Source organism: Gymnogyps californianus, unplaced genomic scaffold (assembly GCF_018139145.2).
Source record: "Gymnogyps californianus isolate 813 unplaced genomic scaffold, ASM1813914v2 HiC_scaffold_53, whole genome shotgun sequence".
NCBI classification, from domain to species: Eukaryota; Metazoa; Chordata; class Aves; order Accipitriformes; family Cathartidae; genus Gymnogyps; species Gymnogyps californianus.
Genome location: NW_026114433.1, coordinates 89,937 through 378,294, shown reverse-complemented (window position 1 = coordinate 378,294; position 288,358 = coordinate 89,937). Strand labels below are relative to the sequence as shown.

Sequence of the window (288,358 nt, the reverse complement as noted above, 5' to 3'; positions counted from 1 at the left end):
TTTCAAATAAGAATCAAGATATAACTGGCAAATATTCAAATAATGCAGTCTGAATTTCCATAATTTAGCTGGGTTTTTTAAAAGAGAATTTTAAAAGGTTTATGGACTTATGGATATATGAAGAGTATTTTGATTGGGTTTTTTATTACTTCAACTACTTAAGGCTCTGTTTGTGTAAAATGGCTGTAATAAAAAGAATTTACATACACATATATGCTTGTGTGTATATAAATGCATTTGGAATGAAAAAGTTCATAAATCCTTGTCAATCATGCTGATTAAGCCCCATACTCTGACATTGGCAGTGTTGAGATTTTACAGAAAGAGTTAAAATGCTAAATAAAGTTATTCATTCTGGTTTTTCTTTTGGTACCGACTAAAGAATGGATTTAACTAATTCAGAGGAAGTCATTCATACTTAGCTAATTTTCACTTTTTTAAGAAAGCATTTCTGTAGCACATTTTGCAATTTCCAAATGGACGCTTTCATCTTGTAAACGGAAAGATATAGTGTATTTCAGCAATGTTTTATTTTCTAAATATTTACTGACAAGGGCTTGATTCTGCAAGTTCTGGCACACAAGTAACTATCCTTACTTGAATAAACCTCTTAATATCAAAGGGGTTACTCATATGAGTAGTTTCTTGTAAGTGAATTTACTGAATCAGGCTCTAAAATAAAAAAATAATTTCAATATGCATTCTATTTATTATTTCAGTGTATTTTTTCTTTTTTTTTCCTCAAGAGGTTCACTTGTGAACAAATATTTGACATTAATTCTTTTCCAAGAGCAGATATTATTTAGTGTTATCAGGCTACAACAATAAAAAATAACACTATATATATTGATCATGTATAGTTTCTACATTTTTTCCCTTTTTTATTTGAAGTAACAAGATATTCCTCATAAATTCACTATAAGTAAAATATTATTGTTCTTAACATAGGCATGCAATTTATATTATTAAATGAGACTAATATCTTTCAAAAAGACAGTGAATTTGCAAACAGAAGCAAAACAATTCACATCAAGATTATTCTGTCTAGGGTTTGGATTTTTATTTTGTAAGAAGTGTAGTGTTTTTGCAAGACTGCCTCAGTAGTAAAGCAATTTAGAGTGGAGGATATTTTTAGACTACATTCATTTCAGGAGGGGGAGGCCATGCAGTAAGATATACATGTATTTGTAATTCATATTGTTGCTGTGCTTCTATTGTACTCTAAGCTTCCATCATGGCTGAGACATGGGGAGCTGGCATCCAGACAGTGCAGCAGGGCAAAAAGCCCACTCATTGAAAACACAGAAAATGGGGGTTCTCCCTCTCCTCCATTATCCCCACTAATTATTACCATGCTTCTTTATTTTAAAAATAAAGGTAAACTGCTGTAGGCTAGAAAGGTATATCTGGACAGTCTGTTAAAGAATGTTATTAAACCTTTTGGTCCAAAACAGAGATCTTCTCATTCTGGTCTTTCAAGAGTCTCAGTCTACCCATTCAAAAAGATGACAGAAAAATGAACTTGAATGTGCAAGCATTAAACATTTAAATTCTCTACTCCTTGGTCATTATACTGATGGCCATATTTTACCCCCTCCTCCACTATACTTTTGCTGATTTCACTTCATTTGCATGGCCTCATTATGCATATAGCCTTTGTTCTACTGATATAGAATACAGCACAGTGCAAAACAAAATCTATATACAGAGTTATTTTTTTCTCTTTAAAATTGTTCCAGCCATCTGATATTAGGATTTAATTTATGAATATAATTCAACCTTAAATCAAATGTATGTTCTTGCTTATGAAATAATAATGGATTTACAATTATTTAAGAAAATGAAAAGCCAGTGTCTAAACTGCCTCCAAAAATCTTTTGATTTAGTAATACATTGAGGTTTTTTGTTGATATCTGTTTAAGCAAATATAGTAGCCATAGGTAACAGGTAAGAAGTACCATTATATTTATGACGAGTGAGATATCTGCTATATACCTATCTATATGGATCTTGATAAAGTGATATTATAAAATATATTTTTGAATTGCACATATAAGCTTCAATATGGACAGCTAACCTTCAATTTCAAGGGCTTCTGCTTTCCTTGGATCTTAAAACAAAAAGACTGTATCCTATTATTAATTTCAGGTTTTTCTTCTACTACACCAAGTATATTTTGATGTTATGGAAATTTGAGGTTGATTCATCCAGCTTTATAACACTGATTTCAGTGGATCTGCTAACCAGAGGGAATGTTTCAGAATCAGGTCCTTGGTTTCTATTCAAAAGTTGGTGATAGAGGGTTTAATGTAGCGCACTCAAAAGGGAATGGTAAACTCGCACTGACTGCAATGGGAACACAACTGGGTCCATGTTGACAGACGTATAATTTCACACAATAAAAACATTTTCTTTGCTTTCAGCATTTTTAGGATGCAAAAGGAAGAAAGAATTTGCCTGCTTGAGCTTTATCTTTCATGATACTAAGTACCTTCAGTTCTGTGGAATTCCTACATGGGACATTAACCATTTGTTTAATTTCTAACATCCTGTGGAAATATGGAATTAATCAAATACAACATCATTAAACTTCTTTCTAAACAAGAATGATTTTTAGTAGTGCTAAACTGATTGGCCATGATACAATACCACCATTATCACCATCCTCCAAGAAACTAGAAGACAAAAACTTATTTTCTTTCTGAAAGGAGGATATCTCTCAAGCTAATCTTAAAGAATACAATCATGCCCTCATCTCCTTGTTTCAGAGCATCTTCTAGCAAAATTGGTTTACAACTCTGTGCTGGTTTCGGCTGGGATAGAGTTAATTTTCTTCATAGTAGCTGGTATGGGGCTGTGTTTTGGATTTGTGCTGGAAACAGTGTTGATAACACAGGGATGTTTTAGTTACTGCTGAGCAGTGCTTACACAGAGTCAAGGCCTTTTCTGCTCCTCATACCGCCCTGCCAGCGAGTAGGCTGGGGGTGCACAAGAAGCTGGGAGGGGACACAGCCGGGACAGCTGACCCCATCTGACCAAAGGGATATTCCAGACCATATGACATCAGGCTCAGCATATAAAGCTGGGGGAAGAAGAAGGAAGGGGGGACACACGTTTGGAGTGATGGCGTTTGTCTTCCCAAGTAACCATTATGCATGATGGAGCCCTGCTTTCCTGGAGATGGCTGAACACCTGCCTGCCCATGGGAAGTGGTGAATGAATTCCTTATTTTGCTTTGCTTGCGTGCACGGCTTTTGCTTTCCCTATTAAACTGTCTTTATCTCAACCCACGAGTTTTCTCACTTTTACTCTTCCGATTCTCTCCCCCATCCCACTGTGGGGGCAGTGAGTGAGCGGCTGTGTGGGGCTTAGTTGCCGGCTGGGGTTAAACCATGACAAACTCATTGATATGATGTCACATAGATAAAATAGCTCCATAATTTAGAGGAGGAAACATCTGCCTCCTTAAGATTACCTGTAAGAATTTGCCTGCACCTTCCCAGGAGCTGCCACAATCACTTGGTTCAAAGATAGCTATATTCAGTGCATACTTTTAAATAAAATAATGCACTGTGTGGTGCTTTTAATTGCTATGTTATTTTCTCTCTGTTTCAAATATTTCTTGCAGTGATTAATTAGAACATCTTTCATACATGAGATATAACAGTTGTTTTCATTCTCATAACATTTATTTTGCATGGGGCATAGTCCATAAAAACTGGAAGATACAATCTAGGAATATGGATTATTGGACTCTGAGTCTTCAAAACAGCAAGCAAACTACTGAATCTTCAGTGAGCTCTATAAATCTGTACCAATCCCCCATGTGTAGTCTGTCCAGAACTAGAATCTTGTTCTCTGTGGCAAGTTTCATACAGATTATAAATTATATTTAGAAAATTTAGGCCTAAAGGCTTTGTCTTGGCATGCATATTATTATGCTAGTTTTTTAACAGCAATTTTTCTTTGCTGTAAATGTGTGTGATTGACAGAATGGCAATCCACAGAAAACTCCACATTGAACAAGGAGCTGATAGACAGTCCTTCTCCACAGAACATAGTTCCTGTTGGCTACCTCAAATGAGTCCTTACCAAGCACAGGTGGAGGGCTGAGAGGTGACCTTCAAAATTACCTGTTTCACTCTGTGTCTCTTTAGGAAGTCTAGGCATGTTTATCATCCTACCTTAAAATACTTTTTTTTGCACATTACAAAGCTTTAATTTGATGTGCCTAAGAAGTCCATCTAGATCTCACCCTAGAAATTTTTCCTATGTAAGGAAATTAAGATCGAGTTCAAATATTATGGTCAGAATTTGTAAAAGTGTTTTCCATCTGAATAAAGTCAGCAATAGAGCAGAACCCAGTCTAGCGACAGAGCAGAACCTAGCCTACGATACCTACGATAATTTAAATATCATGATACTTTTCCTGTTCAGCTTCATCCAGTCAGGGATTGTAAAGGGTCTGGTTGGGATGGGGTTAACTTTATTCATAGCAGCCCATATGGTGCTGTGCTTTGCATTAGTGGATAAAACAGTGTTGATAACACACCAATGTTTTGGTTATTGCTGAGCAGAGCTTGCACAGCATCAAGGCTTTCTCTCTTTCCCACTCTGCTCTGCCCCCCACCCCCACCCAGTGAGTAGGCTGGAGGTGGGCAAGAAGTTGGGAGGAGACAACACTGAGACAGTTGACCTGAAATGAAATGATATTCCATACCATAGGACATCGTGCTCAGCAATAAAAGCTCAGGAAAAGGAGGAGGAAGGGGAGACGTTCGTGGTTATGGCATTTGTCTTCCTAAGCAACTGCATGCTGAGGCCTTGCTTCCCAGGAAGTGGCTAAACATCTGCCTGCTGATGGGAAGTAGTGAATGAATTCCTCTTTTTGCTTTGCTTGCACACTCTCCCTATTAAATTGTCATTATCTCAATCCACGACTCTTCTTGCCTTCCTTCTATTTTCTCCCTATCTTGTGGGAGAGAGGAGTGAGTGAGCAGCTGTGTGGCTGTTTGGCTGTTGGCTGGGATCAACCCACCATAGTCCTTTTTGGTCCCCAACGTAGGGCTTAAGATAATGAAAGGTTTGAACAGAGGATATTAGACTGCATTTATAGTTGTTCAGTTGTTAATTGGCGGGCTCCTGTGTTGGTCACGGGGCTTGCTTACTGTCGTGGTTTAACCCCAGCCAGCAGCCAAGCACCACACAGCCGCTCCCTCACTCCCCGCCCCTCCCCCGCTCCCAGTGGGATGGGGAGGAGAATTGGGAAAGAAGGTAAAACTCGTGGGTTGAGATAAGAGCAGTTTAATAACTAAAGTAAAATATAATACTAACAATAATAATAATGAAATATAATAATAATAGTAATTAAAAGAAATATAACAAAAAAAAAGAAGAGGGAAAAAAAAAGGAAAAAAAAACCCCAGTGATGCACAATGCAATTGCTCACCACCCGCTGACCGATGCCCGAGCCGCAATCCGCCCCTCCTGGCCAACTCCCCCCAGTTTATATACTGGGCATGAGGTTCCATGGTATGGAATAGCCCTTTGGCTAGTTGGGGTCAGCTGCCCTGGCCATGCTCCCTCCCAGCTTCTTGCACACCTGCTTGCTGGCAGAGCATGGGAAACTGGAAAGTCCTTGGCTGAAGATAAGCGCTACTTAGCAACAACTAAAACATCAGCGTGTTATCAACATCATTCTCACACTAAATCCAAAACCCAGCACTGTACCAGCTACTAAGAAGAAAATTAACTCTATCCCAGCTGAAACCAGGACAATATCCACCCCTTATTCTATACCATTTACGTCATGCCCAGATCCCACACTTTCTGATACATTTCCAATTCATCACCACCACTTTTCCTGTCTTCTAATATATACACACAGATATCATTCCCACAGTCTATGGGCCATCTCTATCCAATGTCTGTTGAGTTCATTCAGTCCATGACTTTGGGCTCCATCTGTCATAACAGTCTGTCTGGGCAGGAGGGATGATGCAAAGTCCGCTCAGTCGGCAGAACAGAATTGGGCTTCGGTGTGGTGTGGCGGGCGGGTGACATTGGGCACAGCAGGAGGATGGTGTGTGGTGTCGGACTGTTGCATGCTGAAGTCAGTCCTGGTTCCATCACTACTGCACTTCACTTGGTTTTATCAAAGTTCATTCTTCATTAATTTAGATGATTCTTACTGTAATACCATTGATATAGCATATAACAACTATAGTAGTGATGACATACAATGGCAGGGTTATATAGCAATTAATATCATACAATTTAATTCACTGGCTTTCACTTAATTCACCTAAAACCAAATCCCCTTGAGGCACACATCGGACTTCCCCATCCTTCCACATCACCCACCAAGTGCACCCAGGTCCTTGAGCAAAAGCAATCCCACGAATGGGTTTGCCTTTGCCTGAGGCAGGAGTGACCCAGACTGTCTTCCCTAGCATATTCTTCATGTGCACTACCGGGACTTTAGCCCCTTCTACAGCACGTAAAAGTTCTGATTGGGCAGGGCCAGCCCGATTGGCAGATCCTCTAGTGTTGACTAACCAGGTGGCCTTTGCTAGATGTGTGTCCCAATGGTTGAAGGTCCCACCACCCATTCCTCTCAATGTAGTCTTTAACAACCCATGGTATCGCTCGATTTTCCCGGAGGCTGGTGCATGGCAGGGGATGTGATACACCCACTCAGTGCCGTGCTCTTTGGCCCAGGTGTCTATGAGATTGTTTCAGAAATGAGTCCCCTTGTCTGACTCAATCCTTTCTGGGGTACCGTGTCGCCATAAGACTTGCTTCTCAAGGCCCAGGATAGTGTTCCGGGCGGTGGCATGGGGCACGGGATATGTTTCCAGCCAGCCGGTGGTTGCTTCCACCATTGTAAGCACATGGCGCTTGCCTTGGCGGGTTTGTGGGAGTGTGATATAGTCAATCTGCCAGGCCTCCCCATATTTCTATTTCAGCCATCGTCCCCCATACCAAAGAGGCTTTAACCGCTTGGCTTGCTTAATTGCAGCGCATGTTTCACATTCATGGCTGACCTGTGCGATAGTGTCCATGGTCAGGTCCACCCCTCGATCACGAGCCCATCTATATGTTGCATCTCTTCCCTGATGGCCTGAGGTGTCGTGGGCCCACCGAGCCATGAATAATTCACCCTTATGTTGCCAATCCAGATCTACCTGAGCCCCTTCAATCCTAGCAGCCTTGTCTACCTGTTCATTGTTTTGATGTTCTTCAGTGGCCCGGCTCTTGGGTACGTGGGCATCTACATGACATACTTCCACAACCAGGTTCTCTAGCCGGGCAGCAATATCTTGCCACAATGGGGCAGCCCAGATGGGTTTACCCCTGCGTTGCCAGTTACTCTGCTTCCATTGCTGCAACCACCCCCACAGAGCATTTGCCACCATCCATGAGTCAGTATAGAGATAAAGTATTGGCCATTTTTCTCGTTCAGCAATGTCTAAAGCCAGCTGGATGGCTTTCACCTCTGCAAACTGACTCGATTCACCTTCTCCTTCTGCAGTTTCTGCAGCTTGTCGTATAGGACTCCATACAGCCGCCTTCCACCTCCGATGCTTTCCCACAATGCGACAGGACCCATCAGTGAACAGGGCATATTGCCTCTCATTTTCTGGCAGTTCATTATACAGTGGGGCCTCTTCAGCACGCGTCACCTCCTCCTCTGGCGATATTCCAACATCTTTGCCTTCTGGCCAGTCCCTGATCACTTCCAGGATTCCTGGGCGACTGGGGTTTCCTATTCGACTTCATTGTGTGATCAGTGCAACCCACTTACTCCATGTAGCATCAGTTGCATGATGTGTAGAAGGGACCTTCCCTTTGAACATCCAGCCCAGCACCGGCAGTCGGGGTGCTAAGAGGAGCTGTGTTTCAGTACCAACCACTTCTGAGGCAGCTCGAACTCCTTCATATGCTGCCAGTATCTCCTTTTCAGTTGGAGTATAGCGGGCCTCGGATCCTCGATATCCCCGACTCCAAAACCCTAGGGGTCGGCCTCGGGTCTCCCCGGGTGCTTTCTGCCAGAGACTCCAGGTAGGGCCATTCTCCCCGGCTGCGGTGTAGAGCACATTTTTAACATCTGGTCCTGCCCGGACTGGCCCAAGGGCTACTGCATGAACTGTCTCCCGTTTAATCTGTTCAAAGGCTTGTTGTTGCTCAGGGCCCCATTTGAAATCATTCTTCTTCCGGGTCACTTGATAGAGAGGGCTTACAATCATACTATAATTTGGAATATGCATTCTCCAAAAACCTACAACCCCTAAGAAAGCTTGCGTTTCCTGTTTACTAGTCGGTGGAGACATAGCTGCTATTTTGTTGATCACATCCATTGGGATGTGGCGACGTCCATCTTGCCATTTCATTCCTAAAAACTGAATCTCCTGTGCGGGTCCCTTCACCTTACTCTGTTTTATGGCAAAACCAGCTTTCAGAAGCATTTGGATTATTTTCTCCCCTTTCTCAAAAACTTCTTCTGCTGTGTTGCCCCATACAATGATGTCATCAATGTACTGCAGGTGTTCTGGAGCTTCACCCTGTTCCAGTGCAGTCTGGATCAGTCCATGGCAAATGGTGGGGCTGTGTTTCCACCCCTGGGGCAGTCGATTCCAGGTGTACTGGACGCCCCTCCAAGCGAAAGCAAACTGTGGCCGGCACTCTGCTGCCAAAGGGATTGAGAAAAATGCATTCGCGATATCACTTGTGGCGTACCACTTGGCTGCCTTTGACTCCAGTTCATATTGAAGTTCTAGCATGTCTGGCACAGCAGCACTCAGCGGTGGCGTGACTTCATTCAGGCCACGATACTCTACTGTTAGTCTCCATTCTCCATTAGACTTTCGCACTGGCCATATGGGGCTGTTAAAGGGTGAGCGAGTCCTGCTGATCACCCCTTGGCTCTCCAGTCGATGAATCAGCATATGGATGGGAATCAGGGAGTCTCGGCTGGTGCGATATTGCCGCCGGTGCACCGCTGTGGTAGCGATTGGCACCCGTTGTTCTTCAACCCTCAGCAACCCCAGAACCGAAGGGTCCTCCAAGAGACCAGGTAAGGTGGACAACTGTTCAATTCCCTCTGTCTCCAAGGCAGCTATGCCAAAGGCCCACCGATACCCCTTTGGGTCCTTGAAATACCCTCTCCGGAGATAATCTATGCCAAGGATGCATGGGGCCTCTGGGCCAGTCACAATGGGGTGTTTCTGCCACTCATTCCCAGTTAGGCTCACTTCAGCCTCCAATACAGTGAGCTGTTGGGATCCCCCTGTCACCCCAGAAATACAGATGGGTTCTGCCCCTTTATAGCTTGATGGCATTAGAGTACACTGTGCACCGGTGTCCACTAGAGCCTTGTACTCCTGTGGGTCTGATGTGCCAGGCCATCGGATCCACACAGTCCAATAAACCCGGTTGTCCCTCTCCTCCGCCTGGCTGGAGGCAGGGCCCCTCTAGTCCTGGTTATAGGATTCTCCACTCACTTTTTGTAAAAATGGAGTAGAATTCCTTCTCATAGGATCAGGAGTAAGATCAGCCCTTCCACTCTGTCTGCCACACCTCTCGCAGTGCTCACTGGAGCCTGAAGCAGCAATTTTCCTGGAAGAGCCCTCATGTGTGATTGTTTTTCCTTGCAATTCATGTACCCGTGCATCTAGGACCGAGGTAGGTTTTCCATCCCACTTCCTCATGTCCTCTCCGTGCTCACGCAGGTAAGACCACAGGATACCCCGTGGTGTGTACCTTCTCTCTCCTCTCTCTTGAGCAGAGGGACGCTCATTCCTAAGAGCTGAGATATTGGTCCGTGCAGGTGGGAGGCAGAACTTATCCTCAAATCACTGGAACTCTTGGGACCATTTCTCGGCTAGCGTGTCTGGCAGTTTCTCCACAGCCGCGACGAGGGAGGAAGTGAGACTTTCTTCGTATTGCCGAAGTCGGCCAGCCAATTCATCCACTGTTGGTCCCTCTTCTTCTTTCCAGTCCATTACTGCAATGCATTCGCAGACGATGATGGTGCGCTCCGTACAAACTTCCGCCACATGGGTTGTGTGCAGTGGACTTCATCTGGATCTGTGGGTAACTGCACATTATCCAGGTCATAATAAACCATCTCCCACATGGCTAGTTCCCTCAGGTACTGGATACCTCTCTCCATGGTGGTCCACTTGCCTGGTTGACATATGACATCTTCCTTGAAGGGATACCTTTCCCTCACGCCTGACAGAAGTCGCCTCCAGAGGCTGAGGGCTTGTGTCTTTTTTCCAATTGCCTTGTCAATGCCCCCTTCCCTACAAAGTGATCCCAGCTGCTTGGCTTCCTTACCCTCTAATTCCAAGCTACTGGCCCCATTGTCCCAGCATCAGAGCAGCCAGGTGATAATGTGCTCACCTGGATGACGACTGAAGTCTTTTCACATACCTCACAGCTCACTTAAGGATAGGGATCGGGTGATTACCTCTGGTTCTGCCTCTTCCTCCTGTTCTTGTGATGACCTTGGTTCAACTTCATCCTTCGCTAAGCGAGCTGGTTTTTTTGAGTATATGTGGTGGGTTGGCCCTGGCTGGCCACCAGGTGCCCACCAAAGCCGCTCTATCACTCCCCTCCTCAGGTGGACAGGGGAGAGAAAATATAACAAAAAGCTCATGGGTCGAGATAAGGACAGGGAGATCACTCACCAATTACCGTCATGGGCAAAACAGACTCGACTTGGGGAAAAATTAGTTTAATTTATTACTAGTCAAATCAGAGTAGGATGATGAGAAATAAAGCCAAATCTTAAAAACACCTTCCCTCCACCCCTCCCTTCTTCCCAGGCTTAACTTTACTCCCGATTTTCTCTACCTCCTCCCCCTCAGTGGTGCAAGGCGATGGGGAATGGGGGTTTGGGTCAGTTCATCACACGTTGTTTCTGCCGCTCCTTCCTCCTCAGGGGGAGGACTCCTCACACTCTTCCCCTGCTCCAACATGGGGTCCCTCCCACGGGGTGCAGTCCTTCAGGTACAGACTGCTCCAGCATGGGTGCCCCGCGGGGTCACAAGTCCTGCCAGCAAACCTGCTCCAGCGTGGGCTCCTCTCTCCATGGGGCCACAGGTCCTGCCAGGAGCATGCTCCAGCGCGGGCTTCCCACGGGGTCCCAGCCTCCTTCTGGGCACATCCCCCTGCTCCGGCGTGGGGTCCTCCATGGGCTGCAGGTGGATATCTGCTCCACCGTGGGCCTCCATGGGCTGCAGGGGGACAACCTGCCTCACCATGGTCTTCACCACGATCTGCAGGGGAATCTCTGCTCCGGCACCTGGACCACCTCCTCCCCCTCCTTCTTCACTGACCTTGGTGTCTGCGGAGTTGTTCCTCTCACATCTTCTCACTCCTCTCTCTCTGGCTGCAACTGCCACTCCCCTGTAACTTCTTTTCCCTTTCTTAAATATGTTATCCCAGAGGCGCTACCACTGTCGCTGATTGGCTCAGCTTTGGCCAGCAGCAGGTCCGTCTTGGAACCCGCTGGCATTAACTTTATCGGCCATAGGGGAAGCTTCTAGCAGCTTCTCACAGAAGCCACCCCTGTAGCCCCCCCCACTACCAAAACCTTGCCACGCAAACCCAATACAGAGTATTTCTTCTTCTGTACAGGGGTAACTGATACCGGCATGGGTTGGTTCTCTGGTTCAGCTGCAGTGCCTGTCACAGGCGTTGGAGTAACCGTAGTGGCTGTCGCCGGGGCTGGAGGGGCTGCAGTGGCTGTCATTTTGTTGTCAGATCCAGAGACCTTCCCTTCCCCTTGAGGGTACTGAATAGTGTTGAACAGGGCTCGGTAGGCATGGGCCAGGCCCCAGCACATTGCAGTGATTTGTGTCTCCCTGGAATTGTCGGGGTGACAGCATACTTTTTCCAAATGTTCTACTAGTTTTTCAGGATTCTGCACTTGTTCAAGGGTGAAGCTCCAAAACACTGGAGTTCCCCACCGTCCTAGGCATTTGCCCATGCTACCCCACACACCCTGCCACTCATAACTCTCCAGCCTTGGGGCAGATCTCTGGGGGATCCTCTTAAATAGTTGTTTAACCCTGGACAAGACCTGAACCACATTCAGGAACAAGCTAGTTCCTAGCAATAGGACCATGTTAGTTTCAACATTCCAAGGATATTCAAAATTTTCAAAATTCTCAAATGCTACTGTAATTAGCCTGGAGGAGGAGGGGAAGGTGAAGGAAGGTGTCTCCCCCATAGATTGGCTCTCCGAGGAGAAAAGGTAAAGGGTGTAATTATTAACAGTTTCCGCTAGATAGCTCCCGAAGTACGGAGATAACGGCAATGCTGAGTGCAAATACCGGATTAGTCCCATGACCCATAATTTTATCGTACCATAAACCAGTGTTACATAGTACAGCAAAGCGAAAACCTTAATCCACCTCACCTTATGGGTGATAAGCAGCAGCACAGGGACTATATACGGCAAGTGAGGTGATACATAACACAACTCTAAGAACGAGCGCCACAACTCTAAGAGCCAATAAACCAACATTGTGACCAGCGACTACTAAACTAATATAATGAATGCTTATAACAAATGCGTTTTAACATGCTCTGGTCAGATCTGTTGTTATCTCAACCCTTTACGCCCCACATTGGGTGCCAAAAGGACTGTCGTGGTTTAACCCCAGCCAGCAACTAAGCACCACACAGCTGCTCCCTCACTCCCCGCCCACCCCCGCTCCCAGTGGGATGGGGAGGAGAATTGGGAAAGAAGGTAGAACTCGTGGGTTGAGATAAGAGCAGTTTAATAACTAAAGTAAAATATAATACTAACAATAATAATAATGAAATATAATAATAATAATAATAGTAATGAAAAGGAATATAACAAAAAAAAGAAGAGGGGAAAAAAAGGAGAAAAATAAAACCCAGTGATGCACAATGCAATTGCTCACCACCATGATCCACCCCTCCTGGCCAACTCCCCCCAGTTTATATACTGGGCATGAGGTTCCATGGTATGGAATAGCCCTTTGGCTAGTTGGGGTCAGCTGCCCTGGCCATGCTCCCTCCCAGCTTCTTGCACACCTGCTTGCTGGCAGAGCATGGGAAACTGGAAAGTCCTTGGCTTAAGATAAGCGCTCCTTAGCAACAACTAAACCATCAGCGTGTTATCAACATCATTCTCACACTAAATCCAAAACCCAGCACTGTACCAGCTACTAAGAAGAAAATTAACTCTATCCCAGCCGAAACCGGGACAGCCTGTCATTGGCTGCCCATAGGTCTTTTCTCTGTAGGGAAAGTCAGAACCTGCCCTGCATACCAGGAATGGGCTATTCTTGGGTGAGGGCACTCTTCACTCCTGTTCAAGATGTTCCACTTTGCTAAGAAATATTCAAGATTCAGTAGACCAGAGAGAAAAAAAAGTTAGAAGGAACATCAGCAGATAAAATACCTATAGGTATTTTAACAAAAAATCTCTATACTAGTGCTATCACACTTCTTCAGAAGATGAACAAATACCACAACAAATGCAGCTACCTTATTGATCCAAGTCAGCCCAGCTGAACTGAGCACAAAATTTGTCCTATCCAAACTATTTTGCAGGGCTAAGGCAAATGATGCTGTTGATCAGCTTGTTGATTCTTATTGTATCCCCAAGAGTTAAGAGTGGACCACATTGGTATTTATATGAAAGTTCATCAAAACTCTCCTGAGGAGCAGTGGTATAGCACTACAAGGTAATTTGCACTCCTATATGTACTCTGTACTTAAATGAAGGTATTCACTACTCTCCAAGAAACTAAATTATTATAGGAGACTTACTTTTACCATGTTCTAGATATGCTTCAGTTTCCATTGTTTTTAGCTTGTACCATAAAAGATCAGTAATTGAGTTATGCATATTTAACAAAAAACTAAGATGAGTAATAGAATCAAAATCAGTCTGAGATCTCATTAATGCTTTCACGGAGTAAGAGTGGTGCTACAATTAAAAGTACTGAAGAGATTAAATATTTTGTTACATTTTAAATTAATACAATATTGTTTAAATGAAGTACTCTCTTCATAAGAGCTTGACAGGGCATTTGCACCTGAAAACAATGTAAGCATTCAATTTACTTCTAGAATTAGAAACCACTAGAAATTAGAGAGGGATGTGCATACATATGTATATAAATATATATATCATTATGTGAGTAATTCCTCTTAAAGAATGAGAATTGTATATGTGTGTTGGGACATATTTTGACTTGGCAACAAGCGTGCAATTGTGACAGCTATTAGAAAATGTGTGCATGTATGCTAAGGAAGCATTTTTCTTTAAGAGATGTTAATTCACCCATATATCACAAATGAGTTCTAGTACATAAGACATTTATCAACTTTATATTAACTTGCATATACATGAGGCTTTGATAGCTAAAAGAAATATCTGATAAAGTTGTACAAAACATCTTTGTTCAAGCTTTTTCTTAAAATGTGTTTGATTTTTGTCATCTCTGTTTTTGGAATCAGGATTTCTTTATTATTAAGAACCTAGATATTCAGCCCCTTGTTTACAGAGCTCCCACTGAAATCAAGGGAAACCTTTGAAGAAAATGGGATTTCTGAACACGAAGGATTTGTGTATTGTTTGTGATGTGTTTTAGGATATTTTAATGTGTTATTTAATAATAATTTGAGCACATTGATAGAGGTTTTCCAAGTTCTGTAAATGGTAGAAAAATGTGAGGGTTATTTCCCCTAAAAAAGGGGAGGGGGGGCACACCCATAATATCATTGAAATCATACTGACTTTGTCTCTCTGAAATTATTAGCAGAAGCAGTATTTCATTTTGCACTACAGACATTTTAACAACCATTCATTATCCTTTACTATTGTCAACACAACCAATTTTTTAATACTCTAAAGGGAGAAACAATTAGTGAAAGTTATTACATGATAATTAATATCTTTCTGAGACCAGACTTAGCCAAAGTGAAGAGGGCATACATAATTTACGTAACTTCAAGGAAGCAGAATGAGACAGATATACTTCAGATCTCAGAGTATATCCTGTTGCTTTTTTGCTACAACCACTTAAAGAAAACATTTCAAAAGAATATTTTAAAGCAATCAAATTAGTTTTCATGCATATTGTTTGCCTTGCTTATGTGTGTAAGTCCCAGTAGGGTTGATTCTGCTCTCATTTTATATTAGGCTTACCCTGATACAAAATGATTGCAACTGAAACCTCTTCTGATGTACACCAGGTTAAGGGAAAGCAGAATCTGAGCATTTTCTCTAACAAGAAACATAGCCCTTGTAGCATCAGACTGTATGATTAACTGTCCACATTCTCATTTAAAATTGTCTGATTTTCCTTTAATGGGATCTCTGGGGGTTGTAAAGGCTTTACAAATTAACTGAAAACAACAATGCTCTTGTATTTGCCATTATGCTGTGTATTCTTAGGTAAATAACTAGTTAGTTAATCTTCACAGTAATTTAAGAAGGTGCTTCATTGTGGCAGAACTCTGGACTATAATTGTTAGTAAAACCTGTCCATCACCTAGAGAAGTTTTTGGTTCTATTTACTAAATATCCCTCAGAAAGGAATTTATGTTTACCATACCTCATGTGATGATGCCCCCGGGTTTACCCATTTTCCTGGGTTTTTTTGGCTTCAGGCATATAGAACTTTTGCCAGGCATGACATTGTCAATGCACAGTCAGTTGGACATACATCACTTTGGACTTCTTGCCTTTCAGCAGTATTACCTTAGATTGGCAGAGGAGACCTCATGCTGGTCTAATTCCAAGAATAATTCCAAACAGACATCTCAGTCATTCTCCTCAAGGTAGATAAGTCACTAGCCATATACTGCTCTGAAACATAGAATTATTAAGTGCATTAAAGATGTTTGTTGTAAAGCATGCTCATTTTTATAGTTTATATATAACTTTAAAGAACAAAATCTTCCCTCTCTCATTCTATGTGCAATACACTAATGCAGATGTGTGCTTATCTACCAAGAGAAAATTAATTGTTCATTTTATAGATAGCAGGACACAAAAATAATTACACATTAATGTTTTAGATATTTTCCTCTTTAACATTCTTGTCATAAAAAATTCATTTATATTAGAGTAAAAGGACAAAGGAAGTAGGAATATCAAGTAGTCTAAGTATATGAACAGCTCTGGAAAACCCCTAGTTTTAACCCTAGTTCTGATAATATCTTGTACTTGACCTCAAGTAAACTCTTTTACTTCTGTGTATATCTCTATTCCTATGAAATGGGAATAAAAAGATAATTTACTCTTTGCCATAGTGACTGATTGAGGTTTATTACCTCAATGTAAGTATACCGGTTTTAAGGCATTATTTAATAGGCATTTTTATTAATGGAGGTTAATGCAAGAAATCTCTTTTAAAAATATATTTTCTGGACACAAAATCAGATTAGAGCTTGAATAAATTGTAAGAGGATTTTGCAGGAGTGAGCAGTATCTGTTTAGCTTAGTTTTTTTGTACAGTGCTTGCTACCATTTTACCAGCTGAAGCCCCAAACTACCTATTACCTAACCTAGGAGACTAGAATAAACTATTTTTTAAATGCATGGATAAAAGAAACCTAAATATTTTGGCTACACTGAAACTGTCCTGTTAACTTGAATCTTGAATTCATATTTGAGCTCTAACTTCCTTGATCATTTACATGGCCCAGGTGATAGTTTGCACCCTGATTCTGGTCTGAAATAATCTTATTGTTCCATCATCAGAGAACTTCATACATAGGATGGTGGCTGACTTGCATTTGAGTTCTGCACTTTCAGGCAGCAAGGACAGAGAAACTTAAGCCACTAGCCTCTCAGAACTCCAGATTCTACTGTTCTGAGTAATTGTATTTAGGCACACAAATATCTAGTTCCAATTTTGCTAGGATAAGCATCCAAAGATTCTCAAAAGGATTGTCTTCCTTTAGCACTAAATCTAAAGTACTAGTAGTCTTGCTGGCAGCCCATGCAGAATTGTGAAAAACGTATGGAGACTTTGGGCCAGGTATGTAGGCACCAAACTTCCAATAGTGTGTCTATCTGTTGTCACCAAAACTCCTTTAAAAATCTGATTGCGTCTATTCCCCATACATGCAGTAGAATCACATCAAAGTCATACATCAAAGCACACCAAATAAATAAAAGAAGAAAGCAGATTACTGAAATACACCTGCAAAATAACTTTGGTGTTTCAATGCAAAATACATATGTATAATGCAAGTCTTTTATATAGGAAGCTATGAAATCTAGTAGCTATACTCTACCCCTAGACTCAAGTTTTGGTTCTCTGTGGACAAGAGGTTTGAAGTAAGATTTTCAATGTAATTTGGCAGAAAAAAAAGGCTGTGTTATCTTTGGCTTCCTACAGAATGTCATCAAATCACAGACTTGAGAAGTACTATATCTTTTCCGTGTGGGATGGAAGATACTAAAACTCTTATCAACTGTGTGTTCTCTTCTGCAAAACTTTAGTAGCAAAATATTGCCAAGTTTCAAATAACATTAAAATAAAGCACTGGATGACAAAAGTTTATAATATACTTAGTAGCTTCTGTAAAAGCATGGATTGTACCAAAGAACCCAGTCTAAAAATTTTTAAATTGTAATCACTAGGCTAGGAAAGGAATTGTTCAGTGATACAAGAATGTACTTATCTATAGTCAAACAGAGCATTCATATTTCATAAATTAAGTAAAGTTGGGCCATGTCAGTGACTGAGATAAGAGATAGGTGATACCAGAAATTGTTTTTACATATCAGTAGCTGGCATGCTTCTGCATAAGTGAGTATAAAATTAAATATTCAAGTGAGCAGTCAGTTGCATTATTTTGCCAAAAATATGCCTTGTCTGAGAAGAAAATCTAGGTCCTATCACTATACTGGTTAAAAAATCCTTGATAATGAACTGCATAAGAGCAAAAAGTCATCTCCCTGTATGAATTAACATAGTACTCTGAGTATTTCCTATTCATCCAGCATTTATGTGAATTATAAGCTTAAAAGTAATACATGTTTTGCGTTCATGTGAATACATTTCAACTCACACAAATTTTTCAGTCACAGAGTTCATTACAAATGTTGACTATGATTTTTGCAATTGTTCACAGCATGCCACAATTGAAAAAACAATCCTTATTCTCATCTGCTTACTAGACTCAAACATCTTTGGGAGAAGAAACGATCAATGTTTAATCAGATAAAGTAAAACAATGGCCCTGTCAGTATTATAGGGACCACTGATAAGAAGTGACAGGTGCCCCACCCTCAGCTTCCAGCAGAAGTCCTGCCCCCTGCAGGCAGCCACATGTTCCATTCTCCCTGGAAGTCACTCCCATCTTCTGTTCACATGCTCTGTTGTGATTGGGTGGCAGGACCAGCTGCCCCTTCCAGTTTACCCAAAAGTACATCAGACCAGGAAGCCCCTTCCCCTACATACATAGGGGACCACCATTTTGTTTCAGCCACCATTTTATGGCAGGGAGCTGCCATTTTGCTAAATGTCATAACCCCCATGTTTTCAAATTGCTCTGTGATTGGCTGACAGCCATTTCTTGACATGGTCATACCCATGTGTTCTCAGGCAGCCCTGTGATTGGCTGGCCGGACCAGCCACCCACTTCCTGTTTACCCCAGAAGGATATCAGAGCAGGAAGCCCCCTCCCTCTAAATACACATGGTCTGCCATGTTGTTTCAGCCACTATTGGCTGGAATTAAGAAGAGAGTTAACTCTATCCCAAATGAAACCAGGACAATCATTTAAAACAGAGGCACAGACTAAATGTTTTTGACAGTAATTTTCTTATTGCTGTTATTTTCATTAAGGGTATTATCAATGATCTCAGCGTAGTCTTATAATAATAGCTTCTTTAGGGCAAAATTATTTCAGAAACAGGCTGTCATTTTTAGTTTCTGAATTTCTTTGATTGTTGGAATCCTATATTTTTATTTTGAAATATATATCTATGTGTTTAAAATCTATTTTTGTTAGTAAAGAGAAATGTGTAATCCCTATGCATATAGTATAACTAAAGGCCAGACACTGAGCCAGAGCAGTTGAAAGAAGGTAAATAGCATATTCTAATACATCTATTCTTGGTCTCCCTCTATCTCTCACCATGTAAGAAGTGATAATGTTTCAGAAGAACATCTTGTGTTCAAGAAAAACTATATAGCAACCTCAAAAGGTCCTCAGTTTATACTGAGGCTAATTTGGTGTTCCTGAAACTATTCTTCCACCTGTCTGATGCTGAGCAAACACTAGTTCTCAACATTCAGATTAAAATGTAATTGATTATTTTGGTTAAGAAAGGAGTAGTGAATGTAGCTAATGTAGAGCTAACAGATTTTTTTTTTTTAATATTAAAGATATTTTACTTCTCTGTCTTGTTTCTACTACTTGACTGGAAAAAAAAAAAAAAGAAAAACCAGATGATCCCATCAAAACATTGGTGGGATATCAGCCAGTTCTAAGGAAGACGTATTTGAAGTTAAACTTTTATAGTGATAGTCCATCCTGACTTCAGATCAGGACTTTGGGACTCAAAAAGGATTTGATTCAGGTAATGATTTTGATTTCTGCTTTGTGCACACTGTATGTAATTGACTGTCTGCTGGGTCAGAGTTCTGAAGAGATCCACAATAGACACTTTTAGAGAGAGACACTTCCTGTGTTGTCATGGAAAATTTCTATTTCTTTATTCCTTCTTTTTATTAGGCTATAATGCAAATAACTTAGATGGAGAAAATGTGTTTACTTCTTAATGAAGGGGAAGCATATAGTAATAAAAATAATGTTTCTTGGGTTTTAAAATGAGCCCAGTATATTCTGAGATGTGACTTTGGAATTTGAGTCTAATTAAGAAAGAGCAAGAAATGACATCCTAAAACTAGAGATGAGTGTCCTATTAGTGTGCATATTTGTGCATAGGCAGACATGATTAATAAAGCTTATGTTTATATATCTTTTCATTGGATCTGAATTTTTAAAGACTCCAGTGAACTGTAACAAAACATTGAGTTAAGAAAAGCATTTTATGACATTGCTACCATTTCAATACATTGTTTTGATAACAAAAGAGTTGAAGGGATTTTAGCCCACCTTTAAAATCTCCATATTCTGTAGTATGCACATGTGGAGGTTATCTTGAGGGTTGTAAATTTGTCTCACCTTTTACTGCTTCTATGATGGTTAAGCATGCATAAAATGCACTGCAATTTTGGTCTTGTGATTCTTGTCACACTTGGAAAAGTCTTTAAATAATAATTCCAACAATATACGGGTTTTCCTATTCACATAAAGAAGGGCATAATTTTCACATATTTATGACAGCCTGTTTATTAAATGTACTAAATCAATTTGGAATTCTTGGCTGGTGTGACAGATAACCATATAACCTTATGGCATGAGCAATCTACACTCAGAGATACGTCACTAATGTAAGAAAAAGGTCATCCTCCAGTATTTGAATAAGAAGAGTAGAAAAGTCAAAAGGTGTGTGGAAGAAAGAGGTATGAGCTTCACTGAGACTCAGTGAGAGAGCAAAATATACAATAAGCTGTGTGAAAATCAGATCAAAAAAAACAACAGTGAAAGATACATGCAAAAGGTTTGCAGGAGTCTTCCAGTGTCTCAGAAAGACTGTATTAAATATTACAGAAAAAACCTACATACACAGCTTACACTGAATTCTACAGGAGAAGGGACTCTATGCTTTTACAGTGCTCTTACAGCTAAAAAGAAAGCTTCATTTTAAATTTCAGGGGAATATTTGATCCATCAAATATTCATATTAATGAAACATACATTGAAAGTAGCCAAAAGAAACTCTGTTTTAATTACATTCAATGAGGCAATTACATTCACATTTTGGTCCCAAAATAATAAAATTATTGATGTCCTATAAAATTCATAAGTCTAAAATATCTTCAATTTTTAGAATTGAAGGACCACATTGGTTTATGTACTTTATATTAATATAATTTCTCTACTGTTTTTTCATACAAAACTTTTACTCATGATCTTAATGAATTTTTAACCATTGCTATCCCATATGCAGTTTCCATTACTTCAGTGAGAATTATTTAGCCAATGGCAAAAAGCATGGGAATTGACCTCCTGGATCAGGTCATCCTGACTCTATTGCTGGCCAGCATTATTTACACCCAAGGAAAATCTGTTTAGCACTAGAACTGATCATCATGAAGTTACTAGTCCAGAAGGAAAGTTTCTTGCTTTTACTTGCTGACTAGTTATATGTACAACATATCACTTTTCATATAACATAACTGTGGCTACTTGAGTTGTCCATTAGCATACCTAATGCTTTGCTGGAGTATTGTCCTGATTATTTCTTACAAAAGTGAGTTTCACATATTAATTATGTAGCTTTTTTATATAGGCATATAAAATGACATGAATGTTGAAATTTGTATCTTTAAAAGAAAAGCTAGGTGCCCAAGCATGTAACCTTTACAAGCATAAATAAATCTTATATGAATACACCCTATAAGCTTTTACTTACACTACTGCAAATCTGAAGTAACTCCTCTGACCTTAATAGACTTAATCAAGATGTACCCCTTGTACAGATGAGAGAAGAATTTGGCCTTTTAACCTCAATGAAACTCCATATGCAAGTAATATATCATGAAAGTCAGGATAGCAGAATCAGGTCCTCCATATAAAACATTATCGCTAGGGAAATGTTTAGACAGTGATTTTCAGAGTAGTCTTTAGATCTGTAATTGGGCTTAGTTAAGTCAGTAGCAGTCTTAATTATTTACTAGTGCTGTCCCTGGACAGAATACTGACTTTAGAGTAACTCTGGAGGTATAGTTCTCAGAATCTGTTTAGTTAAGTAAGTCTCAGTACCCCCAACTTTTGCCCCAACAACATTCTTCTAGTCTTTAAAATACATGCTGGAATACAGAACAAGGTTCTGTGTTTGTTTGTTTGCAATGGTCTGTCTTTGAGGCCTTCCTCAGGTTGAAGAAGAAATAGAAAAATGTTAGTTCATGACCTGAAGAAGTCCCAACAGCCAAAACATCACCTTTAACTCAGTTTCTATTTTTGAGTATCATTTGCTATCAACTCTTCTTTCATTTTACAGCTTTCATACTGCTGCCACACTATCAATACTTCCACTTATCCTATTTTTATGAAGCATCAGATTCTTTCTTTCTGAAGAATCTCACAGTGATCCAGATTGTGCAATTGACTTTTGAGCAGAACCCCCTGTTCAAGTCAGTGGTGAATTCTTGTTAAAAATCAATGGCATAATTTGACCCAAAATGAGTGAATAGGTCTTTGAGAAAAGCAAGAAATGAATGACAGCTTAATGCAAAAATGGATGTTTTGCATGGGCCCCTAAAAGTTGAGCACTAAAGCATATGCATAGTCTTCATTTTTTGACTAAATACTTTCCAGTTACATAGAAAGAGAAAATCAGGTCTTATGTGGATTGAGAAACAAAAAGAAAAAACAAACTAATGTCAATTATCTATTAAGAGATTTTGCCACATTTCATTCCTTAAATGTTTTGCTTAGTACAAAAATATAATTATCAAGATTTTTTTATTTATAAGTATAATTTACATTTTTAATGTTCATAAAACATATTTCTAATTTCAAACAACTCTGCACAACTGACACACTGATAATATCACATTTACTGGCGTTTTTATTTACATTATGTTGCAATATCTTTATATTAACTACCATAAAAATACTGCCTTATTTGAAAGACTGTTTTGATTTTGTTTTAAAATTTATAAATAAGATTGTCACATGTTGCTTTTGGCATATTGCAGTTTCATTTTTTAAGATTACTTTTTAAATTTTAACAACTGCTGGTATTTGTGAAAGTTACAAAACTCACAATAATGTAACAACGAAATTATTAATTTATTTTAGAAGTTATTAGATTCAATCCAACACAAGAACCATCAGAATACCTAAACCAGTGCTTTTAAAAGATGAATTTTGAAATTCAGCTTTGATACAAGGTTGTCCTGGTTTCGGCTAGGACAGAGTTAATTTTCTTCCTAGTAGCTGGTATAGTGCTGTGTTTTGGATTTAGTAGGAAAAGAATGTTGATAACACACTGATGTTTCCAGTTGTTGCTAAGTAGTGTTTATCCTAAGTCAAGGATTTTCCAGCTTCTCCTGCCCAGCCAGCAAGAAGGCTGGAGGGGCACAAGAAGCTGGGAGGGGACACCGCCAGGACAGCTGACCCAAACTGGCCAAAGAGCTATTCCATACCATATGACATCATGCCCAGTATATAAACTGGGGTGTGGAGGGTTGACCCTGGCCAGATGCCAGGTGCCCACCAAAGCCGCTCTATCACTCCCCCTCCTCAACTGGACAGGGGGAGAAAATAAAATGAAAGGCTCGTAAGGTCGAGATAAGGACAGGGAGATCACTCACCAATTACCGTCACGGGCAAAACAGACTCGACTTGGGGAAAAATTAGTTTAATTTATTGCTAGTCAAATTAGAGCAGGATAATGAGAAATAAAACCAAATCTTAAAACACCTTCCCCCCACCCCTCCCTTCTTCCCAGGCCTAACTTTACTCCTGAGTTCTCTACCTCCTCCCCCCCCGAGCGGCGCAGGGGGACGGGGAATGGGGGTTTGGGTCAGTTCATCACACGTTGTTTCTGCCGCTCCTTCCTCCTCAGGGGGAGGACTCCTCACACTCTTTCCCTGCTCCAGCGTGGGGTCCCTTCCACGGGAGACAGTCCTTCACGAACTTCTCCAACGTGAGTCCTTCCCACGGGCTACAGTTCATCACGAACTGCTCCAGCATGGGTCCCATCCACAGGGTGCAGTCCTTCAGGAACAGACTGCTCCAGAGTGGGTCCCCCGCGGGGTCACAAGTCCTGCCAGCCAACCTGCTTCAGCATAGGCTCCTCTCTCCATGGGGCCACGGGTCCGTAGGTTCTGCCAGGAGCCTGCTCCAGCGCGGGCTTCCCACGGGGTCACAGCGTCCTTCAGGCATCCACCTGCTCCGGCGTGGGGTCCTCCACGGGCTGCAGGTGGATATCTGCTCCACCATGGACCTCCATGGGCTGCAGGGGGACAGCCTGCCTCACCATGGTCTTCACCACGGGCTGCAGGGGAATCTCTCTCTCTGCTCCGGCGCCTGGAGCACCTCCTCCCCCTCCTTCTTCACTGACCTTGGTGTCTGCGGAGTTGTTTCTCTCACATCTTCTCACTCCGCTCTCTCTGGCTGCAACTCCCACCCCCTGTAACTTTTTTGCTTTTTCTTAAATATGTTATCACAGAGGCGCTACCACTGTTACTGATTGGCTCGGCCTTGGCAAGCGGCGGGTCCGTCTTGGAACCGCTAGCATTAACTTTATCGGACATAGGGGAAGCTTCTAGCAGTTTCTCACAGAAGCCACCCCTATAGGCCCCCCCCACTACCAAAACCTTGCCACGCAAACCCAATACAGCTTTGATACAAGGTTGTCCTGGTTTCGGCTAGGACAGAGTTAATTTTCTTCCTAGTAGCTGGTATAGTGCTGTGTTTTGGATTTAGTGTGAGAATGATGTTGATAACACACTGATGTTTCCAGTTGTTGCTAAGTAGTGTTTATCCTAAGTCAAGGATTTCTCAGCTTCTCCTGCCCAGCCAGCAAGAAGGCTGGAGGGGCACAAGAAGCTGGGAGGGGACACCATCAGGACAGCTGACCCAAACTGGCCAAAGAGCTATTCCATACCATATGACATCATGCCCAGTATATAAACTGGGGGGAGTTAACTGGGAGGGGGGATCGCGGCTCGGGAACTAACTGGGCATCGGTCAACGAGTGGTGAGCAATTGCATTGTGCACCACTTTGTATAGTTTAATTCTTTTAGTATTGCTATTGTCATATTATTATTATTATCATTATCATTGTTTTTCATTCCTTTCTGTCCTATTAAACTGTCTTTATCTCAACTCACGAGGTTTTTTTTCCTGATTCTCGCCCCCATCCCAGGGGTGGGGGGGCAGTGAGCGAGCGGCTGCGTGGTGCTTAGCTGCCGGCTGGGGTTAAACCACGACAGTCCTTTTTGGCGCCCAATGTGGGGCTCGACGGGTTGAGATAACGACAAATCTGACTGGAATGTGTTAGAACAAATTTGTTATAAACATTCACTATATTAGTCCAATAGTTGCTGGTCACAATGTTGATGTATTCGCTCTCAAAGTTGGTGCGCTTGTTCTTAAAGGTGCGTTATGTGATACCTTACTTGCAGTATATGCTCCCTGCTGTGCTGTTTATCACCCGTGGGAACTGGGCCAGAGTTATCATGGTGTTCTACTTTGTAACACTGGCTTATGATACGATAGCATTGCTGGTTGTGGAATTAATCTGGTATTCGTACTCAGCATTGCCGTCACCTCCGTACTTCGGGAGCCGTCTATCAGAAACTATTAATAATTACACCTTGTACCTTTTCTCATCGGAGAGCCAAGCCACAGGGGAGACACCTTTCTTCACCTTCCCCTTCTCCTCCAGGCAAATTACAGTAGCTCTTGAGAATTTTGAATATCCTTGGGATGTTCAAACCAGCATGTTCCTATTGTTATGTCTCCTGAATGTGTTCCAGGCCTTGTTTAAGGTTAAACAACTGTTTAAGAATACCTTTCGGAAATCTGCCCCGAGGCTTAATAACCATGGGTGGCATGGCATGTGGGAGAAAATGGGCAGCTATCTAGAGAACTTCTCACCTCCAATGGTTTGGAACTTCACTCCTGAACAACTACAGGACCCTGATAAAATGATAGATTATCTGAAAGGAAAATGCTGTGGCGATTCCAAAGAGGCACAACTTACTGTACTGTGCTGGGCCCTGGCCAGTATCTACCAAACACTGCTCAATACTATGCAGCACCCTCAGGGGGAAGGGAGGGAAAACAGACCGACAGATACTGCGGCTACTCCAACCCCTGCAACAGACACAGCAGCTACTGCAACCCTGGCAAGAGGCAAGGCGGCTGCTCCAGCCCCCACAACAGACACAGCAGCTACTGCAACCCTGGCAACAGGCAAGGCGGCTGCTCCAGCCCCCACAACAGACACTGCGGCTACTCTGATCCCTGCGACAGGCGCTGCGGCTACTCCGACCCCTGCGACAGGCACTGCGGCTACTCCGACCCCTGCGACAGGCGCTGTGGCTACTCCGACCCCTGCGACAGGCGCTGCGGCTACTCCAACCCCTGCGACAGGCGCTGCGGCTGAACCAGAGAACCAATCTGTGCCAGTATCAGTCGCCCCTATACAGAAGAAGAAATATACAAAAAAATCAGCTCGTTTAGTGAAGGATGAAGATGAACCAGGGCCATCACGAGAACAGGAGGAAGAGGCAAAACCAGAAGTAATCACCCGATCCCTATCCCTGAGTGAGCTGCGGGATATGCGAAAAGATTTCAGCCGTCATCCAGGTGAGCACATTATCACCTGGCTGCTCCGATGCTGGGACAATGGGGCTAGTAGCCTGGAATTAGAGGGTAAGGAAGCCAAGCAGCTAGGATCACTTGCTAGGGAAGGTGGCATTGATAAGGCGATTGGAAAAGGGACACAAGCCCTCAGCCTCTGGAGGCGACTCCTGTCAAGTGTGAAGGAAAGGTACCCCTTCAAGGAAGATGTTATATGTCAACCAGGCAAGTGGAGTACCATGGAAAGAGGTATTCAGTACCTGAGGGAATTAGCCGTGCTAGAGATGATTTATTATGACCCGGACAGTTTACAATTACCCAAAGATCCAGACAAAGTTCACTGCACACGACCCATGTGGCGGAAGTTTGTAACGGAGCGCACCATCATCGTATGCCAACCCATTGGCAGTACTAACTTGGAAAGACGAAGAGGCACCGACAGTGGATGAAATGGCTCGCCAACTCCGGCAATATGAAGAAAATCTCTCTTCATCCCTACGAGCCTGTGTCTCGGCTGTGGAAAAATTGTCCGAGAAGTCCGAAAAACTGATGGAACTGATCAAAAAGTCCTACTCCCCACCTGTACAGACCAATATCTCAGCTATTAGGAGTGAGCATTCCTCTGATCAAGAGAGAGAATATAGGAGGTATACACCACGGGGTACCCTGTGGTTTTACCTGCGTGACCACGGAGAGGACATGAGGAAGTGGGATAGAAAACCTACCTCGGTCCTAGATGCACGGGTACGTGAATTGAAAGGAAAAACAACCAGAAGAGGGGATTCTTCCAGAAAAGATGCTGCTCCGGTTGCCAGACAAAGTAGAAGGGCTTCTGACCCTCTTGAAGGGACCTCTAAGTCATTTTTACAAGAAGTGAGTAACAAATACTCTGACCAGGATTAGAGGGGCCCTGCCTCCAGCCAGGTGGAGGAAAGGGACAACCGGGTTTATTGGACTGTGTGGATTCGATGGCCTGGCACATCACACCCACAGGAGTACAAGGCTCTAGTGGACACCGGGGCACAGTGTACTCTAATGCCATCAAGTTATGAAGGGGCAGAACCCATCTGTATCTCTGGGGTGACAGGGGGATCTCAACAGCTCACTGTATTGGAGGCTGAAATAAGCCTAACTGGGAATGAGTGGCAGAAACACCCCATTGTGACTGGCCCGGAGGCCCCATGCATCCTTGGCATAGACTATCTCAGGAGAGGGTATTTTAAAGATCCAAAGGGGTATCGGTGGGCTTTTGGTATAGCTGCCTTGGAGACAGAGGGAATTGAACAGTTGTCCACCTTACCTGGTCTCTCTGAGGACCCTTCGGTTGTGGGGTTGCTGAGGGTCGAAGAACAACAGGTGCCGATCGCTACCACAACGGTGCACCGGCGGCAATATCGCACCAACCGAGACTCCCTGATTCCCATCCATACGCTGATTCGTCGACTGGAGAGCCAAGGGGTGATCAGCAGGACTCGCTCACCCTTTAACAGCCCCATATGGCCAGTGCGAAAGTCTAATGGAGAATGGAGACTAACAGTAGACTATCGTGGCCTGAATGAAGTCACGCCACCGCTGAGTGCTGCTGTGCCAGACATGCTAGAACTTCAATATGAACTGGAGTCAAAGGCAGCCAAGTGGTACGCCACAAGTGATATCGCTAATGCATTTTTCTCAATCCCTTTGGCAGCAGAGTGCCGGCCACAGTTTGCTTTCACTTGGAGGGGCGTCCAGTACACCTGGAATCGACTGCCCCAGGGGTGGAAACACAGCCCCACCATTTGCCATGGACTGATCCAAAATGCACTAGAAAAAGGTGGAGCTCCAGAACACCTGCAGTACATTGATGACATCATCGTATGGGGCAACACAGCAGAAGAAGTTTTTGAGAAAGGGGAGAAAATAATCCAAATCCTTCTGAAAGCCGGTTTTGCCATAAAACAGAGTAAGGTGAAGGGACCCGCACAGGAGATTCAGTTTTTAGGAATAAAATGGCAAGACGGACGTCGTCATATCCCAATGGATGTGATCAACAAAATAGCAGCTATGTCCCCACCGACTAGTAAACAGGAAAAACAAGCTTTCTTAGGTGTTGTAGGTTTTTGGAGAATGCACATTCCAAATTAGAGTCTGATTGTAAGCCCTCTCTATCAAGTGACCCGGAAGAAGAACGATTTTAAATGGGGCCCTGAACAACAACAAGCCTTTGAACAGATTAAACAGGAGATAGTTCATGCAGTAGCCCTTGGGCCAGTCCGGGCAGGACCAGATGAGAAAAATGTGCTCTACACCGCAGCCGGGGAGAATGGCCCTACCTGGAGCCTCTGGCAGAAAGCACCTGGGGAGACCCGAGGTCGACCTCTAGGGTTCTGGAGTCGGGGATATCGAGGATCTGAGGCCCGCTATACTCCAACTGAAAAGGAGATATTAGCAGCATATGAAGGAGTTCGAGCTGCCTCAGAAGTGGTTGGTACTGAAACACAGCTCCTCTTAGCACCCCGACTGCCAGTGCTAGGCTGGATGTTCAAAGGGAAGGTCCCTTCTACACATCATGCAACTGATGCTACATGGAGTAAGTGGGTTGCACTGATCACACAACGAAGTCGAATAGGAAACCTTAGTCGCCCAGGAATTCTGGAAGTGATTACAGACTGGCCAGAAGGCAAAGATGTTGGAATATCGCCAGAGGAGGAGGTGACGCGTGCTGAAGAGGCCCCACTGTATAATGAACTGCCAGAAAATGAGAGGCAATATGCCCTGTTCACTGATGGGTCCTGTCGCATTGTGGGAAAGCATCGGAGGTGGAAGGCGGCTGTATGGAGTCCTATACGACAAGCTGCAGAAACTGCAGAAGGAGAAGGTGAATCGAGTCAGTTTGCAGAGGTGAAAGCCATCCAGCTGGCTTTAGACATTGCTGAACGAGAAAAATGGCCAATACTTTATCTCTATACTGACTCATGGATGGTGGCAAATGCTCTGTGGGGGTGGTTGCAGCAATGGAAGCAGAGTAACTGGCAACGCAGAGGTAAACCCATCTGGGCTGCCCCATTGTGGCAAGATATTGCTGCCCGGCTAGAGACCCTGGTTGTGGAAGTACGTCATGTAGATGCCCACGTACCCAAGAGCCGGGCCACTGAAGAACATCAAAACAATCAACAGGTAGACAAGGCTGCTAGGATTGAAGTAGCTCAGGTGGATCTGGATTGGCAACATAAGGGTGAATTATTTTTAGCTCGGTGGGCCCATGACACTTCAGGTCATCAGGGAAGAGATGCAACATATAGATGGGCTCGTGATCGAGGGGTGGATTTGACCATGGACACTATCGCACAGGTCATCCATGAATGTGAAACATGCGCTGCAATTAAGCAAGCCAAGCGGTTAAAGCCTCTTTGGTATGGGGGACGATGGCTGAAATAGAAATATGGGGAGGCCTGGCAGATTGACTACATCACACTCCCACAAACCCGCCAAGGCAAGCGCTATGTGCTTACAATGGTGGAAGCAACCACCGGTTGGCTGGAAACGTATCCCGTGCCCCATGCCACCGCCCGGAACACTATCCTGGGCCTTGAGAAGCAAATCTTATGGCGACATGGTACCCCAGAAAGAATTGAGTCAGACAACGGGACACATTTCAGAAACAATCTCATAGACACCTGGGCCAAAGAGCACGGCACTGAGTGGGTGTATCACATCCCCTGCCATGCACCAGCCTCCGGGAAAATCGAGCGATACAATGGATTGTTAAAGACTACATTGAGAGCAATGGGTGGTGGGACCTTCAAACATTGGGATACACATCTAGCAAAGGCCACCTGGTTAGTCAACACTAGAGGATCTGCCAATCGGGCTGGCCCTGCCCAATCAGAACTTTTACGTACTGTAGAAGGGGATAAGGTCCCTGTAGTGCATATAAAAAATATGCTAGGGAAGACAGTCTGGGTTACTCCTGCCTCAGGCAAAGGAAAACCCATTCGTGGAATTGCTTTTGCTCAAGGACCTGGGTGCACTTGGTGGGTGATGCGGAAGGACGGGGAAGTCCGATGTGTGCCTCAAGGGGATTTGGTTTTAGGTGAGAATAGCCAGTGAATTAAATTGTATTATGTTAATTGCTATATAACCCTGCCATTGTATGTCATCATTACTATAGTTGTTATATGCTATATCAACAGTATTACAGTATGAATTATCTAGATTAATAAAGAATGAATTTTGATAAAACCAAGCGAAGTGCAGTAGTGATGGAACCAGGACTGACTGCAGCATGCAACAATCCAACACCACACACCATCCTCCTGCTGCGCCCAATGTCATCTGCCCGCTGCACTGCACCAAAGCCGGATCCTGCTCTGCCGACTGAGTGGACTTCGCACCATCCCTCCTGCCCAGACAGACTGTTATGATAGATGGAGTCCAAAGTCATGGACTGAATTAACTCAACGAACATTTTAAATGGACATTGTAAAGGCTTATACATTAAGGGAATGATATCTGTGTGTATATGTATTAAAAGGCAGCAAAAGTGGTGGTGATTAATTGAAAATGCATTGGGAAGTGTGGGACCTGGACATGATGTAGATGGTATGGAATAAGGGGTGGATACTGTCCTGGTTTCGGCTAGGACAGAGTTAATTTTCTTCCTAGTAGCTGGTATAGTGCTGTGTTTTGGATTTAGTAGGAAAAGAATGTTGATAACACACCGATGTTTTTAGTTGTTGCTAAGTAGTGTTTATACTAAGTCAAGGATTTTTCAGCTTCTCATGGCCAGCCAGCAAGAAGGCTGGAGGGGCACAAGAAGCTGGGAGGGGACACCATCAGGACAGCTGACCCAAACTGGCCAAAGAGCTATTCCATACCATATGACCTCATGCCCAGTATATAAACTGGGGGGAGTTAACTGGGAGGGGGGATCGCGGCTTGGGAACTAACTGGGCATCGGTCAACGAGTGGTGAGCAATTGCATTGTGCATCACTTGCTTTGTATAGTTTAATTCTTTTAGTATTGCTATTGTCATATTATTATTATTATCATTATCATTGTTTTTCATTCCTTTCTGTCCTATTAAACTGTCTTTATCTCAACTCACGAGGTTTTTTTTCCTGATCCTCTCCCCCATCCCAGGGGTGGGGGGGCAGTGAGCAAGCGGCTGCGTGGTGCTTAGCTGTCGGCTGGGGTTAAACCACGACAAAGGTGTATCCAGATGCAATACATTTTAAAAACATATTTTTAACTTCTAAACTGGAGCATCTATAATTTTAAATTACCTCTCTGCTTGATGCTGAAATAAACTTTACAAAGAATACGCAAGCAAACTGGAAAATAATTCCCATCCCTAATTTAGGCTAGTAAATTTCAGTCTTAGGTGAACATGTTTCTGATAATATTTTTCACTTTACTAAACTAATAGATTAATCAAATAGAATAGAGTAGACTATTTCAGTTGGAAGAGACCTACAACAATCATCTAGTCCAACTGCCTGACCACTTCAGGGCTGACCAAAAGTTAAAGCATAGTATTAAGGGCATTGCCCAAATGCCTCTTAAACACTGACAGGCATGGGGCATCGACCACCTCTCTAGGAAGCCTGTTCCAGTGTTTGACCACCCTCTCAGTAAAGAAATGCTTCCTAATGTCCAGTCTGAACCTCCCCTGGAGCAGCTTTGAACCATTCCCACGCGTCCTGTCACTGGATACCAGGGAGAAGAGATCAGCACCTCCCTCTCCACTTCCCCTCCTCAGGAAGCCGTAGAGAGCAATGAGGTCGCCCCTCAGCCTCCTTCTCTCCAAACTAGACAAACCCAGAGTCCTCAGCCGCTCCTCATAGGACATGCCCCCCAGCCCTTTCACCAGCTTTGGTGCCCTCCTCTGGACGCATTCAAGGACCTTCACATCCTTCTTAAATTGTGGGGCCCAGAACTGCACACAATACTCAAGGTGAGGCCGCACCAACGCTGAATACAGTGGGATAATCACCTCTCTCGACCAGCTGGTTATACTGTGTTTGATGCACCCCAGGATGCGGGTTGCCCTCTTGGCTGCCAGGGCACGCTGCTGACTCCTGTTGAGCCTGCTGTTGACCAGCACCCCCAGATCCCTTTCTGCAGGGCTGCTCTCCAGCCACTCCTCTCCCAGTCTATACTTGTGTCCAGTGTTACTCCGTCCCAGGTGCAGAATGCGACATTTGTTCTTGTTAAATTTCATCCCATTGATGATTGCCCAATGCTCCAACCTATCCAGATCCCTCTGCAAGGCCTCTTGTCCCTCAAGAGAGTCAACAGCACCTCCCAGTTTGGTATCCTCAGCAAACTTGCTAATGATGCATTCAACTCCTGCATCCAGATCATTGATAATAATATTGATCAGAACTGGCCCTAGAATTGAGCCCTGAGGAACACCACTGGTGACTGGTCACCAGCCAGATGTAGCCCCATTCACTACAACCCTTTGAGCCCTGCCATTCAGCCAGTTCATCACCCAGCACACTGTGTACCTGCTCATCTCACAGTAGGACAACTTGTCCAGAAGGATGCTGTGAGGGACAGTATAAAAAGCCTTACTAGAATCCAGAAAAACTACATCCACCGCCTTCCCTTCATCCACTAGGCAGGAATAAGAAGAGAAATTCCTTTTTTTTTTTTTTTTTTTGTAATTTATCTTCAGAAGAAGCTTTTTAATGAGTAAAAATGGCCACATTTAATAGCCACAGCAATTTCAGACTTGCTTTTATAAAGTCTAGGGACTCTTCTCTTTATGCCAAAGTCCAATGCAGGGAAAATCAAATGTCCTCAACAGAGTGATGCAAACTTAAAATTAAGGCATAAATTGAGGTCTGCACTAGCTTATCTGCATGGAATAATAGATGTGTTTTTAAAAGTGCAGGCTTGAGTTCAAGTTCTGCTCATATGCATTACCAAAGTATTGTTAAAATTAACAGCAATTATTGTGACTAAAATCACTTTCTAAAATAAACAGACATTATCTTTGTTCTTCATTGGTCTAGGCTGAGAATCTGCCAGCTTTCTTCACAGGGGAATCAACAGCATGGCTTAAATTATTCATCATCACAGTAGAAAGAATCTTGCCCTTCACTACTCAGCCACATTTTATCTACACTAGCCACTGATCTTGATTTTATTTCTATTGCCCAAACTGACAGAATGGATGTCTGAAGTGGATACGTAATTTGGGGAAACAAAAAACAGTGGCTCTTAGCTTTTTGCTTAACCTAAACAAGAATACATCTGCACAAAGAAACTAAGACTGAAGTTACATTTCATAGATTTTCTCTAGATTAAGATGATTTTTTCTTGGTTTTAGTGGTTATGATATTATAACTTAGGTTGTTAGCTATGCTAGTTAGCATGCTCAATTATCTTTTTTTTTGTCATTTTTAACACGTCTATTTCTTTTTTCCTTCCATTTAAATCTGTCCCTGATTCTTGTCTTGATGAGAAATAAGGACATCTGTTCTCTAGAACACAAATGTAAAATAATCTAAGTTCAAAAATAAAATATAAAAAGTCATTTTCACATTATTGTTATTAAATTTTTTTCATTTTAAAATCTTTTTGCAATATCTGATATTCCCATGTTTAAATATTGTACCATGTTTTCTTAAAAGTCTTGTAATCCAGTTATTTTTTCCTTTATACACTGGGTTTGTTGCTCAGTGCGCATGGACTTGCAGCCATGCAGCTCCAATGATGCATCTCAGAACTTGATTAGACAGGAGACTACATTGCATCAGAGCCCCATTCATATATGAGAAAAGGAATCCAGCCTTCAACTTCCATGAAACAATATTAGAACATGGAGAGATATAATTTAATAACAATAAATCCAAAACATTTTATTTAGTTTTTCCAGAAGAAAATCAAAGCATTTCAGCAAACCCGGAAATTTTCAATGGTAATTTTTTTCCATCAGCTTTGTTCCCAGTCACTTTGATTCCCATGTTCTTCTCTTTTGGCCTGATTCTGAAAGGGCATAATAAATGCCTTCAGTGAAAGGAAGAATCCCTCAATAATAGGCAGGTTAGAACATTTAATATTTAAAAAAATCTGTTAGCTCTACATTAGCTACATTAATTTCTGATTTTTAAATTTATATTTCAAGCCAATGTTTGTATTCCTACTACTCCCATGATGGTACCTAAGCAGGAAATACTATCACAATAGGTCTCTATCATGTATGTTTCTCAAAACCAGCATGCAAATGCACTATCAAGATTTATCTTTAGAAAACATTTTATTTGAAGATTTAACTCCAGGCAAAAGAAACACCTGGAATCGAATTACTATATAATCATAAAAATTTAGAGATGAAAAAAAGATCTAAAAGTTGATTTAGTCAATCCTCTTAAGTAACCTACAATGGGTTCTCTAGAGCAGTGGTCTCCAAAGTGGGATGCATGCACCCCAGGAGGTGTGCAAGATGATCCATTGGAGTGCGGGAAGAAAATATTAAAACTTCTACTTATATTTATTTTTTATCTAAAAAAAAAAAAGAAAGAAATTAAGCTTTACTAATATTTAATATATGGATTGACACTGGCGCCCTCACTCGGTCTATATGTCAGACGTGACATGTACGGTACACGAAGTATCCTGAGGGCAGAGTGGGTGTTCCACAACGCAGAGGGGTTGACAGTGGCGCCCTCACTCGTTCGTTTGCTTTCAGCGTATTGCAACATATTGCAGTTCACGTGTGCCCGGTTAAGTGGATTTACGGATTATAGTATCTAGTTTTAACTAAGCTAACCCTCTCAAAATGGACAAGTGGCTTAAAAAGATTCCTGCAAAGAAACTGCGGATTGAAGATAATACTGATAATGTAAGCACAAGGGAACAACAAGAAAATGGCAGAGCTGACACTTCTCCTACTTCTAGTATGAGTTCTTTGTCGAAGTAAAAACAATGACGACCTAATCAGATCTGACAAGAACTTGGCCCAAAAAAATTGAAATTATCAGTATCAAAATAAACTGAACTTAGAAACAGACCTTTGAATCACTGCATCACAAAGTGTTAAACCAAAATTTTCAAAAATAATGAAGCATAATCAATTACATAGCTCTCACTTAAAAAAACCATTATTAATAATAATATATTTTTGGGGAAAGCCAAAAGATTTTTTTGTACCATTAATAAATAAAATATTTTTTTTAAATTGCAAATATTGTTTATACCATCTTTATCTCATCCTTTTTAATTTCTATTTTTGTGTAGGATTTATAATGTACAGTACATGTATATAATTTATAAGTAAATAAATATACATATATTGGGGGTGCACACTCAAAAAATTTTTACTGATACATGAGCATTTTGATACATTTACATGATAAAAAAAGTTTGGAGACCACTGCTCTAGAGTATTCTACACTCTAGATTTAAATGACTCAGACAATGGAGTCACCATTATTTCCTTTTAATCTATTCCAATCTACCTCTACAGCCTACAAACTCCTGTGCTCAGTTTCTTCTCATTTACTTTTCCTAGGTACACAGACCATCATTTCAGTACTGCTTTAATATTACATTCTATTTTCAGTTATATTGATCAGGTTTTGGTTTATGTTACAGAAAACTCTGGACACGTACAACGAAGGAGCAGTTGACACTATGCAAGCCTTTGGCAGCTTGGATTACTCCCTACCTGAACACGAACATGCTTTTGATTACCAGTTAGCTCAGTTAGTTCTCTCAAGCTTTCCTCCTGAATCAATTCCTCCATTCTGTGTTACCAGTTTTCCTTTTTTCCATTTTGTGGTGGGTTAGCCTTGGCAAACAGCCAAACTCCCACCCAGCTGCTCACTCACTCCCCCTCCTCAGTGGGATGGGGGAGAAAATAGGATGAAAAAGCTTGTGGGCTGAGATAAAGACAGGGAGATTGCTTACCAATTACTGTTGCAGGCAGAACAGACTCAACCTGGAGAAAATTAATTTAATTTATTGCCAATTAGATTTGGGTAGTGAGAAACAAAGATAAACATTCAAACAACACTTTTTCCTCCCCCCCTTCTCATGATCAACTTCACTCCAGACTCTTCTACCCCCCTCCCCCAGTGGTGCAGGGGGGATTGGGGGTGGGGTACATAGAGGTTTCTCTCTCTGCTGCTCCTTCCTCCTCATGCTTTTCCCTGCTCGAGCGTGGGCTCTCCATTCGTTGCATTCCTTCAGGAAATATCCATCTGCTCCAGCATGAGTCCTCCATGGGCTGCACGGAATATCTGCTCCAGCACCATGGAGCATGTCTTCCTCCTTCTCTGACCTTAGTGTTCCCTCTGCTGTTTCTCACTCTTTTTGTTCCCTCCTCCTCTCTCTGTCTGTCATTTTTTGCCCTTTCTTAAATATATTTTCACAGAGGCACCACAAACTTCGCTGATTGGCTCAGCTTTGGCCTGCAGTGAGTCTGTTGCCAAATCAGCTGGAACTGGCTGTGTCTGGCACAGGGCAGCCCCTGACCTCTTCTCACAGAGGCCACTCCTGCAGCCCCCTTGCTGCCAAAAACCTTGCCACATACACCCAATACACCTTTGAATCTCATCAGTTTGAATCACTACAGCTTTTTGAACTACATGCTGTATTCTCAGTACTGTCTAATATTGCCATGTGGAGATTATTGGTTCCCAATATGATGCTTTTATATATCCTGCATAAAAAACATTGCTGCTACTTTTTTAACAAATCATATTTTAACCTTATATCCAATTTTCTGCCCAGTTTCACCCTCAGGTCTCTTGCTATTACTTAGCATCTATTTCCATTGAATATATGTGTTTCAGATTTTTTTTTTCTCCCAGGTATCCATTACCTTGTATATTTTTCCATGTTAAATCTTATATTTTGATTTCTAGACAATATTGCTAACCTGTCTTGGTTAGTTTTATTCTTTCTCTTTTTCCCATAAGCACTTACAGCATCTCCAAATATAGTAACTTGAGTTGTTTCATTTGTACTCTCAAAATTATTAGATTATAAATTCAGTATCCATAGAAATAGGTAATAAATTTCCCTAAAATCATTAAACAACATCCTTCTCTCTAAATTGGAGAGATATGGATTTGATGGATGGACTATTCGGTGGATAAGGAATTGGCTGGATGATCACATCCAGAGAGTAGTGGTCAATGGCTCAATGTCCAGATGGAGATCAGTGACAAGTGGTGTCCCTCAGGGGTCCATATTGGGACCAGTACTGTTTAATATCTTCATCAAAGACAGAGACAGTGGGATCAAGTGAACCCTCAGCAAGTTTGCAGATGACACCAAGCTGAGTGGGTGCAGTTGACACGCCCGAGGGATGGGATGCCATTCAGAGGAACTTGGACAAGCTCAAGAAGTGGGCCCATGTGAACCTCATGAGGTTCAACGAGGCCAAGTGCAAGGACCTGCACCTGGGTCAGGGCAATCCCCAGTATCAATACAGGCTGGGGGATGAAGGGATTGAGAGCAGCCCTGCAGAGAAGGACTTGGCTTGGGGATACTGGTGGATGAAAAAACGAACATGAGCTGGCAATGTGCGCTTGCAGCCCAGAAAGCCAACCGTATCCTAGGCTGCATAAAAAGAAGCGTGACCAGTAGGTCAAAGGAAGTAATTCTGCCCCTCTACTCCGCTCTGGTGAGACCCCACCTGGAGTACTGCATCCAGCTCTGGGGTCCTCAGTACAAGACAGACATGGACCTGCTCGAGTGGGTCCAGAGGAGGGCCACAAAGATGATCAGAGGGCTGGAACACCTCTCCTATGAGGACAGGCTGAGAGAGTTGGGGTTGTTCAGCCTGGAGAAGAGAAGGCTCCTGGGAGACCTTATTGCTGCCTTTCAATACTTAAAGGGGGCTTATAAGAAAGATGGGGACAGACTTTTTAGCAGGGCCTGTAGCAATAGGACAAGGGGTAATGGTTTTAAACTAAAAGAAGGTAGATTCAGACTAGATATAAGGGAGAAATTTTTTTACGATGAGGGTGGTGAAACACTGGCACAGGTTGCCCAGAGAGGTTGTAGATGCCTCAGCCCTGGAAACATTCAAGGCCAGGTTGGACAGGGCTCTGAGCAACCTGATCTAGTGGAAGATTTCCGTGCTCATTGCAGGGGAGTTGTACTAGATGACCTTTAAGGGTCCCTTCCAACCCAAACCATTCTATGCTTCTAATTATATAAGCATTTTTGAAAAAATGACATTGTTCATTTGTAAATTTATTAGAGCATTAAAATTACATATTCCTCTGTTCATTTTTAGGTGAACTGGTCATATTACACCTGAGACTTCAAATATCCTCTGGTCTTTAACATTCTGTTTAATTAATGGCTAGTTAAATACAGTCTTGGGCTTGATTTCAGGTAGCAAAACCACAGGGATGAAGACACAGAAAGAACAGGTCAAAATCAGTTTGAAAACTCAGCATACACAAACTTGTATCCATTAATGAGCAATTTTAATTTGCTGTATGATAGGCCCAACCTAGTTCTTATTTATAGGAGCCGCCTCATTTAAACCAGGGAAACACCTTATGTAAGTAATGACTATCTGAATAACTGGGAGCTTACAGGATTGAGCTCTATACATAAGTAATAGTTTGTACAATGTCTTTTGATTTGGCAGATATTTTGGCTTACATTCCTACAGATACTTTGGTGTATATTGTTTGCAAAAACATGGGTTAAATACACCGAAACTTAATTTTTCTTAGGTCAGCATGGAATAATATTATAAGCTAAATGTAACAAATTAAACATTTGTGTTAAATATAGTATCTTATGTTTATCATGTGTACAGCAAGTGTGTGTATTTGTATACTGCACATTATTAGCAAAATATGCTCAAGACTGACTTTCATTTACATTAACTGGCATACCTTTTTTCCTTCAATGATATTCTATTTGTTGTGCAGATACTGAGAGGCATGGACAAAACTAATGAATATTTCTAAGCAAAATGCTTCACAAATGTATCCCATTTATGTTCAAAATAGACTATTTCACTGAGGGAATTTTTGTTTCAGCATCATCTATCAACAGTGTTTAGAATAAGAGCAGTATCTTTCAAATGCAGCATTTGCAAGTCACCATTTGTCATTAAATGTAACTGTATGTTCAAGAGGTTTGTAATAATAGCCTTTAATTAAACTGGGGACTGTCAGAGGGTTTCTGTTGCCCTTTGAAGTTCTTAATTATTAGTTGTATCCAGCCTTTTATGGCAGACTTAAGGTTAAACTACATAATTAAAATAAACTTCCAAGAGAAATATAAAGACTTTACATGTTTTAATTAAATTTTTGAGTGTCAAGGTTTTAAAAATAACAACATATGTTTTGATTTTCTTATGATGGCATACTAGAATGCTACATACATTAGACAAAATATTGGTATCTTTTTATGGGAATAATAGCTAAGCATGGTGCATGTAAATGACCTATGTTCTATGTATGAATGGTTAAAGTGCTAATTAAATAGTTGGTATTCAAGTCTATGCTCATCCATTGTTTAGCGACATACAAATTCAGTGATGTGTGCCAGCAGACATCTTAAGTTGAATGTTTTCTCCTCTATGCTCTTTGTCATGAAATGGTGGCACCATGATGAGGAAACTAGTGTAAGCAAAACACTGAAAAATGCTTTAATAATGTTTTAACCATGTAGCGACACTATTCTAGTTTTCTAATGAATTTTTAATTTTTTTCCTCTTATAAGGATGTTATGAGTTACTGCTGATGCATATTAAATCATATACATGAATCATTTTCTCACTAAATTTGCATAAAATGGCTAAATGCTAATGCATCAAATGGGGCTTACTATATATGGTACAGTAAATATGCCCTCGCGGGTTTTCTGCAATCAATATCCTGTATTTCATTAGCAACTAGATAAAGGTCTGTTGTGAAAAGGAAAAACTATTGTGTATACACTGCAAACTTATGATACCTATGATGTCTACATGATGATTAGAACCCAGACTAGAATTAGAATTTGCACAAGATAAAAACTAAAGTTCCTTGACAAGCTGAGAGAGTTGGGGTTGTTCAGCCTGGAGAAGAGAAGGCTCCGGGGAGACCTGATTGCGGCCTTTCAATACTTAAAGGGGGCCTATAAGAAAGATGGGGACAGACATTTTAGCAGGGCCTGTAGCAATAGGACAAGGGGTAATGGTTTTAAACTAAAAGAGGGTAGATTCAGACTAGATATAAGGAAGAAATTTTTTTACGATGAGGGTGGTGAAACACTGGAACAGGTTGCCCAGAGAGGTTGTAGATGCCTCAGCCCTGGAAACATTCAAGGTCAGGTTGGACAGGGCTCTGAGCAACCTGATCTAGTTGAAGATGTCCCTGCTCATTGCAGGGGAGTTGGACTAGATGACCTTTAAGGGTCCCTTCCAACCCAAACCATTCTATGCTTCTATGAAGTACAGTTAAATGGCCTCCCTGAAAGCGGTCTAGTACTGCTAATAACCACCAGGCAGTTCACTGAGACTTTTCACATTTAGTATTGAATGCTAGGTTTAAAATACACATAGCCCATTATTTTAATTTTGCAATGTTTTATATATCTCTGACTCTCACTGCTAAATCTGTAGCCACCAAAATCTTGCCAGCTCCTCACTATTTCTCAGTGCAAGTTAAAAATGCTATTCTTATTGTTATACACTCACCTCCCACCCACATTAATTGTTCCATTCTTGTATTCCTGTTAATAGAAATTATATATATATCAATCAATATATATTTGAATTGATAGCATGGTCACAATAAGAATGGCATCACTGTAACAATATTATTAATCCAAACAAAAATATTGCATTTAATGAAAGAAACTTGGGGGTTTGGGGGTTTTTTTGTTGGGGGGGTGGTTTTTGGGGGGATTATTTGGGGTTGGTTTTTTTTTTTTACACATCTGGAACATTTTTGTACCTGGTGCAAAAAAAGGACTATTTGAAAATAAATTTATGCTTTGCCCTACAGTTATTTTTAATTAGTTTTGATAAATAATTAAGTAATGCATAATATATTATTTAGATGCAATTGTCTTAAGAATTTGAGTGGTATTTCAACTACAATTATAGTAATTTATTTATCAGTGAAAAATTTACATAATCACACTTCAAAATCCAGTGGACTGGAGAGATATCAGAAAGACACCCAGGAACATGCACAATGACTCTGGGCATTAGATTTACTTAATAATGTAGTGGTGTGCAAGATGTTATAATATCTAACATGACTATATTTGATTAATCATTTTTAAATTATGAAAGCATAAATACTGTTTTCTCTTTTTAGTTTCATTTTATGAAAAAGACAACTTTTAAATACAGACTAGGATTAGAATATTCTATAGCAAACAAAATATTATTCCTAGTAGAATGTAAGTTAATTTAAGTATAATTTACAATAAAATCCTTGAGTCTCTCTTTTTCAGCTATCAGAAGAAACATTGATTTTATTACCATAATATCATGAAATGGTTATTTGATTTTGTTTAGTTATTTTAGATTATCATGTTGGCAATCAATGGTAAACAACAATGCAGGAAAGAAATGGAAGTTTTCTGACTTGTCAGTGTAGACAGACTGGTGATAGAGGTAACTCACTCTTGTTAACTCAGTCATACTATGAATCTTCCCTTAGCACATGAAGTCTTTTTGAGGCAAATGTGGTAGAGCTTATGGTTATTGGGAGTGTAGTGAACTTATTTCATGAAAGTGCACATGCAAATATAGATCATAGTTTTTTTAAGGATTTAAACTTACATATGCATACACATACACACAAACAAGTTTGAGTGCATATGTCAATTCTGTTCATGTATGTTTCTAAAATAAAAAGAGTATCTACATAGCTGTCATATGAAACTAATTTATGCCATTTGAGAATTATGTGGATTTAGAGGAAGATATTAAATTAATATTCATATATTTCCAACAATATATTTATGGCTACTGGTAAAATATTGGTACCTCATAAAATCCTCAGTACTCAACTAAAAAGTAACCTATATAATGTATGCTTACATCAATTACAGCCATAGAAAAGGAGGTTTTAATGGTCTTTTTTGAAGCAAATATTTAATACAGAAAAATCAGTGAAGAATTAGCTCCAGTTCCATTTCAGTTGGTAGCACAACAAGGTTATACTTTTCTATGCGCCTACAGAGAATTCTACAGTGCTTCAATAGAAATTGCTTTCTGTGACAGAAAACAGCTAAAGACAATAATTTATATTTATACAAGAGTGTTAATTTTACATTTTTTGATGTACCACAACTGCTGCTGAGTTAGGTGAGAAGAAATCACACATGTACATTCTATCCTTATTGTGCAGGTTTTCTGTTACTGACTTCAGCTTTCTCATACAAGGTTATTGTGTTAGATTCCAATTACATTAAACTATTACCAATATTATCATGATAATGATATTATTTTATAACACCCCAAACTCTTGTTTCCTAAAGATAATATTCTACATGACAATGACAGTGGAGTATTTTTATGTTAATGTCCCTTTCAGAGAACTGACATTATTAACAGAATAAATGTAACTTATTTGAAAAGATGTCTCTTAAAAATTCTGATTCTAAAAAACAACTGTATGCCACTTTGTCTTTGCACAGAGTTTATTTTGGAATTAAAATGATCTTGATCAGACCATACAGGTTCTTTACAAAGGGCCAAATGCTGGTACTATTCAAGTCCAAAGACAGACTGACCAAGCTTTGACCCAAAGCATGGGACGTTTATTTTTCCCAAACAACTCTTCTTAGACTTTAAACAAGACAAATTACTTAATCATTACAAATTACAAATCATTTCTCATAGTCATTCATTTATGAAGTTCGTTTTGACCTAGTTTCTATTTTCTCCATACTGATGCACAAACTGGAAGTGGAAAGGCTAAACAGAAGGCAGTTCCTTACCTAAATATTTTATATTAGCAGTTTCCTTATTTTCTGTATCAGAGGAGGCTGGTGATCCTGCTCACTGCTGTGACCTTACTCACATGGCTTTCAGCATCATCAAAGCCATAATAGTCTACAAAACATTAAGCAAATGAAGACGACCTGTGTTCTTATCACATTGCACTTTAGCATAGATATTTAAATAATCAGTATTTAGGATAAGTGAATAAATATCAGTTCATCATTACCTTCCAATGTTACATGCCTCAGATTTTTCTAAGAGCTCAAGGAACTGAAAAAGATGTTCTCACAACAGGCAAGAAACCACCTACACCTGGAGGAACAACCTTGATCTTGCCCTGAACTCTATACATCCCGTGATTATGTCTAGATTAAATATGCATGTGTTTACTATAAATTATTTTACAAATACCTCTATTTAGGTGTAGCCCAGATGCAAAAAAAAAAAAAAAAAACAAAGGCAAGAGGTTATAGATATAAAATTGAATAACGTTACAAATGGTTGGGGTAGCAAAAAATCGTTTTCAAAATGCTACTTCTTATAAGACACTGGAAATCTACTACTGATGCAGTGAAGAACCAGCAGCATTTCCATTGTATCAAATATTGCCTCAGAGTTAATTAAAGGAAAACAGTCTAGCATGGAAAAATTAGCCCTCATTATCAGCCTATGGCAGAGCCCTAGGAAAGAGCAATTCTGAGATCTGTTGGAATTGCTGCTGTTTACCTATGAAAGAAAAAACTTAGCAAGGCCTTGATGCTGGGGAGGCAACATTAGTCGTTAAGGTGCATTTTAGAAACGCAGCTTTACCCTGACTGTTGATAGAGCACTGAACTAGAAAAGGCAACAGCGGGCAGCTGGAACTGAGAAGGAGTGTCTCTGTCTGACCAGGTGTCCTTGTATCGTACTTGCCCTTACTCCTCGTCTTCCTTGGCCTCCATGCAGGCAAAAAGGAAAGCAGCCGTGCGCCATACCGAAGTGGATTTAGCTCCACCTTAAAGAATTGAAGAGTCGAGATGGTATTATTAGCTGCGCACAGCGTGATTTCTCTCTAATCCTTTCTGGAATTTACAAGAAGTTTAAATGTCCATGCATGATGTTATTAACTGGCTTTAGTAAGTACTTAAGACCCATAATTTTTTTTTATAAACAATCTCTGGTCAATTTCTTTCTACCGAGAGGGGAGAGCTCAGCCTTCTGACTACACGCCGGTCAGGAGGTAACTCCCCACGGCCCAGGAGGCTTTCCTGAGGCGCGAGGAGGAAAGGGGGGCAGGGAGTGGCTCCCAGCCCCCCCCCATCGCCACGTTGCGATGACGCAAACTTGCACAAAGGCACGCCAGAACCGTTAACGGCCACCAGTGTCTCCCTCGGCGCGCTGTTCGCGCGGTCCTCGCGGCCGGGCAGCAAGGTGTGCCAGGCGAGGAGCCGCGAGGCAACCCTCAAGTCGAGGGACGGTCGCTCGTCTGGAGAGTTTTCACTTTATTCACAGGAGGAGCTTTCCACATGCAAATGAAAGCACTTGACATAATGACAAATCAGTATAATAATAACTCAATTACTTTGCAATATGATACCTGGTGGGAGGGGATTCGCTGCTTTTATAGCTTGTTCATGTGAGCCTGCGGACACAAATGACTGCTTCTTAGTAAAGGAAGTGCTAATTAATAATAATCACTAACAACAATTAATAGTTGTAATTAATAATGCACACTTTGTAGCCCAACAGATAGAAGAACCTAAATTATTAATTACAAGCGTATATAAGTATATAAGCTAAATACATATGCACATAACTATATATAAGACTACGGTAGGAAAAAAGGTCGGCAGCCATGGGGACGTGAGGGAGGGTGATCCCCGGCACAACTAACCTGGCCCAGCAGCGCCTGGGAGAGACCTGCCGCGGCCGCTGGTCTCCCGGGAAACGCTAATCAGCGCCCCAGTTGCGGGAGGCGCGCAACGCTCCACCGGTAGCTGGCTGCCATCTCGGCATAGCAGCGGCCCTCGGCGGTGGGAGGTCGTGGGGGCTGTCTTCAGTCCTGCGGGGATGCCTCCCGCACGTCCCTCACTGCAGGCTGAGACCAGGGCGGCAAGCGGGTTCCAAAGCCAAGGTTTCGGCTCATCTCCGGTTGAATTCAGTTGGAAAAGCTATTAAGGGTGAAGTGCCCCCTCCCTGGGAGGCCAGCGGCCTGGGTAACCCTCACTCAAGCTTGCCAAGGGTGGCCGGGCCCCATGCTGGGCAAGCTGGGGTGGGAGGGTGGCAGGTGCAGGTCCCCTGCTAGTGCTGCCCTCGGCTTCCTCATTTTCTAGAAGGGAACCCTCATGCATGGACTCTACAGGGCCAAAGCACAGGGCCTTTCCTTCATTAGGGTCCCAAAGAATCTTTCTTCTCTCCTGCCCCGTGTGTTTGTCTACTGTAGACAACAGATTGGGGGAATGGAGCCAGAGCCCCTTCTTAGCAAGCTACACTTTAATAATATATTTCCTCAATTAATACTGTCAGATATGACACAAGATCAAGACCCAAATCTATGAAGACTAAAGATAGCTATTTTATTGACCTATTCTCCATCCAATCCAAAAGCAAATCACACTATCTTCAACACATACGGGAGTGGGCAACCATGAATCCAATCTTTCTTTCAGTGGCAGTTCTAAGAACAAGAACTGCAAGATTTGGCTCATTAATAGCTTAATCTTAATCATATTGAATTAGGGGGGAAATTGCATTACCTTTAATGACACAGACTGAACACTCCCCTTCCTTTCTCCTACTATATGTATGTATATAAATCTGCTAGACAACACTCTGGTATGAGACTCGGTCCTGCCCCCAGCAAAGCTAATAGCACAATTTCATCCAGATTAGACTCTGGCCCTTGCAGGTAATCTTCACACCTGCTTTATACCACACACTATAAATGTATAGGTCTATATATACATGTACATATGTCTATAGCTAAATACGTGTGACAGGTTCAAGAAAAACAAAATAGGTTATTGTTAGTAGACAACTGCAAAGCCAAAGTGCTCCTTTCTCCTTCTCCTTTCCCATTCCCTCCCAGAAAGGTCCATAAAAATGTATTAATTTTTATCTCATGCATTTACCATTTAGTGGGGAAATTTAATTGTCAGAAGTCTGGCATTTTCTTTCCTCTAAATTAAAATAATGAAGGAGGTAAGGGCTAATTAATGTGCTCATCCCAGGGTGTGCAATCTATGAAAGTGTTGTGCATTTAAAAAATCTAAATGGACTTTTTCATTGTGTCTCTGTGGGACTGCTACTTCACCCTCCCTTCTGGAGCTAGTCAACAGAAATGAGAAAACAACTTCTAATTCACACAGGAAAGGCCAGATCTGCCCTAAAAGACAGCACACAAGTTCTTTATAAAATGAAATATTTCACATATTGAAATTGAAATATTTCAATTTTAATTGAAACAAATCATGAATTTCTTCTATGTTAATGCGTATTAATGGCAACTTTAGGAAGGGGTAGATGCACTCATGAATATGTCCATTCATACAACCAATTTCTGGACTGGTAAATATAGTTTCCCTAACTGCCATATTTTGTACAATACTCAGTTTTTGTTACTGTCAGTGCAACAGCCCCACTAGCACTATGGCTTACAGAAGGTTTACAGAGTTTTGACTTTTCTTTCTACCTGCCATGAATGGAATTTAAACGTGTGCTAGTGTCATTCTGCTCTTTGTAATTCAAGTCTGGATTATTCTAATTGCTATTATTGTTCTTAACTTACAATTTGTTACATAAGAAATTAAGAAAATACAACTTTTCTAACATTAACTTTTCACAAGCCACTCTGAGTGGTCTCTGTCAGTATTACACAATAGAATTACAAATGTCAAATGCTGCAGATATTGTTCTTGCTTAGAAATTTACTAGGTAATGTGGTTGGCACAGATGTATTATTCATCAAAAGTGTAGTTACTCATTGCTTTGCAGTTTTATGCTAAGAACTGTATGACATTTTATGAAACTAACAAAATCAGTCAATTAGATTAAAAACACAGACGTTCTAATAAAATATATAACTAACTCCTTGTAATGCATTTGGACTGTTTCTTTTTCTTAGTCTGCATTGTGAACAATGCCAATTGATATATGAATGCTAAATAGAGGACTAAACTGAATAGCACTTATAATAGAAACTATTATCAAGCGAAAAAAAAGGGTAATAAAAACTGAGAGAACTGGAAACATTTCTTCTGGTACCTGGATCTACGCTGAGATGTATTAATAGATTTCGCCAACACCTACAGAAATATATTACCCATTACTTTGTTTATCAACTTCAGCCTTATTTCTTCTAAATATTCAAGGAGAAACCTTTCCCTAGGCTCAGCTCAGAAGCAACCCATGTAATATGGAGTACACTTATTTACATTTTATCAGTCCCAAGCTAGAGAGTTGGAATAGTTGCAAGATACAAGCTTGCTGACACAGTTTATTTTCTTAATTACATAAGAAGCAGGTTTGTAACTTGAACTTCTCAGGAAACGATAAGCCAGCTCTACATGCTGAATTCAAGTTCCCATAAGAAAATTAAAAAGTTTATCTGACTAAAATAACTTGTAAATGAACTCATTTTTCTCTGATTCTTTTTGTATTTTGGGCATTGTAGACCTTAGCAATGATATTAGTTCTAGTGTGGGAAAATATTATAATTGAGATCTGGTAAGTTATTTGCAGATTTCAAGTTTTTCTTTACACTGTGCTGACATTTAAGTACAGCCCCGGTGAGGAAAACAATACTGCCATTCATAGCACTAGACCTAGATTTCAATTGACTTAAGCAGGCACAATGAAACTTGGTCATTCACTGGTTACCCATATTGTGTTCTCAAATTTTCTCTCAGCAAAAGTATAATGACTCAGTATTGTATGGTTGCATAGACAAGGGCTCAGAACAAGAGACACTAGTTTTGTCTGATGGTGTGAGAAAGTTGTGAAGGGATCTTTTCTTCCAGATGGTGTTAAATTCAGCTGCCTTTTTAACATTGGCCTTGCACAGCAATCTGCTGCTCCCTTTTCACAAAGAATAAGCCTGGGTTTCTACTAGTTAACATGCATACTCACGCAACCTGCAACTTCACTCCAACTGTTTTACAATGGAGTGGTATGCTAAATAAACTTGATCTGGTTTTTCCCAGTACTAAAACTAGCCTTCAAAGGACTGCTCAACTGATATTTACACTTCTTTTTATTTAAAGCTGTATATTGTTTGATTTTTTTTACAGGTTTTAAGGAAACAGCATTTTACAGATAGATGATTTTATATAACATTATTTGCTACGTGAGGCAAGCATAAACTTGGAGGGCATGCTACTACATTTTAACATGCTCTCTTTTCCCAAGTCAGATTTGCAGAACAAAAAGGGGAAGAAATGGGGCATTTTGCTTCTAAGCAATGAAGGAATAATAATAATAATAATAATATCAAATGTATTTTATTAATTGATAGTCATGTAACGTCAATAAGGTACAAATCAATTTAATATTACAATGGCTAACACGATTATAATATTTATATTTTTCCTGGGTGTTTTTCTTAACAAATTTACATAAAAGACCAAGACGCAAGCAAAAGCTTAAGTAAATTGACTCCATTGAATGCCTAAGTAAACAATAGGTTTCCCCAGAAAACAGCTTATTGCCTTAATTGAAGCTCTTTGAGAAAGAAAACCACATACTTTGTAATGTAAATGTTAATTGTAGTAGACAATGGCTCTAGGTAAATAGCACCCCTGGATACACGGTAAATGAAAGGCATACAGGCACTCAACAATGAAAGATTGGTCGCACAAACAGTGCTTCAAATGTAAATAAACAAGGGGCTTCTCATTGGTCACTACAGTAGTAAAACTTTGGCACGTGTACAGCAGCTAAAGTGGGAATTTATGTAAATACAGTTTGGCTGGAGTACTAGCTGAATCTCAGTAAAAAAGCCACCGAGTAAGCCCTTTAGACTGAAAATCCTATAGAATATATTTGGAACTACAGGGAAGATGAGATGACTTTGGAGGCTAATTCTTTATTTTAAATCAACAATGCGTGTGGTGTTTCTAGGACCTGTTTGATGGTTCTCTGCTTCCTTCCTCTCAGAGTATGTGACGTAAAGGTAAATATTTCCATTATAAACCCCCAAACAATATTTTATGTGAGCCGTCCTATTCCGAAGTAAAAAATGAAAAAAAAAAACCCACCAAAACCACAAACAAACAAACAGCCTGTACAAGGTTAGCCCTTTAATTTATGAAGAACATTGAGAATTGTTCCCTTATCTCTGATCTTATTTTAATCTACCTTAGAGATGTTCAATTTCTAAGATAGTATTATACACTAGTGTGCCTCTGGAAAGATGTTTAGGTCAAGTCCAAAGGAAAATGTTACCCTTAAAAATTAATCCTGCTCAATTTCACTGTAAAAGGTGCCTAAAATGCAATAATTATAAAGATGAATAGCATCCAAACAAGTGTTTATTAAAAACTATGAGATGTTTGCAAGGTCAACACATGATGTCTGCTATTTTTTCCATCAGGGAAGAGAGGCACAGTCTCCATAGCTACACCTCCCGGGTTGCCTTGCCTCTGCCTCGCCTCTCCTAAACCATCTGCGAGACTTGGACCACGGAAGAAAAGTGAAACTTGCTCACGAGGAGCTTGTACCGAGGTTGCAGAATTAACAGAAAGAGACAGTGTGCAGCCACAGAGCAGTTGGTGTTCTCACTTGGGAGCCTGCAGATGGCTGTGGGTGGGAAATGCCTCCACTTACGGAGGCGATGGAGATGAGTATGGTATAGTGCACTTGATGGTTTTTTTCATCCTCCAGCCCCCAGCAGGGCTGTCTGTCACGGGCTGCCGGGGCATGGAATTGCCACTTGCCCTGAGCGTGGGAATGGGAGCGCCCAGCCGTTCACATCTCCTGCACGCCGTTTAACGGTATCAATTAGGCAAGACAGACCGGCAGCTTCCCCACCCCCTTTCCATTTCTGTCAGGTCTATATACGTCCTAATTATTTCAGTTTGGGATGCCAGAGCTGTTTCCTGGATAGATCTGATCATTCTTAAACAAAAAGAGAGGAGGCGCACACGTGGATTTTTGGAGTAAATGTCACTTTCATTTCCAATGCTGGGCGCAGAGTAAGACACAGAACATTTTTAACACTTTGACAAGGGGGGAGGCGATCTCGTCTCCATCATGTCTTTCTGCTTCAGTAGCCTCCTCAAGGAAACCTTCTCGGAACAGAGAAGCATCTGTGTTCGCATTTTGAATAGAAGAATAAAAATCAGCCATCACTTTTTTCATCCTTGTGCAGCTCCACCGAGTTCTCAGTAGATATAAATTGTTAAGCTTGCCTACGCTTCAGTGTAAACTTTTTTGAAAGCCTGGTTTCATATTATTTGAAATAAACCCCTCAATGCTTTGTCTAAGATGAATGCAAACTGATTTTTTTCCAGTTCAGTCCACACTGTATCATCACCACCAACAACAACCATCATCTTCATCCTAACCAACTACTAGCTTTATTTTTAAAGCCATTTCATTGCAATGAATCATTTTGCAAAATGAAACAGCATTTCCAAATAGCTTTCTAAAAAAATCGTCTCAGCCCAGTTAAACGTTAACTGGTCTGGGTTTCTATTTATTTATTTATTTAACAGCAATAGTTGCACATGCACTGTTTACCATCAGTACCATTTCCTCGTTGCAGCATTTAGTATCTGAAAACTTCATATTTTGGACTAAGTATGCCTTTTAATTCCCTCCACTCCCACCTTTAGCTGTAAAAATGTTAGATTCAATAAGTATTCCTGACCTTTCTCGGGTTTTTTTTTACTGTCTCTTGCAGTAGTATTTCATTTTCACACGGTGTACGATGATCTCGAAGGAGTTTTTACTTTCGGTTATCTAGCTTTATGAAGACCAAAACACTCATACAGCTAGATAACCAAAGATAACAACTCGCTTCCCTCAAAGCTGCTTTTTTTTTCCTTGCTAGAATCCATTTTTTTTCTGATAGACGTGTAGTTTCCTCCAAGAATACTAGTGCTGCTTTAAAATAGTCATCCTTTTATGCAATTGTGACCTGATATGTGTGTGTGTGCGCGCGCAGCTAATAACATCCAAAAGAGATCTGTTGCCTTCAAAGTTTATTCCGAACTTTTTCTTTCAGCCAGTAATTTCCGGCAGCGATAGCCAACAATTAATCTGTTAATATCAGAAAATAAACTCAGCTATTAAGGTGCATCAAGCCGTGATAAGACTGAAAAGCATCCATCCTTTCACAAGCCTCTATTTGCATTGTAAATTGCTTCAGTCTCACGAAAGACACTTTAGACTCTATAAAGATGTAAAGCCATCGGCAATTTCCAGCGCAGTGTAAGGAGGAAAAAAAATCCCATTTCAGTAGAAAGTGACAAGATGATTCGAGGATCCAGCTCCTGATTCTTTTAGATTATGCACGGTATAGAGCTTTTTACCAAATGGTAGCAGCTTGATTGCAAATATCTTGCATGTATGTGTGTTTTGGGGGGGGAAGATCCTTGCTTTCTCAGGGCTCCTAGAGCTGGGAAGAAGATGCGGTCTTGCTGGCTTGCTGCTGCCCCTGGTCTGAAAGAAGGAGAAAAGGGCCATCATTGGAGGGCTTTCAGTGCCAAAATGTGGACCAGCCCGGCAAGGTCAGAGGTCCTGGACCGCGGGAGACCAAGGTAATGATGATGTCATGAGAAATTTCAAGTACACACGGTTATTGATATGCATGAGTGATCAGCGGATCTGCTCCTGCCAGCGGCAGCGGCGGCAGCGGCAGCCCAGGACTAAGCCCAACATTGCCTCCTCTACCGATCCCGACTGCAGGAAAATCCACCTGCCGCCTTTACCTTCCTTCTTGCTAGCGTAGATCGCTCTAATATTCAAAGACTGGAAGAATTCTCTCTTTAAGGATAGATAAAAGCGTTTCAGGTCTGTGGAACGTCTTTGCCTGCATTTCTCTTTTGGCAGCCTCTGCTTGCACAGAGAGATGTGAGGCACTTTGCTATAGCTTAAAGTAGGGCCTTGCTTTCTGAGACTCGGGATCAGATCTGTGTTATGCAGTGAGTCGATGTGTAATTACATTAACAATTTGCCCTGCTGTGATGTGTTTTTAATGGCTTCACAGCTCGGTCATGTTTTGTGTCTATAGTGATTTGCAGGTATTTACACCGGGACGACTGTGCAACGCATTTTCCTCTATATGTTTATTCGGAATGCTGCTAGCAGCAGGCTCCAGCTTGTCTCCAGTGTATTCTATAGCATCTATTCTCTCTCTCTCTCCCCGTCCCCATTTCCCAGTGTGTGTGGGGTGGGGTGTGTGGGTGTGGTGTGTTAGAATGCAACACAGGTGAACATTGCAGCAAATGGTGAAATGCCTTAATAAAAATGCTGATTTATTGCTTATTTTTATTAACCTCGTAGAGTGAAGAAATGCATGCTTACATTACTCAAGAAAACAATGAAGGCAAGTCTTTCTAAACTGTTAGAATGCATTATGTACAGTTTTAGGATTTAAGTCTCTCAATTCACCCCTCCCCCACATTATACTTTGAATTATTTAACATTATAATTTGTATAGAATTTTTCTAAGTCTAAAGTGCAAACAATAAAGGTCTCTCGACTATACATGATACAATGAAACTCCGGACTGAGATCTATAATATTTACTGTTGAAATTAATAAATGTACTTCAACAGCTCATACATACTGTGGTTGGTATAAGATGCATATTGAAAAATTCAGCACAGACAGAATATGGACTGCTCTGCACTTCTAAAGGAATTATTACTTAAAATTCGTGCTGCTACTATTCTTTTAAGGTGTAAAATAAAACATAATACATCATGCTTTATGTTCCTGTACAGTTATAGGGAATACATCTCACTGCATTTAAATAGATTTCTTTGTAAATTAAGCTGTTTGCATTGTTACTATTTTTAAGGGGAAATGTTTAAATGCATGGAGTTAAACTGAAATTCTTGCTGTTCTATACTGACTGTATAGCCCGCTCACATAATAAAGCATATGTGTGCTTGTATGTACACAGGAGAACCATGTATACATGTGTAGGACTAAGTACATGTGTGTGTAGGTATTTGCATTTAAATATATATATGTGGTTACACTGTAAAATTACAACTATATAAACCAGTCCATTCTTTATCATAGATTAATGTTACAAAAGCATGAAAATGGGAAAGCAATATAATTTATCAGACAAGGCCCAAAATTAATACTGCCACCAAGAAGTAACACATAAACATTACTAATGTGCCAAATCCTGATTTCAGTAGTGATATTACTAATGAGGTCATTCATTTGTGCTTTCAGATTATCAGCCTCTGAAATTGAGCGTTATTTTTTTAAATGTGTGTTAGATACTCTGGTATAAGGAAACACTACAATTTGCCACCAGTGCTTGGTATACATGAGATGTATGAGCTAATTGTGCCAGTGCTCTTTTCAGATTATACAGTCTGGCATAAAATGGTTAGAATTCTTATAACACTATACTATTCGTTACTGTGCTTCTTCATTACTTCTCAGGCTGTTCAAGCACAACAAGGATGACAATTAAACATCTGATATATCTAAAGGCACATGATCATTTTGATATTATGTAAAATTCTAATGAGCTTCTCTGAAGTGGCAGTTAGAAAGATTTTTTTTCTTGCAATAGCTAGAGGCAGCAGTATTAGTGGTTAGGCATGTGTTACATACAATAGGATTGTGAATTTATGCATTACACTGTCAGAGGCATGAAAATTCAGGTATTCCTTGTGTATGTGTGTGTATGTCTATGCTCATATAGATATTTCTATATATAATACATATTAACACAGACACATGTACACATTAATACATGCATTAAAGCATGTCACCATGTTACAGGATTTGCAGTTAAATGCGAGACATTTTATTGTAAATTAGTATGTTTCAAAGATGCAAAATATGCCTTTAAAACATCAAGCTCTGTTCTCAAGACCACCTTACTCACACACTGACTTAAGAAGTAACTGCAATACACCTGTCACATTTTGTTGATTAATCATTGGAGCCTCAGAAAGTCAAAAGAGCCAACATGACAATTATAACCTAGCTGTTCATTAGCCATATTGCAAATTAAATTTTCTAACTTTCAGTCATCTAGTAGGGCCTTGAAATCGAGGGGTGCCCAGTAAGACTGCACAAAAATATTTGCTTATTGTGAATATCACAAAAAAAAAATCTATACAGCAGTTGTTATTTTTTTCCAAAATCACTTTAGAATGATCTGCATATTGGAAGATATGGAATCCAAACATTTATTTTTTTCCTCCTGCCTCCCTAATAAATTCCCATTAATGGCCTTTAAATTTGTATGTGATTGCCATGCTTGTTTTCTAATCTTTTTATAGGTCTCCAGATGGCTGTGATGTAAAGAAGAAACATCCTCCATGTATTTTTTTAAGAATAAAGTCTCTATTTACTTTAAAAAGGAATACTTATGATTCTCTAATTATTACAGAGACTTGTTCCAATGCCAGTATCCCCATCTTCTGTATGGAATACACATAGGAACCCTATTTAAACTGCTATGAAGTACATAACTGTATAACATTATATGAATCCTCTTTTCATACTAAATTAGAATAGAATTCACATAAATTTAAAACATGTCACACCAATACAATCCAGGCAAGTATTTCCTGCATAATATCCCTTTCCTTTCAGCCAGGTAAGTCACTTGACTGGCTCGCCTTCTAATAAAAGTGTCTTATCATTTCTTTTGTGACCACAATTTAATTTTACAGGCAACTGCAGATTATGTTTCTGTTATGTTGAACATATGGTATGCAAAGGGATATCTAATACAAATCCAAATTACGAAACAAGAAAAGGCAGACTATCAAGAATTCAAAATCTTGGGGAAAAAAAGAAAACCACACTCAGTAATTTCACATGGATACACTGCGTGCTGTTAAAGAACATGTTCTATCATCTGACTTTTATTATTAAACAAAAAAATAAAAATACCATTTCTTGTCGTGATTGTCATTTCCTGTGGTCTTCCTGCATTGATTAAATCTGAAAAATAGCCACAAAAAAGGCAAAGGATCATAATTTAAACAATTTCACTGTTCTTGTTCGTGAAATGTATGTAAATAGATAAATGCATGTGTGTTCAGGAGGTGCTGTGTATATCAACATTTGGAGATTATTGAATAAATTACTAAAACGTTTGACTCTAGATTAAACAGGGAAATAACTAGCCACATTTCCTGCAGATGATCTAATATGACATAAAACAGATACGAGTAATGTACTCCGGTATCTGCAGGGTTAAATGTGGTAATTAATATTTACAGGACATAATTATGAACAATAAAAACAAATTCCATAATTATTTGTGGAGACCTATGATAAAAAAAAAGTTTAAGAATATTTGGGGCTGCTGAATAGAGATGCTGAAAGCTACAGAGGCAGATATAGGATTTGCATACTGTAAGCTGCCAGTTACTTAATAAAGGATGGAGGCTCCATCTACCCTTCAGTTCAAAACATGCAAAACACATTAAGCCAGTATTTTCCCCATAGAATTTCCGTGTCTTTCAGATCACCGATGTCCTGAAATCAGGGTCATTAGAAAGGCATGGTCTATATTTACAAAACTGTTACTATATCAAGAGTTGTATGTGTAAATAAATATAACAATCTAATCCCTGTCATTGCATCATATCGATTACATCAGCCTTAGTTTAAAAGCATATTATTTCTTACAAAGTAACTGTGTTCTTCTATTTTATTGTAAGTTATTTCCCCCATTTCATGAATCCTGGGCTAGAGTTGTTCTTGGAGAGGTATGCTACTTGGTGGGTGGGTGTTTTGGTGGGTGGGTGAGAGGGAGGACTGAAATAGAAGCACCATTGTATAAGTCCCTTGCTTCAATTACGCTCTCTGCCTACCGGCGCCCCGGAGGGCCCGCGCCAGGGCTGGAGGTAGCCTGCGCCCCGGCGTCGGGTGGCCCGGCCTGGCCCGCCGTCGGGGCAGTCCCGCGCCCCAGGCCCGACGCCACGGCGGCCGGGACTGTGCCGTGCCGTGCCGTGCCGCGCCGTGCCGTGCCGCGCCGTGCCGCGCCGTGCCGCGCCGCAGCAGCCATTCCCGGACTCCTGGGGCAGCGGCACTTAGAGCCGCGGCATGGCGCAGGCCGCCTCCCACTCTTCCTCCCCCACCTCAAAAAGGTGTCTGTTTTAGTCGGGCTGAGCCTATGCCAGACACATTGCAGCTGCCCCTGCCGCCCCGGCCAAGATGTGAATAATTACAACCTCATGAAACATTTATTAAATCACCCCCGCTCAAAGGGATACATATTTTGATCAGGCTGCATTTTGGACAATCCAGTAAGTGATGGCTGCTTGCTTGAAGTGACCCACTAAGCACAGAGGCAGATGGATTTATTAACTACAGTGAATAATCTCCTCCACGTTGGCAATCTCAAAAATATGAGTTCGACTTTTAAATTTTTTTTATTATTTTTTTTTTTTTACAAAACAGCTCGAAAACGTAGAGTCAACAGGAGTTAGTGCCCATATGCTAATTTAAAACCCGGTGAATGGTTGTTCCTATGTCTATACACCTTCGAAAGGTACCCAGGTACTGCTAAAAAGCTTCCACTCTGCATACTTAAACGCTATAGCTCTGCTTTTACTGGCAAGCTGCTTGATAATTAAGAGTTCCCTCACCTAACCACGCATAAGACCGACAAGTTTAGCATAAGACATACAAAATCAGCTACCAATATAAGCCGTCGTGTTAACTCATAAAACCCTGCCTTGTTAATCAAATTTCCCTCGCCGTTGCCAATGGAAGTTCCTGGAGCCCTACCAAGACGACCTGTTCTGTCTGACGCTGGGCGAGGCAGCCCCTACCCCTGAACCTGACACAGAGCTGCTAACCGAGCTCAGGTTCACATATACCCACTCTCTCAATCGGAAAACGCGGACGTGCAATGAAGTTCAGCTCTCTCCCTTTTATAACGAATTCAGGTTCTGTATATCCCCCTCGCGATACTTACATTTGTTCTTTATAAAATAAAGATTTGACCCCAGATCTAAATGGTTAGGTGAATCTCCAGTAGAAAACAAAGATTCCCACCACGGTCAAGACCCCTTTAAAGGACAGAAAGCAGGTTCTTTCATATCTCCAGAAATTCAGATCTTTCCCCTCGTCATCTCTATTTAAAAGTGCCGCTTAGTTCCATGGTGTAATTCTTGCACGATTGGTTCTAAAATAGTTAGAAAGCTTCCATTAAAAAAAAAAAAAAAGAGGGGGGAGAAAGGCAAAAGGGTGTGGTGGGTTTTTTTTCCTTTTTCCATATTGCTTCCTAAGCCCCAGAGTAGAAAGTGAAGTGTTGTATGTGAGGCTCTGCAAGTTTTTTTGGGGGGGTTGGCCAAGGTCTAGTCCAGCCCTCTCTGCTGAGGAGGACGTGCTCTGAAATTCAACCAATTTTCCCAACGCTTTTGTTGCTGATGAACTGAAGCCCTTTTGTTCATCCATTGCCACGGTCTTTCCCCGTTCCTACTATATGTTATGTGTTGCCAGAGATAATGAATTTACACCAAAACCTCTCATAGTCCCATTTTGACAGACGGAACAAATTAGAAATGCCTAGTCTAAAGAAGAGCAATGGCTACATTTTCCTAGAGAAGGAAAGCGCACATTTCTTTGGAAACAAAAAGAATTTGCACCAAATGGTTGAGTTTTTCTAAGGGGTTTTCCTCCAGCTAACTTCTGAAGAAGAGTTTCTTCTAGGTCCTGTTTTTGGGAGGTATTACCATTTTGTGTAACTTTTGTCAAAATTGATCAACCGGTCAACAACAATAATAACAACAACAACAACAACAAAAAGAATCCCTTCCAATTTGTTATCGTGAAACTTGTAGCGTGACCTCTTGTCAACACAGTGATTGCTGGAAGGAGGCTTTCTTAAAGTTTTGTGGTTTCCTTCTTTTCCTTCTCATTCAACGCTTCAGGTTCAAAACCAGTAGCACAGAACCAACATTTCGCCCATGAAAACGCCGGCTCGTTTTAGGGCGCAGGAGCCGGGCAAAGAGCTGCATGGTGCGTTGGGAGAAGTTTAGGGGTGTGCCTGACCACGGGAGGTGTGTGGGGAAGGAGGGAGGGAGGGAGGTGGTGCACGGCAGGACGGCTCTCTGGTATGTGCCCGGGAGGACGCAGCGATAGGGTTGCGCTCGCCGTTTGGGGTGGGCGGGAGGTGGGCTGGCGGGGGTGGTTGCAGGGCAGCGGTGCCGGCGGGCGAACCTCGGAGGGGGTTCGGGGAGGGCCAGGGGTTTGGGAGTCTGCCAGACGGCCTGTCCCTGTCTGGGGCGACTTTGCACGACATCCGCACATGGTGTTTTCCATAGAGTGCTGTGTTGTAGCCGTGTGGGCAGGTCTCAAGGAGTGTGAGCATGTGTGAAGAATGTGTCTGGGGGGGGAGCGAGTATTGGGGGAGGGGGAGGGAAGGGGCAATACTTAAAAATGTATATATATGCATATTATGCCATATGTGTATTTCGCATATATATATTTTTATATATATGTCATATGGGAGTCCCGTCCAGAGTGCGGATCCAGGGAGAGGGTAGTCGGTCCGCAGAGGCGCGGATTTCCCGCCAACTACTGCCAGGGACAGCAGTCCGGCCACCCCGTCCTGGCCGCGGCCCTTCACAGCCCCTGTCGCAGCCCAGCCGCACACAGCACCCATGGATCCTCCTGCCAACACAGCCCTTGGGGACAAGGCAGACCAACAGAACTCTATAAGAATAAAAATGCAATCTCAGACTAAACTAACGACATTCAGGGTAAACCCTGGCTACACAAAACTGCTGAGAGGATTTATAAAAGTCTGGATCAGTCTCTCAATCAGAAATACACTAGTGTTTCCATTCCCTGGCTTGGCCATCTAAGTTTAGTCAAGATGTTTGAATAGAGAAGCAGCGCGTGAGTGTGTGTGAGTGTGAACGTGTGTGTGTGCATGTGTGTAGCCGCTAGCTTGCAGCTGGTTTACTCTAAGAGTGACTGTGTCAAGTTCTAGAGACATGCTCTGGAACATAACAAAACAGACAAACAAACAAACATGAGAAAAAGAAAAACTTAGATCCTAATAAAGAATACCATTAATTTTCAAAACATCGATTGCATTTAATTCTACAGCCTCACCAGCAGAAATTCCCCTAGCGCTAAAAGTTCTCCAAACGTCATTATAAACCGAGGTGTTTCTAAAGGGAGAAAGGGTACAGGGAAAGATATAGAGGAGACAGCTTTAGAAAATTGCTCACATATACCCTTTTCTACCTTGGTATCAACAACAAAGCCAACTTTCTGCAGTCAGATATTCGAGAGCCCTTTAATACCGCTTCTCTTTCCAAATGGGAGAGAGAAATCAGTGCAAAGACAAGAGAGTGGTTTTGACTTGCAGATCAGATCGGCTGGAGGAGCGAACGGCTTGCCTACAGCCTAGCGACTTTTCCATTTTCTGCTGCTTCTTCCTTAAACCGGCACTGATATCAGCGAATCCCTTACACCAAACCGCTAACACTGTATCGATACAGTCATTCGAAATTATGATTTACCTGCACTGCGTGTGTCGTGCATTTTTTGTGACTTGATCGGTGTTTTCTATTTCCCGCTCATCATCTGATGAAGAGGAGCGGCGGCGTTCCCGGGGACGGTGATAGCGCACCGCGAGGGTGGGCTTTGTTTTGCCGACGTGCGGGGAAAGAGGGCGGGCGAGCCGGGTTAATGTTTTTGTTAATGTTTATTTTATTGGGCAGGGGCTCTGATCAGTGTGGCAAAGCGGCGAGCGGAGCCAAGCAGCCAACGCAGCTGCGGACGGTGCCTACTGGCGGTCCGGCCACCTCCCCGCTGCGGCCGCCGCCCTGGCCCGGCCCGGCGCGGGCCGATGAGGCTCGGCTAGGCGCGGAGCGGCTCCGGCTCTGCGCCCCCGCCGCCACCGCGTCCCCCATCCTCGCTTCACGTTCAAGGTTTAACAGCGAGGTCATGTTCATTGACGTCAGCTTGAGGTTTACTGTACGTCCGGCTACATTTACATACATCAAGGAAATTAGGGCATTACAAAAATATGCAAATCCTACTGCTTGGAGAAGAGACTGAAGATTCCTGGAGCGATCGCCCCTATTAATGAAGATCGCAATTAATGGAACAAATAATCCGTTCCCTCCTCCTCCCCCCCGCCAAACATCATAAACAACAACAAACACCACCCCCCCCCCCCCCCCGAAATAACAAATATCAGTTAGGCACGGGAAGGCTGAGGCGCGCCGGCTTTGCGTCGGCCGGGGCCGGCTGCGACACGGCACGGAAAAGAGCCCGGCTCAGAGCAGGCTGCTCCAGACGGCTCCCTGTGCATAATCAGGGCTTCACCGCTGCGCCATTCCTCTCTTCTCTTCTCTTCTCTTCTCTTCTCTTCTCTTCTCTTCTCTTCTCTTCTCTTCTCTTCTCTTCTCTTCTCTTCTCTTCTCTTCTCTTCTCTTCTCTTCTCTTCTCTTCTCTTCTCTCTCCTCTCCTCTCCTCTCCTCTCCTCTCCTCTCCTCTCCCCTCCCTTCCCCTCCCCTCCCCTCCCCTCCCCTCCTCCTCCTCCTCCTCCTCCTCCTCCTCCTCCTCCTCCTCCTCCTGTTGGTTCCACCATGTATTATTTTTAATACTGATGCATATGTAAAGCTATATTTGCATTTTTTTAATTAACCGAAAGTTAGAAGCTATCGCTTTTTCTCTGATCTTTCCTTCCTTTCTTTACCCCCCCTTTTCTCCCCTCTCCCCTCCTTTTGGCATGACTCTGCTGTGTATGTGCCTTTATATGCAGTTTCCTCCCTGCTTCTGTATAAGGTTACAAAATATGCACAAAGCTAATAAAACAAATAAAGGTGCACAACATGCTTATTGGGTCTTAATAGGAGAGGCACATATCATTGCCGTGTTCAGCTATAATACCAATAGGTCGAACCTGGAAATTTGATCGCCTAATTAACTTCATATTAGGAAAAAAAATACTGTTTTAAGGTATAAGGCAATATAGATAATGCGTGTAATGGGGACTGATTCAAAGGATTTATAATATTTCATTGCAGAATTACAACCTATAAACGCACTTATATCTCTGTTGATTTCAGGAATGTTTTATTTCAGATTATCTTAAAATGTGTAGACCCAGTTATGGAGTGCTTTCTCTAAGGAAGACATTTTGTACGTTCTGTCTTAACTGCTACATTATTAAATGTATTACAATTCATGTTAACGTGTAGTTTTAAAGCAACCACCTAAGTCTTTACTGAAAAGGCATTTTAAAAGGTTATTTTAAAATATTGCCGTTATCATTACATTTTCTTTATCTGAAAATCCACAGGCCTTGAATTATATTTAAAAACAATATTAGCTCATTTCGATTTACCTTAATGGGGAAATTCTTATTAAAAAAAGAGTAGTTTAAACCTGATTAAACCCAGAAGATTACTCTGTTTTTATATTCCAGAAATATTATATTTTTAAACGAGCAATGTTTTCCATAAGAACAATGCCCACCCATACACACTTTTTTTTCTTTTAAAAAAATGTCTAAGTACATGCATAGATAATTAGTTACACCATGAATGACTTACCTGCATAAACGTATAAGGCGAAAATTACCTCCCCTCCAAGACTGCCATGCATATATATTTTTTAAAATAAAGATCAGAATGTCATACTCGATTTGTATTACTCAGTACCTACTTCACAACACGTATACTTTCTTTGGATTTCTTATGGTATTTCCAGTGCTACCTCTAGCTCCAGTTGTATAAGCCCTACACTAAAGTGCTCATATATGTCACCCAAGAAAAAGTGGTCAGATGGCTACCCGTAAAACACTAAAAAATCCCGGAAACAGATACTATCATCCATTAGGTTAGTTCTTACCTTACCATATAGAGCAATAATTCATATAGGAAAGTACTTTTTTTACACATTTTTATGAATAGCGGTAGGACTACACATCTGTGTGCAGGTGCCCATTTACGAGTGATGTTGGGGACTCTTAGCCCACGAAAGGAAACCTATTATTTCCACTGCTTTTAATTAGCACACATGAATCGTGCTCCCCTATAGATCTGTAGTAACATATGCAGACAGACCCACAGAGGTGAGTGCCTAGCCCAAGTTCGGGTGTGTGCGCAGGTAGCAGATGGCACAGAGGGAGAGCGGGGTGTGTGTGTAGGTGTTGGTGAGCGGGGGTATATGGATATGTTACATAATGCCCCTCTGCCCGCGGCACAAGTGTGCTGCGGTGCGGTTGTCTCCCGCAGCAGCGCGGCCCTGGCCGCCTCCCTGCCCCTGGCTCCCTCGGTGGCGCAGGGCAATGACCCCACGCCCCGCCACTCCCCGTGCTGCCGCTGCTGCTTACCCCCGCCGCCGCCTCGCTGCGCGCCGCCGTTGCCCCCGACGGCACCGCACCCGGCGGGACAGCACCCGGCGGGACGGGACGGAAGGCACCGCCTCCGGTGCTCTGCCCCAGCTGGGTTGCCGCGGGAGCAGTGCCTGAGCCCCCCCCCAGCTCCCCTCCGCCTCTACCCCCGTCGCCGCAGCCACACACCTGCCGCTCCGTATTACCATATGGAGGCTGGGTCTCCGCGAATCACAGAGGCAGCGGGTGACATTTGAATAAGCCCCGCAGCCGGCAGCAGCGCCAGCTCCTGCAGCGGCAGCGCTCTGCGCGGGCCGTTTCCCCAGCCCGTCCGCCCCTCCCCCGCTCCTCCGCCCCTGCATGTGCCACAGGCATCGTGGGGACAGCTGTCTTGCCTCAGTCACTCGCCACTTTAACGCTAATTTGACGGGTAGAATATGAACAATAAATACCCCCCCTCCAACTCGTTACCTAATACTTAGCCTTTTAAAGCTAAAAATAAAGGCGCGTACAACTCACGATTTCAAAATGCCACTGAAGTGACGATTTCATGGATTTCAGACAGGAAAAAAAGTAGCATTAATAATATTCAAATTTGAGGTAATCGTTGCAGCTGATCGTTACAGATGAGAGAGGGTGTCGGGTTGAAAATAAATACATGAAATAGATCCACTCCCTCGTCTTTTTTGCAACGCTTTTAATGGCTAGAATCATCTAAATATTCAACATTTTACACTTAGATTTTTCCCTCTCTTCAGCCCTCTCTATCTTTTAATCAAACCGTACGCATAATCAGATCTGCGCCGATATGCTCTACGCGTGAACATACATGTTTTGGCATTATTTACAGACTGGTTTAGAAGAAGGGAGATACAGGTACAGAAAAACGTCTTTTTTTTTTTTTTTCCCCACAAGATTTAAACCCTTGAACGAAAAATTGTAAAATGACAACCATGTAATTTTAGGTAGAATAACCGAAACTTGAAATGAGAAATAAATAGATTTTTTTTATTAGTCAGGAAAAGGCTGAATTTAGTGGGTTTTGCCTTCACAAAAATTCATAATTTGGACGTCCTTAGACGTCCAGTGTGAATACATCTCATAATACACATCCTTTGGAAAAAAAATACAAAGCCATACCAATCTCTCTTTGATTAATAATGTCTCCCCTGATTAGAGGTAGAAAGCTAGAAACCAAGAGGAGCGGCAGGGGAAGAGGGGGCAAGAATTTTAATATTCAGGAGTTTCATGCATATTTAAAATAATTGCTAAATTGTTAGATTTCTGGGGAGGAGAGTGAAGGGGTGACGTACAGTAAACTCTATTAGATACGTTTTAGTGAGCATTCAAAACGTTAACTTCAACATCAATCTAGCATAAGTAGCCAATGCAGTTGAGTTTCCATACACGAGATGTTTATGGCTTTTAGCACTAACAGAATTAGCCAAATTTTCCTGATGGCTTTTCTGTTGTTCTATTTTTGTAATCAGTTTATAACTTGGCATAAAATAAGAAATCAATAAATTAAGGTTTGAAATGAACCGTTATTTCGCTGGTTTCCATAATAATTGGCTCACAGAGAGGACTAAACCTGTTTTTGTTTCGGTTTGGATTATTTTTCCCTTTACATCAGCTTGGATTGCCGGAGACCACTTCTGATCTCCTGGCACAGACCAAGTGGAAAAGGTTGGCAGGGCGTGGGTATCCCTCAGCTCCATGACTCCTCGAAAGGGTGTTTCCTAGCCAAAGTGCCCCCCTTGGCTCCGCTCTGTGGCCGGCTCCGTGGAAGCCTTGTGCGGCTGTGATATCAGAAGGGGGATGCCGCCGCCCGAGGCCGACTGCCTGCCGTCCAGGCGACCCGAGCCAGGCCGGGGTGTCCCAGACAGCGCAGCTTTCCAGCGCCCGCGGAGGCCGCGTCCGGCAGAGAGACAGCGACACCTACCGGTGTTCCGCACGGCCCCGGCGAGCGCGGGCGATCGGCGGGGCTAGGGCGCGAGGAAGGGCCACACTGCACCGCGCTCCCTTGCCCAACCTAGCGCAGCCTGGGGAGAAGACATCACGGCAGCGCTCCCCTCTGCGTGACCCGCTCTAGAGCAAGAATTCAGCCCTACTAGAGCGATCGTTTCAGTGGGCAGAAATCAGCAAAATTCCACGAAAAACCAAGTGTGTTTTTTAGTCTTTGCAACGCGCCTTCTGAAACAAGTGGGAATGCTGCTCTTGTCGCCTCCTTGGGACCGCAGCCTCCAGCTACAGCGGCTGAAATCCCGCTTCCCCCCCGCATACACACGCTCCTGCCTCCAGATCTGGGCTGCATCCCACAAAAATTAGACACCTGATCGGGATAATGATAAACGCCTCACTGCGAGCAAAGTCTTCCCAGAGAAGCTCGTGAAGGACACGCTGAGAGCAGAGAGCGAAGGGCAGCACCTGTGTGTTCTCCCTGTCGCTACCGTCTCATCCCAGTCTCTCTCCCCTTATTTATATTGTCTTATATACACCGGGAAAGGCAATATTCCACAAACCCATTTCAGCAGGAATAATCGCCGCCTCCTCCGCGCTTTGCATTTTAATTGCCACGATCAAAAAAATGGGCTCACTTTGTGGATTCCTGTTTGAAGAAAAGCATGGCTTACAAACCGTGGGAAGGGGGACGACAATAATATCCTAAGCAAGAGTATAATTTTAGTATTCGCCCCTGCGGAATGGCCTTATTATTTATTTAATTTTTGTATTGATGCTGTGCAGAAAGAACTTTTTCTTGGAAACACTTTCTAGCTGATCGTATTACTCTTTACTCTTTACCTTATCCCTATTCTCCTTTCTTCTTTTTAATAATTTTTAAAAAAATCATTAAAATGAAAGGGCCAGATTTATGTTACCAAAAGGCAGTTTTTACAAGTACAAATGGCAGTGAAGGAGCACTAATCGTGTTAGGTTTTTAGGAGGAAGACACACATCCGAGAAGTTGGAGGCTACATTTGATTGGATTAACCGCCACTTTCTGTTGTTACTTTAGTAGTTCATTAGCCGGGTGTGCTTTGATAATTGATTTCTGAGATCTCATTCTAGGAATTTTGGTTGTTTCGTATGTCAATAGGCTTTTCTCAACGGGCTATAGTTGGAGAAAAGAATAACTTGGCTGTTTCGAAGGACATTTTTTGTGCAGCTGCAGGAGTTTTTTTCTTCTTGCCCGAAAAAATAACAACGTGCAGTTCTTTTACAGTGAGGAAAGGGTGTGGCACAACTTGCGGCAACTACCTTTCAGAGGTTTTAACTTTCGTACCGTGAACACAAATGCAGGGACTCAAAGTAGCTCTTCGAGTGCGTTTTCTAAATGTGCATTAAGGTAAATGAGCAAAACTTCGCTAAATCTCCTTGGTCATAAAACTTGAGAATAAATGAGTTCGTCGCTAGTAGCATCACAGGACCGAGGATTCATTCTTAGAAAATGTACGTCTACTAAAAGGAACCAATATAACATCTGAATAACGATCTCGCTTAGAGTGATGGAAAAATATAAATTAAAATCAACGAAAAATCAGCTTGCATCCTCAAGTAATGAAGAGGTCTCTAAATACTGGTTGATCACATCTAGTCCAAAATCAAGAATAAGACACAGCGCTAAGATTTTCCTGGCTCTTTTTCTCCGAAGGGTATTGTTCTCTTCTTTTAGTAACTCCAGGAACTGCTGATGATAATTTTTACACTAAAATAATAGTAATGGGTGTCTGTCATTTTGCCCTAGACACACCGACGTCCTCCCATCCCATCCTGCCTCATCCCCCAAACCCAGAGAGAGCAGCGGGCCGGGCTGGCGGTCGCACACCTCCGTGCCGTGCCGACAGGACGCACGAGCGGATCGACGGGGCGCTGGCCCTGCGGCTGACCGACGCCGCTGCTCGGACACGTTCCCACGCTCTAGGAGAACCCCCTGAGAGAGAATTGAAGCACCTTCGTTAAAACCTTGCCATTTTGCTGATAGCTGTGCGCATTTTTTTGGCAAAAAGTGTCAGACATCTCTTGATATATTTCTCTCTCGTGTCTGATAACACAAGGACTACTTATTTAACAAAACACTACAGGGTATTAGACAGTCCAAACGCACAAAATCATTGTAGCCCCTTGCCCTACAAGTGTGTGCGTGCCCCCCCCCCCTTTTCTTTCCCAGCTTTTCAGTAGCAATGAATGAATCAAGAACTAGAGCAGCATATTCAAATACGAATGAATCAGGACATGTAAACCTATCATCTTCAGTCATCAAGTTGAAGAATCGTCAAGTTGAAGAATCGTCAAGGCTGAGACGGCAGCCTATAGCAGTAGGCATATTGCAGAAAAACTGGGAATGGCTGGCAAAGGAGTGCAGTTTGCAGACGACTAACAGACTCATAGAGTGGGATAAAAGGAAGGTCACCTACCTTTCCAGGGCGCCTCCCCTCACACCCCCAAAATTAAACTCAGTGAGAGTAGAAGGAAGTGTATCTATGGGCTTTAAACCCTTCATATTCATTATAAAAGACTTTCTGAAGCTAACCTACTCTGCCAACCTAACTAAGCAGAACTTTTATTTATTTCCTTCCACCTGTCTCCCTCACATAGACAGTACTATTTTCCCGATAGCATTTCCTTTATTTCCAACTAATGGACAGACGGTCCTGGGAAAAGCAATCGTCATCCTTATACATCCAGAGCAATCAAAAAAACAAACCCTCCCACCTCATCCTAACCAGCAGCAAGCTCTTATTTATTTTGATATTTATTACCTCTCTCTCTCAAATGTGATGATACGAGCGTGTGTGTGTACGTATTGCCGTATGTGTACCAGCTCTGCCCGAAACGGTGTGAATACCAATTTCCCTACAAGTGTTACCGCTTCCAGCTCAATGCAGCCCCCGATAGATGTGTGTGTGTTTAACAAACCAATAGGTAAGTCGCTATCAGGTGATCAGGCTTGTAATCCAATAGTCTTTGTTCGGTTAAATAAGATTTATCATTAAGAGTAAAAAAATAGGGAAAGGGGAGTAAGGACAAAAGGGAGGGGGCACAGAGACATCTCTCCCTGCTCAGGAGAAATGGCCTCGCCAGCTCGCTTTGCTGCCGTCTGGGGTTACTGCGTCCGTCGCAACCCACTCAGCCCAGCATAAACTTTCAGAAGACTGAAGTGCCATAGAAAATCAACGAGGGATCCGAGGAATCGCAGGGCGACAAGGTGTAAGGAGGCTGGCGGGGGAGGGGGGGGAGCTGTCCCTGCTGATGCCCTGCCTCCCCCCCCGAGCCCTCGGGAGGCTGCGGGCAGGGTCGCCCTCCCCGGACACCCTCCTCCTGCCCCGTGGGTGTCACAGCGTGGCCTCCTCCGGAGCCCAGCGGTGCATCGCCTGGCCTTACCAAGCCCCCGGCAAAGCCCGAGCCCCCGCGAGAATGTGTGTGTGGAGGAGCGGCGAGGCTGCCGCGGCGCAGGGTGGGCAGGGCTGCTCCGCGCCCCGGTACTTACCCCTGCGATGCCTGACACCGATCCGCTCCCGTCCGCAGCCCCTCAACAAGACACATACGTCACACACATCCTCGTAGAGATTAGTTGTGACTTTTCGAGTCCAACCCTGCTCATTCAACGGTAGTCATGAGAGGAAAACGTAAGGGGCGATGGAGGGAGAGGGGTAGCCACGGGTGCTGCCTCACACTGAACTGCAACGTGGCTCCCCCCTCCCCTTCGTCCTGGCATTTCCCACCCACTCACCTACTTCCTCCCGCCCCAAATCAGAAAGCTGCCGGAGGGAGGGACGACACACGGATCCGCGCTGGCCGCTGGGGCTCCGGCGGAGGCTCTCCCTCCGCACCCGCGCACCGGCCTCCACGCCTCGGTCCCGCCGCGGCGCCCCGGGGACTCTGCCTGTGGGGCGCAGCGTTTGGGGAGAAAAGGGGGAGGAAGGGGCTGAAGGACTGCCCGAGGCATGTCCGCCCGCCTGCCCGGATGGGGGTCACATGCCCACACGTGGGGAGCGCAGAGCCCCGTGGTGCGAGGCTACTGCCCGTGATACAAATGGGCTGCTGGCTCCGGCGGGCATCGCCTCCCCTCCTTCCTGTTGTTATTTTTAATATTGTTATCCCTAATGATACTAATAATTTTAAAGATCTTTGTAAATGCAAACTGACAGCTGGGGCTGAGGAGCAAGAGTAGCTGTTTTAAACAATAGATTAGGAACACTAGGAAGTGTCTCCGCAGAGAATATAGACTTTTTGCTTCATCAAAGGTGTCTGCTGTCTGCTTATTAGTACAGTAACATCTTCAGTTCCCCACTAAATACAGTAATGCAGACTCTCGTGATTAATTATACAGGAGGCTTTATGAATTGAGGTCCCTCCCTCGCTCTTTCGCAGACATACTCGCAGCACACCTATATCTGTGAGAGGCTGGAGTTGGCGGGGCACTGACAGTGGACCCAGTCAAAGTTTCAATATTGCAGACACAGTAATTGTCCTTCTGATTTTCTTTGTTAAAATTTTATTTGGCGAATTGCAAATTTTTCCAAAAGATTCATTGACACACTGTCCTGGTTTCAGCTGGGATAGAGTTAATTTTCTTCCTAGTAGCTGGTATAGTGCTGGGTTTTGGGTTTAGTAGGAAAAGAATGTTGATAACACACTGATGGTTTCAGTTGTTGCTAAGTAGTGTTTATCCTAAGTCAAGGATTTTTTCAGCTTCTCCTGCCCAGCCAGCAAGAAGGCTGGAGGGGCACAAGAAGCTGGGAGGGGACACAGCCAGGACAGCTGACCCAAACTGGCCAAAGGGCTATTCCATACCATATGGCATCATACCCAGTATATAAACTGGGGGAGTTGGCTGGGAGGGGCGAATCGCTGCTCGGGAACTAACTGGGCATCGGTCGGCGAGTGGTGAGCAATTGCCTTGTGCATCACTTGCTTTGTATGTTCTAATTCTTTTAGTATTATTATTATTGTAATTTTGTTATTATTATTATCATTATCATTGTTTTTCCTTCCTTTCTGTCCTATTAAACTGTCTTTATCTCAACTCACGAGGTTTTTTTTTTTTGGTTTTGGTTTTTTTTTTTCGATTCTCTCCCCCATCCCACTGGGTGGGGGGAGTGAGCGAGCGGCTGCGTGGTGCTTAGCTGCCGGCTGGGGTTAAACCACGACACACACGAAAATATGTTTGCATTTATATCCACCAGAGATGATGCAGAATAAAAATGCCCGAGTAGACCTCGTCTGAAATCAAATCCCCGCATTTGTAATTGTTACATATACAACAAATTCTTAACAATTTGTACACCAGAGATGGCATAATTCTAAGCCTCCTTTCCTTTGTAAGGCAAATGACGGCAAAATATGATTTGCCATATAACTAATTGGAGCAAAGAACAGTACATCAGCAAGACTGTGGTTTCTATAGGGTTATGTAAGTTTCGTGTTTATACAGAGTGAAAAACAACAAAAATTAATTAATTATGGCGAATTTGACAACGTGTTTTAGGATGCTTTTACCTGATACATACTATATCCTAATAAACAAAATAATTTAATGAGAGATCATATTAATGGTGTTGAAGTAAAATTAATAAATAAGAATTAAATTATATTTAAAAAATAGGTTGCACTACAATAAAAATGTCTTTGATGCTTTAGGATAAACAGCCCAATATATATTGTAAAAATCCTATATTTTGTTCAGAAGCATAAAATTATCTTTAATTTTGTATCGATTTTGGTGTTATATAAAATTATTAATATAATAAATAGAAACAGCTGAGTCAGACTAAGTAGAAAGTTACTATTATTTAATTTATCAAAATAAGATCCATCAAATAATGTTTTCCATTCTAATAAGCATGGAAATGTTTCTCTTCTAATTTACTTATTTTCAAAACAGACATTAAAACATGTTAGAACTGATTTCCTTTCAAATCAGAAAAGTTAATATTAGAACAATTGTCTGCATATTTTTTCTATAACGTGCCATTACCTGAAGGACATAAATACAAACATGTAAGCTCTGGAATTTGCAATTATTTTTTTTTCTTACACTGTCTGTAAACATTGCTATGTGATTACATGTACTCACTTTCTCAGAAATCAGCTAAGCCCTCTGGGCAAGTCAGTTCCAGTGACATTAGGCATGAGTTGCTGTCGAGCTCTAATAATTCAAGCGGAGAAAAAAAGTGGATTATGAAGTAGGGAATAATCACCAAATTGGTTCTAAAGCCATTAAAATCAGTGGAATTTATTTCAAAGGGGCAGAATTTGGCCCAGTTGATCAGGTTATAAGGGTATGTAAGTATTGGTATAAAAATGTAGTTCTCAAGCCCATCTCTTGTTAACCTTACAGACTTTATATATAAAGGTGAAAGCAAGCTATTCAGTAGTGTTTTCACAGGAATTTAAGGAGGGGGGGAAAATCTATTGAATTTAAAATTATTTACTCCCAAAATTCATTAGATTGTATAGCACCAACCTCTTGGCAAGACTTCTTCTAAAAATTATCTTTCATACAACTGCAACTACTGGAAAAACACATGGAGATAAAACATTTAAAATACTTCTTAATTATTAATTATATGTAATGCTTTAATTCTATTTCCATCTTTTCTCTAATGACTTTCTCTCCTCAGAACTCTCCTTGCAAATAGTACACCTGCATTTGTGAGCAGAAAGTAGGCCACTCTGAAAATGATCTGGCCAAGCAATGAAAGTACCAAAGCTGGAATCACAGTCCTCAGTCAGTACATGCCTTGCCATAGGAGCAATGTGTCTATAACACTCCCTATTGAAGCCACTGGAGAATTCAGCTTAAAAATAAAAAGACACATTTTGTCCTTCTCTTCACAAGACTAAATTGCTTGAAGTACATGATAAGTGTAAGATATATTATTTTTGCATTAGTTATTTGAATAATTTAAGAAAGACTTCAGCCGCTCAATTCATACTCACACAAAACTTCCATTAGGTCAGAGGATGCTTTTCCAAGGGAAGAATTGAATAGTCTCAAAAACCAAGATAGAAAGTTTGATGTGTTCTTTGGAAGTTAAGTTTTAAAAAGTTTGAACATGATGCCATTATAAAAATGTATTTAAGTAATAAAATGAGAACTTCTGAACATGCCTTGACTGTACGTGTTTGGCTTTCTTAAACTCTGCAAAATTAGGTAAGATTCTGTTCCCACTGAAGTAAAATACAAAATCCTATTGTTTTCCACGATAGTAAGAAAGGCCCTTAAATTGCTTTTGTTTACACACAAACACAATTTGGATCTCATTTGTGTATCTCTTCGAGGCACACCTGAAAGCCAGGGCTCTGATATGTGTACTGATTCATGTGGGATCTCTACATCAGAAAAGACGTTATGTTTATATTTTCTGTATGAACGAAGAAGGAAAGTAGTGAGCTTAACTAGCTTCAAAAATGAACGTGGGTTTCCCCAACTAAAATGGTATCAACCAATTCCTTCTAAGCAAAAATGTGAGAAGAATCAAACGATTCTTTCATGAGCTTAATCATTGTCCTATTTTAGCCGAGATCATTATTCTTACAGGAGGAAAATGAACAGTTATATGAATTGACATAATGGAGGTGGGTTTTTTTCTGGGTGATGGCACTTTCCGGACATGTTTAAGGGGGATCATTTCCCCCAAGTGGTGCAGAAATGACAGGACTAATTTTCAAAAGATAGTCCACTATTTTCCTGCATGGTTTTTTTCTTCCCCAAATGAACAACTAGACTTATTGAACATCGAAGGAAACAATTTTTATCTTAAAGAGTATTTAAAGCCTTCAGGTGTATTGAACTTGGACCTGAGGGCAGTGATCCACCTGGAGGATTGTAATCAACAGTTTGTAGGATCGAGCCCGCAAACCCACATTTAGATGTTATATGACACTGCAGGAATTTCGTGTGTGTCTATAGATCTACAGATACCCATATAATGTGTAATATGCAATATAGTATGCATATAATCTCTATGATTACACATTATTAAACATAGATGCTATCATACAAACATGAAAATATATAATAAAAACTGAGCACCTGGATTAAAAAATGCAAAGCTATATTGAGAAAGGACTCCAGGCACTTCCTTGCAGAAGTTCCTGCTAAGTAAGGAAACCCATGCATGCTGCACTGTGAGCTTCTCTTGAGATACACTGTATCAGAAGTCAGAACTTGCTTATTTCTTCCTGGTCCAAGAAAAGGCCCTTTTTCTCGCACACAGGTTCCCAAGCAACTCTGATGGGAAGGACCGCAGAATACACTGCTGAAAATGAGGTACATAACTTCCGGGGGTGGTGGTATCGTTTGTTTCGTTTGGTAAGAACTTGGAGTGGCAAATCCAGGAGACAGCGCCATCCAGAGCAGACACCTGTGCAAGAGAGCGCCCAGCTCCTTTCATGTTTGGCTTTCACTTGGATGTGTTGGGTCTGCGAGGCAGATCTTCCGAAATGGAGAAAACACTATTTAACCAAGCTGCCCGTGCATGTGCGGTACATTCATCTCCATACACACATGCTGCAAAGAGCTTGTTAGGTGCTATTGTCAAACCGTTTATACCTACATATTTATACCTCTATCTCATTGCCTCCAAGACTGAGAGGCAGAGGTATCAAAGAGTTAGGCTTAGTTTTGGAAACTTTAGCAGAGTGAAATGAATAACGTTAAGGAAACAAAAAATAAGCACTTCTAAAAGTTGGGTTAATACTGCTTTTTAAATTCTGACGCAAGAGTGTTTCTGTCTGATTTTTTGATTTCCCAAGACCAGATCAATGTTTGACCCGTCTAAACACGTCTCTTCCTTTAGGGCAGTTAAATAATTATCTGCTCAGACAGGGACTTTCACTTTATGAAAACCTCCCACTTCAATTCCAGTAAATGCCTCGCACCAGACAACTCCTGAAGAAGCGAAAAGAGATCGACGCATTTATTAAAGAAAGAAGAAGAAGAAAAAAAGAAACAAACCCGTCAAACCAATCAGACCCATCTCTTAGATGACAGTCAAAACCAGCCCCGTACCTGGCTGCCGAGAAGGGCAGGAGACAAGCAGCACGACTGACTTCATGGGGAGCGGGCTTGCAGTCGCAGCGCTGGGGGGGGGGGCGGCGAAGAGGCGCAGGGATCTGGGCACGCCGCGGGTCCTGCGGGGCCGCCCGGTGGGGCCGGGGCTGCCCCGGCCGCACGTCTGGGGGGCCTTCCCGGATAAAAGCCCCCCTACCCCTCCCCGACTCTCCACGCTCAGTTGTGAGCCTGTCCCGTACTGAGCCTCTTCGCTGACTCCTGGGCGTCACGAAATGACCTGCCCGGGCGTGGGAAGCGGCACCACGCCGGGACTGTCATCCCGGGCGGCGACTTGTTACCGCTTCCTCTACTCACACAGCCCCTACGCGCAGGGCAGCCTCCTCCCAGACCAACTTTAAGACGCTTTTTGGACAGCTGGCTGAAGGAGCTCCCCCGAGAACAAACGGATTAAACCTCTCACCGAGTCCCCCAAGAGCTCAGGAATACTGCACACACAGGCACCCACCGCACCGCACCGCACGCACGCAGAGAACCTCTCTCTGCCTCCCCGCTGGCCTGGCCTGCCCCATCGGCGTCCCTGGGCGGGACCTGGGCACCACGTCGGGCCGCGGGCACTCTGCCAGCCGCGAATAGCTCTACGGCCGTGAGGGGCGATCTCCCCTTGCCAGGGCCGGGGCCCGGGCCGGTCTTCCCCGCCGCGGCCCTGAGGAGACGTAGGCAAGCCACGACACTGTATCTTGCCCCGATCGCTCAGGTGCGCGCCTCCCACTTTGCAGGGTGTGACGGGCTGTAGCAAGTGGTGTGTGCGGAGATGCGCACGCACCGGGACCAACTAAGCTACACGAGCCCAAGAACGGTCGCGGCGTTAATTACAGCCATGCTAATTTGAGCGAGAAGCGGTGAGCGCGCGAGCGGGGGGGGGGAGGGAGGGGGGGAGGCGTGGTACAGTGCGGCGCTGCTGCCCCCTGGCGGAGCCGCGCAGTGCCTTGCCGTGCCGTGCCGTGCCATGCCGGGCGGGATCTGCTCCGCACACGCGGAGCCTCGCAATGCTGGCTGCGTCCTGCCGGCGCGCCGTGCAAGGGAATAAGCAACCTGCGGAGCCCCGCGCGGGGCAGCTCGAGCAGCGCAACCCCCGCAGAGAAGCGCGGGCGGCCCTCAGCCCGCAACACCAGGCAGTCATTTCTGCCCTAAAACGCCGGCCTGAACTCCGCGGTGCGGGGGCGGTGCTGAGGACAGGGGCAGCCTTTGGCCCCCGTCCTCAGCCTCCACCTTCAGGCTGGCCCGGGTCAGTGCAGCAGCGCGGCGGGGCAGGATGTACGCGTGGTCCGTAAGGGGACACGGCCACTCCACCCTTTGCAGAGGGGAGCTGAGGACCCGGCACTTCCTCCCCGCGGGGCCGAGAGGCGCCCAGTGGCCGCCGGGGCGTCCTGGGACCTAGACGGGACCAGTGAAATGGCTCCAAAGAAGAAACCATAAGAGGCTGGTATTAATGGTTCTTTGGATACGTAAACATAGCAGCATTTTTCCCCCTTTTGTTTTTATTCATATTGTTTCACAAAGATAAGTATCAGGCAGCTGCGGGACAAAGTAAAAAATTGCTAGTTCATTTAAAGCTAAGCCTAGTTACCAGCTCTTTCTAAATATCGAACTTTGTACAAATAGCCCAGATTTACACCTTTTTACCCACTTTTAAGTGTTGGAGCTTCATAAGAAAGAAAGAAATACGTGGAATAGATAAATATCAGAAAAAGCAGAGGAAGGAACACTAAAGCAATATCGATAACGCAGGGGAAAAAGCCAAAAAGCACTCGTCAATATTCATATTCTGTGGAAAAAAATTAAATCGAAATAAGTCTAAAACGTTAACTAAAGGAGGCATTTTGTTTCTTCAGAGCTGACAGAAACTTCAGAAAAACATCAGGAAATGTAAAAATAAGAACAAGACAGGGGCACGAACCGGGCGCAGGTACTTCCCATGGATGAGATTCATGCAAATCCCGCAAAGTCTTGCTGGTGCAGCAAGAGTTCAAAGCTAAGAAGTATAAAAAAGGAAGAAACTTGAAAATCATGCTATTAACATCCCTCAGCTGACTGCTGACATAAGTACTTGCCTGCAGCAGGGCGGACAGTGTGCGAAGAGGTGCGGCTGCCAGCGCGGCTCGCGGAGTGCCCCTGCCGCATCTCCTGCTGCGCCGGAACTGTGGAGAGGAGCCCTTGGCGACAAGGATTCACCCCATCGGGTAAAAGGGGGGATCCGAGGAGTAAGGAATGGGGACAAAAGCATTTAGAGAATTTCAGGCGAAAGGGATCACTGTCCGGAACCAAACGCAGTTGCGGAGACAATGAAGCAACTGACTGATATGATGGAAAGAAACGCAGGGAGAGAAAGACGTGAAACAGAAATGTGAAAAATCTCCCAGAGCGGAGGAAAGGGCAGCTTTCTCATTCCTTATTGTCTTTTATTTGTTGGATTTTTATCTTCTGTTCAACGCAAGTAGAATTTCCATCAGTCAGGGCAGAGATATACCGCGCACTCATACTGCCCCCAGGACTTTCGTGGAGGTCCCGGGTGAGGGCGCGGACTTTCCGCGGTACACAGCGAGGCGAGGGGGCCGCCAGCCACTGCGCCTGCAGCTGCTGCGCCTGTCGTGCGCTGTGGCGCACGGCTCCTGGGCTCCCATACCTACAGGAGCTAAGCAATATCTGCTGCATTTACTCTGCAGCTGTCGGTCTTCAGCAGAGAAACCAAACTTGCACTGAACTACAGGCAGCAAAGGAGGTCTCCCCGCGCGGGGCAGGATGCGGAAGGCCGCGGAGCTGGGCGGTGCCTGCATGCCTTCCTGTGGGCCCATAATTGCAGTGTAACTTGTTTTTATTTCCCCTCCCAGGACAAGTGATATTAGGATATCAGGAACTGCTGGCACAGGAGTTTTTGTGCGCGCTGATTCAGAGTGGCGAGATCCGGCAGCCTTTAACGCGGGCACGGAGTTAGAGGTGGGCAGCGCCCTGCAGAACAGCGAGGCCCTGAGATCGGGGCTCCCTGGGTCGTTTTGCCGGTCTGGGCAGCAAGCACTGCCGGAGCCTCGCCTGCCAGAAAGGCTGTGCGGGATCAAATCACCCCACACTTCGAGGGCAGCTGTGCTAGGATTGAATTTTGATGTGGACAAGGACCAGAACTCATATTTTCCTCAATTTGCTCGGGTCAATCGCCCTCGGGAGGGCTGGAGGGACGTTTGCTCCTGGCCAGCCTCACACCTTCTCGCCCCGAGCTCTGAGGTCTTCTTCCTCTTGGTGTGCTTTGCCTCAACTCAGTGGTGAGCTGAGATTTCATGCAGGCGGCTGGGGACATCCAAAGGGAGGGAGCTCTTGGTCGAGGCTGGGGAAGGTCATCTGCCGTCAACCCCCTTCCCCATCCCTGCCCTGTGTCGGAAAGTTATTCTTGGGAGCCAGTCACAGCCAAAAAGGGAACCCACGTGGGTCCTGTTCACTCCAGAATTTCTCAAGCCTTGCTATATGCACCCCGTTTAACTAGTGATATGTTTCCAAAGAATCAGCTCATCCCAGAGAGTACCTTCACCAGCTAGTGCCCGCTTATGGCCAGGGCAGGATTTGTTGCAATGGCAGTACACAATTTGTTGAAATTTTTGTGAAAAAGTGAGGTTAAGTAACCAATTGAATATAGCTCTCAAAATCTTGTACAGCAATTTAAAAAGGTGGGACTCAAAAGAGAAGTTGAAACCCTTGACTGGGCAGCTCTTTAAAGGTAATTACTAAAAACTCAAAGGATCAATTTAATCTAGTCTGGTCTATAATCCTGTAAATTCTGTAACACCCCAGACAACTGAGCACAAGGCTTTATTGTAACCTTAATTTATAAAGCAATACCCCCCCCCCCAATTTTTCACCCATTACAGGTATGGCAGAACCAGGTTTGGAAAAACAATGCCAGGAGATGTCTCACAATGAAAATTTGCTACTCAAATCCCCAGGCCCAATCCTCCCCACACAAAGAGGTGAGACTTTGAAGATTCAGCTCTCCATACATTAGAGACGTCTAGATTATAATCTGTGGTCATTGTTCTTCCAGAACGGAGCTCATTAACAAAATTTCCTGGGTAAATTCCCCTCACCCATTGCTTTTGTCACTGATCACCTACTCCTACTTTGATCAGCAAGCATAAGGAAAACTAATCCTTAAAGGGAAGGGAAATTCATATGCATTAATGGACTGAGATTAACTATACAAAATGTAACAGTCCCCTTTCAGTGACAGTTTTACTGCTACTGAGAGTAAAACACTAAGTTTGTGATATTAGCAGAAAACAGCTGCAGCTATTTCAGATATCAGCTGTCTATTTCAAAGCTGTTATTCATTATGATTATGGTTAAGAATCAGGGATCTTATTTTTGCTGCCAGGTCCCTGCCGCCCACACCACTATTCTCCTTCTTTCCTTGTGATTACTCATTCCAAAATATGGGAATAAATATTTTTTTCTTCATAAAATATTGGGTTTTTTTTGTTTTGTCTAAATTTTCAGTAGAAATGACTTTTCCTCAAAACTTCTAAGCACAAAAAACATTTTCTCTGTGTTGCGGTTTAACCCCAGCCAGCAGCCAAGCACCAGGCAGCCACTCCCTCACTCCCTGCCCCCCCCTCCCCGCTCCCAGTGGGATGGGGATGAGAATCAGGAAAGAAGGTAAAACTCGTGGGTTGAGATAAGAACAGTTTAATAACTAAAGTAAAATATAATACTAACAATAATAATAATAATGAAATATAAAAATAATACTAGTAATTAAAAGGAATATAACAAAAAAAAAGAAGAGGGGAAAAAAAGGAAAAAAAAAACCCCAGTGATACACAATGCAATTGCTCACCACCCGCTGACTGATGCCAGAGCTGCAATCCGCCCCTCCCGGCCAACTCCCCCCAGTTTATATACTGGGCATGACATTCCATGGCATGGAATAGCCCTTTGGCTAGTTGGGGTCAGCTGCCCTGGCCATGCTCCCTCCCAGCTTCTTGCACACCTGCTTGCTGGCAGAGCATGGGAAACTGGAAAGTCCTTGGCTGAAGATAAGCGCTCCTTAGCAACAACTAAACCATCAGCGTGTTATCAACATCATTCTCACACTAAATCCAAAACCCAGCACTGTACCAGCTACTAAGAAGAGAGTTAACTCTGTCCCAGCTGAAACCGGGACAATATCCACCCCTTATTCTATACCATTTCCGTCATGTCCAGATCCCACACTTTCCGATACATTTCCAATTAATCACCATCACTTTTCCTGTCTTTTAATATATACACACAGATATCATTCCCGCGGTCTATGGGCCATCTCTACCAAATGTCTGTTGAGTTCATTCAGTCCATGACTTTGGGCTCCATCTGTCATAACAGTCTGTCTGGGCAGGAGGGATGATGCAAAGTCCGCTCAGTCGGCAGAACAGAATTGGGCTTCGGTGTGGTGCGGTGGGCGGGTGACATTGGGCACAGCAGGAGGATGGTGTGTGGTGTCGGACTGTTGCATGCTGAAGTCAGTCCTGGTTCCATCACTACTGTGCTTTGCTCAGTTTTATCAAAGTTCATTCTTCATTAATCTAAGTAATTCTTAATATAATACCATTGATATAGCACATAACAATTACAATAATGATGACATACAGTGGCAGGGTTATATAGCAATTAATAACACACAATTTAATCTATTGGCTGTTCTCACCTAAAATCAAATCCCCTTGAGGCACACATCGGACTTCCCCATCCTTCCGCATCACCCACCAAGTGCACCCAGGTCCTTGAGCAAAAGCAATCCCACGAATGGGTTTGCCTTTGCCTGAGGCAGGAGTGACCCAGACTGTCTTCCCTAGCATATTCTTCATGTGCGCCACAGGGACTTTATCCCCTTCTACAGTACGTAAAAGTTCTGATTGGGCAGGGCCAGCCCGATTGGCAGATCCTCTAGTGTTGACTAACCAGGTGGCCTTTGCTAGATGTGTGTCCCAATGTTCGAAGGTCCCACCACCCATTCCTCTCAATGTAGTCTTTAACAACCCATGGTATCGCTCGATTTTCCCGGAGGCTGGTGCATGATAGGGGATGTGATACACCCACTCAGTGCCGTGCTCTTTGGCCCAGGTGTCTATGAGGTGGTTTCGGAAATGAGTCCCCTTGTCTGACTCAATCCTTTCTGGGGTTCCATGTCGCCATAAGACTTGCTTCTCAAGGCCCAGGATAGTGTTCCGGGCGGTGGCATGGGGCACGGGATATGTTTCCAGCCAGCCGGTGGTTGCTTCCACCATTGTAAGCACATGGCGCTTGCCTTGGCGGGTTTGTGGGAGTGTGACATAGTCAATCTGCCAGGCCTCCCCATATTTCTATTTCAGCCATCGTCCCCCATACCAAAGAGGCTTTAACCGCTTGGCTTGCTTGATTGCAGCGCATGTTTCACATTCATGGATGACCTGTGCGATAGTGTCCATGGTCAGGTCCACCCCTCGATCACAAGCCCATCTATATGTTGCCTCTCTTCCCTGATGGCCTGAGGTGTCATGGGCCCACCGAGCCATAAATAATTCACCCTTATGCTGCCAATCCAGATCTACCTGAGCCCCTTCAATCCTAGCAGCCTTGTCGGGGATATCGAGGATCTGAGGCCTGCTATACTCCAAATGAAAAGGAGATATTAGCTTCACGCTGTTCCAGTGCATTTTGGATCAGTCCATGGCAAATGGTGGGGCTGTGTTTCCACCCCTGGGGCGGTCGATTCCAGGTGTACTGGACGCCCCTCCAAGTGAAAGCAAACTGTGGCCGGCACTCTGCTGCCAAAGGGATTGAGAAAAATGCATTAGCAATATCACTTGTGGCATATTACTTGGCTGCTTTTGACTCCATGTCCTGGTTTTGTCTGGGAGAGAGTTAATTTTCTTCCTAGTAGCTGGTATAGTGCTGTGTTTTGGGTTTAAAACCAGTATATAAACAGGGGGGAGTTGCTGGGAGGGGTGGATCGCGGCTCAGGCATCGGTCAGCGGGTGGTGAGCAATTGCATTGTGCATCACTTGTCTTTTCTTGGGTGTTATTTCTTTTTTTTTTTGTTATATTTCTTTTCATTACTATTATTATTATATTATTATTATTAGTTAGTACTGTATTTTATTTTACTTTAGTTATTAAACTGTTCTTATCTCAACCCACGAGTTTTACTTTTTTTTTCCTCCTCCCCACCCCACTGGGAGGGGGGAGGGGAAGCATGGTGCTTAGTTGCTGGCTGGGGTTAAACCACAACACTCCAGTTCATATCGAAGTTCCAGCATGTCTGGCACAGCAGCACTCAGCAGCGGCATGACTTCATTCAGGCCACAATAGCCTACTGTCAGTCTCCGCTCTCCATTAGACTTTCGCACTGGCCATATGGGGCTGTTAAAGGGTGAGCGAGTCCTGCTGATCACCCCTTGGCTCTCCAGTCGACGAATCAGCGTATGGATGGGAATCAGGGAGTCTCGGCTGGTGCGATATTGCCGCCGGTGCACCGCTGTGGTAGCGATCGGCACCTGTTGTTCTTCAACCCTCAGCAACCCCACAACCGAAGGGTCCTCCGAGAGACCGGGCAAGGTGGACAACTGTTCAATTCCCTCTGTCTCCAAGGCAGCTATGCCAAAGGCCCACCGATACCCCTTTGGGCCCTTGAAATACCCTCTCCTGAGATAGTCTATGCCAAGGATGCATGGGGCCTCTGGGCCAGTCACAATGGGGTGTTTCTGCCACTCATTCCCAGTTAGGCTCACTTCAGCCTCCAATACAGTGAGCTGTTGGGATCCCCCTGTCACCCCAGAAATACAGATGGGTTCTGCCCCTTTATAGCTTGATGGCATTAGAGTACACTGTGCCCCGGTGTCCACTAGAGCCTTGTACTCCTGTGGGTCTGATGTGCCAGGCCATCGGATCCACACAGTCCAGTAAACCCGGTTGTCCCTTTCCTCCGCCTGGCTGGAGGCAGGGCCCCTCTAGTCCTGGTCATAGGATTCTCCACTCACTTTTTGTAAAAATGGATTAGAATTCCTTCTCATAGGATCAGGAGTAAGATCAGCCCTTCCACTCTGTCGGCCCCACCTCTTGCAGTGCTCACTGGAGGCTGAAGCAGCAATTTTCCTGGAAGAACCCTCATTTGTAGATGTTTTTCCTCACAATTCATGTACCCGTGCATCTAGGACCGAGGTAGGTTTTCCATCCCACTTCCTCATGTCCTCTCCGTGCTCACGCAGGTAAGACCACAGGATACCCCGTGGTGTGTACCTTCTCTCTCCTCTCTCTTGAGCAGAGGGACGCTCATTCCTAAGAGCTGAGATATTGGTCCGTGCAGGTGGGAGGCAGAACTTATCCTCAAATTGCTGGAACTCTTGGGACCATTTCTCGGCTAGTATGTCTGGCAGTTTCTCCACAGCCGCGACGAGGGAGGAAGTGAGACTTTCTTTGTATTGCCGAAGTCGGCGAGCCAATTCATCTACTGTTGGTTCCTCCTCGTCTTTCCAGTCCACTACTGCCAATGCACTGGCATACGATGATGGTGCGCTCCGTACAAACTTCCACCACATGGGTCGTGCACACTGGACTTCATCTGGATCTGTGGGTAACTGCCCATCATCTGGGTCATAATAAACCATCTCCCGCATGGCTAATTCCCTCAGGTACTGGATACCTCTCTCCATGGTGGTCCACTTGCCTGGCTGACATACAACATCTTCCTTGAAGGGATACCTTTCCCTCACGCCCGATAGAAGTCGCCTCCAGAGGCTGAGGGCTTGTGTCTTTTTTCCAATCGCCTTGTCAATGCCCCCTTCCCTAGAAAGGGATCCCAGCTGCTTGGCTTCCCTACCCTCTAATTCCAGGCTACTAGCCCCATTGTCCCAGCATCGGAGCAGCCAGGTGAGAATGTGCTCGCCTGGACGACGGCTGAAATCTTTTCACATATCTCGCAGCTCACTCAGGGATAGAGATCGGGTGATTATCTCCGGTTCTGCCTCTTCCTCCTGTTCTCGTGATGGCCCTGGTTCATCTTCATCCCTCACTAAGCGAGCTGTCTTTTTTGAGTATTTCTTCTTCTGTACGGGAGTAACTGATACCGGCATGGGTTGGTTCTCTGGTTCAGCTGCAGTGCCTGTCACAGGCATTGGAGTAACCGTAGGGCCTGTCGCTGGGGCTGGAGGGGCTGCAGTGCTTGTTGCTGGGGTCGGAGTGGCTGCAGTGGCTGTCATTTTGTTGTCAGATCCAGAGACCTTCGCTTCCCCTTGAGGGTACTGAATAGTGTTGAACAGGGCTTGGTAGGCATGAGCCAGGCCCCAGCACATTGCAGTGATTTGTGTCTCCCTGGAACTGTCGGGGTGACAGCATACTTTTCCCAAATGTTCTACTAGTTTTTCAGGATTCTGCACTTGTATCGAGGATCTGAGGCCCGCTATACTCCAACTGAAAAGGAGATATTAGCAGCATATGAAGGAGTTCGAGCTGCCTCAGAAGTGGTTGGTACTGAAACACAGCTCCTCTTAGCACCCCGACTGCCGGTGCTGGGCTGGGTGTTCAAAGGGAAGGTCCCTTCTACACATCATGCAACTGATGCTACGTGGAGTAAGTGGGTTGCACTGATCACACAATGAAGTCGAATAGGAAACCCCAGTCGCCCAGGAATCCTGGAAGTGATCACAGACTGGCCAGAAGGCAAAGATGTTGGAATATCGCCAGAGGAGGAGGTGACGCGTGCTGAAGAGGCCCCACTGTATAATGAACTGCCAGAAAGTGAGAGGCAATATGCCCTGTTCACTGATGGGTCCTGTCGCATTGTGGGAAAGCATCGGAGGTGGAAGGCGGCTGTATGGAGTCCTATAGGACAAGCTGCAGAAACTGCAGAAGGAGAAGGTGAATCGAGTCAGTTTGCAGAGGTGAAAGCCATCCAGCTGGCTTTAGACATTGCTGAACGAGAAAAGTGGCCAATACTTTATCTCTATACTGACTCATGGATGGTGGCAAATGCCCTGTGGGGGTGGTTGCAGCAATGGAAGCAGAGTAACTGGCAACGCAGAGGTAAACCCATCTGGGCTGCCCCATTGTGGCAAGGTATTGCTGCCCGGCTAGAGAATCTGGTTGTGAAAGTACGTCATGTAGATGCCCACGTACCCAAGAGCCGGGCCACTGAGGAACATCAAAACAACCAGCAGGTAGACAAGGCTGCTAGGATTGAAGTAGCTCAGGTGGATCTGGATTGGCAGCATAAGGGTGAATTATTTATGGCTCGGTGGGCCCATGACACCTCAGGCCATCAGGGAAGAGAGGCAACATATAGATGGGCTCGTGATCGAGGGGTGGACCTGACCATGGACACTATCGCACAGGTCATCCATGAATGTGAAACATGCGCTGCAATCAAGCAAGCCAAGCGGTTAAAGCCTCTTTGGTATGGGGGACGATGGCTGAAATAGAAATATGGGGAGGCCTGGCAGATTGACTATATCACACTCCCACAAACCCGCCAAGGCAAGCGCCATGTGCTTACAATGGTGGAAGCAACCACCGGCTGGCTGGAAACATATCCCGTGCCCCATGCCACCGCCCGGAACACTATCCTGGGCCTTGAGAAGCAAGTCTTATGGCGACATGGCACCCCAGAAAGGATTGAGTCAGACAAGGGGACTCATTTCCGAAACCACCTCATAGACACCTGGGCCAAAGAGCACGGCACTGAGTGGGTGTATCACATCCCCTATCATGCACCAGCCTCCGGGAAAATCGAGCGATACAATGGACTGTTAAAGACTACATTGAGAGGAATGGGTGGTGGGACCTTCGAACATTGGGACACACATCTAGCAAAGGCCACCTGGTTAGTCAACACTAGAGGATCTGCCAATCGGGCTGGCCCTGCCCAATCAGAACTTTTACGTACTGTAGAAGGGGATAAAGTCCCTGTGGTGCACATGAAGAATATGCTAGGGAAGACAGTCTGGGTCACTCCTGCCTCAGGCAAAGGCAAACCCATTCGTGGGATTGCTTTTGCTCAAGGACCTGGGTGCACTTGGTGGGTGATGCGGAAGGATGGGGAAGTCCGATGTGTGCCTCAAGGGGATTTGGTTTTAGGTGAGAACAGCCAATAGATTAAATGGTATGATGTCGATTGCTAAATACCCCTGCCACTGTATGTCATCAATAGTATAGTTGTTATATGCTATATCAGCAGTATTACAGTAAGAATCATCTAAATTAATGAAGAATGAACTTTGACAAAACTGAGCAAAGCACAGTAGTGATGGAACCAGGACTGACTTCAGCATGCAACAATCCGACACCACACACCATCCTCCTGCTGCGCCCAATGTCACCCGCCCACCACACCGCACTGAAGCCCAATTCTGTTCTGCCGACTGAGCGGACTTCGCACCATCCCTCCTGCCCAGACAGACTGTTACGATAGATGGAGCTCAAAGTCATGGACTGAATGAACTCAACAGACATTTGGTAGAGATGGCCCATAGACCGCGGGAATGATATCTGTGTGTATATATTAAAAGACAGGAAAAGTGATGGTGATGAATTGGAAATGTATCGGAAAGTGTGGGATCTGGGCATGACGGAAATGGTATAGAATAAGGGGTGGATATTGTCCCGGTTTCAGCTGGGACAGAGTTAACTCTCTTCTTAGTAGCTGGTACAGTGCTGGGTTTTGGATTTAGTGTGAGAATGATGTTGATAACACGCTGATGGTTTAGTTGTTGCTAAGGAGCGCTTATCTTAAGCCAAGGACTTTCCAGTTTCCCATGCTCTGCCAGCAAGCAGGTGTGCAAGAAGCTGGGAGGGAGCATGGCCAGGGCAGCTGACCCCAACTAGCCAAAGGGCTATTCCATACCATGGAACCTCATGCCCAGTATATAAACAGGGGGGAGTTGGCCGGGAGTGGCGGATCGTGGCTGTGGCATCGGTCAGCGGGTGGTGAGCAATTGCATGGTGCATCACTTGTCTTTTCTTATTTCTTTTTTTTTTTGTATTTTTTCATTACAATTGTTATTCTTAGTTAGTAGTGTATTTTTATTTTTACTTTAGTTATTAAACTGTTCTTATCTCAACCCACGAGTTTTACTTTTTTTTCCTTTCCTCCTCCCCATCCCACTGGGAGGGGGGAGGGGGAAGCAGCTGCATGGTGCTGAGTTGCTGGCTGGGGTTAAACCGTGACAACCCCCAGGTCCTTTTCTGCCAAGCTGCTTTCCAGCTGGGCAGCCCCCAGCATATATTGGTGCATGGAGTTGTTACTCCTCAGGTGCAGGACTTGGCACTTCCCCCTGATGAACTGCATGAGGTTCCTGTCAGCCCATTTCTCCAGCCTGTTGAGGTCCCTCTGGACGGCAGCACAACCCTCTGGCTTATCAGCCACTCCTCCCAGTTTGGTGTTGTTAGCAAACTGGCTGGGGGTACACTCTACCCCAGCATCTAGGTCATTAATGAAGATGTTGAACAGTACTGGACCCAGTATTGATCCCTGGGGTACACTGCTAGTGACTGGCCTCCAACTGGATTTCATGCCACTGATCACCACCCTCTGGGCCCAGCCATTCAGCCAGTTTTCAATCCACCTCACTGTCTACTCATCCAACAGTTGAGCAGATCTCTATGAGGATCTTATGGGAGACAGTGTCAAACTCTATTCAGTGACTAAAATCCAGGCTTCACTGAAGTTAGAGACAGGATTTCAATTTCAAATAAGTGAGGGTATCTGGCCATTAACTTCTCTTGTTCACAATTCTGCTTGTAAAGTGAGAGTAATGGAATTTCTCTAACTTTCTGGGATGATGTGTGGTGGGGCATTAACATTTGTGAGGCACTGAGATGCTCATGGTTTGTGACTGATCAACAAACCCCTACAATGTAAGAAGGCTCAGAGAAGATACGCAAGGATGATGAGCTCATGAACCTCAGAAAAGAATGTAGGAAGTGACCACAGCTATCATAAAGGAAGCTGAACTTATCTCAACACCAAGGGGACCAAAGGGTGGCCTTTTTTGTAGATAAACGACTGTATCAGTTGAGTGGGTCAACTGGTTATGTAAATGGCCTTCCTAAAATAATCAATAGAAAGTATTATCTTCCAGAGCCAGCCAGACCAATATGGGGGAAGGGTATATGTGGCTCAGCCCAACATAGAGTATAAAAATCAAATAGCCAACAAAATGAACTTTGAAGAGAGCAACAGGCTTGAGCTGGCTTCAACCCACGAATTCCTTCCCAGTGATTGGAGACACCCAGTGTTGTGATGGTGAGCATATAGAGACTGGTAATGGGAATCATATTTGTACTGTGATTCAACTGTATATTGCAGTGTTGATTCTTTTGTGTGTTACAGTGCAAAACATTAAAAATGGAACATTATTTAAATTAATAAAAAATACACCATACACACTGTATCACTAAGAAAGCCAGTAACTTTACTGATTTGTCTGCAAAATACAAATTGTACCTTATTTCCAGCAGGAGAATCTTTCAAAATTTTCCCATTTTTGTTTGCTACAGACAGCTGAATTAAGTCACTTGAGATACACAGATGTGGTTTAACTTAGTTATCTTGTCATCTAGTGGCGACAAAGTCCAGCTTATGCCACTGTGAGCCTCTATTTTAATATTTGTTGCAAATGCTTGTATGACCCCATTTATAAGCTATTTTATAATTACCATTGTTTTATGGAAACAAATCCCCAGGAAAAAGAAAGAAAAAAAGAAAAAAGAATGCAACAAACCATCTGAAGTAATCCAAGTGTAATGCCTGTGGTAACCCAAGTCTGACATTACTTATTCCATAAAAGACTCTAGTACTGCATTTTTTTAACGAGTTATTAAACTGACCTCTTTGAATCAAACTGAGGTATGGATCAGTCTGAGGTATGAGCAAGGACAGTAAAAATGCAACACCTGATTATGAAAATAATCAAAGGGATACTTTTGATGAAGAAGGTCTGTGGCTCAAAGCTTGGATTGTTCCACATCTTTGGTAAAAATATATTAGCAAAAGCCTTTTAGTACATCTACAGTCTGAAGCATTCTAACAAACACCAATGTTCCATCGGTTCTTCAAGACATCTGTAGTGGCAGGAAATTAATGCCATATAACTGACGATATCACAGCAGATGGCACAAATAGGAACAGATGAAGTATGCCATATTGTCCTGGTTTCGGCTGGGACAGAGTTAACTTTCTTTTTAGTAGCTGGTACAGTGTTGTGTTTTGGATTTAGTGTGAGAATGATGTTGATAACACGCTGATGGTTTAGTTGTTGCTAAGGAGCGCTTATCTTAAGCCAAGGACTTTCCAGTTTCCCATGCTCTGCCAGCAAGCAGGTGTGCAAGAAGCTGGGAGGGAGCATGGCCAGGGCAGCTGACCCCAACTAGCCAAAGGGCTATTCCATGCCATGGAATGTCATGCCCAGTATATAAACAGGGGGGAGTTGGCCAGGAGGGGCGGATCGTGGCTCGGGAACTAACTGGGCATCGGTCAGCGGGTGGTGAGCAATTGCATTGTGCATCGCTGGTGGTTTTTTTTTGTTTGTGTTTTTTTTTCCCTTCCTCCCCCTCCTTTTTTGTTATATTCCTTTTCATTACTATTATTATTATTATATTTCATTATTACTATTGTTAGTATTATATTTTACTTTAGTTATTAAACTGTTCTTATCTCAACCCACGAGTTTTATTATTTTTTTCCCCTCTTTCCTCCTCCTCACCCCACCGGGAGGGGGAAGGGGGAAGCGGCTGCGTGGTGCTTAGTTGCTGACTGGGGTTAAACCACGACACATGTTTAGGCAACATCCTTTATTGAGGTTTCAAGTGGCTTTTAAAGAATTGTAGAGTATTTACCTTCAAGGTGAAGGAAAAAGGAAAACAAAACAGCTTTGCTAGTACTATAAATAAAAGAGGGTATATGGGATAATACATACAATAAAAAAGGGTTGACATCCTTGAAAACAGTTTATGACTTCTTTTATTCTTATGTCAGCTTTACCCGAAAAAGATCTGAGGACAACAGATATTTTGATGTTATTCATTAAAATTTGCTGAATTCCTCTTCTGGGAAAAATATAAGCTATTTTGTTATAAAACACAACTTTTGAAAAACTTTGAAATGATAAAAACTTTACTGTGAATGACTCAATGCATACAATATACGGATTGTGCAGAATGGGTATGTCATATAACTGTCACCACATTAACTGCCAACACCTTTTAATAGAGGTTAACTTATAATAATACTTGGAGATGTCTAGAATGACACTTCAAATGTTTGAACTTGCAATTAAAAATGTTGCCTAAAACATTATATAGCATGGGTTAAGGTCATGTAAATGTTAATACTCTTTCAGGGCTCTGCCCCAAACTCCTTAAATACAAAGGAATCACACAATAAACCCAAATTACCTTTGCAAATAAAATAAATGGTAAGGTACACAAGGGAACAGAGAAAGGTAGACAGTTATAGTTTACAGAAAGTGACTTCTCAACAGAAGTTGTGCTTCTTTTCATTAGATCAGTTTACAAATATGCATTATCCCCCACTATCTTGCCACTATATGTTAGTTGCCCTCAGTAGCAGGAACAAGAGGGATGACTGGCATTCATTTTCATGTGATTCTGTTGTGTTTGTGTTCATATAAAAATCCTTGACAGACTTAATATCAATTGCCCAGACAATATCTTTCACACTACTTTCTGCTTAGTTACTTGCAGTAATGTATTACACTGCATCTCCCTTAAAAATGCTATCTTTCCTTTTTCATGTGTTGCTGAGGCAAATTGCAAGGTGATCTATTAATATGGCTGTTCTTCATATTTCAATAGACCAACTCCTCCACCCCCACTGACAAGTTTCTACTACGATACTGATAAAGTTGTATTTTTTGTTGAAATGACAAGGTACATTTGTGATATATTTGCATATTTTTGACAGACCAAATTTTAAAATTCTCAGGAGAATATGAGTATAGGTTCTTCTGAAGGAGAAAAAAGTGTTTCTGAAAAGCTGTTTTGTGTTTTAAAATTAATTATGGGCCCCATTTTCACTTAAACCCCCCCACATGCATATCTTTTTATGTATAGATGGGAAATAGAGGATGTATTTCCCTTAAAAAAATCTTCTGTGTTGATATTTAGCTATTGCAGCTATATCCTTCACCATAGCGTTAATGTGTGTAAGTGAGAGTTGGAATGACTCTTGGAAAAAAGATAAATATTACCAGTTTTACTATGGCACTAACATTTTGCTTAAACACTGCTTTCCTCCAACAGAAGTTTAAACTGAAACAATTGAATATACCATCTTCTTCTAATAAACAAGAGGGACAAAGAGGAACTGGTCAGGCTATTTTAGTCAAAGGAAAAATATGAGGCAGAAGAAAATGTAGATGCCATATGCTGAAGCAAATCTTGTTAGGGTGTAAATACACAGGGAGTGTTCAATGACATTCCCACTGTGAGATAATGTGACCACAGAGGTCCATTAAAACAATGATGATATAATGGCTAATATTGGTTGTGTAAGATAAATTGACTTTTGAATGGTCCTTTAATTGATAATCTCTCTAAAATTTTTAAATCTGTGAGAGAAGGGAGTTATCTATATAATAGGTGTGTTTGTGCCAATCACTCACTTTTTACTCTGTCTACCACTTCTGGAAATATTCACCTGCGCTCACATAACTGACAGCCATTAGAGCTGTACATCCAGTTCTAACAGGCAGAATACCAGCTTCATTTATGAGAAAGGGCCAAGTTATGCCACTTTGTCATTTTACCCATGGAAAACTACAAGATACACAGGATGTAAGTAATAGAAGGGCCCTTAACCTGTTACAATGAACAAAACAGCATGAAAGAACTAATCAGTATATACAGGCGATTGCAGTTCACCCAGCTGGTAAAATGTTGTATTAAAATGATTTAAGTTGTTACACCATGGGTAAATTCTAACCTTTTACGGATCTCTCTTTTAACAGATGACTTGGATCTGTAAAATGTATGCCCAGTAAAAGAAAACTGAAAGAAAAAAGTTAAATGTGCAACTGCACAAATATAATTCCCCCTCTATTAAGATAACAAAAATTTTTACTATTACCATAATTATTATATATATTAGAAAGCTATACACAAGCATGTCAATTTCACAGATTTTTAAAAAAGATTCTTAATATTTTATATAATTAGAAATACACATTTCAAAAACAAAACTTCTGCAAAGAGAAAACAGTTATCTTGGTTAGCAAAGCATCGAGTTCTTCATGGCTTAGGGTAGTGCTTTCTATACAGAAGTCCTCTGTTTTCTTCAGGACTGTTAAAAAGATTAGCAAAACTATCAAGGAAAAAAGAATACATTTTGGCTTAAGGAAACTACAAAAGCCACAAATGCTTTGCAAACTGTCATATGAAAATAAGTAAAATCTAATGTACATATTCTTATATTTTTTATTTAAGAAGTGATGCAGAGCCAGAATTTTAAAAAATAAATATGTTTGCCCTCAAACTCAACATTTTTACAAGTATGGTCCCCTTTAAATGTCTTTGATCCTTTTTAACTGAGGGTCATACTCTAATGATATGCCTGTATGTTTGTGAACATTTTAGGTATGTTAGGTGACTAAGTCTCTTCCTAGCATTGATTCATGGCCACCCAACCGCTGGGTCTGTCAAAACACCTGTATAATTTCTATATGTTGCATAACAGCTGCTTTCTCTCTCAGTAAAGATCTGCCACTTCTGGCAAATGTTTTCCTTTTGTCTATTTACATGTAAATAATGTTGAACCTGCAACATGACACTATCTATTGTAACATACATTTTGCAAGGGAGCACAACAGTGAAAAGAAGTTAGTCTTAAAATCTATTTTATACAAGTGTTCTGTTGTACAACTCAAGTGCTAAGCTTATCTCAGCATTTCTGTTTATCCTTATACTGTATCACTGAGGCAATTTAAAAGTACTTTTACAAAACAGAGTACCTGACTTTTTTTTTTTCCACACACAGCACATAATGCATATTGACCTCCCTCCCCCATTAAGGTATAGCACACATGCACTACAAGAAAAAAAAAATAATAAGGTTATCATGTTGCCCATCCCTCAGAGAGCCGCATGCGCTTGACAGAAGGGCTTTCTCTTTCATCCGGTGAAGGTCTGGTGAGTCCAATGAGGGAGTGGAATTCGTTCTGGTGATCTTCTCGGTCACTTCCATCATATGAACTGCTACAGCTGCTCAAACTGTCAACAGGAGATCTCCCTGTCTCATGGCGCATATGCTGTGGGTATCTTGAGGGTGTGTTGGTATGGTCTCTAGGAGGAGAAACAGGTTCTGACTTGATGTTGAGGCTTTGAGTAGAAGGTAGGGAGATATTTGTACTCTGAGATAAATGAATGCTAGTGCAAGCTCTGTAGGAGGAAAGGAAACCCAGTTACAGACTGAGGAGGCATGGAGCCCCTGGAAATGCACAAACACACAAAACATCAGTGTAAAGGCTCATGCAGTACTGGTGGATGCTGAGAGAATGAGGACTGTTTACTAGGAGGTATTGTGAAAAAAAATCAGAGAGATGAAAACATCACAACAGACATGGTTCTCTTGAGTGGCTCTGGGACATGCCTTGGGATTGAAAGAAAGTCTCTTTCGTTCTGTCATAACAAATAACATATCAACATATTTGTCATAACAAATTTTGGAAGCTGAGCCTTTGCACTGTTGGAACCACCTGTAGGTTTCTTTATAACTAATGCTTGTGTGTATGTATGCACTGGCTGAGACAGGGGAGGCATGGACTTTCTGCTGGGATTAATTTGATTAGTTCAAATGCACCAAACATTTTTATCACTGTTCATTTTGACATGCAACTTTAGATGCAAACTGTATAACAAAAATTTGGGCTCTGTACATGTTATACCTTTTGGAATGTAGTTAAATTTACTGGTCCTCAGATTAACATTAATAAAATACCACAGACAAGTAAGGATTTAGATATGATTTTATGGTATAAATGTATGAATTCATAATTCACACCAGAATTTTTATGAATAAACTACCAAAGAGAAGCTGAAAAATAGTGGAAGGTATCAGAAGAGTATATTGATTTGCATGTAGAACTCAACTCAGAGGATGTTGCAAACATCAAGAGAAACTGTTGCTCTAAAACTTTTAAAAAAGATGAGCTATATACCTATTCTAAGTTAATTTTCTTTTTGTGGGCAGGTTATGACAGAAGAAAGCTGAAGTAGGCGGGGAGGAGAGTGAATATTGAGAATGCATTTTATGTCTAAGGGAAAAAATGAGATCACTTGCATCTGATGAATGCTTTGTACAGAAGCACCACCTACTGGTAAAATCTGACTTTTCTTTTTATTATTAAAATACAGTTCTCAATATGTAATTCCCATTATGTTCTTAGACATTGTTCCAGTTCAGAGACCATTTACTAGTCTGAAGTTAGTGCCTAATCCCAAACACAGTTTCAAGGTTTCTAATAGTGAGGATTTATACAGGGAGAGATTGAAGGTAATAGGGGCAATAGGCCATTTGGCCACAGAAGATTTTAAAACCAAAGGAGTGTGCAGACATTTTTACAGCAAGCAGAAGACATTTTGAGATTTGGAAGTATGATTTAACCATGTAGGAGAAACTGTTAAGTTTAGACGTGGTCATTTCCATTTATTGAAATATTCCACTTTTTCTGATACCTCATTGACTGAGTTGAGCTTTACTTAGGCAACATCTACTATAAATTTCATGAAAGGCAAAATGCTTTATTTTCTTTTGACACATTTATACTTGAAACTATATGGCTTCACTATTGAATGATATCAACTGCTTTTATCACTACTTATTGCAATGTTAAATAACAGAGAAAAGATGTTCTATCTCCAATTGCTTTCTTACCCTTCATTCCTATAGAGACAAGTTTGTCAAAATTTGCAGCAATCCCTTTCATAAGTCACAGAGTTAGTGATTAATAGCCCTCACTGTAGCAAATGTAGGTATTTTTTTGGCAAACAGGACATTTTTTGCTTTTGTAACTATTAAATAAACTGTATGGAGTCTGGCTGGGATGGAGTTAACTTTCCCCACAGCAGCCCTCATAGTGCTGTGCTCTGTATTGGCAGCTAGAACGGTGTTGATAACACACCAGGGTTTTGGCTACTGCTGAGCAGTGCTCCCACAGCATCAAGGCTGCCTCTCCAACATTGCCCCCTCACCAGCAGGCTGGGGGTGGGCAAGATCTTGGGAGGGGACAGAGCCAGGACAGCTGACCCAAACTGACCAAAGGGGTATTCCATACCACATGACATCTGCTCAGCAATAAAAGCTAGGAGAACGGAGGAGGAGGGGGGGCATTCGTTATTAAGGCGTTTGTCTTCCAAAGCAACCGCTACACGTACTGAGGCCCTACTTCCCAGGAAGTGGCTGGACTTTGCCTGCTGATGGGAAGTAGAGAATAATTTTTTTGTTTGTTTCCTTTGCTTCTGTGCGCGGCCTTTGCTTTTCTTTATTAAACTGCCTTTATCTTAACCCATGAGTTTTTCATCTTATTTTCTCCCCCTGTCCAGCTGAGGAGGGGCAGTGATAGAGTGGCTTGGTGGGCACCTGGCAGCCAGCCAAGGTCAGCCCACCACATAAACACATATAAGAAACTGTAAATATCAAACTTGGTCATTTCAATTTACTGAAATATTCTACTCTTTTCCTGAAAACTTGTTTAAAAGAATCCAACAAGAATAAAAAATACATTCCTGGGTTTTGTTTTGCTTTTCATTTCCAGTGATGTTATTTTTCAGTTGCTTAGGAGATGCTAGGACTCATGTGGAAAAACAGGCTGGCAGTTTAGCATGTATGATAAGATTACATATGAGTTTAGATGACAAACCTATAGCTAAACCTGAAAGTCCCTTAATACAGGATGGTGGAGCCTGGGGATTTGTTTTAGAAGTGTTTGATAGAAGTGAAGATCAGGTTCAAGACCACCTGAGGAACCTGAACATACACAAGTCCATGGGACCCAACAAGATGCGTCCTAGGGTCCTGAGAGAATTGGCTGATGTAGTTGCCAAGCCACTCTCCATCATGTTTGAAAACTCAGGCAAAGTCCCCAGTGACTGGAGAAAAGGGAATAACACATCCATTTTTAAAAAGGGTAGAAAGGAGGACCCTGGGAACTACTGACCAGTCAGCCTCACCTCCGTGCCCTCTAAAATCATGGAGCATATCCTCCTGGAAGACATGTCAAAACATATGGAAGGCAGGGAGGTGATTAGGGACAGCCAACATGGCTTCACCAAGGGTAAATCGTGCCTGAACTAATCTAGTGGCCTTCTACGATGGAGTGACTGCATCAGTGGACAAGGGAAGAGCTATGGATGTCATCCACCTGGACTTCTGTAAGGCCTTTGATATGGTCCCCCACAACATTCTTGCCACTAAATTGGAGAGATATGGGTTTGACGGATGGACTGTTAGATGGATAAGGAATTGGCTGGATGGCTGCATCCAAAGAGTTACAATCAATGGCTCAATGTCCAAGTGGAAACCAGTAACGAGTGGTGTCCCTCAAGGGTCCATACTGGGACCAATGCTATTTAATATCTTCATCAATGACAGAGACAGGGGGATTGAGTGCACCCTCAGCAAGTTTGCAGATGACACCAAGCTGAGTGGTGCAGTTGATTCACTGGAGGGAAGGGATGCCTCCAGAAGGACCTGGACAGGCTTGAGGAGTGGGTCCATGTGAATCTCATGAAGTTCAAGAAGGCCAAGTGCAAGGTCCTGCACCTGGGTCAGGGCAATCCCCAGTGTCCTGGGTTCGGCTGGGATAGAGTTAATTTTCACAAGAAGCTGGGAGGGGGCACAGCCAGGATAGCTGACCTGAACTAGCCAAGGGGATATTCGATACCATACTGACGTCATGCTCAGTATATAAACTGGGGGAGCTGGCCTGGGGGAGGAGGGATCGCGGCTCGGAACGGGCTGGGCATAGTGTTCCAGGTGGTGAGCCATTGCATTGTGCATCACTCGCTTTATACATGCTTTTATTAGTATTATTGTTATTATTATTTCTTCTCTCCTTGTGTTGTCCTATTAAACTGTTCTTATCTCAACCCACGAGGTTTTACCTTTTTCTTCCGATTCTCCTCCCCATCTCACTGGGGAGGGGAGGAGTGAGCGAGCGGCCGCGTGATGCTTTGTTGCCCACTGGGCTTAAACCACGACACCCAGTATCAATACAGACTGAGAGCAGCCCTGCAGAGAAGGACTTGGGGATATTGGTGGATGAAAAACTGAATATGAGCTGGCAATGTGTGCTAGCGGCCCAGAAAACCAATTGTATCCTGGGCTGCATCAAAAGAAGCGCGACCAGCAGGTCAAGGGAGGTGATTCTCCCCCTCTACTCCACTCTTGTGAGACCCCAGCTGGAGTACTGTGTTCAGCTCTGGGGTCACCAGCATAAGAAAGACATGGACCTGCTCAACCGGGTCCAGAGGAGGGCCATGAAGATGATCAGGGGGCTGGAGCACCTCCCCTATGAGGACAGGCTGAGAGAGTTGGGGTTGTTCAGCCTGGAGAAGAGAAGGCTCCGGGGAGACCTTATAGCAACCTTCCAGTACTTAAAGGGGGCCTACAGGAAAGATGGGGAGGGACTCTTTCTCAGGGAGTGTAGTGATAGGACAAGGGGTAATGGTTTCAAACTGAAAGAGGGTAGATTTAGATTAGCTATTAGGAAGAAATTCTTTACTGTGAGGGTGGTGAGGCACTGGCACAGTTGCCCAGAGAAGTTGTGGATGCCCCATCCCTGGAAGTGTTCAAGGCCAGGTTGGATGGGGCTTTGAGCAACCTGATCTAGTGGAAGGTATCTCTGCCCATGGCAGGGGGGTTGGAACTAGATGATCTTTAAGGTCCCTTCCAACCCAAACCATTCTATGATTCTATGATTCTATGATTCTATGATTTTATGATTTTATGATTCTATGAATTGATTGAGAGCAGCCCTGCAGAGAAGGACTTGGGGGTACTGGTGAATGAAAAATTGGTCATGACCCGGCAATGTGCACTTGCAGCCCAGAAGGCCAATCGTATCCTGGGCTGCATCAAAAGAAGTGTGGACAGTAGGTCGAGGGAGGTGATTCTGCCCCTCTACTCTGCTCTCATGAGACCCCACCTGGAGTACTGCATCCAGCTCTGGGGTCCCCAGCACAAGAAAGACATGGACCTGCTCGAGTGGGTCCAGAGGAGGGCCATGGAAATGATCAGAGGGCTGGAACAGCTCTCCTATGAGGACAGGCTGAGAGAGTTGGGGTTGTTCAGCCTGGAGAAGAGAAGGCTCTGGGGAGACCTTATTGTGGCCTTTCAATGCTTAAAGGGGGCTTATAAGAATGATGGAGAGAGACTTTTTACCAAGGCCTGTAGTGACAGGACAAGGGGCAATGGTTTTAAACTGAAAGAGAATAGATCTAGATTGGATATAAGGAAGGAATTTTTTATGATGAGGGTGGTGAGACACTGGAACAGGTTGCCCAGAGAAGTTGTGGATGCTCCATCACTGGAAATGTTCAAGGTCAGGTTGGACAGGGCTTTGAGCAACCTGATCTACTGAAAGATGTCCCTGTCCATGGCAGGGGGGTTGAACTAGATGATCTTTAAAGGTCCCTTCCAATCCAAACCATTCTACGATTCTATGATTTTATGATTCTATATGAGAAGATGATGTCACTTTGCAAAGCCGGGGATGCTTAATAACCCATGCTTGTTAAAAAACCTACACATATTCATTCAAATTTGTTCACATGGAACAAACTTGACTGTTACATGCATACTATTCTGTTACAGCCCCCAAAGGAACAAATCTAAAGAGATAAGTTGCATTTTCTAAGAAATACAGCTAGCATTGTTACACTGCAATGTTACTTTTTTATTAGTGTTTCAGAAGTGAGTATGAGAATGCATTTCTATAGACACTTCTTTAGATTCCTTGTGATTCTTCACAGGTGTTATGTAACTAAGTGGCATACAAGTTTGTGGCAGTCAAAAATATTACAGATTGATCTGCATTTTGAACACTTTTTTAAAATTGAAAAAATGATTTTGGCAGATCAGGACTACAATTTTGAGGTTGTCCTGGTTTCGGCTGGGACAGAGTTAACTTTCTTTTTAGTAGCTGGTACAGTGCTGGGTTTTGGATTTAGTGTGAGAATGATGTTGATAACACGCTGATGGTTTAGTTGTTGCTAAGGAGCGCTTATCTTAAGCCAAGGACTTTCCAGTTTCCCATGCTCTGCCAGCAAGCAGGTGTGCAAGAAGCTGGGAGGGAGCATGGCCAGGGCAGCTGACCTGAACTAGCCAAAGGGCTATTCCATACCATGGAATGTCATGCCCAGTATATAAACTGGGGGAGCTGGCCGGGCGGCACGGATCGCGGTTCGGGAACTAACTGAGCATCGGTCAGCGGGTGGTGAGCAATTGCATTGTGCATCACTGGTTTTTTTTTTTTCCTTCTTCCCCCCCCACTTCTTTTTGTTGCATTCCTTTTCATTACTATTATTATTATATTTCATTATTACTATTGTTAGTATTATATTTTACTTTAGTTATTAAACTGTTCTTATCTCAATCCACGAGTTTTACTTTTTTTCCTTTGCTTTCCTCCTCCTCACCCCACTGGGAGGGGGAGGGGGAAGCGGCTGCATGGTGCTGAGTTGCTGACTGGGGTTAAACCACGACAGCCTTTTTGGCGCCCAACGTGGGGCACGAAGGGTTGAGATAACGACAGATCTGATCAGAGTGTGTTAAAACAAACTTGTTATAAGTATTCATTGTATTGGTTTGATAGTTACTGGTTACAATGTGGGTTCTTTTGCTCTCAAGGTTGGTGTGGTGGTTCTTGAAGTTGCATTATGTAATGCCCTACTTGCAGTATATGCTCCCTGTTGTGCTGTTTATCATCTGTGGGAACCGGGCTAGAGTTATCACGTTGTTGTTGTTTGTAACACTGGTTTATGATATGATAGAAGTGCAAGCCGTGAAACTAATCGGGTGTTTGTACTCGGCATTGTTGTCACCTCTGTACTTCGGGAGCTGCCTATGGGAGACTATTAATAATTGTACCTTTGACCTTTTCTCCTCTGGGAGCCAATCTGTGGAGGAGAGATCTCCATATTTCGGGTGCTATCTCCTAGAGAATATTAATAACTGCACTTTCTACCTTTTCTCCTCGGGGAGCCAACCTATTGGGGAGACATCTTCCCACATCTTCCTTTTCTCTGCCAGGTTAATTGCAATAGCATTGAAGGAGTTTTTGTAAATTTTGAATCTCCTTGGGATGTTGAACTCAGCATGGTCCTATTGCTAGGAATCAGCCTGTTCCTGAATGTGGTTCAGATCTTGCCTAGGGTTAAACAACTATTTAAAAATACCACCCAGAGATCAGCTCCCACGACTGCAGCTACTCCAACTCTGGCGACAGGCACTACGGCTACTCAAACTCTGGCGACAGCTACTGCAGCTACTCTAATCCCTATGACAAGCACTGTGGCTACTCAAACCCCAGCAACAGGCACTGTGGCAACTCAAACCTTGGCGATGGATGATGCAGCTGAACTAGAGGATCAACCGGTGCCGATATCAATCGCCCCTATACAGAAGAGGAAATATACAAAAAAATCAGCTCGCTTAGCGAAGGATGAAGGTGAAGCAGGGTCATCACGAGAACAGGAGGAAGAGGCAGAACCGGAGATAATCACCCGGTCCCTATCCCCGAGTGAGCTGCGAGATATGTGAAAAGACTTCAGCCGTCATCCAGGCGAGCACATTATCACCTGGCTGCTCCGCTGCTGGGACAATGGGGCTAGTAGCTTGGAATTAGAGGGTAAGGAAGCCAAGCAGCTGGGATCCCTTTCTAGGGAAGGGGGCATTGACAAGGCGATTGGAAAAAAGACACAAGCCCTCAGCCTCTGGAGGTGACTTCTATCGGGCGTGAGGGAAAGGTATCCCTTCAAGGAAGATGTTGTATGTCAGCCAGGCAAGTGGACCACCATGGAGAGAGGTATCCAGTACCTGAGGGAATTAGCCATGCGGGAGATGGTTTATTATGACCCAGATGATGGGCAGTTACCCACAGATCCAGATGAAGTCCAGTGTGCACGACCCATGTGGCGGAAGTTTGTACGGAGCGCACCATCATCGTATGCCAGTGCATTGGCAGTAGTGGACTGGAAAGACGAGGAGGGACCAACAGTAGATGAATTGGCTCGCCGACTTCGGCAATACGAAGAAAGTCTCACTTCCTCCCTCGTCGCGGCTGTGGAGAAACTGCCAGACATACTAGCCGAGAAATGGTCCCAAGAGTTCCAGCGATTTGAGGATAAGTTTGGCCGCCCACCTGTACGGACCAATACCTCAGCTATTAGGAGAAGGTATTCTTCTGGGCAAGAGAGAAGAGAGAGAAGGTATATACCACGGGGTATCCTGTGGTTTTACCTGCTTGACCACGGAGAGGATATGAGGAAGTGGGATGGAAAACCTACCTTGGTCTTAGATGCACAGGTACGTGAATTGTGAGGAAAAACATCTACAAATGAGGGTTCTTCCAGGAAAATTGCTGCTTCAGCCTCCAGTGAGCACTGCGAGCGGTGTGGCCGACAGAGTGGAAGGGCTGATCTTACTCCTGATTCTATGAAAAGGAATTCTAATCCATTTGTACTGAAAGTGAGTGGAGAATCCTATGACCAGGACTAGAGGGGCCCTGCCTCCAGCCAGGTGGAGGAAAGGGACAACCGGGTTTATTGGACTGTGTGGATCCGATGGCCTGGCACATCACACCCACAGGAGTACAAGGCTCTAGTGGACACCGGTGCACAGTGTACTCTAATGCCATCAAGCTATAAAGGGGCAGAACCCATCTGTATTTCTGGGGTGACAGGGGGATCCCAACAGCTCACTGTATTGGAGGCTGAAGTGAGCCTAACTGGGAATGAGTGGCAGAAACACCCCATTGTGACTGGCCCAGAGGCCCCATGCATCCTTGGCATAGATTATCTCAGGAGAGGGTATTTCAAGGACCCAATAGGGGCACCAGTGGGCCTTTGGTATAGCTGCCTTGGAGACAGAGGGAATTGAACAGTTGTCCACCTTACCTGGTCTCTCGGAGGACCCTTCGGTTGTGGGGTTGCTGAGGGCCGAAGAACAACAGGTGCCGATCGCTACCACAGCGGTGCACCGGCGGCAATATCGCACCAGCCGAGACTCCCTGATTCCCATCCATACGCTGATTCATCGACTGGAGAGCCAAGGGGTGATCAGCAGGACTCGCTCACCCTTTAACAGCCCCATTTGGCCAGTGCGAAAGTCTAATGGAGAATGGAGACTAACAGCAGACTATTGTGGCCTGAATGAAGTCACGCCACCGCTGAGTGCTGCTGTGCCAGACATGCTAGAACTTCAATATGAACTGGAGTCAAAGGCAGCCAAGTGGTACGCCACAATTGATATTGCCAATGCATTTTTCTCAATCCCTTTGGCAGCAGAGTGCCGGCCACAGTTTGCTTTCGCTTGGAGGGGCGTCCAGTACACCTGGAATCGACTGCCCCAGGGGTGGAAACACAGCCCCACCATTTGCCATGGACTGATCCAAAATGCACTGGAAAAAGGGGGAGCTCCAGAACACCTGCAGGACATTGATGACATCATCGTATGGGGCAACACAGCAGCAGAAGTTTTTGAGAAAGGGGAGAAAATAATCCAAATCCTTCTGAAAGCCGGTTTTGCCATAAAACAGAGTAAGGTGAAGGGACCCGCACAGGAGATTCAGTTTTTAGGAATGAAATGGCAAGACGGACGTCGTCACATCCCAATGGATGTGATCAACAAAATAGCAGCTATGTCTCCACCGACTAGTAAACAGGAAACACAAGCTTTCTTAGGGGTTGTGGGTTTTTGGAGAATGCATATTCCAAATTATAGTATGATTGTAAGCCCTCTCTATCAAGTGACCCGGAAGAGGAACGATTTCAAATGGGGCCCCGAGCAACAACAAGCCTTTGAACAGATTAAACGGGAGACAGTTCATGCAGTAGCCCTTGGGCCAGTCCGGGCAGGACCAGATATTAAAAATGTGCTCTACACCGCAGCCGGGGAGAATGGCCCTACCTGGAGTCTCTGGCAGAAAGCACCCGGGGAGACCCGAGGTCGACCTCTAGGGTTTTGGAGTCGGGGATATCGAGGATCTGAGGCCCGCTATACTCCAACTGAAAAGGAGATATTAGCAGCATATGAAGGAGTTCGAGCTGCCTCAGAAGTGGTTGGTACTGAAACACAGCTCCTCTTAGCACCCCGACTGCCGGTGCTGGGCTGGATGTTCAAAGGGAAGGTCCCTTCTACACATCATGCAACTGATGCCACCTGGAGTAAGTGGGTTGCACTGATCACACAATGAAGTCGAATAGGAAACCCCAGTCGCCCAGGAATCCTGGAAGTGATCAGGGACTGGCCAGAAGGCAAAGATGTTGGAATATCAGCAGAGGAGGAGATGACGCGTGCTGAAGAGGCCCCACTGTATAATGAACTGCCAGAAAATGAGAGGCAATATGCCCTGTTCACTGATGGGTCCTGTCGCATTGTGGGAAAGCATCGGAGGTGGAAGGCGGCTGTATGGAGTCCTATACGACAAGCTGCAGAAACTGCAGAAGGAGAAGGTGAATCGAGTCAGTTTGCAGAGGTGAAAGCCATCCAGCTGGCTTTAGACATTGCTGAACAAGAAAAATGGCCAATACTTTATCTCTATACTGACTCATGGATGGTGGCAAATGCTCTGTGGGGGTGGTTGCAGCAATGGAAGCAGAGTAACTGGCAACGCAGAGGTAAACCCATCTGGGCTGCCCCATTGTGGCAAGGTATTGCTGCCCGGCTAGAGAATCTGGTTGTGAAAGTACGTCATGTAGATGCTCATGTACCTAAGAGCCGGGCCACTGAGGAACATCAAAACAACCAGCAGGTAGACAAGGCTGCTAGGATTGAAGTAGCTCAGGTGGATCTGGATTGGCAGCATAAGGGTGAATTATTTATGGCTCGGTGGGCCCATGACACCTCAGGCCATCAGGGAAGAGAGGCAACATATAGATGGGCTCGTGATCGAGGGGTGGACCTGACCATGGACACTATCGCACAGGTCATCCATGAATGTGAAACATGCGCTGCAATCAAGCAAGCCAAGCGGTTAAAGCCTCTTTGGTATGGGGGACGATGGCTGAAATAGAAATATGGGGAGGCCTGGCAGATTGACTATATCACACTCCCACAAACCCGCCAAGGCAAGCGCCATGTGCTTACAATGGTGGAAGCAACCACCGGCTGGCTGGGAACATATTCCGTGCCCCATGCCACCGCCCGGAACACTATCCTGGGCCTCGAGAAGCAAATCTTATGGCGACATGGAACCCCAGAAAGGATTGAGTCAGACAATGGGACTCATTTCCGAAACCACCTCATAGACACCTGGGCCAAAGAGCACGGCACTGAGTGGGTGTATCACATCCCCTGTCATGCACCAGCCTCCGGGAAAATCGAGCGATACCATGGGTTGTTAAAGACTACATTGAGAGGAATGGGTGGTGGGACCTTCGAACATTGGGACACACATCTAGCAAAGGCCACCTGGTTAGTCAACACTAGAGGATCTGCCAATCGGGCTGGCCCTGCCCAATCAGAACTTTTACGTACTGTAGAAGGGGATAAAGTCCCTGTGGTGCACATGAAGAATATGCTAGGGAAGACAGTCTGGGTCACTCCTGCCTCAGGCAAAGGCAAACCCATTCGTGGGATTGCTTTTGCTCAAGGACCTGGGTGCACTTGGTGGGTGATGCGGAAGGATGGGGAAGTCCGATGTGTGCCTCAAGGGGATTTGATTTTAGGTGAGAACAGCCAATAGATTAAATTGTGTGTTATTAATTGCTATATAACCCTGCCACTGTATGTCATCATTATTGTAATTGTTATGTGCTATATCAATGGTATTATATTAAGAATTACTTAGATTAATGAAGAATGAACTTTGATAAAACCAAGCGAAGTGCAGTAGTGATGGAACCAGGACTGACTTCAGCATGCAACAGTCCGACACCACACACCATCCTCCTGCTGTGCCCAATGTCACCTGCCTGCCACACCACACCGAAGCCCAATCCTGTTCTGCCGACTGAGCAGACTTTGCACCATCCCTCCTGCCCAGACAGACTGTTATGACAGATGGAGCCCAAAGTCATGGACTGAATGAACTCAACAGACATTGGATAGAGATGGCCCATAGACCGCAGGAATGATATCTATATGTATATATTAAAAGACAGGAAAGGTGATGGTGATTAATTGGAAATGTATTGGAAAGTGTGGGATCTGAGCATAACGTAAATGGTATAGAATAAGGGGTGGATATTGTCCTGGTTTCGGCTGGGACAGAGTTAACTTTCTTCTTAGTAGCTGGTACAGTGCTGGGTTTTGGATTTAGTGTGAGAATGATGTTGATAACACGCTGATGGTTTAGTTGTTGCTAAGGAGCGCTTATCTTCAGCCAAGGACTTTCCAGTTTCCCATGCTCTGCCAGCAAGCAGGTGTGCAAGAAGCTGGGAGGGAGCATGGCCAGGGCAGCTGACCTGAACTAGCCAAAGGGCTATTCCATACCATGGAACCTCATGCCCAGTATATAAACAGGGGGGAGCCGGCCGGGCAGCGCGGATCGTGGTTCGGGAACTAACTGAGCATCGGTCAGCGGGTGGTGAGCAATTGCATTGTGCATCACTGGTTTTTTTTTCCTTCTTCCCCCCCCCCCTTCTTTTTGTTGTATTCCTTTTCATTACTATTATTATTATATTTCATTATTACTATTGTTAGTATTATATTTTACTTTAGTTATTAAACTGTTCTTATCTCAACCCACGAGTTTTACTTTTTTTTCTTTCCTTTCCTCCTCCTCACCCCACTGGGAGGGGGAGGGGGAAACGGCTGCGTGGTGCTGAGCTGCTGACTGGGGTTAAACCATGACATAGGTTTAAAACAATATAAATATTAAAGTAATTTATATGAATTATCATTCAAATTTTTCATTTAAAATACTGTCTTAAAAAATTTTTTTTTACTAAAACTATTTCATAAATTTAATAGGTGCTTTTGGTGATGACAATGTACATTATTTGGTTAAAATCTTCTGAAACATTTTTACTAGAATCTCATATAAGCTGATATGGTCAATTACAAGGGAAAGGTACTGTTACACATAGGTGTGAATGGCAAAAGAGTACATACTTAGGTGCAGTATTTAGTCTTGTATTCTAAACAGAGGATTGACCTCTACTTAGAATGGAAGCTTTCTATGTTATAAAAAATGAGAATTCTTTTTGCTACTAAATGATTTCTTTGTGTGTGCAAATGTGGAAACGGCTGTTTATGTATCTGTATGTAACAATGTATATTTTACAGAGTTGCTTCATATAAATATGCAGTTTTGGTCCAGGCATATATTATATTCATAATTTGAAACCTACACTAAGTTCACTGAAAATCAAATAGAGAGAAAGAAGTCTATTGAAGGAAGAGCCTCACATATATCTCTTCTTTTAAACCCACAGTTGTTTCTCTAATTTACCTTACCTCCTCACTTCAAATAAAATTTTTGTTCATAAATGTATATAAGAAAACAGTGAAAATTCACTGTAACAGTTATGTCTGTAACTAGGAGAACAGTGGATATTTTTGACTTGCTAGTAATTCTTTTTCTTTCAGGTAAAAGCAAAGTATTTTTTTCATATTTTTGATCAAAGCAGAATAACAATTTTTGTGTCACGATATTTTGATTAGCTTTCACACTTTAAGGTTTATACTTTTAAAGGGAATTTCTAAACAAAGAATAATTGAAAATGGAATCCCTGGAACATCTTATTTACAATGGTGGCATAAGAAAAAAGGCTCAATCTGAAATATTTCAGGCTTTAATTCAAAACAAGGAAGTTGGCAGAACTGATACAAATTCACAAAACATGATGTCACTACGTCTAATTTTTTCAGTTAAAAGGATTCAGTGGAAAATATTTGTCCAGGTCCAGTTATGCCTACTAACCAAAATTAATCATTGCTAATTAATCAGCTTGGAAGATAAGAATCACAGAACAAGTCAAAAGCATGTATGAATTTGGGCAAATCTTTCATTCAGTTGGGCAGAAGTTTGGAGAAACTTCTCGTATGTAAATAATTATCTATACTGAAGATTCTTGAGATGAAATACTGTGACTGAGTTTGCACTTATATTTTATGAAAGCTAAACTTTCACCTGTGGATGACACTTAAGGCAGAAAAGATCTTCTCTTAGACTGATAAATATGGATGAAAGAGAGTGGTTTCCGTGTAATGGACTTGTGCCTAAAGAAGAATACCGTTTATTTCAAAGTTAGGAATGGAATCCCCTCCTGGTTAACAGCGATTAACTTCTGATAGACTCTTTGGTCCATGTTAAATAAGTGGTAAGCCTCTCTGTAGAAGATATTGCAACAATATTCAGACAAAATCTCTTAAGTTTTGGGAGGGATACATTTTGATTTTTAATGGGATTAATGTGTATTTTTTCCAGATGTAGACCCAGTCAAAAGACTGTGAAAGTAATATTTTTCTTTTTAATCTAAAATGTTAAAATGTCTGACTTGCTTTAATGTCACAATCGTATCAAAACAGACTCTACATTGTTATGTACAAGGCCAGGTTGGATGGGGCTTTGAGCAACCTGATCTAGTGGAAGGTGTCCCTGCCCATGGCAAGGGGGTTGGAACTAGATGATCTTTAAGGTCCCTTCCAACCCAAACCATTCTATGATTCTATGATTGTTATCCTATTCACCAGGCTCAGCAAAAGGCCAAAAGCTGTACAGACATGGAAAGTGAACTACTCTCATATGGTCAGATATTTTCCCTCAGGCCCACTGGCACTAGTACGGTTGCTAATTGCAGAGCCAACATGGAGAGTTAGAGTTAGATTGTAGAAATCTTCTACACTTATCTGAAAGATGGTTCTGACAGTGCTGCTGAAATTGTTGGGGACTTATCTGGAGCAAGCTAATATGTCAATTACTAACCACATTCTTCTGCCATGCATTGAGGAGCTGATAGTGAAGCTTTAGGCTCCTGTGAAAAACAAAAAAACCTGCTGGAGAATTGGGATACCTCTCCCAGTAACTTCTGTTCTTTTGTAGGCACTCATGGGTCTTTACAGATTACTGTTTATCAACAAACATCTCACAGATTCCACAGCTTTCCAGTATGCAGACTCACTCAGCTAGTATTCCCACAGCATAGGGATTTGGGAAGGTCAAACCCTTTCTAGATCTATTTTCTCAAATGTCTGGGGATGACTAGAGTTTTGTGTGATTGTCTTTATTTTTATGCAAATTCTAGCTCAGCTGATGTGGACTGGATATGTTCTGTGTACTTTCAAGTTTTTTAAGTAATCCAGAATTTAGAATAGGTGCTTTTGTATATAGAACTCAGCAACTAAAATAAGGAAATGCTTATGATTTCCTGAACACATAGAAGACTTCTACAGAACTGTCAGTGAAGCAGCTTTCATATCTGAACTGATTTACAAATCACTGAAAGAATAAGTAGCAACTCAGAATGTATTCCACCAGCCACAGCTATTACACTTCAACTTTCTGTGATATGAATTAGAAACAGATAATGATGTATGACATATCTGAAAAAGCACATAGTTAGTTTAGGATTTAATTTATACTTTTTTTTTGGTTAACCAAATAGCCTTATTACATTCTTTGATACACCACTGAAAACCTTCAGCTTATTGTAAAGTTATACATTGATATTTAACATGTGAGTTTTTGATTTATTTGAGACTTTATGTCTTTAGTTGTATAGCTAGCCTGAATGCTGACCCAGAAACAGTGCAAACCTCAAAAGGAAATAAAAGAAGAATTAGGAAGTTATTAAGACTATTTTTTCTAACACAGCAACTATTTCAGTTGCATGTTTTTATGTAGTTAGTATCTATATATGTTTATTTATATAGAAGTGGGGTTCAAAAGGTGTATGTGTCCTCTAAAACATTTATATAGCTGTCCTTTAAAAACCCAAACCGTTTGTACATGGTAATGAACTTACAGTAAGTTACAAAGTGTGGTCAGAAAAATTAGAAGGAGAATTTTGAAGTTTTATAGTATTAAATACTTTCAGATTATGGTAACTGTCTTGTAAAAAAATTAGTGCGCGTGTGCAATACCTCTTTCTGAAAAAAAATTGTTTAATTTTCTAATGCTTGTGAATTAAAATTATACTCAAATATACTCCAGTTGCTTTCAGCTTGTACTTTTACAATCAAAACTTTTTAAATTCAAACATGTCTGGCCATACCTTAGGTTGTGCAGAGTGTCAGCGAATTCTTAGGATCTTACTCAATAGAAACTGCAGATACTAGGATTTTTGAAAAATCATACTCTTAAAGTTTATTTGAGTTAGCCAATAGGTTACTTTTTCAATAACTCATTAGGTGATTTCCTTGTGTGAATTTTCACACTTTAAAAAATACTGAAATAATTTAGCAGTATGCTTCACCAATCTTGAAGTAATATCTTGAAATTAGCCACTAGAGGGCTGTCCTCCTCAACATGGGCAAATCACAATAAGTTTTATGGGCTGCCAGGTTCTTAGGCCTAATTATGTTATTTGCTTGTATAAAACATTTTGAAAGAAATGAAATTTGTATGTCACAGCTGAGCAGATGGGAGCATATGATTATTATAGAAGGTTAAGGCTTAATCTAAGGTCAAATCATTATGTCACTGATTAAAAATAATTAGAAATTTTTCAAGTTTATTGTAAAAGTTTGTGCTATAGTAACTGCAAATAAAAGGAATAAAGGGCAAAATAAAGCAACAGTGTTTAGTTTTGTCTTTAGTGGTGTAATAAAATACTATTTAAAGAAATAAAGAGCAAAACAGTAGCAGTAATCTTTACTACTGAGAAAATGTCAGGGACAGAGAATATTTCATTTTAGCTACCTGAAAAGTTTTTCATGAAATATGTAGTTTCAGTTTTTGGAAATGGAGCTGTTATACACTGTAAATATTTGCTGATATGTTATCTTGATATATTCCAGATTTGGGATTACTGGGGATACAGAAGTCACTGTAGAACAATATGATAGTTTAAAGTAAACACTGCTTACCCCAATTGACTGAGGGCAGATGGTGGTATATTATGTAGGTGTTGCTGTTGCCAGCCAGTCACAGAACCAAGATGAAGAGCATTGGCTGTATTAAACTTAGAGAGAGATGATATATCTGCACTACTCAGAGAATATTCTAGATTTGAAAACAGAAAAGACAATAATTAAAAGAATTAAAGGAAGGAATTAAACAATAACTAGCATCATAATTTGCACATCACTTAATACACCTTTTAATTTTAATTACACCAATCATATTAAGTTGCACTATGAAAAACAGAGTCTCCTCTTCAGTCAACTCATTAATTTGGGAGCAAATAATGCACTAATAATTATTTTGTAATTTACCAGGGCTTTTCTGGATCTGAAAGATCTAAAGTATTCTTAGCCTGTATATCCATTATAACTATATATGCATTTTCACGGAGCCAAAGACTTGAAAAACATCGTAATATTTCATTTATGATCTTCCTCACAGAACCTAGTAGGCAGCCTGTGTCTGAACAATGCATATCTTCTCTAAAAGCATCTGATATGTATACTAACATGTTTTATACAGTAGCAACATGCATGGGAACTGGAAAGCATGTCTTGGGGCTTCATTTCTAGTCCCTTCTAGGTAACTATGTAATAGCCCACAAACTTATTGAACTCCATTTTGAAACCAGTGAAACCACTTGCTCCCACTACCCTTATGACTTTAGGAAGGTGCATTCAAGACCTAGGTGAAATTATCTGTTGTATTAAGAGGATTAAGAAGTCTCTTTTAAGCTACATTTCTTATTAAAGTCAATGGAAGAAAGCTATCCAAGCAGTTTTCCATTCAAACAAAATATCTATTTTTAAATAGATATGTCTCAAGTCAGTGACAGATACAGAATAAGTAAATGAAGTGTGAAAGCATATCAGCTATGAATTTTTCAGTTTAGTCCAGCAATCATTAGCTAATTCATTACTACCAAGACAGACATTTATCAGCATCTTGTTCCCTTCCCCCATCTTTTACATCTTGCACTGATACTTACCAGTACCATATGTTGTTGAGATGGCTGATGGGTATCTTCCCATCCCTTGCCCTGGTAAAGTAGGAGTTGCTATGGAAACCACTGGAGTAGCCAATGACTGAGCAGACTGGGAGTTATTTATCCTCTGATTCTTTTAAAGTAAGTAAAATAAACATATTATTGACTAACTTTAAGTCAGTTAAGTGTATTAGCTTTCTGGGTATGCTTTGTGCATAAGAAATACAAGCTGATACAAATTTCTAGAAATTAATCATTTAACATGTGGCTTTCGTGAACTCTGTCAACTCTATAATTTACAATCCTTCAAGAGACCAGTTGTCACCGTAGTAACCCATTACATCAGTATCTGCTGGATAACTGAACTAATAACAAGTAAGATTGCTTTTATTGTGGGTAGAAAAACAGACCATATGAAAAACTGATGAAATATGTAAATGCTATTCCTATTGTTTTGCTTTTCATTCAAACTAAAAAACAAGAAAGCATTAATGGATTTTATGCTTAATTCAGTGAGTGGCAGCCCAATAGAACTGAATACTGAACTCTTTATAGCAGCAGATGATGCTCTGCCTACTTTGCTTTTTGTAATAGCAAAACAAACTTCAAGGAGTATTAGGTAGCAAAGCAGTTACACATTTATCTTTAACTCTGAGGCACTAGATGCTGTACTGTAAAAATTGCATTTGAGAACTCTAATCCTGTGAGTGGCAGGACAAAACATCCAGAGAGCCACCAAAAAATGTAAGAAGGCTGTGTCATCTTCAAGAGCACAAGATTACACACTAGCAAAACTCCAAGCTCCAACAACAGGAAAGCTTTATTTTAACATGCATAATTTGAATATGTGTGTATTGGGTTTGTGTGGCAAGGTTTTTGTAGTGGGGGGACTATAGGGGTGGCTTCTGTGAGAAGCTGCCAGAAGCTTCCTCTATGTCCGAAAAAGTCAATGCCAGCCGGCTCCAAGACAGACCCGCCACTGGCCAAGGCCGAGCCAATCAGCAACAGTGGTAGCGCCTCTGGGATAACAGATTTAAGAAGGGGAAAAAGTTACTGCACAGCAGCAACTGCAGCCAGAGAGAGAGGAGTGAGAAGATGTGAGAGGAACAGCTCTGCAGACACCAAGGTCAGGGAAGAAGGAGGGGGAGGAGGGGCTCCAGGCGCCGGAGCAGAGATTCCCCTGCAGATCGTGGTGAAGACCATGGTGAGGCAGGCTGTCCCCCTGCAGCCCATGGAAGTCCACGGTGGAGCAGATATCCACCTGCAGCCCGTGGAGGACCCCACGCCGGAGCAGGTGGATGCCTGAAGGAGGCTGTGACCCCATGGGAAGCCCATGCAGGAGCAGGCTCCTGGCAGGACCTGTGGACCTGTGGAGAGAGAGGAGCCCATGCTGGAGCAGGTTTGCTGGCAGGACTTGTGACCCCGCGGGGGACCCACGCTGGAGTAGTCTGTTCCTGAAGGACTGCACCCTGTGGAAGGGACCCACACTGGAGCAGTTCATGAAGAACTGCAACCCATGGGAAGGACCCACATTGGAGAAGTTTGTGGAGGACTGTCTCCTGTGGGAGGGACCCCACGCTGGAGCAGGGGAAGAGTGTGAGGAGTCCTCCCCCTGAGGAGGAAGGAGCAGCAGAGACAACGTGTGATGAACTGACCGCAACCCCCATTCCCCATCCTCCTGCACCACTGAGGGGGAGGAGGTAGAGAATTCGGGAGTAAAGTTAAGCCTGGGAAGAAGGGAGGGGTGGGGGGAAGGTGTTTTTAAGATTTGTTTTTATTTCTCATTATCCTACTCTGATTTGACTGGTAATAAATTAAATTAATTTTTTTTTCCCCAAGTCGAGTCTGTTTTGCCCGTGACGGTAATTGGTGAGTGATCTCCCTGTCCTTATCTCGACCCATGAGCCTTTCATTATATTTTCTCTCCCCTGTCCAGCTGAGGAGGGGAGTGATAGAGCGGCTTTGGTGGGCACCTGGCATCCAGCCAGGGCCAACCCACCACAGTGCAAAAGGTGCATCTTTGTCTTCTATATTGCTAGATTTAAAAAATTATGATTCTTTTGTTTATAATATGGTAATGGTAAAGTTTTCTATTTTATTTCAACCACCACTTCTACACAAATATCAATCAGACAAAAGAACTGGTTTTTTTCCCTGTTATTAAGATGAAGGTCACTACCACTTACCAAAAGCAGATCAACATCCTCAGACTGAGAGCATAGGAAAGGAGCATTAAAAATTGGTGAATGTATATATTTACCAGGGTGCAGATTTTCTAGTCTAATGAACAGCTTCATCTGATAGGGGTAGCAAATTAAATATTTTCTGAGCATAGCTTAGAAAAATAACAGTTCATAGATCTGTTCTTTGTCATTTTAATGAGATGTTTGTCTCAACTGTGAAGACAATCTATCCAGTTTTCAGCACAACTCTTTGTCTTAGAATTAATTATTTCTTCCACAACCCCAGTGGCTGCAGATAGTGTTGCTATACCTGATTTCAGGAGACCTGACCATTCACAGAATCCCTTGGAAAGTATCAGTTTTTAAGGACCTTCAAATAAATCATTTAATGAAGACAGCTTGTCACTGCCTTGGTTGACTTTGAGTATAGCCCTGTAGGAGACTATTTATTACTTATCCTCTCAGAAGACAGCATCACATTTATGGGGGGTTTAATTAGATATTCAAAGTTAATTTATAATGCATCAAGTTAAAGTAGCCAACTTGGAAGTTGTTTTAATAGTGTGTCTGTTAAATAATGGAAAAATGTGTTTATAGCGTCACTTAAATTCACGATCAAGATATTTTTTTAATGAAGTTCACTTTTAATGTTAAATCACTCATGAAAGACTTACTTGCAACCACTAATCAACAACTTTACTTGTAACCACTTTCAGTAGGGAACTGAAAGATGCTCACATGACACCTTAACAATTCAACCTTTTATCATACTACTCTGCTTACATTTTTTTAATCCTGGCCGGAGATACAGCAATCTGATGCCCCATTTTATCTTGCTCTATCTATTTACTACCTCTCATCATTATAAAATTTGGCCTTTGGAGATCAGTGTGATAGAATTGAAATTAATTTATTTGTAGTTAATCTGCCATCTTCTGAGAATCTGTGTGGCTAAATATTTAAGAAAACTATAGTGTATTAGTAATATTTAGGGTTAAATTCAGTCTTTATAACAAATCCAGGAAAGGCTCTTCCAGCTACTAGGAAGGAGAGTGCACAAGTTTAGACTGTACAGGACACAGTTCCCATTTTGTAACTCAATAGAAAAATGAAGTAAAAATGACTTCATAAAAGCAATCAAATAGGCTCTGCAAAATGTCAGGCCTTAAGGCTAGATAGAAAGACTAAGTAAGCAAGAATATGGAATGTTTTTCTACTGATTTTAGTAGTTTTAGCAGGCCTTGAAATTCTTAAATATCTCTTATTTGAAAGGGGAAAAAAAGCTTTGAGAATGCATTACCACTGATGGCATTGTATTTTTGCTGCCAGGGGGAATAAGCACTCGGAGATCTGGTTTACGGTAGTTCATTCCCAAATTCATTGGGGGTGGAGATTTTGCTTGCATATTCTTATTCAAGTTGCCAGGTGAGACCAGCAGACCTGGTGAGTTGCAGGGGTTGCCATACCCATTTCCTGTTTAAAAAAAAAAGATAAAAGAAAAAAGAGAGAAGGGTCATAAGCTCAAAGGTATTTTTTAAGACTGAACATTAAAAATTTCAAATAAAAAATTCAAATACATGTATCAAATAATGTATCTATATAGGAAAATACAACTCATGCCATATTTGGAACAACTGGTCTTAAAATGCTTTCCTTCATGGCAGATGACATTTCACTGATGTACTGAATTTTAACTTGATTATATGACTCTATTTATAGTACTATAGTATATACAATGATATACTGTGCACTCAAAGGAGCCAAGATCTAAGTTTTGCCTTACAGAGAATTAGGAAAGTCAGACAATATTATGGCTTTAAAAATAAAAGTCAAAGCTATGCTGTGTTTTCTCAACAAGTACAGAGGATTCTGACTTGCCTGACTCAGCCCTTTCTAGTTCATGAGTTTATTTTGTTTTTAACCAAAGGATGAATACAGCAAGGCTATAATTTCCAGAAAAGGCAGGAGGAGGAATAGGAAGATTCCTAAATGTTTTTGGCTCTCTTTCCCTACACTTTTTGGACCTGATTCTGTCAACACTAAAGTCAATGGGAGCAAGAGCATGTCCTTATTTGGAATATGCCTCCATATTCTTCATCTTCATTTCTTTGCTGCTTTCTGCAAGCCCCAATAACAATTCTGAAAAGCTAATGCTTAATTATTTTTTTTTAGAAATTAGTTTCCTTCTCTCACTAAATAATACTGACAATTGTATATCAGTACTGTTACTGACCTACCATCCTGCTAAAAATGAGACCTCCCTTTTTAATCCATCTAATTTCATCTCCTACCCTCACAAAGTTTGGGGAAAGAGATGACTTTTTAGTGTAGCCTTGAAATTCTGTCACTACAGGGTCAAGAGATATACAGAAACTGCCCAGTCATAGTGAGGAAATAGTATGAAAATTAATATAGAAAGAGAAAAATTTCACATATAAATACCAAGAAAACAAATTTTAGGGAAGACATTCTGTTCTGGGCTCATCTTTTGTTTACAGCTAGCAAGCTGCAACACACAAGCCAAAAACAGTGTGGGAAGATGAGCTAGTGAGCACAGAACAGACCTATGAATTAGAAGCCCTGGAATTTCACAATTTCTTTTGTAGTCCCAAAGTCAGTGAAGCACTTGGTATCTCACTTTTTTCATATGTGAAATGGGGGTTACAGCCCTAATGAACATAACTGCATAATGGAACTAAATTTAATAAAGTCTATGAGGTGGCCATAAAAATAACAGTAAATGAGAGTGAATCTGTTTTCTAGTTTGGATAATGAAGTATGCCCAAGCATTACTACCATTAAATCATATTTTTAATCTGCAAGCACATTAACTAATTGTATTAATCAGATCAGCAAATTCATGAAGAAAATTGATCAAGGGCTGTTAAATACAAAAATACCACTTCAGGCTCTGGAACACCCTGAACCATGAAAACTAGGATTGGGACACAGGGGAAGTATTACTAAGTGCTTGACTCTCATATTCTTTGGGTACTTGCTATTAGCCACTCATCTGCCCTGGCTTGTTTATTCTTATGCTTTTACTTATAATGATCTTCCAACACTTTGAAAAAAGAATTAAGATCAAAACTTAAATGCACTCAGATCACTTCAGAGATTTTAAACAAAAATATGCTTTATAGTTAGTCTGGTTGTTTATTTCCTTAATAATATCTTACAGTTAGTGGGACAAAATGAGTTAATTTAAAAAGCAAAAATAACAGAGCACTGGCAAGAATTTCCCATTTCATGTTAGTAGGATTTTTCTTAAGTCAACAATTGCTCTCAACATGGATTTGCTATATTTTAAGCTCTAATTAATGCTATGTGTTCTTACAGGTGAAGAGATTAAAAGGGGCATTTTAAATATACAATATTGTTTTTTTTCTAGAAACTACAGTGCCTTTTAAAAGCTGAACTTCAGTTTGACAAACTGAAGACTAGAAAAACAGTTATGACATGGTGAAAGGATCAAGAGAAGAAACTGAAGCAAAAGAAGAGTTTTTCTGGTGCTGGTTTCATACAGGAGCTATTTTACCAAAAGTAAAACTGCCTTGTGAAATCTGTTGTATGACAAGCATTTGTTCAGAGTGTGAAAATAAAGCTGTTTGAAGAAACAATGTAGTTTTTTAAAATTCTGCAGTATACTATCTAAGATATTTAAGGAAACAGCATGCACTGTAGCCTATATGTTTGTTTTTATGCTTGCAATTTTTGGAGAAAAGAAACCTTTACAAGAAAACTCTCCTGTTTCCTACAGAAGATTTACTTAATATAATTTTCTATTAAAAAACTAAGAGAAAGAATGCATCCTTATCAAATTATACTGTTCAGAAACTTTATTCAGATCTTTAATATTATTTACCTACTGATGTAAAATATTTTGAACAGTGATAACATTTCTTATATTTATATTTTTAGAACTTTCTTTTTTAAGAACTACTGCAATCTTCTCTTTACCAATGGATTTCTGCTGTTCGTGGCATATTATGCCAGCTAGCATTTTGGAGCCATAAAATAACCGTTCTTCCAGCCACCAAATTGTTATTCTTTTGGTATAATGTGGATTCTGGAATGTAAGACTGTGGAACTTAAACCAATGATATAGAAACCCATTATTTAAAAATCAATGATGAATGCATGCATGTGGCTTGCAGCTAAGAAAAGTCTGCATTTAAAATATCTCTTTAAACCATATCCTCCTTACTCAGAAAGTTGTGGCTTGCTCTCAGGCAGCTGTCCCAACTTCAGATAAATCCACCAGAGAATGGTCTCATTTACACTGAGGCACACACACACGCGCAAAGTATAAAACGCAGCATTTTTTACCCTTTCTTAAATATGTTATCACAGAGGCTCTACCAACGTCACTGATTGGCTCAGCTTTGGCCAGCGGCGGGTCCGTCTTGGAGCCAGCTGGAACTGTCTCTGTCTGACATGGGGGCAGCTTCTGGCATCTTCTCACAGAAGCCACCCTTGCAACCCCTCCTGCTATCAAAACCTTGCCACGTAAACCCAATACAATAATGAAAATAAAAACAGTAGATGCACAAGTTTTAAAGGGCATATGTCAGAATTTGTAAAATTTACAGTATTTTCAATTTTGGAAGTTTTCAGAGAAAATTATTTTTCTTAGTGTTGTTTGTTATACTGATTTGAAAGAGTAAAAATATTTTACACATAGAAGAGCTTGTTTCTAGACAGAACTAGTGGAGCAGCACATGTCATGAAATACAGTGCCAGACTTTGTATTTGGACTAATGGCACAATATAAAGGCAAATGCTTTCTGAGCATAGAATGCTCTTCTTGGGCATGTTCCCATATACTGCAATTAGGCACAAGTGCCATCAACTCTAGAGAGAATTTTGTCCAAGTACAGATTGCATGATTAATCCTTCTGATATCCCTTTTTAAAAACTCACATCCAGAAAAGCTATTTTTATGCACCAGTAGTTAGTCAGTCAATAAAAATTAATACAGAATATTAATCTAGTCATGGAAAACTACTATTTGAACTATGTTGCAAATTAAAGTACAACTATCTTAAATGGTCACTTCTGTATTGTAAGAATTTAAGGGTAAGAATAAGGCACAAGTTTATTCAGGATAGGATAGACAGCAAAGTTTATTTCTCTTCCTTCATATCCCATTAGTAACATCTGGACCTTACATATAGTTTAGGTCACTGGTATGACAATGGTTGCAAACTGGCTGCAATTCTCGATATTCTCAGAGTTATGGAAATGCTTCTCTACTGAGCATTTAAGTTCCAAAACCTTTCCACATATTAAGGTAACACAAATAAGGAGTGAATAATTTATTTCCATATCTCTCAACATTCTTGAACAGCATTGTCATGAGTTCAAAGTCTCAAAGTATTAAAAATCAGACGATTTTTGTATTTTGACTTCTTGAAGTTTTGATTCTGTTGATTTTTTATTTTATCATTTCAAAGAAACAAAAATACAATTAATGAACAAAACCTCCATGGTAGTCCTAGAAGAGTTAAGAACAAGACAATAAATATGTCCTTTCTTTGCTTTTTTCTTTCATTTACTCTAATGCTTTTCACTGACCATATGGGTTGAGAATTTAGAAGATGTTTAGGAACCTGGGATGCCTACTTCCCATTAATGTTAATAGGAAAGAGCTTTCAAATTTTGGAAGGAGTTTTAATAAATATTAGTAGTCATTTCAAGTTCTCAACAAGCATATGCTCTTACTTGTGGAAATTATCATAATTCTTCCAAGAAGAATATGTACATTCCATTTCATGGAGGATTCCTATTTCTTATTGGGTTACGCTAAATACAAATACCATATATGTGACAATATGACTGACCACCAAGCCTGTCAAAAGGAATGTTAAATTTAGAATGGGTCTATATAAATATGAGATCAAACTATGCTATAATTTACCCTGGAATTTATAATATAAGAAAAATAAATGAAAAAAGAATAAATGCAGTAATAGAAATTTTGCTATTTTCACATTCAGTTTACACTCTTCATTTGATTCAGTTTCCCACTACTTAGAAGAATGGTAATTGTGCCTAATAGTAATTACAAGGCAATGAATAGGTGCCTTTCTCTTCTTGCATCTTATGTGTATATATATATTTTTAATGCATAAGCATTGTTGGAACAGATCTTATTGTTTACCACACAAACAAAATAGATACCAACAATAATGCACTAATGCCAGGAAGTTGTACTGGTGTTGACCTAAATATACTTTTAGAAAAGCTAATTGAAGGTTCTTACTCACATGTTGCATGTTAGTCATTTCATAGTACATGACCTTTACTAACTTCAAGTGGTAGAAGAAAACAAATCTGCAAATATGCTCATCCAGAAAAAGAATATCTTTACATTAAAGTATCTGCCCCTTTCCACAACATTACACTAATGGACCTTCTTTACTGAATTACTGAGAGCCAACTGACACAGATGTGGTATATAAAATTTATTGACTTACTGTGAAAGAATTCTCAGGCATCTTGGAAATATCAGCTGCTTTTTGTACTGAAATAGGAACTCTTTGCTCTTGTTATAGTTTAAGAAATCAACCATTTCAAATAATGTAAATATAAATGTAAAGATTCCTACAACAATATAGGACTAAGTTGATATCTGACAGTGACATCCTCTCTCTAATTAACTTATTCTTGTGATACAGGTAGTAAAACTGTTAATGGGAAATTCTTGCTCTTTAAGTCTAAAGGTATTGTCCTGGTTTCAGCTAGGACAGAGTTAATTTTCTTCCTAGTAGCTGGTACAGTGCTGTGTTTTGGATTTAGTAGGAAAATAATGTTGATAACACACTGATGTTTTCAGTTGTTGCTAAGTAGTGTTTATCCTAAGTCAAGGATTTCTCAGCTTCTCCTGCCCAGCCAGCAAGAAGGCTGGAGGGGCACAAGAAGCTGGGAGGGGACACAGCCAGGACAGCTGACCCAAACTGGCCAAAGGGCTATTCCATACCATATGACATCATGCCCAGTATATAAACTGGGGGGAGTTAACTGGGAGGGGGGATCGCGGCTCGGGAACTAACTGGGCATCGGTCAATGAGTGGTGAGCAATTGCCTTGTGCACCACTTGCTTTGTATAGTTTAATTCTTTTAGTATTGCTATTGTCATATTATTATTATCATTATCATTGTTTTTCATTCCTTTCTGTCCTATTAAACTGTCTTTATCTCAACTCACGAGGTTTTTTTTTTTCCTGATTCTCTCCCCCATCCCAGGGGTGGGGGGGCAGTGAGCGAGCGGCTGCGTGGTGCTTAGCTGCCGGCTGGGGTGAAACCACGACAGGTATGTAAAGGGCTCTGCTGGCACTACAGTTTTCCTGTACTGGGAAAAAGCCAGTATTTGGGAATCATTAAAATGCTGTGAATGCTATAGGCAATTTAGGTGTATGTGATGGTCACCTGCACTAGGAGTGCACAAAGAAAAAGGTTGCACTGTGTATCTCATTTCATGATTCTAGGAGTTATTGAGAAGATCTCATTTTGGGAGCCAAGCAAAACTCTGCTGCTCCCATTGCAATGGAGATAAATGGTCTGATCAAATTTGCTAAGGAAAATTGTGTGTATGATTTGCTTATATTTGTAATATATTGTCAAGAAAATGGCTTCCCTACTCTATAGCTCTTATTTTTCAGTTTTGCTACATCCCTGGGCTGGTTAAAGCACTTTGGCTCAGATCCTACATAGTCTGAGAGTCTGGGTCTTACTGCTAAATCTCATATTTACTATCATTAACAGTCCTCTAAAATTCTTGCCCAAAGAAGTTCCAAATTGCCCAGGCACAGCCCATATGGTGAGAGACAATTTTATAAATGCAGGCTCAACTGTGAAGAGCAGATTACCTCTCATCTCTATTCATGCTCTTCTGGCATTCCTAAAACCTCCATATGCATGTGTCGGGGCCCTGATGGCACTACTGGGCCTTACTGGCCTTGCCCAGCCTCCTCTGGGGCCCTCCCCCACCCCTGCCCATGGCCCAGGACCCCATTTCAGCCCAGCCCAGAGATGCCATAGGAGTGCTGGTCTTCAGCTCTGCCACAGCCCTGCCCTGCCTGGCCATGGGCCCCACTGAGTTGGGCCAGATGTGTGGGCTGATGTCCCAGCCTTCCCTCAGCCCATCCCAGTCCCCACGGAGGTGCCTGATGCCCTGGGCTGAAGGCTGCCCCCAGCCTGCCCTGTTCCCTTGCTGGAGGTGGTGGGACAGGCCCTGGCTGGCAAGGCCCTGTCCTGCCTGCCCATGAAGCCCCCAGAGCTCCAGGCTCTCCAGCCCTCAGGGAGCCACCCACCTTCACGGTACCCTGACAGCATGTTCCTTATAATGAAGGAATTAAAAACCAACTCTCTTCAGATCTTCATGTTGAGTACTGCCAACTACCTTAATGAACTGTTTACATGGATGAAGTAGTCAAAATTAATTCTAATCCATGAACTAGTGCCATCTAAAATTTGGAACATCCTTAGAATCTGTTGTTACATGTTGAATATTTGCAGGTGCACACATCAATTGGTGAAAAAGGGCATGTATGTCCAATACTGCAATGACCAGGCTCAGATTTCCTTCAAGACAGAGAGGCCGCTTCTCAGGCAGAAGCTGAAAATAAAGGAGTAGCTCTTTGGCCACTTGACGGCGCAGAACACACTGCAAAACACATTTCTGGAAATTAAGGCAGTGTCACAAATCTAGGAGGCTAAAAATCTGAGATACTTTTTCAACCAGAGAAACAGATGAGTTTATTCACACACAGAGTGAAAGACCATGAGAACAAAAATCTGACTTGTCCATCACAGACCATTACATTTCATGCAAATACTTTAATGCTGAATCAAGTACATGACTAAGTATATGGCAAACTAATCTGATCACCAACACTGTGGTTTATGTTTTTCTACTATAATAAAATACATATTTAAATGTTTTTAAAGTAGTTCTTGCACTAAGCATTCTCCCACCTTAGACTATGTAAGGAATTCACACCTTAATAAAATAAATGTAAAGGTGGCACCTGACTACAGAATTAGCCTGTGATCACCTACACGAGGAACTGTAAGCAACCCTTCAAAACATTTCTTATTGCAATTAGGTTTCCCAAGCTGCAGGCAGACATTTCAGAACATCTCTGGACTCCCTCCTTCCAACCTTTGCAATAGGGGTATATCACATATGCCGTGAGGGTATGGTATGTGTCTCAAACTCTGTCAACACAGAGAGAAGGGGGAGTGCTCTGCCTGCTTAAGGCTGACATCATCTTTATTCCTCCCTTTTTGATCAACACAGAAACAGAGCAATAGATGATCCAAGTCCAGGTCCTGTTTGTGTTTTTTAATTTTCCAGTACAGTTATTATTGTCAGTATGTTTATATTCTGATATTGTCTAATCATAACATCTTAGTATTTGCTTTTGCAGTTCTTTAATTGCATCTAATTTCAGGAATTTCAGAGCATATAGCTTTAATGCAGAAATGCTATATTTCCTATATCTTTACCTCTGATTGTATTGATTAATTTGTTTCCACTTCCACAACACTGTTTTGTTCTAATATGTTTATATATCAATATCTATATCTCAGAAAACATATATTTCAAATTATCTTGTTTGGTTTGATGCTTCATCTAATCAGCACAGTAAATAAGTTATAATTAGTGAGAAAAATCACTTAAGAAAATTACACAGTGGTCTTCAATTTTGTGCTTTATAAAGACTACACTTTTGTAGTTCAAAAATATGGGCACTGCACAATGAGCATCAGAACCACATTCCTGTGCATTATCGGCTCTCTGGTGGTTTTTAAAGTCCAAATATCAGGGACCAGATAGTCACTTAAAGGTGTCTTACCATGGTGAAAAAGCTAGCCTACCACTGTCACTGGAGCTGTAGCTGTTACCATGAGGAGTAGACACAGTGCAGTATCCCCTACCTTGTGTAGCATTCCTTCCTCACTGACTGTTCACATTTGCATAGGTTAGTGTCACTCTCCGCACTAGAAATGCAGAATTCTTTTACACTAAAGTCTAGTCTATTAGAAGAGGTCAACACCAAAAATCTAAGATGGTTTTCAACAGTGCTCATCTAAAATTTAGCCTGCATGACAACTTTTCTGAAAATCTTGCAGCAAGTGGCACAGGCCTGATCTCCTAGCATGCACAGGATGCACAAAATTATATCAGGACCTCATCTGTCTGAGATACCCCTCCCCAATATATTTTCAGAACTCAGCTGCCCACTTATGATTTTAAGTTAATTCTTATTCCAGTAAAGCAATTAAATAATGCATATTATAAGCATGTGATAATATATCCCTCCATCTTGTATGCTAGCTGAAAAGATGCTAGTCCCTTCTATGCAAAAAACCCTAGTATTTTTTCTTCTTTTATATGACCTGTTCTAGAGTCAGAAGAAATACAAAACAGACTTATGTAAGAGGGAAAATTACATTACTGGAAAACATAAGCTTTTCTGAAGATATATAGGAGCCTGGGAAGAGTAGAGTCTAAGACTGCCAAAGAGCTTTTTCATAGGACAAATCATTTGCCTTTTTGGCTGCTCCAAAGCAATTACCATTTTGGGGAAAAATGCTTTTTAAATGAAAAATATTTCAGGACAAGAAGTAATTCCAATTATAAACTGAGTATATAATTTGCAAATGTACTTTTTTTGCTTCCCCAAAGAAATTTTAGAAATAACTGTTAACATCTTTTTTTCATAAACAGCACTAAGTAGCTATATGCTAAATTGTCTATTTTTGTTAAATGCACAATTATTGAAAAATGAAGAATGCAGTTTAAAATTCAATATCAGAAAAACTTTAAAACTACATATTTTAAACATAAATCATACAACCTTATATTTCTAACCTGTCTATATCATTACAACAGATATACACACAAAAGGAGAGTATTTTGCACCTAGATAATACTACTTAGATTTGTTTTGAGATTTAAGCAGATGCAAAGAAAAGACCAGTAATTAACCCTGCCCTGTCTCCTCTGGCTTTTTTATCTGGGAGACTGTTTCAACTGTTTTCAAGGGAAAAATCAGCTTGCAAGAGATTTAGAAAACTGGAATCTGTGGCTTGAGTATCTTAATTGAGGAATCATATTATAAGTTAAAGAGCAGAGGTCACATCATTAACTCAATACTGCCAGGAGCTTCTGTGTGTGGCTGCAATCCTAGTTTCCAGAAGTTAATAGCATTTCTTGCTATCCTTCCCAGAGCAAAGTCATTGCTGCATTCCAGATCCAGGAGGCATTAACTATCTCTTTTAGGACTCGGGGTAGGCATGAAATCCAGATGTCTGCTGATTTGCAATGCCTTTTTATATTTTCTGAATATGAACAAGAATATGAATTGCAGTATACAACATAAGACAGTGTGGTGTCCTAATGAGCAAGAATGCACAGAAAAAACAGAGTGAAATAAATCCCTGTCTCACTGAAGTAAAGCATACAATTTCTACAGACTTCACTAGGTGTCGTGGTTTAACCCCAGCCGGCAACTAAGCACCACGCAGCCGCTCGCTCACTCCCCCCACCCAGTGGGATGGGGGAGAGAATCGAAAAAAAGAGTAAAACTCGTGGGTTGAGATAAAGACAGTTTAATAGGACAGAAAGGAAGAAAATAATAATAATAATAATGATAATAATAATAAAATGACAATAATACTACTAAAAGAATTAAACTATACAAAGCAAGTGGTGCACAATGCAATTGCTCACCACTCGTTGACCGATGCCCAGTTAGTTCCCGAGCCGCGATCCCCCCTCCCAGCCAGCTCCCCCCAGTTTATATACTGGGCATGATGTCATATGGTATGGAATAGCTCTTTGGCCAGTTTGGGTCAGCTGTCCTGGCGGTGTCCCCTCCCAGCTTCTTGTGCCCCTCCAGCCTCCTTGCTGGCTGGGCAGGAGAAGCTGAGAAATCCTGGACTTACTTAGGATAAACACTACTTAGCAACAACTGAAATCATCAGTGTGTTATCAACATTATTTTCCTACTAAACCCAAAACACAGCACTATACCAGCTACTAGGAAGAAAATTAACTCTATCCTAGCTGAAACCAGGACACTAGGAAAAGAATTTTATCCAAAGAATCCAAGTTATTTTAGAGGAATATTTGTAATTTCTTGTCATAAAGGAAAAAAGTCAGTAATGCCTGTCTTTAAAATCCTACTTACAAAGAATCATAGTTTGGATGACTCAATTGTACATTACATGTGAACTTAGGGCTTTCTTATTTTCAGTCCTTCCAAGTTGTCTTTTTATAAATACAAATATTGAGACATTGACAATTAGAGAGATGATGAGACAGATAATAACTAAATAAATTACTAAGTCAACACTTACACAACTGATGGAAGCCTAACAAAGGCCAAATTTTCACAGATTTCCATTGAGGTCTACTCAGAATGAGCTTATATGGACCTCTTTATGGATAAGAGGTCACATGAGTTTTAGCTGAAAATACACACATCCAACCTTTGCATACGACACACAAAGTCATTGTGAGATTTTTTTGACTTTTAGATGGACAGCAGCCTCCATCCTTTCAAATCCATTCTCAAATGTTTGCTGATGTGATATTTACCTGTATGAAAAGAGTCTGAATTAGCTCTATAAAACAGATTAGTTGTCTAGGGCAGAAATGGGACTTCATTTTGGAAAGGCCTATGTTGACTGCCTACACAGACATGAATTTCAGGTACTGTAAGATAGACAATTTCCTTCATACTATATATTAGAGCTGTCAAACAAGTTCTAGTGTTGTTATTGCTTTATCACAAATCTCCTACTAGTAGGTACTTTCCTTAAAACACCAACTCCTAGACTGACATAGGACTGGAAAAAAGTATATATCCTCCTTATACAGAGGAAAGTTTGGAAAAGCAACACCTAATGGCATAAAAATAGCAGGAAAAAAGAAAAAGAAAAAGAACCTGAGAGCTGTTGTGTTGCTCATTTCTTATCCCCCTTCATGGTTTTTCAGACCTACCAATTTATGATTTCTTAGTGTTTGGCACTATTGCATCATGAACTCTGTTATGAATGACTGTATGTTCATTCTTTTGGACTGTAAACTTCCTTGGACAGGAACTGATGTTTACTATACTTTTGTACAGCATCTTGCCCAATCTTTATATCAGAGGTCTGTGGGCAATTGCACTGACTGAGTAATAAGGGAAGGGTAATGACTTATTACACTGGTCCTGGCAACCCCAGTCCCAACAGGTTGCCTATAAACTGTGGTTTGGGAATCACTGTTCTAAGCTCATTTGTTTATTTAACGTATTCCATGCTCATGGCCTAAGAATTATCTTCTCTTGACTATGCCAAACATGATTTAAGGGCACAGTGGACATTTTAAATTTCTGTTATTTAGTAGTAGTTTGCTTATTTATATTTGGGGTTGCAAAAGACACTAATGGAGTTAGGTGCCTTTGAAATCCTTGCTTACTTTTGCTCCTACTTGTAGATTTATTTGAGCAGATTGTTTCTTTTTAGTAAAACATCCTGGCAGATCCAGGACCTGAGCTCTCATAAGATAAGGCCACTGTTAGCTTGCGCTTAATTTCCAGAAGGAAATGACCAGCTGCTCATTTATAGGTAAATATGCGATACAGTTATTAAAAAGACATGGGATTAATTTTTCAAAAGGAACTACTGATCTTTTCAGTGACTAATGATTTTAAAGAACAGCTCTAAAGGTAGTTTTTAAATCTTAATCTTTCATCAGGCTTTCAGCATAAATATTGAGCCACTGTATAAAGCTTGAGTTCAGATAATTTGCAGAACTAAAACTTGTACTCCATAGACATTATTTGTTTCTGGTCAAGTTACTGTTGACTTAACTGGTTTTGTTTAAGACTAAATATGCTCCCTAAAAATTAAAACAAATTCAAATACTTTATTATGTGAACAGATAGCATGTCACAGTTTTCATGTTAGTTACGTGTTGTTCTTTCTTTCAATCAAAAGTTTCTGGTTTGAGAGAATGGTGCCAAAGACATTGCTGCATTTATAATTTAGCAACTATAATAAATGGGAAGTTCAGTTCTATTGGCATTTGCTACTATCACATGATATAAACCGTTCAATCAGTTTTTGGCTAAGAATAAATTTACTTTAACAAACCTGAGATAACCTTGGTTTAAGTTAAAAATACCACTGCTGATATTTATTTGTGTAGGATAATAAAGTAGTAGTCAGCTTTCTTACGTTTTATTTATGTTTTGGGTTGACTCCCAAGGTAAATTATGGATGATTTCAAGGTTATTACTTGGAATAAACCAAACAACAACCCCTCCCCCAGTTTTCAAAACACAGGCATAACTAACCTAAACATCTTTTTCCATTTCTTATATTGCAGTTATAATGTAATTTGTTAAAGTAATGCAGAAACCGAGGTCTGGTGTTAGCAATCAAAAGTAGTTTCATTTTGTAGTGACAGAAATGAAACTCTTTAGACTCTTCTTCTTGGAGTATGTTATTTTGAATATATGCTATTTTTGAATGCTGCAGAAAAATGTAAATTCATAAAGTTCTAATTTGGCAAGAAATATGAACCCCAACAGATTAAACCACATGATCATGCTATCAGCTTCTAAGATCCCAATTAGAAAAAACCACAGAGGTCTCTGTTTCTTAGAGAACAAAGAGAACTTATGATGTTTATTCTTCTGCACCCTAAAGAGAGAGAGAAGACTGTCCAAAATAGTGTCATTGTGGAATGATCCAACTAAGATAGGGGAATTCAACCTTATAGTGACCTTTGTCTTCCTTCAGCCACGTATCAAATTTTTCCTACTGCTCTGCATTTAAGTAATTTAGAAAACACTTCTTTAATGCTGTTTAAAGCTCTTATTGCCAGATAAAGAACAAAGACTAGTCATATGATTAAATATTTATGATGCATTCCTAGCAATGTCCCTTGTATATATGCTCCTCAAATCAATTACCTACTCCAAAGTTACATTACTTGAGAGCTTAATGTATAATACTGCACACAGGAAATACAAATTCTTTATTTGCAAGTAATACAAGCTATCCCTCTTATTATATGCGTATATATGTTTTTAATAGATTTCAAAAAAAAATATATATTTTAAAAGACTATAAATTCTAACCTAGCATATTGAAATACATATTTTATTAAGCACAAGGAAATATTAAGCCAAATTCATGTATAGAAGAGCTTTTATTTTAGTGTGTGTCCCTTTTAAAAGAGAACATTGCCTTCTTTACTAATTGCTTTCCAGCGTTTTTTTTAAAGGAACAGGGAAACCAGTAACAAGACAATGATATTTCTTAAAAAGCCAGTAGAGGGAGCCCCTTAATAGGGCAATCAATTTCCTATCTGAGTTTCTCCATTGTCATACTTGAAGTTTCTACTATATATGAGATTGAAAAAGAGATGCAATGCAAACATCACCAGAATGAGTCTCTCTGTAGCTGTTTCATGGACTAACAAAAGATAATTAACAAAACTATAATTTTCTATCATGTTTTTTTGAGAACAAAGTAGACTAATAGCTAAGTTCCAGTGGCCTGCTTACCTTACTCCTAAATTAATGCAAAATGACCTCTCAAAGCTTCACAATGAGTTTAAACTGTCTTTTTGACACAATGCTGTGCAGTTTTAATTTTACTACAGATGCATCACACAAAGATCTATGTATGAAGATAAAAGGTGAGTGGTCTAAAGCAGGCTAAGAAGAGCCAAGAAAGAAAAGAGCAATTTATCCAGGAATTCATTTTATGATACAGTGTCAGAATCAGCATATATATCAACTTTAGCGCACAAAGTAGATCTTCCAACTATTTTTCTATACAGTTCTTTCTGAGAGCAGTTAACCCAGTAAAATTGGATGTGCTCCATGTTTTCCTACTGAGCTTATTTTCTTCAAACATATGTGTTCACTTAAACTGAAACAATAATCGTGCCATTGTAATTTTTAATCGGTATTTGTAATAATGTAATATTGCTGACTGTCCTGGTTTTGGCTAGGACAGAGTTAATTTTCTTCCTAGTAGCTGGTATAGTGCTGTGTTTTGGATTTAGTAGGAAAAGAATGTTGATAACACACTGATGTTTCCAGTTGTTGCTAAGTAGTGTTTATCCTAAGTCAAGGATTTTCCAGCTTCTCCTGCCCAGCCAGCAAGAAGGCTGGAGGGGCACAAGAAGCTGGGAGGGGACACCGCCAGGACAGCTGACCCAAACTGGCCAAAGAGCTATTCCATACCATATGACATCATGCCCAGTATATAAACTGGGGGAGCTGGCTGGGAGGGGGGATCGCGGCTCGGGAACTAACTGGGCATCAGTCAATGAGTGGTGAGCAATTGCATTGTGCACCACTTGCTTTGTATAGTTTAATTCTTTTAGTATTGCTATTGTCATATCATTATTATCATTATCATTGTTTTTCCTTCCTTTCTGTCCTATTGTCGTGGTTTAACCCCAGCCAGCAGCTCAGCACCACGCAGCCGTTTCCCCCTCCCCCTCCCAGTGGGGTGAGGAGGAGGAAAGCAAAGGAAAAAAAAAGTAAAACTCGTGGGTTGAGATAAGAACAGTTTAATAACTAAACTAAAATATAATACTAACAATAGTAATAATGAAATATAATAATAATAGTAATGAAAAGGAATGCAACAAAAAGAGGGGGGGGGAAGGAAAAAAACCAGTGATGCACAATGCAATTGCTCACCACCCGCTGACCGATGCTCAGTTAGTTCCCGAACCACGATCCGCACCGCCCGGCCAGCTCCCCCCTGTTTATATACTGGGCATGACGTTCCATGGTATGGAATAGCCCTGTCGTGGTTTAACCCCAGCCAGCAACTCAGCACCACGCAGCCGCTTCCCCCTTCCCCCTCCCAGTGGGGTGAGGAGGAGGAAAGAGGGAAAAAAAAGTAAAACTCGTGGGTTGAGATAAGAACAGTTTAATAACTAAAGTAAAATATAATACTAACAATAGTAATAATGAAATACAATAATAATAATAGTAATGAAAAGGAATATAACAAAAAGGGGGGGAGGAAGGGAAAAAAAAAAAACCCAAACAAACACCAACAAAAGAAAAAAAAAACACCAGTGATGCACAATGCAATTGCTCACCACCCGCTGACCGATGCCCAGTTAGTTCCCGAGCCACGATCCGCACCACCCGGCCAACTCCCCCCAGTTTATATACTGGGCATGAGGTTCCATGGTATGGAATAGCCCTTTGGCTAGTTGGGGTCAGCTGCCCTGGCCATGCTCCCTCCCAGCTCCTTGCCCACCTGCTTGCTGGCAGAGCATGGGAAACTGAAAAGTCCTTGGCTGAAGATAAGCGCTACTTAGCAACAACTAAAACATCGGAGTGTTATCAACATCATTCTCACACTAAATCCAAAACCCAGCACTGTACCAGCTACTAAGAAGAAAATTAACTCTGTCCCAGCCGAAACCAGGACAACCCCTTTGGCTAGTTGGGGTCAGCTGCCCCGGCTCTGCTCCCTCCCAGCTTCTTGCACACCTGCTTGCAGAGCATGGGAAACTGGAAAGTCCTTGGCTTAAGATAAGCGCTACTTAGCAACTAAAACATCAGAGTGTTATCAACATCATTCTCACACTAAATCCAAAACCCAGCACTGTACCAGCTACTAAAAAGAAAGTTAACTCTGTCCCAGCCAAAACCAGGACACCTATCAAACTGTCTTTATCTCAGCTCATGAGGTTTTTTTTCCTGATTCTCTCCCCCATCCCACTGGGTGGGGGGAGTGAGCGAGCGGCTGCGTGGTGCTTAGCTGCCGGCTGGGGTTAAACCACGACAGTCCTTTTTGACGCCCAACGTGGGTCTTGAACGGGTTGAGATAACGACAAATCTGACTGGAATGTGTTAGAACAAATTTGTTATAAACATTCACTATATTAGTTCAATAGTTGCTGGTCACAATGTTGATGTATTTGCTCTCAAAGTTGGTGCGCTTGTTCTTAAAGGTGCGTTATGTGATACCTTACTTGCAGTATATGCTCCCTGCTGTGCTGTTTATCACCCGTGGGAACTGGGCCAGAGTTATCATGGTGTTCTACTTTGTAACACTGGCTTACGATACGATAGCATTGCTGGTCGTGAAACTAATCTGGTATTCGTACTCAGCATTGCCGTCACCTCCGTACTTCGGGAGCCGTCTATCAGAAACTATTAATAATTACACCTTGTACCTTTTCTCCTCGGAGAGCCAAGCCACGGGGGAGACACCTTTCTTCAGCTTCCCCTTCTCCTCCAGGCAAATTACAGTAGCTCTTGAGAATTTTGAATATCCTTGGGATGTTCAAACCAGCATGTTCCTATTGTTATGTCTCCTGAATGTGTTCCAGGTCTTGTTTAAGGTTAAACAACTGTTTAAGAATACCTTTCGGAAATCTGCCCCGAGGCTTAATAACCATGGGTGGCATGGCATGTGGGAGAACATGGGCAGGTATCTAGAGAACTTCTCACCTCCAATGGTTTGGAACTTCACTCCCGAACAACTACAGGACCCTGATAAAGTGATAGACTATCTGAAAGGAAAATGCTGTGGCTATTCCAAAGAGGCACAACTTATCGCACTGTGCTGGGCCCTGGCCAGTATCTACCAGACACTGCTCGATACTGTGCAGCACCCTCAGGGGGAAGGGAGGGAAAACAGACCGAAAGGCACTGCGGCTACTCCAACCCCTGCGACAGGCACAGCGGCTACTGCAACCCCAGCGACAGGCAAGGTGGCTACTCCAGCCCCCACAACAGACACGGTGGCTACTCCGACCTCTGCAACAGACACGGTGGCTACTCCATCCTCCGCAACAGGCGCTGCGGCTACTCCAACCCCTGCGACAGGCGCTGCGGCTACTCCAACCCCTGCGACAGGCGCTGCGGCTGAACCAGAGAACCAACCTGTGCCAGTATCAGTCGCTCCTATACAGAAGAAGAAATATACAAAAAAATCAGCTTGTTTAGCGAAGGATGAAGATGAACCAGGGCCATCACGAGAACAGGAGGAAGAGGCGGAACCAGAGGTAATCACCCGATCCCTATCCCTGAGTGAGCTGCGGGATATGTGAAAAGATTTCAGCCGTCATCCAGGTGAGCACATTATCGCCTGGCTGCTCCGATGCTGGGACAATGGGGCTAGTAGCCTGGAATTAGAGGGTAGGGAAGCCAAGCAGCTGGGATCCCTTTCTAGGGAAGGGGGCATTGACAAGGCGATTGGAAAAGGGACACAAGCCCTCAGCCTCTGGAGGTGACTCCTGTCAAGTGTGAAGGAAAGGTATCCCTTCAAGGAAGATGTTATATGTCACCCAGGCAAGTGGACCACCATGGAAAGAGGTATCCAGTACCTGAGGGAATTAGCCGTGCTAGAGATGATTTATTATGACCCGGACAGTTTACAATTACCCAGAGATCCAGATGAAGTTCACTGCACACGACCCATGTGGCGGAAGTTTGTAACGGAGCGCACCATCATCGTATGCCAACCCATTGGCAGTACTAACTTGGAAAGACGAAGAGGCACCGACAGTGGATGAAATGGCTCGCCAACTCCGGCAATATGAAGAAAATCTCTCTTCCTCCCTACGAGCCTGTGTCTCGGCTGTGGAAAAACTGTCCGAAAAGTCCAAAGAACTGATCGAACTGATCAAAAAGTCCTACTCCCCACCTGTACAGACCAATATCTCAGCCATTAGGAGTGAGCGTTCCTCTGATCAAGAGAGAGAATATAGAAGGTACACACCATGGGGTACCCTGTGGTTTTACCTGCGTGACCACGGAGAGGACATGAGGAAGTGGGAGAGAAAACCTACCTCGGTCCTAGATGCACGGGTACGTGAATTGAAAGGAAAAACAACCAGAAAAGGGGATTCTTCCAGGAAAGATGCCGCTCCGGTTTCCAGACAGAGTAGAAGGGCTTCTGACCCTCTTGAAGGGACCTCTAAGTCATTTTTACAAGAAGTGAGTAACAAATACTCTGACCAGGATTAGAGGGGCCCTGCCTCCAGCCAGGTGGAGAAAAGGGACAACCGGGTTTATTGGACTGTGTGGATCCGATGGCCTGGCACATCAGACCCACAGGAGTACAAGGCTCTAGTGGACACCGGGGCACAGTGTACCCTAATGCCATCAAGCTATAAAGGGGCAGAACCCATCTGTATCTCTGGGGTGACAGGGGGATCCCAACAGCTCACTGTATTGGAGGCTGAAGTGAGCCTAACTGGGAATGAGTGGCAGAAACACCCCATTGTGACTGGCCCAGAGGCCCCATGCATCCTTGGCATAGACTATCTCAGGAGAGGGTATTTCAAGGGCCCAAAGGGGTACCGGTGGGCTTTTGGTATAGCTGCCTTGGAGACGGAGGGAATTGAACAGTTGTCCACCTTACCTGGTCTCTCGGAGGACCCTTCGGTTGTGGGGTTGCTGAGGGTTGAAGAACAGGTGCCAATCGCTACCACAACGGTGCACCGGCGGCAATATCGCACCAGCCGAGACTCCCTGATTCCCATCCATATGCTGATTCATCGACTGGAGAGCCAAGGGGTGATCAGCAGGACTCGCTCACCCTTTAACAGCCCCATTTGGCCAGTGCGAAAGTCTAATGGAGAATGGAGACTAACAGCAGACTATTGTGGCCTGAATGAAGTCACGCCACCGCTGAGTGCTGCTGTGCCAGACATGCTAGAACTTCAATATGAACTGGAGTCAAAGGCAGCCAAGTGGTACGCCACAAGTGATATTGCTAATGCATTTTTCTCAATCCCTTTGGCAGCAGAGTGCCGGCCACAGTTTGCTTTCGCTTGGAGGGGCGTCCAGTACACCTGGAATCGACTGCCCCAGGGGTGGAAACACAGCCCCACCATTTGCCATGGACTGATCCAGACTGCACTGGAACAGGGTGAAGCTCCAGAACACCTGCAGGACATTGATGACATCATTGTATGGGGCAACACAGCAGAAGAAGTTTTTGAGAAAGGGGAGAAAATAATCCAAATCCTTCTGAAAGCCGGTTTTGCCATAAAACGGAGTAAGGTGAAGGGACCCGCACAGGAGATTCAGTTTTTAGGAATAAAATGGCAAGATGGACGTCGTCACATCCCAATGGATGTGATCAACAAAATAGCAGCTATGTCTCCACCGACTAATAAAAAGGAAACGCAAGCTTTCTTAGGGGTTGTGGGTTTTTGGAGAATGCATATTCCAAATTACAGTCTGATTGTAAGCCCTCTCTATCAAGTGACCCGGAAGAGGAACGATTTCAAATGGGGCCCTGAGCAACAACAAGCCTTTGAACAGATTAAACGGGAGACAGTTCATGCAGTAGCCCTTGGGCCGGTCCGGGCAGGACCAGATGTTAAAAATGTGCTCTACACCGCAGCCGGGGAGAATGGCCCTACCTGGAGTCTCTGGCAGAAAGCACCCGGGGAGACCCGAGGCCGACCTCTAGGGTTTTGGAGTCGGGGATATCGAGGATCTGAGGCCCGCTATGCTCCAACTGAAAAGGAGATATTAGCAGCATATGAAGGAGTTCGAGCTGCCTCGGAAGTGGTTGGTACTGAAACACAGCTCCTCTTAGCACCCCGACTGCCGGTGCTGGGCTGGGTGTTCAAAGGGAAGGTCCCTTCTACACATCATGCAACTGATGCCACCTGGAGTAAGTGGGTTGCACTGATCACACAATGAAGTCGAATAGGAAACCCCAGTCGCCCAGGAATTCTGGAAGTGATCACGGACTGGCCAGAAGGCAAAGATGTTGGAATATCGCCAGAGGAGGAGGTGACGCATGCTGAAGAGGCCCCACTGTATAATGAACTGCCAGAAAATGAGAGGCAATATGCCCTGTTCACTGATGGGTCCTGTCGCATTGTGGGAAAGCATCGGAGGTGGAAGGCGGCTGTATGGAGTCCTATACGACAAGCTGCAGAAACTGCAGAAGGAGAAGGTGAATCGAGTCAGTCTGCAGAGGTGAAAGCCATCCAGCTGGCTTTGGACATTGCTGAACGAGAAAAATGGCCAATACTTTATCTCTATACTGACTCATGGATGGTGGCAAATGCTCTGTGGGGGTGGTTGCAGCAATGGAAGCAGAGTAACTGGCAACGCAGGGGTAAACCCATCTGGGCTGCCCCATTGTGGCAAGATATTGCTGCCCGGCTAGAGAATCTGGTTGTGAAAGTACGTCATGTAGATGCTCATGTACCTAAGAGCCGGGCCACTGAAGAGCATCAAAACAACCAGCAGGTAGACAAGGCTGCTAGGATTGAAGTAGCTCAGGTGGATCTGGATTGGCAGCATAAGGGTGAATTATTCATGGCTCGGTGGGCCCACGACACCTCAGGCCATCAGGGGAGAGATGCAACATATAGATGGGCTCGTGATCGAGGGGTGGACCTGACCATGGACACTATCACACAGGTTATCCATGAATGTGAAACATGCGCTGCAATTAAGCAAGCCAAGCGGTTAAAGCCTCTTTGGTATGGGGGACGATGGCTGAAATAGAAATATGGGGAGGCCTGGCAGATTGACTATATCACACTCCCACAAACCCACCAAGGCAAGCACCATGTGCTTACAATGGTGGAAGCAACCACCGGCTGGCTGGAAAAATATCCCGTGCCCCATGCCACCACCCGGAACACTATCCTGGGCCTTGAGAAGCAAGTGTTATGGCGACATGGAACCCCAGAAAGAATTGAGTCAGACAACGGGACTCATTTCTGGAACAATCTCATAGACACCTGGGCCAAAGAGCACGGCACTGAGTGGGTGTATCACATCCCCTATCATGCACCAGCCTCCGGGAAAATCGAGCGATACAATGGGTTGTTAAAGACTACATTGAGAGCAATGGGTGGTGGGATTTTCAAACATTGGGACACACATCTAGCAAAGGCCACCTGGTTAGTCAACACTAGAGGATCTGCCAATCGGGCTGGCCCTGCCCAATCAGAACTTTTACGTACTGTAGAAGGGGATAAAGTCCCTGTACTGCACATGAAGAATATGCTAGGGAAGACAGTCTGGGTTACTCCTGCCTCAGGCAAAGGCAAACCCATTCGTGGGATTGCTTTTGCTCAAGGGCCTGGGTGCACTTGGTGGGTGATGCGGAAGGATGGGGAAGTCCGATGTGTGCCTCAAGGGGATTTGATTTTAGGTGAGAATAGCCAATAGATTAAATTGTATGATGTTAATTGCTAAATACCCCTGCCACTGTATGTCATCACTACTATAGTTGTTATATGCTATATCAACAGTATTACAGTAAGAATTATCTAAATTAATGAAGAATGAACTTTGACAAAACTGAGCAAAGCACAGTAGTGATGGAACCAGGACTGACTTCAGCATGCAACAATCCAACACCACACACCATCCCCCTGCTGCGCCCAATGTCATCCACCCACTGCACTGCAGCAAAGCCGGATCCTGCTCTGCCAACTGAGCGGACTTCGCACCATCCCTCCTGCCCAGACAGACTGTTATGACAGATGGAGTCCAAAGTCATGGACTGAATGAACTCAACGAACATTTTAAATGGACATTGTAAAGGCTTATACATTAAGGGAATGATATCTGTGTGTATATGTATTAAAAGGCAGCAAAAGTGGTGGTGATTAATTGAAAATGCATTGGAAAGTGTGGGACCTGGACATGATGTAGATGGTATAGAATAAGGGGTGGATACTGTCCTGGTTTCAGCTGGGATAGAGTTAATTTTCTTCCTAGTAGCTGGTATAGTGCTGGGTTTTGGGTTTAGTAGGAAAAGAATGTTGATAACACACTGATGGTTTCAGTTGTTGCTAAGTAGTGTTTATCCTAAGTCAAGGATTTTTCAGCTTCTCCTGCCCAGCCAGCAAGAAGGCTGGAGGGGCACAAGAAGCTGGGAGGGGACACCGCCAGGACAGCTGACCCAAACTGGCCAAAGGGCTATTCCATACCATATGACATCATGCCCAGTATATAAACTGGGGGGAGCTGGCTGGGAGGGGTGGATCATGGCTCGGGAACTAACTGGGCATCGGTCAACGAGTGGTGAGCAATTGCATTGTGCACCACTTGCTTTGTATAGTTTAATTCTTTTAGTATTACTGTTGTCATATTATTATTATCATTATAATTGTTTTTCATTCCTTTCTGTCCTATTAAACTGTCTTTATCTCAACTCACGAGGTTTTTTTTCCCTGATTCTCTCCCCCATCCCAGGGGTGGGGGGCAGTGAGCGAGCGGCTGCGTGGTGCTTAGCTGCCGGCTGGGGTTAAACCACGACACTGACCTTGCTAACAAACCACTGAGTTTACTGAGCAAAGGGGATTACTTCAACAACATTGCTTTGATAAAAAGCAAGGTACTCAATAGTTCACGGTACTCGATGCCTTCTTTGCCTCAGTCTTTACAAGTAAAACTGGCTTTCAGGAATCCCAGGCCCCTGAGACCTGAGTGAAAGTCTGGAGCAAGTAAGACTTACCCTCAGTGGAGGACCAGGTTAGGGAGCACTTAAACAGACTGGATCTGTATAAGTCCGTGAGGCCTGACAGGTTGCACCCACAAGTGCTGAGGGAACTGGCTGATGTCATTGTGAGGCCACTCTCGATTATCTTTGAACAACCATGGCAATTGGGAGAGGTTTCTGAAGACTGGAAGAGATTAAATGTCACTCCTATCTTCAAGAAGGGCAAGAAGGAAGATTCAGGGAACTACAGGCCATGAGCCTCACCTCAGTCCCTGGGAAGGTGATGGAGAAAATCCTTGTGGAAAGCATTTCCAAACACATGAAGGACAAGAAGGTGATTGGGAGTAGTCTGCATGGATTTAGGAAATCATGCTTGACCAACCTGAAAGCCTACTACAATAGGGTGACTAGCTTGGTAGATGAGGGGAGAGCAGTGGATGTTGTTTACCTCAACTTTAGTAAAGCCTTTGACACTGTCACCCATAACATCATCACAGACAAGATGACAAAGTACGGGCTAGATTAGTGGACAGTGAAGTGGACAGAAAACTGGCTGAATGACTGGGCCCAGAGGGTGGTGATCAGTGGCACAAAGTCCAGTTGGAGGCCAGTCACTAGCAGTGTGCCCCAGGGGTTGATACTGGGGCCAATACTGTTCAACATTTTCATTAATGGCCTGGACAGAGTGTACCCCCAGCAAGTTTGCTGATGACACAAAACTGTGGCTGATATGTCAGAGGGTCATGCTGCCATCCAGAGGGACCTTGACAGGCTGGAGAAATGGGCTGACAGGAACCTCATGCAGTTCATCGGGGGAAGTGCCAAGTCCTGCACCTGGGGAGGAACAACCCCATGCACCAATATATGCTGGGGGCCACCCAGCTGGAAAGCAGCTTGGCATAGAAGGCCCTGGGAGTCCTGGTGGACACCAAGTTGAACATGAGCCAGCAATGTGTCCTGGCTGTAAAGAAGGCTAATGGTATCCTGGGCTGCATTAGGCAAAGTATTGCCAGCATGTGGAGGGAGGTGATCCTTCCCCTCTACTCAGTGCTGGTGAGGCCATACCTGGAGTCCTGTGTCCAGTTCTGGGCTCCCCCGTACAAGAGAGACATAGACATACTGGAGTGAGTCCAGAGAAAGGCCACAAAGATGATGAAGGGACTGGAGCATCTCTCCTATGAGGAAAGGCTGAGAGAGCTGGGACTGTTTAGCCAAGAGAAGAGAAGGCTCGATAGGGATCTTATCAATGTATATAAATATCCGATGGGAAGGAATGAAGAAGAGGGAGCCAGACTCTTTTCAGTAGTGCTCACTGACAGGACAAGAGGCAATGGGCACAGACATTTGTATACATGGAATTAGGTGAAGTGCAAGATTTTCAAGAGTGCTGAACACCTATCTCTTCCTACTGAGAAGCACAGATAACACTTCCCACCCTTCCAGTTGGGGGAACTAAGCCAATATGTTCAGCACTTTCTAATATCCCACCTCCAATATGGAGCTATTTTAGGACTCAGCCTTTGGAGGAAGTCCCTTGTTCCATTACAATGCTAAACAAATTCTTTTCTCTTTACTTGCACTAGTGCCTGCACCCGTTGTGAGGTCCCCACCCATCGGGCCACCTAGGGGGTTGAATCAAAATACTTCAAATGAGTACAATAAAACATAACAGGCAAACACAAAACATTTTCTCTAACTTCAAATGGCTTGCTTCAATACCCAATTCTGTTTTCCTCTGACTCCAACAGGCATCAGATCAGGACCGCAGTCATAAAATGTTAATGTCATAATGTTTAATGATACACATAGAAGATATTTGCCTTTCAAGGAAAACCAAAATATGCAGTACCTAATATTTCATTAGTTTATTTCCATACTTCCACAGCATATGAAAAAATAATTATATTGGAAAGTTATGTCTAGTATTCCTTCATTTGAAAACTATATTTAGTTCAGTATTAGTTTGAAAAGCAAAGGCTTCTACATAGGCTCAGAAGACACTGAAAGTTCCTGTAAGAGAACCTAACTCAGACACTGTAATACATATTTGCATAACTTTTCATTTTAATTTTCTCAGACTTTCATAGACATTCACTCCAAGGATTTTTAATACTTCTCTCTGTGCTTGGAGACCTCAAATGGTTCTTTGAACCCTGTATACTTAAGGGTGTCAATGTTGCTTCAGACGGACGGATTGAATGAACCTAACCCCCCTTTATCCTGTTCAGAGGTGACCCCTCATCATCACTAGTACAGAGCATAGCCTCTTGCTATACAAGGCACTCAAGTACAGAGCTCAACTAACATTTACCTATCAAGGAACTTGTGAATGCATAAATAATAAGAAATTCTGTGTTTAGCCACTAGACTGCTGATTTAACAAGTGGCCTATTTTACTTGCTTCAACTTGTTTGCATTGGCCACATGTTCTTCCCTGTCCTCTTAAGTTTTATGGTGTAGTGAGTTCTTGCATGAATTAAGTAGACAAGCTGCCCTTTTATGAAACAGTAAATTGTCTGCCCTTTTATCCTTTATTGATTTCCTTTAATCTTAGTCAATATTCAGCTTTTTCTAGAACATTGCTTTTTATTATTTTCTAAATTGTGAATAGAAACCTCTTTGGCTTTTCTTTTGATTTTTCAATGCAGCAATTTTGGGAAACTGTTATGACTGGTAAATGACTGTTATGAGTTCTTGTTTCTCAGAGTACAGTTTAAAGTGACCTAAGGCACACAAGCAGATGATAAAAAAGAACATTTAAAGGGATGGGATTGAGCAGAGCCTACCTGTGTTACCTGCACTCAGAGGCCGATGCATCACACCAGGAGACATGCTATTTCTTTGCAAAGAAGGATGGGCCAGTGGCAAAAGGTTGGGGTTACCCAGTGAGCTGACTGGGTTACTGTATACCAAATTGCTGTGGTTGGACACTGGGATAGAAACTGGCATCTCAAAGTTCGGTGGTGGAACAGCCTGTACAAGTAAAAAAGGGGAAATAAAGACAAGAATAGTACAGAAACACAATCTTCAAGTATAGTTACTCCATATTTAGTTCAAATATTTTGCAGCTAGTGGTTAAAATATTTAAGCTCCCACTCACTAAGAGACAAGAGAAGAGTTTTAAACAGAGTTACCAAGGCTTTTAAATATGGTTTTCAAAATCATGATTCCATCTTCCTTTAATGCAGCTTGTACATTTACTTTGTAAGCATTGGAATGATTTTTTTTTCTTTTTTTTTTTTTTTGTTTAAAACAAAACCCTGCTTCATGAAGCTTAATTTTCTTTTTCTTTCATTCAGTGAAGTCATAATTGTTCACTTGTGATATCTTAATCTAGTGTCACAGGTGACTGCAAGATCAAAGGTATGTGATTATGATGACTTCATTGCGTGGAGAAAAATTAGAAGGGGTGGAAAGCAAAAGGGAAAGCTTTAATTTCAGCATATGTTGCTTTAGCAACCAGAATGATCCCAAATCAGGATCCGACACAATAAAAGACTTTTTTTTTAAAGTTTCTATCTTAGTTTGGGAAGGGCTTAAAAGAAACAAAGTTCTACTCAGGGACGTGTAGCAAATACAAGAACTTTACATATATATCATTCTTTGGCTTTTTTTGGGGGGGTGGTGGTGTTTGTTGATGCCTTTTCAACCAGGCCTTCATCTATTTAGAGACAGAGATACTTATAGCTCCCTTCTAGTGAACTATTTCTGTCTCCTCTGCTTTCATCACTCTTATGAAAATTACAAATAAATGTATAATTATTATCAGATGTTTTAGAACAATATAAATACTTATCCCCAGAAAACTATCTGAGGAAACATTATCGGCCTTAGCTGTTAAGAGGAAAAGCTAATTTTATTTTCATTTGGCATCAGCTTTGTTCTCTTACAAGACCAGGCACAGGCATTGCATTGTTTTATAAATTTTGTTAGTGATTTAATGGCTTGACTTGTTGATTTTTTGTTCAGTTTTGTTTTCTTCCCCCCAGATTTCTTAGCTACCTTTTGATGATCACAAGTAAATGAATATAACTTCCCTGAAGCTATACTGATTTGTACAGTTAAGGATCATGTCTTATATTTACAAATTTACATTATATACTAGCTTTGAGCTCCATCTTGCCCATTAGATTTAGGCTTACACCAAGAGAAGGAGCTCCTATTGCATTAAGGGACAACACCTACTGATTCTTCCTTTTGTGGTAAGCAGCTTGCCGATGCACACAGACTTTGAACTCTGTGTGTGAAGTATTCAAAGGGATATCCTATCTTATATAAAAAGAAATGCTAACAGTTTGCAGTTCTGTAGTGCATCTCTGAAGCAATTTCACAAAAAGATAATAAATTGTACCTTGTAAGATCCCTGCAAGGTAGGAAGTTATACCCAAAACACAGCTCAGGAAACCAGAAGAGACAAGCTAATAGCTGGACTAGGACTATATCTGGTTTTAAATTTGACATCAAAAGGTTAAATTTAATAAAAGCAACTAGAGGGAAATTTCATTAATTTTTAGGAGGACAAAAGTGATGCACCATGTTTAGATTAGCTGTATTGTTTCTAATTCCTAGATCTTTCTCAGTTTTATCGAAAAGGCATTTTTCCCAAATACTTATGGAGGTAAAGAAGGTGACAGAAGTCACTTCCAGCCAGGAATGAGTTCTTCAATTTTTTAATATTTTTTTTTCCATTTCTTAAGACTTTAAGTGGTTATAACGTGCTGCTTTGCTGGAACAAAACCAAGCAGCATGAGAGACAATGAAGGATCTGAAGAACCATCAAAACCTCAGTTTTTAAAGATGGAAAAGTAACTTGGTTAAATCCTATCTGATTGAAAATTCTGTTGCCTTGGTTTGAACAAACCAGAGGTCATCACTGAAAGAGGATAGTAATGGCAATTGGTACGATTTTGACTTGAAAAAGGGTGTCCTGGTTTTGGCTGGGACAGAGTTAATTCTCTTCTTAGCAGCTGGTAGAGTGCTGTGTTTTGGATTTAGTGTGAGAATGATGTTGATAACACGCTGATGGTTTAGTTGTTGCTAAGGAGCGCTTATCTTAAGCCAAGGATTTTTCCAGTTTCCCATGCTCTGCCAGCAAGCAGGTGTGCAAGAAGCTGGGAGGGAGCATGGCCAGGGCAGCTGACCCCAACTAGCCAAAGGGCTATTCCATACCATGGAACCTCATGCCCAGTATATAAACTGGGGGGAGTTGGCCAGGAGGGGCGGATTGCAGCTCTGGCATCGGTCAGCGGGTGGTGAGCAATTGCATTGTGCATCACTTGTCTTTTCTTGGGTGTTATTTCCTTTTTTTTGTTGTTATATTCCTTTTCATTACAATTATTATAATATTATTATTATTCTTAGTTAGTGTATTTTATTTTACTGTAGTTATTAAACTGTTCTTATCTCAACCCACGAGTTTTACTTTTTTTTTCCCCTCCTCCTCACCCCACCGGGAGGGGAGGGGGAAGCGGCTGCGTGGTGCTGAGTTGCTGACTGGGGTTAAACCACGACAGATGGTTAGAAGTTTTTTACTTGGTTAGAACAAAATTTAGCTCTTGTTAAAACATTAAAGAAATGCTGATGAGGTCAAAGCAAATTCTCTGATAAAGCTGTAAAATGACCCCAACACACAAACATATCTGAATCCTACCATTAGGCTCTCATGCAGTCTGTTTCTCTGCAGTGAGCAAGTAGCTGTAACCCTTCAGTGCTCCAACTAAGTGTGGCAGAAACACTTAAGAACTGAAATAGCACATAGAAAATGCGCTAATTACTATATATAAAGGAATTTCAGTTCTACATTGTTTTTTCTATATCACCACAAAAAGTATTCTGCGGGTTTGTTAGCCTGTCCACAAAAAAAATTTCCATCATTATTTTTTTAGATATAATTTGGGCAAGTGGTGTGGTAAAACAGTTCTGTAAATCAAGTGAATATAATGTATATATATAATTCACTTCCTTCTGTAGGTTTCTGTAGGTTTCACCTATAGTAGACTTTGTGTATGTGTCAGAGGCAGAGACTTGGAAGAAAAATATGTCGTGTGAAATTTTCTGACCACAGTATTTAATTATATATTGTGCTATTAAAGACTGTTTCCAGCTGGAATGTTTTCCTTAAGAAGCCAGAACTGAAAGGGTTATGGTTTGTTACTGCAACAGTTGTCAGCAGACAGCCATCTAACCTTTGGTACTTACAAGTATTTTATGGTTCTTGATCATATTATCAAATTCTTCATTAATTTTTTTGTATTTTTCTTCAGTGCATGGGGTGAGAGCGTAAGAGGAGTCAGGATCAGGGCTTTCACAACCTTTGCTTGCTTTCTTGTTCAATGCCTGCCAGGTTCAGAGAAATATCAAAAAGTAAAAAAAATGAAAGGAAGCTCAGAGTACTTACACATAATCTTTGCCTGCTGATCATTATATCAATATCTTCATCATTTTTCCTGTACTTGTCGTCAGACTCAGAGATGTGACCTACTGAATCATCTGCATCAGGGTCTGGACTGTCACAGCCATTAAGTCCTTTCTTTCTCAATGTCTGAAATACATAATTTGGAAAGTTCAGTACATGACAGCCTGCAAGACAGACTCAGCAGTGTTACAGTAACACAAACTGCCCAGCAGTGGAAGGTTTTATACTGTACTTTAGGGAAAGAAACTGGCTATAGATCCACCACATTGATGCTATAAGGCTCCAATTACTGGTGGCAAAGAGAGGACCATACAGACTTCTTTCTTCTGAAATTGGAATCCATCAGTAAAGAATGGAGCTAGCAATCTGGCAAAGTGTCTGTGCTAGTGCACACCCCTCCCACCATATCTAATAGCATTAAAGGGTTAAGGCACCTAGAATGCAATTTATTTTAACATATTTAGGCATTTCAAATGTTAATAGCCAAGGATGCATATCATTTAAAGTGGAATAACACTGTGTTTTCCTTTACTCTAAAGAAAGACACAGGATAAAGAAATAAAAACCCCTTGAAAACAGATTTAGGAATCCATGTTCTTGACAGAAGAAAAAGGAGCAGTAGCTAAATTGAATTCTTCCTTTGAACTGGACACAAGGGATGACACTAAGTGCCCTGCCACTCCTAAATGTATGCTCTTCATAGGACAAGGGGGAGGAGAGAGTTGCTAAAGCGACTGTGAAATAATGATTAAGAGCTTCTAGACATGTTTATTTTTCATTGACTCCAGGTACAGTGCCACAAATGTGCAGTGCTGAACTTCAATGTTCATGTTTAATGTTAATGAGAAGCAAGTCTTTGTGGCCTGTCCAAGTATAAACACAAGTACACAAAGTGAGTATTTGTAGGTTTCCTCAAATTTAGCTTTAAGAGTTCCTAGGTCAAAAAGTCTTCAAAGAATCCATTTGGCTGTCTACAAACATTATCAGTAAGTTTGCAGTTAATTCTGAGTTTAAACCTGGCTGAGTGGTCTCAGTTACAACATATAGATTGCATAGCACTCTTGTGTTGCTAAGTGGCTATGCTTGTGATTAGTGTGGGATGCTCCATGCAGCACTAGTTGGTTTCTTTTTGACTTCTCAGAATGGTTGCATCTCATTTGAGCTTTTTGTTCCATTTGGAAAAGTACATTTCCTAATTATTTTCTTTGTGGCAATGCCCAGTTCATCACTGTTAAATCCCTCAAGTATTACAATTTCATACTTTGTTTCTGTAATATTGTATTTATATCTTTAAAGATCAGAGTTCACTTTATATTTTAGCAGAGACAAAAACAGAGCCCTCTTATTCCTGCAAAAACTATTCTCCTTGTGGAGAACTCTTGAACCTCACATTTTCATCAAGCCAGCAAAGTGATGGCCATCTGTCCTAAGAGATCTGAACCTTCCAAACTCATGTTGTGGACCTCTGAAACAAAACTAGGCAATTGCAGAAGGCTAGCTTCAACTCAGTGTAGATCTTTTCAAACTTTGTATCAATACAAACTTCACATCTAATCCCATGAGATACTCCTGACACAGACGAAATTATAAATCCTTTTGAATCAAACCTTAAGAAGCCGAAACAACTTGAGTGAGTCTCTCCATTTTTTTTCCATTCCCTCTTTTCTCTCTCTCTTATCTTTTAAATGTTAGCTAACAGAACTGACAGAGACTACAATGTGTCATGGATGATTTCTACTACTACTAGCCTGAAACAAACCAATTATAAAGAAGGCTTCTGCAATCAGCTGTTTGATAGATTTAATAGATAAAATATGATACATTGAAAGTGAATTTTTCCTTTTAGATCTGAATAACTAATCTCAGCTAATGTTCATCTCTCCATATAAATACAAACCAGTTGTCATCTGAATACAGAATACATAAAATGTTGTTTTCAAGATCCATTGGATCAAGCTGCCCAGACATGAAACCCAGATCAGTAGTCTTGGGACCTTTTCTTGAGTTCATCTAAGTCACTGACAGAGTCCTACTGATTGTGGTCCAAACAGTAATGGAGTCTGACCACATGTTATAAAACAAACTTTACTGAGGCAGTAAGAAAGATGAGCCATAACGTACCCATATGGCGACTCACCCAATCACTGATAGCCAACACAGGATCATAAGCGATGCCATGGTTCCAGGCGGACTGTCAGGGACACTTAGTGTCCAGGTCATCTGACAGCAACAGCCAATCATGCAAATGCCTTTTGAATGCAGGTAAGAGTCACACAGCCCCTTGGCTCCACCAATGGTAATGTAATTTGAGAGAATCATACCTTACATGGATAATGTGGGTGGCATTCTGCCTATGCTGCAGATGTCGGTCAAGGGGCAGGATGTCAGGGGGCAGGGTGTCACTTCCACCCCTTGATTCGCTCAAATCATCACTTGCTGTGGAGTTATAGGCTAGGGTGTTATTTGGCGGGTCATTAGCTATATAATAAGCTAGGTGAGGTTGGTATTTGCTTATATCCAGGGGCCCCCAACCTGGGTCAGGGAGTGGCTTGACCACGATTGGGAAAATGCTTTACAAGATGATCTACAACCCCATCTGCTGATACAAAACAAAACATAAACAATGACAATAAACAAGATAATTACAAAAAGTACAGCCAAAATCTTTTTGACAACTACCCTGAGATCTGGGAACCAAGAGGTAAGCCATGACCATAATTTGCCAATTCCCCAATCAGTATTTTCGGTTGCCACCTGATGCAAGGGCTTTAGTTGTTCCCAGATTTCCTTAAAGTCAGTCTCAATGTGCTGATCTTGGTTGACATAGACACAGCAGGTAGTATTTACTAACACACAAATGCCACCTTGCGCAGCCAACAAGTAGTCTAAGGCTAGACGTTTTTGAATGGTAATCTGTGATACTTGAGTGACTTCTTGCTGCAGTGCTTGGATGGCATCGGTTGTTTCCAGGGTAGCAGAGAGATTGACGATCACTTTCTCAAGCTCAGAGATCCCTAGCCAAGGAAGGAGGGCCTGGGCAAACTGGTGAAATCCGGATCTTCATTTTACCAAAGGTTTAATGCCACGCTGATGTTGCAGGGCATCTTCAAAATGCATCTCAGGCACTATTCGCCCGAGTGTGCAGGTCCCCTCCCACCTCCATGGGAGGGTTTTCATGGCACGATTGCCACACAGCCATTATAGGCTGGGTGCACCTATCGTGCTAAGGTCACAGCAGTGAGTAGTGCCTCTCAGGCAATTGTCAATATTGGCATGGTAGGTTTGCATGGTGTAGGATGGACCTCACCACATGGTTTATAGCTGGATGGATCATAGCCTGTAAAGTTCTGGAGGACGTAGAATTCTGATCCGTTCTTCACCAAGACAGCAGTGGATAGCTGGTGGTTGAGAGATTAGCCTGAACAGAGTAATATCTAACAAAAGTTTTAGATGCATGGCCCCACAATTCTACCAATACTGACATTCCCACCACATGAACCCCTTGGTGCCCAGATGATGTGAGCAGCCATAACGGTGGCCTGGTTAGAAGGGGAAAATTATGGAACAGAAGAAAATGTCTGCTGAAAAATACCGACAGAAAAAATACCTGCCAGTCTAGGAACTGTCAGCCTGGGAACTAGGCCTGTGAGCTGGCATCTTCGAAGTACAGCTGGGTACCTAGAAACCAGAGACGTCCTGAGATAACATTGATAAGTGCAAAAAACAAGGAACTGTAACAGCAACTTATCATCTCAAAGGTGGAAAACAGTCTGGAAAAGTAAAAATTGGTCTGACAGAACAGAAAACATCGTCATCTATTGGCTGTTACAGGTGAAAAATAGAAATGAACAGCATCTATTGGCTGCTTGAAGTGGTGGTGTCCTACGCCTTCTTATGTCTCTATGATATAAAAAGGACTTAATTTTTATCCAAAATGGAACCTCTCTCTCTGAGAACTTCCCATGCTGCATGTACTTTTCCTTTCCTAAACAGGTTGAATTCTCTGCATGGACTTTCTATGAGATCTTGGACTCTCACCAGGGATGCCTGGCTGACTCCAAACTCCGTGACATGGATCATGTTTGAAGTGAGACTCTGTCTGTTACTTTATTGGTCCCCCTCTGGGCCCACTTTTGGGATTTGGTTTGTCCTCCCCTCTTTTGGGGATTGTTGGGTCCCCCTCTGGGATCAGTTTGTCCTCTCACCCCTTTGGGATGGTTTGGCCCCTTCTGAAATCTAATTCACTTGATACTGGTACTATATGTCCATATAAGTAATCTATCATAAGTATATCTGTTATTATATTGTTGATAAGTTGCTTTACTAATGATAAGTTTGTAGTAACCTGTAATAGTATATACTTGGTTGTTGCTATAATATTGATCATTGCTATACAATTGATTGTTGCTATACTATTGATTGCTGCCATATTATTGATTCTTGCTATATTATTGATTGCTGATAGTAATTTGTAATAGCTTGATATATATATACACTTTATTAATCATAGGTATACTTGCTAGTGGCAATTTTTGTGGTAGTATACTTGCTAGTGGTGATTTGTGTGGTAATCTATAATAAAGTAGAGAAATTTAGAGGATAAAAGCCTCTGTGTCCTTGTGTATTACGGAATCCTACGAACCCATGGTCACGATCTCTACACACCCGTAGGCTGAGTGTCCTGGTTTTGGCTGGGATAGAGTTAATTTTCTTCTTAGTAGCTGGTACAGTGCTGGGTTTTGGATTTAGTGTGAGAATGATGTTGATAACACGCTGATGTTTTAGTTGTGGCTAAGCAGCGCTTATCCTAAGCCAAGGACTTTCCAGTTTCCCATGCTCTGCCAGCAAGCAGGTGTGCAAGAAGCTGGGAGGGAGCATGGCCAGGGCAGCTGACCCCAACTAGCCAAAGGGCTATTCCATACCATGGAACCTCATGCCCAGTATATAAACTGGGGGGAGTTGGCCGGGAGGGGCAGATTGCTGCTGGGGCATCAGTCAGCGGGTGGTGAGCAATTGCATTGTGCATCACTGGTTTTTTTTTTTTTCTTTTTTCCCTCTTCTTTTTTTTGTTATATTCCTTTTCATTACAATTATTATTATTATTATATTTCATCATTATTATTGTTAGTATTATATTTTACTTTAGTTATTAAACTGTTCTTATCTCAACCCATGAGTTTTACCTTTTTTTCCCGATTCTCCTCCCCATCCCACTGGGAGCGGAGGGAGTGAGGGAGCTGCTGCCTGGTGCTTAGTTGCTGGCTGGGGTTAAACCATGACACCGAGTAACCCTTTAGATCGTGACACCAGATGCAGGATGTTGTGTACAAATCCAACAATCGGTTCCCTTTCTAACATTTGCCAGTGCCTGAGATGCATGAATTAACAAGTTAGAATCCCAACCAGCAAGGCCCTGGTGGACTGTCCCTAAGAACAGTATCCACAGCAGATTCAAAATTGGGGCTTGCACAAAACAACCAACAGTAGTACAAGTAAGACGACTACAATAAACAGCAATATAGCAGGAGGATTTTTTTCCGAATTGTTGTGGTTTAACCCCAGTAGGCAGCTAAGCACCACACAGCTGCTTGCTCGCTCCCCCCACAGTGGGATGGGGGAGAGAATCAGAAGGGTACAAGTGAGAAAACTCGTGGGTTGAGATAAGGACAGTTTAATAGGGAAAGCAAAAGCCGCATGCATAAGCAAAGCAAAACAAGGAATTCATTCACTACTATCCATCGGCAGGCAGGTGTTCAGCCACCCCCAGGAAAGCAGGGCTCCATCACACATAATGGTTACTCGGGAAGACAAATGCCATCACTCCGAACATTACCTCCCTTCCTCCTTCTTCCCCCCAGCTTTTATAGCTGAGCATGACGTCATATGGTATGGAATATCCCTTTGGCCAGTTGGGGTCAGCTGTCCCAGCTGTGTCCCCTCCCAGCTTCTTGCCCACCCCCAGCCTACTTTCTGGAGGGGCAGTGTGAGGAGCAGAAAAGGCCTTGACTCTGTGTAAGCACTGCTCAGCAGTAACTAAAACATCCCTGTATTATCAACACTGTTTTCATCACAAATCCAAAACATATCCCTGTATTGGGTTTGTGTGGCAAGGTTTTGGTAGCGGGGGGGACTACAGTGGCGGCTTCTGTGAGAAGATTCCAGAAGCTGCCCCCATATCCGATAGAGCCAATGCCAGCCAGCTCCAAGATGGACCCACCGCTGGCCAAAGCTGAGCCCATCAGCAACGGTGGTAGCGCCTCTGGGATAACAGATTTAAGAAGGGAAAAAACTGCTGCGCAACAGCAGCTGGGAGAGAGGAGTGAGAATATGTGAGAGGAACAACTCTGCAGACACCAAGGTCAGGGAAGAAGGAGGAGGAAGAGGTGCTCCAGGCGCCGGAGCGGAGATTCCCCTGCAGCCCATGGGGAAGACCATGGTGAGGCAGGCTGTCCCCCTGCAGCCCATGGAGCTCCACGGTGGAGCAGATATCCACCTGCAGCCCATGGAGGACCCCACGCCAGAGCAGGTGGATGTGCTCTGAAGGAAGCTGTGACCCCATGGAGAGCCCATGCAGGAGCTGTGACCTTGCAGGGGACTCATGCTGGAGCAGTCTGTTCCTGAAGGACTGCACCCCATGGAAGGGACCCACGCTGGAGCAGTTTGTGAAGAACTGCAGCCCGTGGGAAGGACTCACATTGGAGAAGCTCGTGGAGGACTGTCTCCCGTGGGAGGGACCCCACGCTGGAGCAGGGGAAGAGTGTGAGGAGTCCTCCCCCTGAGGAGGAAGGAGCGGCAGAGACAACGTGTGATGAACTGACCGCAACCCCCATTCCCCATCCTCCTGCACCACTTGGGGGGAGGAGGTAGAGAATTCGGGAGTAAAGTTAAGCCTGGGAAGAAGGGAGGGGTGGGGGGAAGGTGTTTTAAGATTTGTTCTTATTTCTCATTATCCTATTCTGTTTGATTGGTAATAAATTAAATTAATTTCCCTGAGTCGAGTCTGTTTTCCCGTGACAGTAATTGCTGAGTGATCTCCCTGTCCTCATCTCAACCCACAAGCATTTCATTATATTTTCTCCCCCTGTCCTGTTGAGGAGGGGGAGTGATAGAGCGTCTTGGTGGGCACCTGGCGGCTAGCCAAGGTCAACCCACCACAGTCCCATACCAGCTACTATGAAGAAATTTAACTCTATTCCAGCTAAAACCCGTACACAGATCAGTCCATCCATCCAGGGTGGTCCAGTAGTTGGGCTGAGTCAGTGGCTCTGGGCTCATCATGGACATTATCACTTCCTGAAATACAAAATTGCTTCAAGAACAGCCCAAAGGGGCAGTCCGTGGATCTAACATTGAGATTGGGCCCAGTGTCCACAACAAAGGTGACCGGGTGCTGGTCATTCACGACAGCTTCTAATCGGGGTTAGGACATGGGGTAAGCAAAAGGGTCTGCCAGAAAACAGAGCTAGGAGGCGGATCTCCATCTGGCAGTGTATATCCACCCACCAGTTCTCTGGCAGCACCTTAGAGAGAGAGGAAGGAGGGGCCAAAGGGGTTAACTCCAATGGCCATTCAAAAGCTTTAACAAAACATTGTTTGGCATTTATCAATTTGTTGGGGGGTGAGGTGTGTGTAAACACCCTTTAAACCCCCTTTCCAGCAGGAGCCGCCATAGGCTGCCCCTCTCTGGCTGGAGGAGGTACCCTGTCCTCTGCCTGGGTGAAGATTCCTCTGCATCTGATGGCCGGGCACAGAAGCCATTGCCATGGCACCCACCCCTGCAGCCAGGGCATGCAGAGCCCCAGTGTCTCGAACTCATGGTCCCCCTCACTAAGTTAGAGCTGCCTCAGTGTGCCAGAGCCTCCCGAGCCACTCTACCCAGCCTTCTCCTGGCTTTTTATGAAACCGGATGCCCTGGGAGCAGAACTGTTCCCTGGTATAGGCTTGCACCCAGCAAGTGCTTGAGGCAGGTAGGGGAAGGGCTCCTGCTCCTGGGCTACGACTGCACCAAGGCCTAACAGTGGGGTCAGCAATTGCCTCCTTAATCACAGTATATAAGGAGAATGGAAGAGAATATGGAGAAGCAGGTGTGTCTTCCTCTGTAGGGTTGGGAAGGGGGTCAGGGTCTGGTTGTGGCCAAAAATGTCCCATCCCAATTATCATTCTTATCATCGTCCTGGTAGATAGCAGCCCTAACTTGGGCTGTTGTACTGGAATGATCTCTCTGGGCCTTGAGGGCCCACTGTGCCAAGGGAGCTAACTTACACTCATCCATCTCGACTCCTTGCTTAACTTCTCCTGCCTGCTCGAGGGCACCATGCAGCCTGGTAATTTCAGCCCAGGCAGTGTCTAGGGCACAACTCAGGAGGCCAATCAAGGTGTCAAGGGACAGGGCATCACTAATTCGCATGGACTCTCTGTGGAATGATGTTGGCGTGAGCTGGATCAGATGGCATCCTTAACTTTCACCAAGCTTTGAAATGATGGACTAGCTCCTCTATTTACAAATGGCAATGATATTCTTTGTCCCCAGAGATCAACACAGCTGCAATTGAATGGGCATAGGTGAGGGAAGGGAGCTACACAATCATTATTACCAGAAAACCCATAGTAAGAGCAATATGAGAAGTTGAGGGGGAATGTTTTGCAGCCTCCCTGAATCTTTTCCTCCCCCTCATTCCCAAATCCTTGTCTGCTGCATTCATAAGACTGTGCCTGGGTGAAAGAAGATGGACCTTGTCCTCAGCTCACTCGCAATGCCCTAAAGCTCTGTGACTGACTACTTAGCACTCATGTGAACCAGTGGTGGATCACTTCTGTGGTTTGTAGAGGTTCAGGAATGCACTGCCATCTTTCAAATGTTCAGAGGAAGAAAGGCAAGGCAATGCAACTAATGTCTTGCAGCAGTCTCCAATAAGTGACTGGATTCCCTCACAACATAGTAATCTATTTTTATTTTCATAAATGTTTATTTTTATAACCTTGGAAAGCAGGTACAATAAATCAGAGTTAGAATTGCTGCCATATCAGACCAAAAAGAAGCAATCTCTATTTTCACCAAAAATCCAAAGACCAAATTTAACAAAATCATGCTGGTATTCTACCCCAAATTAACTTTAGCCCTAACAGAGTAGAGACTAAATTTTATTTTGCAAAACCCACCAATCCCATGTATTTGGCTGGTACCTTGGCTGACATGGCTACCCTAGCTCACTAGTCCAACCTCCTCCTTCCTGCCCTGCCCCCAACATCCTGCTTCAATGAGTTGGGATAAGGTTAGGCAACAGAAATGTCTACAAGAGTGCTGCAGTCAGAGGCACATCTCCTAGCTTTGTGAGCAGTAGAACTAATACCTGGTTTCCTATGGATTGCATTTTGGGATAAAGTGCAATGTCCAGAGAAGTTTTCCTGTTGCTGGGTCTCTTGGGATTTCTCCTGCACCCTACCCATCTTTCGGTGTGTCCTGGTTTCGGCTAGGACAGAGTTAATTTTCTTCCTAGTAGCTGGTACAGTGCTGTGTTTTGGATTTAGTAGGAAAAGAATGTTGATAACACACTGATGTTTCCAGTTGTTGCTAAGTAGTGTTTATACTAAGTCAAGGATTTTTTCAGCTTCTCCTGCCCAGCCAGCAAGAAGGCTGGAGGGGCACAAGAAGCTGGGAGGGGACACCGCCAGGACAGCTGACCCAAACTGGCCAAAGGGCTATTCCATACCATATGACATCATGCCCAGTATATAAACTGGGGGAGCTGGCTGGGAGGGGGGATCACGGCTCGGGAACTAACTGGGCATCGGTCAACGAGTGGTGAGCAATTGCACTGTGCACCACTTGCTTTGTATAGTTTAATTCTTTTAGTATTGCTATTGTCATATTATTATTATTATCATTATCATTGTTTTTCATTCCTTTCTGTCCTATTAAACTGTCTTTATCTCAACTCACGAGGTTTTTTTTTTCCTGATTCTCTCCCCATCCCAGGGGTGGGGGGGCAGTGAGCGAGCGGCTGCGTGGTGCTTAGTTGCCGGCTGGGGTTAAACCACGACAGTCCTTTTTGGCGCCCAACGTGGGGCTCGACGGGTTGAGATAACGACAAATCTGACTGGAATGTGTTAGAACAAATTTGTTATAAACATTCATTATATTAGTTCAATAGTTGCTGGTCACAATGTTGATGTATTCGCTCTCAAAGTTGGTGCGCTTGTTCTTAAAGGTGCGTTATGTGATACCTTACTTGCAGTATATGCTCCCTGCTGTGCTGTTTATCACCCGTGGGAACTGGGCCAGAGTTATCATGGTGTTCTACTTTGTAACACTGGCTTACAATACGATAGCATTGCTGGTCGTGAAACTAATCTGGTATTCGTACTCAGCATTGCCGTCACCTCCGTACTTCGGGAGCCGTCTATCAGAAACTATTAATAATTACACCTTGTACCTTTTCTCCTCGGAGAGCCAAGCCACGGGGGAGACACCTTTCTTCAGCTTCCCCTTCTCCTCCAGGCAAATTACAGTAGCTCTTGAGAATTTTGAATATCCTTGGGATGTTCAAACCAGCATGTTCCTATTGTTATGTCTCCTGAATGTGTTCCAGGTCTTGTTTAAGGTTAAACAACTGTTTAAGAATACCTTTCGGAAATCTGCCCCGAGGCTTAATAACCATGGGTGGCATGGCATGTGGGAGAACATGGGCAGGTATCTAGAGAACTTCTCACCTCCAATGGTTTGGAACTTCACTCCCGAACAACTACAGGACCCTGATAAAGTGATAGACTATCTGAAAGGAAAATGCTGTGGCTATTCCAAAGAGGCACAACTTATCGCACTGTGCTGGGCCCTGGCCAGTATCTACCAGACACTGCTCGATACTGTGCAGCACCCTCAGGGGGAAGGGAGGGAAAACAGACCAACAGATACTGCGGCTACTCCAACCCCTGCGACAGGCACAGCGGCTACTGCAACCCCAGCGACAGGCAAGGTGGCTACTCCAGCCCCCACAACAGACACTGCGGCTACTACAACCCCTGCGACAGGCGCTGTGGCTATTCCAACCCCTGCGACAGGCGCTGCGGCTGAACCAGAGAACCAACCTGTGCCGGTATCAGTCGCCCCTATACAGAAGAAGAAATATACAAAAAAATCAGTTCGTTTAACGAAGGATGAAGATGAACCAGGGCCATCACGAGAACAGGAGGAAGAGGCAGAACCAGAGGTAATCACCCGATCCCTATCCCTGAGTGAGCTGCGGGATATGCGAAAAGATTTCAGCTGTCGTCCAGGCGAGCACATTATCACCTGGCTGCTCCGATGCTGGGACAATGGGGCTAGTAGCCTGGAATTAGAGGGTAGGGAAGCCAAGCAGCTAGGATCCCTTGCTAGGGAAGGGGGCATTGATAAGGCGATTGGAAAAGGGACACAAGCCCTCAGCCTCTGGAGGCGACTCCTGTCAGGTGTGAAGGAAAGGTATCCCTTCAAGGAAGATGTCATATGTCACCCAGGCAAGTAGACCACCATGGAGAGAGGTATCCAGTACCTGAGGGAATTAGCCGTGCTAGAGATGATTTATTATGACCCGGACAGTTCACAATTACCCAGAGATCCAGATGAAGTCCACTACACACGACCCATGTGGCGGAAGTTTGTAACGGAGCGCACCATCATCGTATGCCAACCCATTGGCAGTACTGACCTGGAAAGACGAAGAGGCACCGACAGTGGATGAAATGGCTCGCCAACTCCGGCAATATGAAGAAAATCTCTCTTCCTCCCTACGAGCCTGTGTCTCGGCTGTGGAAAAACTGTCCGAAAAGTCCAAAGAACTGATCGAACTGATCAAAAATTCCTACTCCCCACCTGTACAGACCAATATCTCAGCTATTAGGAGTGAGTGTTCCTCTGATCAAGAGAGAGAATATAGAAGGTATACACCACGGGGTACCCTGTGGTTTTACCTGCGTGACCACGGAGAGGACATGAGGAAGTGGGAGAGAAAACCTACCTCGGTCCTAGATGCACGGGTACGTGAATTGAAAGGAAAAACAACCAGAAAAGGGGATTCTTCCAGGAAAGATGCCGCTCCGGTTTCCAGACAGAGTAGAAGGGCTTCTGACCCTCTTGAAGGGACCTCTAAGTCATTTTTACAAGAAGTGAGTAACAAATACTCTGACCAGGATTAGAGGGGCCCTGCCTCCAGCCAGGTGGAGGAAAGGGACAACCGGGTTTATTGGACTGTGTGGATCCGATGGCCTGGCACATCAGACCCACAGGAGTACAAGGCTCTAGTGGACACCGGGGCACAGTGTACCCTAATGCCATCAAGCTATAAAGGGGCAGAACCCATCTGTATTTCTGGGGTGACAGGGGGATCCCAACAGCTCACTGTATTGGAGGCTGAAGTGAGCCTAACTGGGAATGAGTGGCAGAAACACCCCATTGTGACTGGCCCAGAGGCCAAAGGGGTATCAGTGGGATTTTGGTATAGCTGCCTTGGAGACAGAGGGAATTGAACAGTTGTCCACCTTACCTGGTCTCTTGGAGGACCCTTCGGTTGTGGGGTTGCTGAGGGTCGAAGAACAACAGGTGCCGATCGCTACCACAACAGTGCACCAGCGGCAATATCGCACCAGCCGAGACTCCCTGATTCCCATCCATACGCTGATTCATCGACTGGAGAGCCAAGGAGTAATCAGCAGGACTCGCTCACCCTTTAACAGCCCCATATGGCCAGTGCGAAAGTCTAATGGAGAGCGGAGACTAACAGTAGACTATCGTGGCCTGAATGAAGTCACGCCACCGCTGAGTGCTGCTGTGCCAGACATGCTAGAACTTCAATATGAACTGGAGTCAAAGGCAGCCAAGTGGTACGCCACAAGGGATATTGCTAATGCATTTTTCTCAATCCCTTTGGCAGCAGAGTGCCGGCCACAGTTTGCTTTCGCTTGGAGGGGCGTCCAGTACACCTGGAATCGACCGCCCCAGGGGTGGAAACACAGCCCCACCATTTGCCATGGACTAATCCAAAATGCACTAGAAAAAGGTGGAGCTCCAGAACACCTGCAGTACATTGATGACATCATCGTATGGAGCAACACAGCAGAAGAAGTTTTTGAGAAAGGGGAGAAAATAATCCAAATCCTTCTGAAAGCCGGTTTTGCCATAAAACAGAGTAAGGTGAAGGGACCTGCACAGGAGATTCAGTTTTTAGGAATAAAATGGCAAGATGGACGTCGTCACATCCCAATGGATGTGATCAACAAAATAGCAGCTATGTCCCCACCGACTAATAAAAAGGAAACGCAAGCTTTCTTAGGGGTTGTGGGTTTTTGGAGAATGCATATTCCAAATTATAGTATGATTGTAAGCCCTCTCTATCAAGTGACCTGGAAGAAGAACGATTTCAAATGGGGCCCTGAGCAACAACAAGCCTTTGAACAGATTAAACGGGAGACAGTTCATGCAGTAGCCCTTGGGCCGGTCCGGGCAGGACCAGGTGTTAAAAATGTGCTCTACACCGCAGCCGGGGAGAATGACCCTACCTGGAGTCTCTGGCAGAAAGCACCCGGGGAGACCCGAGGCCGACCTCTAGGGTTTTGGAGTCGGGGATATCGAGGATCTGAGGCCTGCTATACTCCAACTGAAAAGGAGATATTAGCAGCATATGAAGGAGTTCGAGCTGCTTCAGAAGTGGTTGGTACTGAAACACAGCTCCTCTTAGCACCCCGACTGCCGGTGCTGGACTGGATGGTCAAAGGGAAGGTCCCTTCTACACATCATGCAACTGATGCTACGTGGAGTAAGTGGGTTGCACTGATCACACAATGAAGTCGAATAGGAAACCCCAGTCGCCCAGGAATCCTGGAAGTGATCACAGACTGGCCAGAAGGCAAAGATGTTGGAATATCAGCAGAGGAGGAGATGACGCGTGCTGAAGAGGCCCCACTGTATAATGAACTGCCAGAAAATGAGAGGCAATATGCCCTGTTCACTGATGGGTCCTGTCGCATTGTGGGAAAGCATCGGAGGTGGAAGGCGGCTGTATGGAGTCCTATAGGACAAGTTGCAGAAACTGCAGAAGGAGAAGGTGAATCGAGTCAGTCTGCAGAGGTGAAAGCCATCCAGCTGGCTTTAGACATTGCTGAACGAGAAAAATGGCCAATACTTTATCTCTATACTGACTCATGGATGGTGGCAAATGCTCTGTGGGGGTGGTTGCAGCAATGGAAGCAGAGTAACTGGCAATGCGGGGGTAAACCCATCTGGGCTGCCCCATTGTGGCAAGGTATTGCTGCCCGGCTAGAGACCCTGGTTGTGAAAGTATGTCATGTAGATGCCCACGTACCCAAGAGCCGGGCCACTGAAGAACATCAAAACAATCAACAGGTAGACAAGGCTGCTAGGATTGAAGTAGCTCAGGTGGATCTGGATTGGCAGCATAAGGGTGAATTATTCATGGCTCGGTGGGCCCACGACACCTCAGGCCATCAGGGAAGAGAGGCAACATATAGATGGGCTCGTGATTGAGGGGTGGACCTGACCATGGACACTATCGCACAGGTCATCCATGAATGTGAAACATGCGCTGCAATTAAGCAAGCCAAGCGGTTAAAGCCTCTTTGGTATGGGGGACGATGGCTGAAATAGAAATATGGGGAGGCCTGGCAGATTGACTATATCACACTCCCACAAACCCGCCAAGGCAAGCGCCACGTGCTTACAATGGTGGAAGCAACCACCGGCTGGCTGGGAACATATCCCGTGCCCCATGCCACCGCCCGGAACACTATCCTGGGCCTCGAGAAGCAAGTCTTATGGCGACACGGTACCCCAGAAAGAATTGAGTCAGACAACGGGACTCATTTCCGGAACAACCTCATAGACACCTGGGCCAAAGAGCACGGCACTGAGTGGGTGTATCACATCCCCTGCCATGCACCAGCCTCCGGGAAAATCGAGCGATACCATGGGTTGTTAAAGACTACATTGAGAGCAATGGGTGGTGGGACCTTCAAACATTGGGATACACATCTAGCAAAGGCCACCTGGTTAGTCAACACTAGAGGATCTGCCAATCGGGCTGGCCCTGCCCAATCAGAACTTTTACGTACTGTAGAAGGGGATAAAGTCCCTGTGGTGCACATGAAGAATATGCTAGGGAAGACAGTCTGGGTTACTCCTGCCTCAGGCAAAGGCAAACCCATTCGTGGGATTGCTTTTGCTCAAGGACCTGGGTGCACTTGGTGGGTGATGTGGAAGGATGGGGAAGTCCGATGTGTGCCTCAAGGGGATTTGAATTTAGGTGAGAACCAATAGATTAAATTGTATGATATTAATTGCTATATAACCCTGCCATTGTATGTCATCATTATTGTAATTGTTATGTGCTATATTAATGGTATTACAGTAAAAGGTACTTAGATTAATGAAGAATGAAGTTTGATAAAACTGAGTGAAGTGCAGTAGTGATGAAAGATGTGACAAACAAATCTTGTAAAATCCTGACTGATTTCAATGGGCCCAGGCTTTCACCCAGCGCTTAAAGAAGTAAAAGGGACCAACAATGTCCCAAATAACCAAAATTTCAATGAAAATCAGTAATATTACAAGATCCTTTCTGTGAAAAGACCAAGGAGCATATAAGAAATGGGCATATAAGAATTTCTCCAGTTCAGAACTGCATAATTTTGTTGGGTCTAGTCTGTGCAAATGGGTTCACAGTCCTGAGGTTTGCCTGGAATTTCTCATCAATGTGAAACTTTCAAATAAACTACAGCAAAGCTTACTTACTCTGTTTCCAAAGGTTGGCAAGATTCCTATTTCTGCCTGGGATATTGTGCTGGTTTTAGCTGGGATAGAGTTAAATTTCTTTGTAGTAGCTTGTATGGGGCTACTGTTACGTGTGATGGAGCCCTGCTTTCCTGGAGATGGCTGAACACCTGCCTGCCCATGGGAAGTAGTGAATGAATTCCTTGTTTTGCTTTGCTTGCGTGCGCGGCTTTTGCTTTCCCTATTAAACTGTCTTTATCTCAACCCACACGTTCTTCTTACTTTTACCGTTCCAATTCTCTCCCTCATCCCAGTGTGGGGGAGTGAGCAAGCGGCTGTGTGGGGCTTTGCTGCCTATTGAGGTTAAGCCATGACAAATATGCTAGGTCACAAGACCCCATAATAAAATAGCAGGAATGGATGAGTACTTCTTTCATCCCTGCTACTGAATTGGTCATGCAGATCAGTAGGAAGCGGACTTCTCTGTAGAACATTTAGTCAGCTCTTTTGCTGCATCACTTTCAGTGAAGGAAGAGGTGGAATTAAGAACATTTCTCCCATGAAAAAGACTGTACAGAAGGAGTGGGAGGATTTCTCAGATTTCTTGAAGGGAGGGGAATACAAAATTTAGTCTGTGGGAGAGATGAGAGATTTCTATAACCATTAGAGATGTAGTGTTTTGCTTTGTACTGGATCTGGCTGGGATGGAGTTTATTTTCTTCATAGCAGCCTGTATGGTGCTGTGTTTTGGATTTGTGACTAAAAGAGTGTTGATAACACACCAATGTTTTAGTTATTGCTGAGCAGTGCTTGCACAGCATTGAGGTTTTTTTTTTTCCCCACTCTGTCCTCCCAGCGAGTAGGCTGAGGGTACACCAGAAGTTGGGAGGGGACACAGCCCGGACAGCTGACCCCAACTGACCAAAGGGATATTCCAGACCATATGATGTCATGCTCAGCATATAAAGCTGGGGGAAAGAAGGAGGAAGTGGGAGACATTCAGAGTTATGGCGTTCATCTTCCCAAGTAACCATTACATGTGCTGAGGCCCTGCTTTCCAGGAAGTGGCTAAACATCTGCCTGCTAATGGGAAATAGTGAATGAATTCCTTATTTTGCTTTGCTTGTGCGTGCAGCTTTCCTTCACTTATTGATCTGTCTTTATCTCAACCCACGAGTTTTCAGCTTTTGCTCTTTCGATTCTCTCCCCCATCCCGCTGGGGGTGAGTGAGTGACTGGGTGGGTGCTTAGCTGCTGGCCGGGGTCAACCCATCACACACCTCAAGTCCAAGCCCAGGACCATCATACTTTTGTTTAGACTATAGCATAAAAAAGTCTGTGTAACTTCAGAAGTGAATCCCTCATGGGCATTGTCATCAGATGAGTTTAGTTCTAGAAAATAAACTCCTTACTATTGATGTAGGTCAAGTCAGATTTGTCAAATGTTGGTTTCTGCAGAGGTCCTAACAATTCAAGGGTTCTGCTGATGAAGACAATTAGTCAGAACCCCCTATACCTGCCAACATTTGAAAGCTATAAAGGAATACATCTAGGAACAAAGAAATGAGAGCACACCTTTTTACTCTTTTAAGCCACATTTGGAATAGAAACAATTTTTAAAGGGACAGGGTAGGAAAATGGTCAACAAGGAGTGTTCCATTTTAGCTACATTGCTTTGATGAATATCCAAGAGCTTACACTGAAGCCATAAACCATAAACATTCCACACCCTGCTGCAAGGGCCTTGCAGTAGGAAAGGACTATGGAATAGGTCCAATAAAGGATTTAGGGACTTAGAAAGCTTGATTTGGCAATACTTAATATTTAGGCACCTGACCTCCAGGGTGGAATTCATACTGTGCTGGGATTTGAGGCTTCCTATACAGGACACAGGAAGAGTTTGGTACTACAGAACAGGATTTAAATCTAGCAGCATGTTAAGTTGTGAGTGACTCAGATCAAGCAAATGGGGTTTCAGAAATCCCATCCCTCATCAAAAGTTACACTGCTTGTCCAGGGCTGCAGAGACACCTTCATCCACGTGGGATTCAGAGCACACTGTCCCCTCCTACAACTAATCTTTCAGAGACTTAAGGAAGAGTTACTCTTTTCTTTTAAGAAACAACTAGTGGTTAGAAATCTGTTACAAAACTGGAAACATAGGTTCTGTTTCTTCCTCAAACTGAATGGGTTCAAATCCATACCTCCCGTATTCCTATAAGGGATAGGATTTACCCAACTTCCCATGCTGTAGACAGTTCTAGATAGGTCAAGTCTCCACGCTTCCTGGTAACATCGTGCTTTTGTGCATTAAAGAATGAAGCATTCATTGGGTCAGAGTAACAGAACTCAATAGGAGACAGAGCTCTGTGGCTTGTTACAGCATTTTTGTTTGAGGGAAGGATCTGTTGAAATCTGATTTCTGCTCCAAAGGTTGTGTTTGCATTTTGCATTAAACAGACTTTCATTAAAATGCAGAAATAATTCTTTAAGAAAAGAATAAAACTGATGTTTCTGTGCTTTTGATAGTATACAAATACTGACTCTATTTTGTGAAAAGCTTGATCCTATCTTTGTGCATTGCATTAAGCATACTTGGAAAACACTTGCCACAGATATCTCCCCTAGGACTGAGAGTTCCCAGATCTTTGGGGCTTAAAGAAGGAAAAGGCTCTCCATTTTGGGCTAGATTGAGTTAGTCCTGAGTAAGCACAGAAGTACAGGCACCTAAGAATCTTTAAGATCAAATAGCAAGGTCTCTCACCAAGTTCATGTGCCTCCAGATTAGCCTTTTGGATAAATGACCTTAGTTGTCACATTTTAAAGCTTATGTTTAGTTACTTTTGTAAAACACTTTCAGATATAGAATGGAAAGTACTGAGTGTAATTATGAATTTTTATTCAGAAGTTAAACAATATATGTGGGATGAGGGAAAATTTACACCTGAGAAGGCAAGCTTCTTTTCATATAGGCTACAAAAATACAGAATAAATGCTAAAGCACATACTTTAACTCCTGGAAACAAAAGTGTAAAGCTTCCATTTTATTGATATCAGCTTGAACATGCTAGAAGTATGTATTAATCAAGCCTTGGATTATAACAGTGAAAGTATAAATTATGTGGTTTTATGCTTGGTCATGTTATAGCCATGATTCTATTGTATTTAGCTAAATATACTTTAAACACCATACATTCCATTAGGAACTGCTTCTTTGTCAAGATTTTGATCTCTTTTGAATCAATCTATAGCAGCTGTGTGTTGTTTAAAATACTCTTATTGACTCTTCTATAATTTGCTTTCTTTGAACAGCTTATGTGCAGTAACATTTGATCAAAGACATAAATGTATACTTTAACAACCCAAAGTAAAGTGCGTGCACATTTTTATAACAGTGCACTATAAAATGTAATTATAGTTGTCTATAGAACACACAGGATGATATAAATAAATAGATGTGAGATTTTTTAATGCAAGTCTATCCAATATATCACAGATTTTTCCCTCTAACACCAGTCTCTATCATGCAAAAGTATTAATGAACCACTTAGAATAAAGATGATGCACTCTTTTAATAGTATATTTACTCATTCATTAACTAGCAACCATATATAAAAACACCCATAGCAAAATTAAGTAAGGAAAGCAAAACAACCTCAAGTTGTAGGTTTATAAAATATATCATAAAGAACATGTTGATTTAAACCTCTTTTAAAGGCTTTTTTTAATTCAAAGAACAATGGATATTTAAGATTTAACTACCATAGACATTCAACAGTTCTGGACTATGGACATTAATTCACAACTGACCACTAGATTTGTGATTATTAAAAATGTAGACCAAGAAAGCATATGTGTTTGAAGTATTGATTACTACAAAAGGTTGTAGAAGCTGTAGAAATTGATGTCTGTGCTAGGAATCCTAACCAGAGGGTTTTGAAGTCAAACTGACTTCAAAATGACCATTCTGGGCTTTAAATCAGGGTTCTAATTAAACCTGAATGGTGGACTTTACATATCAGAGCTTTTTAGCATTTTAATATCAGAGGACTCTTTTACTTAATAAAACTATGAGCAGTGGCTAAGGGCCCATATCTGGAAACACTTATACACTAAAAAAACTTTACTCGTGTAAGTGTATGAAGAACTGTGCATTACTCAGTGCTGTGCAATCCTCAACACTGGTTTGACTGAGAAAAGTTGACAGCTTATGGGATCCCAATGTAACAAAATATCTTGGGGAAAGTTCAGTACTTTGTTGGGCAAGTTGGGTAACTTCAGTACAAGTTGGGCAAGTTCAGTACTTTGCATTAAAGATAGTTGTGAGGTAGCAAAAGATATGGTATTTCTACACTTGTGATTAATATTACTGTGTAAGAATTCAGGTGAATAATCACATTTTGTATTTACCTTACAAAGCAGGGATGTCAGTGATGAAAATGAAAAATGGGTTTGCTCACAAAATCCTTTGTCTCTAGACCATAGCTATAAGTAGCTCACTATCTATGTTGAAAATGGTAATGCAGGGTAGTGTGTCCTATTTTTCCATGCTTGCAGTGAAGATACAATATGGAAAGTCATCCTTGATAATTACTAATGCACCATACAGACACAATTACACCATGTACTGCATAAAGGAATCACTTGTGGTCTGCCTCCAATACGAGTAGTATTGGGAGTAGGGAGCCAACATGCAAGAAGGCAAAATGCTTTACAAGGAGGAAGGAGACTAGAGAGTCGATGTACCCAAATACAAGGACCTTGATTCTTTTTGGAGTGATTGAAGTCCCCTTCCATCAATTGTAGTCCTTTGTCTCCAGAGCCTTATCACAAACAGCATTACAGGAACTGAACAAAACAATACTGAGGCCCAAATAACCCTGTGAACTGTGCTGACATTTCCTCATCCTGCTGCTTGTTGCTGTGTTTGACCAGGTTGTTCAGATTTAAAAAGAAAAAAAAAACCCAACAACCAACCAACTCCATACAGAACAACAACAAACATTCCTGTTTTAAATAACATGCTCAACCCTTCCTGGTGTCTTTTCTCCCTTCTAGTATTACTGATACCTCACACTATGATGATAATGATGATGTGATATAAAAACCTCAGTAGCACAAAATGAGATGGACTCTCTAAAATGACAGCTTTCCAAATGAAAAGTTTATGCTTTGAAAAGTTGTCAGCAGATTTATTTTTAAGTTAATTAGATCCTTCCTATTTGCATTCCCCCTACCCCCTTGCCCAAATGTAAGTTTTGGATAAATGGATAATTAAAAGTAAGAAACTTAACTCTTATATGTATTTCAGGAAGTGTTCCACAGCTAAAAAGTTTGATTTCTCAGTAAAATAAATCAGCTGTCTACTCATTCACTTTTACTACTCAGAATTAGAGTAATAATTTTTTCTTTCATAGTGATATGTGAAGTTTTGAGGGTATGATTAAAAGTGTGAAATCAGTCAAAAACATCTATTTTTTTCATTCATTCACACTAGATATATAACATTCATGGTATTTCTTAACAAGACATTGCAACCATTGCTCATCTGAAAAGAAATTTAAAAACATGGAAAGTCAGAAAAAAGGACCTTACGAAAGTCAGCTATTTTTGACAGTAAGACAGCTTCTGTGAAACAAAGCCTTGTCTTTCAGAAATTGTTTATGATCTATGAGAAAAAAAAATATCCTTGGACTAAAATGTTTATTGGCACCTAGAAGTCTGAAGAGAGCAAGTCAGGCCTGTGGTTTTTTGAGGGCACTTTATCATCGCCTGCATTCTCAAAGAGATTTGTGAATGAATAGAGCTGTATTACTCAGCCTTCTATTCCATGCCTATTACTCTCTATTTTCCTTGGTAAGACTGAGAGCCAAGCTATTTTTAGTTAGGCAGTTTTCTATTTTTAGACAAATATCAGTTAAGAAACATTTGTTAGGAAAAAAAAAAAGAAGAAAAACACAAGAGGGGGAAGGAATGAAGCTTCCCATCTCATATTGTGAAGCAAGCCCTTCAACCTCTAACTCCAGGCGTTTCAGCTGCTTCTAATCTTGGAAAAATAAAGAAAATTAAGACTTCAAGGATTTAAAAATAAACCTACCCTCTGGCAAACAGACTAAAATGCAACAAACTGTTACTATGTGAAACAGTGACTTCAAAACCAAAGAACATTCTCCAGTGGGATTGGGATAAAACTTTGGAGCTATTAAGTTATAAGAATGTTATACAGCCATATAAGATTTTTCCAGCTTCCCAGCCAGATATATAATTTTTTGGAGAAAGAAAGAGTCATCTGTGAAATAGACCTAGCTCTAAGAAATACATATTTGCATTCCCAGTCTGACAAAGAAAGGAATCATGAATAGAGTTTGAAACACACTTATATTCTGCACATATTCTTCACCTTTGTTCTCACAGTATTTTTATAACAATCTGGCCAAAACATTTTCTAAGATATTAAAGTATTTTAAAAATTATTACTAAGAACAGAAGAATAAAAAAAAAAAAAAGTGGGACCCTGACCAGTAGTAAGGATTGATCCTCAATCATTATAAACCAGGAAGTCAAAAACTTCCTCAAAATATACCCAAAAGCAGCTTTTGCTCTAAGTGCAAATGAACTGAATTTGTATCCATTCAACTTTTCTCTGTCCCTATTCTTTTCTTCCAGATCATGGAAAAATAAGCTATATCAGGTGAGCTACTTCACTTTCATTTGAGACACATTAAGATTACAAAATATGTTTTATGCCAACCAAATCCTTGTTGAAAATAAATCATAGTAAAAAACTGGCCCTTTTTGGAGAGAGAACAAAACAACGCAATTCATTATGCAACTTCCCCTTAGCTGTATGTCGTGGTTTAACCCCAGCCAGCAACTAAGCACCATGCAGCAGCTCACTCACTCCTCCCCCCCTCCCAGTGGGATGGGGAGGAGAATTGAAAAAAAGTAAAACTCGTGAGTTAAGAACAGTTTAATAACTAAAGTAAAATAAAATATTATACTAACAATAATAATAATAAAGTATAATAATAATAATAATTAAAAGGAATATAACAAAAAAAAGGAAAAAAAAGAAATAAAACCCAAGAAAAAAAACCAGTGATGCACAATACAATTGCTCACCACCCGCTGACTGATGCCCGAGCAGCAATCCACCCCTCCCGGCCAACTCCCCCCAGTTTATATACTGGGCATGACATTCCGTGGTATGGAATAGCCCTTTGGCTAGTTGGGGTCAGCTGCCCTGGCCATGCTCCCTCCCAGCTTCTTGCACACCTGCTTGCTGGCAGAGCATGGGAAACTGGAAAGTCCTTGGCTTAAGATAAGCGTTCCTTAGCAACAACTAAACCATCAGCGTGTTATCAACATCATTCTCACACTAAATCCAAAACCCAGCACTGTACCAGCTACTAAGAAGAAAATTAACTCTATCCCAGCCAAAACCAGGACACTGTATTTTTCACATACTGGATTAATTTGAAATACTTTCAAAATAAAAAAAGGTGTCAAAACTTGATCATCTACTTTTCTTCTTATAGGCTGTAAGGCATAAAAAGTCTATCAGTTAGGTGCACAACAGCAGGATGCTGTAAATTTATCAAGGAGAGCCTAAAAAACAACCTGTGGATAAAAAGATAGAGTCAAAATCTCATGTTTATAAGTGGGAGGAAACAAATAAATTGTTATCTACTGGATATAGTAAAGGGACTAATTTGTACAGTCCCACTGATGGGGACAGCAGTCTCATTGAGGGACTACTTTAGACAGAACAGAATTGCCTTCCACAATTTTCCAGGTTTGAAGGTTTTTTTGAGGTCTTGTAATAGCCAATATTTACTTAAAGCCCACATTTATGGAATAATGAGATTACTTAAGAACATCAGCTTTTGTTTTAAAAGGTGTATTTCTAAATTATTTTCTTGAAAATATGAAATTAAGATTGATAAAATGGAGAGTTTTAAAAATATTTCTGAAAATGGGATTTCCCCTCTCCCTCCCAAAGATCTTTTTCTACTAACCATGGTTAGGAAAAATGTAGAAAAGTTCACATGAGGATATTAGGTTACAAACACATCTTTTAAAGGCTCAAAACTCAGAAGACAAACAAAGACCAAAGGAATATTACAGAAATCCTCAAGATCTTGAAGCCGATACTATGATTCTGTCATATATGAGGTTAGCAATAATGGTTTGGCTAGTATTTATTAAAAATGAAACAAGAAACAAACATTTAAAAAGCCTAAATCATCATCCAAACAAAAGTCTTTGGCATGTTGATCTTGGCCAATCATCCCCTGGTCTGTGGAAACTGATAACAGCTTTTTTTTTTAACAAGCTGGTCTCCAACCGATTTACAAAGGAAATCAATATTGCTTTCCCTATTTTACAGACAAGGAAACTGAAGCATTAGGAGGAGATGTGACTTATCCAAGGTCACACAACAGCATTTGGCAAAGCTATTAATAAAATCTAAGTCTCATGAGTCCTAGTCCAGGGCACTATCCAATAGACTGTACTGTCTTCAGATCATGCTGAATAACCTTTCTTACATACAGGCTTACTTTCTATAATATCCAAGATCTTCAGCCCAAGGTATTTGAAATAATTCCGCTGATTTTAACAGCTGAAGAGCTGGCTTGATGTGTATTTCACAGCTTGTTTACATGCAGTATTATGTTATGATGACAAGAGAAGAAAATACTTGTGGGTTGACCCTGGCTGGATTCCAGGTGCCCACCAAAGCCGCTCTATCACTCCCCTCCTCAGCTGGACAGGGGAGAGAAAATATAACGAAAGGCTCATGGGTCGAGATAAGGACAGGGAGAGATCACTCACCAATTACCGTCACGGGCAAAACAGACTCGACTTGAGGAAAAAAATGAATTTAATTTATTACCAGTCAAATCAGAGTAGGATAATGAGAAAATAAAAACCAAATCTTAAATCACCTTCCCCCCACCCCTCCCTTCTTCCCAGGCTTAACTTTACTCCCGAATTCTCTACCTCCTCCCCCTCAGTGGCGCAGGGGGATGGGGAATGGGGGTTGTGGTCAGTTCATCACACGTTGTCTCTGCCGCTCCTTCCTCCTCAGGGGGAGGAGGACTCACACTCTTCCCCTGCTCCAGCGTGGGGTCCCTCCCACAGGAGACAGTCCTCCATGAACTTCTCCAATGTGGGTCCTTCCCACAGGCTGCAGTTCTTCACAAACTGCTCCAGCGTGGGTCCCATCCACAGGGTGCAGTCCTTCAGGAACAGACTGCTCCAGCATGGGTCAGCCTTGGCCAGCGGCGGGTCCGTCTTGGAGCCAGCTGGCACTGGCTATATCGGACATAGGGGAAGCTTCTAGCAGCTTCTCACAGAAGCATCCCCTGTAGCCCCCCTGCTACCAAAACCTTGCCACGCAAACCCAATACAATACTCTTATTACATTAAACAAACTACAACAGTTGCCTTACTTTGTCTGAAAGGAGTACATTTAGATAGTTATGGGGCTTATTTACTACAAATATGCAGATCTTAATTGATATGAAGAGGCTTTCAGAATCTAATTAACCTCCCAGCTAGTCATTAGCTCTGTGACCTTTAGAAATAATTGACAGAAGGAAATTTTCCCCCTTCATCTCATTCAGAACTTCCCCACCAAGTGACTAATCCTATATGTGCTATAGGACCCACAGCACACCTGTAAGAATTGAGTTTTGAGAGAGTGGAGAGGTGGGTGAAAGAGCATAGCATGCTTGATAAATATTGAGGTGAAAAAAACCAGAGTAAGACAATGCATAGCTGAGAAGCCAAATGAGGGTAAGGTTTTATTAAAGCAGGAAGATGTGACAGTGTATTGTAAGAACTGACATCTTTCTATGTGTAAAAGACCCCATGGGGGAGCTTGAACTCTTTCTAAGTGTAAAAATGATTTAGAAAAAAAGAAAAAAGAGAAAGAAAAGAGTAGTTGAAGTTAGATGCAAGGAAAAGATGGAGTCAAAGGCAAATAGCGAGAGAGAGATTTCAGAAAAAGAAAAGACACTGGGGTCACGGAGGAGTTCTTGTAAGACAACTGCAAAGATTGTAGACAGATGTGTGTGTATGTATGCAAAGTAGCAGTTTTAAGGACTGGAATTTCTAAAATTCAGAGATCTGCTGGGTGATCATCATTGAAACAGATTTATACATATAATGAAGCTCTGGTAGGAAAGAGAAAAGTGGAGGAAGTTCATGTTTTTCCTCTTTTTTCCCTACAAGCAATTAGCAGTATGGGAGACAGGAACTAAGGAGGTGGATGTGTGTGTGCCAGAAAATGGAAGAAATGGTTGATGGGATGAATTTGAAAGGGCTGACCTAGTTGGAGAATTTGAGTTCCATGTAGTGACCACTGAATCAGCAGAGGAATAGAAGCCAGTTGGAGAAAGGGGGAGAATAAGAGCAGCAGGGTCAAAGAAATTGGTGGACTGAATGCCTAAAAAGAGCTGAAAGATGAAGTGGTTACTGAGTTGTGGAGGAATGATTCATGCGCACACAGACAGAGCAAGGATCAGAGTGTCAGACTCAGTGTCTAAGAAACAGAATAAAAAACAGGGCTTAGTAAAAATTCACAAGAGTTCTGCTAAAGCCGAGACAGTACCTGATGCCGTGACGTGAAAGAAGTGACAGGGAAGAAGGGACAGTGAGAGAGAAAACAGGCAGGAAATTTCTCCTTAAATCAGCCAAAACTTAATGGTTTAGCTGAAGAACCACATTAGATTTCTGTAATATGGCTAGGATTTTAATTATATTTGCAGCCAAGATGCAAAATATTTCCCTGTATTCCTACTCTAAAATATGCCCCCTACAATCAAAGGGCAATGTCCTCTCTGAGCTCCTAAGTGGCAGGCTTACAGGGCTTTGGCACTGGATTCTATTCTCACAGTAGTGCGACAGTGAAATTTTACTGAAATAAGTTGTGTTATATTCACTTCTGTTTTATATAAACAAGAAGATCTGGCCTCATTATGTTAAATAACTGCAAAAAAGCATAATGCACTTACTTGTCAGTCATACAAGTCATACAGTCATACAAACTCCAACATTCATTCTCGGTCTCCATTTCCTCATTTCCATAAGAAACTTCTTGCCTAGTCCTATACAACTGTGCTGATAATGTTAAATGAGAGACCCATAAGATAAGTTTTTTCTATTAAAGCAGATAGCAACTGAAGGTATTGACACAATTCTAAGGACAGAATGAGACTATAGTTGTGAAAACAAATACTTCTGCACAAAAAACTGTGTACTAAATGCCACAGGAGTTTGTAATGAGAGAAAATCTAATCCCATTTTAACGTAAAGAATTGCAAATCTTTTAGCAATTACATGGCAGAATTTAAAATGACAGCTGCTAAATGTATTGGTATTTACATACAAAATTGGGAAGTTAGCATAAAGATGAATATAATATTTTTTCTCAGTGTCCGAAGGTATAGCAAGTACACCCTACACAGCTACTGTTATTCCTTAAAATAAGCTACTATATTCCAATATATTCAGTTTACATGTGTCAAGGTTTTGGTAGTGGGGGGGATGCAGGGGTGGCTTCTGTGAGAAGATGCCAGAAGCTGCCCCCATGTCGGATAGATACAGTTCCAGCTGGCTCCAAGATGGACCCGCCGCTGGCCAAGGCCGAGCCAGTCAGCAACAGTGGTAGTGCCTCTGTGATAACATATTTAAGAAAGGGGTAAAAAAATGCTGCGCAACAGCAGCTGGGAGAGAAGAGTGAGAATATGTGAGAGAAACAACTCTGCAGACACCAAGGTCAGTGAAGAAGGAGGGGGAGGAGGTGCTCCAGGTGCCAGAGCAGAGATTCCTCTGCAGCCTGTGGGGAAGACCATGGTGAGGCAGGCTGTCCCTCTGCAGCCCATGGAGAGGAGCCCATGCAGGAACAGTCTGTTCCTGAAGGACTGTACTCCGTGGAAAGGACCCATGCTGGAGCAGTTCATGAAGAACTGCAGCCTGTGGGAAGGACCCCACACTGGAGCAGGGGAAGAGCGTGAGGAGGAAGGAGCAAGAGAGACAAAGTGTTATGAACTGACCACAACCCCCATTCCCCTTCCCCTTGCACTGCTTGGGGGGGGTGGGGGGAAGGTAGAAGAGTCAGGAGTGAAGTTTGAGCCTAGGAAGAAGGGAGGGGTGGGGGGAAGGTATTTTTTAGGTTTGTTCTTATTTCTCATTATCCTACTCTGTTTAATTGGCAATAAATTAAATCAAGTTCCCCAAGTTGAGTCTGTTTTGCCTGTGATGGTAATTGTTGAGTGATCTCCCTGTCCTTATCTTGACCCACGAGCCTTTCGTTGTATTTTCTCCCCCTGTCCTGTTGAGGAGGGGGAGTGATAGAGCGGCTTGGTGGGCACCTGGTGGCTAGACAAGGTCAACCCACCAACATGTGCTTTTTAACTGAAGCATAGGTGAATGAGACTGTGGAGTGAGTGGTTTGGTGGGTAAGGACATAAAGACTTCAGTTTTAGGAATCCAGTTAACTCTAAACAGAAGTCTCAGAATGAATCTTTTTTTGCAGAACTAAGACATATCATAAAACCTCCACACAGATTTCAGTGAGACTTAGAATAATTGTCACTATTGCTTAGAATAGACAAACTTGAGTGCTGAATGCAAATTTTTTCTCCTTCAAGAGTGTGCATTGATTTTTAGTCACCAGTGGATGCTATAAGTGTATTTACTGGCTAATAGCTGAAACAGTTTCATCTGGTAGATAATTTTTATGAGCTGAAGAACTCAGAAATGCCAAACTGCATGTTGATCAATTCCATTTTGAATAAGACATCTGGAAAAGACAATTTCATATACATCACTAGGATAATCAGAAATATATACCTATAAATTGGATAGGACCAAGATAGCTTTTTTTAACTTGTAATAATACAAGTATTAAAATTAATTTTAAGTCATTTTCCATTGAAAAAAGAGTGTAATACTTATTAGATGTATGATACTTGGTGTCTTCTGCCACTTCAAATAATAAATTGTGGCTTGAAGGCTCATTCCTTCAGAAATGCTAAATATAATTAAGCTCGGTAAATAAACTGAAAATGCCTGATTAATAAAATTAACAATTTTAACTAAACCTACATGAAAATTCATGTAATCTTTACATTTGAATAGCAGTGGTTTAATTTGAAAGTAATTAACTACATATTAGGGATCTACACTTTTGATTTTCTTTAAATATAGATTGTTCAAAGAAGTTATACTACATTCTAATGACCACAGTAAAAAAAAGGTAACTAAATAGTTAATATTATGCAGAATGTGAATAGAAATTGAATTCTAAATTAAAGACCTTTATATGGTTGACAGTTGTTTTTCAAATTTTTATAAGGCCATCTAAAAAAGTTTTCTTTTGTTGATTGTGCAGAAATCTGTGAGCACAGCTATGCCCTTTTCTTCTGCTGAAATTTAGTTATATAGTTAAAAGCCATTTAGTTGAAAATGATCAGATTTAATAACACTGTCTGATCCTCAGCTGCTGTTGATTGCTCTGGAAGAACAAGATTAAAACTTGTAAGTGTGAAATGTAGCTGTCTGAAAACAGAAAAACCAGACTCCTTACAAGGAAAATATGTGCAATGTAGTCAGTTTAACTGATCAATTTAAATATTTAAATGTGTAGCAGATTTATATTCAGTACCTAAAAATATATCCAAACTACAAGAGCCAAGCCATCTCTCAGATTGCATACTTTTGTGGGCTTTTTTTCCCTATTATACTAGTAATTGTGATGTTAATTATCAAGTAAAGGCATGATAATTACATGTCTTTTTTGCTAATATGGGACTCTTGTTCAAAACCTACACACTGCACAAGTACTCCTTTAATCCTGAAACAGTACTGGCTTTGGTGTGTGTATTGGGAGCCTTGTGGAAGACATTCAGGGAGTTAGTGATCTTGAGCAGCCCATGTCTGCTCTATTGGGCCTTGTACTTAAGGCTTGAGTAGCCCGTATGTTAGCATGAGTAGCTGCTGTAAGGAAACCTGCCAGAATGCCCTGTGTTGGCCTGTGCTGTGCGCTGGTGGGTGTTATGACAGAGATAACATTCCAACCTGTCAGAAGAAGATATATGATTATGTTTGTTACACAAAATAAAAGGCACCACGGCATGGGAGAGAGGAGGAACCTCTCCACAGACAGGATTTGTGCAGCGTACTGGGGGAAAAATCCATCCAGGGTCTGTCCGATGCTGCATGAAAGCAGGGTTCCCAGTATCTGAAGGGACTTAAAATTTAATCACTATCTATATTCCTCTTTGTACTCTATCTCATTAAAACAACTTTTTTATTAAGCCATTTGTTGTCATGCTTTTCTTATTGAGATATGGAAATAACCCTGAGATCTCTCTCTCTCCCTCTCTCCCCCCCCACCCCAGTGCAGAACAGTGTGACTTAAGTATTTTGCATTACAGGCAGAATATTGAAAGCTGTAACAAAAAAATAATCAAATTACTTCATTCAGATTTGACAATACATATGGAAAAAACATATAAAATGCACTTCATTTGACCTTTTCTGCTTATTGTTAATTACTCAAATTAAATAATATTAATTTCAGTTACCTACTTTTATTTGGCTGCTTTTACAGGAGTGAAAAGAAAAGGGATGCCCACTGAATTTTGAGTGTACTCACAAAATTACACATCTGCTTGCAAAATTGCCTATCAGCCTGACCAAATTAGGCCACTGTTCATGCAGGAAAGGGATTTTGCAGGTACAGAGTGTTCTTTCTTAAAAATCTCAAAGTTACAACAAATAGATATTATTTAAAACTTTAGATTTTCACACAAGTTTCTTGAAAAATCATAGTACTCATGATCAAAAGTCTTCATTCATGTTATAAATCCCTTACCAGTCACCTACTCACCCATTTCCACAAGAAAGCCTTTAGGAAAGAATAAAAATATCACAGGAAGCTTTTCCTGCTAAGAATATTCTGTCTATGTACCACTAAAAGAGGACAGGGGATCATTTTGGGGACAGAATTTGTATTCTACAGAACAGAACATGGGCTGACCAGAGGTAACAGGACTAAACGTATTAGTACCATTTATGAGCAAATTTTCATTGATTTCTATATCTTTAAGAGAGGACCTCATCTTTCCAATACTTTTTAAAATTATACCATTAGATGTCTAATCTTAGGTGCTTTGAAACAATTTTTAAATATTGCTCGGAGTGTTTTGCTATTACAACAAGATCTTAATTGAGTACCTCTGTCTCAGAGCAAAGTCAAAAAAGAATCCTCACAAAATACAAAATCTTACCTCAACAATATCCGAATTTGTTCGACTCTCATGTTGCTCATTGTATTCCGTATATTTCAGCAACACTTTGTCCATATCAGTGCTGGCATACTGGAACAGTTTGTTGGTGCTGTTGAAGATGATCAGAGCAATCTCACAGTCACATAAGACACTAAGCTCATAAGCCTTCTTCATTACCCCAAATTTCCTCTTTGTAAATGTCACCTGGAAAAAAAAAAGAAAAAAGGTCCACATAATGTGTGACTGCTGTAGTCTTTGAGTTGAACAACTTTAGAAGAGTATAAATAAATAAAGATCCAAAATAGAATACAAGCAGCCATGTGAATGTGTTATGTAACTGAGGAAATATATGTAATTCTCATTGCACAAAACTCAAGCTACAAGTAAATAGTATGGGACATAGTAGCACTATGTAGTGTTTATGCTACTTTTGCCCTTCTCAAACACTCTGTTTATACTGCATACATCTTTCCCATCAATATTTTAAAACTGCACCTCAGTGTAAAAGAGATACAGTGTTCATATAAAAAACACAATAGTTTTGAAGAAATATCTAGTTGTACTGGATCTGGCTGGGATGGAATTAACTTTCTTCGTAGCAGCCTGTATGGTGCTGTGCTTTGCATTTGTGGCTAAAACACACCAATGTTTTGGCTATTGCTGAACAGTGCTTACACAGCATTAAGGCTTTCTCTCTTTCCCCCCTACCCTGAGCCAGTAGGCTGGGGGTGGACAAGCGGTTGGGAGGGGACACAGCCAGGACAGCTGATCCAAACTGACCAAAGGGATATTCCATACCATATGATGTCATGCTCAGCAACAAAAGCTCAGGGAAAGGAGGAGGAAGCCGGGATATTCATGATTACGGCATTTGTCTTCCCAAGTAACTGTTACGCGTTCTGAGGCCCTGCTTCCCAGGAAGTGGCTGGACATCTGCCTGCCAATGGGAAACAGTGAATGAATTCCTCTTTTTGCTTTGCTTGTGCTTACAGTTTTTACTTTTTTAATTAAACTGTCATTATCTCGTCCCATGAGTCTTTTTCCCTTCCTTCTATTTTTCTCCCCATCCCACAGGAGAGGGGAGTGAGCGAATGGCTGTGTGGGTATTTGGCTGCTGGTTGGGGTCAACCCACCACACTAGTGTTAGTAATTCAAATACATCTTATTTAACACTCAAGTTCTCATGTGAGAAATGAGAACTAAAGCAAGAATAAAGAACAAACACTAGATGGCCAGCAACAAATATCATCTTTGAAATAAGGTCTTACCATGTCAAAGTAGATGCTTAGAAATATGAACTGTCATTTTTAAGTACATGACTCTGGTCATATTATATAGGTAAAAATAGGGATGTGCTTAGAAATTCTTAATAAATCAACTATTGCCCTAAAACTTTATGCAAACCCTAAGCAGTATGTACATAACTATCATTTTCCAAAGGGACTGTTTTGACAAAGACCTGCACATCAAATAAATGTGGGTTTTTTTTAATGTCTGCACTAGCTTACAAGTTCCAATAAGATATGTAGCTTAGAGTAAGAAAACAGCATGAGATGTTTAAACTAATGATTGAATTTGTTTCCTCTTCTTCTTCCGTTTCTTCCTATATGCAATTTCCACTAAGTGTATACGACTGTGGGGTTTTTACATCTTTTTTCTTCTCCAGCAATTTTCAGTGACAAGATTTTTAAAGAAAAAATATGGCTTTGCTAAGTATATTATTAATCAAATGTAACATATAGTGAAGGTATTTGATATGGCAAGGACAGGTAGTCAGCCAAGTTGCCTAATCCCACACTTATTGCTATCAGTTCCTTAATAGTCTTAAGTAGTAGTACCTCTGCACTTGGTTTAATACTGAGGTAAGAAGATTCCTCTGTACATGATTCATATGGCTGCTGTTTTATCTTGTCACATTCCTAATGCAAGTTAATGCTAACTACAACCCCAGCCTACTTTAGAACCCCAGCAGGTCATGCCATGGAAAACATGATCTTTAAGTATTGCTAATCCCTACTTGCTAGTCCATCTCAAAGAAGATGAGGGTCTGCGCTGATACTCTGTACATTTATTCTCCAAAACCTATACTAAATGTTATTGCATTTATTGCCATTTCAATCTCTTTAGCCTCTCTGTCAACATATTGTTAAGAAAAGATTAATTACCATTAAATACAATTATTCAAGCATTTTAAAAAACACTTTCCTCAGCACTGGTCTGAAGTTTACATAACTAAGATAGTAAATTCTATCTAAATTGGTCTGTCTCAATGGCTTTTGGTATTTGGAATGAATAATGAGATAGGTAACAAAACTTCATGCAAATTCTGAAAAAATATACTAGTCTTTCAAATACTCCTTTAATAATTTCGCTGATTGCAGAAAATTGCAATGCATTTGTTCAGACACACATTTATATATTTATAGCATGTTTTATAAAAAGTTAAACACACAGATAATAAAATGTACTAACTCAACATATTTGTATGCATCTCAAACACCTTTCAATCAACTTTTTAATCACAGTGCTGTAGGTGGAGTATCTGTATACAGTATGGGTTCTGTTGCACAGAAACCTCAGAATTTAGCATGTTACAGCTTCTTACCATCAAAGTACACTCCAGTACAGAAATATCTTTAAAGCCACTGTTTGTGTTCACTATTAGGTGCTCCTGAACATTTAGAGTAACCACACAGCTGTGCTGCATAGCTCATACTTATTTCATAATACTTATCATCAAAATGATAGTGGTTGGAGTTCCTTTTTGTGGAAAATGCAAAAAGGACAACAGATAAACTAGATCTTTCTTTCTTTCTTTAAAACATAATCTTAATTGCTCTGAATTCAGTTTGCTATTAACTCCTTGATCTTTCTAGCATTTTCCAAATCTATCAATGCTTTCTGCCACTGCTCCTAAATGCATGAAAAACAATTGTATCTACTACTGTTTCCTTGGTGACCTGGTATATTATTTTTCTTTTTAAATATGCCACTCATTGACAGGTTGCACTTTAGAGCTTTTACATTTAAAGGTAATAATGTATTTTTATATTTTATATTTTATATATATGTAAATCTATCATGCTTTTACAATATCTTATAGTGGGGTGAACTTGTATTTTCAAATGTATGTATGTAACTTCAGGAAAGATTAAGAACACTTTTCAAGCTATTTAAAAGCAAATGATCTTTTGGCATAATCTCTTTTATATGGTGACAAGGAAAATGAATATACTTCTCTTCTATACTCTAAAATACTTAGATGAGTAATATAAGTAAACAGCATCTTTATTATTTAACTTTTTTTTGGTTTCAATTTGTTATATGAACCATATTCACCTAAACTAAAAATATCTAATAAATATTGTCTAAGGTAACAGAAAATATTCTAGTAATGCAGAAATCTTGCTGAGTGGTAAAGATTAGCATAAATTTTTAAAAACATTTAGTCTCTTTTGTCTAGGTGGAAGGCAGCTTGAAACCTACACTTAAGAAGCTTTGACTGCACTTTAAAAATTGTACTTGTACTGACTCAGTGCTGAGAATGAACAAGACACACAGTCCACATGAATACAAGCTTTTGAGTAGCTGTAGTTAGAGCACCAAAAAATCTGGGTGGTCACACAGTCTTACTATCATATACTGCATTCAAATTACTCAGTCATGATAGAATCATATATCACAGACAATCTGTCATTTTTTTCAGGATAGTGTCTTTGGGAGGAAAAATCTTAATAACATAAAGAGCACTAGAGAAACTGAAAGAAAACATATGGACAATAAGCCAATTCATCAATATATTTAAAAAGGACAGCTAAAAAATGCATGCATTTCAATGATATCTGTTTAATATTTAACTTTTTTTCAGCAGCAAGAATCAAATCACTACATGGTTCTTCCCTGCCAAACTTAGTCAAGATATGAGTAATTATACCTGCTGTCTAAACCACTGTTAATTTGTAGGTCTTTTTCAGTTAAAAAAATTTCTGCTTTTCAGGAAGAAGGTAGGCAATTTATGAAGTCCTTCTCTTTTGGACTAGGATAATATTTTATAATGATAGTGTGAGAATTGGGGGCAATGAAAGCAGAGTAGAGGGAGGAAACGGAAGAGATAAGAGGCCAGTATTCGACTGTCTTTAAAACTTCTCTAAGCATGTACATATAAAACAAAAGGTGTAAAATAGTAACATAGTTCCTAAATACTTTTATGAGGCTTTTTATGCATAGTTTTATATCTATTGCAAAAAAAGTAGTGTGCAGAGAGTACCACATTTACCCCTGAAACATACCAAAAAAACCCCTAATTCCATCCCTGCATATGAAATCTGTTAGAAAAAAACCCATTAGTCTACTACTATTTGACTAAACGCTATAGTTCTTTTATTAATTTAAAGGTTATTTTTCAAAACTTAAGAGCCAAACTGTCTTTGTAATGGGAATGGTGGTACCTAGAAGATCAGGTTCCTAAAGCCCACAGCATTTTTGTATGTGAAGAAGTATAAATGCTGATGACTATATAGGCTGTGAGCAAATCAGGTGCTTATTTCAAGTATTAGGAAAACTAAACAAAAAACAGTGACAAGTCAGTTTCTACCTTCATTGATATAAATCAAGGTTAGCTTTTTGTGCATTTTGAATGAAACTGGCTAAAGGTGAAACCCACTGAATGTGCTAAAGGAAAGGCATTGACAAAAGAGGATTGTCAAAAGGACGTTTTTTCACTTCAACTCTGGCTCTTCTTCAAGATCATGGAAAGACCATTCAACTAGCTCTTCATGCCTAAAGCTACAAGAGTCTTGCTGAGGGGTGGTTTATGGACTACTCATTGCAATGTCTATGAATGGGGTTGTAAGACAGCCAGAATGCAGGTGTACATGAGCACACACTGCGATATGCTCCATTTAGATGGTAGTTTGGTCCAGAGCCAGACTTTGTTTGATTTGTAGTAAGTAATACTTATTACTAATACACTAGGAGACAATGTTACTTGGTTTTGAGTGTAGATCCTTTCACATGCTGAAATTTAAATGTGCGTGCATACGTGAATGAGTCCACCAATTTTTCAACCCAAATGCTTTACTAGAAAATGGTGATAGTAGTCACTGGCAATAGTCTTTAGCTAAATTTATAACAAAAATGTGCTCCTTACAGATGTTAATACATCAGTGGAGGAACAGAACCAGACATAAATACTCCCATTTGACTAATACAGCTTTCAGGACTCTTTATTTATCTTTGCAGCAATGTAACCTTTCTTTCTTTCTGTATTTTTTTTTGGTGGGAGGTTGTTTTGTTTTTTGAGGTTTTTTTTGTTTTGATTGTTTTTAATTCAGCTCCTGCTCATCCTTTATTCTGAAATCTCACAGACTCTGAGACACTGATTTTGGACAAGTGACCCATAACAGTAGTGGCACTATGAGTACTCCATATTTGTTACTGAAAATCACAGAATATATGCTTAGATTTCCTGTTTTGAAAGTAGCAGTCCTGTGCTCTTTCAAGCAATTCAATCCAGTCAGTGGCAAAATATCAATTTTTCCCTTATTTCTTCCTATCCTAATTATAAATATATATAGTTGCTGACATAAGAAAAAGAGAAGCAGGGAATTTGCACATAATTCTTTCCATATACATTTCGTGCCATTAAACATGTGTGAGTGACTAGGGAAAATAGGGTCCACTGATGCATCAAAGTATATCTGATACATACACTGCCTGGTCAAGAAGGAATATTATTCTATTTATCCTTATTTTATTTGAGATATCTAAATTTCTGACACAGGGCCCAGAGTAGGCATGGTAGATACAAAATATTTGGCAAATAGGAAGTACCACATGAGCAATATACCTACCTTTACATATAATAAAATCAAGTTGGCCATATATAAACCAAGGGACTTTTGGCTAATGTGGAACTGCCAGGCACCTAATCCTATCATATGTTGAAACCCCAATAACTACTAGAAGGGACCAGCTCTTGTCATATTCCCTCTTCCACTTCCTCGTATTTGATTTTGCTTAGATCTGTTTGTCATATGAAGCAGCTTAGCTGCAAAAATCTTTACAGTAACCCTCAGTGTGATTGGGAAGCAGTACCAGTGCAGGATTCACTCTAGACAAATCTTCCTTTACACAATGCCTGGGCATGTCATATTGGACTGGAAACATCACACCCTGTTGTGGTTTAACCCCAACCAGCAACGAAGCACCACGCAGCCGTTTCCCCCTCCCCCTCCCAGTGGGGTGAGGAGGAGGAAAGCAAAGGAAAAAAAAGTAAAACTCGTGGGTTGAGATAAGAACAGTTTAATAACTAAAGTAAAATATAATACTAACAATAGTAATAATGAAGTATAATAATAATAGTAATGAAAAGGAATGCAACAAAAAGAAGTGGGGGGGGGGAAGAAAAAAACCAGTGATGCACAATGCAATTGCTCACCACCCGCTGACCAATGCCCAGTTAGTTCCCGAGCCACGATCCGCGCCTCCCGGCCAGCTCCCCCAGTTTATATACTGGGCATGAGGTTCCATGGTATGGAATAACCCTTTGGCTAGTTCGGGTCAGCTGCCCCGGCTCTGCTCCCTCCCAGCTTCTTGCACACCTGCTTGCTGGCAGAGCATGGGAAACTGGAAAGTCCTTGGCTTGAGATAAGCGCTCCTTAGCAACAACTAAACCATCAGCGTGTTATCAACATCATTCTCACACTAAATCCAAAACCCAGCACTGTACCAGCTACTAAGAAGAGAGTTAACTCTGTTCCAGCCAAAACCAGGACAGTATCCACCCCTTATTCTATACCATTTACGTCATGCCCAGATCCCACACTTTCTGATACATTTCCAATTAATCACCATCACCTTTCCTGTCTTTTAATATATACATATAGATATCATTCCTGCGGTCTATGGGCCATCTCTATCAAATGTCTGTTGAGTTCATTCAGTCCATGACTTTGGGCTCCATCTATCGTAACAGTCTGTCTGGGCAGGAGGGATGATGCGAAGTCCGCTCAGTCGGCAGAGCAGGATTGGGCTTCGGTGTGATGTGGCAGGCAGGTGACATTGGGCGCAGCAGGAGGATGGTGTGTGGTGTTGGATTGTTGCATGCTGCAGTCAGTCCTGGTTCCATCACTACTGCACTTCACTCAGTTTTATCAAAGTTCATTCTTCATTAATCTAAGTAATTCTTACTGTAATACCATTGATATAGCATATAACAGTTATAATAATGACGACATACAGTGGCAGGGTTATATAGCAATTAATAGCATACAATTTAATCTATTGGCTGTTCTCACCTAAAACCAAATCCCCTTGAGGCACACATCGGACTTCCCCATCCTTCCGCATCACCCACCAAGTGCACCCAGGCCCTTGAGCAAAAGCGATCCCACGAATGGGTTTGCCTTTGCCTGAGGCAGGAGTAACCCAGACTGTCTTCCCTAGCATATTCTTCATGTGCACTACAGGGACTTTATCCCCTTCTACAGTACGTAAAAGTTCTGATTGGGCGGGGCCAGCCCGATTGGCAGATCCTCTAGTGTTGACTAACCAGGTGGCCTTTGCTAGATGTGTATCCCAATGTCTGAAGGTCCCACCACCCATTGCTCTCAATGTAGTCTTTAACAACCCATGGTATCGCTCGATTTTCCCGGAGGCTGGTGCATGGCAGGGGATGTGATACACCCACTCAGTGCCGTGCTCTTTGGCCCAGGTGTCTATGAGGTTGTTCCGGAAATGAGTCCCGTTGTCTGACTCAATTCTTTCTGGGGTGCCATGTCGCCATAAGATTTGCTTTTCAAGGCCCAGGATAGTGTTCCGGGCGGTGGCATGGGGCACGGGATATGTTCCCAGCCAGCCGGTGGTTGCTTCCACCATTGTAAGCACATGGCGCTTGCCTTGGCGGGTTTGTGGGAGTGTGATATAGTCAATCTGCCAGGCCTCCCCATATTTCTATTTCAGCCATCGTCCCCCATACCAAAGAGGCTTTAACCGCTTGGCTTGCTTAATTGCAGCGCATGTTTCACATTCATGGATAACCTGTGCGATAGTGTCCATGGTCAGGTCCACCCCTCGATCACGAGCCCATCTATATGTTGCATCTCTTCCCTGATGGCCTGAGGTGTCATGGGCCCACCGAGCCATGAATAATTCACCCTTATGCTGCCAATCCAGATCCACCTGAGCTACTTCAATCCTAGCAGCCTTGTCTACCTGTTGATTGTTTTGATGTTCCTCAGTGGCCCGGCTCTTAGGTACATGAGCATCTACATGACGTACTTTCACAACCAGGTTCTCTAGCCGGGCAGCAATATCTTGCCACAATGGGGCAGCCCAGATGGGTTTACCCCTGCGTTGCCAGTTACTCTGCTTCCATTGCTGCAACCACCCCCACAGAGCATTTGCCACCATCCATGAGTCAGTATAGAGATAAAGTATTGGCCATTTTTCTCGTTCAGCAATGTCCAAAGCCAGCTGGATGGCTTTCACCTCTGCAAACTGACTCGATTCACCTTCTCCTTCTGCAGTTTCTGCAGCTTGTCGTATAGGACTCCATACAGCCGCCTTCCACCTCCGATGCTTTCCCACAATGCGACAGGACCCATCAGTGAACAGGGCATATTGCCTCTCATTTTCTGGCAGTTCATTATACAGTGGGGCCTCTTCAGCACGCGTCACCTCCTCCTCTGGCGATATTCCAACATCTTTGCCTTCTGGCCAGTCCCTGATCACTTCCAGGATTCCTGGGCGACTGGGGTTTCCTATTCGACTTCATTGTGTGATCAGTGCAACCCACTTACTCCATGTAGCATCAGTTGCATGATGTGTAGAAGGGACCTTCCCTTTGAACATCCAGCCCAGCACCGGCAGTCGGGGTGCTAAGAGGAGCTGTGTTTCAGTACCAACCACTTCTGAGGCAGCTCGAACTCCTTCATATGCTGCTAATATCTCCTTTTCAGTTGGAGCATAGCGGGCCTCAGATCCCCGATATCCCCGACTCCAAAACCCTAGGGGTCGGCCTCGGGTCTCCCCGGGTGCTTTCTGCCAGAGACTCCAGGTAGGGCCATTCTCCCCGGCTGCGGTGTAGAGCACAGTTTTCTCATCTGGTCCTGCCCGGACCGGCCCAAGGGCTACTGCATGAACTGTCTCCCGTTTAATCTGTTCAAAGGCTTGTTGTTGCTCAGGGCCCCATTTGAAATCGTTCCTCTTCCGGGTCACTTGATAGAGAGGGCTTACAATCAGACTGTAATTTGGAATATGCATTCTCCAAAAACCCACAACCCCTAAGAAAGCTTGCGTTTCCTGTTTACTAGTCGGTGGAGACATAGCTGCTATTTTGTTGATCACATCCATTGGGATGTGACGACGTCCATCTTGCCATTTTATTCCTAAAAACTGAATCTCCTGTGTGGGTCCCTTCACCTTACTCTGTTTTATGGCAAAACCGGCTTTCAGAAGGATTTGGATTATTTTCTCCCCTTTCTCAAAAACTTCTGCTGCTGTGTTGCCCCATACGATGATGTCATCAATGTCCTGCAGGTGTTCTGGAGCTCCCCCTTTTTCCAGTGCAGTCTGGATCACTCCATGGCAAATGGTGGGGCTGTGTTTCCACCCCTGGGGCAGTCGATTCCAGGTGTACTGGACGCCCCTCCAAGTGAAAGCAAACTGTGGCCGGCACTCTGCTGCCAAAGGGATTGAGAAAAATGCATTCGCGATATCACTTGTGGCGTACCACTTGGCTGCCTTTGACTCCAGTTCATATTGAAGTTCTAGCATGTCTGGCACAGCAGCACTCAGCGGTGGCGTGACTTCATTCAGGCCACAATAGTCTACTGTTAGTCTCCATTCTCCATTAGACTTTCGCACTGGCCATATGGGGCTGTTAAAGGGTGAGCGAGTCCTGCTGATCACCCCTTGGCTCTCCAGTCGACGAATCAGCGTATGGATGGGAATCAGGGAGTCTCGGTTGGTGCGATATTGCCACCGGTGCACTGTTGTGGTAGCGATCGGCACCTGTTGTTCTTTGACCCTCAGCAACCCCACAACCGAAGGGTCCTCCGAGAGACCGGGCAAGGTGGACAACTGTTCAATTGCCTCTGTCTCCAAGGCAGCTATACCAAAGGCCCACAGGTACCCCTTTGGGTCCTTGAAATACCCTCTCTGGAGATAATCTATGCCAAGGATGCATGGGGCCTCTGGGCCAGTCACAATGGGGTGTTTCTGCCACTCATTCCCAGTTAGGCTCACTTCAGCCTCCAATACAGTGAGCTGTTGGGATCCCCCTGTCACCCCAGAAATACAGATGGGTTCTACCCCTTTATAGCTTGATGGCATTAGAGTACACTGTGCACCGGTGTCCACTAGAGCCTTGTACTCCTGTGGGTGTGATGTGCCAGGCCATCGGATCCACACAGTCCAGTAAACCCGGTTGTCCCTTTCCTCCGCCTGGCTGGAGGCAGGGCCCCTCTAATCCTGGTCAGAGTATTTGTTACTCACTTCTTGTAAAAATGACTTAGAGGTCCCTTCAAGAGGGTCAGAAGCCCTTCTACTCTGTCTGGAAACCGGAGCGGCATCTTTCCTGGAAGAATCCCCTTCTCTGGTTGTTTTTCCTTTCAATTCACGTACCCGTGCATCTAGGACCGAGGTAGGTTTTCTCTCCCACTTCCTCATGTCCTCTCCGTGGTCACGCAGGTAAAACCACAGGGTACCCCGTGGTGTGTACCTTCTATATTCTCTCTCTTGATCAGAGGAACACTCACTCCTAATAGCTGAGATATTGGTCTGTACAGGTGGGGAGTAGGAATTTTTGATCAGTTCGATCAGTTTTTCGGACTTTTCGGACAGTTTTTCCACAGCCGAGACACAGGCTCGTAGGGAGGAAGAGAGACTTCCTTCATGTTGCTGGAGTTGGCGAGCCATTTCATCCACTGTCGGTGCCTCTTTGTCTTTCCAAGTTAGTACTGCCAATGGGTTGGCATACGATGATGGTGCGCTCCGTACAAACTTCCGCCACATGGGTCGTGTGCAGTGAACTTTGTCTGGATCTCTGGGTAATTGTGCACTGTCCGGGTCATAATAAATCATCTCTAGCACGGCTAATTCCCTCAGGTACTGGATACCTCTTTCCATGGTGGTCCACTTGCCTGGGTGACATATAACGTCTTCCTTGAAGGGGTACCTTTCCCTCACGCCCAATAGAAGTCGCCTCCAGAGGCTGAGGGCTTGTGTCCCTTTTCCAATTGCCTTGTCAATGCCCCCTTCCCTAGAAAGGGATCCCAGCTGCTTGGCTTCCCTACCCTCTAATTCCAAGCTACTTGCCCCATTATCCCAGCATCGGAGCAGCCAGGTGATAATGTGCTCGCCCGGATGACGGCTGAAGTCTTTTCGCATATCTCGCAGCTCACTCGGGGATAGGGATCGAGTGATTATCTCCGGTTCTGCCTCTTCCTCTTGTTCTTGTGATGGCCCTGCTTCACCTTCATCCTTCGCTAATCGAACTGAGTTTTTTGTATATTTCTTCTTCTGTATAGGGGCGACTGATACTGGCACCGGTTGATTCTCTAGTTCAGCTGCATCATCCTTCGCTAATCGAACTGAGTTTTTTGTATATTTCTTCTTCTGTATAGGGGCGATTGATATCGGCACCGGTTGATTCTCTAGTACAGCTGCATCATCCATCGCCAAGGTTTGAGTTGCCACAGTGCCTGTTGCTGGGGTTTGAGTAGCCACAGTGCTTGTCATAGGGATTAGAGTAGCTGCAGTAGCTGTCGCCAGAGTTTGAGTAGCCACACTGCTTGTTGCTGGGGTTTGAGTAGCCACACTGCTTGTCGCTGGGGTTTGAGTAGCTGCAGTGCCTGTCGCCAGAGTTTGAGTGGCCGTAGTGCCTGTCGCCAGAGTTGGAGTAGCTGCAGTCATGGGAGCTGATCTCTGGGTGGTATTTTTAAATAGTTGTTTAACCCTAGGCAAGATCTGAATCACATTCAGGAACAGGCTGATTCCTAGCAATAGGACCATACTAAGTTCAACATCCCAAGGATATTCAAAATTTACAAACAACTCCTTCAATGCTATTGTAATTAACCTGGCGGAGAAAGGGAAGATGTGGTAAGATGTCTCCCCAATAGGTTGGCTCCCTGAGGAGAAAAGGTGGAAAGTGCAGTTATTAATATTCTGCAGGAGATAGCACCTGAAGTATGGAGATCTCTCCTCCACAGATTGGCTCCCAGAGGAGAAAAGGTCAAAGGTACAATTATTAATAGTCTCCCATAGGCAGCTCCCGAAGTACAGAGGTGACAACAATGCCGAGTACAAACACCCGATTAGTTTCACGGCTTGCACTTCTATCATATCATAAACCAGTGTTACAAACAACAACAACGTGATAACTCTAGCCCGGTTCCCACAGATGATAAACAGCACAACAGGGAGCATATACTGCAAGTAGGGCATTACATAACGCAACTTCAAGAACCACCACACCAACCTTGAGAGCAAAAGAACCCACATTGTAACCAGTAACTATCAAACCAATACAATGAATACTTATAACAAGTTTGTTTTAACACACTCTGATCAGATCTGTCGTTATCTCAACCCTTCGTGCCCCACGTTGGGCGCCAAAAAGGCTGTCGTGGTTTAACCCCAGTCAGCAACTCAGCACCATGCAGCCGCTTCCCCCTCCCCCTCCCAGTGGGGTGAGGAGGAGGAAAGCAAAGGAAAAAAAGTAAAACTCGTGGATTGAGATAAGAACAGTTTAATAACTAAAGTAAAATATAATACTAACAATAGTAATAATGAAATATAATAATAATAGTAATGAAAAGGAATGCAACAAAAGAGGGGGGGGAAAGGAAAAAAAACCCAGTGATGCACAATGCAATTGCTCACCACCCGCTGACCGATGCCCAGTTAGTTCCCGAGCCACGATCCACCCCTCCCGGCCAGCTCCCCCCAGTTTATATACTGGGCATGAGGTTCCATGGCATGGAATACCCCTTTGGCTAGTTCGGGTCAGCTGCCCCGGCTCTGCTCCCTCCCAGCTCCTTGCACACCTGCTTGCTGGCAGAGCATGGGAAACTGAAAAGTCCTTGGCTGAAGATAAGCGCTCCTTAGCAACAACTAAACCATCAGTGTGTTATCAACATCATTCTCACACTAAATCCAAAACACAGCACTGTACCAGCTACTAAAAAGAAAGTTAACTCTGTCCCAGCCAAAACCAGGACAACATTCCATGGTATGGAATACCCCTTTGGCTAGTTGGGGTCAGCTGCCCTGGCCATGCTCCCTCCCAGCTTCTTGCACACCTGCTTGCTGGCAGAGCATGGGAAACTGGAAAAATCCTTGGCTTAAGATAAGCGCTCCTTAGCAACAACTAAACCATCAGCGTGTTATCAACATCATTCTCACACTAAATCCAAAACACAGCACTGTACCAGCTACTAAAAAGAAAGTTAACTCTGTCCCAGCCGAAACCAGGACACACCCATTTTTAAAAAGGGTAGAAAGGAGGACCCTGGGAATTACCAACCAGTCAGCCTCACCTCCGTGCCCAGTAAGATCATGGAACAGATCCTCCTGGGAGACATGTCGAAACATATGGAAGACAGTGAGGTGATTAGGGATAGCCAACATGGCTTCACCAAGGGTAAATTGTGCCTGACTAATCTGGTGGCCTTCTACGATGGAGTGACTGCATCAGTGGACAAGGGAAGAGCAACTTCTGCAAGGCCTTTGACACGGTCCCCCACGACATTCTTGCCTCTAAATTGGAGAGATATGGATTTGACAGATGGACTCTTAGATGGGTAAGGAATTGGCTGTATGGACGTGTCCAAAGAGTTACAATCAACAGTTCTATATCCAAATGGAGATCAGTAACAAGTGGTGTCCCTCAGGGATCTGTATTGGGACCGGTACTGTTCAATATCTTTATTAATGACATAGACAGTGGGATTGAGTGCACCCTCAGCAAGTTTGCGGATGACACCAAGCTGAGTGGTGCAGTTGATTTCCTGGAGGGAAGGGATGCCATCCAGAGGGACCTTGACAGGCTTGAGGAATGGGCCCATGCAAATCTCATGAAGTTCAAGAAGGCCAAGTGCAAGGACCTGCACCTGGGTCAGGGCAATCCCCAGTATCAATACAGGCTGGGGGATGAAGGGATTGAGAGCAGCCCTGCAGAGAAGGACTTGGGGGTACTGGTGGATGAAAAATTGGTCATGACCCGGCAATGTGCACTTGCAGCCCAGAGAGCCATTTGTATCCTGGGCTGCATCAAAAGAAGCGTGGCCAGCAGGTCGAGGGAGGTGATTCTCCCCCTCTACTCTGCTCTGGTGAGACCCCACGTGGAGTACTGCATCCAGCTCTGGGGTCCTCAGTACAGGAAAGACATGGACCTGTTGGAGTGGGTCCAGAGGAGGGCCACAAAAATGATCAGAGGGCTGGAACACCTCTCCTATGAGGACAGGCTGAGAGAGTTGGGGTTGTTCAGCCTGGAGAAGAGAAGGCTCCGGGGAGACCTTATTGCAGCCTTCCAATACTTAAAGGGGGCTTATAAGAATGATGGAGAGAGACTTTTTACCAAGGCCTGTAGTGACAGGACAAGGGGCAATGGTTTTAAACTGAAAGAGGGTAGATTTAGATTGGATATAAGGAAGACATTTTTTACGATGAGAGTGGTGAGGGACTGGAACAGGTTGCCCAGAGAAGTTGTGGCTGCCCCCTCCCTGGAAGTGTTCAAGGTCAGGTTGGACGAGGCTTTGAGCAACCTGATCTAGTGAAAGATGTCCCTGCCCATGGCAGGGGGGTTGAACTAGATGATCTTTAAAGGTCCCTTCCAACCCAAACCATTCTATGATTCTATGATTAAATGAAAGGCCCTTTAAAGGGCAGTGAAGGAACCTTCAGCAGCCTCCTTGTCGTGGTTTAACCCCAGCCGGCAGCTAAGCACCACGCAGCCGCTTGCTCACTGCCCCCCCACCCCTGGGATGGGGGAGAGAATCAGGAAAAAAAAACTCGTGAGTTGAGATAAAGACAGTTTAATAGGACAGAAAGGAATGAAAAACAATGATAATGATAATAATAATAATATGACAATAGCAATACTAAAAGAATTAAACTATACAAAGCAAGTGGTGCACAATGCAATTGCTCACCACTCGTTGACTGATGCCCAGTTAGTTCCCGAGCCGCGATCCCCCCTCCCAGTTAACTCCCCCCAGTTTATATACTGGGCATGATGTCATATGGTATGGAATAGCTCTTTGGCCAGTTTGGGTCAGCTGTCCTGGCGGTGTCCCCTCCCAGCTTCTTGTGCCCCTCCAGCCTTCTTGCTGGCTGGGCACGAGAAGCTGAAAAATCCTTGACTTAGGATAAACACTACTTAGCAACAACTGAAAACATCGGTGTGTTATCAACATTCTTTTCCTACTAAATCCAAAACCCAGCACTATACCAGCTACTAGGAAGAAAATTAACTCTGTCCTAGCCGAAACCAGGACACTCCTTCCATGTTCTTATAACCCTTCAGCATAACTTACAGGTATGAGACAGCAGTGATACATTCTGGTAAAAGAACTATTGTCCTGGAAAGCCTGAAGCATAATGAGCTACAACTTGCTGAATAGTCCAGATAAAGAAGAGTTAGCTATATAATATATATTATTTATTATATAATATATTATTTTCTATTATGTATTATATTAATTATAGTTATAACAAATAAAATGTTCATGATTAATCTGTATAAAAAAAGGCTTTGTACTTCTTTGTTATGCCCTATTTTTAGTATATTAGTACATAAATAACTGGTCAAAAACTTAAAATAGCAATATAATTTAGTTTTCCCAAATCCTAAAATGATGGTCAATCTTCGATATTAATTTTTTTCTTCTTGAGTCAAGAGGAGGGATAATTTGAAGATGTGTTAATTAACAGGTGATATAGCAGCTCAGAAATTAGTAGGTTAGGCAGTATCAAGTATGCTTCACACTTTAACTTATAAATTAAGATCTAAACAACAGATAGGGATGCAAGAAAAATAATGGTGATTCTCTGCTATTTCATTTCCTTTAGTTGAATCAGACAGATAAGATTAAATCCATTATTTATAGATGTATATATATGTACATGTTCTAGGCAAAGACATCATATTAATGAAAAAAATCATATCTCAATCAAAAACACACTGGCTAATACAATATACAAGAAAGCGGACTTTTTTCTGTATCCTATCACTGTTTCTTGCAGGTACAAATAGATGTTTAGGATAAAAAACATGTTTACTAGTTCTGTGCAGCTAAAATGTTTGTAAGGTAAAAGTCAAAGAATATTTCATCCCCTGCTGAGCAAATGGTCAGGAAGCACATTTGTTTGCATTTCCTTTCATAACAGGAAGTATGTAACTTCTTCCTCTCCACAGTGGCTTCAGTTCTGCTTCCCACCTCCAGCTCTTTCTCCCCCAGGGCTTTCCAATCCATTCCTTGCAAGAAAGCAAGGCTGTGCCTGTGTCTGCAGTAGTTTTCAGCTCCACTGTGTTGGGAGATGGCTTATTTAATATTGCAGTCTCTTTACTTAGGCTTCTTGCTCACACTTCAAATTAAAAGTAATATTTGACCTAAAACGTTACCTTACACTAATTCACTCTAAATTATGCTCAAAACATACATTTATAATACAAGCACACTTAACTACATTCTAGAAATTCATGACTCAGTTTAGCATCTCTCTTAAAACTTTACCTCTCAGGTAGTCTGGCACAACATGAAAAGTGCTATCAGGGCTGTGCAGGTCACTACAATTTGGAAGTCATGAAAACTTGGGGTGTATTCTTTGCTTACAGAAACCTAACTTTTCTTCTGAAAAAAATAGGACCAGGGCCTAACTGTAATGCTATATTCCAAGGATATTTCTTGTTGTGTGAAATTTAATGTAAGCAAGAAGGGGAATTCAAATACATGTAAAAGATAAAGAGAATATTATATTTAAGACAAAGGTTCATTGAATGGAATGATGCTTAGTTGCACAGTTTAGCATATATGTTTTCATCTAAAAATAATTCTCTGGGGGAAAAAAAAAAATCCTAAAAGATCTTGAATAAAATCAAGATGCCCCATGAAGGAAGACTGAAAATATCAGGAAACTGATGGAAAAAAGTTTCTTCTGTAACTTGCATTCATTTTAGCACTAATATGCAAGGCTCTTTTCTGTTTCTACAGGGGAGGTTCTGAATCAGCCAATAGTCTTTTACTCTTTCCTTTTAAATAGAGCTGAAGCACAGATAAAAATAGATGCACAAGCCTGAAATTAGTTTTGAAGCTAGCAGCATTAGCTAGAACAAATCTAGGTCTTTCTGCAAATGGTCATTTCCTTCCAGGATATTCTTCCCCTGCCCCATAACCTCACTGTACTTATATACTTTAATTCATTCTCTATTGAGCTAACTGCAGCAAGTCTTGCTTTATACCTCTACAGATTTGCTGGAATCAAAGAATGATAAAAAGTTTAACACATGAAAAAGTTAAGCATCGAGTGTTTATTACTGTAATAGCCCATAGAATTACAGAGACATGCTATTTGAAAATGGTGTCTTAATATTTAAGTGTCTTAATATTGAAGTATACACTTCCTATGGTATTTAATAACACTTAAGCCCCCAGCGGCTCATTACAAATTGAAAGATGTTGCAAACAAAGTGTGCAGTCATTAGCTAAGCTCAGCTCAGTTTAAATTGAGAATCTGACAACAGCATGCTTCACAAGCAGGAAAAAAATGCAGAACTAATGAACAAGACAATCAGAGGGATAAAAAATGGTGGCTTGCCATGTAAGACCAGATCTTTCTTGATACTAACTAGAAATATCAGCATATTAAAAGTAAGAGCGTGTTCCAAACCTGATATTAGAATGTTGTTGGGTCAATATGCCCTCTTCCTGAGTCAATGTGGCTCTGAATTTAGCTCACAGACCATGGATTTAATGAAACATTTTGTAAGTGACCTTGTATAACAGTAATACAATGCCATTAGGTCCTTACACCTATTTATTTTAAGTCTGGGCAACCCTGCTTGGACTGGTGTAAAGACAACTTCAGATGATCCCAGTCTATGGTAGACCCCAAAAGGCCCTCATTAAAACCAACAAAAATGTTTCAAACAGGAAACAGAAATGTGAAAAATTATAAGGACTTTTCTGAGGGGAATGAATGAAAATTTTCCTTTGTGTGTTGACCATGATAGAGCTAATTGAAATATTTTTTTCACTTGAAAATAAATTTCAGCCATGTTTTTACAAATATCCTTCCTCTTTTTTCAAACAACCCAGATTTCTTCACAGCAGCCTTCTCCAATCTGATAGGAATTCCTGCATAAAGAACTTGTAGCAGTCAGGAGCTTCCAACATCAGATGTCAGTGCTAATATTTTTGGCCACCAGTTCTATTGGTGGTGCCACTGATATAAAGTATGTAGTCTACTCTGATGGCCCATTGGCAAGGCTACCACAATCTCATGAGCTTGAACAGCACTACCAAAAATGTCTTATTTATCCCACATTTACTAAGACTATATTATCCAGTGTTGTCATAATAAAAAGGAAGTCTCTGGTCACATTGGCTGCTTATAACAGGATTCTTTTGAGACCTCTAATTTAGATTTAATACCATGATGGTAACCAAAATACCTAAATAAATACATGTTTACTCTAACCCTGTCACTTATTTATATTCCTTCTTCCTGTGGCTTAAAGCAAAGTGAAAGGGATTTTTTTCTGATAGCTATGGGTATTTCTGAAAGTTTCACAACTGAAGAGAATTTGGAATCATGCACAGAAGATTCAAACATCCTTGCTCCCTTTGTCACCATACAGTAACTATGAGGGCCGGGAAAATATAGCCAACTGGCAGCCCACATGAAACAACATTAAATGAATGGCTCCTAGTTAAAAGCCTGGATTCTACACTTATTTAAGTCAATGACAGAGCTCTCATGCACTCCAGGGTAACAGGACTGGGCTTCTAATGTTTAGGCTGCAGTAGTTTTCCTTTAACTTACAAAAAACTTTTGACATTTCAAATAGTTTCAGGAAAAACAGATTGTACCCCAATATTGCATATTTCTATGAGATTTGCAGCCAGAGACATATAACTCTTTAGGCAGTTTTAATTTACATTTAATACCAGGATGGTGACTAAAGTACACAAGTCCAACCAACTAGACTTGCTCAAAAGAAATCCTCTTGAAGGGAGACCAGCACTTTTTTTGTCCTTTCCAATCTGCTAATACAAGCACTTTGAACAGTAGAAGAGTTTCCTACCATAGCAGACAGTAGTGTGGAAGAAAACAGCTGTTATATTGATAGGATAAATATGTTCAATGGTTAACCTAAATAGCTAGTCAGGACACTGGGCAAATGATTGGAAAAGCAAGGACAGAAATTGTCTTCCACAAGCCTTGTAACAACATAAACTCTTTTGCAGAAACTGTTATCCAAACAGCTTCCTCCTTGCAGTGGGAGAGAGTGGAAGAATTCAGCTATTGCTGTATCGCTTGGTTCTGATACATGCTCCACCTATTTTTTCCCTGTACGTGCTGCCCTGCTGTCGTGGTACAGCAGCACAGAAACAGCAGTGATGCCAGGGCCATCTACCAGCCCAGGCGCACGGCCATTGCTGTTATCAAAATGTTCCCAGGCACAGCAAAGTAAGATGAGCAGCAGTACAGCAGTACAGCAAGCAGCGAAAGCAAAAAGCAGCCACTAATGAGCACTAGACTCTAATATACAGTAAGGCAAGCAAGCCCCATGGCAAGCACAGGAGCCTGCCAATTAATAGCTAAACAGCAATAACAGCTATAAATTTGATCTAGCACATTCCAATCAAACCTGTCATTATCTCGAACCCTTGGAGCCCCATGTTGGATGCCAAAAAGGACTGTTGTGGTTTAACCCCAGCCAGCAACTCAGCACCACACAGCTGCTCACTCACTCCCCCCACAGTGGGATGGGGGAGAGAATCTGAAGGGTACAAGTGAGAAAACTTGTGGGTTGAGATAAAGACAGTTTAATAAATAAAGCAAAAGCTGCACACGCAAGCAAAGCAAAACAAGGAATTCATTCACCACTTCCCATGGGCAGGCAGGTGTTCAGCCATCTCCAGGAAAGCAGGGCTCCATCACGCCTAATGGTTACTTGGGAAGACAAAACGCCATCACTCTGAACGTCCCCCCCTTCCTTCTTCTTCCCCCAGCTTTATATGCTGAGCATGACGTCCTATGGTCTGGAATATCCCTTTGGGCAGTTGGGGTCAGCTGTCCCAGCTGTGTCCCCTCCCAGCTTCTTGTGCACCCCCAGCCTCCTCGCTGGTGGGGTGGTGTGAGAAGCAGAAAAGGCCTTGACTCTGTGTAAGCACTGCTCAGCAGTAACCAAAACATCCCTGTGTTATCAACACTGTTTTCAGCACAAATCCAAAGCACAGCCCCATACAAGCTACTAGGAAGAAAATTAACTCTATCCCAGCCAAAACCAGCACACCTGCAGAGAATGTATGATTGAAAAAAGCCAAGGATGCATAATCCATGTACATCATATTCCCATCTAACATGCCTTATACTTTGAAACCACACTGAGTTTGATTATAAATAACAATAAGTCAGTTTCAAGTCAGCAGATTTGCTGCTGTTCTTGCAAACATCTTCTGGTGAGCTAGTAAGAAGGAAAAAAATCCAATCTTATAAACTTATAGTCTTATTTCCATGTCATGGCAAATGGAGCTATGAATAAGCATTGGAGAACTGTGCTTCCATTGGGATTTTAACTTTATTAATCAAAAACTTTTAACAGTTTTTTCCTCTGCAACCATTTAATATATTCTGTACATTAAAAATATATTTATGGCAGGAATACAAACCAGCTAGCATTTTAAGATTACTGTACACGTATAAATTAGAAAATAAATAAATGATGCAACTTCCCACAGAAGCAGCAATAGCTTATGGAACACATTATATTTTAAGAAACAATAAGACTTGTGAAAGAGTATGTCCCATATAAATGGTTAAAAAAACAATCAGCTATTAGTGAAAAATCCAGTTGTGTTTAATCATTTATATATCTGGCTGTCGCAGTTTAACCCCAGTCAGCAACTCAGCACCACGCAGCCGTTTCCCCCTCCCCCTCCCAGTGGGGTGAGGAGGAGGAAAGGGAAAAAAATAATAAAACTCGTGGGTTGAGATAAGAACAGTTTAATAACTAAAGTAAAATATAATACTAACAAAAGTAATAATGAAATATAATAATAATAGTAATGAAAAGGAATATAACAAAAAAAGGAAGGGGGGGAAGAAAAAAACCAGTGATGCACAATGCAATTGCTCACCACTCATTGACCAATGCCCAGTTAGTTCCTGAGCCGCGATCCGCCCCTCCCAGCCAGCTCCCCCCAGTTTATATACTGGGCATGAGGTTCCATGGTATGGAATAGCCCTTTGGCTAGTTGGGGTCAGCTGCCCTGGCCATGCTCCCTCCCAGCTTCTTGCACACCTGCTTGCTGGCAGAGCATGGGAAACTGGAAAGTCCTTGGCTGAAGATAAGCGCTCCTTAGCAACAACTAAAACATCAGCGTGTTATCAACATCATTCTCACACTAAATCCAAAACCCAGCACTGTACCAGCTACTAAGAAGAGAGTTAACTCTGTCCCAGCCGAAACCAGGACAGTATCCACCCCTTATTCTATACCATTTACATCATGCCCAGATCCCACACTTTCCAATACATTTCCAATTAATCACCATCACCTTTCCTGTCTTTTAATATATACACACAGATATCATTCCCACAGTCTATGGGCCATCTCTATCCAATGTCTGTTGAGTTCATTCAGTCCATGACTTTGGGCTCCATCTGTCATAACAGTCTGTCTGGGCAGGAGGGATGATGCAAAGTCCGCTCAGTCGGCAGAACAGAATTGGGCTTCGGTGTGGTGCGGCGGGCGGGTGACATTGGGCACAGCAGGAGGATGGTGTGTGGTGTCGGACTGTTGCATGCTGAAGTCAGTCCTGGTTCCATCACTACTGCACTTCACTCAGTTTTGTCAAAGTTCATTCTTCATTAATCTAAGTAATTCTTACTGTAATACCATTAATATAGCACATAAAAATTACAATAATGATGACATACAATGGCAGGGTTATATAGAAATCAACATAATACAATTTAATTCACTGGCTATTCTCACCTAAAATCAAATCCCCTTGAGGCACACATCGGACTTCCCCATCCTTCCGCATCACCCACCAAGTGCACCCAGGTCCTTGAGCAAAAGCAATCCCACGAATGGGTTTGCCTTTGCCTGAGGCAGGAGTGACCCAGACTGTCTTCCCTAGCATATTCTTCATGTGCAGTACAGGGACTTTATCCCCTTCTACAGTACGTAAAAGTTCTGATTGGGCAGGGCCAGCCCGATTGGCAGATCCTCTAGTGTTGACTAACCAGGTGGCCTTTGCTAGATGTGTGTCCCAATGTCTGAAGGTCCCACCACCCATTGCTCCCAATGTAGTCTTTAACAACCCATGGTATCACTCGATTTTCCCGGAGGCTGGTGCATGACAGGGGATGTGATACACCCACTCAGTGCCGTGCTCTTTGGCCCAGGTGTCTATGAGGTGGTTTCGGAAATGAGTCCCATTGTCTGACTCAATCCTTTCTGGGGTGCCATGTCGCCATGAGACTTGCTTCTCAAGGCCCAGGATAGTGTTCCGGGTGGTGGCATGGGGCACGGGATATGTTCCCAGCCAGCCGGTGGTTGCTTCCACCATTGTAAGCACATGGCGCTTGCCTTGGCGGGTTTGTGGGAGTGTGATATAGTCAATCTGCCAGGCCTCCCCATATTTCTATTTCAGCCATCGTCCCCCATACCAAAGAGGCTTTAACCGCTTGGCTTGCTTGATTGCAGCGCATGTTTCACATTCATGGATGACCTGTGCGATAGTGTCCATGGTCAGGTCCACCCCTCGATCACGAGCCCATCTATATGTTGCCTCTCTTCCCTGATGGCCTGAGGTGTCATGGGCCCACCGAGCCATAAATAATTCACCCTTATGCTGCCAGTCCAGATCTACCTGAGCCCCTTCAATCCTAGCAGCCTTGTCTACCTGCTGGTTGTTTTGATGTTCTTCAGTGGCCCGACTCTTGGGTATGTGGGCATCTACATGACGTACTTTCACAACCAGGGTCTCTAGCCGGGCAGCAATATCTTGCCACAATGGGGCAGCCCAGATGGGTTTACCCCTGCGTTGCCAGTTACTCTGCTTCCATTGCTGCAACCACCCCCACAGAGCATTTGCCACCATCCATGAGTCAGTATAGAGATAAAGTATTGGCCATTTTTCTCGTTCAGCAATGTCTAAAGCCAGCTGGATGGCTTTCACCTCTGCAGACTGACTCGATTCACCTTCTCCTTCTGCAGTTTCTGCAACTTGTCGTATAGGACTCCATACAGCCGCCTTCCACCTCCGATGCTTTCCCACAATGCGACAGGACCCATCAGTGAACAGGGCATATTGCCTCTCATTTTCTGGCAGTTCATTATACAGTGGGGCCTCTTCAGCACGCGTTACCTCCTCCTCTGGTGATATTCCAAAATCTTTGCCTTCTGGCCAGTCTGTGATCACTTCCAGGATTCCTGGGTGACTGGGGTTTCACACTGGGGTCAGTGCAACCCACTTACTCCACGTAGCATCAGTTGCATGATGTGTAGAGGGAACCTTCCCTTTGAACATCCAGCCTAGCACTGGCAGTCGGGGTGCTAAGAGGAGCTGTGTTTCAGTACCAACCACTTCCGAGGCAGCTCGAACTCCTTCATATGCTGCTAATATCTCCTTTTCAGTTGGAGCATAGTGGGCCTCGGATCCTCGATATCCCCGACTCCAAAACCCTAGAGGTCGGCCTCGGGTCTCCCCGGGTGCTTTCTGCCAGAGACTCCAGGTAGGGCCATTCTCCCCGGCTGCGGTGTAGAGCACATTTTTAACATCTGGTCCTGCCCGGACTGGCCCAAGGGCTACTGCATGAACTGTCTCCCGTTTAATCTGTTCAAAGGCTTGTTGTTGCTCAGGGCCCCATTTGAAATCGTTCCTCTTCCAGGTCACTTGATAGAGAGGGCTTACAATCAGACTGTAATTTGGAATATGCATTCTCCAAAAACCTACAACCCCTAAGAAAGCTTGCGTTTCCTGTTTACTAGTCGGTGGAGACATAGCTGCTATTTTGTTGATCACATCCATTGGGATGTGACGACGTCCATCTTGCCATTTCATTCCTAAAAACTGAATCTCCTGTGCGGGTCCCTTCACCTTACTCTGTTTTATGGCAAAACCGGCTTTCAGAAGGATTTGGATTATTTTCTCCCCTTTCTCAAAAACTTCTTCTGCTGTGTTGCCCCATACGATGATGTCATCAATGTCCTGCAGGTGTTCTGGAGCTCCCCCTTTTTCCAGTGCATTCTGGATCACTCCATGGCAAATGGTGGGGCTGTGTTTCCACCCCTGGGGCAGTCGATTCCAGGTGTACTGGACGCCCCTCCAAGTGAAAGCAAACTGTGGCCGGCACTCTGCTGCCAAAGGGATTGAGAAAAATGCATTAGCGATATCAGTTGTGGCGTACCACTTGGCTGCCTTTGACTCCAGTTCATATTGAAGTTCTAGCATGTCTGGCACGGCCGCACTCAGCGGCGGCGTGACTTCATTCAGGCCACAATAGTCTGCTGTTAGTCTCCACTCTCCGTTAGACTTTCGCACTGGCCATATGGGGCTGTTAAAGGGTGAGCGAGTCCTGCTGATCACCCCTTGGCTCTCCAGTCGAGGAATCAGCGTATGGATGGGAATCAGGGAGTCTCGGTTGGTGCGATATTGCCACCGGTGCACTGTTGTGGTAGCGATCGGCACCTGTTGTTCTTTGACCCTCAGCAACCCCACAACCGAAGGGTCCTCAGAGAGTCCGGGCAAGGTGGACAACTGTTCAATTCCCTCTGTCTCCAAGGCAGCTATACCAAAGGCCCACTGGTGCCCCTATTGGGTCCTTGAAATACCCTCTCCGGAGATAATCTATGCCAAGGATGCATGGGGCCTCTGGGCCAGTCACAATGGGGTGTTTCTGCCACTCATTCCCAGTTAGGCTCACTTCAGCCTCCAATACAGTGAGCTGTTGGGATCCCCCTGTCACCCCAGAAATACAGATGGGTTCTGCCCTTTATAGCTTGATGGCATTAGAGTACACTGTGCACTGGTGCCTACTAGAGCCTTGTACTCCTGTGGGTGTGATGTGCCAGGCCATCGGATCCACACAGTCCAGTAAACCCGGTTGTCCCTCTCCTCCACCTGGCTGGAGGCAGGGCCCCTCTAGTCCTGGTCATAGGATTCTCCACTCACTCTTTGTAAAAATGGATTAGAATTCCTTCTCATAGGATCAGGAGTAAGATCAGCCCTTCCACTCTGTCTGCCACACCTCTCGCAGTGCTCACTGGAGGCTGAAGCAGCAATTTTCCTGGAAGAGCCCTCATGTGTGATTGTTTTTCCTCGCAATTCCCATACCCGTGCATCTAGGACTGAGGTAGGTTTTCCATCCCACTTTCTCATATCCTCTCCCTGGTCAAGCAGGTAAAACCACAGGGTACCCCGTGGTATATACCTTCTCTCTTGCCCAGAAGAATACCTTCTCCTAATAGCTGAGGTATTGGTCCGTACAGGTGGGCGGCCAAACTTATCCTCACATCGCTGGAACTCTTGGGACCATTTCTCGGCTAGTATGTCTGGCAGTTTCTCCACAGCCGCAACGAGGGAGGAAATGAGACTTTCTTCGTATTGCCGAAGTCGGCCAGCCAATTCATCTACTGTTGGTCCCTCCTTGTTTTTCCAGTCCATTACTACCAATGCATTGGCATACGATGATGGTGCACTTCATACAAACTTCCGCCACATGGGTCGTGCACGTTGGACTTCATCTGGATCTGTGGGTAACTGCCCATCGTCTGGGTCATAATAAACCATCTCCCGCACGGCTAATTCCCTCAGGTACTGGATACCTCTCTCCATGGTGGTCCACTTGCCTGGCTGACATATAACATCTTCCTTGAAGGGATACCTTTCCCTCACACCTGACAGAAGTCACCTCCAGAGGCTGAGGGCTTGTGTCCCTTTTCCAATTGCCTTGTCAATGCCCCCTTCCCTAGCAAGGGATCCCAGCTGCTTGGCTTCCTTACCCTCTAATTCCAGGCTACTAGCCCTTTTGTCCCAGCATCGGAGCAGCCAGGTGATAATGTGCTCGCCTGGATGATGGCTGAAGTCTTTTCGCATATCTCGCAGCTCACTCGGGGATAGGGATCGGGTGATTACCTCTGGTTCTGCCTCTTCCTCCTGTTCTCGTGATGACCCTGGTTCACCTTCATCCTTCGCTAATCGAACTGATTTTTTTGTATATTTTTTCTTCTGTATAGGGGCGATTGATATTGGCACCGGTTGATTCTCTAGTTCAGCTGCATCATCCATCGCCAAGGTTTGAGTAGCCACAGTACCTGTTGCCAGAGTTTGAGTAGCTGCAGTGTCTGTCACCAGGGTTGGAGTAGCTGCAGTCGTGGGAGCTGATCTCTGGGTGGTATTTTTAAATAGTTGTTTAACACTAAACAAGACCTGAACCACATTCAGGAACAGGCTGATTCCTAGCAATAGGACCATACTAAGTTCAACATCCCAAGGAGATTCAAAATTTACAAACAACTCCTTCAATGCTATTGTAATTAACCTGGCGGAGAAAGGGAAGATGTGGTAAGATGTCTCCCCAATAGGTTGGCTCCCTGAGGAGAAAAGGTAGAAAGTGCAGTTATTAATATTCTCTAGGAGATAGCACCTGAAGTATGGAGATCTCTCCTCCACAGATTGGCTCCCAGAGGAGAAAAGGTCAAAGGTACAATTATTAATAGTCTCCCAGAGGTGGCTCCCGAAGTACAGAGGTGACAACAATGCCGAGTACAAACACCCGATTAGTTTCACGGCTTGCACTTCTATCATATCATAAACCAGTGTTACAAACAACAACAACGTGATAACTCTAGCCCGGTTCCCACAGATGATAAACAGCACAACAGGGAGCATATACTGCAAGTAGGGCATTACATAACGCAACTTCAAGAACCACCACACCAACCTTGAGAGCAAAAGAACCCACATTGTAACCAGTAACTATCAAACCAATACAATGAATACTTGTAACAAGTTTGTTTTAACACACTCTGATCAGATCTGTCGTTATCTCAACCCTTCGTGCCCCACGTTGGCGCCAAAAAGGCTGTCGTGGTTTAACCCCAGCCAGCAACTCAGCACCACGCAGCCGCTTCCCCCTCCCCCTCCCAGTGGGGTGAGGAGGAGGAAAGGAAAGGAAAAAAAAAAAAGTAAAACTCGTGGGTTGAGATAAGAACAGTTTAATAACTAAAGTAAAATATAATACTAACAATAGTAATAATGAAATAGAATAATAATAATAATAGTAATGAAAAGGAATATAAGAAAAAAAAAAGGAAGGAGGGGGGAAGAAAAAAAACCAGTGATGCACAATGCAATTGATCACCACCCGCTGACCGATGCCCAGTTAGTTCCCGAACCGTGATCCGTGCCTCCCGGCCAGCTCCCCCCTGTTTATATACTGGGCATGAGGTTCCATGGTATGGAATAGCCCTTTGGCTAGTTCGGGTCAGCTGCCCCGGCTGTGCTCCCTCCCAGCTTCTTGCACACCTGCTAGCTGGCAGAGCATGGGAAACTGAAAAGTCCTTGGCTGAAGATAAGCGCTCCTTAGCAACAACTAAACCATCAGCGTGTTATCAACATCATTCTCACCCTAAATCCAAAACCCAGCACTGTACCAGCTACTAAAAAGAAAGTTAACTCTGTCCCAGCTGAAACCAGGACAATGGCTAAAACTGAAAAGCCTTATCCCACAGTTCAACTGAACCAATGGAAATCTTTTTATGGACTTCACTGAGCTTTAAATCAGGGTGCTAAATGTAAAGAGGACAAAACCAGTAGAAACACTTTCTAAATTATATTTCAATATATTAATAGAAATGCGAAGTAGAATCACGCCAATTATAGTATGTGGAGGCTAAAGCACAGTAAATCTATACCTTCAGCTTCACAATGTATCTGGCTAACCAGAACTATGGAAATTATCAAATCCTAGCAAGATAAATGCTTTCTGCACTAATACTACAGTTGTTAATATTCTAGTGTTATAGTTTTATTGATAATTATTAGTTCTGAAAGCTGGTGCTAGAAGTCTTGAAACTCTACAGTGAATGACTTAAACACTTACTGTATCATTGTTTTAAAGTAAATTTATCTTCTTGAAAGATACCTGATTCACAGAATTGGGGATTTAAATCCTCTATAAGTCCTGTATTTGAGTAAACAACTTGACGCTGAAGGTGTTGTATAAACTAATGCTACTAATGGCAAAATTTTGTAGTTTTATTTACAAAATGATAATTCAGGTACACTTTGAAAAGAAACCATGGTAGTATGGGAGAGTTTAAAACAAACAGTGTCATAACAGTTAATGATACATGCAGTTCAATATTCCAAATCCAATTTCCATTCCAAATTATAAACCAATTAAAACAAATATGGTGGTGGTTTTATATTGACAGAATTATTGCTTTTTAGCTTGGCCCACAGCAATAAGTAACCTTTAAGGAAATTACAGAATGTATTCATCATAAATCCTTGTATTTTTTGCTTTTAAATGTGATTTTCTGCCATGAAGAACACAAGTGACTATTCACAATACAGAATTTACAAATTCTGGGAAAGCATACTTTAAAATTATAATTTGTCATTATGCCTAGATTGAGTTATTTATGGCATTATAAAATCCTTGAAATCTAACAACATAATCATTTCTTATAAAACAACCTGAATATATGAAGAAAATAATAAATCAAATGAATAGAACTAATATACTAATAGGAACTCAATATCAGGTGCTTAAAAACAATTACAGAAGATTACTTCTAAATTTCAGCCACATGTATGCAGAACACTAGTTATAGTGTTAAACAATTTTATTGAGAATTTCTCACAGTTGGGAATCTCCAGTTTCAACAAAACACCCATCAGATACATCAGATGTAAACAGCAGTAGCTTTTCACTGATTTTAAGATGGCAATTGTTGAATTTTATTTTTCTGAGAACAGAAAAGCAGTTGCTCTAATTTATGATCCTATTTTAACTAGTAGTGGTAGTATTGCTAGTATGTGACATTGAGCTACTCAGTCATTTTATTTAAAACAGTGATAATAATTATTTAACCAATCCTGATAGACCTATTTAGCCATAGCATTGATAAGGGAGACTTTATGACTGCAACATGACAATATTATTGTGTGTTGGTTTTAGAATGTGTTATGCTGCACAAATTCTTTTTAAAATCCACATTCAGACAAGAACATATCAGATTTTTGTATGAAGTACCATTTTTTTTTTATGCAGGAGGTAAAAATAAAAACACTGCAAACATGTAGAAATGCAAATAATTTGAATCTATGAATTTAAAAGAAAGTCCTCATGCAAATAAAGGCAGAATATAATAGGTCACAAAATACAGTACTATAAGCCTGAATCCTGTAACAACTTGCATATGTGCTTAACCATATATATTATATACTGAAGCCAAAGGGACTACAGAGAGGGCCCAAAGTAAAGCATACACATCAGTCTTTGTATAATCAAAGCCTAGAGTAATATATTCCTATCTACACATTACTAAATTTGAAAAAGCTGTGTGTGAAGTTTCTGATTGTTTCCAGAAGTACCTTTTCTTTGATAGTCTTCCATACATTGTGTATATGTATACATATGTATATATACAAAATTATCACCGTTTTAAACACTTCTGAGAATAATGCACCCTAGAAATATATGATGTTCAAATACAGTATTTTTGCTACTCACCTGTCTGTTACGTTCATCCATAATCCTTGTAATCTGAATCTTTTTTCTCCCCATAGTCCCCGTTTTTTTTCCTCTCCTTCTTCCTTAAAATTATGTATTTTCCCTTTTCTTTTCTTCCTTTTTCCTGTTTCCTCAAAACAAGTCTCCTTCTTCAGCACTTGAACTACTCAGTTCACAGTCTCCTCCATCCTTTCATACTAAACACACAAACAAAATCAAATGTTACTATAAAATTGATAACTAACTGAAAGTTACTATAGGAAGTTGACTAAGTGTCCTAATTATAATTTAGTGTACAAGTAAATTATAATAAATATTTACTGCATCTATAAAGTAAGAAATGCATAAGGAAATATTAATAATACCATTCAGAAGTTTCTTTTTATGAACAAGCCCACAAATATTTCAAGAAATGAGTAAAACGACTGAAATGTACATTGTCAAAACTAACAGAATTAGGTAACTCTAGTTTTAAATATCACTCCACTAATATGAAAAATTACTTAAATCAGAGAGTTAATGAACCTTTCTGTATCTATGTATGCTAAGTAGACCAGCTAATTAATTTCTGAAGGGAAAACAATGTTGTGTTGTGACAGCAGAGGTGATAATGTCCCTCATTATGCAAATAGGATGCACCTTTATTAAAGTGTTCTTTGCTATATGAGAGAGATCAGCTAGTTTAAATCCAAAACTTTTAACTTTATTCTTTAAGAATATAGATTAGTGCAAGTATTACTCAAGATGCTTCAAGAAAAAAGTAGTGTTTTCCCTCATTTCATTTTAGAGAAAATTTCAAACTGTTTTGACAAACTATTTATAACTAGCAAACATGCACATCTTTCCTTCTAAGAATTTTTGCACCAGAAACCAAGCTATGTAACACAGAGTAATAGGGAATGAAGAATGTTTTGAACAAATATTTTCACAGTTTTAGTAATGAACTGATATCAGCTCCCTGAGCTTTACAATACTAGTTCTATTGCAAAAGTCAGACAAAATATATAAAAATACATAATAGCATGTAATAACCGTTCCCTATTTCACAAAATGTCATAAATCACAAAATTAATTTTTATCACATGCAAAATATTTTAAGCAATAAAAGACTAGATAAAAATATAAGAAAATACACAAATTATGTTCATCTGGTACTAAAATAAAATATGCTTATTTTTTCTGGTTTTAACCTGTTTATCTATTTTTATATTTCGATATTTTGAATAGAACAGCATAGAGTTCTTTTAAATACAGAAGAGAAAACAAATTTGAACAAGATTCACTTAAAATTATTTTCAAGTTTTTAAGTTAGTTCCATATTATATTAAAAATATTTACTTGGAAATCAAAATTTAATTATTTTAAAACAGAAGTTGGTGTTTCCTTATTTATTTTAAGCTCATCATCTTGCAGCCAACCTGATAAATTCCCACAATATGTTACATAACGCTAAGCCAATGTTCTCGCCATTTAATCCATTATTTGGCTCTGATTCAAAGCTACTGAGGTAGAAAAGCTAGACATCACTCATTCTGATCTTCAATTCTCTCTTGATTTTCTTTGCATACATTAAAATTTAAGCCACTCAGTGTTTTATTACTCTAAGAAAAAAAGGAGTTAACAGATAAGCAGTCAGTTGGAGATTTATAACTAGCCACTATGATATAATTAGTTTGCTGGGAAAAACAAAATTTCAAGTATAATATTCACTATCTTTTTGTACATGAATGCCTTTTTACATCATCCTAAATCATTATTGTAATGCAGAATATGGCATGTAAAATGGAACAATTCGTATTGACAATATTATAAAGTGTAAAGGCTGCAAAAATTTTTTTGCTGCTTTTCACCTATTTGAAAACAGTTCAGCAACTTTTCACTGCCTAAAAAGATACAAAGGCACTTGATCATATTAACCACAAAAAAATAAAATTCCAAAACACTGAAATAAAGTAGTTTAATGTATTTATAAAACTTTTTTCTAAAAAGAGCTAGGAGACAGTCTTATCTGATATTCAGTGTTGACAAACAAACCCAGTCTATTTTTAGAAATAGTTTTAAATTTCCTTGGACTAAGTTTCTTTCCTGTTTTTCCTGTAGTCTTACCTCTGACACAGAGTGTTAGAATGGTTTTTCCTATGCACATGCGGGATCCAAAGGAGTCTAACAGGCTTTCTCTGTAACAGTAAGCCAATATGCTAATCCACAGCAAATGCATATGGAACAATTTCCTTGAATTCAGCTGAACCCGGTGGAACTATTGGCTTACAGCACTATGCCCACCTATGGTCTAATTCATTTCAGTGTAGAATGTTAGGGTGGACAGATTTGAGAAGTGGTGACATGATTAGCAAGGATGAGAGCTGCTTTGCAGATAAAGATTCTCATGTTGAATGAGTTCAGAAAAATCACTGAATACTGAGAAAATATACCAGGAAGGGCACAAATCTTAGTGGAGTGGCAATATGGTGAGTGTCTCCCACACACTTATCAGTTCCCCATTTAAGACTAACCTTCAAACAACAAAAACTTTTATAGACAGTTTAGAGTCAGAACACTTAATTCCTATGATCTACACAAAATTATCTTAAAATAATTCATGCAACACTTGAGGAGCTGAATCTTGTTCATTACCTGGAGTAATCCACTAAATACACTAATTTTACTTTAAGTGGAAAAATAGATGAGCAGGAAAATAAAGGTGAAGGGGAACAAGGATGATTTTGTTATTAAATATTATCATACAGTCTGAGAGAAGCTGAAGGAGAAGAAAGAATGTGTTAGACCATATATACCCAATATACAACTTGCAAAGAAACATAATTCTGCTTCTGACAGGCAGCAGGTTACATTTTCTTGCATTGATGAAAAAAATAGCGCTCTCATTTGCTTCTTGTTTACTAGTCTAATTTCAAATAAAAGCTATTCAGTTTGTCTAGCAAATTTATTTCTTTTTTTTCCTTGACACCTTCAAAGGTTGGCTACTTCTGTGTCAAAAAGAATGTAAATAACTTTGGAGACCAACAAATCTCCATGGCTGTTTTAGGACTTCAGCAATGCTCCCAAAACTTTTCTGAAAGTTCCCACAGGATTAAGGATTACAGTATTAAGTATTTAAAGTTCCTGTTAACTGATAAATTGTATTTCCCTAACACAAATAAAGCTAGAAAACTAGCACTAGTTAGAAAAAGTACTACAAAACTCAAATAATACTGCAGGCTTTCATTACCTAAAAGAATCTAAAAAGGAACTTAAAATTATTCCAGAAGCTTTGTCAAAATAACTTTTCACAAAAAAGAAACTTTCCAACATAATGACATGGTTACATCCAAACAATTTGCATTTAAAGAAATACAGTTACATGCTATGGTGTTAGTCTTCTGCATTTTTTTTTTCAAACTCAAACATTAAAAAAAAATCAGACTGCTTACAAAAAGAGGAACTTCATTTTTGGCAGGCTTCTCTTCACTATATGATTTGTCAGAGACAGTGACAGCTGACAGAAGATTGATCTGAGCCTTGAGAAGGGAAAAAAACCTAATGGACAAGTGCAGCAGATCATTCAATCACACCTCTCTTGTACATTCACACAGATGTATACATGCACATGTGCACACACGTGCACTCACACCCACTATCCCCTCTCTGCAGCATGGAAGAATCTTGATAGAATGGCAGGAAACACGCACAGAGTGGTCAGGGAAGGATATGATGTCAGCAACCACGAACAATAAAAGGTGTAAAGGTGCTTCCTTCCCTAAACTGTTCCAGAAGTGCAAAATAGGAACCAAAACTCTCCACTTCCTTCTCCGAGCAGAACTGTCTGAATCTGCTCTGCTGCAACACCCCAGACAGAAAGTTCTTTGAACAAGTCACACCAGGGACAAGAAGGAGTATCAAAACAGGAGAGTTAAAACGTTTAATTTATAAACAAGAAGGCAGCCAAAGAAAAACTAAGTTAAAATGTGCTAGGGATTAGTATTTTCATGGTTGCTTTACAAAAGAAACAAACTTGCCATAAAAATGTCTCCGTTCCATTAGGCAACTTGCATTCTCAATGGATTAATTAGAATAAAATTAAAGAATCAAACCAAATCTTTAAACAAAAAATGCTGTCCCCATTCTCTTACCAATCTTACATTGATAAATAAAAATCAATTAAAGATCTATGAAATCAATGCAAGCCTTTTTGTTTACTCAAAAGTTTTGAATCAGATTCAAAACAAAAATCTAAATGTACTGAGTAAGAAGGCATCAGCTACTTGTCTGATGAAAAATTAGGTGCAAAGACTACAACAAAACCATGAAAATCCACAGCAGGGAATATATATTCAAATAAAATGATCACTGAAATGTTATCTGTAAAAGCCCTAGCTGATCAAGTTCCATATACAGACAGACAGCTATACTTAAAGAAACAAATGGGCAGACTGCATCAAATAAAGACACCAAGTCTTTCAAAGCCTTGAAAGCTGGATAAAGTTGCAATAAATACAGAAAAGGGTGAAAGTAATGTTTATCTCATATCATCCCACTGAGATCAGCTGACAATACTTTCAAGATAAAAGTGGTCCTTCACATTCAATGCGGTTTGGTTCCATGATCATTACAGAGGACACAGTTTGGCCCATTAACAGAAACTTTATGATAAAATTATATATGTCATCACCACAGCAATACATCAGTAAAGTAGAAATGGCACAATCTACAGTATGGTTATCCAGGCAGAAAGCCATGAACGATGAGTCATCTTAAGGTTTCAAACATATGTCCACAACACTCTGATTTAGAAATTAAACATAACCTACATTTATGTGTTTTGATCTTATATTTATATTTCACTAATTTTACTACTGATTTTGAAAGCATCTGCTGAATTTATAAGATTCTCTTCCATAACTGGTACTCCCTGTATTTATTTGATATTTTGTAAGGGATAGCATAATGTGTTTATTTTTAAGTCTCAGCTTCAGAAGATATAATTTATTTTTTTTCCCATTAATATTTGACTGTATTCCTATTATATTGACAAAGTAGCAATGAATTTCAGAAAATTCCTCTCTTTCCTTTATAGATTCCTTACCTCTAATGTTTGGGGGTTTTTGCATTCTTCTTCTAGCTGAGAAAAAAGCCGAGTTACTGCCTTGTTAATCAATACTATTATTTTTATTCCTAAGAGGAAGAGACATAAGAAGATCTAGCATTGTGAATTTTTTAAAATTTGGAGTTAAACACTTCTTGTAAGAACTGATATGTGCCTGCTATGCTTGATGAAGAAAGGAAGACTTGGCTAGTTTATATTTTTGAAGATTAGATGAATATTTGATTTGTAAAGCAAAGAATGCAGACAGTAATGCATATTCTAAGGGAAGCAGTTGAGTGAAATGCTAGTATACTAAAAAACATGCCCATAAAAAGTTGATTTTAAATCTACAATGACCAGTAGGTGATATTTCAGTGATATTTCACCCAGTTCAAAAAATGGAAAGCAACTAGTCTGAAGGGACAAAGTTTACAGATTCAGGATTAAGCTCATGATGTACCTATGGCAGCTAGACAGACATAATGGAAGTCTGACCAATAAATATTGAATAGGATCCTTAAAATTCCTGGGACATTGGCTCAAGTGTATTATTGAATCAGACAAGCTAATAATACAAGGGAATAAGGGATTGAAAAATTAATCACCTAATTGGTCTGAAATGGAGACAGTGACCAGGGATGTGAACCTGTCTGAAAATGGAGTAGGGAAACTGGACCAGTTGGAATTTCAGCTAGGAGTCTGGATAGTTTTGAGCTAATGATTGGATTGAATTTCATTATAGCTAATAGGTGTACAATAAGTATCAGGAAAGGCATTTTACAAATTCAGTCATTTAGTGGGCTGGGGGAAAAAGGGAAACATTTCAGTGGTCAACAAAGTATGATTTAGCATTTTCTGTGTTGAAAAAGTCTCTTGGAACTACTCTTGTCTTGGTCTAGCTATATTTAAAAACATCTTTCATACTGGGTAAGATAGTAGTTGGAGTAATGGCTGAAAGATGAAATAAGATACAGGGGTAGGGTTACTACTGATGAGCATAACTTCTATGTTCTTATAGACCTGGATACTTGAACAAAAGACAGTAAAGAACTTTGATGGCTACTGTTTTATGGAGGTTTGTGATTTGTGACCATGAAAGAGAAGTTGAAAATTGAAAGATATTGGGAGAGAGCTCAGTTACAAAAAAAAAAAAAAAAAAAAAAAAAAAAAAAAAAAGGGAGTAGAGCCCTAAAGTAAAACTAAAACAGCTTTTGAGTTATTGCCTGATGGGAAAGGCAACTTGAACTGTGAGCTGCACATTAATACTTGATACTGCACATCAATGCTTGAATCTTGCTATGTTTAGAGATATAAGAAATCTTTGTAAACAAACAGTATCAAGGAAATATCTGAGTCCCTTGTCAGTTCCCCTGTCCTAATGGAGACAACCTTTAACACCCTGAATTTGGCTAGCTATTCAACCCAAAAGGGTGCAATAGCTCTTAAGGATGTGACCTAATCTGGGTGCTGGCTGCACAGTTCAGCCTCCTATCGGGAAACTGAAGCAAGGAAATGTGAAAGCTTTCAAGCAGATGTCCTTGAGCCACAGAAATTCCTCAAAATGTGACCAAATCTGAATTGGAAAAAATAAATGGTCTTTTGGGTGCACAAGCCCTTCTTCAGATCCACAGTGTACCCAGAAGCTCATCTTTTTTTCCATCTTCATCTTTTTCTAATGACAAAACTCATAAATTAGGATACATTGCCGCTTTTAAATATTCAATGTATACACAATTTAAATAGCAACACATGAACTCAGATTATATCTGTTCTAAAAAAAGAAAGAAAAAACAGAAAGAAAAGGACAATGGCACCAGTATAGCAAAGCAACACTTATATTACGATTACAAAAGATCTGATACCTCTTTTAAGCCACAGGATAGGAAATAATCATTGTATGTATATTATCTGATGTCTCATGTCTGGAATTTTGCATGTTCAGGATAAAGCATTTGTTAGAAAAATGGAAGGTTCTGACTACTGAGAAATAAAGCACACTGCCATATTTGATAGTGCTAGCACACCATCATTCATTTGCCAAAGCTACTTGATTTCTGCCTCCTGGCTATACCTTGACAAGAGGCATCTCTCTATGCTGGAAGATCCAAAATAGATTCCCACTGGTTTGAAACTCTAAAAGAGACATAAATAGACAATGCTGTAAGAAAGAAAAGATAACATGGATTTTACTATGAGGGTGGCCTAGTGGAAGAAGAAATGGGTAAGGTGCCTGAAACAACTGACTTCTATCTGTTCAGGCAGGAATTTTCTGTTGTTCTGGCCTAGTGAGATATTCTACAGATTTGTTTTGTCCTTGGTGGTAGAGAAAGGGGCAAGCAATATATGTATTTGTGTTAACAATACTCACGTGAAAAGAGAGATAGAGAACTGGAAAAACATGAGATATACAGCACACTGATGATTTATGTTTTAGCTCTTTATCATATCAAAAGAGCTGCACTTTAGATACTTGAAGATCCATCTTAAATCAGTTAGAAAAGAATAAAAAGCTCCACCTAATTTAGCATGCTGTTCAACCACATCATAGTTCACATTCAGTTTTTGAAAATTGTTTTAGGTAGCTAATTCATACTTTCCATGTGAGGATTTGCGCTTCTAACTTTACACAGAATTGGAGTCTAACTGCTCTCACCTCAAGACCTGTAAAAGCAAATTTTCTACTGAAACAGAGGGTGAACCTAACACTGCTTTTTACCACAGAGGTAAACCTAACACTGCTTGCAACTACAAAAGTCACAAGTAAGCATCACACCTTGCCTACTGAACCTGTAGCACCTGTAGCACTCCTGTAGCACATGCAGCTGGATTTATTTTATTTCTTACTGTCGTGGTTTAACCCCAGCCAGCAGCCAAGCACCACACAGCCGCTCCCTCACTCCCTCCCCACCCCACTCCCAGTGGGATGGGGAGGAGAATCAGGAAAGAAGGTAAAACTCGTGGGTTGAGATAAGAACAGTTTAATAACTAAAGTAAAATATAATACTAACAATAATAATAATGAAATATAATAATAATAGTAATGAAAAGGAATATAACAAAAAAAGAAGAGGGGAAAAAAAAAAGGAAAAAAACCCAGGGATGCACAATGCAATTGCTCACCACCCACTGACCAATGCCTGAGCCACAATCCACCCCTCCTGGCTAACTCCCCCCAGTTTATATACTGGGCATGAGGTTCCATGGCATGGAATAGCCCTTTGGCTAGTTGGGGTCAGCTGCCCTGGCCATGCTCCCTCCCAGCTTCTTGCACACCTGCTTGCTGGCAGAGCATGGGAAACTGGAAAGTCCTTGGCTTAAGATAAGCGCTCCTTAGCAACAACTAAACCATCAGCGTGTTATCAACATCATTCTCACACTAAATCCAAAACCCAGCACTGTACCAGCTACTAAAAAGAAAGTTAACTCTGTCCCAGCCGAAACCAGGACACTTACACATACAAAACACATTGCATTTGGCAACAGCCAATGCATAAAGTCAGCATCCCTGACAAATATCAGTAAAAACCAGACATAAAATGTGCTTAATTTGTAGAGAGAAATGCTGCACAATTTGCTTGACAGTTTCTGTTCCATCTTGAATGAGCTTGCCTTTTTCTTTTTAAACAGATCATTGCAAACATTGCTCATTTTATTATTGTCTGAGAAGTAATTAAGGTGAATATTTATTACATGATAGTGAAATTCTGAGTGCTTTTAGTAAATATACTATAATTCTCATCTGGCATAGTCAGTGAGTAAGTAAACAAATATAGAAGATCATTTAGCAGGTTTAAAAATATATGAAAGTAATGTTAAGGGCAAGATTATGATAATAAAAATGTTAATATCTCCATTTAAAATAATTTATTTCAGAAAGTTTTAATTATCTTATTTGTCTAAAGCATTTATATACACATGTTGTTCTAGCACTAAAGCCCTTTATGCTAATGTATATCTTCTTGAAATAAAGATATTTGATAGCACTGTCATATAAGGTCCAACATGGTACACAGCAGATTCATCAATTTCCTGTTTTGTACCCTCTCTTTCTCTTACACCATCCTAATCAACCTAATTAAAGCTTTGTGCATTTGAAACCTCAGATGATAATTTGTTTAACTCTATCCCACTGTGGTCTTTTTATAAAGAGAATTAAATTTGATCTTCTGACAGCAATTATTAAATGATCCCAACTGGCCCCAATTAAGACACATGTCTCAAAGGCCTTCAAAATCCAATAAAGTGCCAAGCCCTCTCTTTCACTTGTACATCTGCCTTTACCTTGCTTTATTTTCTTAAAGCCAATTAAGCTCATCTCATCGAGTGGAACTGCATGCTATTGTGTAGACTAATTCAAGATACAATGCATCAATTTACTGCTGCAGACATACTGAAGTATGGACAACGCTCCAGAAGTCATCTTTTTGAAACACCTCCCTGATTCAATTCACCTAACTTTTAAGGGAAGAGAAATGCTTTAATACATTCACTGTGCTGCACGTGACCTACATATGCTTGCTTTTAAAACACCGCATATAACAAGCATGGATTAGAGAAATATATTAAATATCCATAGTATGAATTTTACACTGCTCACAATTCTCCTTAAAATAACACTTTTCTTCTTTAAGTCTTTCCATTTTGTTTTCATTTCTTCATTTCTGAGATTCAAAGAAATGTAACAGTCATGTAACTTCTGAAGTTAACCTTTTTTTTTACCCTTAATTTCTGCTCTAATTTTTCTACATATGTTCAGTAGTATGCTGTGAAGAAATGTTCCCATGATTTCATATAAAGGCAGGTAACCCCAGGATTTGGAACTCATTGGTTTGTGTGGTACTCCAGAGAAATAGCTGAATTAAAATCAGCCTCATGAGACTCGAGTAGCTTCTATACACATTTCACTCTTTTTATTCTAAGCTCTAACATCTGCCTGGAAATTTAACCCCATATTTTTCTGAAGAAAAAATGGGACAGATTTTTCGACTGCCTTTTGGTTTAGGTCAAAGCTGACCTATATGATGTTCTGCTAAATTAATTGCAATGTAATTGATAGTTTGACACAGTTTTTGAAAAGATGATGCTCTATCCACTTTATAACCAGACTGCTTTCCCTATATTAAAATACACAAGACCTTGTACTTCCACACATTCACCTTAAGTGCAGCTTTGAGTAATAACTTACTAAAGTACAGCGCACATTTTCTATTTCAATATTTCTAATTAAATGTTATACAAGAAAAGATCATGTGCACAGTCATCATCAAGAGAGCATGCAAAAAGTAAAAAAAAAGCTCAAAACAATACTAATTTTAAGTAGCATTTTATTTTTATTTTAAGTAAGCAGTGGGCAATGTTTTCTATATATTTCTTTCATTTACATGTTTAAAAAATGTAATCAAGATATTCCTTAAACACAAAGAAGATAGAAAGACACTACATTTCAATGCAATATTTCCTTTACTGGCAGGAAGATATGCAAGTATGTAAAACAATTATGTAAATTATATAAAACATAATTAGACACATTTCCTGTCCAGCAGGGAAACACATTTTTCTTTGTAAAAATTTAAGAAATTAAAGTGATGCCAACCACATTTCAAAATGTAAAATAAATTTGTTGCTAAATAATCACAAATGTTACATTTGGGAAAAACTTTTAAATATTGACTTTAAAAGGCAGGCAACAATTTTACTCCCACAAATTCTATATGACTCCAGTAAATTTTAACTGTAATATACAATAACAACTGACACAGAATTTCTCATACCGCATTCAAATTTCAGAAGATTAAAAGAGATTTTGAGTATACTGTGCCATAAATTATTTCTCATTGTATTCTGATAATTCCATACAAGATGTTAATTTTCGATCATTCTTTTGCTAAAAACAGAAAACCCTGCCACAGATTTAGTGCAGATTTAGTGCAAAGAGCTTAAAATATCCTGTGGAAAAAATTCTGTACAGAAATCAGATCAACCCAAATCCTGCCATTACTCAGCACTGCAGTGGCATGCAGATGTTTGTAGTGGTTTAAGGATCCAGCGGGGGCTGGAAACTACATACTCAACTCCAACATGACTGAATCTCATCAAAGTAAGAGCTCATAATTTGTCACAGAAAACAGCCAATTAATATATGTTAGAAAAAGGCTCCCATGAAGATAATATATGATTAAAGATCCAATGCAGCTGTCACAAATCAAAATTCTGCATGTTAAAAAGAAATATCAGTCTGTTTTACAGTTTTACATCATGTTGTAAAAGTAAGTACTTTCTCTTTTGTATTTGAAAGAGACACAACAAAAACAAATTTTTGAAACAGTAGTCTGACTGGAATTAGTCAGTGTATTTTTAAAAATGCTTTAACTCATATTCAGACAAAAATATCATGTTGATGGATAAAAGCAGGGACAAATTTTGATCAATGCTAACAGAGAATAATGTAATGGAGATACAATTCTCCGTAAGTGAAATGTGATGATTTTTAAGGGTCTTTTCTCCCCTTTAAACTCCTTGAACAATTTCAGAAATGCTGTTTCCATTAATGCTAGAAGCTGTAGTATGAATCTTCAGCACAAAGTTAATTTTCTTAAAAAATCACTTATTACATTGGTACCAAATCATCTGTTGACTTTAAAGTTATGGTTTCAAAGGTCATGAATAGGCACAGAATTTTGAATATGCTAAAACTTAATATGCTGAGAGGTCAATAGAATAACTCATAAGTGTTTAAAGCTACCTATATGTGTAAGGCTGTCTGAAAAAGACCAAAAGCACTTCACATTTCTGACCCATTTACATGGTGCAAAATTTCCTAATATTCTTTAATATTCTTCACTACATTATGCTAAGGTAAAAAAAAATCATTATGAATCACCATAATTTTTAACAAGACAGTGTGATGTTAAGGTTATGCTGCCTTTTATTCCTCAGGAGTGTGTTCATTGATTCCCAAGCAATCAGTAACATTTTTGATTAAGATCTCAGAAATAGCTGAAAATCCAAAAGCTTCTCTGCTGTTGAAACATTCACATGTCACTAATGACAGTAAACTATGCAGCCTCAAGCTAAAGAGATTAATTTATTTTCTGCAATGAACAGACAAAAAGACCAGATAAAATCCATTTTAATACTAACTACATCGTTATGTCTATTAAAGAAAAAATATTTTTGGCCCTAGAGACACTTTGAGACTGAAATAATAAAATTCAATGTGCAAATCATGTAGTGATAAATGATACAAATTCATAATTGATTCATAAATGATACAACTATATATTTTTTCTTGTAAATTTTTGTGGAACAAAACTATATGTTTTAAAGAAGTCAGCTTCAAATTTAGTATTTATTCTTGATAGTAAAACAGCTTTACAAAACTGCTGCCAACAGTAACAGCAGAATAATAAAAAGCAAGTTCTTCATGGTAAGGAAATATTGTGTCAGAGTGATTTCCTATTCTGTAAACCTAAATTTCCTTTCTGCATAGCTAAAACTAGATAATTTTGCAATTAGATCAAGTATAAATGAAAAGTATCAGTCCATTGCTCTTGAGCAACATATTTTCCAAGCATGATTATCAAATTGATGTGTTGTTTACTTATAATATCTCTAGCTGAGAAATCTCCAACATTTTTTTACTTCAGATTTAACAAATTTTGCATAATGAAATACTTTTAAAATGTTCATCCTCCTATCTATCTATGTTCTGCTGCAAAAAAATTAAGTGAAAAATCATCTGAGTTAGTAATGGCTTCTGCTAACTAGAACTATCAATGGCATGTTATAACCTAAATCAAGATGTTACAGGGTTTTTTCCAATTATTTTAAAAAATCTGATTATAGAACTTGAAAACAGAGTTCCTGAGGGTGGGAAACACAGTCACACTTGATTCATTCTGCGCATATGTAAGTTAGTGGCAATTTTTCTATTTACTTTAACAATAGTAATGTTGAGGCTTTGGACGATGAAAAAAGTCATATTGTACTAAAGAGCTAACTTAAATGTCCAAGACCACTCTAGTTTAAAGGCTGCAGACTCTATACTGTTTTCCCCACACATCTCTATGACATTATCCCGTTTAAAAAAAAAAAAAAAAATGATGACTCTCAGCCTCTCTGATGAGTACATTGGGCAGTTTTGGAGAGGAAAACTGAATTACCATGATGTAGAAGGCTCTAGATCCTCATAGCACTGGCTACAGCAATGCTGTATAGTAACAAAGCATCATAAAAATGAAGCAGAAAACTTTCAAAGTGCTTCTTACAATTAAAACAAAGATTCTTTACCAGCAATGTTAATAGAATAGCGTTAGTCCTGTATATTAGCTAGAGATGAGCACTGAGGAATTGAGGGCTTCATTTTGCAGTTTTGCATGAAGCAACTACAGAATATGTTGAAAATGTTCAAGTATAAATTAGAAACTTTAACTACAACTACATCTCTTAAAATTTCTAAGTTACTGAAAACTTAAAGGGATACTTTCAAGCCATTTTAATCACCCAACATTTTCCCCTACCAGCTCAGATTTACTTTTCAACACCAGCAGCTCAAGACAAGAATAAACTGATTTATAGCCCATGTTAGAGGAGCTTGCTGGTCAGCTGTCATTTTTTTCTTGGCTCCAGTAGATGGAAGCAACTCTCTTGCTGGGTTTTAAGTTTAGTGTGGTTTCTGGGCTGTTTTTTAGGCCAAAATCTGTATTTTTATATTTATTTTGTTGTTTGTTGGTCCTTTGAAGTTAGATTCCCAGATATTTTGTTCCAGTTACCAGAGCAGTTTCTTCAGATGAGAGCCATGTGTTAGTAAATCCGTATCTCCTGCTGAAACCTCTTGCAGGGATAAACAGCCTGTTGCAAATAAATCCTTAAGAACTTCTTTCTGGAAACCTCACTGCTGCATGGTTCTGTAGAAATAACCACTGATGAGACATGCAAAAAAAGTCTGTAGTCTGGATTCAGGTGTGTACAGACTGGTACTTGGCAATCTTATGGTACAATACCTTGCCAGATAAAAAACATGGAAGCAGGAGATCCTGGATTGTTTTGCTGGTTTGGTTAAGCCAATGCATCACTCATTTCCTTTCACCAGTCAAAAAGTATGCTGTCCTTGACATTCAGCATCATGTCCATGGTAAGCAGGTGTTAGAAGGACTTTAAGTGTAGAGTTCTAAGACTGCATTCTGCTCAACCTGATTTGTCTAACAAAAAGCAGAAGAGTAGCAAGAGCAGAAGGTCTGACGCTACCTGGAGCAGACTCTAAAGGTTCCATAAAAATGAAGCAGGCATTGAACCTGGCACAGACAAAACATATTACATATCAAGACAGATATTCACACAGAAGTGTAGTAATATTTGTCCCTATTTCCTCAGACCATAAGTCAGTGCCATGCTCTTCTGCCATGTAAGAAGGAGAGATTAGATGTTTATCTTTCTAAAGACCTGTTAGCCTCAATTAAACAGATGTCAACTACTTTTAACCTGTGTGACATATGGTCACCCTGATTAATGAAAGAGACACTTTCCTGAGTCTGCAGTCAAATCAGCATGTGCTGTGATCCTATCAATTCTCACAAGCTACTCAGGGTCAAGCTGGGTCAGACTTATGAACTGCAAGTTCTTTAGGACTGGGACAGTCTTTTCCTATGAGCTTCCATGGCACATAAAATAAAGGTCCTTCAATCATAAATGGAACATCTGGATATTATTGTATTCTTTTATACATTTATTTAACTGTAGTTGAACAAAAGACCTACAAAAACATACAGGTAGTGTATGAAGTGGCACAGTTCTCAATCAATGGTGTTTTGAAGACACTAGGCTAACAAAAATGAGCATGTTTCAAATTAACAGCAAAACTAAGACCCTGATCACTGAGAACATAAAAGATTTCATGACAATCTTTAACAGAATTAATTATGTCTAATGTCCTGGCCAAATTCCATCTTGTATCATTATTCTGCTCATAAAAATTCTAATGCAGTTGAACAAGGTATTCTTTGCTTTCTCATTTAGACATATTTGTTGCTGTTTTGTCCTGTTACAAGTGGTAGCATTTCACCATGGCTCTGCTTTCAGATCCAAGTAAATTAATCATATCCCTTGCCTTCAATGGGTTGGTTTTAGGTCTATTTCATACTATACAATTAGAAAGCATTTTTATTAATAGGAATGTCATCATGTCTGAAGTGAGCAAAGTCTTTCTCTCTCATCACCTTTTCCAGAAAAGTAACAATAAAAGAATAAAAATACTTATAAGAATTTCCTTTCAGATTAATGAAGATTAATGAAGACACAAGCATGTCACATCCAAAAAACCCAAATGAAATTAATATCTATATTTCCTCTTCTCAAATATAATTGATTGCAACATGGAGATTTTGGAAATACTGTCTTATGGATGACTACAATGATAAGATGAAAGAAAACAATGAAATAAACATAAAAGAATGATAATACTCAGTTCTTGAGTGGTCTTTGAATAAACCTGACATAACTGATAATCTTTTCCTAACAATGATACATTTTATGTGGACATATCTAATAAATCAGAGAAACAGCTTCTTTTCACTCAGTTCAGCTCTTTTCATCACGATGATAGAAACAAACATTCCTATAAAAGTTGTTATAGCCTATATCCTTCCCTGTATTAGTTTGCACACAGAGTGGTACAGACCAAATTGATGGACATAATTCAGTCTTAAATTAGCCAAAGGGTAAATTGTAATATAATCTCTGGAGTGTGCAGCTCATTCTTTACATATTTTTTTTATTGTTATTGAGTTTTAAATGAGGTCAACTTTTCCTTTTTGGAAACTGGTTTTAGTACTCAGTGTTTTCAAGAATCCCTTTCTAACCATTATAAAGTTGTCTCAGAAAACAAATATCTTAAGAACAATACTCTTTGTGGTGATATTTTCAACCAGATCTGTGGGGAATTTGACTTTTCTTGAAGCAGGCTTTACTTCCCTAATTTTTAGTAGCATTTTATGGTAAACATACCGCTTATTTTTTAACAAATCAATGCCCCAGTTCCATCTGAACCTGAAGATGTCAAAGCTCACTATTTGTTAGAATACTGTTAGAATGGCCAACTTCCAATAGCAGGAAGGAGAGGCTTGATTGTGTGACTAGTAAAAAGGACCACTGAGATTTACCAGAAAATACATTTTTTGACCAGAAGGTCAGATCCATTGCTCAGAAACAAGGAGTGACAGTCTCCAAGAAAACAGCTTCTTAGCAATTTAAGAATGCATTAACAAAAGACATACACAGACCGGTTAATAGAGGGTGTGAAAGTACATTCTGTACTGCTGGCTTGGCATCATGCAGAAGACAATAGAAAGTTCTCCACACAAAAAAATAGTATGTAGGAAAGGAGAGACAAGACTCTCTCTCCTCAGATATGTTTATACAGTGTGACACAGCCAGTCTAAGATTGAGGTTTCTGTATATTGTATATCAATTTTTTATACTACCCAATGACTACATTTTATAGGTGAAATACAATTTCTCTATATTGTTTTGAGATGGAGAGACCAAATGGAGACCAAATATGTCTGATAAGTAAGAAACTATCTCTATTATCAATTCTTCCTACAAGAACTTCTTAGAACAGAAGTTCTCACATTGTGGTGGATCAGAAATCAGTGAGCCACAGAAATGTTGCTTGTTACCAGTAGACAGATATACTATAATATGCTATATAATATGATAGAGTTGGAAGCACTTTTATTATTTATACTAATACATAGTTTCCTAACATTATTCTGTCACATAAAATATAGTTAGTCTTGATGTAGAGATATTATCTTGCCAGAAATTCCTATTTCTGAAAACTTAATTTACTGCAAATTCTATCATTTGAAAAATGTTTAGAAGGAATTTTCTTCTACATATGCATAGCTTCTTACTGAAGTTAGCCAAACTTCTGTGGGTATGAAATTTGCTTACCTACTTCTCCCTGTTGTAATCTCCATAACACAGAACCATTGTTGTATATTACACACAAAAGGGAAAAAAAACAAATCTGAAGTACAATTCAGTAGTGTACTATAGATAAAGTTCAGTGTAAGAAGTGCACAAAATAATTGCTTTTAGCCTTGCTGAATTGAAATATTTGGATTCAACATTAAAAAAAAAAACCCACAAAAAAACCATTTAATCCTTATTATGTGTCACAATAGGGAAACCTACATGAGGGAACACAAGTGACACAGGCATGGACAGAAAACAGCAGAAACTAAGTTTAAATAAGAGAGAACGATAGCCATCAGCAACTCTGAATGCTTCCTTAAAATTTGGATAGGCTTAAAAACACTTCCTTAAAATCTTTAGCCTCAAGTCAGGCCAAAGAATTATTGTTTAGCAAGGAAGTATGTGTAATGTATTGAATTACTCTGAACAAATCTGACAAAATGTTGGGAGCTTCCTTGGTGTTTAAATGGCTGCCACAGAAAAAAAAAAAGAAAAAAAAAAGAGACCACCAGCTTTGTGTGTGGTCAAATTTTTTTTAGGAATTGGACTAAAAGGGTAGAAGGTCCTCAAAAATGCCTTAGGTAACAATTGCAACTCTGCAGTTTTGGGACAGACACATGAGCTAGAAATACTACCTTTCAGCACATATGGAATGAAGTTGAGACTAATCTGAAGAACAATTATAGCATACTTATTATTTTTGGTTTCTTTAGAACCATATAGAACAAACTTCAAATTTTAATTCGGACTGTATTTTAGATGGTTACTTTTCCCTGGTTGATCGGACTTTTTTAAATACATTTGAAAAAAAAAGTAGTTAAGATAAAGATGGTGCTGCATCACAAGCTCGAATTTCTTAGTATTCTGTTTACAGCAATTCCAAGGGCAAATCCTCTTTCAAGGCTATAAGATTTATATAGACTCAATCCACTTTTGCCAAATGCCAACACTGACTTGGAGTAGACTGTTTAATGTTTATTGCCAGCAATAAGAAACTTTTTAAATCTGAAATTACAGTTTATGATTAAACGATTTAATCTTACATTTTCCAAGGTACAGACTGCAATATTCACTCATATGAAATAATTTATCTTTAAATTTAGGAAGGACACTTTGGATTCCAGTTTGCTGTTAAATCTGCATAGAAGAATATGGTGACATATTTCAAATATTTAAATTTATCTTTATGGTCTTTTTTTCCCCCCGATTTTCAGTCATATTTCAACTGAAAGGCAGTGGTGTGGTGTTCCTCAGGGCTCAATTCTAGGGCCAGTTCTGATCAATATTATTATCAACGATCTGGATGCAGGAGTTGAATGCATCATTAGCAAGTTTGCTGAGGATTCCAAACTGGGAGGTGCTGTTGACTCTCCTGAGGGACAAGAGGCCTTGCAGAGGGATCTGGATAGGTTGGAGCATTGGGCAATCATCAATGGGATGAAATTTAACAAGAACAAATGTCGCATTCTGCACCTGGGACGGAGTAATGCCGGGCACCAATATAAATTGGGAGAGGAGTGGCTGGAGAGCAGCCCTGCAGAAAGGGATCTGGGGGTGCTGGTCGACAGCAGGCTCAATAGGAGTCAGCAGCGTGCCCTGGCAGCCAAGAGGGCAACCCGCATCCTGGGGTGCATCAAACACAGTATAACCAGCCAGTCAAAAGAGGGGATGATCCTGCTACGTTGGTGCGGCCTCACCTCGAGTACTGTGTGCAGTTCTGGGCCCCACAACTTAAGAAGGATGTGAAGGTCCTTGAATGCATCCAGAGGAGGGCACCAAAGCTGGTGAAAGGGCTGGAAGGCATGTCCTATGAGGAGCAGCTGAGGACTCTGGGTTTGTCTAGTTTGGAGAGAAGGAGGCTGAGGGGCGACCTCATTGCTCTCTACGGCTTCCTGAGGAGGGGAAGTGGAGAGGGAGGTGCTGATCTCTTCTCCCTGGTATCCAGTGACAGGACGCGTGGGAATGGTTCAAAGCTGCTCCAGAGGAGGTTCAGACTGGACATTAGGAAGCATTTCTTTACTGAGAGGGTGGTCAAACACTGGAACAGGCTTCCTAGAGAGGTGGTCGATGCCCCATGCCTGTCAGTGTTTAAGAGGCATTTGGGCAATGCCCTTAATACTATGCTTTAACTTTTGGTCAGCCTTGAAGTGGTCAGGCAGTTGGACTAGATGATCCTTTTAGGCCCCTTCCAACAGAAAATATTCTCTTCTCTTCTCTTCTCTTCTCTTCTCTTCTCTTCTCTTCTCTTCTCTTCTCTTCTCTTCTCTTCTCTTCTCTTCTCTTCTCTTCTTTCTCGTTTGCATTTTAAGAATGACAGTGTAGACAAACGCCATCACTCCAAACGTCCCTCCTTCCTTCTTCTTCCCCCAGTTTTATTGCTGAGCATGATGTCATATGGTATGGAATATCCCTTTCGTCATCCCAATCGATGACATTGCAACTGCCAGTACCATCAGAGAAGTTGTGGATGCCCCATCATTGGGAGTGTTCAAAGTCAGGTTGGACAGGCTTTGAGCAACCTGATCTAGTGAAAGATGTCCCTGCCCATAGCAGGGGGGCTGGAATAGAAGATCTTTAAGTCCCTTCCCTTTAAAGGTCCCTTTCAAACCACATCATTCTATGATTCTATGATCAGTCCAGTTTAGGAGGAGAAATGACCTTCAAAGAATGTCTTCTCAGACTTAAACAATTTAGAATAGAAACTCTCCAAATCAGCTTAAATATTTTTTTATTTAGCAGAACAGGCAAAGAAACCAACACTAGACAAAACTCTAATCACTCAGAAAAAGACCTTCCACTGTCATTAGGCCTTATTACTTAAACAAAGGTCTCTCAGATAAGTGTGCTTAAATAATTTGAATATTTTTCAGTATAGTGAAAAGATTCTTCAGTGGCATTATGTAACAGTGGGTATTTAGAGAAGGAAAAGATTAGCTTAATATAATGCTGAAATGGCTATGCACATAGCTGTTTCCTGATTTACTGAGATGCTACTGTGTGCAGCACTTCTGACTGAAAGCAGTAGTGGACAAAATCTTTTTGATGATACAGGCTGAAAGATCAGCTCGCTGCTTTGCAATTTTTAAAATATAAATAGTGTATTATCTTTCAGTCCATGAGCCAGCTTCTGTTCATAGGAAGTGTGCTCTAAGCACAAGTGAAGAAAATCTCTTTGCCTTGCATGCCCTGGATATAAGCCATAAAAATTGAGCTGGTATTGAAGATTTGAAGGTGATCTTGTTGCCAGGAGATAAGCAGAAAGGTTTCTTTAACTTCTGTTTTACCTCCTTGTAATGAACTGTTTCTATTCTCAGCTCCAGAAATGCCTTGGCTCTTCTTGTTCATCACAATGGCAAGATCCTTCAGTGTTCAAGGTGCCCAATGTGTCTGGTCTACGCATGACTTTATTGAACTGTTCATTTGAGTAAGAGTTCTCTTGTGCTTAACTTTTTTTCAGAATTGAAGTCCTGTAACACTGACAATTTCATAAAAAGGTTAACATGGTATTAGATAGCTGCGGTGGGTTGACCTTGGCTGCCCACCAAGCTGCTCTATCACTCTCCCTCCTCAGCAGGACAGGGGGAGAAAATACGATTAAAAACTCATGGGTCGAGATAAAGGCAGTTTAATAAAGAAAAGCAAAGGCTGCGTGCAGAAGCAAAACAAAGCAAAAAGATTTATTCTCCACTTCCCATCAGCAGGCGATGTCCAGCCACTTCCTGGGAAGTAGGGCCTCAGTACGCATAGTGGTTGCTTTAGAAGACAAATGCCTTAATAACGAATGCCCCCCCTCCTCCTCCTTTCTCTCAGCTTTTATTGCTGAGCACGACATCATATGGTATGGAATATCTCTTTGGTCAGTTAGGGTCAACTGTCCTGGCTGTGTCCTTTCCCAACCTCTTGCCCACCCCCAGCCTACTGGACTTTGGGGGGTGGGGGGTTCGAGAGAGAGCCTTGATGCTGTGGGAGCACTGCTCAGCAGTAGCCAAAACATTGGTGTATTAGCAACACTGTTCTAGCTACCAATACAGAGCACAGCACTATGAGGGCTGCTATGAGGAAAGTTAACTCCATCCCAGCCAGACCCAATACAATAGCTTAACAAATCTCTGTCAGTTAAGCTGTTTTCAAGATAGCTTAGAAGTCCTACCACCAAATGGCTACTTTGTCCATAGCTATATTAACAGTTAACATATAGTTAATTTTTCTGAATACTATGATAAGTATATACAAAATGGAATGAATTTTTTTCTTCAAAATAATATATTTATTATTAAAATAGTGTCTATATTTTTGCCAAGGACAAATCATAACAGAAATGGAAAGCCATAATAGAATTGATCAGAGAATTGATTACTGATATTTTTGATTGTTGAATATAGTGACCAGAATCAAAAAGAATCATTATAAGGTATCTATTGCACTGTATAAATACACACAACTTCTACTTATGAGATTTATGCAGCTGGAGCATGAATGGCATAAACCAGCAAAATGTTTGTGCTGTTAAGACTCAGGGGTCAACTCTGACAACTTTCTCCCCTATGTTATGGATGAGTATAAGTTCTTCTTGAGTAACATGTAGGTAACACATGCTGGGGCACACAGATAAAAAAGGATATGTGCATTTTTAAAGAGAAAAAAGTCCTGAAACAAATAGTGCTTTCACTAGGGGCAGTACTAGCCCAAGAAATCCAAGTTATCATTACTGGTGTAACTAGTCTCTTTGAAGAGCCCTAGTCCATGAATAATACGTTTTTGGGGACAGCTCACATGACGAAAATAGGCTGTCTCTGCTCACAGAAGGTCCACATCTAAGCTGCTACAGAGAAAAAAACGCTTCATGCCACTACAGAGGGTGTTCCCCCCATCGGAAACTGGCGCTACTGGCAAGGCACTGGAAAGTATTTTTAAGTGAAAAAAGCCCACACTGTTCATATCCTGTGAACAGCAAGAAAATTTAATTTTCCAGTGTTGCTTTTACCTTAGTTTTCCAGTGTATAATCATACAACAAAGTAATTTCTTTCATGCTATTTTTCATTTCTTGAAGTTAGTTAACTGTGTAAGATGTAAATATACACTCAAGATTAAGACTTACCTACCTATTCTATATATCTGTTTATACAGATATCTTCACCCTGCCACTTAAGTGACTACCAATATTTATTCCCAAAACATCACTGGGAGACTGAATATATGATTCCCTAATTGATAGAGATGAAGTAAGGAACAGAAAGTTAAGTAAGTGCCCTACTCACTGTTAACTAAAACCAGTAGCATCAACAGAAAAGCAGCTCTCAACCTTTTTTTTTCTGCTCATCACTTGATTGGCTTTCCTTATGGATTTTTTTTTAAATGGAAGTTATCAGCTATGTATAAAATGAAAAAAAAACCCAATCTTGACTTTATATCTTCTCACTTGTGATACATCTACAGCTAAGATCAGCAGTGATTTCCGAAACAGACTCTGAAACCAGTAAACATATAGAAGGGAGTTCTATAGAAGTCCTCAGCTTTGGAATTTTTCATCTGTTTTGCCCAATTTGGATGTGCATAAATTTCATCTCTTTTGCCATATCAGGTTCCAAGTAGGATCGTGAAGTGTCAGGCAAACAGATTTGAGATTCTTCTACTTAGCATTTGGATCTAAAAGGAATATATCACTATGCTGAACTGCAGTTCAATTTATAGATTGGGTTTTTTTACAATGAAGTATAATTAATAAGCTTAAGTTTAAAAGGAAGTGCTTTAAAAAAACCCACAAGATAAATAAGGATTGACATAAGGATAGGGGGGTATTTTCATAGCCTTTCATTTGGTCTTTGGCCTCTTTCCTGACACTTTGTAGAAGGATGTCAATTCTCATGACACATATAGCAGGATATAAAATCTATCCTTTCAGAAATGTATTAAATTCTCCCATTCATTTCACATAGGCCAATCTACTAATAGGTGTGCTGACCCTGTTGTAATCTTGGTCTTAAAAGTATAATAGCTAAGTGGTAACAATTAGTATATTTGGAGTTGAACTAACAGCCTAGCAATCAAGGCAGAGATGTAGCATAAGCATCCCCCTCTCGAGCAACCTATTTCCCCTTAGCTTTCTTTTTACATTATGTGTGATAACTGATACACTGAAAATATTTGTCTCATATATTAACAATTCCCATCCAAAAATATTTTTAGGACTAATTTAAAAAGTCAGTGTTATTTGCAGAAATCCTAGAAAGATCTAGCTTGTAACAAAAAATAATATTAAAAATATCAGTAATGGAATCTGGAGCTTACAGTCATTTTCTAGTCCAACCTGTCTATAAAACCAAGAAAAATTATGTTTGGGATACTTATATATATCATTTCCATATCCGCATACACAAAGAAATATAAAAGTACATACAACAAAAACATTAAAAATTGCTATGTTTCTAACCCATAATATAGAAGGACCACAAGTCTAGAAGAACAGAAGAAAGACTTTAATTTTATATAGTAACTGTATACATGTGACTAGAGCACCATGTGTTTATGGACTGGTTATTTTGAGGTCTAACTGTGAAGAGACATTTTGACAATTTTATTCACAGTCTAAGGCATACCCAGAGGCAAGCATAGTTTGAAAATCATATATGTATGTGTATATATATATATGTGTATGTGTGTGTGTGTGTGTATAAATATATATGTACATAATCATAGCAAGTGATTTTACAGAAAAACCACAAGTCTAGCTAACGTGGCAGTCTGCCACTGCATAGTATTTCTGGATAGACTTTTTAACATATATACCCCATCAAGAACATAAAATCTGAAATTATCTGAGGAAACAAAAATGTGATGCACAGAATTCAGTTTTAAGTATATAAAGGCATACCTCAACATGAAATAGTGTTTAAAAATACCTCCTAAAAATACAGATCAATTTTTAAAAAAATATATTTAATTTCTTTTAATGTATATATACAGCTACCTCAAATGCAGCCAAGTCATTAAGCTCATTAAATCAGTCCAATTTTGGGAATTAATGGAGATTTCCATTGCTGAAGAATTAATTTTTAGCTATCAATATAAAAAAAAGAAACCCAGGAACATCAACTCTTCTGTACAAAATGCAATTCAAAGATAGAAATTATATCATTAAGGATGAAAACAATAGGATTACAGGCAATATCAACTTATAAAACAAATTCTGTTCTTTAATAAACATCTAGTGTGCCCATTGATATTTAATGTTAACAGTTTTTTAATGGCTGAGGCTGTAACCTTAGCAGCCCAATGTGGAATTTACTACTGTCATCCATGCCCTCATAGGGATAGAGGTAAAAGGCAGCAAAGCACTAACTCAAAGTTATGTTTACCAAATTTGAGCTGTTGATTCATTTTCCACTGACAAAGACATAATAGGAGCACCTCATCACATCATAAACACTATTATGCTGGTTAGACACCTTCCATAAAGTTTCACACGCTAACTCCTGCTACTGAACATTGAGAATTGCAAGACATTCTTAATAGCAAAACTATCTGTGTTTCTTTTCCTTCCACCTTCTTCCACCTTGTTTGTTTATACTGTTAATTCTTTGAGGTAGAGGCTGTCCATTTTGTGTATTTGCACAGCACCTTGCACTATAGGCCCTGATCTCTGTTAGGACCTGTAGCTGTTACTACAATACAACAATAAGTAGTAACAAAAATAATTTTTAAAGATTTTTTCTCTGTAGACAACAAAGTCTAAAATAGTCAAATTTCATTTTGCTATTTATATCTTCTCAATCTCTTACTGGACAAGTACTTTTTACTAGAAGGAATATGCCCTTTTATAAATATCCTTTTGTATAATTCATATGCATTCAGTATGCTTAAGATTCCACATTTTTAGATGATCAGCAATATTTATAAACTGGAATATAAAATTTGAAAGAAATACTATAATATTTTCTAAATAACAGTTGGGAATATTACAACATTTATTCCAGAATGGACAGGAGTAACTGCCACCACTTGAAACAGAGAGATTTGTTGATTGTAGTGTGATGTTTTTCTATGTACATTATTGGATAATCTATAATTTACAAACTAGGAATTTTTTAAAAAGCTAAAAAATTAAACAAATACCCTGCTTAACTTGATGCACAATAGCCTGGATAAAACCCTATGACTGTACAATAAGTAAAAAAATAAAAATAATGCATTTATTCTCAGTTACTCTTTAGAAAAGAGAATCCTGTATAAGTGACTACAGTAGCATGTTCTGCCACATTTTTTTCCCTAAACTGAGCCCTGTCAGTGACAGCAAAACAGATTGTGTGCATCTGCTGGGAATGAGCCAGATGACAGTGGAAGAAACACACATGGATACCTTGGCACAACAACTAAAGAAGAAAAATAGACAGAAAGAAGCAGAAAGTTCTAAACTTTAATTAAAATAGCCTCTAACAAAAGTTATCTAAGAGTCTGTTGCAGACTGCATGCTATTCTTCACAGTGTAACTTTTCAAAAGCAACAACATATTTATACTGTACATTGTCTTGCTTACTCCCTATGGTACTCATATGGCCACCATTCCCACAGAGTGACATAGAATTTGCCTCAGGAAAGTATCCTCATTTTACAGAGAATTGACACACCAACAAAGTAAATTCCTCATAGTCATATAAAATAGGTTCTGGAAGGAGTTAAATCCACACTGCCCAAATCCAGGCTGCCATCCTAAACACTAAAATATGCTCCCTGTGCTTAGTTCTGCTTTCAGCCAAAACTGTTGTTATACCTAAAATTGACGTTAAACAAATACCCCGCTAGCACTCTAACATTACAGGACTAGCGAGCCTCACAAGTTAAATCAGCACAAATGGTTATTGAGTCAGCTTTGCTATTACTGTTTGTAGCCTCTCAAGTTTTACAGTTGAATATATGGATTGAGAGCCCAAGATCACTCTAAAAAGGATCAATGAGTTAGTCTTCAGTACAGAACTTCTACTACAAATAATGATAACTGTGTATGCTCATATAAGAAGAATCTGATCTTCGTTAATAGTTAAAAAGCAATCTCAGATATTGACTCATCATGGCAGCAGAACTGCATGCTTATATTCAGGAATAAATTTAGGAATTCTGCTGAGTCTCTAAATTAAATCTTTTATTCTAGTTGTAAAGTAACTTGCATAATTTCCCTTTTGGTTAATCACTTGAAGATAGACTAAATAGACATGGAAGTTAATTGTTTTTTGAAAGAAACTAGTATTAACATCCAACTGAGAGAAGTCTATGTATATTCCCCTAGCCTGAGAGAAGCTCTAGAACAGCTTATAATGCACCTTGAGGTTCCATCTCATTTCAGGATGCATTTCAGGCAATCACACATGTACAGACTATAATTCCCAAATGGGAACTTTGAAAACTGCCTAAGTCTGCTTATAATGCTCTTGATCAAAGAAGTGGTAGAGCTCTACATAGTCTCCTCAGCACTGTGAGTGTGGTCTGGAAGAGAAGATAAGGAGATCTTGTTTTGAAATATTCTATTCAAGTGGTACCTTTGTTTCTAATTAGTTTGGAAATAGAGTCAGAGTGGAACTGAGAAAAGAGGTGAATGTTAATTAACAGAATTAATGATAATTCTGTATAAAAAGCAGTTTTTAGTAGATCATCAAGTCAGTGGAGTTATGCTAGAATACATGAGCAAAGGACATAGTTTCATATATTCAATTACATCTGTAATGCTGTTAAATAAACATATTAATATCTGTGGATGTAAGTTTGCTTTGTCTTTGTGAAAACAGAATTTCACCATTATAGTGGAAAGAAAAGAAAAAAAACCAGCATAATTTTACAACCAAGAAGCTGTTCCAATATCATGTAACTCAGATAAATACTAGTCAAGAATGACTATCCACACAACTTTTTAACCAGATTTGTTATTCTTCTTCATTTATTCAAGCATAATAATGCATTCAGGAAGTCAGGTTTGGATTCACACCCATATATTCAACACAGTCACATTAATTGTTCAAGAAACTGGCTGAAGAGGCACGCGTGCTAGGCCACAAGGTCTTTTCTAAAGGACCACCCAAGTTCCACTGAAGATGACCGAGATCAGGCATGTAATGGCTATTTTTGAACTATTTGTTCTCATAAAGGATTATTTAACATTCTTAGATACCCTGAGCAATGTATCTCACCCTAAAGCTGTACTTCCTGTCTCAAACAACCTATTATCAATCCATTAGCCATATATAGCATGCTCATTGTCCTCATATTCAAGCACCTCTTCATGTTCTTAATTACTATCCTTAGATTTCACAGCTCTGCTAGGCATGGTATGTCTCAGTTCAAGAAACAAACTCAAATGAAAGAACGAGGCTACTAAAAATTACCAAAGGCTGACATGGATGTATTTATAAAAGAAGTAGTTTCACATATTTAGATGAATACACACCTAAATATAAAGATAAAACAAAAGGCACTTTCTTCCTTATGTATTGTGTTTCATAACAAAAAATTAGATGTTTCAGACAATGTAATAGGAAACTGCATGGAAATTAGCTGTTTAAACTAGTTTTAAGCTATATTATAGGCTAGAAACACAGAAGGATTTGTATTTTTTGAGTACAAGAGAGAAAAGAGCACAAGAGACAGTAGTTACAGAACTATGGCATTCCAGTGAAACATGACTGAATTACAGCCCTTCATTTGATGAATATTTAATTATCTATACAAAAATGGAATGGTCTCACAATGGGAAACTGAGAGTAGCTTTCTCCCAGAATATTCTATAGCCAACAGATTAAGGACCTTTCAAGAAAGAAGAAATTGTATTTTCTGTGAATTGCTCCAAATTAAGGGTAGGTATTATTTCAAATCAGGTTTCCCAAATCCTGGATTTGTGCTGTGAAAGTTAAAGAGTTTATACACTTAATCTGGGGATGTGGATTTCAGTAGACAACAGGACAAATAGCAAAGTAAAACCTGAATTCCCTTTTTTCATCTTGCCCTAAGACCTTTCTAATCTATGTAGATACATCTTGGCATCCTGAATAGATTTTAGCTTTTACAGCATCTCAGTGAAGTTACCAGTTTTCATCCCTGTTTAGCCCTTGGAGAACTGGAAAACATTTAGAGGTTTTGAGTCCCTGTCTTACATTGTACTCATTGGACTATTGTGCAAGTTCTGCACTTTATTTGCATACTTTTTAACCTTGCTTCTATTGTCTCAAATAAAGTAAATGTACCTTTTTTGGGATGACAATTAGTGGATTCATATGTTCAAGCTAGACAATATATTTTTTTAAATACCCCTTTTATTATTGAGTTTTGTAATTCATATCAGAGGATTCCTCTTCCCAGTCTTCCTGGAAATCATCATCAATGGGTTGTATGTGGCACTGGAGATTATTATATTCAAGAACCTTATTTAAAATCTGGAGCACATTTTCAGAACTGAATTTACTGAATGTTCACTTTGTCAATTGAAAAGCCATATTTTAATCTCAGATATCAACTTTAGATCATCATATATTCAAAATGTACTCTGTGTGCATGCATGATAGTGGATATTTGTTTAACTATTCTGCATTTAAGATTACCATTTAGACCAACATACAAAAATAGAATGCTGCTGCTTCATTCTTGCAAGTATCAGCAAGGGAATCTTCACAAAACTATACTTCTACAACTTTTTTTATGATTTTAAAGAGGTCTTTTTGAGATATCTAGATTGTATTTTGAAATTATATCTATCAAACATGGAAGCTCTATTTTTAGGATGATGTTTAAATTACAGAGCAATCTTCCAAACTTTTAGTGGAACAGCTTCCTCTTTCCAATCACATTTGGAAAACAATAGAATGAAAGGAGAGAACAAATACTTTCTTCCTGACCATCCTCAAAATTACTTTTTATCAGAAATCTGGGGAAGTGCTATTTCATGTTGTCCTGGTTTCAGCTGGGATAGAGTTAATTTTCTTCCTAGTAGCTGGTATAGTGCTGGGTTTTGGATTTAGCAGGAAAATAATGTTGATAACACACTGATGTTTTTAGTTGTTGCTAAGTAGTGTTTATCCTAAGTCAAGGATTTTTCAGCTTCTCCTGCCCAACCAGCAAGAAGGCTGGAGGGGCACAAGAAGCTGGGAGGGGACACCGCCAGGACAGCTGACCCAAACTGGCCAAAGAGCTATTCCATACCATATGGCATCATGCCCAGTATATAAACTGGGGGAAGTTGGCCGGGAGGGGCGAATCGCTGCTCGGGAACTAACTGGGCATCGGTCAACAAGTGGTGAGCAATTGCCTTGTGCATCACTTGCTTTGTATAGTCTAATTCTTTTAGTATTATTATTGTCATATTATTATTATTATTATCATTATCATTGTTTTTCCTTCCTTTCTGTCCTATTAAACTGTCTTTATCTCAACCCACGAGTTTTGGGTTTTTTTATTCTCTCCCCCATCCCACTGGGTGGGGGGGGGAGTGAGTGAGTGGCTGTGTGGTGCTTAGTTGCTGGCTGGGGTTAAACCACGACACATGTCCTGTTTCAGGTAGTCAAAGAACTGAAAGTCTCACAAAAGGTTTCTCTTTAATCTTATACAGAAAAATGTGGTAGAACATAGTGCTACTGCTGTACAGACAAAATTTAGTGACTTGTAACAGAAGGCAGCACCAGCAAATCACCACTTGTCCAGATACATGACAAGGGCTGCTCTTCAAAACAGACCAGAGTATCTCTTTTGTGTCATGTATCTTTGCTGCATCATATATCGCTTCATATTTTTATTAAGTGACAGAAAAAAACCCATTAAATAAAGAACACACTTTGCTTCCATTGAGAAATCCAGGTGGGCTCATTGAAGTATTTTTCTAGAGGATTAGAAGAAAAGAAAAAATCCTGACAACATTAAAACTCCATGCAAAATAACATTTCTTCTATTGCGCTCTCTGCATTTTTCATAAGGATTCACGTGACACCTATCACCACTGTATCTTATCCCAGATACATTTTTTTAAAATATGAACTTCAAGAAAAGATAACACTCAGTAAGTCATGCCTTCAAGATGGACCATTCTGTTGATCACCAAAGAATGTAATACTGAGCCTGCGACAAATAACTACTGGAAGCATAAATGAAATAAATCTAATGTTTTGGACAGGGATTTAAGTACTGTCTCTGAAGAATAGCCACGAGTAGATTGAAAGCTTATGGGTAAGAATTAGAGACCGAGCCAACAAAGGGAACCTTGTGGTTGGTGTCTACTACAGGCCGCCTGATCAAGGGGAGTCTATTGCCGAAGCCTTCTTACTCCAGCTACAGGAGGCATCACACTCGCAGGCTCTCGTCCTGCTGGGGGACTTCAATCACCCCAACATCTGCTGGAAAAGCAGCATAGCGAGCTGTAGGCAATCCAGGAGACTCCTGGAGTACATTGAGGATAACTTCTTAAGCCAGGTAATAGACAGCCCTACCAGAGGGGATGCGCTACTGGACCTGATGGTCACCAACGCAAGTGAGCTAATCGGTGACGTCAAGACTGGAGGCAGCCTGGGCTGCAGTGATCATGCACTGGTGGAGTTCGCAGTCCTGAGGGATATGGGTCAGGCGAAGAGTAAGGTCAGGACCCTGAATTTTAGGAAAGCAAACTTCCAGCTGTTCAAGGAGTTAGTCAATGGGACCCCCTGGGAAACTGCCCTCAGGGACAAGGGAGCAGAACAGAGCTAGCAGATCTTTAAGGTCGCTTTCCATAGAGCGCAAGAGCTCTCAATCCCCATGTGTAAGAAATCAGGAAAGGAAGGCAAGAGACCAGCATGGCTGAGTCAAGACCTGCTGGTCAAACTAAAGGGCAAGAAGGAAATGCACAGGCAGTGGAAGCAGGGACAGGTATCCTGGGAAGAGTATAGGGACGCTGCCTGGATCCCTGGATAGGGATGGGGTCAGGAAGGCCAAGGCGCAGCTGGAGCTGAACTTGGCAAGGGATGCAAAGAATAATAAGAAGGGCTTCTACAGGTATGTCAGCCAGAAAAGGAAGGTCAAAGAAAGTGTACTCCCCCTGATGAACACGACTGGCAAACTGGTAACAACAGACAAGGAGAAGGCTGAGGTACTCAACACTTTTTTTGCCTCAGTCTTCACTGGCAACCTCTCGAGTGGATGGACCACAAGGCAGGGACTGGGGGAGCAAAGTCCCTCCCACTGCAAGAGAAGATCAGGTTCGAGACCACCTGAGGAACCTGAACATACAGAAGTCTATGGGACCTGACGAGATGCATCCCAGAGTCCTGAGGGAATTGGCTGATGGAGTTGCCAAGACACTCTCCATGATATTTGAAAAGTCATGGCAGTCAGGTGAAGTCCCCGGTGACTGGAAGAAGGGAAACATTGCACCCATTTTTAAAAAGGGTAGAAAGGAGGACCCTGGGAACTACCGACCTGTCAGCCTCACCTCTGTGCCTGGGAAGATCATGGAAGAGATCCTCCTAGAAGCTATGTTAAGGCACATGGAGGACAGGGAGGTGATTTGAGACAGCCAGCATGGCTTCACCAAGGGCAAGTCTTGCTTGACCAACCCAGTGGCCTTCTATGATGGAGTGACTGCATCAGTGGCCAAGAGAAGAGCTACGGATGTTGTCTGTCTGGACTTCTGTAAGGCCTTTGACACGGTCCCCCACAACATCCTTCTCTCTAAATTGGAGAGATATCGATGTGATGGATGGACTGTTCGGTGGATGAGGAATTGGCTGGATGGTCGCATCCAGAGAGTAGTGGTCAACGGCTCAATGTCCAGATGGAGACCAGTGACGAGTGGTGTCCCTCAGGGGTCCGTATTGGGACCAGTACTGTTTAATATCTTCATCAACGACATAGTGGGATCGAGTGCACTCTCAGCAAGTTTGCAGATGACACCAAGCTGAGTGGTGCAGTTGACACACCTGAGGGACAGGATGCCATCCAGAGGGACCTGGACAGGCTTGAGGAGTGGGCCCATGTGAACCTCATGAGGTTCAACAAGGCCAAGTGCAAGGTCTTGCACCTGGGTCGGGGCAACCCCTGGTATCAATACAGGCTGGGGATGAAGGGATTGAGAGCAGCCCTGCAGAGAAGGACTTGGGGGTACTGGTGGATGAAAAGCTGGACATGAGCTGGCAATGTGAGCTCGCAGCCCAGAAAGCCAATTGTATCCTGGGCTACATCAAAAGAAGCGTGACCAGCAGGTCAAGGGAGATTGGGGAATTACAAAAGGGACCTAGGCTAGGGACCTGGCTGGTTGGATTATCGAATCCATCTTTCAAGAAAGTTTATTCCATACAATATTCGAATAAACAATTCTCAAATATTTTTATCCGGACCTGCTTCTAAAGAACTCAGATGATGCACTTTGAGAATTTCCTAGGATGTGTTTCTGCAATCTAAATGTATTTTGCTGAAAAAGAAAGAGAGAAGAGAGAAGAAGAGAGAAGAAGAGAGAAGAAAGAAAAAAGAAAAAAATGCCTTATAGAGGTCTGTTCAGCTTTATTTCAGACTAATAGCCTTACACTTGAACTGCCTTAAAGAAAGATTCTTCTCTATTCTTCACTGTATTTCTCTTTCAAATTTATTTTATCTTTGCAAGGGAAGAAGCAATGTAACTAACTCATATGAGAAAATTCTATCACTTTTGCATGTTAGTTTTCCTGGCTGAAAAATGAATAGCATTTGCATAGTTTGAAATGCTTTCAAGATGCAAGGAAGTTTAAAGGCGAGGATACTAACTGATGTTTAGTGGCTTAAATAAATGGCAGATCCCAGAACTGTTTCTTTCCAGTTTAAAACTGACAGGGGAAAAATATGACACAAACATGGATGATGGCAGAACACAATCATAAAAACTGCATTTTTTACATATTCTAAAACAAAACACCAATTCACATGACTGAGATATGCATGTTTAGATTTAACTCTCTGTATTCAGTGGAAAACAATTATTTTATGTTAGTGGGCACCTAAATTTACCATATGTTCATTGAGAAGAAGATACCAATTTTCATCACCCATATTAACTGGTAAACTTATGATTTTTTGTCGTGGTTTAACCCCAGCTGGCAACTAAGCACCACGCAGCCGCTCGCTCACTGCCCCCCCACCCCTGGGATGGGGGAGAGGATCAGGAAAAAAAACCTTGTGAGTTGAGATAAAGACAGTTTAATAGGACAGAAAGGAAGGAAAAACAATGATAATAATAATATGACAATAGTAATACTAAAAGAATTAGACTATACAAAGCAAGTGATGCACAATGCAATTGCTCACCACTCGTTGACCGATGCCCAGTTAGTTCCTGAGCAGCGATTCGCCCCTCCCAGCCAACTCTCCCCAGTTTATATACTGGGCATGATGCCATATGGTATGGAATAGCTCTTTGGCCAGTTTGGGTCAGCTGTCCTGGCGGTGTCCCCTCCCAGCTTCTTGTGCCCCTCCAGCCTTCTTGCTGGCTGGGCAGGAGAAGCTGAAAAATCCTTGACTTAGGATAAACACTACTTAGCTACAACTAAAAACATCAGTGTGTTATCAACATTATTCTCATACTAAATCCAAAACCCAGCACTATACCAGCTACTAGGAAGAAAATTAACTCTGTCCTAGCTGAAACCAGGACATTTTTGATTGCAAAATCACTTTTATTTCTCTTCAAAACTTGCTTAGAGGAACAAGTGTCTAGGAAATCCACTGCTTTTCTTGAAAGTCTTAGAATAACAGGCAATATTTCTGATGTCACCATTAAATTGATCTCATACTTTAAAATGTACAGAAGTGCTCTCAGCCTTGGCTGCTTCTGTATCTGTATAAGACTGTACCTGACAGTTCAAATATACAGCTGGGGCCCGTAAGTTATATTTTGTCACATTGATGCTGGGTACTTTATTGAAAATTACACCATCTGTGGCGGGTTGACCTTGGCTGGCTGCCAGGTGCCCACTAAGCTGCTCTGTCACTCCCCCTCCTCAGCTGGACAGGGGAGAAAATATGACGAAAAGCTCGTGGGTCGAGATAAGGACAGGGAGATCACTCAGCAATTACCGTCACGGGCAAAACAGACTCGACTTGGGGGAAAAAAAAAAATTTTAATTTATTACCAGTCAAATCAGAGTAGGGTAATGAGAAATAAAACCAAATCTTAAAACACCTTCTCCCCACCCCTCCCTTCTTCCCAGGCTCAGCTTCACTCCCGACTTCTCTACCTCCTCCTCCCCAAGCAGTGCAGGGGGATGGGGAATTGGGGTTTCGGTCACGAAACACACGTTGAACACACGTTCATCACACATTGTTTCTGCCACCCCTTCCTCCTCAGGGGGAGGACTCCTCACACTCTTCCCCTGCTCCAGCGTGGGGTCCCTCCCACAGGAGACAGTCCTCCACGAACTTCTCCAATGTGAGTCCTTCCCACGGGCTGCAGTTCTTCACGAACTGCTCCAGTGTGGGTCCTTTCCATGGGGTGCAGTCCTTCAGGAACAGACTGCTCCAGCATGGGTCCTCTCCATGGGGCCACAGTTCCTGCCAGAAAACCTGCTCCTGTGTGGGCTCCTCTCCACAGGCCACAGGTCCTTCCAGGAGCTTGCTCCAGCATGGGCTCTCCATGGGCTGCAGCTTCCTTCAGGGCATATCCACCTGCTCCAGCGTGGAGTCCTCCACAGGCTGCAGGGGGACAGCCTGCCTCACCATGGTCTTCCCCACAGGCTGCAGGGGAATCTCTGCTCTGGTGCCTGGAGCACCTCCTCCCCCTCCTTCTTCCCTGACCTTGGTGTCTGCAGAGTTGTTTCTCTCCCATATTCTCACTCCTCTCCCCAGCTGCTGTTGCACAGCATTTTTTACCCCTTCTTAAATATGTTATCACAGAGGTGCCACCAGCATCGCTGATGGGCTCAGCTTTGGCCAGTGGTGGGTCCATCTTGGAGCTGGCTGGAACTGGCTCTATCCAACATGGGGGCAGCTTCTGGCATCTTCTCACAGAAGCCGCCCCTGCAGCCCCTCTGCTACCAAAACCTCGTGACGTAAACCCAATACATCCTCCCATCAAAAAAAAAAAAAAAAATTATACTGTTGTATGATATAAATCTAATATAATTGAATGGGGTTTTTTTCAGGTATTCATGAGTTACAAGGCTAGATCAAACTTGTAAGAAAAGGACACTATATTTCAGTCTTTACCACTCCAAGCTCTGTTTCAATATTTTATGCACATAAATTCCTTTCCAAAGGTACTGGTCATCCACATCTACAATCAAAACTGCAAAGTGCACACATGCCTTGCACATTTGAAAACTGGCCTAATACATTTTTCTTGCTTATACAGCATTAAAATAACCAGGAACAATTACAAAATGTGACAATTTAACTATTCTTTAAGGACTATAATGAGCGAGCATGTCTCAGACTAGTCTTTTTCATTTTATTTGGCTGTGAGGTACTTCAGGATATTTCAAATACTTCTATAGTTGCATTTATTGCCTACTTCCTAGGTCTGAATTTTGGAAATACTATCCTACCAAAACTTTTTAAATTCCCATTTGAGTCCCATAATACATTGTTGAAAAGTTAGTGTAATGTACATGGGAAACAAAAGGGGAGAAAAAAGGAAAATGTACTCTACGTATGATATTAACTTTTCAAAATACAGCTAGACAAAGCTAGAGAAAGAGAAAATTGAAATGTGCTTTGCAGTGTCCATTAAGATGAAACATCTCAATTTACAGGAGTTTCCTGTCTGATTATAACACACACAAAACTAAATACATAAATATTAATTTTATTAATTTTATGAAAGCAATGAAAAAACAATGATTACATTTATGGGGGACTCATTAGTGTTTTATTATGTGAAACACTAGGAGGCATCATTTGGGTAAAAAAGTTCTTTTTCTAAAAAAAGGTAAGAAATTAGCATAGACGTAATCATCTTGGAAGGTTAATACTTTCAAATGTTAAAGGATTGTGTTGGGTTTGTGTAGCAGGGGAGGGGCTACAGGGGTGGCTCCTGTGAGAAGCTGCTAGAAGCTTCCCCGGCTCCAACCCGGACCCGCCTCTGGCCAAGGCCGAGCCAATCAGCAACGGTGGTAGCGCCTCTGGGATAGCATATCTGAGAAGGGGAAAAGACTGCTGAGGAAGAGGAGGAGTAGTGGGATGTGAGAGAAACAACTATGCAGACATTGGCGTCAGTGAAGAAGGAGAGGGAGGAGGTGCGGGGGAGCAGAGATTCCCCTGCAGCCCGTGGTGAGAGGGCAGGCTGTCCCCCTGCAGCCCGTGGAGGCTAACGGTGGAGCAGAGATTCCCCTGCAGCCCGTGGAGGACCCCACGCCGGAGCAGGTGGCTGGGCCCGGAGAAGGCCGTGGCTCTGTGGGAAAGCCCACGCTGGAGCAGTTTGTGGAGGACTGCAGTGCGTGGAAAGGACTCGCGTTAGAGAAGCTCATGGAAGGCTGACCCCCGTGGGAGGGACCCCACGCTGGAGCAGGGGAAGAGTGTGAGGAGTCCTCCCCCTGAGGAGGAAGGAGCAGCAGAGACAATGTGGGAGGAACTGACCGCAACCCCCATTCCCGTCCCCTGCGCCGCTGAGGGGGAGGAGGTAGAGGAATCGGGAGCAAAGCTGAGCCCGGGAAGAAGGGAGGGGTGGGGGGAAGGTGTGTTTTTAAGATACGGTTCTATTTCTCATCATCCTACTCTGAGTTGGTTGTTAGCAAATTAAACTGATTTCTTTTCCCCCAAATCGAGTCTGTTTTGCCTGTGACCATAATTGGTGAGTGATCCCTCCCTGCCCTTGTCTTGGCTCACAAGCCCTTTTGTTGTATTTTCTCCTCCCCATCCTGCCTGGGGGGGAGGAGTGAGCGAGCGGCTGCGTGGTGCTTTGTTGCCGGCTGGGCCTAAACCACGACAAGGATATACATTATAACTAAATCATGCAAATAGCCAAAAGTCTATATTCTCTTTGATATGAATAAAGGACAACATTTAATTTGCTAACTTTCAAACCAGAGTACTATGTTCACAGATGCAACACAAAGTGCAGTTGTACATTATATTACATTTTAAAATATAACAGAATAGTCCTAAACTAAGATAACTTACTTGTTCCTCAATATTATACTTTTTGATAAAACTGCAAAATACTGATGCCTGCTGTCTTTTATGCACTGTCTCCTGAACATATGCTCTTAATAGGGTAAGTGCTGTGAATTTCATACAGTCCCAGACACTGTCAAGAACTTCTAATTGCTATTGTGGGATATCATCTAGGCAAAGCTGTTTTTAAAAATCCCAGGATAATTTTAAATGTATTTTCCAAAAGTGGTGAATAAACAGTGCTACAAGTGGCTCTTCCTTTTAGCATTGAGTCATACAAAACCAGCAATGTCAAAATTGAATTTTCCTTGCTTCAGATTGCATTTAACAATGATTAAGCAACAGAGTTATAGTTGTCTTATTGTGCTGGTTTTGGCTGGGATAGTTAATTTTCTTCACAGTAGCTAGTATGGGGCTGTGTTTTGGATTTGTGCTGAAAACAGTGATGATAACACAGGGATGTTTTAGTTACTGCTGAGCAGTGCTTACACAGAGTCAAGGCCTTTTCTGCTCCTCACCCCACCCCACCAGCGAGGAGGCTGGGGGTGCCCAAGAAGCTGGGAGGGGACACAGCTGGGACAGCTGACCCCAACTGCCCAAAGGGATATTCCAGACCATAGGACGTCAGGCTCAGCATATAAAGCTGGGGGAAGAAGAAGGAAGAGGGGGATGTTCAGAGTGATGGCGTTTGTCTTCCCAAGTAACCGTTATGCGTGATGGAGCCCTGCTTTCCTGGAGGTGGCTGAACACCTGCCTGCCCATGGGAAGCAGTGAATGAATTCCTTGTTTTGCTTTGCTTGTGCACATGGCTTTTGCTTTCCCTATTAAACTGTCCTTATCTCAACCCACAAGTTTCTTTCTCACTTGTACCCTTCTGATTCTCTCCCCCATCCCACTGTGGGGGGAGTGAGTGAGCGGCTGTGTGGGGCTTAGTTGCTGGCTGGGGTTAAACCATGACACTTATAAATTAATCAATTGAAATTGAAATGTGCCTTGCCATGCTACAGCAATCAGCTTTTATCTCTGCCTAATGAAAATGACATGTGAACTTCCTAATCCTTCTTTTGTAAGGCACATAAGACTTTGTCACTGTTGGTTTTGTGAATCACCTCTATAAACTGTTCTGATTTCCTAAAGATGACAGAACCTGATGAACAAACAAGGTCTACTGCACTGCAATCAATGGGACTGTGAGATTAAGGTGGAGGACTGAAGACATTAGCTTTTAATCACCTGTCCACATGCAACATAGACCATCAGTTCTGAGGTCAGAGGACCCAAGTAATTCCTGTATTTTAAAAATAGAAAAATTAAAAAATTGGAGGTTTGTGTGTGTGTCAATTTTTCACTTGCACCATGAGTGGTATTTATTAACCAGACTTCTTTTAAGCACATTTTGCGTTTGAAATAAGATGCAAAACTGTATTTTCAAAACTTCCATATACTAGAGTACTATTCCTATTAAGCATAACGTTTTCTAGCTGTGCTGAATTACATATACATTTTTTCTACTTTGTACATATCTAAATTGCTACAGAGCCTAAATGTGGACATAGAAAAATATATATGTTAGTATCATACAGTAAGATTTAAAAAGCTTAAAATACATCACAAAAATAACTGCTTTGGTTATTCTTCAAAATGCTGAAGCAGAGACTATAAACTTTTTGAAATTATATGGTACCTTATTTATGTTCATCTTTATAATCAGTGTTTTCAAAGGAATTTCATTGCATCTTATTTGATTTTTGGGTAAATTATGTAATTTAGAATAATGATGTCTAACAGGTAAAAATAGTCTACATATCATAAAACAAATGATCATTCTTTCAAGCACCTGGTTCATTACTTCTTGCTCAATGAAACATATAAATACTCCTTAGCTCTCTGTGAAGATGAACTGAAATATTTTGCTGAACAATAAACCTGTTACAAAGAAAAGTAAAATAAAAAGAAACAAAACTGGCAAAAGTATTGAATTCACAACTCTTGCTCAGTTCCTATGTTTCTATGTAGTTATATTTACCTACTAAATAGTGAGTTACTCTACTATGAAAGTCTTTCAGAGGAAAACTTTTGGAAAAATCTTCAGAAAGTTTCATTTATCTTTGTCTACAATGCATTACTAGTTTTAAAAAAAAAAACCAAACCCATTTAAGATAGATATCTCTGTTTTTGAATATACATGTTGCAGGTACACAGATAAAGAGACTTTATAAAAAAGAATACTATATAGAGTTCTAAGAAAAACTCTCTGACTCCTATAATGAAAGAAACTTCACAGTAGGAAAGTATTTGTATGATTATCCTTATGACACTCCAAAATTAGTAGCTCATGAACATAATTCTGAAAGATTTCATCTCACACACTGTTCATCATATAGTACCAATTTCTACAAGGCTCTTTTTAAGCCTAATTTCCTTTTTTTTTTTTTCTTGGTCAAGTAATCTTTAGAGTACACAAACATTTGACTACTGCATTCATGTATAAGAAATCAAAAGTGACATTCTTTTCATCTCTATCCTAAGAAAACTGTGGGACAGGCACAAGGTTTAGGTCTTCTAGGGGCCTGATCCTGTAAATCATTATTCATATGACCTGTCCATTTTCACACAAATAGTCTCAGTTGTCAGTGGGACTAGTTGTGTAAGTGCTATTTGCATGAAAGAAGGTTTTTGTGTTCAGGCCCTAGAATTTTCTTCTGATGTTATCTATGTAAGGTATATTAGTAAAAATATGTATATATATATCAAGATTTTAAAATAAAAGGATACATACTACAAGGAACGTAGACACTTTGAATTAAGGGCTGTTCTCTTAATTTCTTACTCAAAGAAATTTTCCATTGCTTCCGAAGGGACTTAAGAGTGAGCAGAGACTTCACTATCAGACCCAATATGAATTATGTGTTCATGAATGTAGAAAGAATAATACATATGAAATGTAATATAATACAGGTATTTTAATAAAACTGATAAAGTAAGAAAATCTTGCGGATTTTTTACTTCATGTTAGGTTCCTAGAATCGTGTAATAAAAATAATTTACAAAATAACAAATCCCCAAAGTGGTCAATTGCCTGAGTGTTTGAACTGGAAATCAGTATGCAATACAAAGGTTAAAACAGGTTCATAGGTGGTTATATTTCCATGCTCTGCCAAGCCTCTAGGGATTAGTTATTATACTCCATGTAAACATCTTTACTCTTCAAACACAATATTCTGGAAAGTGCCAGTAAAAAGAAAACTAGTCACATTTTCTTCTAACATAATTGGTTTACCATCCATTTTTTTATAGTTCTTTTAAAGTAAAGATATGAAACTAAGACATTTGCCATTAAGCTGATACACGCTAGGAAAAATGCATTATGTGTCAAAACAATGCTTTTCTGACCACTAGTAAAATACTGACAAAGTGCCTTTCTCTGCTTAATTCTCTTAAATATTTAGTCTTAAGATGTGTATTACAGTATTCAGTTTTAGGATACAGTTATTTACAAATTATAATTATTATATACAAAGGAAGAAAATAGAACTCTTCTATAAAAGATAATGTTTAGGTTCCCACAGTGATTCATTAAGTTTTGCTTTGCACTGTGCTGCTTTTTTTAGAAAAGGAATCATAGAATCATAGAATGGTTTGGGTTGGAAGGGACCTTTAAAGATCATCTAGTTCAACCCCCCTGCAATGAGCAGGGACATCTTCAACTAGATCAGGTTGCTCAGAGCCCCGTCCAACCTGACCTTGAATGTTTCCAGGGATGGGGCATCTACCACCCCTCTGGGCAACCTGTTCCAGTATCTCACCATCCTCATCATAAAGAATTTCTTCCTTATGTCCAATCTAAATCTCCCCTCTTTTAGTTTAAAACCATTACCCCTTGTCCTATTGCAACAGGCCCTACTAAAAAGTCTGTCCCCATCTTTCTTATAAGCCCCCTTTAAGTATTGGAAGGCCACTATAAGGTCTCCCTGGAGCCTTCTCTTCTCCAGGCTGAACAACCCCAACTCTCTCAGCCTTTCCTCATAGGAGAGCTGTTCCAGCCCTTTGACCATCTTTGTGGCCCTCCTCTGGACCTGCTCCAACAGGTCCATGTCTTTCCTGTACTGAGGACTCCAGAGCTGGACTTGTTTTGTTTTTCAAGCTGACAGAAGGTCACACTAAGTTTTATGGAAAATATATGTATTACAGTTACATAATGCACCAATAGTCTTAAAAGTTTCATTTACATTAAACTTTATCTTAGCACATAAGTAACTGTACCACAACTAACCAGTTTTGTAAGGCTGATTAGCTCTACTCATTCATGATAAAAAATGTAAAAATTACTTAAAGTACTATGTAAAGACCAAAGCATACTATTCCAAAAGAGGTTCACAGCATATGACTTAAATCCCCACAATATAAGGAGTCTTTCCATCTCAAATTTACGTATTCAAATGAAAGATGCACAAAGTTAAACACTTACAAGCATGCATTACCTAAACTCAAGAACTTAAGAGCCTATGATACAATGAAGTTTAAGAGCATTTCATTCTTAAACTGGATTGCTTCCTTAGTCTGATAAATCAGGGTACAAGCACTACAAGGTCATACCATTTGGTGAACTATTAAAACCAAATAAGCTTCAAACACTTCATAATATCAAGCATACAAATGAGGCGAACTAACTTTATCAAAGTTTAAACACATGACATTCATAGGGACAAGTCTGCAGTAATTTGACTAGCCAGTGATTTAGCTATGTTACATGTCTGAAAAGTTACTTTTAAGTAATTGACAGTGCAATCATACACTTAAAAAGTCTGCAAGCAACCTCAATCCCAGTCCACATACACTGACTGATACATTCTTCAAACACAATAGGAAATGTACGATGCCCACTATATTTTATTTCAGCGATGAATTTCACATGTACTTACATTATAAACATTTAGCTGTTCGGATGATCAGACTAATTCTTGAGATATTTTCCTTTCTTAGGAAAAAATAAAAAAATCCCTTTACTTCTTCCAGCCTTAAATATTCACCACCTGGTTCAACATGCAGTCTCCTTTAATCACACACACAACCTTCAAAGTCAATCCAATAAGCAGTCAGAAGATGTCTGGTGTGTGTGTGTATGTGCGCGCGTGTGTGTGCAGCAATGAGGGAGGAGAAAGTGGCTGAGCTGTCGGTCGGATTAAAAGTAACCGGACTCGTCCTGGAAGCATCCAGGAAGGAAGTGACAGCAAGCAAATGGGAAAAGGTGAGCAGCTCACAGCCTTTGTAACATCGCGGAGGGGAAGGGGGGAAGGCAAGGAAAGGGATTCAAACTACATGCCTGATGAGGTGTCTTTTTCTGCTTCGCTCCCTCTTCCTCCCTTTTCTTCCTTCTCTGTGTCTCAATTTCTCTCTCTTCCACAATCCCAAATGAATGACTCTCCTCCTGAGCTGGAGAAATAATCAGTTCCAGTCTTGCAAAAAGGAGGCGGGATCAGATCCCGAAAGCATTTTAATAAAACAAACATAGAGCAGCAGCAGCAGCTGCTCCTTTTCTTGCCCCTCCAGTCTAAACTAGCTTGAAAAATGGCTCTACTACACTACTTTAATTATGTATATGGTATGCAGAATAAATCACTGAACATCAGCACCTCAATCAAGCACTTTTAAAATTATCATTGCATCTTGGGTGAATCAATCTTTCCATTCCTGACATTTTGCTAATTTTAGTTTTACAGTAGGGGTGATGGCATGGCAATACACAAACCTAATGACAATCCTTTATTACACAGAGCAAAGACAACACGTCCAGTCAGTGAATATTTTCCCCCTTCTGGTGAGGTACAGTAGCATGAGGACATAGGATCACTGCAAGAACTGGGAGAAAATTACAGTCTGAGTCAGCTCAGACACAGGCAAAGCAATTGCTGCATGCTGAATTAGTGAAACAAGAAAGGCTGCCCAGTATCCTACAGTGGCAGCACTGACCAAAAGAGTCTATGCTGTCTGCATGTGAGACGTTATGGGGTGGAGGGGCTTTGAAATATCCTTAAATGTTGCAACCCTTAAATGCCCACAATCATCTGCTTCCATGCTCCGCAGGCACATTGCTCTGCATCAATACATTCTGTGCTTTATGTGCAGGGACACACAGAAAGGTACCCGGGTGAAATCGAAGATGCTGGCAATCATTAAGGGAAGGGAAGGCACGAAAAGTGGGTGGTGCTGTGCAACCCCTGCAAGCAACAGAGCCTCAATCATCACCGTTATCATCTCAGTGGTAGGGGCTGTCAGGCCAGCAACAACTTCATCATTTTGGAAACATTTCCACAGCAGAACTGGGCAGTTGGCGTTAGGTATTTTTAGCCCTGTCCTGGTTTTGGCTAGGACAGAGTTAATTTTCTTCCTAGTAGCTGGTATAGTGCTGTGTTTTGGATTTAGTAGGAGAAGAATGTTGATAACACCCTGATGTTTTCAGTTGTTGCTAAGTAGTGTTTATCCTAAGTCAAGGATTTTTTCAGCTTCTCCTGCCCAGCCAGCAAGAAGGCTGGAGGGGCACAAGAAGCTGGGAGGGGACACCGCCAGGACAGCTGACCCAAACTGGCCAAAGAGCTATTCCATACCATATGACATCATGCCCAGTATATAAACTGGGGGAGTTAACTGGGAGGGCGGATCGTGGCTCGGGAGCTAACTGGGCATCAGTCAGCGGGTGGTGAGCAATTGCATTGTGCATTGTGCATCACTGGTGGGTTTTTTTTTGTTGTTTGTTTGGTTTTTTTTTCCCTTCCTCCCCCTCCTTTTTGTTATATTCCTTTTCATTACTATTATTATTATTGTATTTCATTATTACTATTGTTAGTATTATATTTTACTTTAGTTATTAAACTGTTCTTATCTCAACCCACGAGTTTTACTTTTTTTTTCCCCCTCTTTCCTCCTCCTCACCCCACTGGGAGGGGGAAGGGGGAAGCGGCTGCGTGGTGCTGAGTTGCTGGCTGGGGTTAAACCACGACAGCCCCCATGACATTTCCTACCCCATCTCCTTGTACCTTTATTGGGCTCTTTCTCCAGAGCCCTCAGTCTGTAAAGCAACCTAACTTCCCAAACTCATTAGGCTTTATATTCAATTGCTGGTGAGTTCATCCCAACACACTGTGCAAGAAGCAGTACCACACAGAGCAGAAACAATCCTGATGGCAAAGTTTGGGGCAAATAAGCAACTACATTCAGCAAACAGGAATGCTGATTAGATAAAATCCTGTTTACTTCATTGCACAGGTCCAAATCATAGCCTACTGTCTGAGATGGTCTATTGTCAGACTTATCCACAGAAATGCAGTATTCCCAACACACTGTATTCCCAACACACTGTATAAAAGAACAGGATGTTTTTTATATGTTCATTTGCTTTTATAACCAGATTGAAAGGACTGTACTGCATGTGAATTTGAATCCAAAATAAGCACATGTAATAATGAGTAAAACTGGACTTTGCATATACTTGTTTTAATTTTTATGTAGATAGCCAACTTTTACAATCCTTTGAGAGTAGCAGGAGACTTTATAAAGGCACAGACCATTATTTTTATGATAGATTACAGTACTGGAAATAGGAAGAGCACATATGATAAAACTAAAAGTGAATTCAGACAACAGTGATAAATTTATATTTGTTTTATTTTAATATGAGTTCTTGGTCTTGCGGTCTTTTTCCCCATAAACATCTCATTGGGCCTCTGACCTACTTCTAAAGTTCCTTATTTGACAATGAATAAATGCCTTTTAAATTTAACTATAATTCTTAAAACATGGATGTTCCAAGCATGGTCAGAGCAAAATGAGGCTAATGGAGTTCTAAAATGCAGCCTGCAATTGTTCTCAACTCAGATCCCTAGAGAGTACCTTTTACTGACTACAGGTCTAGACAACTCTTAATGGACAGAGTTACATTCTATAAAATACACCCACTACAACAATAACAATAATACTGATGTGCCTAGAACCATGAGGCAGCCAGATATGAACCAAACACATTGTAAATGGTGGTGAGAAGCATATATGCTTGACAGTGTCAGCAGTGAAGCCCAATATACCATTGGGAAAGAAATACTTTCTCAGCCCCAGGTTTGGCATGAAGCACAGCAGGAAAGGAATATGGAACAGTTACATGGGTTGTACCCTTGCCTCTTCTGCAGACAGTTTTGGTCTCCTAGCATGGCACCCAACTTTCCAGTAATATTAATATTTTCTTAGTGGCAAAAATAGAAAATTGTGTTAAGACTTCACACTTTTGTGCTCTAATTGAAAATTACTGTCATCTGCTTTATTTTGTGCAGGATATAAAGGTTTTCAGGTTTCTGGCTAGTTGATAAAACAGCCCTTCAACTGGCAAGACAGAACTTGAGTACTATCTTAGCTTAAAAGAAATTATTAGAGTAGGCAAATGTTTCAGAAAATAACATATACAGCAGTTTAACACATCTACTACATCTCCATGTGGGTTTTTGTGGCCTAATCTTTAAATAGTTGTGACCTTCACATACTAGAGTATCTTAAAGCCATGCCAAGTTTTTGTCATGAGTACAATTCATCAAATCCATGTAAAGAACATCTCGATTTTTAAAGCAGAGTTCAGATGCTAGATGGACAAACAGATATGAGGGAAGTGATCATGCTTTCTCACTCATCTCAGGGTTAGATAAGGCATGAATATCTTATGAAGTGTTTAGGATCTTTTGCTATTTTGATGCATTTAATTTTAAAATCTGGAATAATTTCAAACAGTGAAAAACCTTTGTTATGGTATCTGTACTTGTACTGATGCTCCACAAATGGACCCTTTTTGAATTTCTTGCAGGACAAATCTACTCTTTTGGATGTTGACAGTTCATATGTAGGTCTGCTGACAAAACTATTTTTTTCTTATTCCACCACTTAAGGCATACACTATTTTAAACAATGAGGCATTAGTCAAAATGTAATATTATAAAATCAGATCCCCAAAGTTTTATCAGAGAGTGAAGTGTGTCCAAGTATCTCTCTCCCTTACAAGTGTATCTCAAGGTGGGCTTGGAAAATATTCCTTTGAAGATGATTATCAAAGTCCACTTTTATTCTTTTGTGGATGCTGAACATATCTTTCCCTTAGGAGAAATGAGATTGCCAACTTACATCATTTAATGACATTTAAACTGAAAAGCACTACAGTTACTATGAAATGATCCACCTTCTTTGCATCTTAACCCTGGTGTTTAAAGGTGTTTCTGTTCAGCCCCACTCCATGCCTCGCTCTCTTCCACCACCTTGCTATCTTGTAAGAGCAATACAGTATAACACTTCTTCCCATGTCTGTTTGCTTTTAAACTTGGCCCACGCTGGGTGCAGCGCTTGAAATGAGCTTTACAAAATTATTTAAAAGTGAGCTGGGGCAGTTGCCACAGCAACCCACCCTGAGAGAAATCAAGGCTATAGATTCATCTACCCCACAAGATTATTCAAGAGTACTGTATCTGCTCTTCATTCATTCAGAATTTTCCATTAATCCATATGCTTTTATAATGAACAAAAGATATAAATACAGATATAATTTCAAAGAGAATAGGATATATATTCCAGGAACACAATTTAAATGCTTTATAAACCATTGCAAACAGCTGAAATGTACATGATTCTTTGCAAAATCATTTAATTGCAAAAATTTGCAAGGTAGGCACAGCTGTCACATGAACTTTAAATAAAATGGCATGCCATTACTAAAATGGTGTTATATACATCAAGCAATGATTACAGAAAGCCTTTGTCACAGGTGTACCTGTAAGTACATAATACAACAGAGCTTGCTCTCCAGGCTTTGCATTTGACATTAAATCTGAAAACAATAAATAGGACTTTGTAATATTAAATGCAATAAATATTAAATACTCACCACATACACCCTCTTTATTGTCAAAATCATCTGCCTCCAATGCTTTACTTAATCTTTTTCATAGTAGTTACTTCACAATTTACAATTGTTGTTTGGCACCTTAGATGTTTAAAAGCACAAAAGTAGTATATTATTTAAATGCAAACCTATAGTACTTAAATATATTTAAAGATATTTATAAAACAATTTATATAAAAAGAATATGAATCTTTACTGGTATGCGCTTAGGCCTAAAAAGAATATCACTTGTAAGTAACTTTAAGTTTTCAGAATCTGTAATAAACTCCATCTGAATTCTACTTTAGGGATGCTACACTATCAATAAAATTATAAAACTATTGATCTTGGACTGTACTAATCTTCCAATAGGTACTTAGAAAATTATTTATGCTTTTATGCACTTTTTGGAAAATGTAGTTGACATTGTTTGATAAATGTCAATTTAAAAGACTGCCAAATGCTAAAATGTTAAAGCTTGGAATATTAATTTATTCCTTCTTTTAAAAACTATTGTGTGTTCTGCAGCTACCCAAGGAAGTTTCTCCTCAAGCCTGCCTCTAGGAATGCAACACTGAGTATCATCAGGTGAATCTTTTTAATTGAAATACCCATTTTTTGTTGTGGAAAGGGTGTCCTTATGTAAATCCAAACAAACTACTTCGCACTACAATATAATAGGTGGCTATACTGATAGTTGCTGTTTGGAGAAGTGACCACTGTAGTCTCTATCTTGACCTCTTGTAGCCTGAAAATATTTTGCCTCTATATTGATATTTTTTTAAAGTTTCACACTTTTTTTTAAATTAAAAAAAAACCCAAAACAACAGCTTGAGGATTCCAGTTCAGTGAGATTTGGGAAGGAGTGGCTAATAGGAAGGACACATGAAGGCACAGCGAGTAAGTAATACAGAAGTAGGTAAGTTGCTCTCTCTTGAGACCCCTCTGCTAAACACAGTGCAGCCCAACGGCCAACGCGAGCCGGGTGCCCCCCACACGGGGGGCATTGCCTGAGACTCCACCGGGGCCGGGAAGTGTTGTGGTGGGGCATCGCCACCCCGGTAACTGGCGGTGGGTCCAACTTTGCTCCGTTAGCACCACCAGACCCTCCCGGTCGGGGGGGCAGAGTCGCCGATGGCTCCCTGCCGCGTGTGCGACCGCGGGGAGTGGAGGGCAGGCTTCGGGTGCTGGCTGCCTGGAGACCGTGGGAACGCGTGAGGGTGTCACGAGCACGGCACACAACCACGACACCCTTTGACTGCGGGAGAGAGACGCCTGCGCGGGTTTGGAGGGAGTGCGGAGAATGGCGCCGCCGCCCCCTGATGAGGAGGGAGCGATGCGGGGCAGTACCTGCGGACCGAGCAACAGGAGTGCCGAGGGCGGCGCTGTGCAGCCAGAGCAGGGAGGTTAGCTGCCACTTGTGTGCGAGAGCGACCTGCGGCCGGGGGAGGGCAGGGAGGGGAGAGCTGTCTCAGCTCTGGGGTGGCCGTCACCTGCTCACCGGCGACACCCTGGCACACAGGCCGCTCGGTACCCCGCGGGTCGGTTCCTGCTCCGTGCCTGTGTCCCTGTTCGTGTCTCTGCGGGCCAGGGGAGCCTCGGACGTCAGTGCTCCCCTGAGCTGCAAGGAGGTTACAAGTAAGCAACTACTCACAGACATTAAAAGCAGTTTGCCAGGCTGGAGGCCTGGATTCAGCCCCAGCTAAAGGTTGGCTCTGTGAAAATCTAGAGGTGATCAGCAACCTTAATTCTGCTCTGTATTTCAGTATAATACTGTTCCCCAAGTTACCCATAGTAGTAACCTGATATTTGGGGGAAAATGTAAGCTAAAGACTGACCTAGTGATGTATACAGCTTCTGAGGAAAAAAAAGGAGAGCGGTTGTTGCATAGGCTGTGATGATAGAAAGATTGCAGGGGGAGAAGAGCAGGAGGATGTGCCACTGTTAGTCCCGACAGCCCCACCTCCATACAAAAATAGTGCCGGACAATCGCCAATCGATCCTAATTTACAATCGGGCAATGAGAACTTTAGCCCCATTTCCAGCCGGACTAGAGGGTATGCTCAACCAGTTGTACAGGCTCCCCTGAGGCAGGCGGTAGGACCAGAAGGACTGCCGGTTTTTATACATGTTCCATTCGCTACCTCTGACCTGTTAAATTGGAAACAATCTGTTGGATCCTACAAGGGAAACCCTGATGGAGTACATCAACTATTAGAAGCTATAATGTTAACACATAATCCCAACTGGGGAGATATACAGGCTCTGCTAAATACATTCTTTGCGGCAGAGGAAAAGAGAATGGTGATTGAAAGGGCCAGGGAAGAAGGGGGAAGGAGAAACAGGCAAGAAGATTCTGAGGAGTTCCCACCTACTAAAAGGGACCCAGAATGGGATCCTAATGGGGGAGGAACGAGGGCTCAACTGAAGCAGTATCAGCAGCTGATACTCTATGGGGTTCAGCATGGAGTGCCTAAACCGAAGAATGTGTCTAAGCTTTATGAGGTAAGGCAGGGTCCGGAGGAAAATCCATCTGCCTTTTACGAAAGGCTATGTGAGGTAGCTAGAAAATGGATGGACTTGAATCCGGACGATGAGGCACATCAGAGGATGTTCAACATGTTGTTTATTGGGTAGTCAACTCGGGATATAAGGAGAAAGTTGCAGAAAGTTGATGGAGCTGGGGGAATGTCGATCTCACAATTGATAGAAATAGCATATAAAGTTTATAACAATCGAGATGAGAGGGAAAGAAAAGAAAAACAGAACAAAATGAAGTTGCGAGCATCTTTGCTGGCAGTGGCAATAAATGGAAATGATGTCAGAGGGAAGGGTAGAGGAAGAAGTAAAGGAAGAGGAGGATGCGGTGGAATAATGCAGGGAAGAGGTCCGCAAAACTGAACCCTTGAGGGCTAAATCAGTGTGCGGTCTGTAAACAGGAGGGACACTGGAAAAATGACTGCCCGAAACGAAAGGGCCAAAGGAACGGGATCATGCAGAAAATGCTAATCTTATTATGTTAGAAGATTCAGACAATGAATGAAGGGGACTGGGGGAGAACATTAAAATCTTCCCAGCTGATCCCCTGGTTCCAGTTAAACTGGGGAACGAGACCATAGATTTTTTAATTGACAGTGGGTCTACTCATTCAGTGGTCACCACTTGTAAAGGACCTCTGAGTAAAGTAACTATACCTATTGTTGGGGCAAAGGGAAAAAGAATGTTAAGGCCTTTTTTACAACCAATGGAATGCACAATTGGGGGAGCTAAATTAATTCATGAGTTTCTATACATGCCAGAATGCCCCCTACCTTTGTTGGGATGAGATTTACTATGCAAACTAAATGCACAAGTAACCTTTTCTGAGAATGCTGTACAGCTCCATATCCCGCCTGAAACCACCTGGAGAGCTCAGATCTGCTTGCTGACAGATGAAACATCAGAAGAATCCGAAGAGAATATTCCAGATGCTGTATTAAATGCGGTAATTTCCCTGTATGTGGACGATATCTTAATTGGAGCAGATACAGAACAGACTTGTAGTGAAGCCACAGTAAGCCTGCTAAAGTTTCTGGGAATAGCCGGATTCTGCTGGATATGGATCCCCAATTTTGGACTTATAGCCAAACCCTTATACGCAGCCACAAAGGGCCCGGGGGAGTTGTTAGAATGGGCTCCAGAGTGTCGGAGTAGTTTTGATGAAATTAAAAGAAAATGATGGAAGCTCTCCTCAAGAAACTACATGAAGAAACTCACATGGGAGCCGATGCTATGATAAGCAGTGTTAAGAGATACGCTGTAGGGCCAAAAATGCAGACAAATGCAGATATAACAGTAAAGAGATGTCAAACTTGTTGTGCAAATAATCCCAAAACACAAAGAAAGCCACCAGCAGGTGATGTAAAAAGAGGAATAACCCCTGGGGAATACTGGCAAATAGATTTCTCTGAATTACCAAACTGTGGACAGTATAAGTATCTACTTGTTCTAGTGGATACATTTTCCAGATGGCCTGAGACTTTCCCTTGTCGCAACAATAGGGCTAGGGAAGTAATTAGGATATTATTAAAAGAAATAATCCCCAGATTCGGAGTACCTGAGAGTGTATCCTCGGACAAAAGACCTCACTTTATTTTGGAAATAATCCAGGGGGTATCTAAATTCCTCGGGATGAAGTGGGATCTGCATACCTCTTGGAGACCACAGTCCAGTGGGAAGGTAGAAAGGATGAATCAGAACCTTAAAGGACAAATCTCTAAATTATGTCAAGAAACCCAACTCAAATGGGTAGATATTCTACCAATTGCCTTGATGAGAATTAGGATTACTCCTCGAGTGAGGGAAGGGATAAGCCCCTTTGAAATATTATATGGAAAACCATATCCCGTCACTGAGGTGGGTAGCCAGAGTGATCAGATGCACATTAAAGGTGAAGAAATTTTGAAAGATTATTTGCTATCTCTCTCGCAGGTATTATCCTCTTTACACAGATATCTCAACCAGCAGGATCCGCTTCCTTTGGACTCTCTGGTACATAACTTTAAGCCCAGAGATCTGGTTTACATCTGGACCTGGAAAGATGAACCACTAAAAGAAAAATGGAAGGGACCTTACCTCGTGCTCTTGACCACATACACCGCAGTAAAAATAGAAGGGATCAGCTCCTGGATCCACTATACGAGGGTGAAGGAAGCTCCCCCAGAGGAATTGTGGACATCTGTATCAATGGGAGCACCAAAGCTAAGGCTTTCTAAAAACTCTACGGGCTAATGAACTATCTACAGTTATAATATTGATCATAGTAACACTGATTGTTTCACTAATAGAGTTGCAGGAAAGGACCATTGAATACATCGCTCGCATGCGAAACGGATAACTATGGAGCGTCTGACAAAAAATAACCTGAAATTACTAGTGTTGGTGCTCCTGGGTACCTGTGCGAACACGTCACGAAGGCCATGGATGCAAGTGCATTTCGGATACATGGGTAGTATGGGGCAGAAATCAAAGATAAACAGGTTAAACTTATCCACGGTAGTTATACATGGTAATGAGATGTTTTTGGAAAATGAGTGGGATTGGGACCAGGAGGGAACCCCTAATAGGACCCCCCAACTTAGGGCAAAACAAGGGAAGGAGATTAAGGTAGGATGCCGAATGACTAACGGAATGAGTTATGAAAAAGCCTCTCAAGTTACTGTAAGAGATATCTATAATGGCCCAAGTCGAATGAGAGTGATATGTTCAGATCAGAACCAAGAGAGAGAATGTTGGCACAATTTCACCTTGACCCAACCAATGTTTGTAATATGTCTGTGGGCCGATAAAAGGGCAGGTAAAAACCAAACTGCATTGTTGTTTAAGTTGGAAATTACAGCTACAAAACAGACCCCCACAAGACAAGAAGGTCAGCCAGCTAATTTGGAAAAAGAAATAACTTTAACCCCCCAGATAACTAGAGTTGGACCATATGTCATTAAAAGGGTTGGACAACAATGACTTTTGTTTAATCCATCATGGTCCCTCAAATGGGTAGAACTATCAATGCAGATTAATATCTCTGCAGTTAAACCAGCCTGTTCACCATTCATAAGTACGTCCTATACAGGATGGTTAGCGTGGTTACATGGGCGGTCTCTTACCCTTCCAAATCGAGTAAAAAGAGATGTAACTGGTATCCTAGGGACAGGATTGGGAGTCTTAAACAGCATAGATGCTGAAGTACTTGCAAACAAACTTAGTACAGCCACACATGATCTAAACAAATTAGAACATCCATTGCAATCCTCCCTGTCAGCTTTAGGAACTCATCAATGGCTGTTGTCTGATATATTGCCTCACTGGAAAGGGTTAATGAAAAGGACCACCAATAATCATAGATGCACTTGGTATAGCCCAAAATAATATTTCTCTAGCTCTTAGTTGCATCCAGGCTCAACTGTGGGTGCAATATACAATAGCAGCAATTGTAAGAGAAGGTGAAGATGGCACCTTACCTACTGAAATTCAGGAAATAATCTGGGAAAATGCAACTGCATTTGAAAGAGAATTCCAATCATGGTGGTATCTGGGCAATTTCACTCACAATCCTATCGATAATAAAGCCACGGCCTTTGTCGTAACCATACAGAATGCATCAGTAAAAACCATCTACCCGATCATTGCGTTAGGATTAAATCACAACGGGACTGTACTCTATCCATTAGAGCATAGAGTATGGGCCCAACGAGACAATAACAGATGGCAGACTGTTGAAGTTGATGCATGTGTGGTACGGGAACAACAGGGATTTATTTGCGAAAGTAATACCATCAAAGCTCAAGACATTTGTCTCGACACTGGGCAAAATGTTTGTCACTTTGAGATGCATCCGAAAGAAAGCCCTGGAACTGTACTTATATATACTGAGAAAGGATGTGTGTGTATGAGAACTCTATGTAATTTTATAGTTGTAGATAATATTACTGTCGGGATAAATAATCACTCAAATACTTGCATTTGTAACTTTACTAACATTATAGGATGTGATTTCAACTATTCAGCTCCTGTTACGACTTATCAGCTAATACAACCCAATTATACTTTAGTTAAGGATCTATTGCTTACTCCCATTGGGATGAATCTCACGCTGGTGTAAAATATTTTACAATGTAATGATCTACACCGGTTGCTGGAACGTGCCTGAGAAGATGGACAAAGGGCTTCAATCACCGTTCACCATGACACAGAAGGGATACATCGTGTTTTGGACCGGGTGAAGAAAGATGGAGAACATAGGTGGTGGGAAGCCCTCCTCGGATGGTCACCCAAGACAACAGGCATTCTTAATCTCATGCTACACCCTGGTGTGATCTTGTTATCACTAACATGTTTATGTTTACTGCTTATAATCATATTGTATTTTAGGTTTGGCACATGATGAAGCAAATTGCTCTAATGCAATCGCCCAGGGTATGCACGCTCACAACAGAGGGAGATAAATCCCTCAAACTTGAAAACTTCCCTATAAAGGATAGGAAAAAATTCCAGCAAGACATATGTCAATGGGAAGGAACCTATGAGCAGTTTTGGAACATTTTGAAGCCTCCCAGAGATGGAAATTTTAGAATGAAAATATCTAAGTGAGACTTATTTTAAATAAGAACTATTTATCTAAGTCTCAAAGGGGGGAATTGTTGGAGATATGCGAGAAACAAAAACAAAGGATGCTACTTAGTTAAGGAGGCACGACCTTGAGAAGAGAAACAAGATGACACCATAAGTCAGCCGGGTAAAGAAATACCAAGATCAGCACAGAGGCAACCAAAGAGCTACTTGGACTGTGAGTGAACTATCCTAAGTAACATACTAGAAAACCCGCCCTCGGGTAGGGAGAGCCCCTACCAACAGAAGCCCCTTCCTCACAGAACATGCGCAGTAAAAAAGGAGGACGCTGCGACTTTAAGTGGAGATGAGGCTTGCGAGAACCGATAGGAACGAGGGCAACTCAGCGAAGCTGTAAAAGTACTGATAACTGTTGCTCGAAAGGTATAAAATGCTTTACCGTGTGTTAACCGGCTGTGCTAGCTTTGTGGAGTTACCACCTAGCACCCATCTCTGCGCAGACATGAAATAAACAAATATCGCGACTCTGCGTGTTAACCGGCTTTTTTGCACACCGGGTGAAAGAATCCTGAGTTTTGGGACAACAATGTTGGGTAAAATATATTGCTGTCTACCTAGCATGTGGGATGGCACATAGCCAGTAGTGACAGAAGTCTACAGGGAGGTGTATGATATGAAAATGTGTATTAATGAGCAGGGTGAGGCTGGTGAAGTTATTTGATCTGTAGCTAGTGTGTGACAGAATGCGGTAGATGGTTTATTCTGGGAAAGGGAATGGCAGGGGGCTTTTCAGTTTCTAGAAGGCAACGTGTGTGTTAACATGCATTATGGCTGAGTGACTATGGCAGGAGGGGGTGTAGCACATACTTGGCGATGTTTGTAAAGATAGAGTAAATGGTATTTCTGGTCTAGATGAAGAGCTCAGAGGTAGAATAATCTGGGGCATTATCTATAACTTTCAAGGCTTTCAGAAAGTTGTTTTTTTAATGTCCCTTTTTTTTTAAAGTGGGATTTTTTTTTCTGCTACCTTGCTGATATTTTCAAGGGCCTTTGCAGGGAAGAGACTAACTGATTGTACAGGGGAAAAGGCTGCCAAATGCAGAGTCGACAATAAAAAGAGGGGTTGTTTGTTTTGCTAAATTGTTCCATTTCTAGTAATCTGAAGTATTTCACTGTTAAAAAAGGCAGTTTCTGAAAACGTAGTTTTCAAGTTTATATTGTCCTTTAAATATTCCATAAAAAGTTGTCCAAGACATTATTTTTATCTAAGAATTTCTTTACTGTTCTGTTTGTTTTTGTTCTTTAACAGTATTTTAAAACTAGAGATAGGAGGAAAATTTTTCATAGATAAATGTTTTCTTTCAACAAAAAGATTAGATATTAAAATTGTCCTAAAAGTGTAAAACCGATATTTATTACTTTGTGAATCACAACACAGACTAATATTAGAATCAGATCCTAGAGCTAGTGTTAACCACTCTTTTTGTTTGCTACACATGTGCTTTTTAGAAATAGACTAATGCTTAAGGTCTGATATTTGTTTGAAAATGAGGCTGAATTCACATCTGAAGGAGTCAACAACTATAGAAATGTTGAATTTAATGGTTCACGTGGAATAGGGATGCTGTGGAGCTCATGTACCAAATCCAAAGTCCCTTGAAGTCTGTTGAAATCTAATGCACTCTTATAGGTTTTAGATAAGACCCTAAAATGGAAGCACAGGCCTACATCAGTGGTCATCCAGATGCTATTCCTGCTTCAGACTTAATCATTGAGCATGCTGCAACTCCAGTTCCTGTACCAGGCACTGTCTCTCCCTAAGGTATTTGTGTCCTCATAATCCTATGACAACATTCCACCAAATGTATAAAGTTTTAAATATTTTTTTATATATATATAATGTATTTATTTTTTAAAGGGGACAACAATTGTAGTCAAAGAGCTTACTTAAGTATAACTAAAGGAAGAAACCTACTAACCATGTCGTGTCATCGTCCCCCCCCCTTGAGATTTAGGGACTCCAAAAATGAGTCTAGACTTGTATAGAAGAAATATATTAACAGTTTCAAAGTTCTTCAGTGCTAGACAGAAATCGGCAAGCATTTTTTTTTTCTCAAACTGAAAAGCTTAGTGACTAGTTTCAAATTTTTCTTCAAAAAATCTCTTCTGACATAAAGTTAATCAGGTGACATTTCAAGCTAAATGTTTTTTTTTTTTCCTATGCAAAAAATATAAAAATAGATCAAGTATGAGCTTAGAGTAGAAATTTGGAATTGCTTCCCCATCTTAATAGGGTTTAAGTACAGGAATGCATTTGAAGAATAACTTTGGAAATGTTGTCATTTTTCTTGAACTGCTGTTCATCAGTCTGATTATTCTGCACCTTCATATACCTCAGAAATGTTTGATTTTTCTAAAAAAACCCCAAGGCATTTGGTAGAAAACTAATGCATCTTATAGTTTACTACAACTGTGATTAAAGTCTATCTACATTGGTAAACAGCATTCATCCAAGAAATACAGTATCTTTACTATTCTCCTCAGTGACTAATATAGAAGGGCATGCTGGATAGAGACATATTGTACTTTGGTGATTCTTTGTTCTACATGGCCTATGACGAAACAGAGACTAAATTAGAGCAGCTGTGGGGCTGCTTGAATTTACAGAAGGGATCAAGTAGGTTCCTGCCAACTGCAAAGTACAGCACTGAGAATACTTATCTTTATTTATCTTTTAGTATCTTACACAACCTCTAGGCTTGATGCAGAAGATAAGATAACTTATCTTTCATTGTTAATTTATGCAATTTTAGAATATTTAAACAACTTCACCATTAGCTAGTCATTTCAAAAGAAGTTTCCACTAGGACAGTTCTCCCTATTTCACCCCAAGAAAAAAGGCTCCCAAGAAATACGTTTCAGAACTAGTGTTATAAGAAATTTTGGGAAATATGGGGGATTTTTTTTTTTAAGCTGTGCATTCCCTCTCTTTTCCTGAAATGGAATTGACGGACTAAGGTATTGTGATATTTTTCAGACATTTTGCAAAAAAACCCACAACCTAAAATAAAAAATATGATTGCACCCCCATGCTAATTGTGTGACACTCACGCATTTGTCTGTCTTGCACTGCATGATGATGTGATACAGAAGCAGAATTAAGTATTCTGCAGCTGCTACAAATTATATCAGTATCTGCATCTGTGTAGACAATGAAATTCATGATAATTTTGAGGGCCAAGCAAAGTAGGGATTTGTTTTGGATAGACTCCTAGCCACAATTCAAATAAAATTCAAATCAGATCTGTTCTAAGAGTAGAAAACTGTTAGTCAACTCATTCTCCTGTTGCTGAAGGCCACTACGGTTCCCCATCCTGGCTACCGATACAAATTCCAACATACCCCAAGAAAGGCTGCTGTTACAATATTCCTAGCTTTAAGAAGAGATTCCTTTTTTTTTTTTTTTTTGAGGAAATCCAATTCTCAGGAGTTTTCCAGACTAGACTTTGAGATATATTTCAGATAAGCATCCAGATTTTTTGATGTTTCTGTGATGATTTGCATCTATTTCAAGTTGCTTACTACTTTCTGTAACCAACATTGGAGTAAATGATATGCAAATTTAAAAGGTCAATCATCCTGCCTGTTAGAGTATGTTGTATGATATTTGCAGCATAACTTGAGTATAGAATATAATAGTAATAGAATAGTATATGGAATGAAGGAATAACAGTACTGCTGACAAACTATGTATACAGATGTCTTTGTATACAGATACCAAAAGCAATAGGTTAGTCTCTGGACATTTTAAGAAAATGCACTGTTCTTAATTTTAATGTTTGTAAACTCATCAGTGCTAAGTTCATGGTTTTGTTTTGCATTTGAACAACTCCAAGCACAAGTGTAGATTCATAACTATAGCTTCTAGGTGCTGCTGTAATACTAATTCTTCTGTTATCAAAACCAATAATTAATATAAAACTATTAGCTGTTTTAGAGGCCTTTTGAAGGTTGACAGCTCTTGTTGATATATGAAGAAGAACTTGTAACCTCTATAGCCATAAAATGTAATTGCACAGTAGTTGGGTCAGCTTTTAGATGTGCTTGTGCCACTTATGTTAGTCTATATTAAAACTTCTGATGTCATTGGTTATAACTCTTCCCATGGAAACACTTTAAAAAGCTGATATTACTGAGGTTAAAAGGAAACTGAACCTCAGAGGTCATGTTTGGATATGTACTTTGGTTTAGATGTATTTAATTTGGAGTTATTGTTGCTGTTGTATGATCTAGTTTGAGCATCTTTGCACAGTTCCTTTATGATATGGACAGATTTAAATTCCCATTTCTGGTCTGTTACATTCTGCAAGTCTGCACCATTTTATAAGGAAACAAAGAATCAGGCCTGCAGTATCTGATTTCAACAATGTCTTTATGGATAACTACTGTGATGCAGTTAAAGGAGAAGAAACCTAGTTACTAAATTGGAGAAGCTAAGTTTTTGAAATTGAGGGTTATTATTTTTGTCAGGCAATTAAGGACCATATAGAGACAACTTCAATTATTTTCTTTTTTTTTAACCAATTAATCTCCAATCAAATATAAACTGAAACTTCTTGGATTGACTCATCAACTATATCATTACCCTCTCCATTCTTAAACTCTCAGTAAAAGTTAAATATTTCCATTATGGTGGCAAAAAAAGTGAGTTGATAATATTCATTAGCTTTTGTCTTTACCTTTTAGATCCTCAACAATCTGAAGTTCTGTACTGTAAGGCCTCCTTCCTCTAGTATATCTGGATGCAATTTAGCTGTCCTCTTGGCCATGACTCAGATAAAGGAGTTAGGGCTGGAGAAGACGAACTTGTTTGGAAGGGAGTTATGGGATTTTCTAGCTGTGAGTGGGAGCAGAGGTTCTGTTGGAATCTAGATATTCAGGTGGGGTGAAGATGGGGCAAAGGTAGAGGAGGGCATATGGGCATCAATAATTTAAGAAGGACCCATGCTTGCTAAGGGATATACAGATTAAGAATTTCTGGATTAAAGTGAGGTTTGATTAAAAGTTCCTGCATCCTTTTTGCAGATTAAACCCAGTGTTTTACAGAACAGTTTTTCCCTGGAACAACAGGGAGAAGCGCTTTTTTGCCTTAAGTGTGAGACAATTCCCTCATGTTTTTGAGAAAGAATACAAATCAAAACATCATTTCAGTGAGGTTGTATGTGCCTAAAATCTAAAATGCTATCAGAAGTATAGTGGTTGAAGATCGAATGGTTAATGAAGTCAGACAGTGTAAGGGCACATAATTAAATGGATGGCCATAACTTTCCAAAGGTAGTAACTATCTCCTAATATGCAAGTAGATTATTTCCCAAACTCTTCTATTTTTCTCATAATAGTAGACTCTTCATTAATTTTTCATAATTATTGCACATGATATTAATTTGTTATTACCAAACATTCTTCTACAATAATTTCAAACTCAGGAGATGGATTGATAGTAGGGAAAGGGCTATTTGCAAATAGTTGTATAGTGGCTAGAGAGTATCCTGCCACCGCTTTAGAAAGCAAAGAAAAAGAATGAACGATGCAGATATCTATAGCAAAAACTATATATGATCCTGCGTTTTTGTATATTTACATATCATTTTTAGTTCAGCAATATCTATATCATATAAATGGAAAATTTACATGTTTTAAGTGTTTATTTATGAAGCAGTAAATAAGGCATTAAGGCTACTCTTCCCCCTAATTTTTATCATGTAATTTCATGTTTTAATCTAACTTTTAAATGCAACTTTGTTATCTTCAGTGGAAAGTTTCTAATTTTCACCAGTGTAAGTGAAAGGTGAATGTGCTGAAAATATCATGTAATGCTGTATAAAGAGCCTTGAATTAACTTTTGATAAACACAACATACAGTCACTAAATTGTAATTTTTGCCAAAGCTTTGTGGCTAGATTCCATTTATATTTACACACACTATGGAATAACTAATATAAATGTCTTCCTGACACTGAAGCTTGGGACTTATTAGAAAAGACAAACATGTGGCTGAAAGCTGAGCTAGACTGTAGCTTTTCAAAATAAAACATATAAAAAGATAGTTGTAGAATAAACCATTGTAGTTTACAAAATAGACAACAAAGCAGGTCCCAGGAACAGAAGGGATGTTGATTTCTTAGTTAATAGGGAATAGTTGTTACAGAAATAAATGGGTGTACCTCATTTCAGGTAGTAAAGCTTCAGTGAATTAAATAAGGTTTTTCTATTTTTTTAATCTCTTAGTATTTCATAGAAGTATTACATAGAAGTATTTTAGAATTTCATTTCATGTGCTTAAGCCTGATAATCAGAAAAATAAGAAGCAGAAAGACCAATAAAGGACACCAGTTTAAATTTGATTGTATAAATTATCTAATGTGAAATTTCCACCTTGTGTAACATTAAATAGTCCTTTTCTAGAAAAGTAAAACATTCTATACTGAAGTTATATTTTACAAAATACTCTTTTTCCAAATGAAGTGAGGTACAGACTAACTATAATAGAAATTTCATTAAATTATCCAGGAGTTTGTCACATTACTGTTACCAGTAATCTTATGTTGATGTTCAAAAAGAGTTTCTAAGGCTTTGGAATGTCAGCTGAAGCTCCAGGGAGCATTCTACAGACAAAAAATCCTTTATTTTTATTAGGAAATTACCAGGATACCTCATTTATTTTAAAGGAGGCAGATCGGGGGGAGAAGAGTACAACAGCAATATTGTCTGACTTCTAGTGTTCTTGTATGTAATCCTGTATGTTCTTTCCATTCAGATTCATAGAAACAGTCTGAAAGAAACTGACTATAAATATCCATTCACCTTCAAGAAGCTTTTCACGGCTACAGAAGCTAAAATCAAGCATTGTATCAAATAAAATGTGAAACGTGCTACAAAGCTTATCTGCTTTCTCTTGAAGAAAGCTTTATGAATGTAGCCAAAAGCCTGAACCTGAATCATACAGTACTGTGGCAAGCAGAACAACTCTAGACTTAAAATAATTTTTAATCATTTTCTCTATTAAAACTCACCAGTGCCTTTCTTCTGCTTCTCCAGGAAGTTGTACCTGTCAGCACCTGCTGAGGGCTTTGTTGATCAAACTGGCAGGTAAAAAAAAATAAATTCCTGTAGAATAAAGCCAGACCAGCTGGCTTTGAAGAGAAAATCCCCTAGTTTGGGTTGTGTTTGCCTCATTCACCCTCTACTCCACAGCCTGAGGCTTTTTCTCCTTTAGTTGTTGACCTGTAGGCTGCGTGATGCGAGCCCACAAGTGTCTGGCAGGCCAAGGTGCACCTGCTTCTGTCACTCCTGAGCAAATTTAGCTGTAAAAGGTATCACTGACAAGCAGACCTTTGTCAGCACTGGCAAACGAACACAGAATTACTGTCCCCTTTCAAAGTATGTTGCAAGTTCAAATGGAAAATGTTGAATCAATCATCTTATCCAGAAATCACTTATTTGAGAAGGGAAAAAAAGCAAAATTGCTTTCATATGGCAAAAAAGTTTCCTCCTTTACATAGACATTAAAATTACATTTCAAGAATAATCTTTGAACAAGATGAGTTTTTGTTCTATTAATTGTGGCTGGAAGGAAACTTTTAAAATGGAAATACAGCACACATATTTCAATTCAGGTTATTAAACTGTTAAATATTAAAGTTGATTGCCTTTCTTTTCACTAACTCATTGTGCCTTTTTATCCAAAGAAATATTAGACTAAAACCTCTCAAATAGGGTGTATTAATCTCATTCCCAAAATTAGAAAGCATGCACCGTTGAGAGACTAGATGTCAAAATTACATGTTCATAGCACTTATGCTTTGGGAATCTCAGAACCAACCACTTTTAAAATGGAAGCTAAAGTAAATGAAAAGCCTTCTGAGAGTAAAGCAATCTAAACTTGGTGTTCTTGTCCTTATTGGATTAAGGTGAGGGTGTTTATCATTTATATCCACCTCACTATTTTTTTTCCTCTTCCTGGAAATCACTTCTGGTGATTGAAACAAAAACATGTAATTTGCATCAGTATGTCTATTGCAGACTTTAAAAAAACAAAACAAAACTTGCCAGCATAGGTTTGCTGGGATTAGAAGCAACATCTCTTGATATTCTATTTCTGCTTGAAAACTATGTCTCAAACTCAAACAACTTTAAAGAAAAATGTCAAAAGTATATATTTTATGACAATATGCTGTTTAAAAGGAGCAAAATGTTGCTTTAAAAAAAAAGTGATGAGAAAAAATCTGGGTCAGGAGCTCTTTGTAAAATAAACAAGGTTCCTATTTACTTACACAGTAAGTAGGAACCACGGTATATGTCTCTGCAGGGGCACCCTTTCAGATAGAAGCATGGACCTGATTGGCATCATCCTGTATGCATTGAAATGTTGTAAGTACCTCTTTCAATATGTACAGGGCTTAAAAGCTGAGTACTGAATAAGTAAGTGTTTTTATTTAATAATTATCCAAGAGGTACTTTGTGGAAGCTTGGTAAGAGGAACAGGTTCTTGGGTTTTGCTCTTATGTTTTCATCATATTTAATAAAATCATGTATTTCATTTCAAGCCTCCTATCAGCTCTCATTCTTAGATAAAAACAACATTCACAAAGTCCTAATGAATGGCAATTATGAACTTTTTAATGATTCATTACTGTTTCAAAAACAATGATCATAGTTCATGTTCCCTTCAGACTTAGGCACTGCTCTAATTGCAATAAAGCAGACTGTTTTTCTACCTGGAAAATAAATAGTAGAAAAAAAAAAAAAGAAAATAGACTCTCTGTTTTCTTTTGGAAACAGCTATAGCCACCTATATGGCTGTTTAATAGGTCACAGAAGTTAATAGCTTAACAATCAGCTTGAAACCTAGCCAAAAGACTGAAAATAAAGATGATGTTTTAGCATAGAAATAAATCAAATGAAAAATAATAATTTCCTATTAAGATGTGCCTGCCCCACTACTGTTAAAATATAAAGCCAAAGGACTAGCAGAAATAAGGAATTTTCTATCGCCATATTTCCATGCAGAGAAAGGAGCGTAGACGTGAACTATATTTATTTTCAAAACTGTCCTTCTGAAGAAGATCCACTGTAGAGCAAATGTCATTATTTGAAAGTTGCCTTGGCTCAATTTCAAGATTGTTTAGGAATTCTGCCTATTATCTGGTACAACTAATAATAAACTAATAAACTAACTTTTAATATAGCTCGATTTACAAAGTATGAATATGTGATTGCTATCCATTATCTTTAGTTAAAATTCTATATGTATTTTTTAAAATCCTATATTAATTTTGTTGATGGAAAACGTTTTCTCTACCTGAGCAAGGTTGTAGCACTAAAATGTTTCGTTAATTACAACTGAAAAACATATTTCTGTCTAGAAAGATCCAGCAGTTCTCACTGAAATCCAACTGGTTTAGAGTCTTGATTTGCTAAGTTTGTATCTCTGCATATTATTTGCATTTATTCCTGTTATTGTTTTTATTTGCCAACTTGTCTCTACAACTTAGTACCTGCTGAGTGCAGATGGCACAAATGATCTCTCCACTGATTCGACTGGAACAGCATTTGTAGACACTCTATGTAAAACTTTACTAACTAATGAAAATTGTTACCTTCTCACATGCTAGATTTTCCATATCAGTCTTATACATCTATTTGTGTGCATGTATTTAAAAATGTGTAAATATTTTATTTAAGTATTATGATTTTGGTGTGGGCTGATTGAACCTGTTTGATTTTCTGTGAAAGCTTCAGTGGGAAATCTGTCTGTGGGTTGGTCCATTTGTCCTGCAGATACTGCTGTGGATTGCCACATGAGACCTAGGATTGTAATTGCTCTCAAGAACTTTTACTCTGAGCCAACTAAGCATATCAGAGAAGTGAAACTTTCAGCCTCCAGGGAAGGATGCAGCACACGTGACAATTATGTACATTTTCCTTATATCACGTGCCTGTCTGCTACAAGTTCAAGGTTGCTAGGGTACTTACTGGGAAAGTAGAATGAGACACTAGTCCCAGCTCAGCCCTCTGTGAATTCAGTCCGACATAGGCAAGGAAGCTCTGACCTTGTTCATCATCCTGAACAAATAAACTTTCAGTTATATACTTGAAGGAGAGGATTGCTCAGGTACACTGCAAAATGCACTGAAGGCATGCTGGGCTTGATCCTGCCACACTGAAAGCTGGGAAGCAAGATTTGCCCTTTTGCCACTGTGTTATTGAAAAAATCTGAATCTTCCTAGCCACAGATCTGGGAAAGAAAGGGATGAGGAAAAAGGATAATGGTATTATTTGGGCACATAAATCTTCATCTAAGTAATATATTTTCAGCTTTATGATTTTTAGCTTTTTTAATCAGTATGTCTTTTTTCTAGCATTTGTTAAAGAATTGCATCCAAAATGGTAGAAAGTCAGCCTGAGCATATTGCGGATAAAATCTATCTCCCTTCTCCATCATATAACAGAGATACATTTGGCCTAAATTCAGTTTTTCAGGTGCTAAAAAGCTATGATAAAACTGCACAGATTGTATGATAATGGCATATTATACAACTCTAGATCATCATATGCCCAACTTATTATTAAAGCTTGCTATAGACAACTTACATGGCACTTCATAAACATAAAGGCTCATTGCATACTTATTGAATTTATAGATCAAATACAATACAAATAAGCAGAGGGGAAAAACAGGAAAACATTTAAGAAAATGGAGAAGGCATAGGAAGTATTGCCATTAAGCAAAAAGGGGGATGAGTTGTCTGAAAGCTTTTAAGGATCGATGGCAGACTAAAATGTGTGTAAGGAATTCTCCAAGGAGCACCTCCCGTTTTTTTGGAGCTATCAGAGCAAAAATGGGCCCAAAATTTTGACTCTTACATGCTTGAGACATACACAGCTGAAAAGGACTGAATAACAAACCTGACTGACTAAAAAGTAGCTGCGCTTGAACTTGTACACAATCATGATGGCTCAAATTTGTGGACTGAGCTTAAAAAGAGTTAGGGGGTCAGAAAGCTGAAAATATGGAATCTGCTTCCATTAATAGGAGCAGAAAATTACCAAGAGGGAAATACACAGTGTCCTGGTTTCGGCTGGGACAGAGTTAACTTTCTTTTTAGTAGCTGGTACAGTGCTGGGTTTTGGATTTAGTGTGAGAATGATGTTGATAACATGCTGATGGTTTAGTTGTTGCTAAGGAGCGCTTCTCTTAAGCCAAGGACTTTCCAGTTTCCCATGCTCTGCCAGCAAGCAGGTGTGCAAGAAGCTGGGAGGGAGCATGGCCAGGGCAGCTGACCCCAACTAGCCAAAGGGCTATTCCATACCATAGAACCTCATGCCCAGTATATAAACAGGGGGGAGCTGGCCGGGAGGCACGGATCGCGGTTCGGGAACTAACTGGGCATCGGTCAGCGGGTGGTGAGCAATTGCATTGTGCATCACTGGTTTTTTTTTTTCCTTCCCCCCCCTTCTTTTTGTTGCATTCCTTTTCATTACTATTATTATTATTATTCTATTTCATTATTACTATTGTTAGTATTATATTTTACTTTAGTTATTAAACTGTTCTTATCTCAACCCACGAGTTTTACTTTTTTTCCCCTCTTTCCTCCTCCTCACCCCACCGGGAGGGGGAGGGGGAAGCGGCTGCGTGGTGCTGAGTTGCTGACTGGGGTTAAACCACGACAGCCTTTTTGGCGCCCAACATGGGGCACGAAGGGTTGAGATAACGACAGATCTGATCAGAGTGTGTTAAAACAAACTTGTTATAAGTATTCATTGTATTGGTTTGATAGTTACTGGTTACAATGTGGGTTCGTTTGCTCTCAAAGTTGGTGTTGTGGTTCTTGAAGTTGCATTATGTAATGCCTTACTTGCAGTATATGCTCCCTGTTGTGCTGTTTATCATCTGTGGGAACCGGGCTAGAGTTATCACGTTGTTGTTGTTTGTAACACTGGTTTATGATATGATAGAAGTGCAAGCCGTGAAACTAATCGGGTGTTTGTACTCGGCATTGTTGTCACCTCTGTACTTCGGGAGCTGCCTATGGGAGACTATTAATAATTGTACCTTTTACCTTTTCTCCTCTGGGAACCAATCTGTGGAGGAGAGATCTCCGTACTTCGGGTGCTATCTCCTAGAGAATATTAATAACTGCACTTTTTACCTTTTCTCCTCGGGGAGCCAACCTATTGGGGAGACATCTTCCACATCCTCCTTTTCTTTGCCAGGTTAATTGCAATAGCATTGAAGGAGTTTGTAAATTTTGAATATCCTTGGGATGTTGAACTTAGTATGGTCCTATTGCTAGGAATCAGCCTGTTCCTGAATGTGATTCAGATCTTGCCTAGGGTTAAACAACTATTTAAAAATACCACCCAGAGATCAGCTCCCATGACTGCAGCTACTCCAACTCTGGCGACAGGCACTACGGCCACTCAAACTCTGGCGACAGGCACTGCAGCTACTCAAACCCCAGCGACAAGCAGTGTGGCTACTCAAACCCCAGCAACAGGCAGTGTGGCTACTCAAACTCTGGCGACAGCTACTGCAGCTACTCTAATCCCTATGACAAGCACTGTGGCTACTCAAACCCCAGCAACAGGCACTGTGGCTACTCAAACTCTGGCGACAGCTACTGCAGCTACTCTAATCCCTATGACAAGCACTGTGGCTATTCAAACCCCAGCAACAGGCACTGTGGCAACTCAAACCTTGGCGATGGATGATGCAGCTGAACTAGAGGATCAACCGGTGCCGATATCAATCGCCCCTATACAGAAGAGGAAATATACAAAAAAATCAGCTCGCTTAGCGAAGGATGAAGGTGAAGCAGGGCCATCACGAGAACAGGAGGAAGAGGCAGAACCGGAGATAATCACCCGGTCACTATCCCCGAGTGAGCTGCGAGATATGCGAAAAGACTTCAGCCGTCATCCAGGCGAGCACATTATCACCTGGCTGCTCCGATGCTGGGATAATGGGGCAAGTAGCTTGGAATTAGAGGGTAAGGAAGCCAAGCAGCTGGGATCCCTTTCTAGGGAAGGGGGCATTGACAAGGCGATTGGGAAAAAGCCACAAGCCCTCAGCCTCTGGAGGCGACTTCTATCGGGTGTGAGGGAAAGGTATCCCTTCAAGGAAGATGTTGTATGTCAGCCAGGCAAGTGGACCACCATGGAGAGAGGTATCCAGTACCTGAGGGAATTAGCCGTGCGGGAGATGGTTTATTATGACCCAGACGATGGGCAGTTACCCACAGATCCAGATGAAGTCCAACGTGCACGACCCATGTGGCGGAAGTTTGTACGAAGTGCACCATCATCGTATGCCAGTGCATTGGCAGTAGTGGACTGGAAAGACGAGGAGGGACCAACAGTAGATGAATTGGCTCGCCGACTTCGGCAATACAAAGAAAGTCTCACTTCCTCCCTCGTCGCGGCTGTGGAGAAACTGCCAGACATACTAGCCGAGAAATGGTCCCAAGAGTTCCAGCGATTTGAGGATAAGTTTGGCCGCCCACCTGTACGGACCAATACCTCAGCTATTAGGAGAAGGTATTCTTCTGGGCAAGAGAGAAGGTATATACCACGGGGTACCCTGTGGTTTTACCTGCGTGAGCACGGAGAGGATATGAGAAAGTGGGATGGAAAACCTACCTCAGTCCTAGATGCACGGGTATGGGAATTGCGAGGAAAAACAATCACACATGAGGGCTCTTCCAGGAAAATTGCTGCTTCAGCCTCCAGTGAGCACTGCGAGAGGTGTGGCAGACAGAGTGGAAGGGCTGATCTTACTCCTGATCCTATGAGAAGGAATTCTAATCCATTTTTACAAAGAGTGAGTGGAGAATCCTATGACCAGGACTAGAGGGGCCCTGCCTCCAGCCAGGTGGAGGAGAGGGACAACCGGGTTTACTGGACTGTGTGGATCCGATGGCCTGGCACATCACACCCACAGGAGTACAAGGCTCTAGTAGGCACCAGTGCACAGTGTACTCTAATGCCATCAAGCTATAAAGGGGCAGAACCCATCTGTATCTCTGGGGTGACAGGGGGATCCCAACAGCTCACTGTATTGGAGGCTGAAGTGAGCCTAACTGGGAATGAGTGGCAAAAACACCCCATTGTGACTGGCCCAGAGGCCCCATGCATCCTTGGCATAGATTATCTCCGGAGAGGGTATTTCAAGGACCCAAAGGAGTACCTGTGGGCCTTTGGTATAGCTGCCTTGGAGAGGGAGGCAATTGAACAGTTGTCCACCTTGCCCGGTCTCTCGGAGGACCCTTCGGTTGTGGGGTTGCTGAGGGTCAAAGAACAACGGGTGCCAATTGCTACCGCAAGGGTGCACCGGCGGCAATATCGCACCAGCCGAGACTCCCTGATTCCCATCCATACGCTGATTCGTCGACTGGAGAGCCAAGGAGTGATCAGCAGGACTCGCTCACCCTTTAACAGCCCCATATGGCCAGTGCGAAAGTCTAATGGAGAGCGGAGACTAACAGTAGACTATCGTGGCCTGAATGAAGTCACACCACCGCTGAGTGCTGCTGTGCCAGACATGCTGGAACTTCAATATGAACTGGAGTCAAAGGCAGCCAAGTGGTACGCCACAAGTGATATCGCGAATGCATTTTTTCTCAATCCCTTTGGCAGCAGAGTGCCGGCCACAGTTTGCTTTCGCTTGGAGGGGCGTCCAGTACACCTGGAATCGACCGCCCCAGGGGTGGAAACACAGCCCCACCATTTGCCATGGACTGATCCAGACTGCACTGGAACAGGGTGAAGCTCCAGAACACCTGCAGTACATTGATGACATCATCGTATGGGGCAACACAGCAGAAGAAGTTTTTGAGAAAGGGGAGAAAATAATCCAAATCCTTCTGAAAGCTGGTTTTGCCATAAAACAGAGTAAGGTGAAGGGACCCGCACAGGAGATTCAGTTTTTAGGAATAAAATGGCAAGATGGACGTCGTCACATCCCAATGGATGTGATCAACAAAATAGCAGCTATGTCTCCACCGACTAGTAAACAGGAAACGCAAGCTTTCTTAGGTGTTGTAGGTTTTTGGAGAATGCATATTCCAAATTATAGTATGATTGTAAGCCCTCTCTATCAAGTGACCCGGAAGAAGAACGATTTTAAATGGGGCCCTGAACAACAACAAGCCTTTGAACAGATTAAACGGGAGACAGTTCATGCAGTAGCCCTTGGGCCGGTCCGGGCAGGACCAGATGAGAAAAATGTGCTCTACACCGCAGCCGGGGAGAATGGCCCTACCTGGAGTCTCTGGCAGAAAGCCCCAGGGGAGACCCGAGGCTGACCTCTAGGGTTTTGGAGTCGGGGATATCGAGGATCTGAGGCCCGCTATACTCCAACTGAAAAGGAGATATTAGCAGCATATGAAGGAGTTCGAGCTGCTTCAGAAGTGGTTGGTACTGAAACACAGCTCCTCTTAGCACCCCGACTGCCGGTGCTAGGCTGGATGTTCAAAGGGAAGGTCCCTTCTACACATCATGCAACTGATGCCACCTGGAGTAAGTGGGTTGCACTGATCACACAATGAAGTCGAGTAGGAAACCCCAGTCGCCCAGGAATTCTGGAAGTGATCACCGACTGGCCAGAAGGCAAAGATTTTGGAATATCACCAGAGGAGGAGGTGATGCGTGCTGAAGAGGCCCCACTGTATAATAAACTGCCAGAAAGTGAGAGGCAATATGCCCTGTTCACTGATGGGTCCTGTCGTATTGTAGGAAAGCATCGGAGGTGGAAGGCAGCTGTATGGAGTCCTATACGACAAGTTGCAGAAACTGCAGAAGGAGAAGGTGAATCGAGTCAGTCTGCAGAGGTGAAAGCCATCCAGCTGGCTTTAGACATTGCTGAACGAGAAAAATGGCCAATACTTTATCTCTATACTGACTCATGGATGGTGGCAAATGCTCTGTGGGGGTGGTTGCAGCAATGGAAGCAGAGTAACTGGCAACGCAGAGGTAAACCCATCTGGGCTGCCCCATTGTGGCAAGGTATTGCTGCCCGGCTAGAGACCCTGGTTGTGGAAGTACGTCATGTAGATGCTCATGTACCTAAGAGCCGGGCCACTGAGGAACATCAAAACAATCAACAGGTAGACAAGGCTGCTAGGATTGAAGTAGCTCAGGTGGATCTGGATTGGCAGCATAAGGGTGAATTATTCATGGCTCAGTGGGCCCATGACACCTCAGGCCATCAGGGAAGAGAGGCAACATATAGATGGGCTCGTGATCGAGGGGTGGACCTGACCATGGACACTATCGCACAGGTCATCCATGAATGTGAAACATGCGCTGCAATCAAGCAAGCCAAGCGGTTAAAGCCTCTTTGGTATGGGGGACGATGGCTGAAATAGAAATATGGGGAGGCCTGGCAGATTGACTATATCACACTCCCACAAACCCGCCAAGGCAAGCGCCATGTGCTTACAATGGTGGAAGCAACCACCGGCTGGCTGGGAACATATCCCGTGCCCCATGCCACCGCCCGGAACACTATCCTGGGCCTCGAGAAGCAAATCTTATGGCGACACGGTACCCCAGAAAGGATTGAGTCAGACAAGGGGACTCATTTCCGGAACAATCTCATAGACACCTGGGCCAAAGAGCACGGCACTGAGTGGGTGTATCACATCCCCTGCCATGCACCAGCCTCCGGGAAAATTGAGCGATACCATGGGTTGTTAAAGACTACACTGAGAGCAATGGGTGGTGGGACCTTCAAACACTGGGATACACATCTAGCAAAGGCCACCTGGTTAGTCAACACTAGAGGATCTGCCAATCGGGCTGGCCCTGCCCAATCAGAACTTTTACGTACTGTAGAAGGGGATAAAGTTCCTGTAGTGCACATGAAGAATATGCTAGGGAAGACAGTCTGGGTTACTCCTGCCTCAGGCAAAGGCAAACCCATTCGTGGGATCACTTTTGCTCAAGGGCCTGGGTGCACTTGGTGGGTGATGCGGAAGGATGGGGAAGTCCGATGTGTGCCTCAAGGGGATTTGGTTTTAGGTGAGAACAGCCAATAGATTAAATTGTATGCTATTAATTGCTATATAATCCTGCCACTGTATGTCATCATTATTATAATTATTATGTGCTATATTAATGGTATTATAGTAAGAATTACTTAGATTAATGAAGAATGAACTTTGACAAAACTGAGTGAAGTGCAGTATTGATGGAACCAGGACTGACTTCAGCATGCAACAATCTGACACCACACACCATCCTCCTGCTGTGCCCAATGTCACCCGCCTGCCACATCACACCGAAGCCCAATCCTGTTCTGCTGACTGAGCGGACTTTGCATCATCCCTCCTGCCCAGACAGACTGTTACGATAGATGGAGCCCAAAGTCATGGACTGAATGAACTCAACAGACATTGGATAGAGATGGCCCATAGATCGCGGGAATGATATCTATATGTATATATTAAAAGACAGGAAAGGTGATGGTGATTAATAGGAAATGTATCAGAAAGTGTGGGATCTGGGCATAACGTAAATGGTATAGAATAAGGGGTGGATATTGTCCTGGTTTTGGCTGGGACAGAGTTAACTTTCTTTTTAGTAGCTGGTACAGTGCTGGGTTTTGGATTTAGTGTGAGAATGATGTTGATAACACGCTGATGGTTTAGTTGTTGCTAAGGAGCGCTTATCTTAAGCCAAGGACTTTCCAGTTTCCCATGCTCTGCCAGCAAGCAGGTGTGCAAGGAGCTGGGAGGGAGCAGAGCCGGGGCAGCTGACCCCAACTAGCCATAAGGGGTATTCCATACCATGGAACGTCATGCCCAGTATATAAACAGGGGGGAGCTGGCCGGGAGGCGCGGATCGCGGTTCGGGAACTAACTGAGCATCGGTCAGCGGGTGGTGAGCAATTGCATTGTGCATCACTGGTTTTTTTTTTCCTTCCCCCCCCCTTCTTTTTGTTGCATTCCTTTTCATTACTATTATTATTATACTTCATTATTACTATTGTTAGTATTATATTTTACTGTAGTTATTAAACTGTTCTTATCTCAACCCACGAGTTTTACTTTTTTTTCCTTTGCTTTCCTCCTCCTCACCCCACTGGGAGGGGGAGGGGGAAGCGGCTGCGTGGTGCTGTTGCTGGCTGGGTTTAAACCACGACACACAGCTACAGTAGCAATATGATTGTATTGGGTTTGCGTGGCAAGGTTTTGGTAGCGGGGGGGCTACAGGGGTGGCTTCTGTGAGAAGCTGCTAGAAGCTTCCCCTATGTCCGATAGTTAATGCCAGCGGGTTCCAAGACGGACCCGCCACTGGCCAAGGCCGAGCCAGTCAGCAACAGTGGTAGCGCCTCTGGGATAACATATTTAAGAAAGGGAAAAGAAGTTACAGGGGAGTGGCAGTTGCAGCCAGAGAGAGAGGAGTGAGAAGATGTGAGAGAAACAACTCTGCAGACACCAAGGTCAGTGAAGAAGGAGGGGAGGAGGTGCTCCAGGCACCGGAGCAGAGATTCCCCTGCAGACTGTGGAGAAGACCATGGTGACGCAGTGTCCTGGTTTCGGCTGGGATAGAGTTAATTTTCTTCCTAGTAGCTGGTATAGTGCTGTGTTTTGGGTTTAGTATGAGAATAATGTTGATAACACGCTGATGTTTTCAGTTGTTGCTAAGTAGTGTTTATCCTAAGTCAAGGATTTTTCAGCTTCTCCTGCCCAGCCAGCAAGAAGGCTGGAGGGGCACAAGAAGCTGGGAGGGGACACTGCCAGGACAGCTGACCCAAACTGGCCAAAGGGCTATTCCATACCATATGACAACATGCCCAGTATATAAACTGGGGGGAGTTGGCCGGGAGGGGTGGATCGCTGCTCGGGAACTAACTGGGCATCGGTCAACGAGTGGTGAGGAATTGCCTTGTGCATCACTTGTTTTGTATATATTATAATTCTTTTAGTAGTATTATTGTCATATTATTATTATTATCATCATCATTATCATTGTTTTTCCTTCCTTTCTGTCCTATTAAACTGTCTTTATCTCAACCCACGAGTTTTTTTTTTTTTTTATTCTCTCCCCCATCCCACTGGTTGGGGGGAGTGAGCAAGCGGCTGCGTGGTGCTTAGTTGCTGGCTGGGGTTAAACCACGACAGGCAGGTTGTCCCCCTGCAGCCCATGGAGGTCCACAGTGGAGCAGATATTCAACCTGCAGCCTATGGAGGACCCCACGCTGAAGCAGGTCTTCTGGCAGGAACTGTGGCCCCATGGGGGACCCACACTGGAGCAGTCTGTTCCTGAAGGACTGCACCCCATGGAAGGGACCCACGCTGGAGCGGTTTGTGAAGAACTGCAGCCCGTGGGAAGGACCCATATTGGAGAAGTTCATGGAGGGCTGTCTCCCATGGGAGGAACCCCACGCTGGAGCAGAGGAAGAGAGTGAGGAGGAAGGAGTGGCAGAGACAACATGTGATGAACTGACCGCAACCCCCATTCCCCATCCCCCTGCGCTGCTTGGGAGGGAGGAGGTAGAAGAGTCAGGAGTGAAGTTGAACCTGGGAAGAAGGGAGGGGTGGGGGGAAGGTGTTTTTAGATTAGTTCATATTACTCATTATCCTCCTCTGATTTGATTGGCAATAAATTAAATTAATTTCCCCAAGTCAAGTCTGGTTTTGCCCATGATGGTAATTGGTGAGTGGATCTCCCTGTCCTTATCTTGACCCACGAGCCTTTTGTTGTATTTTTCTCCTCCTGTCTTGTTGATGTGGTGGGAGTGATAGAGCAGCTTGGTGGGCACCTGGCAGCCAGCCAAGGTCAACTCACCACAGATTCATAAATAGAGTGTATCTAAAAGCAGAAACAAAATCTGCAAAACTTTATAAACTTTCAGAACTTTAGTGCAAATCAGAAATACGATGTATTGTGAAATTAATTATTTGAAAATAAATTTTTATAATAAAAATTGGAAAGGATCAGTGCAATAAAGGGTTTCACTAAACGTTGCCAGTTTAATGTAAAAACAATTTAATTCCTGTGATTGCAAACCATTTTTCATATTTTTCTTTTGTCTCACAAACTCCTGGAAGCTCCAGTTTCATAAATATGTTCTGTTCAGTAGTATATTGAGTCTGGCTGGAGTTAACTTTCCCCATAGCAGCCCTCATAGTGCTGTGCTCTGTATTGGCAGCTAGAACGGTGTGGATAACACACCAGGGTTTTGCTACTGCTGAGCAGTGCTCCCACAGCATCAAGGCTCTCTCTCCAAACCCCCCCCACCCCCAAAGGCCAGTAGGCTGGATGCGGGCAAGAGGTTGGGAGGGGACATAGCCAGGACAGCTGACCCCAACTGACCAAAGGGATATTCCATACCATATGACATCTGCTCAGCAATAAAAGCTGAGAGAAAGGAGGAGGAGGGGGGGAATTTGTTATTAAGGCATTTGTCTTCTGAAGCAACCGCTAGGCATACTGAGGCCCTACTTCCCAGGAAGTGGCTGGACTTTGCCTGCTGATGGGAAGTAGAGAATAATTTTTTTTTTTTGTTTCCTTTGCTTCCATGCATGGCCTTTGCTTTTCTTTATTAAACTGCCTTTATCTCGACCCATGAGTTTTTCATCTTATTTTCTCCCCCTGTCCAGCTGAGGAGGGGGAATGATAGAGTGGCTTGGTGGGCACCTGGTGGCCAGCCAAGGTCAATCCACCACAAATAGGTAAGAAAGAGATCTGTTTTACATATGTTATGACATTTCAACAAAAGGTGCTTACTAAGAAACAAGTAAACGGACCTGATGCTTGTTTTAAGTATGTCCTTTCATGTTATAGAAATAGTTGATTTGAAAAATATTTTAGGTGGATCCGGTACCACAGCCATATACAAGGTTGCCTAACATTTCTCATTGAGTTTTTTTCACTGTTTGCAAGTTGCCAGATTTCAACTTTAAGACTTAAAGTTATCCTTTTGAGGTATGTGCATTATTCTGAATTTTTCTAGAATGGTTCAGCAGTTTCTTGAAATTAACAGTGAAGTATTCTATATTACATATGTTAAAAGAACTTTACAACTATTTCACTAAGAATCTCTAACACCTACAAATTTTGGAATAATGGAAGTTTATCATCAGACACAATTTTAGGGATGTACCCAAAGCCTGCCCAAATAGCATATCTACCAAAGAAAAATTCACCAGGAAAACACTAGGTCATGTATGCTTGTTTGAGACTTCAGTCGGGAATCTGGCACCAAAGAGGAGGAGGAAGTGATTAAGAGCTGTTGGTATGCCTATATGCGTATAGCCAAATTAGAGCTGCATGGCAACTAATTCTGATATTCCTGATATTTTAAGCCCTGACATTCTTTTATCATAGAATCTGAAGGTTTAGTAAGGTGTACACTGAACTATGTATATTTTGCCCTGTATAGGGAACAGATGGGTCAGCTGTTGTCCACTTATCTGCTCAATTTCTAATGCAAAAAAGGTGAATATATAGGTTGTTCTTTTTCTCTTTACTATTTTTTCCCCCTACTCCTTAGAATGATACAGGGAACTGACCCCACATTGACTTTCTCTCTTTGTCCCATTCTCCAAGCTCTTAATATTGCTGTAAGCATTGCCCAGTCTTCCAAGTAGTAGATAGGAAAAAATCCAATAGAATTGATATATACTGAAGAACTGAGTTGTGCAATAGCCACTTATATGTACATAAAATGTAATTCTAGTCCTCTGTTGGTTTTTGGCATTAATGTACCATATTCATTGAGACTGAGACAAAACTGCTGCCTCTAATTAATAGCCACTGATTCGGACAATTGTCCAAAATCAGATTATAATAAATGGCAGTCTTAGGAATTTTGATTAACCTCTAAAGAAATGTTACTTTGCAAAAACCCTGTGAAATGCATTAATGATAAGTTGTAAAGTAGTAGTAATTGGAGGCATGGCATTATAGTTAACAGTTAATTGTATGGCACTGTTCTGCACCGGGGGTGGGGTCGAGCGTGAGAGAGAGAGATGGTGCAGGGCTCTTTCTGGATCTCAGTAAGAAAGGCCTGACAACAAATGGCTTAATAAAATAGCTGTTTTAATGAGAGAGAGTACAAAGAGGAATATAGATAGTAAATCTTAGATCCCTTCAGATGCTGGGAATCCCATTTTCATGCAGCATCAGACAGACCCTGGATGGCTTTTCCCACGGCACGCTGCACAAATCCCATCTGTGGAGAGGTTCCTCCTCTCTCCCATGCTGTGGTACCTGTTATTTTCTGTAACAAACATAATCATATATCTTCTGACAGGATGGAATGTTATCTCTGTCCTAACATCCACCAGCATGCAGCACAGACTGACACAGGGCATTCCAGCAGGTTTCCTTACAGCAGCTATTCATGCTAACATATGGGCTACTCAAGCCTTAAGTACAAGGCCCAATAGAGCAGACATGGGCTGCTCAAGATCACTAACTCCTTGAATATATCTTCCACAAGGCTCCCAATACAGGCACATCAGCTGCCGTGAAGCTGGAGTGATTATAATACTATTTAAAACAGTTTAAATACATCAAATACTTAGGGTGCTTACTAGGATCATCTCACATGATCATTTGATATCTTTACTTTGGGCAAATACACTCTTAGTGTTGCTCAGACATTAACACTTCCAACCTTATCTCCTCAGAGATAAGAATGTACCACTCTGCTCTAATCAGCCTTTAAGGGAATGTCATATGGTCCAGGATAAAGACTTATTAACTAAAAAGAGAGCTTCTAGTAGCATATCACATGAAGAGATACATGAATTTAGCCTGAGGTCAGCATTAGGAGTAGCAGCTCCACTGCATACTTCTGCTGGTTTGGTATGCCAGCTCTTATTTCCTTGGAGACACCTTTATCTGGTTCAAGCATCTTCTTGTTCTCTGCCTGGCTACCAGTTGCAAAAAGACAGCAGAGGAACTTGCCTAGCAGTTTTTCTTTTCTCAGCAGACACAAGTTTACTCCTGTCAGGGAACAGTAAAGGCTGGGTGCTCCACAATGTAGGGGGACAAGCCAGGAGTGGAGGATGACCCCAGCACCAGCAGTGCCCTTACCAACCCAGGCAGAGTTCTGCAGCATCTGAACACAGCAGGCAGAGCAGTGGGCTGGTAACAGAGTCCATTGACAGTCCCAGACAAGGTGAAGTAATCACTCAGGTCCAGGGACCATCCAGAGAACACAATCAGAAGTAACAGAAGATAGGAGCCAGAGACAGGGCTCGAAACAAGGCTACAACATGGGCCCCCAATCCATCTAGGAAACAAGGCCAAAAACAGTACTGGTGATATAAATCCCAGGAGGCCTAGCCAGGAGACAACCAGCCACAACACAGGTTGAGAGTCCAGCCACAAAACAAACACAGAACTTAAAACAACTACATTTGCAATATAGTTCAGACTACCACAACCCCTAAGCTGAGCTTAAATGGAGCTCCTAGGCCCATGGGCAGGGGTGTGGGTAGAGGCCCCAGGTGAGACTGGTCAGGGCCATTAAAGCCTATTAGTGCAGTCAGGGCCCTGACAGCTTCTTCCTTTCTCTGTCCCTTATCAATACTTGCAGTCATATGGGTCACAAAATGTACCTGCCTAGATCATCTTTCCTTGTGATGGTCCTAAGAAAAAAATCTGTTTAGGGATGAGTTCAGCTTGAGATTATAAATGAAAAGTGGAAAATACGTCCTTGTCTTGCAGGTGTTTTCCTAGAAATGCAGTGGAGATTATACATGCAGACTGTAGGGAAGAATGCTAAGGCTTTGGGTTTTTCAGGGGGGCAGGACGCAGGATGACACAAATTTGGTGAAGAGTCCTCAGTTCCTCTTATTCCAAGCATGACTGCAGTCATGCTTGGAACAAGATGTGGAATCACCTCAAAAATAAGATGCATGTTGATGATATAGCTGCACAACTCCATGAAGCCAGAGGAAGTTTTTTCAACAAGATGAAGGTATGAATGAAGGCAGAATGAAAAACTGAAAGTGTGCAGAGGACAACCAGCACCAGCCACGCTCAGCACATGAGTCTGAGTGAAAGGATTGATTTTTGGGGGAATTTTTTGGCCATGCACTGAGGACAACAGTTGCTCAACAAAAAGGAAGAAAGAGAAGAAAAACAGTGGGCATGTTTGTTTTCACTTGTTTCACATTTTAGCAATGGTGGAAACCTCTAGAATGGGGTTCCTGCAGGTGAACACCATCAGGAGATTTAGTGTCATATACTTAAGGATGTTTGCCTAGTTTGGCTTTTGGTTTGTTGTGGGGTTTGTTTTTTTTGACTGAATATTTTAGATTCCTAGAGGAATTACTGGCACAATTGGTTCGGACTAAGCTTTCCAGGGCAGCAGGGAACGGAGGCATGCCCACAATGCATATCGGTAAGCCGACTGCTTCTGTTCCCTTCAGTTAGACAGGAGAACTGGCCTGATGGAGGGGAAAATGGGCTGAATTTCTCAAAACTCTCATGTCATGCATGTCTTCAGTGTATATTACATTAATGCTCATGATTAGATAATGCCTGATAGGAATTAAAGTGTGTAACTTTGAAGACTACTCCCATTGGACTGGGTCCTTGTGGTGGCCTTGCAAAGAAAGTGCCACCTCCCAGGATGAAGCATCAAAAGATGACTCTTCACACAGGAAGCTTCTGCACCCATTGTTGATCACCCCATACGTGGAGGGCAGTGTAATTCCATCATCAAGAAAATACAGGTATTTCAAGACCTGGATAAAATGGCTGGTCTGCTTCTTGGCTGGAAGGCTTATAGCCTACAGTGAAATGAATAGGGTAGAGAACAAAGATCAGCCATGCCTGAAGTGACCTTTCTGCTCCAGGTTGCAGGTTTTGTCCATCTTGCCAACTTTTAAAGGCACAGGAGCAGGCAATTCCATTGTGTCCTAAGTCAAGCAAGTGGGACAGAAGACCAACTTGGCTGAACAGGGGAGTCCTCTTGGAACTCAGGAGGAAAAAGAAATGGTATGATCTCTGGAAGCAAGATAAGGCTTTGCAGGAAGATTACAGAGCCGTGGTTCACATGTGCAGGGAGAAGACATGAAAGGCTAAAGCTCAACTAGAGTTGAAACTGGCCAGTGTTGTGTCAGACAACAAGAAAGGCTTTTTTAAGTATGTTAATAGCAAGAGGAGGTCTAAAGAAAACATTGAAGTGATACTTGATGAAGATGGACACCTGACAAACAGGGATGAAGAAAAAGCAGAGGCATTCAATGTGTTTTTTCCCTCAGTCTTTAATAATACTGATCATCCTTGGGCTGCCCGATCCCCTGAGTCAGAGGACCACAAGTGTGGGAACAGTGACTTTCCATTTGTGGACACTGAAATTGTAAGGGACCAGCTGTATCAGCTGAATGTTCACAAGTCCATGGGGCCTGATGGGATTCATCCCAGAGTACTGAAGGAGTTAGCAGATGTTACAGCAGGACCCCTCTCGATCATCTACCAAAGGTCTTGGGAGTCTGGGGAGGTCCCCGCTGACTAGAAGCTAGCCAGCATTATTCCAATTTACAAGAAGGGCGTGAGGGAAGACCCAGGAAACTACAGACCTGTTAGTCTAACCTCAGTACCTGGAAAAATTATGGAGAAGTTCATACTGGGTGCTATTGAAAGGCATTTAAAGGACAATGCAATCATCAGGCACAGTCAGCACAGGTTCACAAAGGGAAAGTCCTGTCTAACTAATCTGATATCCTTCTATGATAAGGTCACTTGCCTAGTGGATGAAGGGAAGGCGGTGGATGTAGTTTTTCTGGATTTTAGTAAGGCTTTTGATACTGTCCCTCTGTATTGGGTTTGCATGGCAAGGTTTTGGTAGCGGGGGGGCTACAAGGGTGGCTTCTGAGAGAAGCTGCTAGAAGCTTCCCCTATGTCCGATAGAGCCAATGCCAGCAGGCTCCAAGACAGACCCGCCGCTGGCCAAGGCCAAGCCAATCAGCGACGGTGGTAGTGCCTCTGGGATAACATATATAAGAAGGGGGGAAAAAAACCCTGCGTAACACCCGCAGCAGTCAGAAGAGAGGAGTGAGAAGATGTGAGAGAAACAACTCTGCAGACACCAAGGTCAGGGAAGAAGGAGGGGGAGGAGGTGCTCCAGGCGCTGGAGCAGAGATTCCCCTGCAGCCCATGGGGAAGACCACGGCGAGGCAGGCTGTCCCCCTGCAGCCCATGGAGGTTAATGGTGGAGTAGATATCCACCTGCAGCCCGTGGAGGACCCCATGCTGGAGCAGGGGGATGCCCGAAGGAGGCTGGGACCCCGTGGGAAGCCCGCGCTGGAGCAGGCTCCTGGCAGGACCTGTGGACCTGTGGAGAGAGAGGAGCCCAGGCTGGAGCAGGTTGGCTGGCAGGGCTTGTGACCCCATGGGGGACCCATGCTGGAGCAGTCTGTTCCTGAAGGACTGCACCCCATGGATGGGACCCATGCTGGAGCAGTTCGGGAAGAAATGCAGCCTGTGTGTCGTGGTTTAACCCCAGTCAGCAGCTCAGCACCACGCAGCCGCTTCCCCCTCCCCCTCCCAGTGGGGTGAGGAGGAGGAAAGGAAAGGAAAAAAAAAGTAAAACTCGTGGGTTGAGATAAGAACAGTTTAATAACTAAAGTAAAATATAATACTAACAATAATAATAATGAAATATAATAATAATAGTAATGAAAAGGAATGCAACAAAAGAAGGGGGGGGGGAAGGAAAAAAATCAGTGATGCACAATGCAATTGCTCACCACCCGCTGACCGATGCCCAGTTAGTTCCCGAACCACGATCCGCGCCTCCCGGCCAGCTCCCCCCAGTTTATATACTGGGCATGACATTCCATGGTATGGAATACCTCTTTGGCTAGTTCAGGTCAGCTGCCCCGGCTCTGCTCCCTCCCAGCTTCTTGCACACCTGCTTGCTGGCAGAGCACAGGAAGCTGAAAAGTCCTTGGCTTAAGATAAGCGCTCCTTAGCAACAACTAAACCATCAGCGTGTTATCAACATCATTCTCACACTAAATCCAAAACACAGCACTGTACCAGCTACTAAAAAGAAAGTTAACTCTGTCCCAGCCGAAACCAGGACACTGTGGGAAGGACTCACATTGGAGAAGTTTGTGGAGGACTGTCTCCTGTGGGAGGGACCCCACACTGGAGCAGGGGAAGAGTGTGAGGAGTCCTCCCCCTGAGGAGGAAGGAGCGGCAGAGACAACGTGTGATGAACTGACCACAACCCCCATTCCCCATCCTCCTGCGCTGCTCGGAGGGAGGAGGTACAGAATTTGGGAGTAAAGTTAAGCCTGGGAAGAAGGGAGGGGTGGGGGGAAGGTGATTTAAGATTTGGTTTTTATTTTCTCATTATCCTACTCTGATTTGATTGGTAATAAATTAAACTAATTTCCCCAAGTCGAGTCTGTTTTGCCCGTGACGGTAATTGCTGAGTGATCTCCCTGTCCTTATCTCGACCCATGAGCCTTTCGTTATATTTTCTCTCCCCTGTCCAGCTGAGGAGGGGAGTGATAGAGCGGCTTTGGTGGGCACCTGGCATCTAGCCAGGGTCAACCCACCACATCCTCACAGCATCCTTCTGGACAAGTTGTCCTACTGTGAGATGAGCAGGTACATGGTGTGCTGGGTGAAGAACTGGCTGAATGGCAGGGCTCAAAGGGCTGTGGTGAATGGGGCTACATCTGGCTGGGCACCGGTCACCAGCAGTGTTCCTCAGGGATCAATTCTAGGGCCAGTTCTGTTCAATATATTTATCAATGATCTGGATGCAGGAGTTGAATGCATCATTAGCAAGTTTGCTGAGGATTCCAAACTGGGAGGTGCTGTTGACTCTCCTGAGGGACAAGAGGCCTTGCAGAGGGATCTGGATAGGTTGGAGCATTGGGCAATCATCAATGGGATGAAATTTAACAAGAACAAATGTCGCATTCTGCACCTGGGACGGAGTAATGCCGGGCACCAATATAAATTGGGAGAGGAGTGGCTGGAGAGCAGCCCTGCAGAAAGGGATCTGGGGGTGCTGGTCGACAGCAGGCTCAATAGGAGTCAGCAGCGTGCCCTGGCAGCCAAGAGGGCAACCCGCATCCTGGGGTGCATCAAACACAGTATAACCAGCCAGTTAAAAGAGGGGATGATCCTGCTATGTTGGTGCGGCCTCACCTTGAGTATTGTGTGCAGTTCTGGGCCCCACAACTTAAGAAGGATGTGAAGGTCCTTGAATGCATCCAGAGGAGGGCAACAAAGCTGGTGAAAGGGCTGGAAGGCATGTCCTACAAGGAGCGGCTAAGGACTCTGGGCTTGTCTAGTTTGGAGAGAAGGAGGCTGAGGGGCGACCTCATGGCTCTCTACGGCTTCCTGAGGAGGGGAAGTGGAGAGGGAGGTGCTGATCTCTTCTCCCTGGGATCCAGTGACAGGACACATGGGAATGGTTCAAAGCTGCATCAGGGGTGGTTCAGACTGGACATTAGGAAGCATTTCTTTACTGAGAGGGTGGTCAAACACTGGAAGAGGCTTCCTAGAGAGGTGGTCGATGCCCCATGCCTGTCAGTGTTTAAGAGGCATTTGGGCAATGCCCTTAATACTATGCTTTAACTTTTGGTCAGCCCTGAAGTGGTCAGATCATTGTAGATCCCTTCCAACTGAACTATTCTATTCTATTCTATTCTATTCTATTCTATTCTATTCTAAATAGCACTGCTGTCTCAAACTATTCCCTGGATAGTATGTAGGTATCAAATGTAGGCTTAAATCCACAAAAGGACACCAGGTAACTTGCAGTCATGGCAGAATCTATCACTTCATCTATAAAACATACGAGAATAAAAGGGCAGGTTGCAGTTTCAGTAATCCAGTAGGAAAAGTCTCCCCCCTCCCCAAAAAAGTAGCTTAAATCCTGCTCCTTTTTATGTTCTAACCCCTTCTTTCCTAGCCTGCTGTTTGGCGACTCTCCTAGGATTGCTGGATATATCAGTGTGATCTCAGGCATTTTGATTCCTGAGTGAATGCTCTAACAGCTATCACATAATATATGAGCATCTTCTCTATTATCATCACTGTTGTCTCTCTGCTTGGTAACTGTTTCAGTGTTTTGGAAAAAGAACAAGCCCTGGTAATAGCCTGATTCCAATCTATAATCTCCAGGACAGGCACCAGTTTTTATGTATCCATTTGCTCAGACTGCTTAATACACATAGTAATTTGGATTACCTTCTTTTAAAGCACCTAACTTTCCCCTTGCGCTGTGTAACAAGCTTGGGAATTTGACACTGGGTTTTGGATTCCGTTTAGGAAAAAAACCACCTACAATTTAGTCATCATAGTGCCCAATCAGCAGGCACTTTAATACGTGGTTGATTTTAGCTTAAGATCTGTGGGGAGAGTGGATGGCTTTATATCAGCACCAATCTCAAGCTGCCTTTTTGATATCTTAGTTAACAAAACCTGACCTACTGCTTTATTTTAGCAGCTTCCTAAAAGGTCCCAACACTTGTTAACGGAGCAGGTCAACAAGAAAACTTCATTGATATAGAACTAGCAAAAGAAAAAGAAACACATTAGTGATTTTTCTATGTGCACATGTATACTTACGTGCATACAGTTAATAAGATGGTCCTGCTACTAAATACCTATCTAGTGAAACATTTGCATATACCAAATTGATTATTTACTTCCAAACTATTTGCTTGAAAGGACTATTTACTTCCTACCCCCATTAACAGAAATGACCGAATTGAAAGCAAAGCTTGTGAGTTACTGCTTTCTAGGTTTAGAAGTAAACCTCCCTTCCCCCACATTAGATTAAACATAACAATGTCAAATGCTCTGAAGACATTTCCCTTTGGAATCTGAAAG

The 288,358-nt window shown here is 41.6% G+C and overlaps 1 protein-coding gene across 1 annotated transcript; it reads right to left on the bottom strand.

Moving 5' to 3' along the window:
* Positions 1–92,029: 92,029 nt before the first annotated feature.
* On the bottom strand, positions 92,030–251,439 carry LOC127028973 (myocyte-specific enhancer factor 2C-like). Its single transcript, XM_050914651.1, has 11 exons — positions 251,363–251,439; positions 204,320–204,516; positions 174,332–174,535; positions 143,256–143,399; positions 143,057–143,194; positions 139,645–139,831; positions 138,433–138,480; positions 113,670–113,842; positions 110,190–110,319; positions 109,165–109,300; positions 92,030–92,255 (listed from the first exon to the last, which is right to left on the bottom strand). The coding sequence occupies exons 2-11, from the start codon at positions 204,371–204,373 to the stop codon at positions 92,030–92,032; spliced, it is 1,440 nt and encodes a 479-aa protein (XP_050770608.1). The 5' UTR covers positions 204,374–204,516; positions 251,363–251,439.
* Positions 251,440–288,358: the final 36,919 nt, after the last annotated feature.

What these genes read in the sequence shown, in the direction of transcription:
- LOC127028973 (XM_050914651.1), bottom strand. Translation starts at nt 204,373, where the DNA reads ATGGGGAGAAAAAAGATTCAGATTACAAGGATTATGGATGAACGTAAC. An exon ending in TGGATGAACGTAACAGACAG is followed by an intron (nt 174,536 to 204,319) that starts GTGAGTAGCAAA and finishes TTTTTTTTCCAG; the next exon opens with GTGACATTTACAAAGAGGAA. An exon ending in TCAAGAACCATAAAATACTT is followed by an intron (nt 139,832 to 143,056) that starts GTAAGTACCAAA and finishes TTACTTGTACAG; the next exon opens with GCTGTTCCACCACCGAACTT.